The sequence below is a fragment of the Euwallacea similis genome, chromosome 13 (genome assembly GCF_039881205.1).
Source record: "Euwallacea similis isolate ESF13 chromosome 13, ESF131.1, whole genome shotgun sequence".
Taxonomy (NCBI): Eukaryota; Metazoa; Arthropoda; class Insecta; order Coleoptera; family Curculionidae; genus Euwallacea; species Euwallacea similis.
The window spans coordinates 4,353,657-4,572,447 of record NC_089621.1 but is presented as its reverse complement, the minus strand read 5'-3'; the positions used below and the strand labels follow the sequence as shown (position 1 = coordinate 4,572,447).

Genomic DNA, 218,791 nt, shown 5'->3' with positions numbered 1-218,791 from the left:
GGGTCGCAAGTGTGCCCTTCTCATACAAGGTGTTCCAAAATTAGTGGCAAATATTTTTTGCAGTTTTTTTTACATATAAAGCACTATCTTGCCCAATAGTGTTTTACTGAAAACGAGATGTCCTGGCAATGGAAAAATTCATTTTTAATATCTTCAAAATCTAGTTTGATATACACCTTTAGTGCTTGAGTTTCTGCAGATGACCAAGTCCGTTGACCTCCTTAATAATCAAGGATGGAGTATTATTAATTTACTATTTTTTTCTAATATCGTTAAATTTTAGAAAAATTCGGATACTTTATACGCACCTGGTTTTAGAGGGTCCAAAATACGAATACTTATAAACTTGACGCCCTTTTAAAACCATTGTCTCTCATTAATAGTGGTAGCATGGATTTATTTCTTATGTATTTCCTTAAATATATTTACAAAAATATTTCAAATCCCAGGGCGAAATCCATTGATGACATCCTCCCATATTGTTTTGGATCATATATTTCATGGTATAGGGATTTATATTGTTTTCCTCTTCCCATTTTTCTCTATCATTCATTTGTTCAATTATCTTCTGTGATACCGCCATGGCTTTAAAAGGAAGCTTATTGGCAATATCTGTTAAAAAGGGTTCTACTTCCTTAAAATCGCATTTGCCACCAAGTTCTACTATTATGCGACCTAAAAAAATATCAGACAGGTATGGACATTAATTCCTTATTAGAGAAATAGCTTTTACCAGCTTTGATTGGGGTAACATAGTGGTCAATGGCTCCCTTTCCTCCACCTAATCGAGTACCTTGTCCTCGTTTGGTAACAGGCTGCCAAGGAGAGTCAACTCTCCATGCTGCAAACATGCGGCTTAAGTCCATTTTTCTACCAATAGTTAGACGAATCATTTCAAAGTGACCCCATCTCAGTCTTCCACCACCCAAAGCCTACAAAATAGTTAAAAGAACCAAAGTATTTTAAAAAGAACAAATAAATTCTCAAGATTTTATACCATTATTCCATATTGTTTATGTAATAGAAAATTATGCACGTCCTCGGGTCCTCTCATGTACCTTAACCTTTTTTGCATTTTTGGAGGCCTAATGTTGGGTGGTAGAGTAGGTAGCTTATCAATGAATTTAAGTTTAGGTTTTTCAGGTAGTTCAATATCTATCAAAATAAGGAATATGTTTTAGTGTGGATGTTGAAGTTATTGCCTAGGTAAGTATTATCTGGTAGGAGTTGAAAATGCATAGTAATAATAATAAAATAAGTTGTCTAGAGCCAAGAATCTTTAACATAGGGGGTGTTGGTTGTTGATTGTGCCAAAGATTCAATATGTACCCAAAATTTGGCATCTACAATCTGTAGACTGTATATATATATATATATATATGCAGATTGTAGATGCAGATGGTAACGGACAAAAAAAAATTTGAATATTTCTAATTTGATTTGCCCTGAAAGAGTCTTAACCAAAAGACATTATGTTGGCATGAGATGAAGTTTTTCAGTTTTATATTTAGGATGTCCATGTATCATCAGTTTTGCAGATGACAGAGAGAATGGTGATAGAGAGATAAGCAGAAAGATAGTTGCATTGCATTTTAGCAATATATTTAAGTTAGTTTTCTGTAGAGTTTTTTTCATAGATCGCAGTGATATTACGGGAAATAATTTATATAAAATATTCTCTACTCTTTACTTACGATCATAAGTAAGTGGAGGTTTAAAATTCTTCATGCCGCATATCTGAATAAAAGATATTGTTGGCCCTGCAAAGGAAAATTATATACATTTATAGAATAAACTGTGGAAGTGTGAATTTATAGGGCCGTGTAAGTTCTTAATAAATAATTTTTGCACGTTCTAAGGTTTACCTCTAGACAATGACAGTAATTTGGAGGGGTTCATTCTTAACTGGATAATTTAAGTAACTCTTAAAACAAGGAATTTTTGATGAATTACTAACAGTAATTAAAATTTAAAATTTTAATTCCCCAAAAAATCAAAATTTGAGGTTAAAATTTAGCAGAGCTAAGGGTATATGCCAAAACCATATGATTAATGAATGATCCTTCTAATATTTTATTGCGGTCTCTTTTTATTCGATAGAAACAAAGATAAATAGATTCTTATAATTTTTTCGGTGTTTTAGTACCGCCATCTATGCGTTAAGCGTATAAGCTATCCTTTAGCCTTTACGGAGAGTGAGACAGTTTGCGACTAACCGTATATTGAAGTTAAACTTGCTCCTTGTAGAGGACTCACCTATATAAATCATATTAAGAAAAACTAGAAGCGGAAAGCCGTAAATTATTGGACAATATTTTAATTCATATCCACCATAAATGAACAAATAAACCAATAATTATTGATAATTGATGCAATATTTATTCACTGTGAATAATATTTGTTCTTGCTATATAGGCAAATTTTAAATAAACTGTATTTTGTTACGAATATATAACATTTTGAAGTGAATTTTAGGACTAGTTTTTATTACTTAAACCTACAACCTACAATAAAGAGAATAACAACAATCAATTTTATTTCGAACGGGCAATACTATGTATGTTATAATTTCGTGCACCTCATTTGGGGAAAAACCATTGTTAGAACTGAAATGCTATGAGCGTTTCCTGAATTATTAACGTTTACTTGTGTTTAAATAATATTATTCTCCGGCTTCCAATAAAACAAGGGGAGATGTCGAGGGGAGACTAAAATGCACTCGGGTGAAACTTTTAAGTCCTTTTATTGTGCGGTGTTTAAACGAAGTCGTTATTTTGTCTTCAGCAAATATAGGAGTCTTGGGTTGGTCTTGCGTAAGTTCGATAAAAATCCACTTCATTTCGAGTTTGAGAAAACTGAAATTTCGGTCCTGTAAGAGTATTATAATCCCTCCGACTCACCCCCTCATGTTATCTGCGTGCCGGTCGTTTGTAGTTATTACGGAAACGATTTTGCAGAAGTAACAAGTGAGAGAGGGGCCCCAGCGATGGATTTTTAATCAGACTTTTGCCGTGGGGTCTTTTGTTTTTGGGGGAATGCCGTTTTACGTTGGATGAATACGAAAATTGTTGTTTAATTTTTCGATTTAAACTCCCTTTCGATCTAACAAGGGGAGCAATTTGTTTACACACGTGTGTAGTTCCTGAAAGACATCTATAAGAAGTTATTATATTTACACAGCAACTTTATGGAGAATGAAACAACAAAAGTTCCAGAAACTGGAAAATCTACCACTTTCAAGGAATAATAGTCTCGCTGAATCTTTTTTAATCCCTCCCTGAAGGAATCCTACCCGAGGAGGATTCTCAAAGCTTATGCAAATAAACTTCGGTAAAACTCTCTAATGTTTTGGTTGCTTCTTTTCCGAAGCATTTAGACCGAGGAAGGTTGTTTTGTTTAAACTTTCGCAGCGATCCGAAGAAGGATTAGAGGTGAAAGCACATTCTCTTTTTGGACTTTTCCATTTACAACTTGACTGGATTTGAGGAAGCGAGAGGACTTATTAAGTAGTTTAATTCGGTATCCATTGTGTCGAAAAATTCGAATTGTGTGCAGTGACCGATATTAGGGAACGTTTGAGGAAGGGAATAGATCTTTAACCTTAAAGTCTTATTGAGGATCGAGGAGGAGAGTGTGTATTTGCACAAGTATTTGAACCATCTCAAAGAAAAGCAATTGTGTTGCGGGGGCTTAATGTTTTACTCAAATGAAGTCCCTACGGCTATTGGGTTCTGCAAATAGAAATATTCTAAATTAAACTGCAGTCGTAAGCAATTTATAAAGAAGCTTCGTTTATGTTATTGAATCCTGGATGAGTTTGACAAAACACTAAACCAAGAATGGGTGTAATATACCGAGAGGCGCGGCTCTCGAAGGGAGAAAAATATCAAGTTCAATCTTACATAGACTGAAAAATCATATCTTCACTCCGAGATAAGCTATAGTAACGAGCTTTCGCCAGATTGGTTGTTAAACTGCCCCTTATAAACTCTAACTTTGGCATAACAATAAACCATGGAAAAGTGTAGAACCCGGGAAATAATGTATAGAAGGTTCCTAAAAGAAATAAAATACGTAGGAAAACCGGAACTTTACCTACAGAACATATCTGAAAATTTCCAAATATTTTGGCAACTAACTGAAAAATGGTGACACATTGGAACATAACGTAACAAGGCGAAAAATGTTCTGAATGAAGCATTGAATTAAAATTTTGATAGACGGTCAGTGGCGTGTGAGATGAGACTGTGGGGTGGAAAAGGAATTCTAACTCCCCAAGAAGTATCCGTGAATTTTGACTACAATTTGTGAATCCTTATAGTATAGAGTTCATGTTTATAATTTCAGCTTCATATATAAATGATTTTAACACTGTATTTTGGTAACGAAGGATTTTGAACAAGGATTACGTTCATATTATTTTTGACTGAAGATTTGGCTGTTTAACTTTGTTCATCTAATTTTTGGGCAATTTTGGCAAATGTAAAAACCGAAAACCAGGGTAATACCCGAGAAGCGAAGGTATAGAGCATGCTTGAATAAAGGAAAATACCAGATTCCCTTTTATGATAAGTAACACTAACGCAATTTTGATATCGATACCTGAAATTATCCTTTAATACTCTAATTTGGGCAAGAGGAAAGAGTTAAGAAATAAGACAGTGCCGGGGAAACAATTGCTTTGATGATGGTTCTCATAAAAAGAAACATTTTACATTGTGTTTACCAAGTGTTTAAAATTCGTAATTGGGAGCATTAATGACCTTCCGACGGATCGATAAGCAAAACTGTTTTGTATATTTTCCAATTTTGGCCAAACAATAAATCGAGTAACAGAATAGTGCCCAAAGTGCAGAATTATGTAATATGTACTAATGTGTGCTTATCTGAAAATGTTAAACATTGTGTAAATTTCTTGATACTATGCTCTAATTTTAATGATCCCTATTGTACAAACTGCGCTATGCATTTGACCGCTTTTAACTTACATTAACAATACGTTAATATAACGTTAACGTTAGTTTACGTAAATGCGTTAAATCAGACTGAAACTACTAGTCGAACCTGCGTATTCTAATTGCAGCAAAACTACCAATCCAGAAACATGCTGCTTCTTGGGAAGGCGAGAAATATTCTTAAAATAAGCAAAATAAACATGAGATCTTATCTCATATAGTTGCGGGTTATTTATTGAATTCAGGAAAAGGAGCGTAACTTTTCTCCCGCATATCCAATTGAAATATTTGCCCATTGCATGAAAATTGCTCTCTGTGAAGTAGAGAGTGATATAGAGACTCTGAACGAATCTGACGAAATAAACTTTAGTTATACATTGCGATTTTGCTGAGATATGAAGAGGATTATTTGAAATACTAATTAGAGTTCTTTCTGAGCGTGAATGCGTAGTATTTTTCTATCTTTCATACATTTACAACTAACTACATACCCGCGGGCGGAATTTTTAATATAGAACGAAACAAGTCCAGATGTTGGAAACCAACTTTATCAAATTTATCCAAACAGTCCCGGACGCTGTGACAAGTAATTGTAAAACAAATGGAGGTGCGCCCTTGTTTGCAATTAAATGGGGCCTCTAATTAACGGGGTGCCCCAAATTAAACTGCTCCAAATCTGTTTCCGCCCGGCAAACAGGTAATTTTATGCATCCCAGGCACCTTGTATGTTTCCGTTCTGAGTTCGCGATTTCACATAATCCGATCGTAAATTAGCCATCCTTCACCATTTACAGCCCCATAGTCGTTATTAGACAACCTCCGGCTAATAAAAACGTATTCTCAATACTTTTATGCAAATTCATTTTAATAGAGCCTCTATTTCAACGGCAGTTATTATGACTTGTTCGTAATGAAAGCGGAATCTAAAGAGGGATTTTCTCGCAGTCTAAACATTTATCTTAATATCAATTTTGCCGCAACTACAGGCATTACTCGGCTTTCCCTGTTTTCAGACACCAATAACTGGCAGCATCAGTCGTATGAAAATGCCCCAAAACTGCGAAATATTGTCTGCTTTGAGTTATATAAACTCAAATTATTCAAATTTCAGGTTGTGCAAGCCAGTTGTGGTCCTCGTCGGATATTTCATTACATGTAGACGAGTCAAGAAAACAACATGGAAGAAAATATAGCTTGAGTTCGTTTACATGCAAAATTTTTACTCTCCACACATGAACGATAACAGTGGGAACCCCTAGGTACCTGTTGTAATGAGATGGTTCGGTAGCCATGCATATAAATATATCTTCCTTTTGATACCACATCTGTGGCTTAAATGCTGTAATTAGGTATCACTTAATGTTATGGGAACAATCCTATTAAGGCACGACAACTTTTTGTAAGCAACTTTTCTAAAGATAACAATGTGCTTCCTTCATTTTGCACTTGAAAATGTCTCCTCTCTTTCCTCAGAACCCAGAACTGACCTTCACCATCACCGGGTACGATGACCGTAGAAGTTGTCCTGCAAGAGAGTAAACTAGAAGTTGGTAAGAGGCATGTTTGTTGATAGTGGTACACGTGCGGACAGAAAAAGTATTTGCTTTAGATGTGTATCAAAATGAGAGGAGTTTAAAGTAAATATGGTGGCCTTTGGGTAAACTCAGTGAAATAATAATGGGTTGGGCCACGAGAACGTCTGAAAGCACATCGATAAATTACTGAAATTGTTTCGTTTAACTAGGAGCATATAACGTGGGTATAAGTGGGAATAATAAGGAATCTGCGGGATATAATGTTGTTATCCCCGTTAGTGATTTACATTGCTATGGAAAACTGCTCGCCCATTACAGTGCGTTCAGTGGGTGTTGTGCGCAGCCGCAACTAGCAAATTCGAATTTTATATTTCAATTATTTTTAAAGTCCAACATTATTTACGTTTTAATAGATCTTATCATCGGTAATGGACAATGGCCGTGCACTAAGTACTCGCTAACTCGCTTTTTATGGCTATTGTTTCTTCGGGAGTTAACGTCTTCCTTGAGGAATAATGGCTAATATAAAAAGCTGGTATAATAACATACTATTAGATTACCTCTACAGTAATTTTAAATTGGCTTTTTCAGGCCTGCCATGATAGACTTCAAGAAAATTCAATAAACTTATTGCACCTCACATAATTTCGTTCCGCCTGTTCAAAGACAGGTTGAACAGGGATTTCATTCCAGAAGTTGCAGCTGAACTATCTAGAGTTCATAAATCTTCTAATATACTGTATAGGCAATAGAGAAAGTTCTAAGAACTCACCAAGTTGTCTTTTTACACCAGGATTAATGAGGTTATCATAAAGAGCAATTTTTGTGGGTAGAAGTTCCAAATTCTGGCATAAAATGGGGCAAGAAGCCAAATGAAATAGGGATTTGATTAGGTTGATCAGAGTAGAGAGATGTAGTAAAATAGAAGATTAAGTCATTCTGAGAGAAGTTTTGGAAAGATTCACTAAAACTGAAATTTCTATATTATTCAAATTGGCGGTTTTAACACGAAGTCTTATAACACTTACCACACTTCAAATCAAGCTGCTGAAAGTGGAGTTGTCGAAATATGCTTCTTCAAGGCTTTAGGACTTTAATTGATGTATACAGGGTGTTAGGGAATTAACTTTCGTAAACTTGACCAATGATTAATACCATCATTTGGAACAAAAATGCTTCTTGCAAAGGGGTTGTAAATACAACCATTTCTTCGGAAAACAAAAGAACATCTTTTGAGAATTGGCAACGTCGCGTCGTGGCACTATGATTCAAATCACGTAACTTTTTATTACGTCACAAAATCTAACAATTGAAAGTCGCCTTACGTAAAATGACAAGTCATATAAATTTAATATGCTAAAAAAGAATAAAGATATATTTGAATGTCTAAACATAACCCTATTTTTTTGCACTGCCGACGCTCAATTGTTAACTCAATTGTTTTGGTTTAATTTGTTTTTTTGAGAATTAAAATGGTGCTCGTGTTTATTTATTATCGGTGTTGTTATTATTACTGTTGGTGTAACGACCAAGTTCTTAAACAGTTGCTGTAAGAAGCTTGCAGCGTCCCTTATCAACTATTTTGGAAGAGAATTAGAAAATAATGGGCCCTCGTTACCATCGAATTCAGTTAGAGAGGTAAATTTAATTTGTTCATTGGCATGATAATGATTTGCTTTGGATCTAATAATACCGTTAAGTACTGCTAAATACTGATAGCGTACATATTAATTTTGAAAAGTTGTGGCATCACTGCTGATATGAAGCCTGGGTAGTGCATAAAAAGGTACGTGATTTTAACCGTACTTAAATAGTCGCAAAAACTAAGAATGCATTCTTACACGGGTTTTTTGGGGCCCAATCGGTTGTACAGTGCATAATTAACAAAATGCACTATATTTATAAAAATTAAACATGTGATTCTTCTTTTATTATTTTGAAAATCCATTCATTTTTAAATTATTGTTGTCATCTCTAATTAGCATGTTACGTTACATATTTTACACCGCTCATAGTACAACCAAAAACACAAATTATTGTTTCTACTACATTAAACGTTCGAAATGTCCCCCATTTAACCCCCATGCATGTTTTACTCTGGGCACTTCTTGTTGAATCCTCTTTAACGATGTTTGAAATTTGTGCTTCGGCTTCAGGACCGACTTCTCGCTGTCGATCTGTATCCAGAAGCCTTTGGGAAACTTGCACAAATGTTTGTCGAGCTGGAAGTTTTCTTTCTGGATAACAATCAGTGTAAATACGCCCAGCTTCTTCGGAAGTCTGTAACGCCTCTCCATAAATCAAAAACATGTCATGATATTCGCGTAAAAAATATAGTTTCACGTAGGTACTGTAAATAAATCGGAATAAATTCACGTGTTAATAAAAAGTCAGGTTTTATCAGTTATCGGGTATTAAGAAATTGCAAAAGATAATCATAACAAAAATAAACTCTTTCTTCTCGGTCACATTGAGTCCGGCATTGTCGCTTAAGTTCACCTGATATTATTAGGTTTTCGACCCCTGTTATAAGGAACTTTTTTGTTTAAAATGATGTTCCTAATCGTTGATCAAATTTACGAAGGTTATTCCTCTATGCTATCAATATAGAATCTATATTACTCCATTAAACCGAAAAAAGGCATATCGAAAGTTGCCAAAAGGGGGGAGAGATGCCTGTTCTTTGCTACTTTTAAAACTTCGAACGCCGATATCTCGGAAATACGCAGAGCAATAGCCTTAGAAATTGAGAGACTTTTGCCTTTTTTATATGTCTAAAAAATATAATATGTGCACTTAGAGGTTTTCGGCTGACGCTTATGAGATTTAGAATCCTCAAAACTAAGATATCGATGGAAATATTAATTAATATTTTCTTCTCTGGAAAAATAAAAAAAGAAGATAACAAAAAAAAGGATTATGGATATTCACTCTAATTACCTAAAATTAATCTGATCATCCTTTGCTAGAAGACCTAGATATGTAATAAAGGGATCCTTTTGTGTAAAATCTGGGAATTTTTTGCGAATAACCATCAACTTGAACTAATATAAAGAGAATAAAAGAGTTGTGAAGCTAAAGAATTTGGCCAAGGACAATTAACAATTTTGAAACATCACATATCTTCATAGACATTTAGCCCAACAATGGCAAGTTGGGGAAAGGCCATCAATGCCCTATCCTAATTTCCATTATTTCTGGCCTATAGTTTACCATTGCCAATACCGACTATTGATCCAACTGAATTATATTCAAAGTAAAGCCTTTTCACTGTTTAACTTCGCCATATTTTCCACACGTACCTCAAACAACATGTTGTTTGCTACTTGATCCTTGAATTATTAATCAAATTTAGGTTTGAAGCCAAAAATAGTCTTCAATCACAACCGAAATTTTGCTTTTTAAACTGCGAAGACTTCTGATTACATTGGGAATGTATTGTTCAATTTAAAATCCAACTGAGTACTTAGCAAGATATTTTATATTGGATTGATAGCAGGCATGCTAAGTAATAAATTTACTCTGCCCAACAATTAACTAGGAGAAATTAATTACGGTGTTATACGCATGAAGGAGAGGGCTGCGTTATAATAATACCTGGTAATGATAGTCTGGTTCTTGCACAAAGATCGTAATCCTACTCGGAGTTATTATTTTGTTTAACATATTAATTAAAGCACAGTTTTGCTTAACATGGACACAATTTCTTCCTTTTATCACATACTCTCTTAAACAACACCAAGCAAAATCCCTCTGTCCATTTTATCCATTCAAGAGCTACCCTCACTGCAGCTTCAGCGTTTCTAAGCTGCGAAGCTTATTGGCTGACATCTTGATCCCTGTAAAGTTTAATTAAAATCCTCCCTTGTTGTCCGTCCAGATAAACACTGAAACATTTCCCACCTGCAATGTTTGAGCTTAAAGTTTCGCCAACCCCTTATAATCGGTACAACAAGAAGTTCACGACAAATAATTATACTGGCAAAGTCAGGGCCAATAAAGCTTAATTAAGAAGTTGTCCACAACTTAAACGCCTGACAAGCAAAGCTTCTTTTGAGGAACAGGAGAGGGAGGCCATTTGAGGAAGCCAAAATGGGTTTTTTATTAAAATGAATGTTTTTTCAATAATAATCGAAGAAAGTCCATTGTGCTGAAGGACAATGTCCAAGGATAAATTGCGGGTGGAACTTAATTAAAAGACCCCTAAGGGTTACGATGCACAGGAAGGGCGAAATGACTGAGTTCGCTTATGAGGCAGGAGCTGCTATATAAACTGGAAATGCTTGATTTTTCTTGGCCTTGAAGTTAATTAAGTATAACCCGAGGGATAACATACCTATACGTTTCCCTTGAGGGTGATCGTATATCAAGGAAATGTAGTCTACAAAAGAGCATAAAGTGCGGAAGCTATGGCATAATTTAAATGAATATATAATAGGTTTTACTTGTACAATTTCAGGCTCTTGACGTTTACTGCTAAGGTTTTGCTGTAAGAGGTTTGATAACTTAGGCGGATATTTATCTTTGGAAGTTTAAGCGAAAATTATGGCAGCATTAAGACAAGAAATTACATATTTCTCTTCGCCAAGTTTTGTGTACTCCAAAGCTATTTAAGATGATCTGAAAGCAACCATTATTAGTGGCATATAAAGTAATGAAAAAGAATCTATTCGAGCATATCTTGGCACGTGAATCTAATTCCCGCTTTCCTAATGGGCCTTATCAAATGGTTAGCGCAATCCTTTTAAGGAGTAATCTTTAAAAGTGTCTTAAGTGACTTTAGTGGGCGTATTTCTCCAGAAAATTTCGCATTTTAAATCTTATGAGATTCATATCTTCGCTGATGATTTATTTTAAAATTTTACACATTTTTTTAGTTTCAGTCAAGGTGGCACGCTGCTACGCCATTAAGATTGTATCTGTTACTGATGTCAAAAGTCGCTTTATTTAAAAGTTTCCGGTATATATTAAAGAAATATGGGTGCATAGGGGATAGAAATGATTATGAATCGTAGCTTGCTTTAATCTCTTACGTGTTATTAAACCCGCAAAGTTAGTGATTTGGCAAATTTCACATGGGCACATTCCCGTATAATGTGGCACACAAAGGCTCTTCGGTCAACGCAATCCAATCACTTCTATGTCCATTGTTATTCTACACCGACACCAGAGATTGGCCGACTAATTTTCTTGCCACGATTAATTTATTGCTCAAAATCTACTACCTGAATTGCTCCTGGATTTACCTGATCTAATAGGTTTAGATTACTGAGACTTTATTTTCTTGTATGCAAATTCTCTCTTCAGGCAAATTGCATAAAAGCTCGACTACTAAATCCTCTGGAACATTACAACAAAACAGAACCGCTCAATGGATTCAGGCATTATTTTCCCAATTTCTCAGCTAAAATCCACTGCAAAATTCCTCGATCCCAATCTAACTTTCCAATGTGCGCCAACTCTGGCAAATCAGTAAATTGGATGACTCTGCTTTAATGAATATCCAGGATGTTCTATCCTACTTTTGTTAAATACGTATCGGGAAACAATGATGAGCCGATAGGGGTTTGAAAGGGGAAATGCGTGTCATGTGATTTCAAATGATGTGTGTGAACCAGAAAAACATCATTAATTTTTTTTGAGATTCTATGAAAATGATATTTTCCAAACCAGCAAAAAACTCAGATGTTGATGAGTTCTTCCATTAGTGAATCGCGATATTTCATTCATGTTTGCATTAGTGATCGGTGTAACTATTTTAAATATTGATATTGAAATTAAATTCCTTGGATTTAACATTATCAAAACATTCATAATTTCGAACCTAACACGAATTATTTTTCCCCAGTATTCAAATATTAATAATTAATTAATTATAATTAATAAATGCCTTAGTAAGAGCATGATTTGTATTGAAATAGTTGCAGGGAGATTGAGCATCTGGCAACGTTATCAGGATGTTTATACTTTCTTAAAAAATCAGAGTTTTTGTCACATCAATCATAATCAGTTTGTGTTGTTGAAATTCCTACAAAGAAAGATCCTCGAGTGATAACGTAACAGAACATTCGGAAATGGACGTAGAGAGAAAAAAATTTCCCTTGTTTTCAGATAATTAATTCATTGTTAAATTATGCTGTTTTATGGAGATTAAGTTCCTGTTACCAAATAAATTGAACAATTTTTCCACAGCTTTTCAGACTGTTATTTATATGCAAAACGGGGCCAAAACTCTGACAGATGCCTATCAATTCTTTAATCAATAAATAGAAAATCGGCCCTTAGCATTACCTAACACAGACACCAAATTACACTAAATTGTCAGTGATGTCCCTTACGTATTTATCGACACGATAAGTCAATCTGTTTCTAGGATTCACTGGATCGAGCCAATATGCTAATGGCTCCCTAATACACTATTTAAACCTTGGATGCTATCTAGAAAGGGCGAAGGGCCGCTATCGGCAATATGGTTGTTAATATGCAGATTAGCGAAACCATCTGCATTATTTAGCATTGTTTCCGCAAAGAGATGAGCGCTTTTTAGTCTCGGAATTAAGATTTATATCCAGGGAGGTCTTAATGTTTAATCTGTCGAGGCTTAAGGGCGATCAAACGAACCTTAGCTTTCTTGTTGTTTTTGCTTTATTGTTCTTATTGATCTGGTGTCTGAAGTGCTTGAAACTCGCACCTTCAATCTGAAGCTTAAAAGCTATGCTCAATTACCAGGGAAAAGAATGGATCAGCCATAGCGTTCCAACGGCATTAAGCATAGCTTTAATCTCCCAAAAGTTTCTTTTCGGTAAGGGGTGGTTTTTAAGAGGATTTATTTTGTTTGGGGGATGCGCGCGTGTTTTATAATGGGGCGAAGTGAATTTATGGAGGATTAAGAACAATTTTTGGCGGTTCTAGGGGTGTAAACTACGGTTAGCGATGAATCAGTCCGGAAAGTCAGTCGTCACTTTCCCTTAATAGGAAATACGGAGTGATTTCGTTAGAGGTCAGCAATTAATTTCTTGGACCATTTACCGAAATTGTCAACTTCAGAATGTGAACCATCGTCACAGATACGAAATTGAGGGAGCATTCCATGCGACAAACTAAAGCGGCTTTGATATAAAATAATATCCAACGAGACTGGACCTTTGTACTGGATTATTTGAGCCACGTGACTTGTTTACCGCACGAGGAACGGTAATTAGGTTGTATAGAACTGCTGGCCCACGACATTAAACCAGGGACGTTGCGTGTGTATGACACTAGTTCGCTCAAAAATCTATGTAACTTTTAGGTTTAAATGTGTCCTAATACCAGCTGGCAATAACTGAAAAATATCCGACTCAATCGACTATCCTCGAGGTTAATATCTGGATTGGAAAATTAGATAAATTTTCCGGGCACTGCACTGATCCAAAGAAAATCGCGTTAAGAGCTTGCTTTGCAGATGGGTAACTAACTTGGCCGTGTTTCTCAGACAATGTGGACGTTTGTTTCCGTTCTTTTGTGTCCAAATCGGAAAGCACGCTCTTTGTCGTTGGTCGAAATGATTCTATTTTAAAAGTGTTGCCTAATAGAACGAAAATATTAAATTTTCTGCTCGTATACTTTGAGGTTTCTATTGGGGATTTGTTGTAGGTTTCTCTTCGGTAGAGCTATGAAATAAATTTGACTTCTACAGGGTGTCCTAGAAATATTAGTGCCAATGAATATAGAATGCAAGTCGATGAAAGGATAGAGCAATTCAGCTAAATATGCCTTATAAAAAATGAAATCTGGTTTGTGTTTATGTGCAAATAAGTTTTCGAAGACGTCGTGCTGCTGAAAAGCACCTAAAACTTTATTACAGTAATAGACACCCCGAACATCGAACTTTTGAACGATTTTACGATAAACTGAGTGAGACTGGGTCATTTCAATCGAAACCGGATATTGAACGACAAAAAATTCTCACTCTGAATCAAAAAGAGGAAATTATCGTCTGAATAGTGAAGGATCCAGAGATAATTACACCAGACTTATCTCTAAAGCGATGGAGGCCAGCAAATCATCAATTTCTAGAATTCTATAGAAAGAGAAGACATTTCCATACCATTCTACGCATATTCAAAATTTGTTGCCAAAGGATCGAATTTATTTATGCAATTTGTTGTTCCAGAAGCAACATCATGACCTTTTGTTTTTTAATAAAATATTGTTCTTCGGTGAGGCGACAGTTACATGGAGAGATATATTTAATTCAAAAAAGGGCCATTCTTACAACATAAAAAAACCCTTATTTAATCAGAGAACATCTTCTTTAACATGCATTTTCAATTAGTCTAGGGGGCAGGATTTTGGGCAATATGATTTTGGGACCAGTTGAACTTCCGGCAAAGTTGAATGGGGAACGGTACTTGAAATTCTTGAGAGACGACTTACCTTTAACTTTGGAGGATGTTCCTCTAACCTCAAGACAATGTGTTTGATTTATTCAAAATGGTACTCCTACCCTAAAAAGGGAGTTTGTGGATGTAAATTTTTCATATTAATGGATTGGCTAGCGTACCGAACATCTGTGGCCACCGCGAAGTTCCGACTTAAACCCATTAGATTGTGGAAATTTCGATCATTGATATTTACGACGAAAACCTACTACCGAGTTTCATTCAATTCATAAGATAAAAGCGAAAAATAACAGCGTGAAAAATGAATTATTTGATTGAAATCGCGAACGAATCAAGATAAATGGATTTTTTTGAGAAACAACATGCAATTTCTCTAATCTCTTCTTCCTTGGCTTACGATATGCCAGTAGTAGTGCTCTATTTTCACCTACCCTATTTATAACGTCCCTTGATATCCAAATTTATTCTAATATCTCGCATTGCAAAGATTGCAATTGCAACCCCATTTTCATTTATCCGGCGACACCCCTTGTGTTGATCCTCGGCAATAAAACACGCCGACTTCATTTTCAACCCTTTTGTCTTCGCCCCTATTTATACGGCGGTATTTAACTAAGTTCTTGTGAAAACTCGGGGGTTTCCAATTGTATTTCCCATTCCCCATGAAAGTCTGTTCCAAATAGTTGCAAGGGAAAATTTGATAATCTTGATGTCTTCTAGAAAACTTTGTACGACATTTTTAAATTTCTCTGTCTGCGCGTTCCAGACCGGCATTCCTTCCCTGGAAAAAGGAAATTTTATGCACTGAAAGCCCTATAATGTTAAAAATAAGACTAGCAAAATGGAAAACTGCAGCAGAACAGCTCCTTAAGCTAAGAATTTACACTTCCTCAGGCGGATCTCAGACGTGCTCCACAAGTTCCTTATTCTAGAGGACACCTCCTAGGTAAACTATGCATAAACGACTCTGGGGGCTGAGAAGGAAAATAAAAGAGGACCGAATTAGATTACATAGCCAATAATTTCGTCGCCCCACGTCCACCGACAAATGGGTAGTAAGCCTTCAATCAACTCAAATCCCATTAGCTGTCACTTTCCCTTAATTTTCGCACTACGGTCACGTGTCTCGGTCTTAATTTAATCAATAATAGATGTGGATCGAATACATTCCTTTCAGCCGACCGGGAAAATTCGGTTTTCGATTACCATCGCACTTGATGGGGAGTCCCATTATGCGATTGCGTCCCGTTTTTTGACACCTCCGCCCCTGGGCAGTCGCGTGTACTTGATAGATCGTCCTTTAGAGAATTGTCCATTGTCATACCCTGAAGACTCTTATGGGTTTTGGGGAGCCTGAGTCATGGTGTTGTTATGTGACGCAGCTGGATTTGTTATTGGGTGGGAAGGAAATGCCACTAAAATCTTGTGGGATGAGAGTTGGTCTTGTTGAGTATGAATTAAGTGAGTGACAATTTGACAAACGGCGCTTTTTGTGAAATAAGCAGAATGTATTCAGTTAATTTCTGAATGCCAAGCAGGGTTAAGATATGGTTAAGTTGATTGACTCTTTTCATTCAAATTTTGTTGAAATGATTTAAGAGATTTAGCCTTGATGTGGGCTCCAAGCCGTTGCGATTCCGGGAGAATCTGAGCAATCTGAAGCAATTGAAGACCCAAAAGAAGAGAACATATTTGCGACAAAAAAAGAAGAAATCAGGTGGAAACGATGCAGAACACACATTAGGTATCTTTATTTATTTATTTTATTTCCCGAGAGAAAGCCCTTATGATGAAAACACTTACATCTATGCATAGATAATTATTCATAAAATGCAAAGAGACGAAAAGAAAATTGAAAATGCTCCAATGGAGTGACCGAAGGGAAAAGGAAGCGGGATTGTCCTGTTTGTCTGGTAAGGTAAAAAGGGTTCGTAATTGTCCTGTTGTGACGGTTGTCTTTGTATCTTACTGGAATACGTTCAAGTCTTTCAGTTATTCTTATCATGTATGAGAGTTCATATAGGAAATTATTGAATGGATTGTGTAGTGGATTGTGAGGATGCTTTGTAATCAGTCTCAGTGCAATCTGTTATGTTGTTTGTATTGTTTAGTGTTTTTCGTTGAATTTGCCCTCAGTATGCGTCCGTATTCTTACAATGTTCTGCAGATGGATTTCAACATTTTTGTTCCAGCTTTTTATTCTTCCTTTCGAATAACGCCTCACACCCAAGAAGGTGTTGTTAGAACGGTAGAACGGTTAGAACGGTGCAAATTGGCCTTAGTTTTAACTGAGGATAGCGAGGAGTTCCACCTGCTCCTAGCTAACCTGAACTAACTGCAAATAATAGTTAATTGAGGATAGGGTGTAATTCCACTACTTCACCAATCGCTACTTTTGTGTAAGGCGTATATTCAAGTTGCAAATATATTACCGGAGAAGCGCCAACAAACTTTCGAAAAATGGGTTGCAACATGAGTATAAAACTGCAGTTTCTCCCTGGTTATTTATACTAATTCCAAAATAATCTTGGTGATGATAGCGAAGAGCAGGGAGAAAGCTTTCATCAAGGTATCAAAGAGATGGAGCATTGATATCAGGGGCTGTGGGACGTTAGTGTGATGGCGGATTACTGCTGGCCTTTCAAATGGGAGAGCTTGACAGACACTACTGATAAAAGCAGATAATCTAGGCAAGCATTTCTTACAAAAAAGAAGCAAACATGTTTGTAGGTAAAAAGGCTACTTTCATCTTTTGCCAAAATAGGGGGGAAAGTAAGGATCCCGAATAATCCTCTCTCTCTTCTCAGTTGTGAATTATTCTTGGGCCGTATTGTACCTCGTCCTCTCGATTCTTTTCCCGCAAGTACGATCGTTTTGCCCCATAACGTAACATGAAATCACCAATGTTGCACCAATATGTTAACCCTGCAACTTCTCTAATATTCAGTAAAACGAGATATTTCTGCTCTTTACGAAATAACTTGGAAAGTCTGGAAGTCGGTAATTGTTTAATCCCAAGATTAAACTTTTCCTCAAGAATCCTGGAAAGCTTAAAAAAACTCTAGAGATACATTATATATAGGTGCCTTGATTGGAAACTTGCTAAAACACTTTTCTGGACAATGTTTTGAAGGAATTAAACCTATGTACATCCATTCACAGTATCTATAAAATACCATCTTGCACTGATTTATAGCGATGTGTCGGTGTTAGTTTTAGAGACTTATTAACACTTTTCCAGAGGGCACTTTTGGAAAAATTAAACCCATTATTCATATCTTTAAACCCGTTTCAAAGGTACTCGTCTTGGACGGATCTATAGTAGGAATAGGTACGTTGCGGACTATCTGAGATACCGTTAATGATTTTCGAGGCAGTCTTTTGGAGGAAAAACCCAATATAAATTCGTTCGCAGTACCTTTAAAACACGTTTAAAATTATTCACCTTGGACTGGTTTATAGTGATGCGTTAAGACCAGTTTTTAAACTAATTTTTCAAACCGTGTTTTTGCAGGAATATAGCCTGTTTCCAGTATTTTTAAATCGTCTTTACGAAGGTACTGATATATTGAGGTTAGTTGTAGATATCTACAGTGAATTTGGAGGAATTAAACCCAAGAAAATCCGTGATAACTTGTCCTTTCAACATCTTTACTTTGGACTGATTTATAGTGACAATTTCATGTAATTTTTTTTCCATTTTCGACTGTTTTATAGCGATTAATTAACGTTAGATGAAGCAATTTGTAATGATGTATTGAGCGAAAAATTCTCTACGGAATAATGCTGCATCAACAAGGTTTTTTGAGGGATAAAATGGATGAAAGGCGCATTTTATCACATAGTGAATGGTTGTGATAGGCTGATTCCCAATAATGTATATCCAGCTTAAACGATTTTGCAGTCAAATTTATTAAAAATTAATATTTAATTAATATTGAATGTCCCAACATAATTTTAATTTTTTCCTAGAAATTTCTAAGCCCAGTGAATACAGAGATTGACTCATTCTATTATACAACTAGCTGATGTTTAGTTCAACTGAGACTGGTGCTCAGCTGAATCGCTTAAATTGAGCATTGGCCTTGGAGACACGACCTGAGGTGTATTTATTTAAGGCTCCACAAGGCTTAGACACAGAAATTTACTATAGAAACTGATCATAAACCTCGTTTGCAAAGGCCTTTATTCAATTCTATCGGTTGGTACCATTTAGAAGCAAACTAAAAAACTAAAAACTCCTTCTTCCACATTTCAATTTCTTGAAATCGCACGAACAAAGAAATCTAACATCGTATTTTATAATGCAATCTTCCTTCTGTTTTCCTATATCACTTCGATGAAACGAACCTCCTCTCCAGCAGTAAAGGGAAACGATATGACTCATTTAATCATAATCCATTGTGATAGGTCCGCATATGCCCAAACAGAGAAGGAGCGTGCTTATAAAAATTTATATGGATGGGTAAACACACCTAATGTATTCCTTTTTATCTCAGATCCTCACGCTGAGCTGGGGGTGCAACGTTGCCGTGAGGATTTTTTGCATACATGAATAATAAGTCTTTAAATAATCCTTTAAGAGATTTAGAAGAGATTTAATAAGGTGGCAGCAGAAATTGCCTTTTTTTCTAAGACTACCCTGCTGCTACGAAACTGCCATTTAATGCACCAGTGATCGCCCCAAGAGGAGCATCCAGATAATCAACATTAAGCCTGGATGAAAGCAGGAATTTTCTGTTTTATTAGTGGACTCCATCATCTGGTTAACTCAAAGGGTGCAGAGAGAGCAATGACTATTGCAGTGGCGCAGTATTAAATCAGCAAAATGATCAGTACATTGATATGTGAATAAAAATGCAAAGAAATAAGGAAAAGTCACTTCCTCAACATGGCGTGAAATACTTTGAAATCTGCACTATAGGAAATTAGGGTCATACATGTGTAGGTTGCTTGAATATAAATTCAGGACTTCACTGAGTATAGTTAGGCTAGGGTTTATCTTACGTCGTCCATTCTAAGGGGGAAAGACCACAAAGGCATAAGGTGAAGTCCAAAAGTGTAGCAATATAGAGCGACACACTCCATCCACCGGATTATGGCACCTTTGGCTCTATAATAAAAATAAGCATTAGGGGGAAAGACGTTTTGCTAGGGGGTTGTGTCAGATATTGATGACTTCTATTTAAAGAGCCCTTTTTGTGTTAGGCCGTTGAATGGGTAATCTAAAATTTGGCATCTATCACCCAGTCTAGCAGAGCTAACTTGCGCAAGGGTGATTAAATTTTTATTCATAATTATTATCTGTTGGCAGCTATATTAACTTCAGCGAACTTGATAGATGGCTCAAATTAATAGAGATGTTTACTTTTCTAATAAACTATATGCAAATTGCTCGAAGATTACATCCAGAGACTGGCGAATGTAGGCCAATTTTTCATTTTCGACGACAAGTAAAGCAAACCTTCCCATTGTTTTTAAAATAAATGAAGACTTTAGAGGGTATAGGAGGTTTTTATAATAGAGCTTAATAGATTATTCCCTTGTCGATTCCTTGACCGGAATGTCGTTAATCTTAATCCAATTTCCCCGTGAACAAGGGGGCTTTTATTTTAAATATTCCGATAACCTATTTAAAAGGTGTCGAAGGATTAAATGTTCCTGTGCTCGATTGTTCCAATTTACTTTAATCTGATAAAAGAATCCATATATATTGACTCTACTTGCTCTATTTCGTATTAGAACTCTATTAAATAAATTCTATTAACCACTTTATGTTCCGAAATAATGAACTGCAATTAGGATGGAATTTAGATTGACTGGATCAACACTGTATCATTGAAGAATTACGTGCGAAAGCATCTAAATTTATATTTGCGAGGCGCGGTTTCCCAATCAATGCACCAAAATTGAGTGTTAAAGATTTATGAGGCTGAAATGTAGTCCCAAATTGATGGTTTTTCTGTTTTATTACGAAATAATGGGGTTTTATGGTGTCCATTTCCTTTCCTGATGGTTTGTGAGAGTTTATATCAACTTTAACAGTGCATTTACTTGGTAGCAACTTAATCAAGCCTGTAAATTAGATCATTATATACATTATGTGCACAGTGATTCCATAAAGATGGTTTGATTTTGGTAAGGTTCTGATTTTTGAAGAATATTTAGTTCTTAATCATTTATTATATTCAAGACTAAATTTGGTAAAAGTCATTTCTCCTGTACAACAAATCAACAGAACTTTTGCAGCTCCAAAGAGCTTTTGGTGGTTTTTCAAGTTTTCAAAAAAAAAATCTAAATACACTTACTTTCTTATTTTCCTACAAATTTTTGCGATCTCAGAAAGCCTGTTAATTTAACATTTCTCTAATAAATATGTTGCTCCAGTTATTCTGTGGGTACTCTGGTGTCCAGTTCAGTTTGTGGATAAAGTTTTAACAAACTTTAACATACATATATGTATATATATCATACAATTTAAGAAGCTTTTCAAGTTTGGATTATGGCGAAATTCATTAGAATCTTGTTGGAATGGCGTAGAAACCTTTGAGTTTTGTATAAATTTCTCCTTTCTTAAGAATTTTTACGTTCATGATAATTTTAAGTGTTTCAAGGCGGTATTAGTATATGCCAAGCTGTTTCAAGGTGGATTCGATTTTGGAATGATATAACACCGACATTTTATTTCTTCTAAAAATATTAGAAGTCCGGCAAAGCTTTTTAAATTAATCTTTTTGGAAATCCGCTAAGTTATCTTTGAGCGATATCTTTCTTTTACGAAAGCTGTCCTTAGTATTTTCGACTAGTTTAAATACAGGTTAAAAGAGAGTTTTAGTCCTATCTGATTACTCTTAATTGCAACTGTTTGAAGGGCCTTGATTTTTAATTATCTTATCTTAAATAATATTCCTATTTCTGTTGGTACGGCACGCATTAAGGCCTATTAATCTCTTGTAATAAATGTTATCGATCGTGATAGAATTTGTATGTTATTACACTCCGTTAGTGATAAATATGAAATACCCTAACCCTCTACAAATATATAGCTCTCTCCGGAATAGGCCTAATAAAATTTTCATGCGCATAACGGCCACCAGAGTATTTAGTAGGCCTTAAATTTCAAATTTCGGCGTGGTGACACAATGATGTCTCGGCAATCGTCAAACGCAAAATACTATAGATTTTGTTGACAATTATGTAATGATTTGAAGCTAAATCGATAAGAAAGTCTAGTCAACATTAATTATATGTAAATCAGCGAAGCACTAGAAGTAAATTAGGGGATGAGAAAGTTCTTGGAAAATCCACAAATGTTGATTCACTTGTGGCCTGTTTATACACTCACTTTCACATGAAATGCACCACCCAGTAATAATAATAATTAAGTCTTGTAATTTTGGCAAAATAATGCTTCATAATAGAGTATCAAATGATCAGACTTTCAGTAAAAAAGAAAGAATGCTAGTGGTTTTTTTGTCATCGACCTATTAGATTTTTTATTCAATTGTAAATAAATAAAATAATATTTACATCGAAACATCAGTTTATTTTGTTGTTGAACTGTGAACAAGACATCTCAAAATGCCCCCAGTGAGACAGCGTCGAAATTTTTCCCACGTTTCGGATTTTGATAGAGGGCGAATTATCGGCATGAAGGAGGGTGGACTTTCTTTTCGTGAGATTGCCCGAAGAATGAATTGGAACCACACCACGATTGCGAGAATATGGTCTTCGTGGTCTGAAGAGAGGGTTCAGCGACATCGTCCAGCTGGACGTCCTCCCCGTAGCAGCAACGCACGTGAAGATCGACTTCTTAGACGGATGACCATTGGTGATCGATTTCAAACAACAATGTCTGTTGCAGTAGATTGGATGGGAGCTCTAAATAGTCGGGTGTCGATGGCAACAGTTTACAGAAGAATTTCATCTTTTGGCCTGCATTCATACCGCCCAAATCTACGATTGCCGCTAACCGCCCAACACCAAGCTTCCAGATTGGCCTGGTGTCAAGAACGAATTGATTGGAATCATGAGTGGAACAATATCGTCTTCAATGACGAGTCGCGATTTTGTTTATGGATCAATGATGGTCGTAGAAGAGTCAGACGATACCGAGGTGAAAGAAGAAATTTGCAATTTTCTGAAAGGTGCCACACAGCTTTAACACCTAGTGTTATGGTCTGGGGTGCGATATGTGTTGGCCGAAGATCTTCTCTTGTGTTCGTTCCAGGCACCCTAAACGCACGTTGCTACATTGACAATGTTTTGAGGCCAGTATTAGTACCTTTCATGCAAACTTTACCAAATGGCATTTTCCAACAGGATAATGCAAGACCACATAGTGCGAACATTACTCGACGATACCTGGAAGAAGCACAATTGGAAATACTGCCTTGGCCTGCACGGTGACCGGACCTATCGCCCATCGAACATCTTTGGGATATGGTGAGTCGCCGTCTTCGAAATTTACCGAGGCCTCCAAACAATGTGGATGACCTACGACATCATCTTGAGGTAGCATGGAATGAAATACCCCAGGAAGATATTGATCATTTGTTGCAAAGCATACCGCGAAGAGTACGTGCTTGCATTGCCGTACGAGGCGATGTCACTTATTATTAATTTTTTCATTATCAAATGTTGAATCTTTTAACTGAAAGTTTGATCATTTGATATTCTATTATGAAGCATTATTTTGCCAAAATTACAAGACTTAATTATTATTATTACTGGGTGGTGCATTTCATGTGAAAGTGAGTGTATTTTGGGATTTGATGTTAAAAGCTAAACAGCTATGGCTTTGTCTAAAGGAATTATTTACATGTGATTTTTAGCTCATTTGAAAAAAGTACGGATGTTCATCCATAGACAAAGAATGATAGGGCGCTCGTATATAATCAACATCACCCCCTCAGGAAAATTACGTCAGTCGTTTCGCTCGTGACGCAAATTTTACCATCGGGGATTATGGTTTTCATTATGAGTTAGTGTAATGATTTATATGAATCACATATAAAATAAAAGCGGATAAAGTGTCAAGTCAAGTTGGTCATAAAGAAAATATAGTCTGTTTAATTTGGCTTATTAAGATTCTAGACATCGCCTATACGGCTCACGGAATGGAGTATAAATCAATCGTAAAAAAGTAATATACGTCACGCGACCCAAAAAAGTGTTTAGCAGGACTCTCCAAGCTTCTAGTCCTCGCCTAGACGGCTGGCCCATATATTGCACTTGTCTCGCCCTTCAAAACACTACTTCCCGATCTTGCGCAACCTAAATAACTATTTTCTACAGAACAAATTGCCTAAACATCCTCTATGGGCTTCCGGACATTTGTAGGGGTTCGAAAGAGTAGAGACCATTTTATCGATAGCTTTTTGAATATCTTAAATTCTGTAAATTTTTAGCGTAATCAATGGCTTTTTAGTGGACACAAAATTGTCGAGAATACTGATGTTCCTATAAGGGCATTTTGGGTTTCTCATGGTTTTGCAACATCTCAAAGGAGTTGCTGTGGATTTCTTTGAAAAACATTTAAAGCTCCTTACGGCTTAAGGCTTTCAGGAGATCTCGTGAATATAAGTCAGTTGAGAGCATTTATTCGACCAACTTCGCAGTGTTTAGGTCTCTAACGATATTAAAGGTTTTGAAGAAGTTTGATTGAATTATTATAAAGATGGATTGAATGAAAATCCGGAAACCGCGGTTCTTAGCCAGATTTGGCTAGGTAATACTTCATGTAACTTGCAGATTTTCGATTATTGACTGACACGAAAAGCAATAATTCATGTTCCTTGATTGAATACTTCATGTCGTTTTGTATCGAAAGAGCTTTTCAGATTAAAAAGTTTCCATTCTTTTATCGAATGATTGATTTCCCCCAAACCTCTCTTTACGTGACATTTTTCTACCCAATCCCTCATCTCCCCTTAAAAGGGCGACAGCACTTCAATGTCAACACACAATAATCATGTATAACCAATACACTGTTCCTAAAGACATCCCTCTTTCAATTCCCGCCAGTCGCTGAAATATATGTAAGCGAATCGGAAATTTTGACTTTCTAATATTTCTCCTGAACCACATCCAAATCGGCAATCGTTTTACGAAGTTTACAACAATACACTTTTTTTGTCTCAAAGAATGGTTAAAGTTCATTATCTGATATTCTAGGCTTACATGAAGCGACGAAATAGGAGTTCGCCCCCCACACGATCATTTTTTTGGTTCATTGTCAGGGGTGGACAACAAAAGGCACGTTATATTAGCTGGTTTATTATACAAGTGACCATTCTCGTGGTAAATTAGTTTTTGCAGGCTACTAAACGTTTTTCCTTGCTCCGTTAAGATTATGTTGCTGGAAATACATTTTCATAACAGGAGGGGAGATTATTATCGCCACTAAAGTAAGTAAAAAGCACGATATAATGTACTAACTCTCGTTAACTTGCGCCTTTTTCCTTTTGTTCATGAAGATGTCATTTCATAAATTGATCGTGATATGGCTGGACGATTGCTTATCAGATGGCTGACAATCGAAGAATTTTCAGACTGGAATCGAAGGGTTAAACTATAATTAGATGCGGCTAAATAGATAAATAAGCCATTCATTGAAAGTCAAGAAACAGTGAGGGAGAACGAAGTCTTAAATTTAATCATAAATACATCAAGTTCTAAAATATTGAAATTTCTGATTATGAAGACACTCAGCAAATTCCTTTTGGGAAATCTGAAGGTTTCTAGCCTGAAAGATTGTGGTTGAAAATAAAAGAGACATAATAACGCCAGGTCTATGTTTACGACATTTTTGAAGCCCTTGGAGCGGGCGCTGATTTGACGAACGCTTACGATCAATTATTCCATAGAAAGTGTCACCATAAAATAAACTTCTTATGGAAAATAAAAATCAAATACTAATAGAGAATTTCATTGCGAATTCTCCATTAGCATTTTCGATTTTTTTTTGAGAAAAAATGTGTTCCTTATATTTTCATCTCTTTTTGCTGAATGTTAAAGAAAGAGTGCAATAGTACACGAATTGTGCACCGAACTTCAAACGGATTTCGATCTAATAAAAATTGTTCTGATGAAGCATGTTTGGAGTTGAAGGCAGTCAACACATTCGAATACGTAATAGAGTTCAGAACAGATATCGTTTTTAAGAGTAGTGATGACAAAGAAAACAAAACATAAAAGATTGGGGGTTCTGCAAAATTTACTTACGAAGACGTGTTTTAATGACAACAATCTAATTTTCGCTTCAAAGTTTCTGCACGTGCAATATACAATCAAAACTTTTTAGAGAAACTGCACAGTGTTTCGGATAATTCTGAATATTTTAGTTTCGACCTGAATTAATAATTGAAAAACAATTTTTGATTGTCTTATGGTTCCCCAGATTATCAAGTTATTTCGATAACGTTTGCTTGTCTGATTTACTCTGAATTTTAATTCAATATTTGATTTATTTCGTTCGACATTTTAATTTTTAGCTAAGTGGCATTAGTCATTTTCACACTTTCGATCTGTTCGTTCTTTCAACTCTGATCAAAACGGGTTCTTCCAGAGCGCTCAGAAGAACAATAAAATAACGAACTCAGTATTTGATTTTTGAACAAGTTGTTGAAAAATTAATCATGCCAGTTTGATTAATTGAATAATTAACGGTAAAAATTATGTCAACCCTGATTATTTGAAGCTCGGAAGAACGGAAATTTAATTAAACTCAGTTTATTATTTATAGGTTTATGAAATGAAGCAAAAACAGGTTTGTACTATAGTTACTTGAATATTTTATTAACTGCATGAAAATTTTAAATCGTTCAGAAATGTATGTCAGGCAAATATTCTTAGGTGAGTAATAAAATTTGAAAGGTTCTTTTGGAAATTATCTAAAGAATTATGAGAAAAATTGTAACTAAAAAAATTCCAAAATTTGTGGACGATTCCTCAGAACTGTTAATATATATAAAATTATACGAACTTCAGAAAATCTCAGGTTTGTTCAGATTATTTACGCTTTTGGGTCGTTAAAAAAAACTATCTAGTTACCAGGATTGTTGGTAGATGCCTACTTCTTTCTTGGTTTAGAATGCTACCATGTGTTAGATACTTTATAGAAAAATCATAATAGGAGATATTTTTAAAGACTGTCTGGATACTTACAAAAATATATTAGGTATTTCGTAGATTTGAGGGAGAGCAATTACGTTATTTGTCGTTAGTTAGTCGCATTCGTTTCTTAAATATTGCCCAAGAGATCTTAAAAATTCTAGATAACTCACTTTCATGGTCCTAAAAGCGTTTTCTGTATATCCATTTCGTAAGGTACTTGTCTTATTTTTATTCATCTTTCTCTCTAATTAACTTCTCTGTATTCGTGTTTACTTGTTCTTGTTGTATTTAGTCTAATTTTTTGGCGTCCTCAATCAATTGATTTCTGTTATTAATAATTCTTCCTATTATTTATTATAGTAGTTCTTCAGATGAATGACCTGTACTCATATTCTCGGCCATTTAGAATTTACAAATCCCGTTGATAACTTTGTAAGATTTTTTAATATGCAAGAAACAGTGGCAAATGTATAAACGTAAGAAATTGTACTAATAAGGCAATTTTTTTAAATTTCTTTGAACACAAATTTCAGTCCCTGAATATTCCCTGATCTCAGATTAAGAAAAAACTTCTGAAAATTGACAACGCTGTGTAATGCCATATATAACAGTGTGCAGTAGGTTGCCTATTTTTACCTCAAACTGTAACTAATAAGCCTAACAATGTGAAGTTGCTTTATTAACTTTTAATTACATTTTCTTCGATTTTGAACAGGAAAGTACATTAATGATAGGCACTTGCTTGCTGGTTAAAGATTCATTTGCAACGATAAGTTTACACAGTCAAAGGTTTAGAGAGAAATTATCATCAACCTACATAAAGTGTTTACAGTGCCATGAATTCTATTTTCATGTAATTTTTCCAGAAGGGTAATGTCTCTAAAACGATGAAATAATAGTAGAGCATTAATTATTCAGTTTCTCAGTTTCTATAAATATGATCACTATCATCTATATGAAGAAATCTGTACTGAGCTGGACTAGTCTAAACTGTTTGCCCCCATTTGGCAAAAATCCAATTATTATATTAGCACAACAAACATTTGATCAAATTATTAAAATATTCATACTTGCCTACAAATAGATTTAAATTATTCGTCTGCTGAAATTATATTATCAGCACATTTACATACGTAATGATTTAGATATCTATAATATACGAGTATTTTAAATAGCAGCAAGTTATTACTTAGTGCCAGTTAAAAAAATTCGAAGAGTGAATTTTTTTATGACAAAGTGGATATTTATAAGTGCTTTTTAGATTGCTTTTTATACCTTTTTTTCACAGAAATATGAACCATTCAGATACAGTGGCGTATCGTATTTTTCGTTTAAAATATTCAGGGTCACATCAACAGGAACGCTACTGCTGAAATTAAAAACATTGATTTCTCCGTAGAAGACGTCTCTACAACTATTTTTGGCTCGTCGATTTTCATAAAAATGTTTAATGCCGAAACGGTCTTATTAGGAAAGAACTGAAAATAGTTTTTATCACCAGACACGAAGCGAAAACGAACCCATGTTCACATAAATTATTTTTCTTAAAATCATCCACGGATTGGCTCCCCGAATTTTTGATATACTATTTTGAAGCCCCTCGTGTATTTTTTCATCTGAACATAGCAAAAAACAAACTTTTTTCCACCCTCAAATTATGTTCTCTAAGCTAAAAAATTAACCCCTTTCTAGAGCAGTTTTCCTATAGCTGACTCACGGGCATTTAATAAAGGCAACTCCCACTGTCCGACTAAACAATTATCCTGCCATCCTTGACAAGTAATATTAAAATTACTGAATACATTCATTTTAATTTATATCCCAACTATTGCCGTCGGCTATCCAGTTTCATCCGACAACCCTTTTGTTCCCTCGCCCCCCACAATGGCATTTAGCGTAAGGCAAAAATAGCAACGTCAATCGGGAATCAGACAGGGTTGGCTCGCCCCTTGCTCACTTTTGCCCCCCCTTGCTGAATGTTATTTTTGCTATTTAGCATTTCAGTGTTGCAGAAGTGATTAGGGTCGTTCGTTCGGGACAAGGGTAGACTGACGGAAATAATTATGTCAATAAATTGGGGCCTGGTATAAGCTTCTTTGATAGAGATATGCACTGTTAAGATTAGAAAAACCTGCACAATTACTTCGTTAGAAATTCTCATTGTATCCCATTTTCTAAGCAACCAGACGGTGCGTTCTGAATAGAAATTTATCAAATTTACGTGAACGAAATTGAATTTCTTCGCTAAACAGAAAACACGAGAATTAACTTAACTCATTCCGATTACTTCTTTGAATGCATTAAGGATTAAAGCCGTAGTCGACATATTAATTTTGCCAATCTCGTTGCAGTTAAACGGTGGTTTGCCTTTCAGATTAAATTCTTTAAAGCACAAAGGGGAAACGGAATGAGCAACAAATGAATGTTAAGAAAATTTAGGATGGTATTCTCCAGAGACAGGATAAGTCCCTTTCCAAGCTGGATTCGCAATTATCATCGGCCGATAACGGGATAAGAAATAAAGGGGGCTTATAAACGAATTCAAAAGCTCAACATTCACAAATCCCTATTTTTCCCCAATATGAACTCCGGCGAAAACATTAAAGGGAAAAAAATCTATTATTTTATCAAGAGTCCCTTAGGTCCTATTGGGAAGGTATGTGGGGAGGAATTGGTGGAGGGGTTCCAGAGACGGAGATTTTTAATATTGGCATAAATTCTTTTGAAATAGAGGGTTTTTGTGAGGGTTCACTTAGGTATTGTTCGATCTGAAGGCGAACTGAAGCTGCAGGTTATATTGGAGTTTCAGAATTATAAATTGAATATAATCTAATTTATATCTGAAGAAGAATTTGCCTGTGGCTCAGCCCAACTTTCAAAAATAAATACTTAGAGGAACAACACTGCAGGCTTGATAAAGGAAAATGCTTTGAAAACAGAGTTTTTAACATATTATTCCCAAACTCTCAAAAACTTGAGTTTTTCTCATGGGACACCTATGTTATTGAATATTTTGAAACTGCCAATCCCAAGACATATTTTCTTTCTGCACTTACCTATAACGTTATATTTATCAGTTACCGAGTAATTTGAGGCTTCATGAAACCGCGTGTTTTCAATAAATAACTCTCCTTGTTTACAATAAAACGCTACTTTGTTAGGAGCAAAAAATCTAAACAATACCAAGGATCTATTTCAATGTTTCCACGGGAATTAGCTCGCAGCCAAGTTTTTAACAGCACATTAATTTGGCTCTTAAACTGGCTCATAACAGCAGTTATTTAATATTTAATTTATATCTAAAGAACAATTTTCCCGTGACGTATCTCAATTTTCAACATTCATAGTTGCAATTTCTTTCAACTTACCATTAACTATTACCTTATAGACTAAGCAATGCAGGCCAAACTATTGATAAAGAAAAAATTTCTAAGTCCTGTCGAATTTATGATGCAAATCCTTTTTTCCTCACCTGTTTGCTACAATTTATATTGCACGATTTCCCAAGTGCTAATTTATTGATACATATAAAAGCAGGTACCACTGCTCTTGCAGCAGTACGTTTTTGAAACCCCAAACATGAACTGCTTTGCTGTAAGTTCATACTTAAATCTTCAAAAAATTATATTTAAAATGAAAATATTCTCAGCTCCTTTTCATAGCATTCACAATCTCTGTTGCATCGGCTTTTCCTGGACACCATTCCAAAGATGACCACTCAGTAAGACCTTAAAAATCCCACTTCTTCTTTCAACAACTGCAACTTAGGTGCCCGCAAACTACCATTTTGAATACGGAGTTCATGACCCCCATAGCAAAGACCATAAATCCCAGGAGGAACACCGTCAGCATGGTGATGTCAGAGGTAGCTACACAGTCCACGATCCTGATGGGACCAAGAGGATTGTGGAATATACTGCAGGAAAGCATAAGGGATTCCAGGCTGTAGTAAAGAGAATTGGTACTGCCAAACACCCAGGAGCGCATGGAAAGCACCATCATCATGGAGAGGGTGGCAACAGCCATGTGGAGGTCACCCATTGGGGGCATGGATCTGGAAGATAAGGCTTTAGGGGATTTTTTGTAAGTTTGTTGCAAAATTTGTAAGGCTTGTGTTTGTATTGTAATTTAATTTGTCAGTGTAATTATCAGGGATAATTGCACAAGTGCGTCAAAGTTACTGAGAATTCTGTATGAAGGCTATTTGTCTAAAAATTTATGAGATTATCTTCGCATTTTAAAAGGCTTTTTTAGCTAAATATGAACATGAACGAATGAAGTTTTTTTTTCAGACCACAAGCATGAAAACTAATTTTGGTTGAGGAAATATTTTCTGTTTTGACGATAAACAATTTTATGCATATATAAAAAAATATACCAGTTTGAACCCATTTAGTGCCACACCTGATTTAAGCGTATCCAACGAGATTCTTGTGTATTTAAATTTAAATCCGTTCCAATATAGAAACAATAATTTGATCTAAGATAAATTCTTGGTTTACGAGTATATTTATAATAATTGTGCATTGACACTGTAAAATGCTTATTTTTAGTGTAATAGACATGAGTGTAGATCTTAATTGACACGTATTATTCTTGGCTACTTTGCAAAGTAATCGGTTTTGTACCTTAAAACCGACTACTAACAGTAGTCAAGTTATCAACATTCAAGTTTTTCTCATGGGACACTGTACATTATTGAATATTTTTAACTTACTAACTAAATGATTTAAAAATAACGACGAAAGATTTTATGCGGAAAATTTTTATGTTTTGCACAATTTCTGTGTGTAAAATTCGCTAAATGTTCTTTGCTTTTCGTTATCACCGGGTCGGAGTTCCTGACAAATTCCGAAATTTAAAGGGATAGTACCTTTGTTTGCGTAAAAAAACCAGTTGTTGATGTTGGGATATTTGTGATAATTGTCTTAAAGTCGTAAAAAAATTTACTAGGGCCGCATAAAAAAATATTGAGGATCGTTCTTAGCAAATGAAATTTCGCAGAACGAAACCGAGAACATCGTGTTAAAGCTTATAAAAAAAGGAATTGAAAAGTGGTTCGAGTTTTCATCTCTTACAATAATCGGGGGAAATAAAAAAAAAAAAATTAATTTCGTTTTCTTGGAAGTAACTGAAAACTGAAAAATAATTTTGTACCTTTGTTTACATCGGGAAACTCTTTCCTTCAATGCGCAATTAACCAAGCCAGTATCTATTGCCATTCGCACGATCCCCATGCTGGACGTTTTCACCTTGGTCACTCTGCATTGCGGCTTTTTAGATTCACCCCGTATTATCTTACTTATTTGTTGCCTTTTCATCGTCCAATGAATCTTTACACGGTTTTAAACTAAGAAGTTTCTTGTCATCGTCATAAACGCCTCTCGACAAGTCACTTCATTCGTACTACAAACCTAATTATAGCTGTTAATCACCTGTCAATAGTGCACCCAATTACCATCAACGTGTTCTATGACGAAACGTGAAATTTCCGCCCTTTGTAGGGCAAGCGATGCAGGAAGTGAAAGAGAGGCGATATTGCCTGCGGCCGCCGGTTTCATTCTTCTCCTGCAACCCCGCAGGCCTCCGGTCTATTGTGAAAAGGCACAAGGGGTGCGTATACGCGTACGATAACTCAACATTTATTCTCTTCGCTCTTTAACGGGGGTTCGTGGTATATGGCCTGGACATCCTATTTTAAAAGGGTGGGCAGGGCCGACTGAGACTATTTGCGGATCTAAGTTTGTTAGTGAAGGGAACAGTAAGCCTTTAGGCTAAGGGTTTTGATAAGAGTGTCTCGTTAAAGGGAAAATGAGATATAGTTTTTTTGAGAGGACAATAGACTTGTTAGTGAAAATTATTAATGGTGGGGATGCATTATACAGAATTGGAAAAATATTATTCCCACGAGCGGACGTTAAAGTGTCACTTTCCGCACTTAGTAGATAAACAACCCTCCTCATTTAGTTTCTTTGATGCGATCTCTTTCTTAAAAATATGCGAGAAGCTAACGACAAAACGAGAGTTTTGAGTTGAAACTTTCCCATATTTCCGCATTTTTAGATTTGTCTCCTAATTTTACAAATATTTCGTGTTCCACATTCTGTCCTAAAATGCTTTTGGGACATTTACCTTACTGTAAATTATAATGGTCGATCATAAAAAAAGACGCCTCAGACAGACGTTGAAATATCGGAGTAGGTCTTGCATAAATTCATCTATTCCCTGTTATCAATTAGACGTTCGATGATAAATCGCAAGTGACTTAATCACTGCCCTACGTTTACGGTTCACTGCCTATATAGTCGCAACCAAATTCCCAACAATGTATTACTTGGATTACTAGCTGCAAAAGAAAAGCAGCTGGGATAATCATTCTGAGTTAATCCATAATTCATCCTCAGGTTACCTGAGATCAATATCCAGATTTGTCAACCTACAAAGCTGACCGTTAGGCGCGGCCATTAAGACTTGAGAGTTTCAAGACCTTTCGAAATATTCCATCTCTCATTAATTCATAAAAGTGACCTCAAGTGGCCATATTCCACTGCTTTTTAGGTTCCTCTTTTTGCGTCGGAGAATCTTTGATGATACTTTCAATGAAAACACGATTCGAGTGGCTCTCACTTATCTCGTGTTAAAGTGGCCTGTTTTATAGTCTTAACTATTAAAACGCTCTTCAGTTTCGTTTTGTGCTTAAATTAATGGAAATCATATGCTTTCAGCTTTGAAACGCATTTGGGAACTGGCTTTTAATATATCCCTCTTTGATGTGTCAAAAATTTAGTACTAATTTGAATTAACTAGCCATGATGCAGACGTGAATATTGCCAGGAAGATCCAATATGCAGCACTTTTAGAATTGATACCTCTGAGCTATCTAAACCTCTATATTTTAGCTAAATCCTCTGTCACAATAATCCTGGATATGAGCTTGTTCCTGATTGATAAATATTAGTTTAATTTCCGGATTTACATATGCGAAACGCAAATCACTCTAATTAGGTCGGCCATTAATTTCTCTAAAAGGATTATAGGTGTAGGGTAAATTGCCTGACCAAAAGCCGTTTATGTCGTCAACTCTGCTATTTAGGTAATGATTTCGTTGCTTTTTTAGTACGTGGTTAGGGTAACTTTCGAAACTATCAAAGCCTCTCTACCAGCATTCCATTAACCTGTGCTCAAATATTTACCGGAGAAGAAACTTTCGTTAAGTTGATTTAGTTTGTTTACCAGAAACTGGTACGCTTATTAGTATTTCTACCTAGTCTGTCTCGAAAAACAATAAATGCCCTTATCGAGGTTTCCGACTTTGGTCACGCGCGGGCCAAGTAGATCTTCTAATCATAATTGAAAATATCTACAACCGGAACTTACCCTGAATTCATGGCGCAAATTAGTAGCGAACTTTCAGGGTTTTATTGGAGATGAGAGGATTAGTTTCTGTATCGATGATAAATGCAATTAAATGAAACTTAACTGTGCCAATAGATTGCAATTAATGCGGATAAGGACATGCAGGGCCCTGCTTCGCTAATTTTAACTACACATGCATGCTAATTGCGGTTTCAGTGTTCGGTTGAATTGAAATCGTCTCTGGCGTATTGTCATGAAAAAGAGCTTCATCTCTGAAAAATTGCAAGAATTGAGAAAGCTCAAGGAATGATCCTGCAGCTTTGCCTGATGACACAAAACGTATTGTGGCAGCAATCGAAATGCAGAGAAAAGATAAATCAGTGGTGTTTTCGACTGAGATCGTTTATTTCCTGTCAGGAAGAACGAATCGAGGGACTTGTTGAGTGAAAAACAATGCCAGATCGGTGGCTAATGACCAGTTTTTGCGCTTCCGGAAGTGGATATTCTTACGCACGTCCGAAGGTGACACACCACCAATTCCGCGCCAGATCCAGTGACAATGATTCATTAGCTTTTATTCAAATACAGCGACACCAATTTCTTACAATTGTCAGTTCCTGCTTCAGGCCTATATGTTTTATTTGCGGATCGAAAATAGGTTTTACGGCCTAACCGCTCCAATGCAAAGGCTCTAGGAAGTCACCTGGGCCAGTTTAAAACCTCAAACTCGTGTAGCTGTAGACGGTTTTTTGTCGCGCACGAGACTGCATAAACACTTTTTTAAATTTAGTCAATAAACAAAGAATATAATTTAATATATTTAACCATTCACACAATTTGAACTAAATCCCGAAAACTACACACAAACAAAAGTTAATGGAAAGCTAATAATGAGTAAGCAGATCAATAATACCGATGATTGCACTGCCTTTGATACAAACTCATGCTATTTCAACACATCATAAAACTGCTATTTTTTGTCAGCACACGTGGAATATATGTATATAGATTTCGGGATTTTGGCGAATCAAAATTCGGCAGCGGTTAGCTGTGACCAATCGGATTTATAAAGCCCGCGTGGACTCTCATGGAATGCATATATAATAAACTATCAATATTCATGTACAATGTGTCCCAGGATTGATATAACAAGAGGACAAATGAACCATAAATTTTTCAATTTTTGAATGACGTTTTCTGTGTTGAGTCCTACTTGTTGTCAAACTATGGTATGCAAAAAATGAGTTGACTTCGTGTAACACAGGATACTTTATAAACAAATTTGGAAAAATCATTATCAATAAAGTGTCTTTGTTTTTCAAGATACGGAAAATTCGACTAAAAAAATTTGTTTAAAATGCAATCTTATATTTCCGTACCAAATTTCTCCTGAAATTTGTTCTCCATTTGTCCTCTCGTTACATCTATCCTGGGACACATTGTATGTTCCTATTTTATTTCAATACATGGCGCAGAAAATTGATCATACTATGATTCTAACGCTGGCCCAGGTGATGCACGTTTCTATACTCTAGGGAATCTGCTGTTTGTTCCAAATTCAAAATCATGGCATTGCAAACACTCTCTTACAAGCAAGTTTCCCTCTAACAGAACACTAATATCGATGACCCTTTTTGTCTCTTTTAAGAGGTCGTTTCGAAGGTGTCTTAGAAACATTCCCCAAAGGCTCAGTTTCGGGTTTCTGGGATATTTAGAGTCGTAACATATGTTAAAGGAAAACGATTTCCTTCGGTTCATTTAGTATGATTTTTAGAGAATCTTTTCGATTACTCTTTCATGTACATATATACGTTTCGCAATTTATCGAATCAATAAGTAAACATGGAAGTTAGAAACCATCCAGAGATTATGACACAGCATTTAGCAGATTTCATGATGCAGGTATGTAACTCCAGGGGAGTAGATCAGTAAAAATTGACTTTATGCAATCGTAGAGCTAAAAATTACTGATTTGTCTAGTTGCGTTCAATTTCCAAACTGCTTTCTAAAGAGATCACTCGAAAACTCCACAGAAAGTCCTTCTTAAAAAGGGTCCAAAACCCCCTGAAGGTCCTCCCTAAGGACTGCTTTGTTAAGTAAAAGACTCATAAAAGTCCTCTTTTAAGGACGTTAAAAATTGGTTGTTGCTTTATCTAAAGTCAGTCAGGAATCCCGAGAATAATCGCCTTAAAGACAGCATTGTTCCGTTTGAAAAAAACCTTTAAAATAGTCCATGCAAATTGTCAAGGATCTAAAAGTTTTTTCGTAATGCTACTCAAGATTCGCCAAAAATCCTTCTTTCGGGCAGATCAGTTAAGGAAAAGTCTTTATGAAATGACCCCTTTTTGATAGAAAAACAAATATTGATGATTCTTGTTTAATTGTGGATCAAAAAGGGATCTCTACAAAAACTCTCTAAGAAAAAACTGCAAAACCCCTCCAATAGGTATAACCAGAATTTGCTTCGTACAAATAGACTTGTTCGGTTTAAAAAAGACGCTAAGATAATAAGTAAAAAATGTTGCCATGCCGAAGAAAAATCCCCAGAAAATGCAATCAAATAAATAATAAAATCTGGATGTTTTCCCTAAGGTCATTCAAGAATCCTCAGAAAATCCTCCTCACAGATTGAGTTTTTCAGTGAAAAATAACCGTGCAATACTTCCAACGTTAGTAACAAAATTCGATTATCCGTGATTTACCAGTAAGGTCGGTGAGGAATCTCCAGAAAAAACATCAATAAGATATCGTCTGTGTAAAAAAATTGTAAAATAATCAATACATATTATGTTAAAAAATGGTTGTTTTCCTTTAAGGTATGTAATGATTTCCCAGAGACTTGTTCTTAAGGATATCCTTGTTTGGTGAAAAAAAAATGAGATCTTATAATAATTACTGTCGGCGATAAAAAGCCTTGATTCTTATTTTTCTAAGGTCACTGGGCAATCCCCAGAGAAATTCCTACGAAACCCTTCTAAACTTGATCTTCTACGAATTGATCTTTCCTTTAAAGTATGGTATAGCCATACCAGAGAAAGTACTTTCCAACAAACGTTAGAATTTTCTTTTAATCGGTGTATTTAATAGATTGGAAAGCAATTTTCCGAAGACCAATCCCTTCCTGATGATCATCTGTAAGATTTGAATTGGTTTGAGTACCTTGCCTGCCTATTTACATCGAAGTCTGAACACTGTACCTACCTTCCCTCTTCACCATTTCTGAAGTTGCAGCAGGAAATAGAGCTCATTAAAAGAATTTACCCTAAGGGTATTACTTCCGAATGAATGGAAAATTGACAAACTTCTCTTCGTATATGGGTATTGAATTTCCGTCAGTTCACCTGATTGCACACATCCACTCCATTCATTTGGCTTTTAAGTTATCCAAAAGTGGTTCTAAAATTAGACATCTCTATCCGAAAGGACAGCTCTAGGCTAATTCCGAAAATTCTCTACATAAATCTTGACATATCTCAAATTAATCTTTGGTTTGATTCTCAGTGAAATAGTCAGTTTAAACGAGCCCAGAATTTCAAAAGCCCCAATAAACGATATCATGAAAACCAGCGGCAATAAATACCTGAAAAGTGGTTAATTTCCCTGGCAGAGATCGACGCTATGGCACGCTTTTATTAGCAGGGTGCGAATTAATTTATCCAGAAGCACGCGACCGTGGGTTCTTTTCATGCACCGGACTCCCTTTTAGATTGCATTCGGATCTCGTGCAATCGCTCAGCCCGATATTGAAAAGCATTTTAATTAAATTCACTCGCCCAACCTGAATAATATCCTTTCATGTGAACGAGCCCGAATATTCCATATTTCCCATTAGTAATCGACCGAGTGTGTGTTTAATTGAAAGGGGTAGATTTCGGGTCAGAATTTTCGTGGAATTCAAGGACTATCACATTTTGAAACAGAAAACACATAGTTTAAGCCAGATTAATGAGGAATAAGAGCAACAAGATGGACGTGACAAGACATGTCCAAAACGAATTACCTGGGCCTAAAGGTGAACGAAAAAGTCCCGTTAATTACGCGGAGTCTCGACCTGAAAAGACGGAACAGCAGACTTAGGAGATAATTAAGGTAACATTACAACCACAAGATATTTTTAATGAGTCGCATGATTATAATTCTTCCTGCTGATGACACTGTTTTTTTTTTTGAATAACGATTCTTTAGAGCCACACAGCGTTTAGCTGTCACAGAAACCTGGAGGGGACCCCCTGGAGTTAAATATCGCACAATCAAATTCGAAAGCAATTCCAGTCTTTGGTACCCCAGTGCATGTGTCTTCACCCCCACATTCCTATGGGACTTTAGTGCGGCGCCCCTGCTGTTCAGGACTTATTCATTTATCTCAGGACGACATGAAAAAAGTGCGGAGTTTTTGAATTGATGCGAGAGGGATGAAATGGGCCTTTCCTAATTTATTGATTCCCGAAGCTTTGCATCACTTATATTGCTTCAGGTTAGTCGATGTTTAGTTTCATATGAAAGTCAGCTCTATTTCTTTTGCTGGCCAATTTGATTTGGGCTACAGACTGAGAAAATATTGGCCAGAACTACTGTGAAGCTAGCTTAATTAACTTAGGTTAGTGCAGATTAATTCTCTCCTAATTTCGGTCGCGAGAATGTTGTCCAGAGCCATTAGTGCAGGTCATTTTCAGTTATTAAATTCAGTCCTATTCCTCTCACTGCCTAATTTAATTCGGGATACAGACTGAGGAAAGATTGCCCAAAATTACTATGAAGCTAGCTTCATTAACTTAGGTTACTGCAGGCTAGTCCGCATATTAATTCCGATTTTTCATTCGGAATAACTTGGGAGGCATTTCTTAATTTTCAAAAGCTTTTCGGGGTCTTCAAGACGCATCCAAGAGAATTTTTGCATATAGATTACTCCTGATTTCTTCCAGACAGTTTTTGAATAATTTTCTTCGTCTTGGAAACTGGAGTTCGACGTACTTTGTTACAACCGTTTTGCCTTATCTTCCACATGTGAAATCTTGATTGTTTCGATTTTTGTAAAGTTTCTGCTTAATTTTCAGAGAAACTTATTGGTATACTTGTATAATGCAGGAATGTTTCCAATTTTGACGTGTTTATTTCTTCATAACAGTGAAGAAAAGATAAAAGTAATGCAGTTCTTCGATAATTTGGAAAACTCTTCTACAGATTTTCCAGATTTTATGATTCTTTGAACTAGACAATATTTGCAGACATAAACACAGAGACACAATATTTTTGGTCCTTTGAACCGCGTAAGTCAGGAAAATTTGCATATATTTTGCTCCCCCAAGCAGAACAACACGTTTGGAAATTTTTCTACTTCTATTTTTCATCATTCGTTCCGGAATAGATTTATCTAGGTTTTCACATTTTATAATTTGCTGAGTTAATGGTTACCCCAATTTTCCTATTTTGATATTGTAACATGAAATCTGTGGAAATACTCACTTGACCTTTGGTCTTTTGGATCCGGGTAAATCAAGAAAATACACACACATTTTGCTCTATGAAATTCACGGCACACCCCATTTTTACTTCAATGGACCTTAAATTTAAAGCGGTAAAGCCATGAGAATCGTTAAGACTTCTAACACTGAAGAATTGATATTTGTTTTGCAAGTTTGATTTTTATGTGCACTTCTACTATTCTATTTTTTCAAGGCAAGTTTAGAGCAATATTCTGTTAGGTAGCCCAGGGAGACTGCAAATTTGAACTTCTTTCACTTCCCAAAAAAGTGAAGAAAAGCGCAATTACGATTGAGTGAATGTTTAAAAGTAAAAATTGCAGGTCTACTGTTGTTGCATTCTCACGAAATAATTCAGTTTTTCACTAAATTCAACGTTTCGTTTGACATTTACAACTCAAGCCACTCTTGCTTAAAAAATATTGGATTTGTAAAGAAGACTCGGTTGAGATAAAAAACATGATCGTCATAAATGCTTCCAGCATTCAATAATTAGTATCTATTTTAGTAACTCTTGAAAGTCTAGAGAATTGCAGCATGATGAATATTGGAGAAAGGTTTATAATCGCACATTCGTTACAGGACTCTTGCTTTCATTCAGTATCACGAGAGCTGAAATTGTCTTTCTATATTACGCAACTACGTCTCCTTCATATTTTTCACCTTTTAAAAGAGACACTTAAATTTCGGAGTTATTTGTGTAAACTATAATATAGAGATTTGTTATATTGCAAGTACCCACTGTTTCCTTTCTGGGCACTAATTTGAAGAAGGGCTTTTATCCATTCTTGACAGAAGTATCTAAAACCGGATGGACTTTAGCGGTCGAAATTGTCTCACAAATGATTTTGGGTAAGAAAATAAGTTGCGTTCTTGTTGAAATCGAGCAGATACGATATTGATTAATTTTCGAAATTTGAAACTCAAAATTTCAAGATTTATAAAAGTATCTCCAAGGCACGCTACGATCCTTCGTTAACGTACGATTTTTTTCATATTTACAGCTTTTTGAGATCAGTATAATACGGTCCTGTTTAAATTTGAAACTTCAAATTGTGGAATTTACGATATAAAATCAACGAAATTCTGCCATGCCCTTTGCACATTGGATGTTATTCAAGCCGAGCTTGATTTTCCAGATTTTAAACTCCAAATTTTACAGAGAAATGCAAGATTACAGAAGATTACAGAGGAGGCTCAGGAATTGGGCAATTTATTTTAAGAAATTACCTGATATAAGTTCAAAGGAATTAAAAATTTTTGTCAAATTGTACGTTTATCAAAATTCACTTGGTTCGGTCCTGATTTTTCAGTTTTGCAGACACAAATTCCAGAATTCATAAAAGGGATTCCAGAGCTCGGAAAATGCAAATGAAGTAACGTAACTGGTTTCCAGGGACGTTACAAATACGTGCGAAAGTGTTTTTACCGCACTCGATTGCTGATGCGAACGGTTCGAAGCGGACTGTAACTGCAATGAACGTGCGGTAAAGTATAATTTTCTACACTTGTTACGTAGGGAAGGAAAGGAAAGGAAAATATTTGATTTTGTAATACTGTTGAGGTAAAACTAAAAAATTATTGTAAACCACTGAGTTCCGTTCAATTTAAAAGCTGAAATAATTAACACTTAAATTTGATATTTGTTAGAAGAGTTAAGAAATAGCGGGTCGTCGTGAGAGGAATTGGTATAAAAAATGAGATCAAATCTATTTCTCACTATATTTTTAAAAGTCTTAACCGCTCTGAGAAATGAGAAAAATATTGCGATTTGATAAATTTGAAAGTTCAATAAACTCGAAACAAAACTGAAGAAAATTTGAAAAAAACGGAGTCGATCTACAAGGAAGACAAATCAAAAATCGTCAGAAATCATAAAAAAATATACATCTTTTTAAGTGAAACATCTAATAATTAAAATTTGCCGTCTCATTACTAAGCCTGATCTTGAATTTGATTATAATTATCTCCTTTTTGAAAGAAATGTGTTTCGACATTCATCTATTCTTCCAGTTGAAATCTAAGAGAACGTTTAGAAGTCATACCATGAAATCTGAAGTCTTTGATATAGAACAAAAAAGGTGGAATTAATATGGTAATAAAATACAGGATGTTCTCATTTTTCTACATCGGTACTCATTGGTTCACAAAGTTTCCTACATCGAGATTGTGATAAGATACAGATCAAGCAAGTTAACTTATTACATCTAAAGACTAAGGCAGTTTATCTGAAGCCTCAGTTTAGGGAATCTTATTATGAAAATAGATTTCAAATTTGAGTTCGACGATTGAATTGATGCTAGTGCCCATTTTTCCTGGTTTTAAAAGATTGTACGGTCTGAATAAGATCTTTCATGTTTGAATCCTCCAGTAACATATTTGATTTAAATAGGTTTCAGTGGCAATAATGACCTTTTCAGTTGCTGAAATAAATTATTTGGCCCATATATCGCGAAGTAAATAAATTAGTAATAAAAAGATAAGGGAGAGTGGAAGCTGGTTACTGCTCGACCCTTGGCCTAAATTTTAAATCCCCGAGCTAAAATATGGCTCTTTCGTGTTTTAATTAGAGAAAGCTTTTTATCTGCTCTTTTTAAGTCCCGTTGATTATTTTTATTACTCGCATTTGTCATTCTTGATAAGGCCTTTCCAGAGCTTACGCAATTCCTGAAAACTCATGCCGCTGGAAACAGAATCAGAGCCAATTAGCTACCTGCTACTAGCAGTGTTATTGATTAGAAGACCCACTCCTGCAACCACGTATTGGTAAATGGATTCCGAAAAGCACTCTAAGTAGCAATTTGCCAAGGAGGCCATCAAGCGCCAACCGATACCCGCCTAGCTTCCATTTGAACTGGCGAAGTTATTATTGACCTTTATAATAGCCACTTAACCACTCCATGTCGATCCGAGCACTCACTTATTATTACTCAAGCTGACGTATCTATTAACTTGCGTTTGGGTTAATCAAAGATAGCTGGGATGCATTTGTCTAGAATGGCATTTAACAATCAGCAGTGAACACCGTGAAAGGAGGAAACTTTTAAAGCGATGTTAACAAGATGTATACTAAAGCAATCGGTAAAATCGACTTCGCAAATTACTGCTGAATTAAAGTTGAAGAAACTGAAAAGTAGCAACTGCAAAGTAAAACAAGCACAGCTGCACCCTGAACCCAATTTAAACTTTTTTGACTTGATTAAAAATTTAACTTTGCATAAGTTGGGAGTGGCGCTGGCGCAATTTTCGTCGGCAAATTGGGAAACGTAATAATAATTATAATACAAAAGGATTACGACTGGCGCTTATCTCTTCCTCCTACTTTTCAAAAGTTTAAGGCACGTTTAATTTAAAGTTTTCTGTTCTAGCAACATAGTTTACTTTTGCTCACATTTCTACCCCAAGCATTTACTGCCCGGAAATAAGAATGTAAATTCATTATTCTTCTCCTTGGGAGCACTTTACGACTCCTTTTCTATGTTGAGAATGCCCAGTTGCTTAATGCGGTATGTCTCATGTGAAAACTTGGGTAATCATTCGCTGAACAGGATTTTTTACATTAAACGCAATAGAATTAATTGGTATTGTATGCAAAGTTTAGAGGACAAAAATCCAAGTAAACGGTACGAGACTAGAGAGAAACAATGACCATTGTGCCGCTGTATTGTTCTTAAAACCTGACAAGGAAACGTTGGTTGGCAGGCAGCAATTAGCTGTGTCAACGCTGGGTCTTTGAAAATGTTTCCGTCGATAATCAGGAGCGAACAAGTTGATTAATTAATATTTTACCGATCTAAAAATACCTGGAAAGTCAGAAAAGCTGGAAATACTCCTCAACACGACAAAAACAGACGCTGAATGTTTGACACAGACAAGACAAAAACGCGATTGTAAGAGACCCCCCTGAGAGAGGCAGGTGAATAAATAACGCGGAATTTCAAATTTTGGTGGATATGAGCAGCATCACCTCGCATCAATTTCAAATGCGGAATTCAAAAGCTCTTTGAATTTAACTTCACTTCAGAGTTATTTAAAAATTGCCCTGTTCTGGATCTACCTACAATTTGGTTTTTGGGTCGCCTAAATATCGTTTATTGTCTGAGGTTTTCCTAAGAGTTTTCTTCTTGAAAAATTACGTCAAAATTGTCTTTTGAATCTACTCTTTGCGCACTTAATCTCCTACAGAATTACTTATATATCTAGGCATGAAAGCTCGAAAACAATCAATCTTGAAAATAAGCAAAAACACTTTGTAACATCTTAGTCGGATGCCAGACGATTTGTCATCGGCTTGACGCGAGAGACGGCGAAATTACCCGAAATATCGGACTGAGGAAAAATGGCGAAGATAGAAAAATAAAAACGAGGATGGATAATAAGCGGAATAAATGTAATAAATCTCTGTTTCTACGAAAAAAGCCATTTTCCCGAAGAAACGACGCAAGTAAGTGATTCTTGACAGCGTTTTTATTTAGTCTGTTGTGTGTTTCCGTTCTTTATTCACGGCTTCTTTCCAGGGCGGTGCAACTTTTTGTCTACAACTGCGATAAATCATAATCCTATTTCTTTCCTAACCTAGTTCAAACCCACCTACTTTGTCATCCCTCATAATCGCAAGAAGTTTTTTTAAACGCATTGAAATCTGAATGCTAACTACCCTTTAACTAAAGGTAAATATTTAAGATCGTAGCAGAATCGATGGCCCACCTAATGGTGTGTATCTAGGAATACTCCAGCAATAAAATAACAAGATCTGGGGATAATAGATAACATAATAATAGATATGCGTAAACCCGCTTTGTACCCTCGAATGGCTTATGATCACAGAATTCCAATATTGCATTCTAGTGTAGTGTAATTTGCTGGTGCACAGGGGTTTAGTCTGCCTATCGAGCATGGGGTGATATTATTTACTGGAGCATACGACTTAATCGAATATGCATGAATGGAGAAATATATCCAGTGCAATTATTTAGGGGAAATCAGGCCAAACCACTTTTTGCTGAGAGTCTTTCACAAGTTTCCATTAAAGAGAAGAGTATTCCAATTCGAACCTCTCAAGCCAACCACAATGAATACCATGAGTAAATGATCGACTGCGAATATTATCTATTCCCATGCTCTCCAATGGAAAACAGATGCGTTTCAATAATGAATTTTTAAAATGATTCGTTTCTAGTGCAACTTTCTTCATGAAAGTTATTATAATCAATTTGTAAGTGTTTGCCTATTTTTTTTCTTCTCAGGTGTATCTCGATGCACATGACGATCTTTTTCATTGGGGATCGTGGAATCGTGGATCTTGGCGCTTATTATTACTCTTGTCTGATTACCTGCATCTTTCTGAAAATTAATTATTATGTTTTCTAAAAATTATTTCTGTCTTATGGAAACTTTTTCCTTGCAAATATTCGGCTACATCCTTAATACTCTCTGCAGAGGTCTGTTGGCGTCCATCCTCAAATATATCAATACATTTTGTGTTCTAGTTAACTAATATGATGGCCTCCATCATCCCAATTCATTGAGCCCTGAACATATGACTTAATGTAGCTATCTTCACCTTCCTATTGAATTGAATATCCGTTGAAATTATCTGTTCACTATATCTTCTTAGAAAACTTATTTTCGAAATTTTTCACATTTTCTCTCTTAATCGTTCCCTTCTTTCCCTTCACAATATGCATTATTTCTGTTTCTGCGGATCTCTGCAGAATTGATCTCGGAAACTTCACAAGGAGATGATTCCTCATCTGGCTTTCTTTTTCGGTTTTATTAAATGGTCAGATTTGAAAATTTCTCAATCCGGAAATAAGCTTGAAACCCTACTGAGTCCTGCCAGGAATATAGTCACAACCTTTGTTTATTCGATAAAAAATCATCCAACGTAACTAAATTTCAGTTACATGAGGGGATCGAATTTAGGAACTTCTAAATCCGGAATAAGAGAAAAAAACCTTACAGAGCCTTGGTAAAGATATAGTTAGATATAGTTTATTCAATCGAAAATCATTATTCTGACCTGATTGAAAACAGAGGCGTGCGGAAAAAAATAAATTAAGGTAAAATCACATATAGGAAGGATCACATTTAGGAATTTCTAAACCCGGAAGGGAACATGAAACCTTGCTCAGCTTTGGCGGAGATATAGTCCAATCCTTTGTTTACATAAGACCAAAATCAATAGTGTCATCTAGTTAAAACCAGAGGCGTGCAATGGGATCATATTAAGATAGCGACGAAACTTCTAATTTAAGTCTAACAGAGAAATCACGTTCAGCATTCTCTAAATCCGGAAAGAAACTTGAAGCGTTGCCTGGTCCTCTTAGAGATATAGTTCAAACCTTTGTGTGCTTCAGTAAAATCAACACAGTCAGCTACTAAAAGCCGAATGTAAGGAGCCATCATCTTGAGGTCGCAGCGAAAACTCGAATTTCTATATCTAGAAGTGATCGGATTTGGAAACTTTTAAATTCGTAAAAACTCTTGTATCCTGATTGAGTCTACGGAAAGATCTAGCCCGAATATTTGGTCATGCCAGAAAAAATCTACAGTGTTGTCCAGTCAAAACCAAAAGCGTGCGAAGATTTCATGTTGGAATCTCAGCATAATTTATAGTTTCAGTTTTATGAAGCGGTTACGTTTAGGAATGTTTAAATGTATATAAAAAGTGGAATCTTTGGTGAACCTTGGCAGAGATAATACCTTTGTTTAGGTGAGAAAAAAACAACCCCTTTTAAAACAGTGAAGTGCGAGAGTGTTACGCTGGGAACACTGCTAAAATTGTAATTTAAATTTCATAAGGGGATTAGGTTCAGACATTTCTAAATTCTAATAAAAAAACAAAAGGTGTTAAGGCTGGGGATAGATATAGTTCCAGCCTTTGTTTATATGAGGAAAAATAAACAGTGCTATCTAGCTAAACTCAGGGGCGTGCGAGAGTGAGATCGCAGCTAAAATTGTTATTTCAATTTTATGAGGAGATTAGCTTTATGAATTCTAAATCTGGGCAAAATAGCGAAAACTTATTGCGTCTAGGCAAAGATATAGTTCTAAACTTTGTTTACATGAGAAAAACAGTATTACCTAATTAAAGACATGGGCGTACGAAACACGTCTAGCAATTTCTAAATCCAGAAAGAAACATGAAAGATCATAGACAGAGATATAGTCATAAACTATTTTTTATGCGACAAAAAAATCAACATTTTGATCTGATAAAAACAGAGGCGTGCGGGGGAAACAAACCAGGTCCCCGGACATAACTTGAATTCAGTTCCAAGAGAAGATTACATTTATTTTGCTATAATAACCTTACTTACATACATATGTGAGGTCCTTAATAAAGTTGCGAGTTATGCTCTTTAACTATTTTTTATAACTTGCTTGTAGAGTTCAGATTTTATACTTCATGATTATAATGGCCATTCACCTGAACGATCTAGTTTCAAAAGCACACTTTTCACTCTAATGAAATGATGTTACACACATCACACGGCGAAATTTCAAAACGATATTAGTGCCTCCTCAACAATTTCCTATGAACGGTGAATTTTATTGTCCGAACACCGGAGAAAGGAGCCCTAAGGCTTCGACCGGCCCTCCTAATTATCCAAATTATATCTGGACCAATGCACCGATGCTTGCTCTCTCGTTTGTGCTGCTCTTGATAGAGGATGCTAATGCTCATAGAACGCATTTCAGCTTCAAGCTTCCACACAAACGTCAGAGAACGTCTGAGAAATAAGTTATGTATGGCGAGATTTAACTATAGAAATGCTCAACAATTAGTGCTGAACTAACCTAAACCTATCTGAACTTCATCTGATGAATTAACAACTTAAATAACCTTTCAAAATATGCAACCTGAAAACCAGCAAAAACAAAACTCGATTTCGTTCAAAACCAGACCGTTCGGGGATTGTTTCCAGGATAGATTTTTGTGTGCTCTTGTCGACCAAACAATTTTAATTCTAATTCCATCGTGTGCCCCTGCCTGGCCTGGAAACAAATGTTTGGTTTGGGGCACACGTTTCAGAGACAACTTTAACTGTTTAATTCAAGCTCACGTAACTCTGGGAATATCACCATTGCCTGCATTAGACATGTGTGGAATGACATTTTTGCACGGTAGTTTTATACACTAGACAGCGTGAATGTTCTGAAAAAAATGTGGGAATTTAAGTGGGTTCATTAACTATTTTAGGGCAGAAGTGCTCCAGGCGAAGGGGGATTTATCAGGAAATTAAATGGAAAGATATCACAAGCGTTACCTAGTGTGACAGGCCGTGTTCAGGACTAATTTAGCTGATTAAAATGAAATGTCAGCTACAGAAAACTCTTTCTTTAGTAGCTTCATATGTCAGTCGACTTACTATATACAGGGTGTAACATTCGAGGATAGTTCAAGAAGTACCCGATCTGACATGTAGATGGCGATTTTTTTGTTAAAAATTTGCCTATATTACAACCTTAGAAAACTTGTGAAAAGCTTGAAGGTGCTACATTGATTTGTATTTGTTTTGGATCCGTTTTTAGCAAACGCTTTTAGAGATTTTGTGAACATGGGAAAAATTGGCCATCCATACGAGACTCGATGCTTTCATTTGAAAGGTCTTGGCCCGTCCAACATCAAAGCGGAGTTAGATTGTGCTCTGAGGGAATCTGGTCCTTTATTAACAACTGGAAAATATTGGGTGGCAGAGCTTAACGCAGCTCAAAGCTGCCAAGACGAACTACGCAGTGGTCTACCCAATGAGGTGACCACTCCAGAAATTCTAATGAAAATCCACAAAAATGTACTGGAAGACATGATAGGTATTTCAAAAAGTACCGGACATCGCATTTTGACCGAGCAAATGGATATGGACGAGCTGTGCGGAAGATGGGTGTCGCGATTACTCACAATCGAGCAAAAACAGCGCCCTGAGAATGTTTCAAGGGCAAAGTTTCGCTGCAATAAAGCCGAGTTTTTGCGTCGATTCATAACCACGGATGAAGCATGGGTCTATCATTTTATACTTGAAACGAAAGGAAAGGTGATAGCGTCAGTTTTTTGGGATGTACGTGGGATAATTTTTATTAACTATCTTTCTAAAAAAAAACAATAAACGAATATTGTACAAATTTATTGCAGTGTTTGAGCGAAGAAATTAGGAAAAATCGATCGCATTCGGCGAAAAAGAAAGTCTCGTTTCATCAAGACAACACACACCAGTCCACACTTCTGTCATCGCGATGGCCAAAATCAATCAACTTGGTTTCGAACTTTTTCCTCGCCCACCCTATTCACCAGATTTATCCCTCTCAGATTATTTTCTATTTCAAAATGTAAAAAATGGCGCAGAGGAACGAGATTTGCCAATAATGAAGAGGCGGAGTCCGAGGTTGATACCTATTTTGAAACATTCTTATTATTAACAGGGTATAGAAGCCATAGAACATCGCCGAGAAGATTGTGTCAATCTCAAAGAAGACTATGTTGAGAAATAATGTAATATTTTCTCAATTTTTTTTTTGAAGTGTTAGATTGGGTACTTTTGACTGGTACTATCCCTCGTATCAGTATGGAAATATTTCAGGAGGCGATAGTATTCTGCAAAATAATAGAAAAATGCTAATGGTAAAAATGCTTCTTTTTTGATATATGAGGTGGCAAAGTTTCATATTTTTCCTCATATTTTCCATTTTTTTTAAGTATGCTTTCAACTAAAATGTTGAAATTTCGTACACATATTTCCTTAAAGACGCTCTATAAAAAATGTCTAAGTCGTTAGTTTTCTGAGTCATGTACTATTTTATGCTTTGTATTTTTCTCTTAGAACACTATGAATTCTGATATCAAATTTAAATTCCTTCTTCAATTACTTAACTATCTTTCCCGCTTTCGAAAAGTTGGCAAAAATATTTATCGATTTATATTAAGAATGAAAAGAAAATGAGGGAAAAATAATCATTTGGCTCAGTTAACAATTATATGAAGCGATTCGTAATGTGTTATAAAATTTCTTAAAACAAAAACAATTATATGAAAACTATTGAAAATATGCGTCCAGTATATCAAAACTGGTGCGTTTTTGACCTTGGGTCTATTAGCATTTTTTAAATTATTTTGCAGAGTACTGCCTGAAATATCCCTATGATGGTATATTACACCCTGTATATTTGGTATGATTTAGCCAAATCTGTTCAAATGCCTAATGGAACGTTTCTGTTTTATTTGCTATTTCGAAAAGCAATTCCATATACACTTTTCCACTTGCAAGGTAGTGTCGGAACACTTGCAGCGTTACAGTTTTATTTAACATTTAGTGGCTCCATATCTCAATGTATGCTCCCAAAAGGACCATCTTTTACCCTATACCCGAGCACTTTGTCATAGCAAAGCGGTTTCAAGTGAAACAAAGATAATAATTCCTTCGCAACGAAAGTAAATTAGCCTTCGCAGAGGAACTATTATTTCAGAATAGTTATGTAATTGTTTTGAAGCCACAAAATACAAGTTATGGGGCTCTATTTATGGAAAGTTCATTTTCTTCACATAATGTTTCTGTTGAAGTTTATCGGCTAGAACTATTCGGAAGACCATAAAACAGGACGTGTACGTGGAATAGTTTTATAGCTGACGTCTGGTTCTCATGTTACCCTGGCCTAATTCGACTAATTTAGACAGAGAATCAGACGACAAAGTGTCAAATTTGCCAGTAAAACGAGATCCAACAAGACCCTTTTCTAAGTCATAAGTTAATTTGCCGTCATTTTTCTCCCTTAATTTGGGACGGGCCTTTTACTAGCTCAATAATTAAATTGGCGACGCATTTTAAGCTCCACTTCAATTTAATTTTGTGTTTATCTCGAGATCAGGGGCCCGTCACGGGACGATCAGAACGTTCTGCTTTTAAAAACAAGTTAAGGGTGCCCTTCGTGAAAGGGTTAGGTATGCATATCGGAAATTGTCTTGATGCCGTCGGCCACCCTCACCGGTTTCTGCAATATCTTCAACCCATAAATTTCCTTTGCATAATTTAGAAAATCGTCTGGATCAAAAGGACTAATCAGGATCAGTGAGTTTCAGCAGATAATATCCCCAAGTCTCCCAAATATTTAGTATTGACTTGCATCCGTCTAAAACCAGGGGTGTAGTGGGGCTGTTGTTATTAAAACTATTACTCCGTTTCTGCTTCAAATTTGAAAAAAATGCGACGACCAAAAAGATCAACGAAATCTAATCATATTTTGGCAGATTTCGAGCTTCAAGTGTCCCCAATAATGATGGAAATAGTGATTTTCAGCGATCAAAAATCAGGGACTTGACTTAAATCGTCACTAAAACCTATGATAATCTATTACAAGATTGGAAAAATTGCGTGAACCAAAAGGGACCAGCAAAGATAAATAAGTTTTAGTAGATTAGTGGCCCCAAGGATCCTCGATTAACTAGGGATATAACTATTTCGATTAGTTCGAGACCCTGGGTGCAGGCGGGCCGAAGTCGGATTACTACGAAAACCCGTAAGTTTCCATTGCAAATTTAAAAAAATTGCGGGATTCGAAAGGGCCACCGAGGATAAGTAAGCTTTACGAGAATAGTAGCCCCAGGTATGTACAATAAATAGGGAAATAATTGCTTTAATTAGGTAAACTAGAGATATAGGGGGGTCGAACTTGGGTTAGGGAGAAATTACTGACACCTAGGACTGCGTTGTGTGAAATAATAAGTTATAAGAAATTAACTCTCTAACAAGATATTAAAAAATTACTTCATACGCCTGTAGCTTCCGTTTAAAAATGTGTAAAATAACTAATGGTATTTTCAAAAATGTTAAAATTGTATTTCAGTACTTTGCAAACCTGATAAAATAGTCATTTTCCTAGATATTCATATACCCAGGATTTCCATCAAATGGTAGTACCAAATTTCTTAAAGATTACCGACGCTTAATTTTAGTGATGAGCAAAATATTCAGTGGCGGAGTAAAAGCGATTTATTTTTTAAAAACGTTGGTTCGTCATTATAACCCCAGCATCTAGCGCAGATCTTAGACGCGAGACTCATAAGTACTTCACAATCGCGATGTACGTACGGTTCTTTCTACTACTAAATTTAACTAGATTTTATAAAATTACAATAAACTTGCTTAAATTAAATTCGAAAGGCAAAAAAACGACGCGTGTCGAATCATAAAACAACATGCGGACGCTGTGGCCGATTAGTTCGCTAGGTAAATAATGAGCCGTACACGTGTCGTTATTGACCTGTTATTCAACGATTTGAACAAAAAAGGCCAGAAAATGTACCTTACCAGTTATTTAATACAATAATGGTGTTCTTCAAAGCTTGCAGGGCCAAAAAATTGTTTGAGGCTGAGCAAATCCTTTGAGTAAAAGCATAAATTTATCTAGAAATTACTGATATCTCGAACTAGTGATACCTACGGGAAATAACCGATGGTGGAACAAGCAATTTTCTAAGAACATGCGAGTGAAAGCATTTCATTTCTAAGTATTTTCTGTGGATGATGTATGGAATTGTTATCGTTCCAAAAACCCAAACTGACTCCTAGAACTAATTGGTTGCATCTTGCCTCCTTTTTTCCTCAGATATCATCGTTTTTCCCTACTTTACCTAAAAATAAAGCGCAACCTCAACGAATGCAGACACCTCATTTACTTTTAACGAGAAATTTCGTCTGTAGATTGCATCGGAAATGAAGGGAGAATTTCGTACGTCGCTCGTTATAGACCAAAATAGATATAAAAACAAAACCGAATAAAACCCTACTAAAGGGCAAACGGGGCTCGAAATGTAGAACTTTACTTGACAATGAGTCTTTTACATGTACGTGTAATTGTAAATCCTGGTTAAACACCCTCGCCCTTCTACAGCCGTATTTCAGAGCTAATTTCGAAAGCAGTGTTATGGGGAATGAAAACAACACAAATGGAGCATTTTTCCGCAAGTTATTGGACTTTTATTAACAACCATTTTTACATGCTGGATATGGCTCAACATCAAAGTAAACTGTTCTGTATGCATATTAGCACGCAAGGCATATAGACACGTAAACGTATATTTAAAAATACAATGCGTGAAGTATGAATACTAAGTGTGACTGTATTATTTCAATCGAAATGTGGGTTCCGGATTAAGAGAGTCCAGCCTTATCCAGATTGAATGCGTCTGGATTCGATACAAAATCGATCAACTGTTTAATCTGTCGTCACAGAAACGTATTTTGGTAGACTGGAATTGAGTGTTTTATACCTTTTGAGAAGCAGTTGAGGTTTTACGCGTAGAGTTTCATGCAGATTTGATAGTAGGTGTGATGGTTTTGGTAGGGATCTTGAGCGGTCGTTGCCCCTCTGCACTCAAATTCAAAGATAACTTAATTTTCCGCGGAAATCCTCTATTTACGGGCCACTATTGTTAGTGGTTGAGCGATTTGCCAATTTGCCCTGTTTTCTTCAGTTTCTGATCTTTGTCGCAATCGTTTCGATCGATTCTCTTTTTCGCAAAAAGTATTTGTTTATCTTTGTTCTTTTTCAAAAAAATGTTTATTTCATCAAATTGTTTATCACTTAATGCCCTCTTTATCCGCTACTATCTTCGCCTTCTGGCCAATTTTTCAGCTCAAATGTTAACGTCACAACCTCTTCATGTTCTGCAGTGATTCCGTAGTGCAACCAACAACCTTTGACTGCGTATTTTCCCGTCTCATGCACTTCCCAGGCAAACAAGGAGCGCAGGTAGTTCTTCAGGCAGCACCGGGCTCTGAACTAGGGAATCAGAGAATTTTTATAATCGATACGCGATATATATACGATACGATATATACGATAAATGATTTTTACCTAACAGTATTCTCTTTTCTACCTATGAGCCACTTTATAATTCTCAAAAATTCGAAAACCGGAGGACGCAGGTAAAACTGTTTTCCTTGTAGATCTGACAGCACTTCAACGCCAATATTCCTCTGAAAATACAGAGTATTCGGCGGATCTCATGCTAAAATTCCTGTACGCTTCCTCTGCACATGGTAATATTTTATTAACAGTTTAGTAGTTTAATAATAAAATTAACTGGGAGAGAAGAGAAAGCGGTGGGTAAAAATAGGAGGGACTGATGCTCAGCGTTGCGAACGTTGCTCTACATCTCAGAGTTCGTTTGTCCAAAATCACAGAGAGAAACATGGGAGACTAAACTACTAAATATCCGGTTATTAGAAATGGGGTTTGACTGGCGATGTTTTGTTAAAATGTTTTGGGATTTAATCGATCAGAACTTATTGGCTCCCACAACCGATGCGATTTTTAATTCGTACCGGCTTTTCCGTCAGCGAGCTGAATAATTGGGTTATTTCACGTTCCTTTCTTTCGAATTCGTGAGACAAACAACATTTTCCAGGATTATTTCCATCGCTATTATCGAATTTTAAATCCTCCAAATTGACATGTTAATTCAGATTTATACTTATGCAGCTATACCCACGCGCCACTCCAACAAATCCATTGTTTGTGTAGTCATTATAACAATCTTGTATAGGCTTCGTGATGAATTGCATTCCCTCTAGTAATAATAATAATGTCTGAAAGCTAGCTATGGGAAATTCCTTTATTTAATTTCATTTCAAAATGTGTATTGTGCGTGCTATAGGAAAATATCCCATAAAAAATAATTTGTAAATGTAGAATAACGTATATGATGAAAACAACACGAAATCGAGTATTTAGTGTTGCTTTCGCAATAACAGAACTGGGCTTGTGATTGATGTTTCTTTAGATCTATCCATTAGGTGCCAACCCAAGTCATATGTACTTCCTAATTTACGGCTTCTAACAAGATGAAAGTTTATAAATGGCCCTTGCCCTCGATAAATTAATAATTGAAAATGCCTATTTCAACAACATGTTGGCTTTATTTAAAATTGATGTGATGACTGGTGCCTGTGAAATGCAAATAGCTATTTTCCATACGTCCGTTATTAATTTCGCCATTTCTCTGAATTAAATGACGTACCTACTGGGCCCTATATTTCTCTATAATGTGTATTTTATGTGTATTTCGGTGCGAACAAACTGTGTAAATTTAAATATTTGTTCTCACTATTTAGACTATTTGCCAACTCGTTGTTGCTCATTGAGCTTACTTTTTTGGAAAATTTTGATTTAGCAAAAATCATGGTATTGTTTAGTGAAAATATGCCATTCGAGTATGAAAAAATCGGCTAAAAATACAGGCAAACCAGTCAAGTGCCTATTAATCATTCACATCGTTGGCCACGGGAGTGTTGTTTTTTTTAAATCCCAATCGGGGTATGATATTTGATTTTTTATTGCTCTGTTTTTATTATTAGAAAAGCAGTTAAATCCTGATTGGTTTCCATATTTTTAAAACTTGGCTTTCAAAAAAAAAAAAAAATGCTCCGAAAATATCCTTGTGAAAGATTGCAGATCAAACAGGTGATTTTCCTTACCCCATGTTGTAAAGATTACAACCTGACTTAGAGCCACTTGTTCACTCGACTGTAACCAACGGTTTTTGTACCTCTAGACCACATCGTGTCGGGGCTTTATTGAAAAGGGGCATAAATAGAGATGGGCTTGTAAAATCGACAGTTTTGTTAAGAGAAAAATGCTACTAAACAACTTGATCGTAGGACTTCTATATTAACATTTTGTCGTAAAAAAAAGGGACTTTCTCTCGACCTTGCTCCATTTTTATGCTCTATGTATATTTGTCGTTTATGGCGAATTATCGGCAGAAGCCGACAGAAAAATAACTGATCGATCCTTAGGTTTTTCAATTCTTCCATCACCTAGTAAACAGGTTTAGCTTGGTTTATAGATACTCGTAACATATCGCGTTCGAAAAATCACATCCTTAATTAAATTTAATTGCAGACATTTGTCTTGTCCGACTAGCCGCTAGCCAGGCCCTATTTCAACGTTTCTATAGAATTATCTTGCAGTTAAGCATTCAGCATGTTAATGATATGGCCCTTGCCAAGATAACCTACCTTGGGCCGTAATCCTAGCTAACGTGACACTACAATTACATTAAAAACTCCTCTACAAAATATTAATACAATTTATAATTACAACTTTCTTCGTAAGGATAACAAATGGTTTTACTTGACCCATAAAATCTGCAAAAGTGCATTTTTCACCGGTTAAAAATCGGAATACGGTAATTTATAACAGGCTGGCTCAAGAATAAATTAAAGTCTTAAAATTCTAACTAATGAAGGTTTCAAAGGATTAGAGTCCGGTTACCTGGACCCATTAATCATCGGTCCTAAGCGACCATTTGCATGAGCACCAACCTTTGCTTGAGATTGTTTTGTACGTTACTAAAACAATTCTAACTTTCGGCTTGATGCCTTTATCTCTTTATTTATTAACCAGAGCACTTTGTCCACGAATGACGACATTCTTTGAAACCTGGGCACGTTAAGGGTCACTTTAAAGTTCAAAACCTAAATTTCAGCAGGTCCTTTTTAGTTCATCATACGCACGATAAAAGTTTTACGACCCTTTTGGAAGTACCCCATAAAATGACCAATCTATGACGTGTTTAGTTGATAAAGCAGCAAAAAGTGAACATTATTTAACTGACGTGAAGGTATTTGTTGCGTTGTAAAATGTTTATCGCCTATGCCAAAGCTTTAAGCTGGAGTTGGACAAAAAGCTCTGCAAGGCTTTAAGTTCCAGCTTTTGTGGAATAATTACTGGGTCGTCACGTCATAATGGTGTCTAGAAAAGTTGAGAGTTTTTATAGTTTTGTGTTGAGTTGATGAAAAGGAAAGAATGGATGAAGCTCGTATTTTACCTTAAAGCTCGTTCTGTGCACCTCATTATGGACCATATCAGTGTGAACTGCAATTTATATAGGAAGCATATTAAGACAAAGCAACAATTTATGTAACTAATGTAAAAGGGGAGGGCACCATTCAGTGCTGTGGATGTGAACTTAGCACTAAAGACAAAGAATGTTAATGATAATTGTATATCGGCCTCCCACGGGGGACTTTGATATTTACTTAAGGAAATTTAATTGAATGCCAGAATAAAATATCCCAAGATACTTGTCGTTGATGAAGATGAAGATTTTAATACTGATTTCCTGCGACCTTCTAAAGATGTTGCAAATTTAATATCAATTATTGACTCCTTCAATGTACTCTCTCTACTCCGTAAACACACTAGGATGAGACCAAATAGTGCAACATGTATTGACGATTTCCTAACAAACTTTGAGAAAGCATAAGGGCCCTGCATATCTGGTCATACGGACCAAAATTAATATTGCACATTGCGATTACCAGACCCAATTTTACTGAGAGAAAATTACATAGTTAAAAAAGTAGGGAGGTCTCTGCTCTCTAGGAAAGAAGGAGATTAACCAGTAATGGTAAACCTTTATGGACATATTTCAGAATATTTACACCAAAGACTTTCCAGTAGAAAAGTCCAATAGATAACTTTATCGAAACTAAATATTTTCTGAGGAAATCTGAGATATTGGAGTGTAAAGAGGAATTTGGAAATTGGTTGAAAAATCAAACATTTGAAAAAAACGATTTGACGGTTTATTGAAGGCATACAAAAGAAAAAGATATGTAAACAAAATTTAAAAAATCTGATAATAAAAGTCAAACAACTTAGTCCTTAATTAATGAAAGTGGTGAGAGGCTTATCAAATTCCAGACAAAAACTGAAAGTTGCAAATATACTCCCAAATTACAGTTGGAACTACAGGTGATACCGTCTATCAGTGACATGAGTTCAGTATTTTAGATATAAGTTTAGAGTTACAGGATAGAGAAGAAATTTTACAAATTGTAGATCAATTTAAAAATAAATCATTAGATTGTCATCAATCAATTAAAATATTTTTTCTCTTTTTAATATGATACTGAACCCCTGGAATTTTCCTGGAAGTTGTTAACGCTTTCGAAATATACGAAACTCAATTTGATGTAAGTTATTGGAGCCAAGGGCGTCCCTGACGGGGGAGATAAATCAAAACACTATTACTTAAACCTTGTGTCAGAATATAAATTATATTTTAACAAAATTAATTTTTTTGATATTGTCCATTGTATTTCTTCATTAATAACTAAACCTAACTTGAAAAAGACCAAATTTCAATTGGCTTTCAATATGATAAAACCAGGGATGTTTCTAGAAGGATTCATAAGATGAAACAGCTACTAAATATTTTTTAGAAATTTCGCGAAAACTTGAAATTAAAAAAGTTTTCTCTCTTTAGGGCGCCACTGAAGACTTGAATTTTGACCTAAACCAGCAATAACTTTTTTCTATAGCTATCTTTAAAAAACTGTGACTAGCGCTAAATGACTGTGAAGTATAGTTTCTCGCCTTTTTTTAACAATAAAATATGGTTAGTTCGGGTCACCGATCCTTTCGTCCATCCCACAATGCCCTCATCAACCCCATTCTTGTATTTATGTTTAGTTATACAAGACGCGCTGTTTTTCTGTGTTTCGGATTCAATTTATAATTAATTGAAGTAAGTTTAATGTAATTTCATAAAATTTTGGTCAATCTAAAAGTGTAAAAAACGGTGTATATACTGCAATTGTGAAACTCATTCATTCCCTCACATTCAATGTAAACTTGACATCCGGGTCATAATACTCACTTCACAACCTTGGTGTAAAATGTACTATTTTATATTATGTCAGTAAATTTTGCTCCCGACGGTTACGGTGTTGATGAAAAGAAAACGACTAACATAAAGAGTAAAAGGTTTATAATATTTACTAGTCACTTTAGGAAAGTAATGGAAACGGACCAAATTATTAGTGTCGTTTTGGAGTGATATTCAGCACAAACGTACCAGTTTGTATTAAATTTTTTACTTCATGCGGAGTATCATTCAGAATTTTTCCGCATTCTACCTCATAAAGAGAGACTAACTGGGACTCTGAAACACTTTTAAGCACTTTTAAATTTGAATGAGATTTATTATAGACTCAAATTAAGATTATTAAATTTGCAGAGCTTTAAATGGTCTGTCAAAACTATTTTACATATAACTGTTTCACCATAGAGCTTATTGATTTTTGGATTTACCAATACGACCATCGGAAGAGGCTCTAAAGGGGGTGAAAAATTCCCTGTAATAACCGCAGAGATTTCCACGAAAACTCTTAATGGTAAACCTAAAGGCCAATACTGTAAAACTACTTTTATGAAAAAAGAATTTGGCATTATGATTGGGTGTTTTTACACCCCTTAATAACTCACATGCACCTTTTATGATGAGTTTTTCTAGCTAGTCCCATTTTCTGCAGTTTTGAAGGCCTATAGAAAGATCCGTGATAAATTATCCTTATGCTTCATGAACAATATTCAAGTCAAGAATTACTCAAGCTATAGAAGTTCAAAGTAAATGGTAAATAATTGTTATTATTCTAAAATTACTGATAAATATTCATAAATAATATTATAAATATATATCTTGAATGCATTATTATACATAGTTGCAATAGAATAAATTATTACTGGTTCTATTAACGAACGCGTTTACGACCTTGGTTAAAAATACATTTTTGACAATAATGAACCCAAATTCAGCTGAAATTCATAAATCAGATTTATTGTGTTGCTAATGCACAAATCCATTTCGGTTGAAATAATATTTTATAAAGGTGAAAAAGAGGAATTACAACGAAAGAGGATCGATAAATAATTTAACAAGCTCTAATGTTGATTATGGTATGAATCTCGAATTACAGGGTTTTTCAACATTGCGTTATTATTGCTGCTTCGATACAACCTCTCCAATAACGTGCTCTCGAGTTTCAGGATTATTTTGATAGTAAATTCTCTTGGATGTGTACGATCCCAGATCAGAGCCTGCATAATGCACTCTCTATTAATGTCCACATTAATATTTAGATTGCTGCAATCTAGAATGTTTAATGTATCGTCGCACATTTGTTACTGAGTTCGAGCAGATCAATAATGAATATGCACCTCACGGATGATGAATAATTCGTTTCGGATTAAACAAATTTATAGAAGATGCTTGATGGTTCTGAAACAAAACATCACATTACACCTGATACCTCGTTCGCTTTGCTGAATGAGAAGAGAAACACCCAATTTATGACGCTAATTTTCAGATTCCGTGTCAGCCAGGCAGATTGGCTCAAATTATACCACATTTTGCCTCTAACACGCTAATTTTTGTAGTCTAGACGAGCTCAGATGAGGAGCTCTACAAGAAAATTGGGCATCGACGAACGTTATTTTATGGTTTTTTAAGTGGATATTGAAACTAGCGTTGCGTGCCTATTAGGCCACCATGTAAGTAAGCCAAGATTGAAAAAAATCGATGTAACCCGATGACCTATAATACTGTGCTCTTGATTGAAATTATATCGTAATACCCGGAAATTTTTAAAAATAAGTGTTTTTTATGCAAATGATTTTATGTATATTTATAGTTGATTTTGTACATTCCGCTTTATGGGTAAACAGCAGTTTCGAATGCTCATTGTTGCCCACAAAGGATCCGAAGGTAATTAATCATCATGTGCTCTATGGGGATTGGTGTAACAAATAGGATTCATTAAAAAGTTCATCATAAGGGCTTTGTGGTGGTTTTACGGCCCGCAAACGCCTATGCACAAAGCATTTCATGCAAAAAATTAATACAAAAAATATCTTTTTCGAATAGTTACACTAAATGCTTGTTTTGTCAGAGACGAAGAGCTGTAGGGAAATCGGAACGATTTGAGCAAAATTTTTTCAATTTTCAAAATTGTTTGTTTGAATTCTCAACTCTTTAAACCGGAAAAATAAAATCTTTTGTCATTTATTCAGGGATTTCACAATTCAAAAAGAAACTAAATAGAATTTGTAAGTCCAAATTACTGGACATAAGAGCAAGGAGAGCAGCCATCTGGACACTAGCTCTTTTTCAGTATGGTTACTTTTTGGGCTGAAAGAGCTTCATAATCTCCACTCCAAAAACTAGGAATGGACTCATCAAATTACCCTTTTTCTCGTAATGGCCGCCTGATTCTCTGAGTAAGCGTATCTCTCTCGTTCCGTTTCTTCTTCGCCTTCTTTTCATGTGGCTTCAAGTATAGGGAATAATTCATCCTGGAAGACTCTCAAAAGAAATAATTCCTTCTCCGGTAATCAATTCTGTGAACCCCACTTCCCGATGAATGTGTAAATCTAACCGTGGCACGTCCATCGAAAAATCTTCTGTCTTTCGATTGTTCATTTCAAACGATTCTTTCAGCCCCAATCTATCATTCGAACCCTCCTCTTCCGACAGTGCAACTGGAATGTTGTAACAACTCAGGGATCCTCATTGGAATGGATTGGATGGGGATTCAGATTGGGAAGTCTTCCCACATCAGGAAACACCACAGTCGCGATGATAAGTCGCGCTTCTAACCCTGATTTTCTTCTAATGATCTCTCAGGAATGCCGTAACTCTGTGATTGCAAACCGCCGATTTGATCTATTCTACTCGCCAGCTGGGGGAACTTGTTGCACTGAACCTTCCTCAGAAAAAGCGTCCCGTTTCTTCAAGAAAGTGTCCATTTGTGCTCTCTTTGATTCCTCGGTGTAAGGTCCTTCTGAATACCGCCGTAAGGTGTTCCGACGTGCTATTCCACCAAAAAGCTACGCGAGTAGTATCTTCTCTCTTAGGTGGGCGCAAATGCTTATTGACGATATTTTATCCAAATTTGCAGATGGAGACAAAAACAACGAATGATCTTTATAATATCCGATTTATTTGTTCTCTTATCGATATCATACCTTGTACAAATTACAAGCCATCCCTAGTGCTCTAATTTAAACAAGACCCACCTGTTAAAAGACGAACCGTTGAGACCGGAACCGGATACGGGCGGTAGTAACTCGCAAAATGACGACGAAACTTCATAGACGAAAGGGTTTTTGCTAAACCGGTTAAATGAGGCCCAAGATCGATAACCCGATAACTCAAATTTCCCGGAAAAAATCAGTTTTCTCCAGGTATGGACGGGTCGTGAAAAATGGCCCGAAGTATGGCAGGGGCCACACAAAAGGGGGGCAACGAGGCCGTAATGAAAACACCGCGAAAAATCCGCCACCCATAGAGAATCGCCATGGGGGTGCTTTATTTCCTTGGGATTAAACGTCAGGGTTTACATGAAAGGGCTGCGTGTTCACCATTTCTGAAGGCCTCTTAAAAAGTAAACGAATTAACCAGGTGGAAAGGAGAGTTTTCCTTCACATTAACGTAGGAATGATATCCATGGCTCGGCAACATTGTGCAAAATTTCAGTATAAAAATGTATCCTCGAAAACGTGGATTGGAGTTCAAGCCGTTATATTCCTGACATCATTCACTAAATCGTCACAGCACTGATTTTTTGAGAATTAGGTTTATAAGCTTAAATCAACAAGTTACCGTTCCTCGTTCTGCTGCTTCTTGCCTCGAACACCAACTGAAAACTTTTAGTGGTGGCATTTTATAATCCACGAGGTCAAGTTTCCAGCAGCTATGCAGGAAGTTAACGAATAATTGAATAAACTCCTGCAATCTATTACAAAGTCCACGTAATTTAAGTGCATTGTTCTCAACTTTAGCAAACGGGTTTAACTAACATGCTCTCTAGGTAACCGTAAGGTTATGGTGAAGGTTATGAAAGTTGTATTCCTACCCGAACTCTTCGAAACCAGGAAGATTTGAGATTATTGATGTCAGATTGCTTATTGATTAGGATTGAGAGGCCAAAATTCAGTTCAACAAGCCTGTCTACCATTATCCCAATTCGCGTTCTCAACAAGGGTGTTGCACCGCTTTCCTGCTAATCCTCTTCCAGGATAATTTACCCCTTTGTCCTTTAATTGGCGCGTACGTTCCCTTATTGTCCCAACGCTGTTATCTTCAGGCATTTACGCGATTTCGGCAAAGGTTTCGCTTTTTCAGTTCTGTATATTACCACGATTAATTACGTTTCAACAACGACAATATTCGTTCAGAGACAGAACTCCCAGTAATGTAATCCGTAACCCCCGCATACCTAAAGCCGCAAACTTTCCGACAAACATGAAATGAATGGTATAAATGGAAATGAGAAACAAAGACGGAGTAATTATATTTGTTTAACAGAAAGTTTGGTAGTTAAACCCCAACTTGCATTGTTCCAATAATTGACTCTTACAAAGGTGTACAAGATTAAGAAAATGCACTATCAGGGTGCATTGAATTGCTTGCTGCTTACCTATTATGTTTACAACATGAGGTATATGTGTTAATTAAGGCGTTTCATGCAATAGCAAAACCTAATCGATTTGCACAGAGGTGAGTAGTGAGGGACATACAATACATAATTCAGCTATTTAGGTTATCAAAATATCTTCAACATAAGCTACAAATGTTATCTTGGGCTAGTGTTTGCCTTATGGCTTGATTCTATCATTCCTAGAGGTTGCAGCTCGGTTAATTATCTATATGCAATTCATATTATGTGTCATAATACAGGACTGTGGAAATTTTACCTTCTTGTATCCTGCAAACTGAGCAGGATTCGTGTTAAATAAGTAATAAGGCAGAGGTAAAATAAACATGTCCCTATCTAACCAATTTATGAGTTTGGATTAAATCACTAATAAGAAAATCCAATTTGTCCTGGATATTTTAAGCTGGAATATTAATATTTATTTCACCTGGACATTTGCTTTTAATCGAGAGCCATTAGAAAGCATCGATTTCCATATTTTATTATTCCGTACAGCTCCACTTATCCTAATCCTTTTATTTGTTGACCTTTGGATAAGTGTGTAATAAATTGGAATAAGGGGCACGAATATTTACGTAAAAACGTGATTAATTTGTTCGGAATATTTTATAAAAATATGATAACGTGCTGACACGGAAATGAGAATTTTGAACCTGTGGAAGGACAGCTCTATTAACAACTAGAAAAAATCACTGCAAATGAGCAATAAAGTTTCGAATTTTTCCTTCGAGATATCGGAAGCAGCTTATTTAAAATGAAGTAGCTAAGGCTGGATTCTAAGGATAATTCTAAAGTTAAAGTTTTATACGAAAGCGATGCAGCGATGCGGCGTCAATAATATCTTTAACGTCAATCACGGTCTTGCCTCGCGCTGGTTAAAAAATAACACGATTGACTCCTAGAATTCTGATTTCCTAGCTTAAGTGTTTTCTATGAAGAATATCACAATCTTCAATAATTTTCAAGATAATCAGGCCTAAATTTTACATTATTCATACTTATAGGTATTCCATCAGGATCAGTAACTCGTGTAGGGGTGAGATGAAACAATGCGGGTGATACTATCTGATATTATGATAAACTTTAAAATGGTTTTTAAATTTTCGGGAATTGAAAAATGCTGAAAACATTCACACATTTTCAAAAGAAACTGAGTAGAAATTAATATCGTGAAAGCGAAAAGTTCCCTTGGGATGGTAATGAGCCTATGTTTTAGAGAAAAAAAAAACGAAAGAAAAAGTAGACAGTTTTAAAAATATTTTCGATTGGATGATTTATCCAATTTTATATTTTTCGTAAAATCTCGGATACCAATAACGACTTGGGAATGCTATTTGTGGCATATCCAAAAATAGCAAACTTTTTAAATCAGACACCCTGCATAAGCATAAGACATGCTTCACAGGTGATTTATAAACTCGACAACATTGCCGATACCTCCTTATTCAATCGGAATAATCCACCCCGTAAAAAAAGAAATTTTGCGCTAGATAGGAAAAACACAATAATAATATACAGTTTGCATCTCAAGTCAAAATTGGGATCAATGCAAACCCAGTAAAATATGTATATATTGTATTGAATTCCTTTTCCTGCATGAATATATTTGATTTAACTCCACTACCTTTATAGAAATTGTTAAATATCGGGGTTTGAATGATCTTAAGGGAAATTTACACGTTTATTAATAATATTTATCAAACCATTAAATCTGAAGGGTTAAGCCTTATTAATACTATCTACATTGTACAACGTAATGTTCGAACACCACGCACTTTGCACCTTACTGCGCTGATGATAAGATAATAATCCAGACCCGTGACGACTTGGAATTTCTGGAAAAGCATATTATTAGCGAATACTGCGAAGGAACTTTTTATGGAAACTTGGATCTTACGTTATTTCCATTATTTTCCTTTTGCGATAATATCTAACTGCTACAAATAATTACTGCAGCTTTGGTACCTCTAGAGACATATATAAATGCACCTCATGTGGATTAGATTAAAGGATTACGAGAGTCAAAAACTTTAGTTTCACCATAACCTGATTACGGTGCAAAGTGAGAGCATGAAGCTACTTGCCAACATGGTTTTCTTAACTATAATCCAGTATGGCTGCAAATAGTGCAGGTCAATCATCAACCTGAGACTGAGATGTTTGCATTTGAAGTGCCCTTTTGATGAGGGCGAAAAATGGTAACTAATTAAGGTGAAAATAAACGAAGCAAATCCACAGAAAACTACCTGAAAACGCCGAATTTACTGGACTACTCGAGTGAAATTATTGTGTGATGAGCATTCTTTTTTTGCACCGTCACCTTAACCTGATGCGTCTTTTTCTTATGTTCTTATTTTTATATTATTATTATGCATGTGACTTTCTTCTAGGTCTTCTTGGTTATCTTCCGTTGGTCTAGCAGGAGGGTGTCGTCCATTAGCTAGGATTCTGCCGTTGTTTACTTTCAGCAAAGTCGGTGTCTCCGCTCAATATTCTGAAGGACCGCTTTTAACATGTTGAAGAGGGACTGTGAGTGTATGCGAAGCTCCACTTGTGCTATTCGATAGATATACGGGATTTCCAAAAAAAGGAAATATTTGATAGGTGTTGTTGCTTTTGGTACCACTCTACACTGACCTTTAGAGAGTACGCGTGTCTTTTTCGTATTGGAACATGAAACTAAAATTCGTTACATCTAAAAAAAGATCTGCATCAGTCAATTTACTTATAAGAGATCGTAAACATAAGAAACACCCCGAGAGGGCTGACATTTATTAGTCTGCCCTTTTTTATAAAGATATTTTTAGGGGTAAGTTTCCATCAGGCCATAGTTACGATCTAATTCACGCACCCCTCCAAGAGGTATGGAGGTTCGAGTTTCACTTTTCCAAGTGAAGTGATATTACCTCAATTCCGCGGAACGCTACACACACGTTCACGTGAGTCTTCCCTGAAATTCCCCCACTAAATGATAACATTTATTTCGTAACTTCCTCTCGTTAACCATAAAGTCACGTGCCAGGTCTAGGAAATAAACCTTTGTAATAAAAACCCCAAAATAGCAATCGCACATCTGGCAAATGGAATAACAGGAGGGAGCGAAGTATTGGCACGCGTCTGTTTAAACCCGGAAAATGCCCTTTGCTTTATTGAAGGAAGGTCAGGGGCCGGTAGATCAATGATAAGGGTGGTGAATAAAGCATGCAGAGGCGTACTGGAGAACAAAGAAACTATTTTAACCTCCCAGATAATCTGCGAAGTATTTGTTCGTGTGTATACGATCGATCAAAGATATAGTATTAGTCTAATTTCGCCAAAATTTATGTGCGATCTATTACTCAACGAGTCCATAAAAATTATTTCAGGTGGCCGGCTAAGGAGGTCGAAGATTTAGGTCACCTGCTGCCCATCAACATTGATTTATAAACTTCTTTAATATAGGTAGACCGAAATTTGCTTTTAATTATTACAAATATTTAGGTAAGGCTTATGGATCTGTTATGAACTTGCAACAAATATTTTTTTTTTTTTTAAGTTAATTAAAGAATATGTGGAACGCGTTGCGGATCTTGCAAGTTTACATTAACGTTGTAAAAATGTTTTTCACCTTCAGTTTCGGGCAGAATTCTATTTATTTGCAGAGCCATGAGTCCAATCCTGTTGCTCCATATTAAAAGCAGTTATTATCGCTAGTGAGTTACTGAATCCTTTAATTATCGAACATTTTGGCAACTATTTAATTGTGAACCGATTCAATTAATCACCGTTCGCCCTTCCAAATTATAATTAAAATCTCTTCAAATAGATTTTGGACTTTTATTAATCGCAACGGATGGTTCGAATCTATTTAAATCCGTTCGAATTTATTTGGTAAATTAACGAGTATAATAGCGCTTGATAAATTTGTCAATTGGATTTTAATGGAATTATCGGGATTCAATTCCTTTGTTCCTAAAACTTTAAATTCCCAACACCAACCTGTCGAATTTTGAAACAAAATCTGTCTCTGGATGCATCTACAAATACGTTAAAAAGCGGAATGTGGCATCGAAAAAATAAAGTGAAATGACGATTCCCTGGACTGCCATGTCAATCTAGATAAACGTAAAATTAAATTTCAACGTGGCTTAAAATTTGTCGCCTGTTTAATTGTTAAACAAAGCGGAGGCGCCATTTGGAAATAAACCCCCGAAAAACGTTGGCAAATTAGCTTATAGATTAATCTCTGGATTTCCTGGACGAGGGAAAAGTTGGGACAACCCGGTTAAACGAAGTGGATACTCATATTAATAATAATTAGATCGTTGGTACTTTTTAGTGAATGAAACTAGATAATTAGATTTTCAATAATGCAAAAGGTATTCGACAACTTTGATGCTGGAATTTCTCTCGCATTGGGGAGGATGGTCGGTATGAGATATACGTAACAGCAAAATCGAGCAGAACTGTAATAGACCAACATGCCCAACTTATATTTTGAAGCATGTGAACGGGTTCATGGCAATGACATCGAAGGCGTTTCAAAGAAATTAAACATATGTAAATTCCGTTACTCCTCCGCTGCCTTAAGCCGGGGCAAAAGCGTGCACATACAGGGTGCACACACCAAAATGAAGAAAATTTCAGTTTTTTTCGTCCTACGTCCTAAAAAGCACGTCATCTTATTTTAAAAAATTCAGAAGATTGAAATTTAAAAGGTGAAAATTAAAGTTGTTGTTATTATTAACACTCTGTAAGTATTTTTGGCTAAATGATTATTTGTGCCGGCTAAGACTATCTGACATGAGAATCCATCCTAAAATGATCAAAATCTAACTTAGGCTAACCGCGATATTATTTTCATTATATATATTTATATATAATAAAAATATATTATATATTAAAAAAATATTATATATTATATATTATTTATATTTATTATTATTTTCTTAACAGACACTGCAAATGTCTGAAATTATTTTTAAAACCTCATAGCTTCGAGTTACTGCATCTCAAGGTAAAAGAAGTCTAGGAACTACTATAGGCTCAAGAAAGGATTCTATCACGTACAAAAAATGCAGGTGAGTGAGTTTAAATACTGTTTACTTTTGAAAATTCATATAACTGGAATTATACTTCTAAAACCTAAACTCGCAGAAAACAATAATTTTTAACGTTTCTGACCTCAACTCAGCTAATCTAAATTCAATTTTTACTTCATTCATCTTACGTAATTCGTATTCACTTTCTTTCTACAACTTCATACATTTTTATGGAAATAATTGAAAATCTTCTATATAATTCCCTGGTTTCAGTATCGTATTGTGTTACATCTTTTTCTATAGAGTTAGAGATTAAAAATCAACTAAAAGCTCCTATGACTCTCATCGCAACCCATTTTTGCAATTTAACACCTTCATTATGGAAAATCATGGAAAGAAATTCGATATCTTCCCATTATTGCTCCTTTTCCATTATTGAGTCTTGTTACTTATCTGTGCATCCTTTAAGTTACGTTCCTATTATTAATGATAATTGATTAGTTCATCGCTGCCTTACACTCATTTTTATTTTGGAACAAAGCGATAAATCGAACTCTGGCAATATCCCTATTAACCCCACTACAGACTTCCTTGAAATTTGATATTTAAACTAGAATGAAGTGTATTTTACTATATTTCAAGAACTTGATAAATCTGGCCGATACAAGCATGAATAATGTTCTGTTTCAATATATCAACCTTTATAGAAATTCCTCCGATTTTTCATGTTTATATCAAAATGTATTTTCGATATTTACAAGTGTTTGGCCATTTTTCAGACATTTTCAACAGCGTAGCATGAGGTCTGGACAGATCGTCTTTAAATAAGTGCCCTATTTGAATGTGTCAACTTTGTTGGAGACGTCCCTGATTTTTATGTAGAATAGGACGAGTTTTGATATTTTAAAGCTAATATTTACCCCCATGTTCTCCATAGGCCAAAGCCTAAGCGTGGCTTAAATTGATAATTTTACATATGCAAATTAGTAATTTCTCACAAGTCATCAACGGCGTAAGTACCGAGAGATTAAAGCCAAGTTGTTTATTCATGGCTTAAGGTCGGTTCTGTTAAACGGAATATTCATGTAAGATTATTGTTGTTGGAAAAACAATGCATTTTTCTCTTTCTGTCAGGTGAACTAATAGGAACCAAAGGAGGGGGGGGGGGGGGGCAACTCTCCATTAAAACTACAATAATAATCCAAAACAATAGTAATTCAAAAAGCGTTAAATGTAATTTGGAAAAGTCAACAGTACGTCAGAAAGATATTTTCGAACTGGCCCCTTGCACTGTTGATATTAATTCAGGTTCGTTGACGTTCACTCTGAAAATTTGCATAACATTCTCTATCTGATCTCTCGCAATGTTGATGTTAGTTCAGGTCAGTTGACATTGATTCTGAGAATCTGCATGACATTCTCGAACTGACCCCTTGCACTGTTGATTTTGACGTAATTTGGAAGTGAAAACGAAATGAACTCGAACTTCAAATCTTTACACATGGTTATAGAAAGAAAAACAGAGATTTGAACATAACAGTGAGTATTGCTGATAAGAAGACAATCTCAGAAGTACCCGACTTAATAACACCTAAAAAAAAAAGGGAAAATATTACATTATTTCTCAACATAGTCTTCTTTGAGACTGACACAATCTTCTCGGCGATGTTCTATGGCTTCTATACCCTGTTAATAATAAGAATGTTTCAAAATAGGTATCAACCTCGGACTCCGCCTCTTCATTATTGGCAAATCTCGTTCCTCTGCGCCATTTTTTACATTTTGAAATAGAAAATAATCTGAGAGGGATAAATCTGGTGAATAGGGTGGGCGAGGAAAAAGTTCGAAACCAAGTTGATTGATTTTGGCCATCGCGATGACAGAAGTGTGGACTGGTGTGTGTTGTCTTGATGAAACGAGACTTTCTTTTTCGCCGAATGCGATCGATTTTTCCTAATTTCTTCGCTCAAACACTGCATATAATTTTGTACAATATTCTCCGTTTATTGTTTTTTTTTAGAAAGATAGTTAATAAAAATTATCCCACGTACATCCCAAAAAACTGACGCTATCACCTTTCCTTTCGTTTCAAGTATAAAATGATAGACCCATGCTTCATCCGTGGTTATGAATCGACGCAAAAACTCGGCTTTATTGCAGCGAAACTTTGCCCTTGAAACATTCTCAGGGCGCTGTTTTTGCTCGATTGTGAGTAATCGCGACACCCATCTTCCGCACAGCTCGTCCATATCCATTTGCTCGGTCAAAATGCGATGTCCGGTACTTTTTGAAATACCTATCATGTCTTCCAGTACATTTTTGTGGATTTTCATTAGAATTTCTGGAGTGGTCACCTCATTGGGTAGACCACTGCGTAGTTCGTCTTGGCAGCTTTGAGCTGCGTTAAGCTCTGCCACCCAATATTTTCCAGTTGTTAATAAAGGACCAGATTCCCCCAGAGCACAATCTAACTCCGCTTTGATGTTGGACGGGCCAAGACCTTTCAAATGAAAGCATCGAGTCTCGTATGGATGGCCAATTTTTCCCATGTTCACAAAATCTCTAAAAGCGTTCACTAAAAACGTCTTCATAACAAACGCGATTTAGACACGAGCTTTTTAAGATTAGGTGTTTGTAATATGTCAGGTCGGGTACTTTTGATACTATCCTCGTATGGCAGGGAGAAATGTTAGCTTCGTCTTATATGCGTTTGAGAGGGAGGGTGGACGAAGGGATCTCGAGGATGGGCGGAGATCCAGGTGGACACATGCATTTTCGGAGCGCGTCCCTGTAAACTTCCCAAAACAAGAATCCGTCGAGACCCCCTATATGTTCATTAAAGAGGATTAAAAAAACTTCAAATTATCATACCAGTAATATGAAACTAAGTTCGGACACCTGCTATGTAACACTCATCACCCTCCCAAAGAAAACACGTCCTACTTTCCTCACTTTTGATGTTTGCCTCTTAGAAAAACTTTCGCAATATGTCAGGAAAATATTTCTTTTCGCAAAACACATTTTCGTGTAGATTCGTTATTTGTTAACGTTGAGCTTTGAAATATCATCCGCTGTCCTTATTTGTCAGCAAGTTTTTCGACGGCCAGGTGGAAATAATAGCGCAGGCCTCGGGAGGTTTTGGCAAACTTAATAACGTACATTTTTCAAATTGTTCTTCAAGGCTCGAATGAATCACTTGCCCAACAAGATTTTAATATCCACTAATAGCCGTTTCATATTAATGTCTGCCACATATTGAAAAGGTCGTGCGGCAAACCCCAAGCCAATAATAAATCTTCTGTTGCACAGCTGACGTTATTCGATAGGTCCGAACACATTTTAATGGGTCCTATTTCAATAACGAAAAGATGGGAATGTTTCCAATATGCAATCAAAGTTTTTGAACTCCAATAAACGCAGTAAAACAATTTTAAAGTCGTTATCGATAGCAGAAAGATCCTTGAAACACTCTCGTTGTAACTTCCTGAACTGGAGCAATTGCGAAACTTGGCATTATAAATAAAATTTCTTCGAATAAAATTCTCCTTATATTAATAAATTGCCATCATTAAAATCGAGGAAACTTGCAGCCAACGGCACTAAAAAGTTTCCAATAGTCATAAAAGAGCAGGAAAGTTGCTGCTTCAAGTGTTTGACCACTCGTAAATATAGCTATTAAGAGTTAGGACGATTTTCACTCCCGTCTTTTATAATAGCGAAAACAAAGGGTATATAATAATAAACGGCGTTTTAAGAGTTTTCCAAACCGAAAGCTTTAAAATCGGGCTGGAAAGTTAAATACTATGATCGTTCATCAATTCGAAGCACAGAAACGATGATAAAGCATCTGTCGAATAAAGTTGCAAATTTTGCAGCTGTCGGCGGTTAAGAACGTACCAAAAAAAGTGATATTTACTGCTTTGGAAGATTAATGATTAACTAATCGCTTGCCTGATTGATCAGAATTAATATATTGTGCTTATTAAGTATATAAACATGCGTTAATTTAGGTAATCACAATGATACACATCGGAACAACAAAAACACCACCATGTCAAATAATAGTGTTATTACGATATTCTTGGCCATTAAAACGAAAACACGATAACTGTTTTACATTTTTAACTAACCACTGTCACGCTACATTAGATGTTAAGTAATATTCTTTCACGTAGTCACCTGCCAATTATTTTTTTATAATGTATTTCTATGGTTAACAAGTCATTAGAGGTTCTCATACTGGCCTATTTCATGGCGTTGATGAAGACGATAAGTAATGGGAGTCGCATTCAGAGTCCTATGTGGAACGTGTTTAGAGAACGATGAAGGATGCTGATCTTATGGCGCTTTTGATGGCATATATCCCTGAACAAAACAATAAACATTTATTGAAAGTTTGGTGCCTAAAAGTCATGGTTCCTCACCCAGTCCCAAAAGTTTCCGCCTCTCGGTCAACAAACTTGTCTTCACAATTTACTCCCCGTCCCCACGATGAAGATCGATGGCAGACCTTTATTGAATCACCTCATTCATAATTTATGTCAATTCTTGTATAGAAAACCCATCTTCATCGTCAATAATTTGGTTCGAGAGTTCAATTTTCAAGCATATTCAATTTTTAGGGGCATTGTTGAAATGAATCAAGAAATATCAATTATCAGTCGTCAGTTGAAAAACGTGTAATTTTCGAGGAACCGAAGTTTATACAGGAGGTATCAAATTGTCTTGACTAGCAATTATCTTATTAAAACCCCGTAACGAGAGAAAATTCATGCGCTTTCAAAACTGAACGCAATTTCTTAAATTTTTTACAACCATTTTTCAAAAACGTTGCAGCACGTATCAAAACACGTTACAATTTTATTAAGATTTTTCCAGGGAATTTCCCCTTAAATTTCCTAAAAAAGGCATTAATCACTGGATTTACTGATCAGTTAAAGGAGCTGTGAGACTGAGTGAATCGTGTCAACTGGGAAAACCCTTGAACTGCTACTTTTCCACTGTAATCAGGGGCGTCTTTAGCAGAGTTAATTGATTGAAACAGGGCGCTATTCAGGCTTGTTAATGAAGTTTACTGACTTTAAAAAATACCTCTGATAGGTGCTTAAAGGTACCAAAAACTCGCTGTGATTTAAATATCAGAATTCTCGGGCGCATCTGGTCAGGTTTGGTACCTTGACATAGGGTACTTCGTTGGTTATTCCTGTTTTGAATTTCAAAGAGTTGCCGAATAGTTTGCTAGATGAGGTCAATAGGAGTTCTGCAAAAATTCTTAATCGCAATCGTTTACGCAGAATTTCAAGTAATTTCAAGTAACAACAGGAACTCAGCTTCGATACCCGACAAGGGATTCCGTATTTCAGTTTACCAACACTGCGTTTCATCTCTATATAGAACAATTTAATTCCTTTAACGTACATTGTTCTCTCGCTGATACGATAAATTTTACATGAAGTAGTCAATGTAATTTATCGAATGTATTAGCTCCAGGTTAATGTGGTTAACGTTGGTTTCAGTTCATTTAATTAAAACGATTGTAATAGCTGATTTGTGGCCGAATCATCGGGGACCAGTTCATTACAGCTTTTGCATCAATATGACGCAATTTTTTCCTTTTCCACTTGGATGGAAAGTTTTATATTATGTCGATAAATTTCGTGTCATTTAATCTCTGCAGTGTAGTGATGCACCCAGTTGTGTGCATCATGCATCAGTTTTTATTTTAGTAATGTACAAAACGATAACGTGTTAAAAATGATAGAGCAATGACCGAGATTGATGAAAATATATTTTTTGGCTGGAAAGTTATTTACGAGCGAAATAAAATTAAACTCTGCTTCCAGTAAGTAGACAAAATTACTGGGAATCCTTTGAATTCCCACGAGATAAGACAATGTAAGTAAATAGTAATATGTCTCAAAGTTTCCTTTTAAAACTTTCCCACTAAATAACTTAACGGAGTTACTAGCTCTGCTCAGACCTCGCGCATTTTAAAATAGACAATGACTCTCTCATTGTGTGTTTGTAAGTAAAACTGAATTATTAACTAAGTTTTTCGGTGGAGCGTGTAGTTTTAATAAACTTAAATAGTTCTTAATCCCTTTAGCAAGGCCCGAACTGTTTCTCCTCATGAAACCAATAAGGAAAACCCGAGGAGTAATTAAATTATAAAGGCGTTTCTTCGGGGACTTTAGGTAGTTTAATTAAATTAGTAGTCGCATTCAGTTTACTTTCAACTAAAGCAAAATTATCCGGAAAAGTGTCTACTTGCGCCGGGAAATAGGGCGTTCCATGTTACGAGCAGCGGGTGAAGAAAAATAATTTTTCATCTTTTGTCCCTTAAGGAGCAATTAATTGCTCCTATTCTCTCCCATCTCGGCGCACTAATTAGGCTGGCAATAATTTTCTTTCCGCAAAAAAATAAGAAATTTCCCATGTTTCTCGGGCATTTAATTTGCGAGCTAACTGGCGATGCGCAGATTTAATTGTTACACCCCTGGGACATAGAAATTTATTCGAAAAACATTTTGAGCGAATTATTTTCAGAAATATAAATTTATCTTTGAATTTTTGAACATCTCAATCTTGTTTTCCAATTGGTGAGCGTCTGCGATGCATCGCCCTTCTTCTCTTCGTTATTCATCGTTCCCCCCCAAATCCCCCATTTCTGTCCTTAACCTTATTGGGTTTCGTTTGTAGTGCTTACCCTTGCTTTTAGTTTTTTCCTCTTTTTCATACAACATCACTCCCGTGATTGCAGCCTCTACAAGTCGGGAAATGTACAGAAGGTTCTATTAAAGAAAGTCGTAAATCTTTGGAACTCCGTAACTCGTAAATAATTAGAGATAGGCCTGGGGGCACGTAAGCTCAAATGCATTCTGCTTAATTACAGTTCCAAAGAGTGCGAAAATTTTCGGGGTGTTGTAGTAGAGAAGCTTAAGTTTTGAGCAAAAATTCCCGCTTCGAAATTCCGTTGATGAAAGCGGGCTTCTCCACCACCCCACCTCAACAACTTCCAGTAGATAACATTAGATCCACTAAGATCGTGCAGAGATGGGACCTTTTAAAAATATATTACATTTAGCGGCCGCATCTTCGAAAAAGTAGGGCTATTTGCTCTTATCCTTACCCATATTTTTTCCCCCATCTGGCAAGCTCATAACGGGCGCGTTACACCAAAGCAACGACTTGAAGGGCATTTTGTTTTAACAAATTGCTTACAATATTTCCCATGACGGTGTTTCGCACATCGCAAATTCTAACAAATTACAGTGAATTTATCTCCTGACCTCATTTGTGACCTTCTCTTGCTGCCGAAATTGTGAAATTTTCAAACTAAAATTTATTAAAATTTCGAGTGAAATTTTCTCGTCCACTAATCTAGGACAACTATTGATCATAAATAAAATGCATCAACATTGAACTGCTATTAAATTTATAGTTTTATTTGGTTGTAATGGAATTTCTCGTAATCACCTGTGCATTACTGCAGCATTCATAGAAATCGTGTAACTGTGCTGTGTGTGCTATTTGATTCTAATAAGATGTTTAAATATTTCAGTAACAGGTATTAACGAGTTTGCTTCTATGCACAACGTGACAGAGGGACGGCAATATCCAATCACGTGAAAAATAGATCGAACTGAAGGGTAAATATGAATCGTATATATTTTTATTGGGTCTGATGGGCTACATATTGAAATCATTTGTGTCATTTTTTGTATGTTTTCGTTTTATTAGCGACATATTTCAAATGGGATTTTAAAGAATACATGAATGCGTATAGACAAATCTGCTTGTCTACCAGGCGACGTGAAATTTCATAACTTGTTTATGCTCCACTAAGCTTAGAAATCTCTGAAATTCTAGCGAGATATACAAATTTCGCATTTGACACGAAGATTTTTCACTGCTATCGCGCAGAAAATAACACCTCTATAAGGAGAAAAAGAGATATGGAAATTTTGAATTATTTAATCCTTTTGTTAGTAAATATCATTACGAAGCTGATATTTATGCTCAGCGATAAGTCATAGACTGCACACACCCATTTTTCACAGTCATAATACTTCAGCTATTTCGACAGTTGTACCGTGTACCTTTTAGCTGGGCGACGTCGTATGTAGAGGAAATATATCCGAAGCAACATCTAAAATGATGAAAACCCGTCATCGATCATCCTTTATAAAACCATTAACATGGCACCCACATTTCCATGTCGTGTACATTCATTTTGCATCCAGCTCGATCTTTGTGTCTGGAACGCAATTTTTTACTTAATTTTCACTACTAGGTGATAATTTTAGCTTCGAAAGGTCAAATTGCTAAATTTCTGGTGATAACGAGAGTTTTTGGATGATGAATTTTACTTTCCCCCAAAGTCCCACAAAGCCAGCATAAAATAACAAACCCCGACGTTCTCAGGTAGAAAATTGCACCCCTAGGTTGGCCCTTATGCTCACACAGACCCTTTTTAACGAGAAACACAGTATTTCGGCACTTCTTTTCAAAAGCTGCAATCCGACAGCACACGACAGAGCCAACACCTGCTTTCCTCGGGCGTCTGTCGTCTGTGAAGAGCTTTTAATTTTTTACATTCTGAAGGACCCGGCCTGGTCGTTTTTAAGTGACGAGGCAAACTTTTGGGATGTCTATTAATAAAGGAAACCAAGATATTCATATTTTTACACTTTGTCTGTTTGAAGATGATAAATGATACAGTCCATCTGAACTTGTGTTCGCAAATAAAACTCATGAACTTGCTCGACGGCGTAAATATTGCAAAAAGGCTCAAAATCGAAATTCGTCTCAGAATTTTGATGGTTTTGAAATCAAAATTCTTCTTGTGAAAGCTGATATTTTCGAGTTTACTTGTTGAAAGTCGGAATTTTCTAGGGATTCTGAACGGTCTTTAGGGGAATGAAAATTGAGTCAAATACTCCAGCATTCAATACTTTAAAAATTCATAAGAAGGGTCAACATAATTGAGATGCCCCGAAGTTTGCAGCTTTTGTGATCAATATTATATTTATACAGTCATAGATTTTCCAGTCTGTTTGTCAGAAGCGAGACATTGTTAAAGAAGAGTTCTGGGCGAATTGCGAAAGGGGCGAAAGCTCATTTTAACATTCTCAACTTCTTCACTTGATATTTCGAAAACCCACTGGAGTGTCTGGGTTTTTTACATTTTCAGATTAAAATTGTGTTATTTTTTGTCACAATATGTCAAAATGACTTTAAAAAGTGGAAACGAGCTGATTCCTTCATATGTTGAAATTCGCAAAATCAAAATTGTAATGCATAAAATGCGAGAAAGAACGTCCTCTTTTCCACATTAGAGGCCATCTATATTCAAAACTAAGATGCTACTCTTTGTTGCGACCTGTCCTTAAGTGAACTTAAACGTATTTTTATTTTATTGCAATACTCATGGCTTAAAAAGGTCTGGAAGTGCTCACTAAACTTAATCCTGTGCGATTCCAAATGACTATCTCTCTGCTCAATAAATCTCTGGAAAAATCCTGGAACATGTTACGAGGCAATATTTTTTAATATGGTTTCGGTACGAACTGTTTCGTGTTTTCGACCATTATCATCGGCTTTTCACTAAACTGTTTGCTGTGTAGTTACATTTGCATTCCTAATTCTAGGGTTACGTTTTTATCGACGGCGCGGAATGGCTCCCGAAAGAATACGCTCGTATGGAAATTTTTATTAAACGAGGGGATCGATACCAAACCTCGAAAATGTCCTTCAAGAAGATTGCACACAAGACGACAGAAAAATTCTCGTTTACCTTTTCCAAAGATTTCCAAAATAATTTGAAAACTTTGAGGGAGGAAGAGGAGAATTTTTGGATATACCTTGACATTGGTATTCGACAATATTCAGCCCTTTCGATAGAAACTTCCTGGAGCCCATACAAATGCAAAGCCAACAATCCAATTTCAAATTTGTGGAAAGTTTGCGTTAAAGTTAACGACAGCTATCCGGCCAGCTTTAAATAAAGCCGAAGCAAAGTGCCTCTTTTAGAGCTTTTTACAAAAAGCATCGCTATGAGATCGTTTGGCTTAGCACTCGATTACCTGATGCATCGTTGCTTGCATACTGATTGAAGGTAGAAATTGGGAAATTTTAAAATAGGAACCTTTTTAGTTGTATGGATGTTGAGATTTCTGGGAGAAGCGGCACCAACGACCAACTAAGTGGGATGAAAATACGCTCAGATTCAATATCACCCCTTAAGTTCTGGCCCATTTATCCGCACTTCAACACACAAACTTTTATGTTTTTAAAACTAAAATTTTGTTGGAATTTATTTAGTTCTAAAAAAAATTATGTTGCGCCACTGATATGATGATTTGAAGTGTTTAATCGGTCCATGGAAATTGGAATTAACACTTTAGCGTTTTAAATAACAGTGATGGACTCTCTACTTCAATGGGATATTGTGGTTGTAATCAAATATCTATTATACCTATCTAATAAAATTTGCAATTTCATTGATATAAAACCAGAGGTGTAGCCGGCTGGTTTTTGTAAGGTGCTACGAACGTTCAAATTTATAAAACTAAAAGTTTTTTAGAAATAGTTCGTGCTTAAAAAATGCTACGCCACTGATTTGATAAAATATTAAGGTTAAAGTTAATCAGAGTTGGCAGTTTGATTGGCTTAAAACTGGATTGTAGCAGCACAGATTTGAAATTTTCTTGCCGACAAACTGAAAGTTACGCAAAGCTATAAAGTTAACAATTGGATTTGCTTAAAACCAGTGGCGTAACATATTAGTTCTCTAGTAATATTTTTTCTACAATAAATCTCCAACTCGTTATAGAAAAATTTCAATTTTTTAGAACTAAAAGTTTTTGAAAACATTATTCTGTTTCAAATCAGAGTAGACAATTGCACGATCGAAAGTGACAGTTTGACTAGTTTAAAATCAGAGGCGTAGCAGAATATAATCGCAACTCGGCAGGAATAAACTCTCCAATTTCTAAAATCATTTTTTTTTCCAAACCGTGGTACGCCATAGCTTTTAGTTGGATATCATAATTGTAAATGTTTTCAGTAATCCAACAAAATTGGAAATTTGTTGTTTGTGAAACCTGGGGCATAGCAGGTTGGATTTGTACTTTGTTACGTGCAAATTAACATATTAACAAAAAGTTTTTTTAGAAACTTCCCGCATTTTATAAAACATACTGCGCCGGTAACTTCTTGGCATATGCCGGCTGGAAGTGTCTCTCAAATTGAATAAAGCTGGCTTAAAAAACCAGAGGCGTAGCTGACTGGGTTTAAAATTTGTTGAGACTTGAAATGTTCTAAATGCGTGATTTTTTAGAAAAAATATTTTTTTGGGCTGAACTTTAATGGGACACTTTGGTTATAAGAATTTACTCTATCAAGGAAAATTTGCAATTCACTAGGTTTAATACCAAACGCGAAGCAGACATTTGTCTTATGTCTTTTTGCGTTTCGCGATCCTGGACGTGAACGAAGATTTTTTTCTTGGATTTTAAATAAAATAAATAAACAGAATTGCGTTATTCTTAATGAAAGACAACTGTTTTATAAAGAAATCTATCTGTCCTCTTCCCCTTTCATCTCTCCTCGAAATGACAGCTTGTTTAGACGGGACTTTCTAAATAATCTAAAACATTCACTTAATATTGGACCACCCAACATAAAATCCATCCAAAAGAAGGATCCGCTTGTAAAAGCGAGTCCAATTCCTTGGGGAATGTTTATCGTGTATTTAACTCGCTTTCTTGGGCTAATATCGCTAGCAGCATTACACAACATTACACTTTGTTTCTTCTTGATTGACTTCTATTTTTGGTCTGTGTTTAATCCTAACAAAACAATTTACTCTTAAAAGCATTGAAGGAACTTTTTAAAAACTCAGCAGCATCCTTTATATTTCCATACATTACCATCCTTCCACAGCAGACAATGCTAATTGAAATTACAAAACAAAGGCCGCCATATTTATTTGCTGAGAATGTGTTGAAGTCGAGAACCAAATGCATTGGCTTGGAAACATGGTAAAAGGTCTTTTCCCATTTTTGGAAGTTGTTTGAAGTGTGTTTAGTTAAAAAGAAAACATATTATTTATGCCAAGTTACTTGCTCCTAATAAGGAGCCTCCAGGCTAATATGGCGTGTGAGTGACCGTAGGAAATGGGCATCACATATCCTACAAACGGTCTTCGAGGTTTTTCTCGTCCTCTATTAGGTTTGGAAAACCATATGGTGCTATGGCGAAATTAAAAAGTTCACCCACTGCAATTAACACCATCAATAAAACGACGAGAAATGTACCAAGGCAACATAATGAACTTTGAAATTGATATATTAGCTTCTAAACGAGTAATCACTGCATGAAATCCTCCCAGCAGCATTAATCAAGTCTCGTACAATGAGACAACATGATTGTTGATTGTTGACCTAAGAACACGCGATCGAAGCAGATTCCGACACATTTGTTGATAAACTTGGCAGTGAAAAAAAGTGGAACCAAGTCTGGTAGGTAGGCTGGTCTTTAAATTGTGCTATAGGTATAGAGAGGTATGACCAGGTAATCCGATATGTTTGTATGGCTCCAGTGGCGTAGCTTAAGTTCCGGTGTGAGAAGAAATCGGTAGGTATTCATCAAGCAGCTTCATATTTTTATGAAATATTTCGCTTAACTTGATAATGAAACTTCTTGAAAAATAAAATTGCTTGGAAAATAGAGAACAAGGCAACGCCGAGTAACTTTATAATTTGAGGAATAAAGTGTTATTCTGACGCAAAAATGTGATGTGGTTCTGTGTATAAAAATATTTAATAAAAAACCCGGCAAAAAAAGCCCTAACATATAATGTACAGTATGCCATAAAAGCTTAGAATACTGCAGGTATTTTAACATCTGTGGTATACAAGGTGGTGGATTGTAATTGTAGCAAGACTTTCAGGTTGTAGAATAAAGTATTTTGGGTCAAAATATCTATATCAATTTATATGTACAAATAGTTTGTGATCGAAATCGATCAAAATGCAGCTGAAAGGTTCAATGGTTCTCAAGATATTTTGTCGCAATTTTGATATCCAGTTAGGTTTACCCCTTTAGACACCTTGCAAGATGACATTTTCCATATCAGACACTCTTTTGGTTCTCTCCAAGTCGCATCAGAGACAAATATCATCCTGTAGATTTTAGCAATCACTTTATCCACGATGTGGGGTTATCCACGCCCACAGCCGGACCATTGTAAAATACACTCTTTATCTACAACGATATATAAATTTTTAAAAAGTTAAATATACAGAGGGTGCAAGATATTGTCGGCAGAGTGTTGCAAAGTGTAATCTGTCTCGGGATTGTAGGAACTACATACACATGTCAGAAAACCCGTAAGTACGTAACAAAAGCTGCTTACAAGAGACACATAAAAAAAGCAATATCCATCTTGCTTCCTTATTGATGATGGTGGTGCAAAGACGAAACGTCGAATCGAGATTCTGATTGTGGAATTTTTTTGGAGTGGAAAAGTGCCCATAGCAAAGTATAAAAATATCTTTTGAAATAAGAACGGGAAGAAATAAAAATAGTTTTGCAAAATTTAGGTGGTTCAAAAAGCCATTTGGTTTACCACCTTCCCACAATTACCGTTCAATTGCACTCCTTTGCTTCGATTTAATCGACACTACATCATTTATAGTTTCCAAGTTCCTAATGAAAAGTCTGGGCTATAGAATACTTTGTACTTAACAATTTATTCTGATACTCAAACTTTACTTTGAACTTTACCATTATCTCTTATTAATGATAACCTGGTCTGCACGCGCCACTTTTTAATAAAATCATTAAAAGCGAGATATTTCTAAAACAAATAACGGAAATATGAGTATAATTGAAATATGAAAAAAAGTTGCTATCCATTAAAATCGCCTAAGCTATAACCTAAGACAGATTTGCGATTTTTCGAGCTGCAAATTACAACTTTTGGCTCTTTTTGTAGTGGGTTTCAGTTCGTGGTTTAAAGTGAGGATTTCGTGCTGTATAACACATTAGCTTTGAGTTTTTTCGGATTACGTGAGGATATTTAGTTTGGAGCAGCAGACCTTATCTTCAGGATGGTATACAAATACGAATGAAAGGCCAATATTCTCCCCCTTCGAGCTTTGAATTTTCAATGTTAGTGGTGCACTATTGTTAAGCAACGACTGCATTGTTGAGCACGACCAAAACAATGAGATATTTTTTCGCAGAATACACACGGAATTAAATTTAAAACTCATATACCCAAACCTTCAACAAATATGTACAGACTGTAACGATATTAAAATTTTAATGATTTCCTTCCCCAATTAAACCGTTAAATTGGTTCGTTTGGCAGTGCTTCCTATTACAGCTTATACTAATCTTTACATAAAGCTTCAAATTTCCATTTGCTCCTCTCAATTTCGTCCATCGCTCATCACCACCAGCTGGCCACATATTCTTATCTCCTTCCCTGACCTATAGTCTATCACACCGTGTTATCCATAACGTAAACCTGGCCTTACCTTTAACAGCTCACAGCGGACTCCATAGCTAATTCCTTGCCACTGCTCTTTTGCTATAGTCAGTCCGTTACGTCCTCACATCTTGAGCTGCTGAAAAACTCCTGGTTGTCCAAAAGAACTAACTCGCATTGGGGGTGAAAAACCGATTTTGGATTTTTGTAAAAATATGTATAGATTAATGTAATATGGGTATGTTTAGTGATAAGGAAGGGCTGAATACCGATAGCCCTTCAAGCTGGAAGCTCGTGCTTTGTCCATGACTGCGCACTAGACTATATGATCAGCTTCAGTTCTTAGCCGTTGGAGGCGCCGCGAACGTTAACGGTCAAAACTGGTTAAAAGTTGCCAGTTGCCGCGTTATTCGACGTGCAGCTTCAAAGCCGTGCGGAGATTTGAAGTTTCCATAATAGTCGGAAAATACGAGAGAGTTTCCCGCAGAGTTGCGGCGCGCGAAAAGTTTCGTTTTCTCTTCAGCGAACGAAAAACTAGTGCCATTATGTGCTCATCCTCATCGTAACGCATGGATTTTCATAGTGATAGAAACTATCCTTCGAAGTTAGTTCTTGTGCGAAAATCTGGACGAAACCGCAGGGACATGCACCTTTGATTAAAAGCTTTATAACGGATTTTCTCCTGGTTCATGGAGTGTTAGTGAAGGGATTGCGAAGCTGGAGTGTTAAAGAACTTTCCAACGAACATGGCACGCCGATTTGGGATTTTTGTGATTTTTGCCTCGATATCAGGTATACCAAATTTTAATAATAAAGGTGGTTTGGTTTTAGTTCGTTTTGTAGCTTGGAGTCAAGGAATGTGTACCTATGCAAATACCATCTGATCAGATATGTATATGCTTTTAATATCGAAAGAGAGAGCAGTTACCGCAATGGGAAACTCAAGGCGAAGTAATTGGACCAGGCTCAACATGCGTTTAATCAAACTACTCCAAGATATATTGCAACAGCTCGAATAAATGCTACATATCTTGACATTTAAACATGAAACGCATTTCAGTCGTGTATGATTTAATATGGAGGTAGATGTGAGGCAGATATGAACTTCATAACTTCGTTTCATATTGATATTGAGAAATGCGTTGCAAAGAGGATTTATGGAACTTTAGACAAAGATATTCGAGAAGAAATGTATTTGGGTAAATTAGAGCGAATGGAATATTTTAAGGTTGAAGAAACTTTAGAAAAGATTCTCCTCATGTGAAAGGTGCAAGAGCGAGGGCCAACGCTCTGCGTTGATTAAGGCTTATAAGAAGCACAAAGAGTCTTCAGTAGAAGCCACGCCAAAGTTCGAAGACTATTTGAATTGCAATAGCTTTCTATGTGAATTTCATGTCTTCATTTGTAAAGCAAATCAAATCCGAATCTAACTTTTCGGTTCGTACTGGATTCGCTGACGCAGTTAGTTCAGGTTCACAGGTGGTCAAAGAAATGCACACAACGAGAGGGGGTTGAACATTTTCGAAAACAATTAGGTTCATCTCATAAATTAGTATCTGGAAATATTCCTCAAGGAAAACGTTGAAAGTAATGGGTGATCATTAAAAAAAAAACTGGCAGAAGGCGGTGCACCGCACCCGCAGGGCATCGATTGAGCCATCTAACAGCAGCAATGTCGTGTATGGCATAGAATTTCTGAAGAGATAGAATTGTAACTGAATCTTAGAACATTTCTATAGTTCGTCGTGCAAAGTTTACAAAAACTAAATGGAAAAAAGAAAGAAAACTCGCGAAAGGAACCAATAATTAGAGAGCCCCGAAAGGAATTTGACAATAATAGACATTCTTCACAATGAGCAAATATGCGTCCTCCTTGAAGCTAACATTCTACGTCCAGTACACTCACATTTATGGCAGAGTTTCAGATTTTCGAAAATGGTGACGAGCTCAATAGCCGGCAGATTAGATTTGGAAGAAGGGTCAAGCGAATTATTTCAAGATACAAGTGGTCATGGTTTCTGCATAATCTCATAGACCCTTTTATTCGACCTTTTATTCACTAACAAGCATTTCTCACAAGACTTCAAATGAAATTCAAAATCTTCCATAAGTAATAATTCTACCACAAAAACAAAATCCCGTATTTAACATTGATGCGTTTGACAAAGTTTCGTGTCATTAATAATGAGCATTTAAGGAATTTGTTAACGTACACCTCATTAGCGAACTGAAAAGATGTTTTCTGTATGAAATTCGAGCTGATGAGGAGCTTATGACCAATTCTATATATACATATATGTAACGAGGAACATGTGCAAAAACTGTTTCAAACAGGTTTTCATAATGAAGTTTATTGAAAATCTTCTTACTGAATTAACTTATCACCTCTATTACGCTCTCTAACGTCTGCACGTGCTAAAAAATCAAAACCTTTTTTTTTCATTTCTTTTGAAATTTTATTTGGTTAGGTACCTAGTGTAAAGGGCCGGTCTTAGCAAGTTTGGTGCCCTGGGCGAAATTTTTAATTACCGTCCCCCTACCCACAAGCAAAACCGCCGACCAGGAATGTCCGCCCCCTTTGCTGTTCTGCCGCCCTGGGCTGTGGCTCAACCTTGCCCCCTTACAAAACCGGTGCTGCGGGTGTGCTGGTGAGCAACTCTTCAACACAATATATTCTCTTCTACGTTTGTAATTCTGCATATCGAACGTTTCCATCAATTTTACAGAGTTACTGACTACAAATATCAAGTTGCAACAAAGATAGCATTTCTATGCGAAAATCAAGGTGAAAACAATACGGAAACCTATTAACTAGTTACATACCTAACTCAGGCGGTTGAATAAGGGCTCTTGATACAAGGATCTGATATAACCAGGAAATGCTTTGGCAATGCTTGCTAACAACTATAGCGGTTTAAAGTATTCACTCACAACATAAAAGGCACAAAAGTATTACGTGATCTATATGTCTCTGTGTTATTTGAATATAATTGTTTAGCAGAAGAAACTGGAATGGAAATTAGAATAGGCGAACTATTCAGTGGTAATTTCTCCACGAACTAACCCTAAGGGTCAATAGTTCGAAGTTGTGGTGAGTTTACTTGAAGCAGGGCCGACCTTAGCAAGTCTAGCGCCCTTTCTGGTCTGCCGCGTTGGGCCGTCGCCCAACTTCGTTCCCTATAAGGCCGGTGCTGTTTGAAAGATAATTTCCAGAGAAACGATGAAATAAAAATAAGAATTAAAGCAAAACATTAATAACGTACATTCAAATATGAAACGTCTCATTTTTAATATATTTTTAATATATATAAAGCAAATTACTTTTTTTACTACGAAATTTTTACCAGTCTTGAATAACTCGAAACATGAATTGCCAAGAAGACCAGGAAATTTCCCCGGTTCCTTGATGAAATAAGAAGTTCCAGGTTTATCTTTAATTTGAATATTCATACACCCAAAAATACGTATTCGCAGTTCTACATGTTCCATATTCCATACATGAAATGGTTTCTTGTAGTTCGCCTTACTGGAGGTTTTACTAATCTTTGCTAACCTGGATAGTCTCCAAAATGGCCGTGACTAAGGGAAGAGGTACTAAAAATTCGCTTTAATTAATTTTTTAGTTAAGGGACAATGCAACGTTAACCACTGGAATAGTAAAATGATTTGAGATAGCGGAGACTAAAGTTATGTTTGATTGATTCCGGACTACAAAAAACGTTCATAAGTGTGCCGAAAGTGACCTTTGTTTGTTCTACGATATAAGAATTTTTCTGGATCAATAATTGAGAAGAACTATGAGAGAAATTGGAATGGTTTTTCGATTTAATTCCCCAATCGACAAAGAAAAATACTATTTGTGATCGAAAATAAACGGAATGAGGCACAGTTATTTGGTTGTTGTTTGCATAGAATTTGAAGATTCGCTTAGATATCCAACCAATTTCTAATGTGAATAGTGGAGGGAAATGAATATGGCACTGATAGAATCCAATAGTATGGAAAACATGTCCCCTTTGAAAACAAATCATCTTATTAGGATTTCTTTCCAGGCTTGAACTTAACTGAGTGATACTATGCCCTGATCAGCGAAAGGAGCAAGAATAGCAAAAATTATGTGGAATGTGGAGTTTCTTCCGGAGAAAATTGTTACATTCGAACTAACCTGAACTAACTAACGATTGACTGACTAAAGACACCAGACGTGTTCGATAGTTTTGAGTTTTCTTGTCGTTAATTCAAATTAGTACTCGTTCAGGGCAGTAAACTAGTCTCCACTGGCATGGGTAGCTAAGGTGTGTAGATACCGTATAGTAACACCCGTTATGTAGTATACTGCATTTTATACACATTTAATGTTAATGTGCCTTAATATAATATAAATACTCGCATTACTGGGCTCCACGGACATTAATAGGGCTATTAAAACGTATTTTAGAGTGTCGCCAAAAATACGAAATTTTGAAAAAGACACCTTTTACACAACGTCTGTTAACTTAATTGTTGAAGCACCAGTGTCAGGAAAAATACACGTTTTTCTAATGTTATGATCTAATATTAGATCGAAAAAGTCTTTCCTTTAATTAGTTTTCTTGGGTGGCGTGATTTAATTGGAACGTGCTGAATATGCACATATCGAACCAGTTTAATCCACACCCATTACGTATGCACAAGTCTAACTAAAAACTGAAGAAAAACTATCTAAACCCAGCGAGCCAGGCCAACCCATAACCAAGGCCTGCAGTGAAGAAAACCGCTACCTGACCTCGCAATGGCGGCCCAAGTTGGCTCGCCCATCAGCATCCGGACCATTTTCCTTCTTTCTCTTTCGCGCGATGATAGTGTGAATCTCTCCTCTTCCAACTCGTATTTTACGAGTTTACGTACTTGCGTTTCTTCTTTTTCCTGTAGCGTCGCGTGTCGCCTCCAAGCTTTGTATAGCCTCATGTGGCCTGAATTTAGTTGAAAGTTTGTCGTAAGATATGTATGCACACAAGAAAAATGGTCCTTAATAGTGTTTTAATGTCCTTTTTACCGAATCGTATTAGCCTGGCTTAGTTATTGATTGCAAAAACTCCACGGCAATCATCGGTAAATACAGTTTTAAATGTTAACATTTTGGAATTTATATACCACATTACAAACGCCCGTCCTTTGGAAACTTTATAATGAAGAAGTTTTCCGAGACTCAGCAAAGTTGTTCGTCATTATTTCTCAATTTTATTACATAAACTTCTTTACAACGTACTTAGGTTAACTCGATACTTTCAAAGCTATGGGTAACAAGGTAGTCAAGTTTTATTAACTGCTATTGCCATGTTATCAAGGGATGAGTTTCTTTACAAATCGAAGATGTGAGTGAGATATATGTTCGATATTCTGTTTGAGACTCCTTATAACAACTGCATGAAATATGATGGAATGCGACCGGCAAAATGGTTCAAAGGGATAGAAGAAGAATGACATACACACATCGAAAAATACCTTGGAAAATATCTATGCATTCGAAATGAGAACTCTTCCTCGCTTCGTGGGGCATTATTATAAAGTACATTTTGCATAAATATTTAAACCGCTCGAATTTCCAGATCCATATTCAACTGCTGCCGTTTCCCCCCTTTCTTTTCTGGTAAATATTGCACGTTGTGACGAGTGCGAATGCAAATCACGTTTTTGTGTTCACTACGGCCAAAAAGTTCAGTATATTTTATTACACGTTTCCATTCTACCGTTTTAGAGTTAAAACGTCTGTCACAAATATCATTTTTGGCCCTCTCAAATTTATCTCGCTTAACTAGATGTAGAAAGCAGAACAAACAACAATTATATTTGCGAATATTATCCCAAACTACCCTTAGTTTTAGGGTTATTATTTATTACCTTCGGCGAAGCTAGCGCTGATGATGGGCCAAAAACAACATGCCACTCTCAGGTTTCGCCGAAGAATGTTCATTTCCAGTATTTGCCTTGTTTTTGGTACCATAACTTTATATGAAGCGCATGGAAATTTCTAATAGACGAGAGGAGATTATCCAGCAGCCCGGTAAATCTGGATTGATGCGTGATGGGCTTTTGGGAATATGGGAATTTTAATTATTGGCAGGCCCGTGCTCCACTCTACGGATTATGTTCGGCATTAATGCCCTGGAAAAAAATGTAATTTTTCAATTTTTGATTCGATCCTGGAACATCCGAACAAAGGAACTTGCTAAGATTAAATCGGATTATACCCAGGATGAATACGCCATATACGAGTTGAAGGAGTTGCCTTTACAGCCACTTGAGTGCATTATGTACCGAATGAGCGACTCCCTTCAGATTAACTCTGCACATAATAGTGCAACTTCATTGCACTTCTCACATATGTTAACGTTATAAATTTCGCTGAGACATACCGTAATGCCGGTGTTTTGGGTGAATAATTCAACTCACGGGAAGTTTTGTGAATTATCGACTTGAATATTTCATCATGACGAGGTGTGCTCGCATAGCGACAGTTATAAGTTGAACATTGAACTAAAGTTTTAAATTTTAAAGAAGTGAATTATGCCAATGCCTTCGGCTGCTAATAAAATGCTTCGCAGATCCGGACCCAGAGAGAAAAAGAGGGGGCGTACTCGTGTGAGCGCAGACCTGAAAATGACTTAACCATCAAAATTTAAAACACAGTCGGTGCTAAATAGGCAATTTCGCGTTATAGTATCTTGCATATAAACCCGAATGTTTTTTGGATTTAAAATTCTCAGTTCTAACCTTATAAATATTTTTATTAAGGTTCTAAATCCGCAGCTATCTCATATAAGTTGGTAATGGTTTTTGAACTTCGGGCTATATGTTCCTCTAAATAAGCGTCAGTGCTGTACACGTGTGCAATGCATAGTTTAAAATTGAAAAAACAACAAAGAGCTTCTGAGGAAAAGAACTAGAAATCTGAGTTTTTCCACACTGATTTGTGGTTTTTAAGACGCTGTTAAATTTCGGCTTTATAACCCAATCGCAAAACTTGGCGATTAAAGGTGAAAGTATGTATGTGTGTGTATGTCTACCATTAGTGAACGAAAAATCCAGTCTTGAGTAAGTCGCTTCCTCTTAGCTTGCAAATTTTTCTAGTACGCCTCTGACCTTTTACATGCAAATTGGTTATTGAGTGGCTTAGTTCAACTGTAGGAATTGTTGATGAACTTTGAGAGTATTGATTATGTCACATTTTCATTAAGTTTTTATCTCATTTTAAATTCGTTTGGAGACCCTCCGAATTCTGAGAAAAATACAGCAATGACTAAAATAATGTGAGCGTTGACTGACTCCCTAATTGTTTACTCAGTTTCAGAATTGTTTAGTGCGACTTTTGGCCTTTACCATTAACCAATCAAAAATTCAGTTTATTTTTTTATTTTTAGCCACGTTTTTCGATTCTGTAACTTCTCAGTTTCACTGTCACGTTAGTTGTAACACGAAATGAAAAGAAAGGGCTTTCGATGGATCTGACGGAATATTAAAAACAAATATAAAAAAAAGAATATAATCAATTTTTTTCGAGCACTGACTCGCGAAATTTCGCATTTTATTTTCAAGAAATTCCAACCGAAATCTAGCAGTTTTTTTAACGATTTCACGGTTTAAATTCAAAATGCGCGTTTAAATACTGTACGGAAACAGTTTGCCGCAGTGACGTTCCCACTGATAAATGTATATTTGAACTGATAAAGGAATTGATGATAAAAAGAGCGAAAACAACGATTTTCTTATTTTTTTTTACACGCGTCGTAAAGCTCGAATTCGGTTTATAATTATTTCATTTTCATCGTTCAAAAGTAGCATATTTTAGGTGACTTCGCCCAGTCCATTCGGTGACCAACACAGAACCGATCCATCATACAAACCATGAACTCTTATCCAAAAAGGGTTGAGATTTTGAAATAGATCCGGCCGAAACACAAACCTGTTTTTCGTGCCAGTGGCAACGATTTAATTTCCAGATACGTTCAGGAAAGAATAAAAATTACATTCGGCGTCTATTCATTTTAATTTTGATTTTCCTGTCAAGCTTTATCGATCAGAGACCCTTTTTGAGGGCCCATTACGGATTCGATTAAGATCTTAAATACGAACCAACAAGCTACTTCTGATGGAAAGCAGAAGTCAGAAATATTTTTAATATTGGTATTGTGATTGGATTTTTTTGTCGATAAATGTATATTGTAAATTGCCGATGTGCATGGCATTTTTTGACCTTTGTAACGGCAGTGTGTTACTCGGTAAAAGGTTAATGGAAATATCAGACAATTTTTGGGTTTTATTGCTTGGAAACATGCATCAATTTTCAATCTAATATCAGTAATCAGCAAAGAGATTTAAACCATCAATGATAAATCAAATATTTCCCATAAGATTGATTACCAGCAGTACCTACCTAAGCAAATATTGTTCTTTGAAATGCATATACCACGATAAGAAAAGTACTTTAATAACATTTAACGAGCTTTATGGAGCTTTCGCCTTTCGTTTCATAACAACAATTATTAACAGTCGCAATAAACTAGACTCATAACGATTTTTTTATCGTGGCCAGCTTGTCCGCGGATTGCAATGGAAACCTCAACTATTTGCCTTGGACCGTTACGAATCGTATTACGAGTTTTATGAACTTAATAACAAATGTAATACACCGTGTATTTGTCATTGGATTTTTATTTCATAGCACTATTAGTCTGGGCAACACACATTTGTTAAGCGGCAACTTGCGGGGTTCTAATGGAACTCTAAGAAGTTGGTTATTTATGACCCTGCCGCGGAGTTGTGTAGCTGGAAAGTTTTGATGCTGTTGCACAAATGAGACGAAGTAAAGTCGATATATAAAAAGCTGAAGACAAATCCGCGATCATGTTTGTCCGTGATCACGCCGATTTATCCTCAGCTTTGCCGTCAGTTTGTTCTACGAAATCCCCGTTTATCTGCTCTATTCTCACTATAAATCTTTAAAATGCCTCAATACTTCACAGTCATGCAACATTTGCCTTTCGGCTAAACCAATAAGTTCAGTAATTCTTCCTGAGAGGCGGCCAAATAGGGTTAAATTATTAGATTTTCTCTAAGGTTCCACCTAATACATATTACCTAATCTTAACAAGGTAAATAAACGCATGTAAACTTCAACGTTTCTTGTTAAATCTAGTGGATATGTGCACTTTTCTGCACCCCTAAAGGGCACTGCTTAGTCCTAATTAGGTTTAAACATCGTCTGCCTTTGTGGAACTTTTATTGTAGTTTGAAAGTGAACGCCACAAAGCACCGTAATCTATCTAATTATGGTTACCAAGGGCTGTTTTCTTCTACAGTTGCTTAATACGCGAATAACTTTTAAAATTTCGTGGATCACTGTTAAGAATAATTTTGAAGAAATTTCAGAACAATTTATTAAGGCCAAGTTGCTCAATCAGGGCGAGCTCAGTTCTGCGTTCACCGCTCCTCGCGTACGGACTTATTCAAATTTACTGTTCACCATTGAGATCTCGAAAACTATCGGAGATAAGGAGTCGATTAAATTTGATTGTATGAGAACATTCTGACTCGTTCTGGACATATAAATAAATCCGACATTTGATGAAACAGTGTTGATTTTTTTTTAGCACATTGGAAGATATTTTATCAAATTAATTTCACTTCTTCATAGACACTTTCTTCACTAGAAGAGAGGATCATCACATGTGTAATCTGACGTTTCGGATTTCCAGAATCATCAATTTCATTTTTTTTAATACGAACTTGACATTCTTATGACACTTTGGAATCCTTTGATTTTCTCAAAAAAAAAAAAACATTTCTTCATAAAAACACTTAACAAAAGGGAAGTCTTAGATATGGGGAGCCACATGGCTTTGAATGAATTTGATTTCAATTTAATTTGAGCAAGCCGTGGCCGTTACTGATTATCTCCGCAACCAGTCAGAATTTTTCATTTTTTTAACGCAGTTTCGTTTCCAGTTTATCTTATTTTAAGCGACTTCATACCTTTTCCGGTTAACAGACGCCAATGATGAATGAATTTCCTCTTTCGACTAGTTTTCATTAAGCAAATCTGGCTGAGGTTTTGATGACGAAAATTAAAGCTTAAGATGGGTTAGCCTAGTGCTTATAAATTTTCACAGAAAGTCCCGTTTTATTACCTTATTAATTAAGAAAATGTATTTTCTGAATTAAAATATTCACTGATTTACGGTTTACGTTTCCTTCTACGTTACATATAGTGATTATGATTGCTGTTGAAAATTCTAAATTACAATTGACGCTTTCTAAATTTCAATTTGATTATTCTGAATTTAATTTGACGAAGTTTTTTGCAAACGCTGTACTCTGTGGAGCAAACAAAGGAGTTCTGCTGCAGTATCACAAGTCGTGCATAAACGTTTTTTGCGCAATTTGTAATGCGTCCTCCTGGTCCAAGCCGGTTCAAGTTCCTTCGAAGTAACAAGTAAATAGTTTATCAAAAAAGTGAAACACGTTTGAGAATTTGACGATGTGAACGTGACTTTCTCTCAGAATTCATGATGCATATCTAGTACTCCTAGTTTAATATTCTGCTTTGTATGTAAGTTCGAGAACCTTCAAAAAACCGTTCATAAGAGTACAAAAATCCCTCGAATTTAAAAGAAGATTAATAAATGGTTTTAAAATAGTTTTGGATACATTATCAAAATTGAAATAGAATTTTATCATTGTCTTAAATCGGAGGCAATAATAAAGCTTATGCGGTTTAAAGATTGATTTTAATGTTAATCTTGAAGATCACTTTAAAACGGATCATTTAACGCTTGGAGCGTTTTTGTGATGCCATTGCGGCATTGTTCTAGAGGTTAAATATCCGCTAGTTGGTCTTCTAATTTACCCCCGTTGTTAAACATTATTATCAATTTAGGATACTGAGGGTGTCCATAAAGCCTAATGACGACATTATATGAATAATAAATATGCTCCCATTATTATTCAATCGATGATGAGCTTTTCTAGAAATTGGTAAATGATTTGAAATGTAAATAAACTTATGCAATGTTTACGGAGACGCCTTCGAAAGTAAAGCTCATCAATTTTATCGGTCTGGTGATCGCAAATAACATGCAATTTTCTACAACAATATGGTTTTTTAAACCAAACAAACTTGACCTTCACATGAATGCAGCGGAACATCATTTAACTTGCAGCCCGACTTAATTGAGAGTAGAGAATTTAAGCCTTCAACAATCTAAATATGAAGTAAAAGTAGTTTCGTAACTATGAAAAATCCCAGTTGGTACAGTTATATCATAATTGGCGTAATGAATAAAACATTTATTAGATTTTGTTATTTCTATGGATTGTTAGACCATTAATTACCGCAATTAGATAATATATACACAGTTTTCATCAAGAGCTTAAAAGCTAGTTTAGAAGGAAATGCAAATTGGTTTCAACAATAACAAGCTTAATTAAGCCTTTAAAGAAAATAAATATTTACCTTTTAAACCCCTTGTTTCCTTGCCGCAGTCTTCAACTGATAAGTGAGATTTTTAGAAGTATAGTTGTAAAACTTTCCAAAAGTTTGCTGCAATAAGCAACAGCCTGGCTTCTTGGATAACGCCAATGAACAGACTTCTGGAAACTTTTGCTCTGCCTTTGTTATTTATCAGTTATTATTTTTCAAATTCCTAAAGTGAAGAGGAACAAAGAGACGAAAATTTAATTAAAAAACGAACTAATCCCCCTTCAGGGTATGACACAAAGGACACTCAGTCTGACGATAAATTGTTTGGTATGTTCCATAAACACCACCTCCAATTTGCTAAAGTGGGTCCATTTTTTCCGCAACATGTTTTGTGTATACACATCACAAGCGAATGTTACGTGCCTTTATAATGCGAATGTTGTGGATTTAACAGCCTGATGATGATAACAATTTGTGTTCAATTTTTTGCCTAGTTTGGGCTTTGTTCTGTGTCAAATTCAGTGTTATTGATCATGTTTTTATAGCAGCGTAAAACTTTCCGTTTGAAATTCGGATTTGAACGCGACTTGAATTGGTCCATATTTTTAGCAGTGATTATAAATTATTTAAGGAATAAATGTTAAAAAATAAAACATTTTGCGCACGCCACGGGACTGAACAAAATGCGACCTACATTTTGTCTCCCATCAGAAATGCTGGGCTATTGCCCATTCCCTGGACGCTCGTTAGTTATTTAAAATGGGATTTTCGCGCGAAACTCTTTCACGGTATTTGGAGGAAAGTGACCTAATTTTTGATGAAGAGAGACGTTTATGCACTTAACCTATATTGGAAAAAAAGCACCAAAATATTTGATGATATTACACAACGAGAAAAGGAAGGAGCTTCGTTTAAAAACGTCAAATAACGACTATCCAAGTTATTCCTTATTACGGCCCTGTTTTCCGAGGATTTGCGTGCAAAGATTAGAGTCGCATATTCAAAACTATAGCAGAATGCGCTTAGTGATTTTTCCACCTTTTAAAACCTATTTCTCAGTCCTCAGTGCGAGAGCCATGATTTTTTATATTTCTTTGAAGATGCTTCTTACTACCACCCTAATCTTCGACTTCACGTGCATCAGAGGCACAACTTGGTGTAGGGGGCAAGTTGCATATGTTTAATAAGCACTATTGATCTAGAATAATTTTCGAGTGCGTCTCGGATCTATGACTCAAGAAAAATTATTTCAAGCTTAACAACAAACCCTTGTGAATATCATGATTTGCATGTGGACGTCAGAGGGTGAAACTGGCTTTGAGCATGAGCGCCACGTTACTTTGAACGGGAATTATGATTTTGCTTTCCCCATTCAAAACGCTCCTGAGCGCGAAGATGAATGACCGGTTTCGAGGATTTTATCCCCTTTAAAATTGAAATTACTCCCTCACTTATTACTAATAAGTGTTAAGAGCAAGTTAAACACCAAAAGGAACGCAAACTGAACTGCGGAAAAGTTATGCGAGATTCTAGTTAAGCTGACTCTCTACAAAACTATGCATATTTAATCACAAACAAACTAATAAATTTCCAATTGACTTTCCTGCCAGAACTTTCCACTCTCCGCCAGAACTTCCAAATCGACATGTAATAATTATTTAAATGTAATCCCAGCTCGGTTTAAGCCTTTCCAACAAATTATACACGTAATATCTCCTGTAGATACAAGAGCAGTAACTTAGATGAAACCGAATATTTCCGCAACGCTAATTCAGCAAAAGGATAACATCAGTTTAATCCTTTATTTAAAATCCGGATAAGGACGGAAATATTCGTCATTTCCCTTGAAGATGCGGTATTGCTTCCACCTTTTAAGCTACTTGATGTTCTATGAAAATTCAAGCTAATTTCGCTTAATTTTCCTTCGCCTCACCTGTTTCTTCAGGATTTTGTCTGTTTATAATTCAAGCGGATAACCCAAAATGAAAAGGTAATTTCTCCCTTGGGGCCGTTCCCCTTCAGACATTATACGCATCTTGTGTAGTCGATTTTTAAACAATGCATCAAGAGGAAGTTGCTGAACATTAATGGAGAAATTTTTCCTAAAAAAAGGCAGTTCCTCTGGATTGATCCGGGAATATCTTACCTCAAATTTCTAATGGTGGGCATAAGATCTGTTGTCGCTGCCCGTTTCCCACTCTCCATATATCATCCGGTGATCTTAGAGAATTCTTTTGTTAGCGAAGCGCTAAATTAACTTCACAATATAGTCTTAACGACGCTTTCTTTTATTATTTCCCAGGGGGTCCCGTATATGACTCAAAACACTGACCTTGAACGCAGACATTCTAACACCTCTTTGTGCAACTCAGACATTACTTCACAGTCTGTAATTACTTCATTCCGCCACGCCCTTTCTTCATGCAATTCCCCGATCGTATCTATACGAAATGCAGTAATTTTTAATGTCGCACTCATTAGATTGTGAAATATTCAGATTTCTCATTGATACCTAGTCATAGGAAGTAGCATTTTGCGGTTCTGGCTTTGCCTTGCATTTTGGGTTGTTCGTGCTTTAATTCTGAACAATACATTTGCGCTTGCCAAAGCACTTTAAAGCCTACAATCCAATTAATATCGATTCATCACGTATCAGCCAGTGGCGTCTCGTTGAATATATATGCGTTTTGTTTCCGCAGATGTCGTATTTTTAATTAACTCTGGTGCTACTCCCTTGCGTCAAACTGGAGAATCCTTTAAATTAGCTTTCCAAGAAAACAGGAAAAACTAACTGAAATTAAATTTCGCAGATACGTATACTAGTGGATTGGTCTGCTAAAAAATATGTCTCTCTCTGGTATAATTAAATTTCCGTCGGGCTGGAAGTGCAAAAGCGCACCCGGCCAACGTGAGTGCCAAAATGGCACATAACTTTCTGGACGCCCATTAAAAAAATATATTTTTCCGAGATTCATTATTACACGATGTGGCCCTACGGCCCAAGTTTAAATCCAGCTGTTAGGGATAAAAGTTTTTTCAGGTTCTATCTGATTAAGCCTGAAACCATATTTCCCATCAAAACATGACGAGACGTCCCTGCCCAAATCACTTTTTCGCCAGTATTTCTTTAGGGCCCAAGGTTTATCCGCAAGACTTGGCCCAGAAAAGGACACGTCATCGTTTTCCCGCAGGTATTCGTCCAAACAAGCTTCGGCTTTGCAGCTCCGGTTTTTCCGGCTGTCAGACTTTAGAACTGAAAAGTTTTTCTGGATTAAGTTTCTTCACACGACGTAAAGTTTGAGCGGTTGGCGAGGAAAAATCGCCCGTTAATTGGTTGCAATGTATTGGAGAGCGGATTGTCGTCATTTGAACTTTAAAGAGATTTTCTGACCCTGACGCACATCAGGGGCCGTATTCTGGATCCTGGGAAGTAGAGCGCCCCCCAAGAGACACGTCAAAATGACGTGTAGTTGTTAACCTTTCATATTCCGGCAGTATTTTAATGGGCAATTTTGATGCCATATTTCGGAGAACGTTCCATGCCCCAGAGTACAGGAAGTCAAGAATATCAGAGAGTTTTTATTGCCAATTTTTAGAATGACGAATCCTCACATATTAACAGCAGAACAGAAGTAATTTGCGAAGAATTTCTGGGTTTCGCCAAAGGAGTTTCAAGCTGCGAAGACTGCAGATAAGAAAATAGAAGGGGATCAAATATGAAAACAGAAAAGGAAAATTTGGCTTCAAAGAGGAACAGTGAAATTATGAGGCAATTTATAGAACGAAAAGTGCCGTCCACTATGGGATAAGAACCGAGACAAGAAAAGATGAGAGAGCTTCTTCTTCTAGACTGAAATTTTCCACCTTGAAGAAATAGGTACCTAAAGAGGAACCTAAAATGAGCAAAGAAGTCATAAAATGATTTAAAGACACGTCGAAGAACAAGAACAAGTAATTCTGAAGTGACCTCAATGATACTGGACTTAAGAATAAAACACAAGAAAAAGCATGTCTAAAATATAAGCTAAACGAACTTTTATATGATTTAACGTAGAAACCATTATACAAAGACTTGAGAAAAATAAAAATCTAGAATATTTTTTCAAAAAAATAATTCAAAGAGTGGAAATAATGGACCTTTTTTTCTCAATTGAAACTTTTTATACACATTGTCAAAATGAAGTAAAGATTAGAAAAAAGCGAGGGAAGAAGAGGGGCATAAGAATTAAAAAGAGATGATGAGGATGATGATGTCCTTGCCACACTGAACACAAATTTGTAGTGAAGACTTTTGACCAAGCTTTTGGGTGAAAGGCCATTATGTTGAACTGCAAAATACTGCTATCCATTTCCTAGGAAACAAATGAGCAAAAGTGAGTCACAAATCGACTTCAGGAGAACTCAAGCCGGAAGTCTTTTCCTCTACCTATTACTGATAACCTGAACTTATGAAGGAGAAGGATGAGAAAGGCACAAAAATGGCCAAAAGGGGCTCATAGATGTGATCAGTATTACTACCAGGAAGGAAACTCAATGTTCATTTCTGAACTTAACATCCCTGGTCACTCTGCGTAAATCCTGCTGTAAGAGACGCCATACAAGCCATCTAATTGGGGATCATTGTTGATGGACTAAATGAATCAAATAATTTAAAATGTTTAAACCTAATTTAGAAGTCCGAAAACCGAGGTTTGGGTACATAAAAGATTTTCAACAGGAAGCAGAGCTTCCACCGCTCTGCCGGTGCATGCCACCACAGGCCTGATTGCATTATTTAAATCTGCGGTATTTTGCATATGTAACAATTTTATTATGTAACACGTAACATTCGACAGCCATTTTAACGAGCTATTACATCTCGTGTGAGCTGCAAAGTTCCAAGGTTGCCGCCGCAAAAGAGGAAGGAAGCGAATATCGCTAACCGCAAATCAGCAATTCTATCTATACAGTATATATGCAAGTTTCGCGATAAAAATCTACATTTTTCCCTTGTTTGAATATTTTAAGATTGTAAGGGATTGAATTTCTAGCCCTTAATTGTACATACAGGTGTAATACAAGGAGACAAAGTTTTATTGTTCCAGAGCAAATACCCGTATATCTCGTCGTTAAGCTCCAACTACACGATCGATGCAAAAGACTAATTGTTAATTAGCTGTAGCTTTCTGCTTAATTGGGAACAACTCAAATTTACACGCGATAATTATGTCAGATATAATCGCGTTTAACCCTGATGCCTGTCAGATTCAGTACGTCTAACGTTTTGCCTGCTGGCGTGAGGAAATTTAAAGATCTATTCCGCGTCAGTTTGGTCTGGAAAATACTTCTTGTGTTTTATGTATAAAATAATAAAACGTGGAGTCGAGCCAGAGCTCTCTAGTCCAAAAGGGCATGAAAGGCATAAATAATTTGCTGGAAACGCTGGGGGCTGAAAGTTTCAAAGGAAAAATAATAGCACAAATGAAGCTATCACAACAGGAGTCCCTGTGCAGAAATTTCCCAACATTCCCGCAGGATAAATATTTCAGTCTGGGAACATAGGTTTGTTATCGATATCGGTGGAGTACAATTCTTTAAAATGTCGTTCTGTGTGGGTGTCCAGGCATATCAACTTTCATCATTTTAATAAATAACAACCTAAAGACAAATAAGAGGCACATAGTCGATGGCCGCTTTGACGTTGCTATACACCCATTCTTCCTTTGTTAACCAATTGAGAGCCATTGCCATTATAAACAGTTATTACTAACTTAACTATGGGAAAAGTGCCATTGTCTTCGCTTCAGATTGCATGTCCTGTATAACTCTTTAAAAGAATAATCCTTCTTGCTTTTTTGTTCACAGGAATTAAGGTCAAATACCCACGAGCCCTCCTCCAACACGAAAGAATATTATTGAATTTTATAATGAAAAAGATTCTATGAAACCTTTGTGTATTGTAGCATGCTTTTTCTTTTGAATTTCATGGTCTAGATGACTGTATAGATACCAAAATATCATAAAGAGTTTTATTAGCAGTAAATCACTTTTTATTTGTTAGGGAATTCATTAGCTAAGCTGATTTAAATCGCTGCCATTAGCAAAAAATTGCCAAGAATCGGCTTTTGGCTTGATCGTGCAAGGCGGGTACCTCAATAATTTATAACCAGGGAAACAAAATTCTGGAAGGCTGAAAATCACAAAAGTTCAGACGTTAGCAGAAGTTTGGGTCCATTTGCTTGAGTTTTGTTCGCGAATAGCGATCAACGAGGTAGGTAATTTTCATCAAAAGTTACAACTTCCTAGGAGCGGTCCTGAAAATAGCACAAAAATTCGTACCATTTGAGGGAAGTTGTCTTTGTGTGTGTTTAAGGAAATTTGGAATGAGCTTATTGAAATACTAATGTTTGCTACGGAAATGAAATAGGGGAAAAGAAACGGAACAAGTCAGAACAGAAAGAAGAAGAGAAACGCTAAAAACATCATTTTTGAAATACGGGAAAAAAGTTTTCGGAAAAAAGGTTTTGTGAGATGCGAGTTTTAAATTTTAGATAATTCTCAAGAGGAAAAAAGTGTAATTTCAGATGGTTTTGAAACCACAAAACTTGGCGCTGCGAAGGTTTCAGTTTTTTTTTGTTCCTCCCTCAGACTTAAAGTTTTACTTTATTCCACAAAGAATTTATTTTATTTTTTCGGCGAAACGATAATCAGACAGAGTCAGTTCCTCATTAGGGGAGAATGCTGCCCTAATGCTGCGATGTCTCACATTCCAATAATAATTAACGCACTATGTATAAGCATACGTGGATATAATTGTTTTAATCTAATGCATCAATTTCTTTTATTAAGACGTACTATAATCATCAAATTTTTATTTCAGGTAAGCTAAGCCTATGATGCATGCATTCATATACATATACGATTAAGCTCGTCATTACACGAAGAACGAAAGGGTATGTACGAACTTGTTATTCTTTTCGGCGTTAATTAAAATTTATCTCTCTTTCCTCTACAACGTAACTTCTTTGCCTCAGAAATGAGGAAGAATTATCGCGGCAAAAAGGCTCTTTCAGAAATTCACATTTACGATTTCCAAAATACCGTGAGCGATTTGCCCATCTGAATAACTTTGAAATTTTGCAAGCAATTGTTCAAGGCGAAACACAAAAATGTTGTTATTATAATATTCGCATCTTGACAAATTCACCATTTAAAAACAAGTTTGCCCAGAAACCTGTTGCTGGGTTGTAAACGAAACTATTTACGTCCACTCATTGCAAAATTTTTAAGCCGGTTTAATATATTTAGAGCTGTTTCTCAGCAAATCCATGGGTATTATAGCTATTGAAGTGTCTGTCGCCAACCAAGACGCAAATCCCCGGAAATAGAATCCAGGGAATCCAGGAGAGAGCCTGAAGGAAGGCGTCCTGGAGAATTCCGAACCCGAAAAATAGCTCTCCCGATTGTCAAAGCTTTCCCTTAGGCCAGGAATTTGGCGAATCATTACCATATTGACAAAAGGCGGGCTTCCTGGCAGTCCAACATAATTTGAATAGAATCGCACGTACACGACACCGAGAAGCATCCAAAACGTTCCCTGATTTGCATCCATATTAGAATTTGCAAGACGGGCCATCGCTTATTCGAATTACCCCTTTTCAGTTTGTTGAAAGTGGCCCTTAAGGAAACTAAAACCTGAAACAAACATTTGGGAGTATAAATTTGGGGGGGGGGGGGGGGAGAGAAACAGGACATTTTATGAGAAATCAGCAAACGTTTCTGTTTTGCATTTAATGCATCTTTAGCCTGGACGATGAGAAATTTAATTCTTGTCCCAACGGCATATCTTTTGATTAAAACATGTTCGTCCGTGCGGCAGCTGAAATTTAATCAAAACAAGGCGCTGCAGAAGCGCGCGTTGCAGGATTTTCATCACATTCTGCAGTTCAGGGTATTTTTTGGTCGCAGCCCTTTTATAAGACAATGATATATGGATATGTGGGGCTTATAAACTCACTTAATGCCGCACGGAGCTTTGCGAGATGCAACCTTATTCACGCATGAAGGGAAACTTGATCAATTCACTTTACAGCGTTATAAAAAATTAATAAGTTTCTTTATAGTCCCCGCCACCTACGTTGTATTTTTATGAGCTCCGGTATTCATAAGCTGTAAAAAATGTGGCCACATAGGTGTTTGCAAATTCATAAGCAAACTAAACCTATAAAACGTTATGGTAGAGCTTAATTGAAAATCTTGCCTCAACTCCTGACGTTATAGCCGCAAAACCAATGATTAAATTCCGGGTATAACTTGCTGAAGTAGATTTGGAACGAGGAAGAAAAGTGCATATTGGAAAATAAATAAGTAACATTGTAGGCTTGGAAAGAGGTAATTTAAAGTTGGATATTGACACCAAGTTAGGCCGGGATGGATTGATTAGATTTTTCCAATTATAAACTCTTGGAAACTTTACGAATTACATACTTCTTTTTTCTCCTGCATGTCATCTTAGTTTATTGATCGCATTGACATAGAATGAAGGCGTTTTGGTTAACGTTGCAGGACTGGATACGTCTTAATAAAATGAAACTCACTTCAATCTTCCAGATGAAGTTATTAACATTAAGACTGCATAGCTCGTTAATGGAGCAAATGATATTGTAGTTACCGTCTTTGCGCAGTTTTATCCACGATTCTTCATTTCGACTTCACTGAAGTTAACGATTCTATTATTGTGTGATCAGTTAAATTGGAATGGCTGAGGGGTATCAACAAATATTTGGTTTAGCTCTCTGGCGTAATATAGAATAAAAATGTTTAAATTAATTAGATATAGATCGACCGAAACCTCCTAAAATTTGTTTACTCCTTAATAATTACTGCCTCGATTACTCGTTTCATTTTCTGAAACTGAATAAAGTATTCTTATTCCCCATTTACTTTGTTCCTCCAGGTTTGATCAAATCTATTTCACCATTTCAATAGTAGGGCTACTTCTACCCTACCCCGGGCTACTTCAGACACTTTTGCTTTTCTTTACTTCTATCTTCCTTGCTCTCACTTCATTTTTTTTATTAACTTGATTGAAGTTCCCCTGTTTCTCCCCTCTTTCACCTTACAATATTCGTTTTGCTATTTTTCTTATCCTCATAATTGAAGAAATCTGCCTTGGAAACCCTTCCAAGTTTCTCCTCTATTTATTCTCTAATCGCCCTGTCAGTAATTTTTCTCTGCTATTACCCTCAGCAATCCTTGATTTTATCTTCTCTTGTCTCTGCAACTTTCCTCATTCTTCGACGCGAAAAATTGTGAAATATCAAGTTACCGGCCGTTATGAGGTTATTGTCATCCACATCTTGTTCACTTCACTACGCTTTTTTCTCATTCTCAGTCTTCAAAATTGAAAAAATCAGTTCTAAATCCCCACTTTTACGATCAAAAAAAGGAAACCGAAACTGGGGGAGAAATAGATATAATTTTTTTGCCTATTTCTCTCCTTCTCTCTCTTGCTTTTCTGGAAAACACGTTTTTCCCACTCGCGTGCACGAAAGTTTTACTTTTACGCACGCAGTTGAGTGCAGAAAGTATATATACATATATATATATACGTAAATGCGACATTTTTACGCGCTAGCGGGGAAAAATTTTTAATTTAAAGATTAAGGCAGAACTTAGTCGATATTTGAGTGAAATGGGGGGAAGGACGGCAGTTATCTTATAAAATACGAATTTTCTGATTTCACTCAAATATCAGTACGACAAATTCTACCTTAACCTCCCCTCAATGAGGTCCTCCCCTTTATGTGAAAAATGGGTCAAAGCACTCTGCTATCCAGACATGCTACTTCACAGCTTGTAATAAAGCTTTGCCTTAGCCACCATCTTTGCCAAATAATAAAATTGTAAGTTACTGTTTTTCCATATCCACCATAGTCAAACTTATGTGAGCTCGTAGAATAAATATTGCTCCTAAGTCTTGCGGAAAGCATGTTTTCCTCACTCCACTGCATGGCGGAACGACACGTGGCGGAGCATATTGCACTATTGCTTTCCGCACTTGTTAGGAAAATATCTAGAGCCAGAGAAATAACGCTTCCCTATAAAGGTTCCGATTGAGTATGACTTTTATACCGTTCAAATTAAAACACAGCACAATCGTGAAACTTTTAATACCCAAATCGTGTTAACTATAGTAAAAGGATTCCCATAACCCCCCTAGATCGTATGACTGCAAGCAGTTAAACTGAAACAGGGAAATTTACCAGCTTTTTCATACAGACTCCAATTTCAGTTCCATGCGATGTAATATACGTTTTGAATGGGAAGATATTTCACCTAAATATGAACCCTTACAACGTTCTGCGGCAAATAAAACTTTAAAATTCGTTCTGGCACAGACCAGGCAGAAATAATTTTCCTCAACTAATAAAATCCGGAAATTTACTTGAGGTGCTTTAAGGTCGATAGAGCCGGAGAAGGTTCTTCCTTCTTTCTCCTCTGGATCTATTGTGCAGCGAAAAATCTGATTATATCTCGTAAAGATCATGTTTAGAGGAATCGTGTTAATCGTTTTGCAAAGAGGCAAGATAAAAGTCGAGGGTTGTGATTGCGTGCTTTATTTTACGAGTTGCTGATTTTACTCCTTTCCGTATAGCCCAGTTGCTAGCAGTTTATAGGAGCAATTTCCTGGGTTTTTATGATTACTCCTTTATCTATATGCCCCTTATACTAGGAGGTGCTAGAACCGAAGAATTTTGTAGCCCGCAATTTTATTTGGGCGAATTTACAAGAAAGGAGGGAATAAGGCTTTACCTTGAAAATAGCTATCAGGGAATTAAGACGTCTGAGTTTGTTTAAGAAAAACATCTCACAAAACGATTGAAAGTAAATAAATTAAACGGTGTTTACTGAAAGACTGGAGGTCTTAACACGTAAATCCGATTTAATTTTCTCGAATCTTAATCGAAGATTCAATTTTAAAATCGGCGCATTGCAGAATCCTGAAATAACCTTTTTATTGTGAGCAGAAAAGGCGTCGATAACGCTCGTAAAAAGAACGTAAAAAAGCTGCTCGAGCCTTGTTGCCATGGCCAAATCGCATTAACATTAACATTTCCAGTGAGCTAAGGATAGCTGAAGCAACGCCTAGAAAAGAAAAATTAACTCATGTTCTCGTGAAATATTCCTTGAAGCCGGTGGAGCATATTAAGGCCGAAAGAACAAAGAGCTTCGGATGATAAAAGAACCTAGTTTGAACAAGAAATTATGCCTACATAATGTCTCAGAAATTGTTCATTCTGGATTAACGCATCTCTGTTTCTGAATTTTTCACGCCATAATCCTGGAACACGTCCGTTTTACGCCAAGATCGTCAGCATCACGCACATAAAGTTGAAAACTTCTCCCATCGTTATCGTCGTAAGGCAATAACTGTCTGGCGTACAGAAGACATTTCCGTAGGAGAGTAGGAAAAAGTGCGGACACGCAACTTGAATAACATTTTCCCATTATTTTGGGTTATTACAAGTGGAAATGACGCTTAAGAAGTGAAATTACCTGAAAACCACGAACATTTTTCGCGCCAGTAAGCATGAAATTTTGTTAGCCTTATTAAAATTTTGATTTGCTTTTAGGTTGTTTTTTTGTGCCAACAAAGTGGTTCTGGTTTAATTTGTATAAAAATTACATAAGTCAAACTTTAGACCAGCCCGGAACCCCGATAGGGTGGAGGATGGCTCTACGTTTATGTATCATATCTCGGCACAAAAACCATAGAAAATTATTCATAAGAAACTGGGTTACACAACAGAAAATGTAAAGAAGGTGACGCAAAACCACGAATACATTAAATATGCAATCCCTCATGTGAATCAGATTTAGAAGCCTGTTGACTATATTCTTGGAAAAGATTAAGGATTTAAGCACGGAGCGGTGAAATCGAGTGAATCAAAGAATGACCGAAATGAGATGGTAACCGATATAATGAATTTGCTGAGAGAGAAAACGAGCCGAGGACCAATCAGGGCAAGGCAGAGGTTCTTCTGGTTAAGATAAAAAAACAGCTATTTTGGGCCCTTCAAAAGTTCCTCAGATAGCTCCAAATCCAAGTCCCAGAACTATACCGAGGAGTGGCAGAAATGTCACGTTCCCCTGATTTATTCGAGGACCAAGTAATTACCGTCTTTGCAAGGCAACGTCGAAACCAATCCGAGATATAACACTTTGTTTCTTCGAGAAATGACATTATAATACTTGGATGACACTTTTGTGTCCAGGTAGACACTCGTCTTCCCTCTCTAGAGGTGGAAAGCGGAGTGATGTCGCGTAGTTAATTGAGATTACAAACAAGTTCTAATAACATAAATACCAATAGATTTTTAGCTCTTTTCAGTAGGGATCTCAGCGCACTCTGAAATTTCGGATTGAAAGGAAATAGGTCATCGTGTTTGCATGAAAAAATCCCTTTGCCCTTTCAGCTTTCGCTGTTTTATAAACTTGCGGCTAAGCTTATCAGATTCGGAAATACATCATCTTCCACGGGAAAATATCCGTTTCATTGAGCATGTGAAAAGCGAGCCATATCCATCGACGTGCATTAGACATAAAAAATCGCCCGCGTTTTCCCACGTTGCCTTTTTTTGCCCTTTTCAAATTATGTCCTTTCAGTTCATCCGTCTTGCGGACTTGATGCAAGATAAGCGGATAAAAAATCTTTGAGATTGTCCTGAAAGTTGGAATTTATTAAGCTTCTAAAGTGATTTTTATGATAAAACTTTTGCGGTGGTTCGTCGGTTCCGGGGGCAAGAAAACTTCTTCGGCAGGTCATCGCTTTTCAATTTCCTTCGAAAGAATGTCGAAAGTTGACTGTCAGACACAAAGAAAACGATGAATAGATAATTTGAAAGCCGTAGAGCGATGATAAATCATAAACAGCGGTTAGAGTTTCATAAAAACTGCTCAGCGGATTAATATTTAAATCTATTCAGGCATAGTTTATTGGGTCATTCCGCTGTTGTTGCCAAATCTAGCATTTAAAGTTAATGACAAAAAGCTAATTAGAATATTGCGACGCTTCAACGAACAACTCAGTCCCTTTTTATGCCGTCCTTTTACATTTGAAAGCTTACTGTTAATTGTCCATTAATGGTATCAGCGCCATCAAGCAATTCAGCCACGCTGAGCCGAGCACTGATTTTTCTTTATTACTCTCTATGCAATTAGATTGGCTCAACTTATAACATGTCACCTCTCATTTGCATACTTCTTTACCTTCCACGAAGCGTGCTTCCAGCGGCCGACATTCTACCTTCATCATTTCTTCAGCCATCACGTGTTCTGCCCGAGGCAGATTTTAATGGGCCAGAACCTGATTACAGTAGAAGGTATTTTCTTCGGCCTTAATTACGAGATTTGATTTTTAAGAGCTCACCGGTCGTTTATTAAAATTTTCGATGATGGCTCCATGACTGGTTATTCTGAATATTCTGCATTGCCGTTAACAGCTTTACCTTGTTGCTTCGGAAGGTAGACATGCGAGAACTTTCAACTGCATTACAATAGAATGATATCCGATAATAAAAGGATCTGGGCGACAGCGTGGTTTCGCGTTACCCATTGTCGCTCCTTCTTCTCCTAGTCATACAACTTAAAGTGAATTTGGTGTTTCAAGGGGTAGGATTACATTGAATTTTTCCTACACGTATTGCGTTCTGGTTTATTCTAGGAAATTCAACCTTAACACATTTTTTCCAATTGTCGGAAATAATTGAAGAACAACTCATTCTGGCACGAGTCGTTCTTCCGTGAAAATTTCTATCACCATTCATCTAAACTTTTTTCCGCACATATCCCTGCATGGCCGTAATGATCTCGAAACACATTTTTACACAAAGGACTTCACACAGGCATCTCTTACAGGAAATGGCCTGGAAGTAACGACAAGACTAATGCTGCAAACTTCAAACAACCAAATCTCCCTTATATTCACTGCTATTTTAAGATATATTTAACTTCTGTTTAAGACGTTGAAATTTATCTTTATTTCTTTTATGGTTTTATCGCGAATTAGGGTAGTTTTGACAGGTATTCCAGTTGTTTGAGCCCTTGAAAAAAGTTGTAGAGCCAATTTTTTAGCGTTCGCTTCTGCTGAATTTCGAAGATCTCTGTCTGCGAAAAAACATATTGCTTTTCTTTTCAATGTAGTCCTTTAAAGCTGAAGTACCATTCAGCAATTCTGTATTTTTCCATAAATCTTGTTAGTGGAGCTTACCTTAAATTTTAATTTAAAGGTTACCATTTTTAGCTCTGTTTTCGTTTTTCATTGATTTTCTCTATTTTATCGTTGACATGCATTCTTTCCAAGCTCTGGTTCGTTCTTACCCTATTGACAAAACACAACTTATGGCTATACTAAACTTAGGACTCAACATAGGACTCTCAGTCCATCCACTGATTTGGGGCTCAACATTTAAAACCCTGAATTCGTGCAGGATGCAGCTTTTTGTCAAGAATAGGCACCAATTTATCCTCACCGGGTCCAGCAGGTATTTACAGACCGAATTAATCTGAATAAAGTTCAAAATAAAATTAGGTGATCCCTACTAACGTTTAATTGACAAATTCAAGTACATTCTCGAAAGTATATTCTCAAACTGACGGCCCTATTTCTCTGCCCGTTCAAGTACTTTGCAGCCTCTTCTACGCCTCTTAAATACTGGAAATAGCTTTGTCAAAGGAACAATTTAAATCAACGTGAAACACGCTGTGAAACAACTAAGATTACTCATATTTAAGTACTCATTTACTAGCAAAGTCAAGAAAGGTGCCTTTCTCCCAAACCGCCTCTTTTTTCCGGCCATTCTTCCACGTCTAGGACTCCTTTCGGATCTTTGTTTGAAAAATTACAATTCATTACAAATCTCACATGTATAGAACTTTCGTGGATTCTCCTGAGCTTTTCGATGGATTATTGACCCCATCGCTTCAGCCCCAGTTCATTATTATAAATCTACAGCTGTCCCAGCTTACTTGTGGTACAAAAAACATGCAGCTCGCGTTAAAACTGCAAATAAATTAGGGGCGGTTTCAGAAATAGAACGAGGTCAGCGTTGGACAGAAAACTGTATGTGCCAGAGTTTTCCAGCCACAAAGAGACGTACGAAGTTCCTATGCCGTTTGAGATCTGCCTTAAATATTTATTTAAGGAAACTTATCCCTGAAACTAAACAGAAAGAAATGTTAATCTCTCTAGGTGCAAACAGACTTTTTCCCCTTAATGAAAAATCAGAGGTCTACTAATTAAGAAAGGTCGGAAAGTCGCTGCAGAAGAGCAGTTTTATTTTCCAGTTCTTGTAAGTCATTAGCTCCAGGTTAGAGCAGAGCTTTGGAATTCAGTTACGCCCCCTTACATCTCGCCTCAGCCGGTTCGATTACCTAGAGGGAGGGTCCTGGGAAGTGAAAAAGCATGGTCAACTTTTCAAGGGTTTCTTTATCGAGTGTGAGACCGAAGAAATAATATTTTTACAGGTAGAAATCCTCCCATCTCGACTGTTTGTGTTAGAACTCTAGACGGAATTAATATTGACTTTCAATTTCTTAAGTGTTAGCAAATGTAAGAGTTGTGTTTTTGTTCTACGAAAATTTGCACTAGTGCTTCAAGCAAAAAAAATCCCGTGATAAACAAGGATATTTCTGAATTTTATACACGACTGATGGAGCTTCCATCCATTGTTAAAATCTCCCCATTATATGGTTTCCGTCCTTGCCGTTTTCAATGGTCCATTTTAAAGACCTATTGAAACTTCACCTGCGGCATTTTTCGCTTCGAGGAATTCTTTCAGAAATACGAAAAAAGGGACTCACATTTATTGACCATTTTCGATATAATTTATCGGGAGAACATGGTCGGTGGATTTTGTTACCTGCCCGAAAAATAAATTATACGTGACAGACTGTCGATGTTAACAATGCCACACGGTCCGATGGGAAATACAAAGTGCTTCCTCTTCACAATTTGACCGAGGATATTGAATTCATATTGTTAGATGAGATGAAAATATATCGGAAGATGAACTGACAATGAATTTGTTGCGAAACAACTTAAACTTGGGGAATTATCTGAATTCTATTCGCAATTGTCATTAAAAGCATTATGCCCTCACATGCAAATTCAGAACTCTCGGTCCTGGATGAATGGCTGCAAGCGAACCTTGCCAGTTCGAATTCTGCAAGTTTGTCGACGTCCTATTTGTCATAAATACACATTGTTAAAATTGCACAAAAGGCATTACTGCTACACATGTGAGTACAAGGTATGCCAAATTCTCCTATCCAGTCAATAACCCTGTAGCTAAGAAAAGCGTTAAATCAAAGATTTTGGTTACATGCAAATTTAAGCCGCGCTTCCAATTTCCAAAAAAAATTATTTTTGTGACAAAATATGAATCTTGAAAACATAAAAAATAATTTTATGTAGAGCTGAACAATATGCGCAGATGCCGTTTTTCACAAATCCGAAGTATTAAACCTTATTTCAAAATTCTCACTGAATTATTCTGTTTTATGTCATAAGGAAAAAATTCGCCGATTTTCTCTAAACGGAAATTTCTCAAACCAAGCCACGTAAAAGTGGAAAACATTTTTGAATCTAACGCATAGAAAATTTGCTGCCGCCACTGATACAACGAGCCCTAATGGATGAGTGAGCACTTGTACCTCGAGTACTCAGAAGCATTGCTCAGAAATGATTACTCTGAAGGCCACTCCACGTTTTCCTATAAATTACATTGGCCTGCGTTTTTTCTTCAAATGGAGATTTCCCAAGCAGAAAAAATTTCCAAAATATTACGGTATTAACGTCAACGATAGAAAATTTCCTGCCGCCACTGGAACCCTGATAAATGATTGGGGTAGGTACGTGGCGTTTTTCCAAACAGAAACAGCTCAAACAAAAGAAAATAAAGTGACAGGAAAATATGTCCTGAAGCCTGTTTCCCCTGAGAAATTGGTGGTACCTTTTTGTCCACGTTTTTCTGGGATACCATCATGTATGCTTTATTACCCATCCAAAAACAGGTTTTTAGGGGATAAAGGTTGGTCGAAGTCCGGTCAACATGAATCCTGCGGGAGGCTGCATTTGAAGAAGTTAAATTGGAATGAATGGGAAAGTTGCAGGACGAGGGAATTGTCGGGCTCAGTACACTTTGCGAGCTTATATTTTTCCTTTCAAAAACTGTCGGTTTTCGACGTCGGCGTCGCAGTCTCATCATAGTGTCTGCATCGAGCGTCGCTTTTAATAATACGCAGTAATTCCACCGACGGCGAAAATTAGGTCACCAACACCATTAGCTATGCACTGCGTCCCATATATCCAACTTCATTTCGCGATCGTTCCCCAGATCGTTCACTTTTAATCCCAGTTTTCCCCGAAATAATTCGAACCCGGTTGGAATGATTGCCATCCAATACCCTAGGGCCTGTTTTAACTACTCTTTTAACGTTCACGGATGATTCACCTGGTTTATTCACACCAAAATCCAGATTTTTTTATTACCAAAAATAAACTGGAGCGGTGTATTGAAAGATAATTTTAAAACATCAAAAGTTAGCAAGTTTGTGTTTTGGATGTCTGTGCATTTTCCGGGAAGCTTCAAGAATCGGTCTTTTCCAGAAACGATTTCGCATGCGATAGGCCCCACCGTGTAGAGAATTAATGGAACTTGAAGATTTTTTCTAAACCAAGATTGTCTTTCCTGTCCAAATCCTCTCCAGGTCAACGCCTTGGAATTATTTGCTCCCAATATCCGTCCAAAAAATGAACTTTTATTTGGTTTCAATCGTTTTTTTTTAATACTGCTCATAATGTTAAACACTTCTTCGATACATTCAAAAAATCTAATTTTTTCAAAAATAGTTACCCATTTAATGTACTGCCTCATAAGATAAATTTTTTCCATCCAGATTTAAATCCTGTCAAAGTTAACATTCTGGAATAATTTTGTCCCAAATGCGAACTTTCAAGTAATTTCCAAAAACCCCCAACATCCCAATGTGGTGTCAAAAACTCCAACATTGACGTGAACATTAACATTTTTGCCACACGCTGGCTAAATCGAGGTCCTGGAATTACCTTAATCCAGGCGATTGCCAGTGAATCAGCTTGTTGGTTTATTTCTTAAGGTATCTAAACCTGATTTGTCAACGTGTTTCGCCATGAATAAATCAGAAAATCATATGAACATAGAGTTTTTTGAGAAATCAACCCATTCAATTTAAATTTTGCCGATGGTTTAATTAATGAAGGAATTGTTTTTAGATTTGATTCGCCGATATGTCACAATGAACAGTTCACAAAACCATGGATTTTTTAATAAATCACCTTGTTCTAGTGCAATATCTAGACAATTGCTCTTGTTGGAGATTTTTAAGCTTTTAATCGTAGTCCGAAGGCTCTCCAGTTGGAACTTAGAAAACGCATTGAGAAGTGGAACATCGATTGTTGAATTTTTCGAAAAGTTCTTCCCAGAACTCATTATTTCTTAATGTGCTGCACCAGACCAGAACCAATTTGACTATTGTGAACGAGACGATTTGCGTTTAAATTCTACTCAGTTTATTCCACAAGTGGAGTTTGATCTCAATGATTCCACCGAAGTTTTCGAGGAAGCAAATAGATTCTCAAAAGGAAAAATTCGGGGAGTTTTCACAGTTCACATAGAGTTTAGCCTCTCACTTCAAACTTTCCTATAATGAACTCGAGACGCCTCCATCAGATTCTTCAACGTCGGTGCAACCTTTAACCAATTCGGTCTGCCCTTCTGACCCACACATCAAATTAGCGGCAGAATTTTCATCCAAACCAATGCATTACGAATCGATTGGACTGCATGCATACAAGTAATTCCTTTGTCCGATTTGCAAGTCCGATGTCAATAAAACAGTCCCGGAATCCGGAATCGAACAAGTTGAACGTCCTTTAACAACCCCCTTCCTATATCTATCTAATCCTGTTTGTTGTTTAAAATCCAACTTTACAGAGGAGTTAATGCGGTCCTAATCCGCCTCGTTGATGGTTGAGCATGTAAATTGAGTCCCGCAGAAATAAAATGCCGATGGACGATTGGGGGGCTGTTTTGGAAACCAATTTGGTTAGAACTTGAGACATTCATCAGTATTCGTTGAAGGGACCGCTAACAATTACGAATTTTTCCAACCAGGAAACGTGGCATGAATGGAAAAGTTTTCGTCTGACAGATTACACGAAGAAATTAACGTTTTGCGTTCGGAATGATAAGTAATTACATTTTTATGCAAAACAGGCATGACGCGAAAATTTTCACGTCCAGCAATTCTATTTGCTTACGCTTGGTGCAGCAGGGGTTGAAGAATCCAGGCTTTTCCTTTCATTCCTGCTGATTTTATTTGCAAACTTGCTTGATACCTTCATAAGCATGCAAGGCGAAATTTATTAATAAAAGAATAGGACATGCCAGGCATAATCAATGAGATCGTTCATAAATATGTATTACGCAATTTGTATTTACGAGGTAACAATGCTACCTGCATGACAAAACTATCCGAATTCATTGATAAAACATCACGTCCACTCTAGCTTTACACACAGAAGCTGTGTACACCTTTTGAATTAATTCCTGGGCCGGACCTGCATATCGAATGTCTTCTCATGATCTGGGACCTTCATGAACCTCTGGTATAATGTCGTGTATGGCCTCGGTTGAATCCATTTTTTAGATATCCACTTTTCCGGCTTTAAATTATTAACGTCAGGCCTCCGATCGGATTTTAAGTCGACGATTATTCTGGAAGTGCGTATTTAGATTATTTATTCCCTTAGCGGAGACTAAATTGACCCTTTTTTGGGGGTGTTAAATTATTGCCGGCCTATATTTACCTTTTTGGAGAGGTAATTGCCTGTGAACCTACAAAGTGCTGTATGGCCGACATATTTCCTAATGGCTTGTTTGGTTTATCATTAAATCAAGAAATTTGAATGCTTTATCACTTTGCCTAAGCAAATAGTGGCAATACTCTTAATTGCTTTAATTAATTAGATTTCTAGAATTACAAGAGATCCGCTATAAATGAAGGGCAGTTAAAGCGCTTTTCATTTTCAGAGTCCGTTTAAAGATTTCTCTTTCGCAACACCGACAGAAATTGCCAATTTGGCGACCATGTTTCATGTTTCATCATTTATAAAAGATCTCTCATAACTATGTCCAGCCATGTTCCTGCTTTCTCGGTAATTAACTTAAATACGTCTAATGTGTTCTGCAATGGAGTCTAAAAGTGACGACTTAAGAATCGAGTAAAATTGGAGCTCTCGAAAGAATCACATGATATTCCCCCTTTGTCTTTCCGTGTTTTTTCAAAAATCACAACTTCTGGTAGAGATAGGACCAAGCAATAGCGGCTTTCTTTCGGCTGGAAAGCTAAATGTTACGGAGTCTATAAGATAAAAACTCCAGTTGAAAATTGACGAGTAAACTGCATGAGCGCCGAAAAGGATTTTGCGATATGGGCCAATGTGACAAGGCATAAGAATCAACTCGTAAAAAACCATTACTTGTCGATGAGAGAGAGCATTGGCTCTTTGGCCAATTCGAAAGCCCAGTCCTTGCTCTATAGCCCTAACAAACAAACTCAAACTGAATTTATTGAATTAAAGGGAGGCGCTAACGAAACCTTTACGTCATTGCCCAGTGTGAGAAACCGGGAGAGATAATTTTCGAGGAAACGGATCTCACGCCATAGAGCGATTTTTACGGTTCGAAAGCCCGAAGTTTCATGTACAATTCTGGAATATTCAATTTCAACTATCAAGTTCAGTGGCGAAGCTCAGAAGACTTTCCCCAGATGGCCCCATGGAACAAATCATGAGAGACGATTTTCTATAAATCACTCCCGCTATGGGTGAGATAGAGCAATGATTTTTTTTCTCTACGAAGGCTTAAAATTCTGGTTTATAATCGAAGAAAATGCAATTTCAATTTCGAAGTAAAGTGGAAGCGCCCAGGAGAGCTTTACGACGTTGCCCTGTATTTTTTACAACTCGAAAATTTAAAGGCTGAAATTCTGTTTTATAATCCTGGAAAATTCCCAGTAAAATGAAGTCATTCAGACGGTCCAGAAAGGTAATTTACATAAACTCTTGCTACAAATGACACAGAACAATGCACTTTTTAAATTAGACAAACATTTTCCTATAGTCTTCTACCTTCGAGGTAATTCAGGTTACCAATACGAGTCTGTTTCGAACGTGACAAGTGTAAATATAATTTTCAAGAGAAAAGTGATTACCTCGAAACATGAACGTCTGTTTAATCTGTAAAATTGAGCAATATATCAGCCCGAGCAGTTTATTAAGGTCGATAATAAATCAAGCATTGGGGCCATGTTTTTGGGCATGATAGGCCTCAAAGAAGAAATGCGAAGCCAGTGAGTTTGAAGCAAGATAAGTCTTAATGGGAATTTAGTAAGTCAGTTGAGAAGGTTATCAGAATTGTACCGTTAAGTAAAACAGGAAAATTTTCAGCAGATGATATGTTTGCTTATGAGAATGAAATCGCTGAGAATCAGACCATCTCATTTCGGAGCTGGGAACTGGAGTTCCTTAGAGAAGAACATATATTATCAATTTCATAGCAATTTTTGTTTTGTTTCAGGTAAGCTTCAAGTGCTAAGATCACTGCAAAAACGCGATGCTGGCAAGTATAGGTCTAAAGGTAAACTTTTTCGAGCCTAGAGGTTTATCTACACCACTGCATAGATTTCTACCTGCCCTAGAACCCCTTATTTGAACGCGCTAGTTATTTGAATGCCTTTAGTCGTTAAGCAAGAAAGGGCCGAATACCTGAGGGCTGCATAAGGGCCCTGCCAACCGTGAAGTGAATTATTTTTATTATTTCGTGCGTGCAGAGCCGGCCGAACGGGCTCCACCCTGCAAAGTTTATTCCTTCTGTTCTCTCTGCACAATAACCCAAAAAACTTTAAAGTTTTACCCCGCAACTTACTGCAATAAACTTCCCTTTTGTTACTACAACCAGAACAGAGGAAAGCGACAACTATTTGAAGCGGTAGGTATCTCAAAACTAATTAGAGTTTTTGGAGGGAACGAGCACCAAAAAGGCTGAAATCAGGTCGTAACTGGCTCCATCTAATTTTATTTCGCTTCGGGTGCAGATATTAAGTTTGTATTAAATAAAACAATATTCAAGCAAAAACATGGCGGTGGTTGCTTTGTTTGCGCTGCATAAGGAGATTAGGACTTCTATATGGTGCTTTGCGAGCAATGACGCAATCGCCCAACTGCTTTTCATCTAGAACCTAATTCGACTCCGAAAGGTTAATGGGTTTATAATAAAGCTTGATCTACTTCATAAAATTTCCTTTCTCTTTATATTGCTAAATTGCCAATCGATTGTGGAAGTATGGTCGTTAAGTTGTCTCCTGTGTGAGATGAAGGAATTAGTCGTTTTTTAGCCTCCAGATAATTTATCTTGCAGCTACATTTATCTCCTTTTACCGTAAGCATATAGAACTCAATTGGTTCATCCGAAAGTTGGAATTTGGCTATCACTTTTAATGCGGAATAAAATTTCCAGGTTGAAGCTGTAAATATTTAAGATACTTTTCCCCTGGCCCAACTTTACGACCAGAGTTTATAGATGTATGCCCCAACTATGGCCACCACGTGCTTCTGGCAACTTTCCCAACATTTGTCCAGGCAATTAATTATAGAAGGCCCTTCTGAGGCGAAAATATCGCAGGGGATTTTTAATTTTCCACGGAAAAAGGTCTGGATATCTCGACTATTATTTGAGCAAATTCGCGGCACGAACGGAATTATTGGCGATGATGAAATTCATATTGGATTTTTCCCAAAGTTTTTCTTCGAATCGAAATTCAAGTCTTTGTCTCGTGGTAAAAGTGGTGTTAAGAGGAGGAATCAATTTAAAGTTGAATTTCGCATGAATTCAAAGACGAATGCATTTGCCAGGAAAAATTAAAGTTATGCATTTTTCCGTTATTTAAAATGATTCTTCCACTAAAAAAATTGAACTTCAAAGGATGTTGAAGTATTCATTACTCTTTGATATAGCAGATCGTTTTAAGATTCATCGATGCCTTCGAGAAAGACGGAAAGTTCAGTAGAGTTAGGCTGGCCATAGATCTAAAATGGACTATGTAAGTCGATTAATAAAAGACTTTTTAATTTAGGGTTAATAAAGGAACCCGAGCACATACAAGGATAGTCTCAGAAGTACCCGACCCGACACATAGATAGCGATTTTTTGTTAAAAATTTGTGTATATCACAAAGACCTAACCTTAAGAAGCTTAGGTCTGAAGTTGCTACTTTGAATTGTGTTTATTTTGGAACCGTTTTTAGTAAACGCTTCTAGAGATTTTGTGAACATAGGAAAAATTGGTCATCCATACGAGATTCAATACTTTCATGTGAAAGGTCTTGGCCCATCCAACATCAAAGCGGAATTAGATTCTGCTCTGGGGGAATCTGGTCCTTTATTAACAACTGGAAAATATTGGGTGGCAGAGCTTAACGCAGCTCAAAGCTGCCAAGACGAACTACGCAGTGGTCTACCCAATGAGGTGACCACTCCAGAAATTCTAATGAAAATCCACAAAAATGTACTGGAAGACATGATAGGTATTTCAAAAAGTACCGGACATCGCATTTTGACCGAGCAAATGGATATGGACGAGCTGTGCGGAAGATGGGTGTCGCGATTACTCACAATCGAGCAAAAACAGCGCCCTGAGAATGTTTCAAGGGCAAAGTTTCGCTGCAATAAAGCCGAGTTTTTGCGTCGATTCATAACCACGGATGAAGCATGGGTCTATCATTTTATACCTGAGACGAAAGGAAAGGTGGTGGCGTCAGTTTTTTGGGATGCACGTCGAATATCCTTTTATTGACTATCTCCTTAAAAAAAACAATAAACGGAGAATATTTTACAAATTTATTGCAGTGTTTCAACGAAGAAATTAGGAAAAAGCGACCGCATTTGGCGAAAAAGAAAGTCTTGTTTCATCAAGACAACGGACTAGTCCATACTTCCGTCATCGCCATGGCCAAAATCAATCAACTGGGTGTCGAATTTTTTCCCCACCCACACTATTCGACAGATTTAGCCCCCTCAGATTATTTTCTATTTCCAAATGTAAAAAAATGGCTCGGGGGAAAGAGATTTGCCAATAATCCACCTCTTGGTGGAGTCTAAGGTTGATGCCTATTTTGATGCATTCGAGGCTTCTTATTATTAATAAGGCAGAGGAGCTATAGAATTTCGCTGAGAAAAGTGCGTCAATTTCAAAGGGGACTATGTTTTGAAATTATGTAATATTTTCCAAAATTTTTCCCCTTTAAGTATTAGCTTGGGTATTTTTAGGACTATCTTCGTGAATGTAGAGTCTATTTTTAGTAGTCGAGGCGAATCCTGGCTAGGAAAAATTAGAAAATTACACTGTAAAGCTAGTAAAAAATTCCGAAAATTTAACATAAACCCGGAAAGTTAGACGATAATGTTGCCCAAAAACTTGAGTTTTAAAGTCGATTTTAATTCAGACTTCAACAATCTGTCTGTTTGGAGTAGGAAAAAAATCCTGGAAAACAGAAGTTAAATCGGTGAAGGCTGGTAAAAAACGCCGGAAATGGACTATGTAGATTCAATTGGAATTTACCAAAAATGAATTTAGGTTGGTGAAAACCTTGAAATTCCTTCAAAAAGAAATAGAGTTGTTTTTATAATCGGAATTTGTTGAATATTACGGCCCTTTTACCGTATGCGTAGGAAACAGTGTAACCTAGAGTTGACTCAAAGGAGTAGCGCTCTGAACAACTATGGATCCGGTCTTCATGAGTTTTCAATCCTGAGGTGACAATTTCACTAAAGCTGAAATTAACTTTCCCCGTCGCTTTCCAAGGATGTGGCAATAGCAAGCCTAATTTCAAGTGAACTTTTCAATCTAACTCTTCGCACTTGTATAACTCCGGTTGCAAATAATTCGTTTCGCAGTTTCATAAAACCCAACTCAAGGTGGTGGAGGATCCTAACTCCTTATTCAACGGTTGAAAGTTTGGAGAATAATGGCGAACTCCTGCAAGGTGCACTTAAACTTTCCTCTGGTTAAAATTCCCGCATGTATGAATTAAGCCTTCGGAATTTGCAGACTCATTAGGACTTGGGAGCACGCGGCGCCTCTAAACAAAACAGTCGTGAAGTTTCGCCAAATTGTATCTTAAGTGCTGCTTTGCGTTTTCAAAACTTGCCCGGATAATTTAGAGGGAAAACTGGGAGTTCCGGATTAGTTTTTAGGATATTCGCACACAATTTTGTTTTGCCACGTTGTTTCCAAATTGGTGCCGAAGTTTAGTCGAAGTTGCGCGATAACACCGGCTGCATTCCCGTAATCGATCCCAATTCAAATGAATTCTGTAAACGCTGTGTTAATAATCGCAGATTTAGGGGCATAATTTAATCTCTTGGGAATTAAAGCTGGGCTTTTCACTCTGCAAATGCGTTAATTTTGCTGGCAAGGCCTCAAACAAAGCTAATTTGCTTCGATTTCTGATTAGTATCCGTTTCGGTTCTCCAAATTTGCAACCATTGTAATTAAGCAATCTGGGTATTACAACTAAGTTTGATTGCGAATAAGTTATGATTCTGCTACGCTTCGCTGTTAGCCACAGTTGACATGTTTGAGCACCTTTAAGAGCGTTCTCGAAAATAGCAGAATTCTGGCGATTCTGTGGAATCTCCAAGAAGCGACGCTATGCGGTAAAGGTCCGCATTTCCCTCTTTTAGTTAGAAAAGCATATAGAGAATAAAATGGCAAGTTTCGAGCTGTATTTTCAGATCGGATTATCAGATATCCTTTGTTATATGTCGTGTTAGCCTCAAGATGTCAGTCATGATGAGCCTCAGATCGAAAGACTGCTGTTAAATTTACTGCCTAGTTATTGAGATGAGAGAACCTAAGATATTCAGCGTGGATAAGTGGCTTGTGAATAAAGATGGTTAATTTGGTGAAACGCTAACTTTCGGGAAACTTATATAGTTTAATCAATCATTTTAATAAATGCATAAAAATTAAACTTAAGTGTCAGTATTCGCGAAGAACGCACGTTGCTCAGTATGCATCTCAAGAGCTGCTGAATATACCAGATCGGTTAGGAATAATGCGCTTTCTGGAATTGATTTTTGATATTTTGTGATTAGAGAAATTGAACAAAATACCTCAATACTCATCGAAGTTTCAATGGGCCCCATAAAAGCTAATTCCCCTTTGCCTTCAATCAAAATCTGTCGCAAGTTCATACGGCTAACTTAACATCAAACCCAACAAAAATGTTTTAGGAATTTATTCCCTTTTAAAGCAAGTTTGAATCAACTTCAAACGCACAAAATATCTGAAAAATTCAAGAATGAAAGTATTTCAGAATTCTGGATTGAGTCCCATGGAACAGGTGTATGAATGTATCGCTGAAAAATCTGAAACATTTTTGAGGATCCGTAGATGCAAGAAGTCGTAAAGTTTACTATAATATGAAAATGAATGCAAAACCAATAAAATGCCTCTCGTAGAGCCTCTCGTATTTGCTCGACCTCAAATTCAAAGTGAAAACTCATTTAAAACTGTCTAAATCGTCCTTATTCTGTTATCACGAAATTTCCATTCCTAAATTTTTTTATTTTCTTCCTCACCTTCTCCGTTTTTATCGCTCTTATACATTCTCCTTCGCACGTTTCTGTGAGACTTTCATGTGTCATTGCTCAGAATTTTCGTTTGCAGGAATTAATCGCAATTCCTGCAAATCCTTCAGAAACTTCAAAAACTCCTGTAGTTGTATCCAAGTTTTGAGAACATTTCAAATTTTCGTTTCGAAATATTCGCGACTCTCATCTCTAGCTGTGAAGAACTATAATGATGCAACGTAACAGGATTTTTCTCCATCAGACCTGAGCTCAAGTATTGCTGCAGAACTGGAGCAGGTAATTGATGAGATTTACTGACTGTACGGATTAAATTTGACTAATGGGCCTTCGATAGATAGCTGCATGGACTTATAAGAATCTATAAGCCCTGAAATATCAATTAATGCACATAATAAAATAGATACCACTGCTTTCCGAAAAGTTAGCTAATGAGCTGAGCATAGGCCCATTACAACTCTGTTTGATGGCTCTAATTACTCTTCTTTGGTAGCTGTTACCTGCTAAATAATTACTGACAACTGGGAAACAAATTAGATCTCGCACTTCAATTAGCAGCAACGAAATGCCGATTTTATTGTGCCATCTCGAGGAGTTTTATTTCAAAGAGTGTTCTTAAGAGCATTGCCCTAAGATAAAGAAGGCTGAAGAGAAATAAACACCGGTCAACTTTCCCTATTTAAAATCCACAAAAAACCAATGAGAAAGAAATAATTAACTCATTATATTCCTTTCTAGTCGGTCCTCGTATTTAAAAATCCAAATAAGGAATCTTTCCGAGCAGGAATCGGCGATTAAAAACGGTCACGGAATATTTAATTATATTCATTAAGTTCCCTTTAAAATCTTTTTAAGGCAAAGTCGAAGAAGCTTTAAGAAGACGAAGAACCGGTCTTCGAACGCGAGATGGAGGACCTCGTTGCCGGATCGTACAGGGTCGACCTCTGGTCTCGCACCTGCCGTCTGATAACTGAAATTGAACGTCGTCTGCCACAGACTTTCAATTTGATACGGCAAATCAAGATGGACGTGAACGTATTCCCAACTCCGTTGTGGTTGCATTGGTTAAATTAAAATCTCAATACGGACTGGTATCGACCAGCCACGGTTGCCGATATAATATGGAGATATCATGTCTACAACTGCAAACGTTCAGAGAATCATCATCAAATCCAAACACCGTGGATGCATGCAGATCTTTCCCACGCAGTTTTGTACACGGCATTCATTGCACTTTTTAATGCGATTTGAAACAAATAAAATTCACCAAACAACACACCAATTAAGTCCCCGTTCACACAAACAGACATCTAGCGCAACGCTATGTAGCAATTATCCTGTAGATGCAGAAAAAAAACGCCAGCAGTAGCCTGCAATTTCCTTTCCTGCTGTACCAACTTGGGTCACTTCTTGTGTTACCCAATTCAGTACCAACGAGACGAGTTTCTTTTGCGTGTCCCCAACAATAAACCACGTCCTTTCCCATGGTGTATTGTTAAATGGTAAATTACACCTTCATGATGGTATGAAACGTGATGTTTTTGAATATGCACGTGTTTTTTGCGACAGTTGTTGCCAGTTAATGATTTATAAAGAGGTACCATTAAATGCCGTAGCGGTAAACGTGATTGTGCCTCGAAGGACTTGGTACGTCCCCTGTTGTTAGGTCATCACTCACACACGGACTCGGGCTATTGATACGTTGCATTTACGCACCTTTACGTTAATGCAGCAATTTAGCGATTTTATTTTCTGAACCTAAATCGCTCAGCAGCTACAGGGCGACGTTGCGCTCTTGTCCCGCCCAGTAATGCGACCCGCAGGGGGGAGTTTTCAGAGGGGAGCTCAAGAGGACCAGCTTCACTGAAAATGATGTTCCTCAGGCTTCACAATCAGTGGGCTTCCTAGGGTGTAAAACATATGAAAGACTCTAAAAATTCCTCGCTCGCACTCAAATGAGCGCGGCTTTCATCTGAACGCATAAAAGCGTGGCGCTCACTTTAGTGTGAACAAGGATTGCTTTTCAATGCATTACATGTGAGCTTTGCTTGAGTAAAGCGTGAGTGTCGCTGAAATATGAAACGGCCTTAAATATGTTCAATGTGATATACGTATTGTGTTTGCATAGTTTTATGGGGGAAACTAAACTAATATGATTTATTCACGTTTATTTGTGCGCGAGAACTGTGCAGTGGCAAATTTAATAGATTTGGTTGATCAAAGGATCAGAGCTTCAAAGGAAGGGAAAAGGCGTGCAGGTGAAAAATTTCCCCTGATTATAAAAAATGAAATTGATCAAATTTGTCAGAAGCGTATTCAAATATGTGTCTCTCGCCATTTTAACTTCCATTACGTAAACATTTTTATCGAGACATAGCATTTCCATACCTCTCGTGCACAATAACATGTTTCGAGACAAATTAAATTATTTAGTGTCCCATTTTTCATCCCTATCCCTGTACACAATTGCGCCGTCTGCTTTGTATTCCAGCTGCGAAACCCTCTTCTTACAAGACTATAAGGGTTATAAAAACTTTATATGAGCCTCTTATTTTCGTGTATCAATATAGACATCGTAATGGCAATCATCTTAAACAATGGGTGACATTTTCGGGTCTTCATTTCAAAAACTAGTTTGACCGTTATCACATAATTGACCGCTGGAGGCAGGTTCTCGATAACTTCTGTATTAATCACATATGGAGAAGTTGGTTTCAGGTTGCCGCATCCTCAATTATGCGAGGAATTTGTTTGATGGGGCATATTCATTTCATGTGGATGTATAATTATAGTGGTTGAATAATCAAACTTCCTTATTTGTTGCGTAATTTGTATTGGTCGAGGCAAATTACTACTTGCCAACTTGAGATATCCGACCTCAAACCGGCGTCCATTTTTCTTATTAAATTTTAATCTCAAACTAGACGTCTTCGTTTGATTTACGACCAGTTTATGCGGGACAGTTCCTCGGGAATGAATTTTATTGTCAACTCCCATATAGATCATCTACCGAAATTTATGCCTCGTGTTATAGTTCCAATTCCAAGGAGTTCCTGAAACATGATGGGTTCTATAAAATCTCTTATGTTATTCCAGTGTATAAACGGCTGCCATTTCGAAATTTGCGCATATTTTTACGGCTATACTCGAGAAATAACATTTTAATAAAAGTAAACTTTATGATATCCAGTGCGTCGTAAATATTGACTGACACAAGGGGGTAGATATATCTGCATCATTTCAATATCTTTTAGAAGATCGCAAAAATATAGCTACCATTTACCGTGTATTCAATAACACAAGCATGGCTTGTGCGCCATCCGGAGGCTTCGATTGAATAAATAATAGGTCGAGACATACGCGTCAACCCTTCAAATAATCAACCCTCGAACGTTGTTTGAAATGAGTCCATTATCGCCAACAAACAGCGTTGTTACAGACACTTAGGGATGGAACGATTTTGCTATTCAAGTAGGGTGAAAATTGCTTTAACGACATGTTTTCGAAGATACTGGATAGTCAAAGTATGGAGGGATAGAAACATCAGAATCAATCACATTTACAGTGGAAGTGGTAGAAGTTAGTCCCTAAGTTTTGACGAATGTTGGTTCAGGTGACACGCCGTCGGGCATAATAAGAGCATAATGGCTTTTGCAATTACGTTTTAGATTAATTGAAGAAGCGGTCACAAATACGTAACAAAGTTACACCCAAGAGCGTTTCTATTTAGAAAATTGAGTAGACCTGGATAGTTCATATTTCGCGCATGTTTCCAATAGAATCAGATTTTAATTATGTGAATTTCAATTTATTTGAGCAAAGTCTAAGAGAAAATAAGCTGCTAAGCACACTTTCCCTTGCTCACCCCGGATCTCGATGAACACCGCACCTGTATAAACCGGTTTGTAATATCTCTTTGAATTTCTAAGATACTTAGGGGGTTGCGATTTTGAAACTACTCCAAAAGGACGGTCTCTCCCAACGCATTTTGAGACTCCAACTTACCAACAAAATAGAGTTTCAAAGAGTTATAAACGTCCTGAAAATGTCCAAAAATAAAAAAGATACTTTTTGAGAGTTTTTAAATTTTTTGAATGATATCTCGGGAAATCGGTGGACCAATTTCTGGAAAAATGCGTAAATTAATTGTTCCAATAAAATCTATAAGTCCGGATGAATAAGTTTGAAATATTTTTTTTTAATTTCTGCGTTGCGGGGTGTAAGGAAATGCCCCAAAATAACGGAGCCTCAAATTGCACTTCCAAGACCCTAAAACCCCAATTCCAGTATAATATCGCTATAATCAGTTAAATTAAAAGCCGATATTTCGTAATTTTTCTGAAAATTCACGCCAAACCCATTCAATTTAAGTGTGTATCCGCGTTTGCCACCTCTCCTCAAGACGAAGCAAAAATCTCTAGATCGTAAGTTCGTAAGTTATTCTTGTTCCCGAGATTTAGCTTTAAATCGATCCTATGGTTTCAAAGTTTATTTAATTGATTTACTTGAATGAAAACACCTATCATTGAAAGAGCGCAAGTAAGTAATGCACTCAATCGAGAGCCTGAAAGTGAAAAATCATCGTAAAATGAGGACCAAAATTGTGCTTCCAAGAACAGATGCAGTTAATAGCCCTCGGGAAAAATTCTGAAAACTTTAATATTTAGTGATTAAAAATAGGTGGATAGAGATGGTCTCAGCTTCAAGCGTATGTCTGGGTGTTTTTCCAGTGCAAAGCCCTTACTTCAAGCCCTCTAAAGAAATGTATAATTATTTTAATTCAACGATTCAGCCCGAATTTATCACTTTTTAATGGTGAATGTTCGTTTACTTCAGATTTAACATGTATGGCGCACGCTAATCTGAGGTTACCAACAGTGGTACTCGAGGACTAATTTGAATGAAAGAACTCCTTACAATTGGCGACGTCCAAGTTGAAGAGAAGTTTAATTCGTATGTCCAACTTTTATAACTGGTGCAATCGAGGCCTTCCATGTCCAAAAACGAACCTTTTAGTCAATTCGTTTAGCGGAGAGAAACTTTTTAAACTAGATGCATCCTTGAGTAGTGTTATTAAGTGTACGTAAAAACCAGTTACTTGTGTCGGGGACAACTAAGAAAAGCAATAAATTCTTACCATATTTGCAAAATTACGAAGAAGAACATTATTACAGAAACCACCATTTCAGAGAAAAGTACCAAAGGCATCTGGAAGGAATTCAAATAAATGTTCTCCGTGACTAAAAATGAAATTTCGCCTTGAATTCTTCGAATCATTATGGGTTTAATTCAGGTTAGTGAATCAATCCGTTATAACACACACTCATCGTATAATCATAGCACTCGGCTCATTGAAAGTATGTAGATGTTCTAGGTGCATTGCTGATAGATAAAAAAAGGTCAGGACTTATGAACCGATAGGTAAACCAATTTCTAACTTATAACGGTCTAACAAAGGGAATTATATTGAATTTAGCCTCCCACATGAGAAGCAAAAACTCCGTCCACAGACTTGAAATGAATACAAATAACCCTACACCTTTCTACGTGTTAAATGTTACGGTCGGTGTGGATTTTTTCCAATTTTCCGTGTCCGTAAACCGGACACAGAGCCGCGAAGCGGGCTACTTTCATGGTTTTTCCTTTTGTGCATCCACCAGGAGAAAAATACAAATGGAAATTGTTTTTACGCCCGTTTTCCAGGCTTCCGGATATACACCATCCGGCCACGTTCGACGCCGATGGAATTAATGGTTGCCTGTCAAAGGTAAAGGACGGGAGTGGAAAATTTGCCCTTTGGCTCGGAAAAAAGTTAACTTAGATTTTTTAATTAAAGCTTCTGTTAGTGTGTCACGTAACTTTCAGAAAACAATGAATAAAAAACAACTAAAATTGCAGGAAATGTTTCATAGCTATTTGTGTTCGATTTGATTATAAAGGGCTTTTATAGGTACTCTTGGGTGTCCATCAACTAACTCGTTATGATTCCACCACAAAAAAGCTATATTTTAGTAAAAAAAAGTAGGCAACATAATGTGTTTACTGTGCAACTGACAATTAATGAATATTGACTGAGGGACATAAATTTCTTTTTTTTAATCCGGAACGGTTCTAGCGACATAACCGCACTGCTAGCAGTTATATTTTCTCTGTCGTGGTATTGGCACGATTTATGTATACAATCAAAAATTGTATCGCAATGTACTATTTTTCCCACGGCCACCTACGAAAATATCCATAACACGTTCTGAAGGAGGGCAGAAAATTAGCAATATCCTACAGCTGTACGTTAGAGAATCAAAACGTGCTAGGTCCTGACCAATTAGAAAGCACCAAATTCGATAACGTAAGTTCGCCGGCTTTAGTGTCCGACTTCTGATGTGATGATACCGGTTTTTTTTATTGTAGAAAAAGTAGTGTATAGGATGTGATGAAACGTGACGTTTCGACTTTGCGCCTCCATCATCATCTTTTTTTAATGCAAGTCTGACGTTGTTCGGCTGTTGTTTGACCTCCTGAAGCAAGCGATCTGACACATATGGACAAAAATGTCAACCCGTGGATAAAAATAATTTAAACAAATCAATCTATCCACCTCTCTTTTTCGCACTAAATATCAACATAATACGTCAATTTTGCTAAAATCTTCAAACGTAGTGTACCACAATTTGACTTTAATAGTTCTACATTGAAAAAATTTGTTAATAACAATTTTGTAATATGATAAATAGAGAATCTGCATGAACATAAAAAAACCTTAAAAAAAAACGAATGTATGGTAAGCTAAGGGTGTTCGGCATTCTCATTACGGATCGTAATGATTAAAATTCGTATTCGTCTTGAATTAAAATAATAAAAAATACCAAAGAGTTTGTAGACAATATTATTTTGAACCTTGTTCCACAAAATAATATGTTGGGTACAGTGTGCAAGAGAGAGACCGATAGACTAATTTTTTTTAAGTGCTGAGGGTTATAAAACTGTGGCGGATGTGCCATAAGGTGCGTATTATGGCTCACTAAGTCTGGACCTCTTCAGTTACGTTTTTTTTTTTTTTATATTATGGTTGGTTTTATTTTCTTGCCAATTAGATAAATCATGCATTGAGGGTTGATAGCTGGTACCTGTGTTTTTCGCGTATTTACATTCTAGTATGAGCAAAAAATTTTTTACCAAGAAGCAGTTAGAAGAATTAGGACTTAGGAGTTGAGACGTTAGGAGAACTCCACTAGAGAATAGTAGAGAGGCCAAGGCAGAGGGTGTCGACGATGAGGACTATTTCTCGCTTTTTAAAATTATTTTTCTTGGTTAATCATTTTCTTTGATGCATTAACAAAATTTCGAGAAAAAATCATGCCACTAAGGGTTAGTTCCAAAACTTCATTTCGCTAAGGAGCTAATTAGGCAACTTTACTCCAGTTTAATCGACCCAGTAACTCTAACAGTTTCTTAGATCCTAATGACTCTCTCGAGTTTGAGCTACCCTGTACACAACTAATTAGAAAGTTGCTTGCTGGTGCTGTCTTCTGGCTGGAGTCTTCGCCTGTGGTTCGTGTGCAATATTTCACATTAATAGAGTTCCTCTCTTCGCTTGTTATGTAACATACTATTACTGCACACGTGTGGTAAAGTGCTACTTTCAGCTCGAAAATGCTTGCGGTGAGGCCAGTTTAATGTGCACTCATAGGAAAAACTCATCTAGGAGAAGTAGCGTAACGTTTAGAAGTTTTGGTCCATTCGAGACCAGTGAGTGCGCTCAATTTGGAAATGAAGATTCCATTATACATAGAATATGAAATGACGTGTTCGGTCTAAGTTGTGTCCATTCCAGAATAACAAAAATTGAATTCGATTCTCTTGATTGCACACTGAGGTACGTCAAAAGCACAAGTCGAAACTTCGAGTGCAGTTACCGAACTTTTGCATCGCAACTAAATTGACAAAGAATTGACTTTTTATTATTTCCCAGTTTCGAATCGGAGGGTCCGGGCTTTGCATTAAATTTTCGGTTATTGAACATGGAAATTGAAGTTTTATTAAAAGCGATATTTGACTTTGGCTTTTGGAAAGTTTCTTGTTTAATTTGGACAATTCTTATTGCGTGATCTTTTAATGCAAGCAGGAAGTTTAATTTCGCCTCCACTAAAATATAAATTTAACAAGGAAAAATTGCGTCAGACTCAGCCCTCTTTAAGCTAGCGCTAGTTCCAATTAAACGGACATTTTCGCTTTAAACGGCGATACAAAAAAAGCGAACAAAAGAAAGGCCGTTCGCGCTTGTTATCGAAAATTTACACCCCCATTAACCTCCCTTATAGCCCTCTTTCTACAAACATTGTGTTCTAATTTATTCAACCGTTGCTCTCCTTCTTTGCACATGCCTACATCCACCTTGCTTGGTGCTATCTATTTCGGATTACACTCGGATTGCTCCTCGATTTCGATTAGATCTCGCAGCATTTATCGAAATAATCCTATCTGTTCCCTTCCGGAATACTCCCGTTGATTCTATTTTCATGCCCGTTAAAACAAATAATCATTTTGCACGTTTTACTGCGGTCACTGTTTATTTTTGATCATAATATAGACATCAAAAAACAAGACTAAACACATTTAATCTCCATTAGGAGACAACGGAGCTAGGGATGAGCCGAGAAGGCGATCTGCAATACCGGAAACTGCATCTGTAATTTCATTTGTGTTAACCTTAAATGCAAATGACATTTGCATTAAGGCACATTGAGTGCTAATAGAGATGTTAGGCTAAGTGCTCAATATCGTTTCAGAGCCTCATATCGATTAGCCTAGCACAATCCTCCTAGACTACTGGCTGTTGAAAAATAATAAATTAGAAACAGCTTTTAGAGTGAACATGTGTTCCACAAATGTGAAGATACATCGATTTTGTTGGAACAAGCAGATAAATATAAGAAATATTAGTGAGTCGATTCTTCACACATGTACGTACAAAGAGAGGTCAGGACGGGATGTTATTTTCTCGTTAGGAGCGGAAGTGGATCGGGTAACAAAGGAAACGTGTTAGTGTGTCCGCTTTGTTTTATTTTCGTTTTCAATTTTGCTACCCCCATCGGTATTCGATACATTACTTCAAGATCCATTTTCCATACTCTCTAAATGTTATTTCACTGAGTGCAGCGAAGAGACTTTTTGAAAAAGCTAAGTGGAACTGCTTTATCTGCAGTCCTTTTCAGGGGATTTAAAATTTAGCTTCTTATGATGTCAGGCAAAAATACTTTTCAGACTTCCCGGGAATTGAATTTCTTACAGAGCTCAAGTAGCATTTTTTGAAGGGTTGTTGGTTTGCAACAATACGTCTGGTTTAATTGGGCGTTTTTTGCAATTTTAAAGAAAAATTCAAGAAATAGCGCACGAATAGGTATGAATTTCAACCTGACGCACCTCTTAGGAAAAAAGAAAAAAGAAAGTGAAGAAACTTCGCAGATCCGAAACAAGGGCCTCGAATTGAGCGGTATGAGACGCACCAAGGCTGAGGCTATGACCGATACCGAAGCATACTTTTGTTCCTCATTTTGCCATAACTTGCCTCTTCTAGATTCTGGACTAAATGTGAACTGATCTTGATCCCATTGTGTATGCAAAAAAAAACGATTCAACGACAAAAGTTTGAATGCCCTTGAAGCGATCTGAAGATTCTCGAATTGCTTCGTGCACTGCACATAAAACCTCCTTTTCTCATTTGAACCTAATTGAATGGATCAAATGTGGTGATGGCAATTTTCCAGTGTATTACGCTTCCCGTGGAGTTTGTGATAATCTTGGGGTTTGAAGCAGATACTCAGGAATTTCTTTCCATCTCAAACAAGAAAATCTGAGTCCTATCTAATTAATTTTTTCGACCAACTTGAAATTATTTTGGAATTCTGACAGTTGAGTTGAGAATCGAGGAAGAAAAGGGAAAAATCTTGGAATTTACTGCAGCTAGGCGTTGAAGCATTTGCGGACAGCGATTTGCATGAACTTTTTTACCTAAAATCATGCACAGGTTCAGAATCTTCGGTAAAGACATTTTTACGGCACGTTCCGTGCTTCCGTTGCCTAAAATACGAGATAAATCTGATTTGCGAATGAACATATAAATACGTTCTTCAGTTTTAAAATATCGTCGGTTTACCCAGTCAATTCATTCTGATTTAACTGGATTATTTTCTGTGTCTCCCATCCCCGCTAGCTGAATTGGTTAACAAGAACCACCAACCATAAATCCCGGCGATTAAAACAGAATTAATATTTAACTACAGACACCGAATCCGTAACCTAAAAACACTTAAAGTGGGCATAAGGGCCCCAAGTGCACAATTTCCATCTGAACTAATGGAGACAGGCCAATGAATGGCGCTGCTTTACATTCAGTCCGCCGGTCTTCTTGGCCACTTCTCCACTAGAACTCCATTATGGAGACAGATGGAACTGGGAGAGCTTGCGGAATTAAAATTTGAATAAGTTATTCATCGTGTGACGCGACGTCTACTGTAGCTAGTTTGCTGATGAAATGAATAAATTAGCTCTGTGATAAGGGACGTTGTTGCGATTCGCTTATGCTTTTTGAAAGAAACCATTGGTGGCTGTTATTGAAAAGCTCGAAGAAACGGAACACGGCAGGGAAATTCTGTTGGCCATAGCCAACGTGGCTTGAAACCTATCAAATCGCCGGACTATGAAAGTAATCTACCGAGAAATACACCCACGACTTATAAGGAAATAAATATTAAACCATTATACTTGAGCCTGAAAGTCGTAAAGCACTACGACATGGGATAGGCGGCTCATATTTTACTCGAGTTGTGGGTGTGACTGGTCACTCTGTTATTGTATATCTCAGAGCTCGTTACAGATAAAAAGGTTAAAGGAGAGACAATTTTTGTCATGCACCACGACGTAGATTTTCAACGGGCTTTGCAGAACCCCCGAAGGCAGAAGGATATTTCGATTTTGGATGGTCCACAGCAAACAATCCTTGCAATTCAGCAAAAGCGGATATTAAATACAGTTTGGAAGTTTTGCGGGAACGAATTTTCTCTAAGTGCTCCTTCGCCGATGGGATATTCGCAACGATGACAGGGAAAAATCCTTTAGATAAATTGTATTGGTGATAAAACTGCGGACGAATCGTATCCAATTAACTTAGGGGAAATTTGAAAAAAATTACAAATCCACCTATAAACTTCCATCTAGCAACCACATATCAGTTCCACGTACGTTCGGGCTTTTATATAAATCGCAAGGCGGCAAAAACGTATAGGATTTCAGGAAACTGGCGCATTTCGATATTCTTCGTTGTTGAGTTTCCGGAAGGGTGTGAAGTCGCACTTTACTTCACTACGATGCCTTTTATTCCCGCAAAAGGCTTCATTTGATACTGCCGCCGGTTATTTGGTAGAAATACGAATTTTGCTCAACGTTTCTTTATCTAATCGAAAGAGAAAAGTTGCCAAGTTATCTTTTTAAACCGCTGCCTGTCAGAATAGTATTTGGAGATTTTAAATTGGTTTTGGTTCTCATCTTCAAAGACATAACAAGTTCCCGAGTCACGAAGTATTTAAATTAAAATTTTAATTTTGATTTTTGATTACATTTTTGGACAATAACCCGGCTTCCTGGGCAAGTTCTGCGTGCCGGGAAAGTTGATGATGGGAAACTAGAACATTTAGTCAATTTTTTGCGTATGGCCGATGGTGACCGCATACTGTGATACACTCGAGTTTAAATAGTCATAACCTTTTTCTAGCCCACTGTATGTCATTTTCGAATAAAAGAACTCGTTTTCCATTCATTTCTATCGATAAAAGACGCTTTAGTATTTCCCGCTAAAGGCACTCGCTTTGGACAAAACAAGTTTGAAGTGTGAACTCCTATTATCCAAATAACAATAAATACTCTGTAATTTACTTCTAAAGAGACAATGCATGCAAAACGAGAAAACAATGCATGCAAAACAGACCTTGGAAGACAATACACATGTTTCCATAGCAGTAAAATTAGAAAATTTATTAATAGTGAATTTTAAAAACCTGGCAGGGATTGTCAAAACCTGAATTTTCAGCGTATTTGTTTAAATCGTTTTATGTAAGTTTCTGAGTAATAAATTGTGGTTTGTGTGTGTGTGTGAGAGAGAGAAGAAGGTAGAGAGAGAAAGAGAGAGAGAAATAGCAGACATGCATTTTGTCTACGGAATGCCTCACGGTAACGTCCAAGCTGCAAGACGAATGTATCGAGGGCGAATTCCCCACCGAGTGTCCAAACTTTGTGAAACTAGCACTTACAAAAGGACAATACGTTATCTCAGGCAGGCCTGCAACGCTCCGAACAGTTGAAATTGAAGACACTGTCATAACCAAAATGGAAGAAGAGAAAAATTGCTGGTGAATTGAATATTACACATGTAACTATACGATAGATTTTAATACATCAACAACTCGATAACCATCATATGCAATGTATGCAGGCCGCATTACCTATTTTCCTATCAAAGTAGATTTTTCCACTTGGTTACGTACTCAGTTAGCAGCAACCCCGGGTTTTCTACGTAATACGCTTTTCACGGATGTGAATTTAAGGACCAGACAGGAGATGGAGTGATTTGGTAGCACGTCGATTTCTGGACAAATACCCTAACCCTTGGATCGAGTGGAGAAGCGCGTGTATTGCCTCCCAGATCACCAGATATGAATCCCTTAGATTATTTTTTGAGGAGGTTATGCGAAGTCTCTATAAATGTCTAAGTACTTTATAAAACGGTAGGCCAAAGTGAAGAGGATCTAAGGAATACAATATTTCAGTTATGTGCCACTTTTTTCCCGCTTTCCCGTCGGAAGACGTTTGGGCTCATAAATGAGGCTCTTAGGCTAATGGGCGAATGGGCCAGTATCCATGGCCTTATGCCAAAAAGAGTTCTTAGCTGTTAATATGTCTAAGGAAACTTAAATAAGTATAAAGCAAATTTATGAGATCGTATGACAATAGTGAGTTGACATTTTTAGAAAACCTTTTACGAAATCTCGGTAAGAAAACCCAGATGGTGCGAATAAGGAGAAGATAAACCCGATAACACGTCCTTAAGAGCTAGATAATTTTGGATATTTTTTGCTCTCCTTAACAAAGAAATCTAAGTCAAAAAAATCACAAATGCATTTTTAAGGCCAGGTTATCCCGGACCAATTACGGAGCACTTCCAATTAAATCCCTGGGACATGTTCCAGGCAATTTCTCTAATTTTGCCACCCCAAAACGACAAGACCGACTGAGCTCATTTTCCCTTTATTAACTGACCCCGTGGAGAAAAATGTGACCCATTTGTACTATCCAGGGCAACGGCCCAGAAGCTCTGGAGTAACATATTACGATTTGCGTAGTTTAAAAAATAAACTAAAACAGTTCCTAGTCTGGATAAGCTTTGGTTAAACAATCAAAATTCAGGTTTACATACACGCATGTAAAAAATGGCTCTGAATTCCAGTCGGGGTTTTGGAGTATTTAGATAAAAAATCGTGTTTTGTCCTCCTAATTAATGGGATACGTCTGGAATGGTATTTAAACCGGAGGGTTTATCTCTTTTTAGCCGTTTAAAATGTGAAACGGAGAATCTAGATAAAAAATATAATTTATGGCGTACGTCAAACGGGCTCCCCTCACTGTCTTTTGAAAGACAGATCTTCTGGGGCATGTGTATGTAACAAACACTCTATTTCCGTTTTGAATGTGAATGTGGATGGAATTGCTACACGTTTTTGCACCGGAATTTGATCTATACATATCTGATGAACATAAAGTGATCTCCCGCTTTGTACAAACGCCAATAATGGAGTATTATAATAAATGAGGTTTATGGGATAAAACAGGCTTTCCTAAAAACACCCTCTATATAGATTTTTATAATTCATCATTTTCGTTTAACCTCCGTTATTAAAACATGACCTAGAAAACTTGGCGCTTACCATAAATTCCAGAAAGGCGCTTTAAAATTAATTACCACAAATTATAGTCGTTCGCAAAGAAAACGGACTGGCCCAATTCCCTAAGTATTTATTAGCGGCACAAAGAAACTGAATCCAGAGAAAAAAGAGTTGGAGAGAAAGAAAAAAAGCGCCCACCACCACCCATTCTTGATTAAAAATGGGCGGCCGGCCGCCTCGGCACGTAACTCGTTGCCGAACTCATTTCACTTAATTTACATCGGCTAAATTAATTGTTAAACATTAAAAATTTTAATTAGGAAAAAGTACGTTCTCGAACCATATTTCTTAAGCTGCCGAGTTCGCAGACGGAATCCTTATACTTATTAGAGCCGTTTGTCTTCCCTTTGTATTTTTAGGCGTGATTTTTCCTTTGATGAGAGTTTAACTGCCTACCGAAGTGCGTTTAAGGCTATTTTTTTAGGTTTAAGATGTTTTCCAGTTTATGTTATTTCAAGTCAATTAAGTTCACTCTTCAGAAATCTTCAATTAGGTCAGCTTTGGTTCCCAAGAAACGCGAGTGAGTAGGTGCAGGTAATGACTAATGAATTATTACTAATTTACGTGATCGGCTATGTTATCAGCCTGAATGCGAAAAATTCTATGATTGCATGGCCAATCAAGTATTGTATTACTCTTACTGCTTCAGTCGATACTCGCAATAGACGCAACACAGGACAGGATCAGATCGTAGTCAAAAGGAACTAAAAAGACTACATTGAAGTGCTACTCAATATGCTAAAATTCCCAATTCTCATGTTCAAGTCAATCTAGTTTTAATTTTGACCGGAATTTCCATAAGAAATTTTGCAAAAGGTTTCTAGTCCTGAAGTTTAAACATTCCGGTTTTCTCCTTCCTGAAATCTTGGAGAGAAAGATTTTGGGGAGATTTCATACTACATAATATTAATTTGAGAGATACTCTAGTTTTGTTTTGCCCGCAGCTTGAATTCAGTTAAAAAACCTTATTGAAAATTTTCTAGAGGTTTTAACTTTGCATTGTCTGGAGGGAACGAAGACGTAACTAAAGGATTAGATGCAGAAAGTTCTGAGGGAGAAGGACCTATCCGAAAATCTGGCAAGCTTGCCAAATTGCTCAGTTCAACAGGTAAACTAGTTAGACACTGCAGTAAAGAGATAGGAGAAAACATGGAGATCTTGGGCATTCTCCTTTCTAAACAATCACTGCCCTAATGGAGACACAGAGGAAAGGCTTCCTTTCCAAATACTGCGGTACTGGAGAGGAATCTGCATACCACTTTCTGGAACTGAACAATAGGGGTGACATGTCTCAGGCACAAGGCTTCGGGCCCCTGTTTTACTAGTACTACTACTACCGTCGTCATATTCTCTCATATGTGAAGTTTGTGGTTGACGTTGTGGATCCTTTCCCGTGCGACTTCTCAATTTAAAGCATTCAAAATGCATATCTGTGATTGGCAAATTCCAAAAATCTAATCGTCTTTTAAAAACTTCTTCATTGCCCCAAAAACGTGCTCAATACACAACAAAATAAAGATAAAATCCATGAAAAAAATATCGAACAATTTATTTCATGTTCGACTTTCAAATATCCTCTCACAAACTCTCAATAGCTTCCTTAATCTCTTGAGATCTGTTGAGAGCCCTCATGCATAGATCATAAAAAGTTCCCAAAATATTTCACAGTTGTTTGTATGTTTCTAAGTTCAACCAAAAATTCCTTCAACGGTGTCCCAAGTTTTGTTTTCGCAATTCTTTAAAAAAATATTTATTCCTGCAGTCTTCGCGGAAGTTCTAACTTTCTGGAGTGGTTTGACATCGCAAAAGTCATTGTTCCAGGTTCCAGGTTTTGTTCATACGTATATGCGGCCTGGAATGTCCATTACCGCGCAATCAGAATAAAGAACAGGCCAGCAAAATGTTCCCATACGGCGGTTTCCGTAGAGATTAGGTTTAAAGTTTACACACAAGAAAATTGTGTTCTCGGCCTCTGATGCTTGCCCATCAATTCACATAACCGGTTGCGAATGTGTTATTCTTCCTACTAGATGCGCAATCTGCTATTTCGATATTTTTGAGCTTAAAACCGTTTTCAGAAAGCTCCGAGAATTTCTCTGTTTTCTTAAATTAGAATTTATACCTTTTTGAGAAAAAAAGTGGAAGATGTAACATAATCACGAACTGGAAGAATGGGTACCCCGAAAATTTACGCTGTGTTTACGCTGTGTTTACGCTGTATAGGGTGTGCACCCTTTTCAATTAAGTCGAATGCTTTAAATATGTAATAAACTTCTAAACAATCGGGAATTATTTAGATGCCTGATTAATGCCATTTTAACCGTTTGACAACGAACCCCCTAAATTACCCCACACTATTATCAAACATACGCAAAATTGCAACGTTCAATTAATTAAATATTTTCATGGTTCACATTGCACAAATCCCACTCAATTTCAACATTTAAACTCAGTTATAGTATACTGTAGCCCCAACACTGTGCTCACCTCATTAATTAAAATTCATCTAAAATATCCTAAATAGTAATAACAATTATGATAAAATCCGAGCTGTATTGTGATAATATGTAAAAGGGGAAATTTTCATTGTAGCCTCTGATCAGTTATCAAAATCAGGCTAAAACTAAAATAACGCGATTAAATTTCAATTAGGTCCAAACATGCATATATTTCATAGATCCCACAATAGAATTTAATTTTCATTCACAGAGTCATCTATTATTTAAGGGCAGCAATGGGAGAGGACGAGCTAAAGCTTTTAGTATTCTAATTGCTTGCCATTTATTTTCTTTTTTTCTCGTGTGGAAGTTAATTTGTATTCTCCCCCCAATTCAACGGTAAAAAAATTTCTAAAAATTTCAAACGAGCCGGAAAATTTCGACATTAAAGAATGTTCAAAGCGAACCACTTCAATTCCGCAGAGTTGATTTCTGGAAAGTTTTCGAAATTATATCACGGGGAAAGATCCGAAAGTTTTATCCCTTTCAGATGCAGACTGGATGGTTTTATGCACCACCCTATTAGTCTTAATGGAAAGTTCGCGGCAATAGAAAGTTCTGACGCCTCCTACTTGTTAGCTTTTTAAAACCGGTTCAGTTTCACGGAGGAAAAGTTGGGAATTTTTGCGGCTTTCTCGGCGAGTTTCGTGAATTTAGGTGAAGTGAGATCATTTTGTCGGGTTTCCAACTTTGCTTTTAGATGCGAGCACGAACTTCTGCCACAAAACTTCCCATTCTTTCGCGTACAGGCACACATTTATTATTTATTTAGCTCTAAAAATCACAGTTTTCCAAACAAATAACCGGTCATAGTTATTCTTTGCAGTGGATCGAATAGCACCAAAATGTATCTATTTTTGTCAGGCCATTTATTTCTGTTTCATAAACGTTACTATTTACGAGTGTTATTCCAATGCAGACGGAAACACATTAAAATTTGTTCCACACGGAAGTGTTAATGCAGGAATGGGATATTATTCTCTATATTAATTGCAGGAATCCATTTGGATATATTATCGGAATTATTTCAAACTGATCATAAATACTAATGACATCTTAAATGCATTCAATTTGGATTAAAAGAAGTTAATTTTAGGTGCACATTTCAATCTGGATACCAAGATGTATTGCTTGGTTTCCCTTGCAGGAAGCTCAAGAATGAATACAGTCCACATTACCTTAATGGATGTACATTATACATGTATATCTTGCATGAGTTTTCCAAACGTAACAAAACTTTCTGCCAGACGCACATTTAGATAAGTGATGAAGAAGCTCGGAAAGGTGACACAATTAGAAAATGTTCAGCAGAAGCTTTTTGATTTACCATTAAACATTTTTTTCCAAGCCTACTTTCAAAATTGAAAAATATATAAAATCTCTGAAACGGTTAAAGTTCACTCTGGTGAGCGTTGAGAATCCCCTGTTGCAGAAAGAAAATAAGTAAAATCGACATGACTAGTCGAAGAAGGATCCAACTGGAAACTCCTGAAAATTTGAAAATTCTCCAAAGATACTAGAGCGAACCGCACGTGGTTAGTAGCAAAAACTGCTGAAACTGAGTACAAACTCACATCTGAAAATAACGCTATTTGGGAATGTTATATGTTAAAGGTATTAAACTGAGACGAGGTGATAAATCTCTAAAACGCTTCCAGAAGTTTGAGATGAAATTGCGTACAAACTAAATGGGTTTGCTCCTAGTAGTACAGTCAGATTTATAAAAGGATAAATTAAACTTAACAAATAAAATGAAGTGTTATCAAGACTGCTGCAATTCTGGCAACTTGCCGGCCTTTTCAGACTTTTCCGTCTAAGTAGCTGATAACAAAGTTTAAGCTCTAAATCCCTAGATTTAATTTACACGGTCCCTTTCCGAATTAGGAAATTTGTAACGTGATTATTTTTAGTTATTTAGCAGTCATAAAATATGTATATAATGTACCGCTTAAAAAATACATTTCATGTCTTCAAAGGAAGTTACACCTCTGACTTTCGAGGATTTAGCAAGAAGATTAGCTTTAAAATGTGTCATTTGAGACAGTTTCCAGATAGCAGGAACGGCTTGAGAAGCTTAAAAAGGGTCAAAAACTCCTTACCAATTAAATACTTTCAGATTTTTAAGAAATTTGATGCAATTCAACAAGCGAAGTTACGCCGCTAACTATAGACAGTAAAGCCGTTAGAGCCTGAAGATTCAGCTTATATTTCAATTTAAATTTCAATTGAAAATTAAATTCACTTTTTTGAATGTACAATCTCCGGCTTTAGATAGTTTAACATTCTGAAGAGTCAGATTCAAAATTTAGTATTTACTAGAGTGTTCAGATACAAAGAACGTGCCAAAAGGGGTCAATAACTCCACGAAAGTCATCAAATATTTCCTCTTTTTTTAAGAAACGTGATACAATTTCTCAAAGAAAGTTGAAGTTCCGGGCTTTAGTAGTTTTAGCACCCTGAAGATTTAGCTTTTAAATTTGTAATTTACGAGAGAATTCCCAAACTTCAGGAATGTGTCAAAAGCGATTTAAAAAGGGATTTAAAAAAATTAATTTCTAGTTTTATTGTTAAATAATCTTAAATAGTAAGTTTGTTATTTTTTGTGGATCACTTTGTGTAATTTTGTAATTTTTCAACCTATTAACGAGGGGAAGATGAATTATTGAGTTTGCTCTGTTATTTTCTGTTACACACCCGGCACTTTTCGGAATTTATCAATTCATTTCAAAAAGTTGAAATTTTCTTTTCATAAGCCCGAAAAGACCGATTTGGGCTTCGATATTTGGAATTCCGAAACCCTCGCCATTTTTAATGAACCTACCTAAATTCTTTTAGAAACCTCAAATACTGCCGAGATTTGCGGACACTGATGCCCGAAAGATGAAAGTCTAAACCCGCAAATAATTTGTTCCAAAACCACAAGTAAGCTACTTTCGAGTTCAAAACGATGAATTCCTGGCAATTTTATTATTTTGCATGAATTACCCTGCATATATTTTTATTTTTTCTCTTCTGGGGGAGGATGTTTTTTTTTTCTTCTCGAATACGCAATGTTTTCCTTCTCTTTGACTGTACAACATTTACTTTGCTTTGAGTAAACGCATAAACGGCAGGCGAACATGTACTATAAAGAGAAATTAAAATCCCTTTCAATCCGCTGAATTAATCTGAACAAAGCATCAAAAATCGTATGTTCCCCTAGCGCTAACGGTAAAAAAATTGGAACAATGGCTAATAGATATGCTGTGTCCGGTTTGGAAATGTTTTTTTCGATTTTTGGGATGTAGCTCGGGCTCTCGCTAAACTAAACTAGTTTTGATTACAGGCGACCTCATCTCATTTGGGGAATCATCGAAAAATTGACTCAAAATGGTTGGCAATGTAAATGGGTAGCTCCAATTGCCCAAATTCGATTTGTTTTTTATCCATCTGCAGCATTCAATTTTCAAATTGCAAATATAATTTGAACGTTTCGATTTTGCATCCCTCTATATCGTGTTCATTTTGTTTTCAGGTAAGACCGGAATTAATGCAACCTAGGGTAGCTGTATGAGAACGAGTGGTAGGTAAGTATAAGTCGCTTTTATGGCTCCCTATCTTTGGCAATTTTCGGAATTTGTGTACAAAAGAACTTCAACAGTCCAAATTAAGACGTTCAGCCAATAAAACCCTGCAACATAAGTGGAGTGTTCAAATAAAGTGGTCCTCGTCTACACATTAATAATTCGACTTAACGTACTCGTACTACGCTGAAACCCTCCTCTTGGCCTGTAGGAATGACGGAGCAGATTTGCGACAAGGCAAAATTGCTTTTCCATAGAACTTTAGCCTTAATGGCACCAGAAAAACTAAAGACCATTTCTTTCTTTTGCTGCTGATTTAGCATGGTCACACTACATCATTCATATTTTGCTCAGTAATAGGTAAACAAAATTACGTTTACCTTGTCCCTTTTAAGGGCTAAATTCCATTAAATATGAAAATGGCGCGGTCAGGCCCTTAGGTCCCTTAGTCCCCACGCTAGGACATTCGGCTTAATATGTAAGAAGCTGGGAATATCCGGGATATTTCAGTCAGTCATTTTTGGGAACATAATGTTGATTATTATTTGGCTGTAGTAATCTCAAGAGACGTAAACGTCGTTGCGATTTTTGAGCCAAATTTTGACATTAAAATATTTATTTTATTTATATTCTAATGCATGTTAATTAAGAAGCAGGTGCAGCATAAAATATAGACATTGAAGGATCGCCTACGGTATTCTCTGGGGTATTCCTGCTTATCGAAACTCGGTCCTTTAAACAGATGGTGAGAACCAGTTTAACCAACGGTTTAACCGTTTTCAAAACTAGTTCTGCCGAAATGTAAAATGGCTCTTCTACGCTTCAGCAGGATTATCATGCCATACAAGGACCTTCTTATTTTACTGTAGATAGGTGTTGCTTAATCTGTCTTTCAACCATATTTTGACTTTCAGTAGCGCAACCTCAAATGGTATCCATTAAATATTAACATTTAGGAAATCGAGTCTTCATTTAGCGACAAAAAAAAATTGATATTGCATGTTTTCCAGCATTTCTTTTCTTAACCTTTTCCTTTATCGGGCATTTCCACTTTCTTATTTTACCTCTGATGGTAGAATTTTTCACTCTTCTCAAATTCGTCGTACGTCCAGACCTTCCCGTTCATCTTCTTTCTCCTACTTCTTTTCTCTTTCTTCAATTCAGATTTCTTCTTCTTTTTCCTCATTTTTTTTACCGCAGTAACTAACCCTAACTATACATATAATGAACTCTATGGCATTGTTAGGTCACGATTTGATTTACTAAGAAGTATTGTACTAAACTTTTCTTGTTGAGAAAGAATTGATAGTTTTTCTGAAGTTCTTAGACCTTTCTTGAAATCCGTTGTGTATGTCCCTGATATCTGGAAACTCTTCTGTAAATCGCCAATTTTGAAACTGTATCTTCATGGCTCTCACCTTATAAAGTCAGGGGCGTAACTTGCTTGTAGGCGTAACTTACCAGTGTCCAATTTCCTTGGTTAAATCTAACATTTTGCTTTATGGTTCTGCTCTAAGGGAACTCGACGGTCATTCTTTTTATGGTAGAGATCAGTCGCTCGGTACTTGAAATATAGGGTTTGAGCAACCCTACCATTATACATACGATACAATATATGGAAACGTTTGTTAGCTTTTAAGTGGTACCTAACAGTACAATGAACTAAAAATATGGCACTGTTGGGTCACGATATTGTTCAGTCTGAGAGTTTTGAAATTTCATAGGATCACAAACTAAGGAAAAAACCAGTGGTGTGCCATATGCACTAGAAACGAAAAAGAATTCTGATTGTTCAAAAATGGTCATAGATTTTTCAAGAGATTAATAAGAGAGTTGCAAAGGTCGATATAGACATTTTATAAAAAAGAAGTTTAAGAGAGGAAGGGAAGGAGCTGGACGTGCACAAAGTTTGAGAAACTATAACAATTAGACAAATTCGACTGCACCCTCTTTGACATAGCACCCAACTGCTCTATTAATATGTCGACTACTGCCTTTATCAAGTCTAAAATTAACGCAAAATCGAAGCCAGCTTGCATGTTATTGATGATATTTTTTACCTTCATGCAATACGAATATAAATCAAATCGATTAAACGTATCGGCCATCCATTTTCCATCCATTTTCTTCCAAGATTTATGAGATACCACCGCCTTCCATTAAAGAAGCGGGGTAATAACTTAATTAACTATCATTGCCAGAATCTAAATGAAGTTAAAAACTTTAAAGCACGTGTATTATGACACTGAAATCCTGTTAAGTCCTTGATTCGAGATTTAGATAAACGGCAGTTTGCCTTTATTATAAACCCAAATCCAGCGTCAAAAGCACCCATTTTAGAATTCGCGAAGTTTAATAACGCGATTAAGGGCCGCGAAGGTTCTTAACTTTGGCAGTCTCCGAGGACGACCGTGACCTCAATGCAAATAATACTTTGTGCTTTGCACAGAAACACGAAAAGGGAGTGTAAAAAGTGTAATATAAATAATCCAACTGAAATTTTAGTACATTTGATTGCAGCCGAGTTAATTTAGGTGCCTACACGGAATGGGGATGTTCGCTGATTTCTGGGATTTTCAAACGCTTCAAAGTTTCTCGCAGGATTCAACTTTCGAGTAATTTAAAAAAGTTGTTTTAGCAATTTTTTATGTTATAACTTTTATGTTCTTTTTTGGGAAATCACTTATAATTTTACGAAAATGTCAGGAAATTTTCTGTAATTTTTGGTTCTTTTAACTTTTTACTATTCTTAGAAAATGCCTATTTCACTGCTTATTATCTTTTTATTATCTCTGAATATGTTGTCGCTATTGCCTTCTCTGCCACTGTTTTTCCCTTTATTCTTTCAAACTAATTCTTAGCCATAGTTTGGATGTTCGCCATTGTGCTTTCGGGCTCTAATTCCGAGCTTTTTGGCGGACGGAGGACTATTACCTTTTTGTTAACACGCTCTATTCATTTTTCTTTGTTCAATAATTCATGCCAGATTTGTTACCCTCTCTTGTTTTTCGAATTTTTTTTCGTCTATTTTTAATGTTCTCTTATCTCATTTTTCTGTTTCAGTCAAGCAGTAGTTAACTTGTTTTGCCGCTTTCTCCTGCATTTTTGTATCCCTGTAGTATTCAAGTTATCATTTCTTTGGGTTTTAACCTTGTTTAAATTTCATGTTTCTTAACTGTTTTCTGCATTATTTTATTTTCGAATTGTGTCCTTTTTCGCGTTAATTGTTTGTTTGTCCTTTGATGGCCTTTTATCCCGTTATTTGAATATACTTTGTGACAGTTACTGGTTTCTTCTAAATTTATATTTCACTATCTCATCTGCTTCTTTAGGAGGGCTATTAAAGTCTCAGCCCATCAGAGGTAACTCTCTGGAGCTTTTTAAAGAAACCAGAACGTTTACGTAAATTGAATTTTAAAACCGATTTTAAGATGAATAGTCTGCCGGTGTAAAAAGGTGCGATTGTGTTAATTTGGGTGCAGAATATAACACCAAAAACGTTATTTTTTTAACAACTTTAACGTTTAAGTAAACGAACTTTTCACACACTGTTAGATGCATTTTAGTGCTCAGAAGTCGACTATGGAAGGTTTTAATTTTGAAAATGTAGAAAAATCCTGATCTTCTTAGTCCAAATTTGCAGTATCCTAGGGTAGCCTTTTGACCTTTTCACTTTAAGAACTCTTTATTAACTCACTTACAGACTTCTAACACCCTTACATCGATAAGTATTACATTTTTCAACGCACGACTGCACATTTTTCTCATAATAAGCAATTTTTATGTGTCTAAGAATGCATAATATGAAAATTCCCCCTTATTCGCTATGAAAATTAGTTCCTGTTGCAGTTTACGTGTCTGAACTGCAATCAGAATTATGTAAAACTGTCGACGTTGCACACGCTTCAGCCAAAGAAGAAAAATAATCAAAAAAGGAACTTTTGAAATTCAGACGAGTCACACAAGAGATCATGGAAAGAATGATCAAGGTCACCTATATAAAAATGCTCAATAAAGTGGAGGATTCCACGGTGTCTTTGATAAAACTCGGAAAGATCCAATTGTTATATTCAGTCGTTTTTTGTCGTCAATTAACGTATTCAGATTCTACCCCAACAAAAACAGCTTTCCTACCAATTTCGCTCCTTGACACAGTCGATATTCCTTGGCTGCACTCTACTTTAATCTCATTATAGAGCAGCTATAATAGTGAAATAACAAGCAATTTCTATTCTCTAACTGAAAGAACTCTCCTCAAATATTTACCAAAGCATATAAAAGGTTTCGTTCATTAACTGGACGCGGAATAACCGTGGGTAATAAAAGAAATTATTGCAATTATGCACTAGCAAATGCCCTTTTTAAATTGCCCTTTAAAATACCTGTGGGAATTAGTGTGATTGCTAAGTAAATTGGAGCTTTAAAGCCATTTGTTTCATGTAATATGTTTATCCAAGAAGTGTCATGCAAGGTTTCAATTTACGTAAGTGTCTTCCGCTGGCAATAAGAATGAAAAGTTAAGCAATTAACAATAGTAAAGAAATTGAAAATGTGAAAAAAGGTTCAGGATATGGCAATTGTAGATTGGTTGACTTCTAGTGTCATTGATTATTTTATACAGACTTTTTGTCTAATCAAACAAGCTCATCGACTCATTTCCTTTCGTTAACTCAAATGCGGCTTTGTGTGGATCTTAATTTGGAGATTATTTGATTTCGCGGTGAGCACCCAAGACCGTCAAAAAGCTCACAGATCGAGGGATTCTGATTATCAATTTTTTTTCTAGGAACCATAACTCATCATCTCGTCTCCTCGTTATCCGCTCTTCTTGTGGACTCGCGCTGCGGCCGATAATAATTGGCTTTTTTCGGTGTTCGGGACACATTTTTTCCTTCCGACATTCAAATTGGTGTTTGTATTTGTGATTTAATGCTTAAAAGATTCGTCACGATGGGAAATGAGATCGGCCAACCGTGCAACTTCACGGCCGATGCCCGAAAGGCTTCCGAAGAAGAAAATTAAAATTTGACTTCGAATGACTCATCTCTTTTGTTTGAGTAAATAAGTCTGTAAGCATTTCCTTCTTGTGCTCAAGAGGGCCTAATAGCCAATTTCCTCCAACGTGCCTTTCTAATTAGCCATGTTCACTACAACCAAAGCTCTGCTTGGTTTCCTTGGGTTCGAAGGTTCGAAGACTACAACCTTTTGTGTATAGGAAAACAATGAGCACACCCATTTTCCCGCAACAAATATGATGTGAAAACAATAACAGCAATATGGCAACTCCGCTTGATGGTAGAAGACATGGAGTGAGCGGGTCATCGCTCTCAACCTTGATTGGCCGGTCGACCGCCATCTTGGCCGTAGAACCAGATGGTCGATGACTGCAGGCAACAACCAGGGAAATAAGAAATACAAAGAAGGAACGGTCAGAGATGAAGAACGGGCCTGATACCTGCTTGGGCGAAGCAGTAGCTGATTTATAAACAGATATAGAATAAGGAGCCTATCTAGAAGTTTAATCGTGATGGTCCTCTTTGAGAGGTTGCCATGTTATGAATTTCTTCGATTTTAGATGAAAATTGTGCGTAACTGTAATGCTGATAGAGTTAACGTCTCGATTATTAAATTACCAATTGTCCTTCGAGGTAAGAGGGATTTACACGTGTAAAATCATCTGTCCGTGTTATGGTGAAAGTATACATGATTTATGTTGATAAATGACCTCAGTCAATGGCTATTTTAGGATAGTTCAGGTCAGATGGACTGGAAATCTCACTAAGGTATAAGCTATAAGTAATCCTAACGGTTATATATACATAATATAAAAAAAATCTTTATTTCCAGATAAAAGGAAATCATCCATTTGGTATTTCTGCCATTGTGGCAAAAACACTTACATTCACATAAATAATCATTTATAAAAAGCAAAGAAAAGAAAAGAAAAAAATTACATTTGGAAACACTCCAGTAGAGTGGTTGAAAGGAAAACGAAGCGAAATTGTCTTGTTTATCTTGTAAGGCAAAGAGGGTACAGAGTAGTAGTCCAGTTGTGATGATCTTTTTCCGTCTTTCCTGAATTTCTTGCAATATTTCCTTACTTTTAAGAAATTTTCTACAATATGTTAAAGGAAGTTACTCTTCGGTTTTTAGAGAGGTTAACACCTTAAGAGCTCACTTCCAAAATTTGGAATTTATAAAAGAACGACATCGAGGTAGTACCAAGTAAGGTCTAACAATGAATCAAACCTTTCGGATTATGACTGAATATTTTTCTATTTTTCGATATTTATATCTATACACAGATTTCCAACGCTGTTTGTGCCTTGATTTCCTTTTTTGACCTTGAGTCGGTTTTCGACTAAATGTATTTTTAATAAGCGGAGATATAATAGGTCCAACATCTAATAATATAACAAATACAGGTATGATAACTTTGCTGCAGTGTTGGGAGAGGGTTACTTTTAAATTCCAGGCCAGAAGGGAATTTTCAGCAGAAAAGATTTTAAAAATTGCTCAAATGGTTTTTACCATCTGTTTGATGGACCAATTCCTGGGTAGAGCAGAAATATTACAAGGTCATCTTTTATTTCTTCTATTTTTCATCGCACCTGCTTCTCAATCAATATACTTGAAAATCTCACGTTCGCTCCTTACCGACCCCCTTTCCTTCCTCTTCTTTATATACCCAACTCCCTTTTTTTTCCCTCTTTGATCATATTCCGTCTTATTTTTACTTATTTTTTAGTTTTCTCAAATGAGATGTTTATCAGTAAGTAATGGCAGATCTATTCGCCACAAGATAAGTTTTACGCTTTAACGGCTAGGAATGTAGACCTGTTTATACCGGTTTTCGTTATTTAACTTGTTCTATGCCAAAGATACATCTACGATTCAGTTGGCACTCATCAATTATCTCTAAACTCATTACAAGAAAACGTTTCAGTTGGTGCGCTTCGCTCTAGTAAATCAATATTGATTTTCCCTCTCGGATAAGTTTTTGGCAGAACGGCTAATATAGCCTAAAGCTAACCCAATTCAGTGGTTAGTCAGGATGTGTCACAAGCGAGCTGCGGCTAATTTTCGATGCATCTGACATAGCATCTCTCATCCCAGAACTGGAACTTCCAATAACTTTTGATTACCTGTACTTGGCCAACGTGCTTTGTCATTAATTATGTAGTTCAGGTTGGTATATGAGAACATTTCCAGTTTGTCCCAGTTTATCCTCAAAAATTGAATCAAGTTTACTAAAGGGCGCTTGCAACACTGAACTGGATATTTGGATTGCGTGAGTCGGTGTGGCTCTATCATCACCTACCTGCACAATCTGGATGAAAGTCTCGAGGGCGTAGTTGCACAATACGGCTTCGAGAGAGAACTTTTGTTTGAACGAAGGCGTGGCCATTTAAGTCAGATTGTATCACGATCTCATTGACCGAAGTTTCATCAATTTGGCTACAATCAATATCATTCATGGCCAGTTTCCAGCAATTCGGAACACGGTTAATACCCGATACGTACTCTGGAATAAGTGACAAATTTACCAGTGCCAATAAAATGGTTTCAATACCAGTACGTGACTGCCGGAAGCTGACCGAAATTCCCAGCACGAATTTTCCGTCAACAAAATCATAAATAGCCATATTTATTTCTGTTCCGATCGGTTCTCGCAACGGCCGTAACGCCTTTCCGAGCAGAGATTATGGTGTAGCTGAACACTCGTGCTGTAACAAATTACGACCATTTACTCTTTCGTTCGCTTGACAGCCGCTGGTCAAAAAATGCAGAACAAAGAGAGTTGCTGCTAACAATGGCAAACAGCTTTCATGGACGAGATAATGGCTTGCGGCCCGAGCTTGATAGCTGCGAATTATCGCATTTTTCCAATCTTACCTGAAATGTTGTGCGACAATACAGAAACATCCTGTTTGAACATCGATAACCCGTGTATCTCATGTATTCTCATGTAGTCCCATAGTGTTACATTTACATTCGCGTGTATGCGTTCGATTGCGAAACAAAAATTCCAACTTCTACAAGCTGCAGACATGCACGCTGGAATCAAAATTGATTTCTGGAATATGCAGTGCCTATGGGAATACCTAATTTTTGCTAACGCAAACTTCTCTCTTGTTGTCCAGTTCGTGTCACTAGTGGATTGATAAATCTTGTTCGGGAAACAATCTAAAACGTTGTCCTAAAATAACACTAAAATGACATAAAATATCCTCTGTGAAACATTTTGTATGCCATTCCCTCTGAACACAGACAAATTGAGAGCATAATATAGGACGTTAGGGCGAAGCATGCCCACGTCAGGCGAATTAATAGAACTACCCAGGATTTGAAGCATGTGGGAAGCAGAGAAAACGTATATCTCCCTGAATATGTTTTCGTTGTTTTCATTTTCATTTAATAAATTTACTTCGCGCGTATAACGTAATTTTTACTCCAACCCGTCAACATTAAGTAAGTGGTAATAATCTCAAGTTCCTTCGAGCAATGCAGAATTAAAGTAGGATATCCCGGCAGGCCTCCCTTCGTTCGTGATTTCCTGATGTGGCTAAAGACATCTCCTGGGACTAATGATAGTATTCTCTCTTCTTAATATGTCGAAACTTTGCCCTCCAATATTAATTAGTTTAGCGCATGCTAAACTCATTGGTTAAACTAACCTTATTGGTGGGAATTGTTTCATTTTCCATGAGGCAATTGACGTGTTATACGAACGTCATCGCGAAGCAATAGTCTGTGAAGAAGTAAATAAGGAAAGAATTGTCCTCAGCACACATAACTCGGTGTTCGGACGTTCTCGCAATAAACCCAGCCATAAACTCTTTAATATCTCGAAAATAGAAAAAAGTTCCTGTGATATAGCGCAACTTGAAAACATATAAATATATTTGATCTCTTATTTGAAAGTCACGTTTCCGACCTTTACATTGCGCATTTTTACACTATTCCTAACAATGCTAATATTCTTATGTGATTATGCTAAATTTTTGAACTTATTCTTGACAATTGCACTCTGGCAATTACACATGAAGTGTATAAATAAGAGAGAATACGTTGTTCTCCTGCTGATATTGAGGCCTTTTTGATGAGCTTAAATTTCAATTTCACCCTTTCAATATTAAATCTCCCAGTTTTTCTCACAACAAAGAAGGAAAAAAGTCCACTTGGTTTCAGAAACTTTACAAAATTCTAGCTTGTAATTTTTTTATATTATACTACTGGGTATTGGACAAATAAACGTTTACTTCTCTGCCTTCTTTCCCTTGGTGCTCCTGTAATTTTTTCTGTGCCATATTTTTCCTCCATTTCAGGTTCAATCTAATTACCGTCACCCTACCCAAGTGCTTTCAAGTGCTTGTAAGCGTCTTTTGCTGCATTCTCACCCTTTCTTACTCCCACGATCAAAATCCTATCTTTTCTCTATATATATTTTCCTCCTCTCTGTGCAGTTTTTTTCCCATTTAAGTTGCAACAAACCCTCCTGCTCTACTCCTTCCCTTCCTTCTCTGCCCCGTTTTCCTCCTGCGCCGAAGATTTTCTTTTGCTGTTTGCATAGGCCAAAAAGGGAAGTCAGATCATAGGTAACAATGCGTAATTTAGTTCTTGCTTTAGACCCTTCTCACCACCACCATTGGAAGGGACATAGTATGCCGTGTTTTGAATCCTTAACAATATGTTGACCTTCTCCCTACTGGCATATTACAAGTACTTTTGAGTGATATATTACCCAGAGTGGTGCAATAGTGATTGTTGGTTTTAATTCAACTGATTTATAGTTTCTATGCAAGTACTGAATTATCTCCTTCTCTTCGTGCAAAGATATCAATCTCCCAACAACCCCTGAAAGGAGGGAAAACAACGCTTTGCAATGCATGCAACTGTTGCAAATTTCTGCATCCCCAGGATTTATGAGTAACTTTGTACATTTGATCATAAACTACACAATTTGCTTAACATCGTTGAAAATATGATTAATTTGGTTCAGCCTTAGGTTCGCTCAGCTCAATCTCCACATGAAACCATTTGCCACAAACAGCCCCATAATGTGCAAACATAAATATTAATTCAGAAGCAAATAGTCCTAGTTTCATTTCAGCTTATGTTTATTTCAATTATCGACCACAGATGTACGAGTAACAAATATTTGGAATAGGACATTCGTGTTCGCTTGTAATAACCGAAAATTAATACCTACGAAATACAATGATAATTAGAAAAATGTTTCACGCAACGCTGGCCGTGTTTACGTGGAAAAACTGGCTGCTTTAAGTATTTAATGTTAATCTGTTTATGAGGTAATTAGTTTGGCAATTATGTCACACTAGCCTTAGTTTCAGTATTGTGTTGGGTAATAAGGAAAATTGCCATAGTCGGGGTGCAAAAAGCCATTAAGGTGAAAGATGCTAATTAGTTTCCAGGGGTGGCGGTATCGCTTTTCCAACTAACGCCATATCGAAGTTTTGCAGTTCCGAGCAACATATCTCAAGTTTTTGAACAATTTTTAAGTTCCCTTTCTGCTCCCAATGAAAATTAGTTTCCATTAAACTTTACATGTTTATGGGAATATAAACTGAAAATTAAAACTACGGAGGCCTCAGTGTTTCGCTCATTTTTACTCGTTGCGGGAAAATGAAATTTCCTCTAAAATTATAGCGTTTAAATATTTTCAATTATTTATTTTGATTATAAATTTAGTTCCCATCACCTCTGAATAGATCCCCTTCATCATCTCCAATCAAAAATATTCGATTACAGTCGATATGTGTGATCTGATATAAAAACAGTCGTCAAAATAGCTGCAATTTGAATGGGTAGTTGCAGGAATTAAATTAACAAAACTGGGAGCTACGTTCATTTTTTGTTAAAACATGACCGAATTGCGGACAGTTTATTTGCATCAATATTTCCCTGTGGCATTGTTAAAAAAGCAATATTCAAATGAGGTCAAATCTGATTATTTATATCCAAAAGTATATACCTTAAAAAAGCATGAATATTATATATAACGGTGCATAAACGCAAACATTCTTTTATTTGAAAATATGCAAGGTTTTACCGAAAACAATACAAAACTTTTCCGGCTTTTCCTTGTTATTTCCCGGTTAAAAAGCAACAGTGTAAGCGTTCCTAAATGAAGCGAACGCTATTTTCCTTCTTACACGAGGATATTTCCGCAGTCAAGACGATGAAAGACTTTTTTTGGTTTAAATGGAAAACGGGACTAATTTGGCAAAGTGAAGCGCTATAGAGGGATACTAGTCTTGATAATGGCTTTTGTGTAGTGTATAAAAGACCGTACTGAAACAACGGCGGAGGTATTGAATTTTTAGACGAGGAAATCGGGAAATACTGAGAAAATCGAATTGTTGGATGCTTCGAAGCTTTGAAAGCATGAAAACCTACCCGGAATGAGGCCCTATACCATGTAATCTAAAAAATGTCAACCGCACTACCGGAAAACTCCATTTTTCCTAGACATTAAATGCTCATCATCTTAACTCTAACTTTGCATAAACTGCATAACAAGTTGAATCCCAATTGCCTATCTATAACTGGATTCGAAAACTCGGGGGAATTCCATTCTCGGACTTCCATTGGCCGACATAATAAGCAAAGTTCAAAGTTTATCACATTAGAGAACCCTGTCTAAGTGCAAGTTATACGTAAAGTTTTCTCCAAGTTTGAGTGAAGACATGACGAGAACAACTAGACTAGAATACGTATATATCGCAATCGCAACGAATTCTGAATTATGTTTCGAAGTTTTCAAGTGAAGTCTCTCTAGGTATATCATGTTTGTTGAGAAGGGAGAGTCTTGCGTTTGATTCAAGGAATGGACTCGAGGATGACAGGAGTGCAATTTATTGAGAAGTAATGAGTTCTGTGTCTGTCCAACTTTATGCACGAGTTGAATTTTCTTTCGACGCAGGACAGAGAAGTCGGGATAAATTTAATGAAACCGAAGGAACTTACATAGACGTGCAGGAAAACGGCCATTTTATGACTCTAATTTTCTTAAGCTACTCCAAACGTGTCGCAGTAGCATCTCAAACATCCACATTAAATCACGTTTCAAGTTTCGCCAGAAGGCAATAAACCAACTTTTATTGTTGCGATAGCAAACTTATTAGAAAAAACTCTGGCTTGAGGAATGCTCTAGTATTCCGAGGTTAGTTCAGATCATCTCAATGCTTTCTTGTTTAGAGGTCCTGTATATCGGTTTAGGTCGGCAGTAGATTATTCTCAAACGGTCTTCTTGGATGGTGAACTGCCTCGAAATAGTTTCTAGACATTCCAAGGGTAGTTAGTTCGGGTTATGCCAATGCTTTCTTATTTAGAAGTTATATCGAATACCTTAAGATTCCATCTGAATATCGTCGAATTATACATATATTATCGCGTACAGTCCTTCCCAGGACTTACGGTAAACTTTCTTGAAATACCTTCTGCATATTCCAAAGTTAGTTTGTCACGCTTTCATATAGAGAAATTCTCAGGTTAAATTATAATATAAATCCTTAGGCGTCTTCTGTGGACAGTAAACTTCCTTGAAAGTCCCTCGAGATAGTCTAGCAACAGTTCAATTAATTCCATGGCTTTCGCATTTATAAATAATCGAACTCAGACTCGAAATAATTAAAGTTGCAATAGAATATCCCTAGATAGGTACAAGTGTATACGTCACGTTTAGTTCAGATTATTTCAATGCTTTAGTATTTACACGCCCTAGGCTTATTTCAATTCACTCAGGTCATCGTTATGCTCAAAGGAAATGTATGCTTATCTAAGAAATACGAGGAAGTTCATTATAAGACCATGAAAAATTCTTGAGAATATCTGACGAAATTGCAGGCGATTAGAGAATAGTCTTAAGATTTCTAACTGAGAGATCATCGTATGGATCACTGAATTCGCGGAAAATTGAGAGTTTTTAATTTTAGTACTTTATGTTAATTCTTCATTTTTTCTTCATTCGCTTTCATCTCCTCCTTCATTTTTGCATTTAAATTTAACCAAATTAACGGCGTCAATTCCTTAGTCGCAATGTTCAAAGCACATTTTTAAAACTGCTGAATGCTCAGCATTAATTCCTCACAAAATGTTTAAAGTATGTCATATTTTTTAAACTAAATCCAATCCAAACAATCGCCCACTAAAGTCTGTGTTGTGGTGCAAAAGGGTAAATCTCGAGGAAGTGAGAATTGAAATAAGCTCCACTTTGATTTAGTTAGCAGTAGTAGTTGTCCAGATGTGACCACTTAGGCAGATATGACAACTGTGTCTTAAGTTCCAGATCGTCTCGAATCTCAGGAAGAAACATAGGAAATTTTTATATTGTCCGAACTAGAGGTTTGTGGAGAGGAAAAATCAAGAGGAAGTGCCCTCAGTCTCTAGCCTTGAAGCAGTAAATTTGTTCATTAAGGCTCAAAAAATCACTTGCATACTTCATTCAGATTTCTTCCAAAAGAAAAAAATCTTAGAAGTTTTGAAGACCGAAAACACAGTTTGAGTGCAAAAATTGGGCATTTAAAAGTACCCACAGAGAATTTCTAAAAGGAAAGCTAAACGAGGTTTAAAATTTCTAGCAGCTTTATCCAGGTGAAAGAACATTTCTAAGATACCCAAACTCCCAGGTAATTCTCTACTGCGATCCATATTATCCTATCCTTCAAAGACAGCAATCGAACAACCGGATAGCCATTCGTCGCCCCACTGCTGGACCAGTTTCACCCCTTTTTCTACCAGAGATTCGCACCTCCGTCTCCATGTCCTTCACAATTCGTGTCCCACTACAATCGGAAGTTTTTATTCCAAACCATTCCCTGATCATGTTGATTATTGATTCTCTTATCATAAGCTTTTCCATTACTTAGCAATTTTCTTCAACCCAAACCGTTCTGCGAATTGCAGTTATAAAGAAAAGAGGGAAGCGTTGAAAATGCATGCACGATATTTTATGACACGTAAAGAGAAATTGTGCCCGTATATTCCCAACTATTTTATTTTATTAGGACGGATTTACAACCATTTTATTAGAGCAGAGTACAAATTTGCTGAGAAATCTTGGCAGAATTAAGCGATTTTCCAGCAATCAAATGGAAGATGCTTTTGAGATGCTAATGAACTAATTAATTTAATATTATGAAACCTTGTTAGGGCTGAACCTGTCACTCATTAGAAAAAGTATGAAGGTAGCGAGCTAATTGACATCGGGTTTAATTTCATACTTGACCGGTTTCTGCTTTTACCGTTGTCGTAACTAGATCGCACATCACATTCAGCGCGTTGAGGTTGTTTACGTCTCAAATTCCTCCAAGCCTGAATAAGGGAATTTTCATTTTTAGATAGTCTTTTTTTACACAGAAGGCAAAAATACGGACACGTCAAGCAACTGGACACTCTGGACGCTAATACACCTACCTTTTCATTAAGGTCAACTGTTACAGGTATTCCGGACCTATGAACTGACCTTAATGAAGAGGTAGGTGTGTTAATGTCCAGACTGTCCAACTGCTTGACATGTCGTCCTACTAACTCTAACAAATAATTGATGTCCTTTTAATGACTCCCGGGCCATAGAGAAACAACTCCGTGACTATGTATAAAACAGTGTGTAAATGGAAATTATTTGTATAATTATTAACGTATTCAGCACGGGGGAATTCAAAAGCCCAAACTACGTTTTGAGCTCTAAAACTGATATATTGTTTCCCATACAATGCATTATTAGTAGTGAAGTTCTTTGAAGAGCAGCAACTCAAATGAACAAACAGAAAAAAAAAAGAATTTTCGTTCGATTTAACAGTCCCATTCAAAAATAAATTCGTCCTCCCCTTCCCACCTTCATTCTTGAATTTTTATTCAATTTCAACGTAATTTGGGTTTATAACGACCAGGCTCAGGGACATTTTTTAAATTCAACAGACAAAAAGACAGGAAAAGCGATTTCATATCAGGATCATACGATTTTAGCGCCCCTTTTATTAATCGGGCTATTTCTCTCCAGTTTTATTCCAGGCCTGACATAATGGAACCGATAATGTGTATTGAAAGCGATTTTATTGGGACGATAATATCCGTAAATTTGTTTGCGAATACGTTCGACGTGTGCTTTAGACTTTGGTTGTTGATGGTTCAAGAATTTATCAACATGGCCATAGGCAAAGTATTAATTATTATTTAGCCCTTCCCTAAAATCCAGTGCTTGCGAAATTTGAATTTGATGATAATTGATTTGAAAGATACGCTTGGAGTACTTGTGATCAGGCAATTGAAAATGGAAAAGTGGGTGGGCATACCTCTGCCCATGTTGTGCCCAAAATCCAGTGGTTGCGAAATTTGCATTTGGTGATGATTGATTTAAAAAAGACGCTTAGAGTACTTGTGATCAGTCAATTGAAGATGGTACGAATTCTTTACACATTTTAAACGAGTGACGAAACTCTCTTGGATAGTGCACGTCGATTCCAGATACCTTCCCATAAAATTTCCATTGACACCGATGCCTTACAGCACGTACTTCAACGGAGATTTGAACTATTGAGGAGACGTTTAAATGAGAATAGTGGGATAGAGGACTGCGAAATAAGAAGGCCTGGAAGTATTTGCATACGAAGTCTGAGGTGGAACGTAAAAATAAAGAATCAGGTGATTATTGAGACGGAGAGAAACAGAAATAGGACGACACGAGGGGAGAACACACATAATATTTAGAAGGGGAAAGCAACTGAATCGCTTTTTGAGGGCCAATGTGAAAAACAAATTTTTAAATTCATAAAAACATGGCAGTGAGGACTCCCGTCCTCATACAATTAAAGAAAGAAAAGAAGCGATGAGGACCGCTAACAGGCGGATAGAGAAAGAAGGATGTGAGAATTGAAGGAATCTATAGAGTGGAAAAATGCAATATACAAAGAGATAATATTTCTACGGTTTTTTTTTTTAATGAAAAAGTCCCCACGGATGAAGTTTGTCAGATAAGCCAGTCAATACGGGGTCATCCACGTAGTAGATCAACGTAATTTTTTTATGTAACTCCATGTATATCATGAAGTTTTTAAATTCTTGAATACACTTCGATTAGTTCAGGTTAGGCTATAAAGATCGATTAAGGTGGAGAAGAGGGCGTATTAAAAAGCTCAAGAGAAGGTAGAAAGCAACATGAACAAGTAGAGAAATAAGGGCATGGATGCACGCCCTCGTTCCTCCGTGATGCCCTATCAATATCATTTTTCCTCGTTCAATTAAATAGTTTCACGTCTTTTTTTGGTGTTCTTTTGCTGATTTTCTTCAAGTTTTAACGAACAAATCAAGGAACTTTATCCACTTTCAAGTTTATTTGCGCTATAACTCGTCTGTTATACATAATTCAAAACGACTCCATTACGATTATCTGCACTTAAATGTCGCGGAAAATATCATTCAACTTAATCTAACTCCAGCATTTTTCAGGCCACAAGAGTAATGTCTTACACTTTCAACTTATAAAATGTCGCTACCAGCGATAAAATTTCGTGGGAAGAAATTATATCGAATCTCAAAGACTCCGGTCCAGACCAGATCCAGATTTCGTCAAGGATCGCTAGAACCTCTGTTTAACTCTAGATTTAGGCCTCGACTTTAATAGTTAGTCCTCCGCGATTTATCAGACCCTTCCGTTTTAAATTAAGCAGTAATACCGAAAAGTATGTCGTACTGTCCCAATTAGGGTGAAACTAATTGGCTTGGAGACCGCCGCTTTTAACCACCGCGTAAGTAGCAATTTGGTTGCTAAAAATGGGATTTTAACGAGATAGCTACGTACTTTAAAGGAACATCAAAGGGGACAGTTTAGGGCGAAAAAAATCAAACGAATTTATTGTTTATACCTGAGAGAAACAGTTGTGACGATAAAATTCGATCAATTAGAATTTACGATGGAAAAGTTGGAGGCGTATAACATTTGTTCAAGACCTTTCCAAAGTGTTTGATGGGGGGAAGTATTGGATGGGACTGGGAGAGACGTGTATTGACAAGGAAACGGAATGAAATCAACAACTTGTTTGCTGCGGAGTTCCAAACAAATTTATACGTTTATAGATGTTCAAATTTCAGATAGGGCCATCGATTGCTGAAAAAAACCAGAGAGATCGTTATTCATCTAGGTTAAACGTTGCCGATGGTGGGTTTTATCTAAGAAACCACAACTTCTGCATCTCTGCATTTGCATTGCTTGGTTCCTTTGTTTCGAAGAGAAACCGTAGCAAGCTTCATTAACCGTAATTTGCTTGAAAATCTTGTCCAAGTTGAATTTTTCTGTAGTGCTGCAGCATATAATGGTACTTTCTATTTCATTGTCATTTTAAGTAATTATTTTAATAAGAGATTCGTGACTTAGATATAGCGGAGAGAAATTTGGCTTCGTATGAAATTCAAGGATGTAATACTCAATGCATTTTCAACTCTAGATTAATCTTAGGTAAACCACATTAACATCTTGTCCAAATATAGAAAAGTGGGCAACAACAGCTTACTTAAAGGATAATATTCGACTTAACATATCTGCAGCACAGCTTCGTTGATACCAAGCTTTTTCAAACGGCCTCATTCCTAACGAGAATTTAATACTCAGGTTCGCTCACTGAACTTCTTCTGTTCAGAATTTCTGCATCAAGATCTTGATGTTCCCGCCAGAGATTTCAACAAAACTGCTCCAATAGCCTAATTTTCTCCAGTCAATGTACCTTCACGAAAGTTCCTATAGCCGCGACCATTTGGATTCAGGAAAGGTTCCAGTTTGTTTAGAACAGTTTTCCTTTGGGTGAAGTGGTTTATCCCAAATGTAAAGCGATGGGTGCAGGCCTAACACTGTGAAACATACCACTATCTCATTCAAGCAATGACTCGACATGGTGTGTTCGGCACATATCTCAAAAATGGTTAAAGATATCGTAAAGGTAAAAGTCCAAAATAAAAGAAACTGGAATTAAAGTCTGGAACGGATGGAGCCCTTGAAATAACGACTCGTGGAGGTGCCGAGGAAGTGGGAAGGAGTTTAGTCGGTTGGTGGTCCTGCATGAAGCCAAACCGACACTTGATGAATAATCGAAGTCGTCTTTGAGCCGAGCCCACATGTCTATAAGGCAGATTCTCTAACCCTTCGAAACAAAAAAGTCAATTTTCCTAAAGTTTTCCGCATCTGAACTTCCCAAACGGCGCCTCCAGGGCTGGTGGAGAAACCCAAGGATGGCGTGCAAGCCAAACAGGCCTATAGACATTCACGTCTCTTAAGCTATTATAATGTACTTTTATGCTGTGCCCATGTACATCATCATTTTTTAACCATAAACCTGGCATGGCCAGATTTCAATATTCTTTACCTCCAAAAACATGTGGCTCGGAATAATGGAACTTTCACCCCTTTTCTTTGTAAGGAGTAGAATTTAAGTGCGACCTCGTTTCGTTTAAATTAAAATAATTGTAATATGCGGATAGAAGATCCATTTCGTCACTCAGCTGAATGTCACGCTCAAAAAAAGATAAGCAATAAATTTACCGATAATTGCCTCTTAGCCGCAGTACGCCCATGTGCGTTAGCCCTCCATCTTCGTACTCACGAAATTCGCAACTCTCTCTTCTCTCTTGGTCGAATTGTCGAGTTGACGTGTACTTCGTTAACCGAGCTCTTCATTTCTGTAAACCTGATTCAGGTGCATTATTTAACGGTGAAATAAATTACCTGAAAGTTGTTTCTGAGTTTGCTGTTCCAAGATCCATTACACTGTGCAGGAGAGCTGTTTGAGTTATTAATCAACCTGCAGCAGAGTCCAGGTAGAGGTGCAAACGTCCTTCCTGGCGCTTGCACCTTTATCTTCTTCACGTCCTCCTTCGGATCGCATCTAAGGGATAAGTACCGTACTGAATCCTCGATCTTCAGAAGAAAACTATAACCTTTGACTTGCATAACTAACAAAAGGGACTTATTCCGTACATGAACGGGCTATGCAGCGACTTTTCCCTATGTAGCTTAAAACAATTAACGCTGCCAATGTCGTTAAGGATATTAATTACGCTTTTATTGGCCGAAACATCCCAATAAAATGACAGAGCAATAATGTATCGAGATTCGAAAACCAGAAACTGTAACGCGTGCCTTTTATGTGTGTTTAAAAGGTGGGGCCCCATAGATCAAATAAATTAGCGTCGATTCGATTGTTTGGGGATCACGGTTCCGATTATTAGCGTTGCCAGATTGATCGATTTATGAGAGTGCGATGTTATGCCTTATGTGACTGATTGGAAAAATTCCTATTTAAACCACTATGAATAAAGGGCCTGTTAGAGCTGCTTCTATTATCGTCAAACTGCTTGCTCTATCATCAAACCCAGCGTTTCCGTAATCCAATAATTCAAGCTAGAAAATTTTAATTAAACTCAACATTTGCTCTTCCTCCTTTTCGGGATAATTGTCTTCGTTTTGGAGTGCATTTCGAATCGAATTTTACTCTAATTAGATGTTTTCGCTGCAGAAGCAAAACTAATCGACAAACCATACTAAGTGACTTACATCCCATAAGTCTAATTAATAACCCCTCCAAAATGCTTTTCAGGATGTTATAAATTTAATCGAATCAAGAACTAAACCGTCAAAAGTCTCCTAGTTAATATTAGAAAATGTCGATAGATCTTTTCCAGCATCGGGCCGCTAAGGATCAGCGACGTTTAGCAATGAAACTTTTAAGCAAATTGAAAATATCTCGCTTAGCAAAATCGATGGCACACTTTAAACTTACCCATAATCGCATTTGGAATCGACCGAGAAGAAATCGTGCGCTTATAATGATTACTCTTACTCGAAAGAGAGAGGCAGTATCCGATAAGTGTGTGCATTCGTTTGAATGGCGACCGCACCCAATTTATACTACACATTAAAGGTGATTCGGGCTCGAAGGCTTTTGCTGCCCAGATTGGAAAGTTTACGAGTTAATTATTAGGCCTTGAAAACAAGTTATTGCTTGGCTTTATTCCCAAGGAACACAAAACTCAAATTGTTGCTATGATTGATTGCTGAAGAAGAATCAGGAAAAATAAGCCAATTTTGAAAACGCCCGCGGAATATCATCCGAATTTTACGTTAACTCTCTGAAAGTTTTATTAAAATCTTTGCCGCTAAATTAGATTTCCAGAGAAGTTTTATGGCTAGTAAAAACTTGGGACTTCGTTAAAAGTAATTCGCAATGACGTGGTAATGAAAACTTACGACATGCTCCTCTACCACTTCGTTCCACCATATTCTATTTTCTTGCATCACATTTTCATAAGCAACTATTAATGCCAGGTCCGCCATAATATATTATTCTTCACCAAGACAAATAACAATAAAATCTAAAACAAGTCCAACCAGTTATATAGTGGTTCTCCTGCATATACAAGTCCCAGCTTACTTCATGAGATAATGGCATGTTGCTCCGTTTTATGTGACCTCTGGGTATACATATCTACGTCGCATTTTTCATGGGAAATTGTTGTTTGCCAGAGTGAGGGTATATATATGGCACCGGTAATAATATTTTATGGACACCACGTAAACTACGACAAGTTCAAGTTCTTTTATTAGCCCTGCGGATTGGGGTTTGGGTCTGATTCAAAGAGATGCAGGCTGATGATCAATAGAGTCATTTTTCAGGAGAGGGTTCGTGGCGCCAAAATATGACTTTTGCTGTCGCAGTTGAAGAAATGTTTCTACTTTTCAATTTGCAAAATTCAACATAAATCATCTCAACTTGATATTATTTGAAGTAGGCCCCGTACTCCACACAATAACGTTTAAGGTTTAAAAGAGGGTGTTTTCGTTAGTCCGTGATCTGAATTTTCCCAGGTTTCCGTTGCCTAGACGGTCATATTTTTTAGCCAGACATATCCTCTTTCACGGCAGTTTATGAAAGTAAAATGAGGGTTTCAATAAGTAAGTTTAAACAATACAAAACACGCTTCCGTGTCACACTCCTTCCTCACTCCTCATGAGTATTTAGCCATGCCCTCGTACCAATAACAAAGATGGGAAAGGGAATTGTCAATGTTATCTACGATCACAATTCTAACTCTAATTGGCTTAAGGCGTGTAAAATAATGTCACGCCCCTTCCTTACCGATTAGCCAATAAGCATGCTCTCGAGGTACGACAAGAGGATGGATGAACAAAGATTGAATATGTCCATCTGAAGTGCCAAACTTTGAAGAAATTGCTTTAATTGTAATATCATTAAGATTTCCCAGATCACGCTTACTTCTCACTGTTGCTCACAAAAAGCGAGCGACCAATAGCGTTACACCATGATGTAAGATCTTTAATTTTGATTGGCTGCAACCAGGAGCAAATAGTAGACCACGCCCCTGCTCCACTGGTTAGCACAATAGAGATAGTTTTTTGGGGGAATAGCAACGTAATTACGTATGCCCAATCAAGCGATAGAAACTCGGATAGAATCATTAGTGTTGAGCCTGTGCACAAAATGGCGATATTTCTGGACATTTGTGTCGTGTGATGTTTTGGAACATGTGAGCAAATTACTCAAAAAGTTGTGAATCTATGGTAACTGCAAATACAGGCCATCAAATTGTATCATGTAGTTTTCTGGAGAACTTGTACAAAATACAAAAACAGTTTATACCATGAATTAAAAATAAGTGAGAACACTCATAGATACAGCGCTATATTCCAATTAAAGCTAACTAATTGGCTGCCAGATAGGGCCATATTGTAAAAGAAGCAATTTAGTTTGCAAAACCTGAACATTTGTGGGATTTAACGAGGTTAGTTCAATTAAAACGCTTTCGCATTTTGTTAAAGTGCTTTTGAGCTTTTGGGCGGGATGATGTATAAGCTTTGCCATCACACGAAAGTAATATTTGGGCCTTAAGGTAAGTTTGCCTTGCAATTTACTCTTCCAGACGCTTCACGGAATTTTTTTTCGGTGGTGGTTATTCATCCCTTGATATTACAAGGAAAGATCCAATTATCGTTCTTGCTGATAGTGCGTCCACAGCACGGAGGATAAAAATTAGCATATTCCACATCGCATGCATGAGAGCAATATATTCGTACTTGTAACTTTTGCCTTTTAATCTAAATTGGTTAGCAGTTGCTTACAGCGTTTTTACGGCCCCACGTCCGCTGTAAAAAAATCGCACTTTAACCCCCATAAAAATATCGCTGCGGCCACCTTTAGAATTTTTCATAATTCCTATTTGCATGCGCAGCGAATAAAGATTAACAAGTTACGACGTTTCCAGGGAAAACCCATACACCGAATGGTCTTACATTACCCTGCGCTTTCTTTTAATGCCCTTTTGATTAATTAGTTCCGCGTTTATGGAAATTATTTGGTGCATAACGCAGCGATACCGCATTAATATTTTCAAAAGCTGCAGAGAGAGAAAAGTATGGCCGCATTTACACCCCATCTAAATTCTCTCGGGTTATGGACAGGCAATTTCTCCACGGGAATCAGACTCTATGGGCCCCATAAACATTGTCAAACAGAGAAATAACCAATAAAGCGAATCCCGGTCGCGAAACTTCATGAATTCGAAATCGCAACTTCTTTCCTATGGGGAAGTCGCGAATTGCGAGTTGGTATTTATGAACGTATATAAAGCGGATTAGTGGGAGTAAACTACCCACCGAAAAGTTCGGCATAGGAAATTTTGGCTACGGATCAATGTTAAGTAGGGTTAGCATTAAATCCGTTCGATTAATTCGTGCCGATTGGTGCCGATGAAATTGTCTGTGCCGATACATCAGGTCTCCCTCAGTCGGAACATACACCAAAAATTACCATACACTTTCAAAAATAGACAAAGTTGGTCTTAATGCACTAACAGGAATGGGGCTTTCTGAAATCGGATTAAATTTTTTCCAATCTTGAAGGATTTTCTATTTGTGTCAATCACGTTCGTTTTTTCAACTTTTTTGAGGCACGATTTTCGTCCTCGGATTTCGAATTGGAATCTAAATTAGCAGAGTTCTAAATGTTTTTCTCATTTTTACATAGCTGCTAAGCCCTGCAAATATTAAAATAATTCATTTGCATATGTGTTAAACACGTTAAATCGCACTCGTTTACCAAATGGATCAAATTTGTTCCTAATGAAAAATATATTATGCGTATTACACTATATATAAATATATGTTTAATTATAATTTACAGTCATCAAAATTTCTAGCTGAATTAACAAAAGGGCTAAAATCTACACCAATAGATAAAAGGAAATTGCTTCTGAAAATATGGCTAAAAAAAGCCTGACAAATCAGAAAATTCCAGAGAGATACTGGCCGAAGCTCTAAAATTCCATTAGAACTGGAATAATCTTTAACTTCACTCTGTGTACTATCGAATGTTTTTTTTTTAAAAGTCAGTGATCCTGATCTTTGAAGAAATGGGCTTTAGAAATCTTTTCTGTAATGAAATTTAAAGCCCTTTTTGCTGTGTCGGTCTGTAGTTTATTTGGGGTTTAAATTTTTTTTCATGTATTTAATTTATTTTCAGGAATATTCGCAGAGGAAACCACTAGAGACGCCCGTGAAGGTGATGACGTAAGATTAGAATGTCGCTTCCCGCCCCCCTCGTTGGATTCCCCCTCTTATTACTGGATCAGACAGTCCAAAACTGGACACGACAACGTTGCCATTAAGGATACACCCTTTGACCTCAATTACAAGTAAGTCTGCCCTGGATTTTAATACTAAATTATGTGCTTATCGGAGCTAGATCGAAAAGGGATTTGTTAGTGTCAAAGCCCTAAACGGTGCTTTTGATTTTATGTAGGTCGAAGTCAATTAAGCGAAAACAATTTAATTAAAATTGAAAGTTTTAGGGGATTGTTTGGCTTCAGATTGGTCATTAAGCTTTAGTTTCCATCGGGGGAGTTTAGGAATTCCTCAAGTTAAATCTGATATATTTCGAAAAAATATCAAAAATCCAACAAACGAAAACATTTTTAACGAACCTAAACAAGAAAGTTCCGGCATTTTTGACTAACCCAAAATCGAACTAAAAAAATGTTGAGAAGCCCGAATTATAGAGAAGATATTTGAATTATAGAAGTTATAAAAGTTATATTAATCCAGGCTGATTTAACTAAGAAATTTGCAAATTAAAATTTTGAAAATTCACCTGATTATCAAGATTTCAGTATTTTTCGCGATCTTTAATAGAATTTCCAAGAATCCCTAGAAATTACTTGAAATGAAGATTCTCAAACTTTCAAGATTTTCTGCATGGTAAAACTCCATCAAACCGGAAGAGTCATGAAGCTTATTGCAATTGATGGTTTCCCCAAAATTTCGGGTTTTGAAAAGGACTCTTATTCATAATAAATCATAATCAAATTTCCCAGAATCTTTAGAAATTGTCGGAGTTCAAAATCCTCAAGTACTTCAAATTTCCTATATGGGGAAACTCCATCAACCCTCACAAATCATGAAACTCATAATGAGTTTATGAGATAAAAAAAAAGATTTGATGGGGTATCTATCTATCTTGTGGGGTTTCAAAAGCACCTTTGGGGATTTTACAGGTTTTTTCAAGGACCTCTCGAGGTTTCTTGACTTGAAACGCTCAAAAAGCTCCATTTTTATAATTTATTTTTAAGGTTTGGACAGGGAAAGATCCAAAATAACTGACACCAGACCACTTTAGCTTAAATATTTCAGGTGGGCTCAGATGCGTTTTATCGATTTTGCATTTCTGCAGCTTGAAATTTCCTCCGGAAGATTTCAATAAAATTAGTAACTTGGAATTTGACAGGCTCTGAGTTGATTTCAAGTCATACTGTGAATCCCTAGTGGAGTTAAATATGATTAAAAGCAGGAACAAGGAAAATTTACTATAGCAACAAAGGGATTTTTCCTAGAGCAATTCTTAATTGCATTAAAGTGTGTGTATGAGTACGTTGCCCGAAATGCATCAGACTTCAAAGGATTTATTTAAAACTGCACAAAGAATCGTATAGAGAGGTTTTTTACGTGCGTCAACACAGTCTACATAATAAAGTACGGGAAAAAATAATTAATAGGATAGTGAAGAGGCGCAGATACTAAGCCGAGCAAATCCTAGTTCCTTTGATAAGAGAGGAATTTTTACCCTCCGGGAAACGTGCCTTAGCATCTAACGAAGCAGCCATGAAAGGTTGGAATTAATTGATATTTTTGGAAGAAAAGATGCATTGTGGTGACTTAACGCGAAATTATTGTATACAAAACTACCATAGAATTTCGTGTTTACAGAACACCCAGACCTCCCTAATTGGCACAAGGCTAATTTTAAAGGGGGTGCGCCCTTTAAGGGTTAAATTATTCACTCAAGCTGCTCCAAACCAGAGCGGGCCATATCTGGCCGGAGCCAATTCAGCCGGCACTCCCAACTAACTTTTGTGTCTATACAACACAAATGGCTTTAATGGAAAATCAGTACCCTAAGGAATTGGTTGTAAACTAGTTTAGTGTTTAAAGGAAATTTCATTTGTTGCTGCTGTTTGCCGATTGAGAAAAGTATCGTGTTATTTATGTCTAGATACCTGCTTTGAAAGAAGCGGAATTTGAGAAGAATATTGTTCCTGAAGTCTTATTTGATTAATATTAAGGAGATTTCCATTGATTTAGACTATGGTTGACTTTAATGCAGATAAGAGGAGCATAAGAGAAAGTGGGTTAAATTCGGTAACCAGGGTGCGGCTTAAACGCAATGACCAATAAGACCTTTTGGGGCGTGGTTTAAGAGCGCCCTCTATATATCATTTTATAGAAACGGTTAGATTACATTTCCTTCAGGGCGTGGCTAACACAGCGAAGGCAACTTCCATTCAATAACTTTACAAATATTTGATTTTACTAATATAGCTTGAAGCTGCGTTAAATTATTCAGATAGAAATAATCGCAAATTATACGAATAATCCTCGCTGTGATATAACGTTATGTCGGTTCCACAAACTCGTTTTTAACGATGATTGAATGGCATAGAATTCTTGGTCTAAAATCCACACTTATCCAAGGTTTTTACACGAAATTACAGATCATTAAACGTTCTATTAGGACGGTTCGGGTAACTTGTTTAAATGTATTTCGAATTATGGAGAGAAACATGCCAGCAGAGAGATAGAATCAAATCATCAATTGTAAGATCTCTGTTTTTATCCAGTATTCTCCCATGCTTTTTTCCGCAGTTTTCTGGGTAGTAAAAAAACATTTTTTACATTTACTGAAATTGGAAAAACTACTCTGAATAAAAAACTAGTCAAACGTTTAACCGATTCAAATTTAACTTTCGACGGGTTTACCACGGAAGAACTGAGTAATGATAGATTTCAAAGAATCGGGTTCATCATTTGCCTAATAAAGTCGGGCGCCTCTTCTGTCCTGGCAGATAAAACGCAAGAAATCTTATTTCAATTTCTAAGGAAAATATATTCATCCATCGCCATTCAGAAAAACAATAATTTAATTTAATGGTTCTAGGAGCCTTCCTCCTCTGGACCTAAGAAATCTAGAACAATATACAGTGTACGTGAAGAACTTTGAAAATTTTACATTTAATACCATTACGTCCTTTGTAAGAAACCTGCTTATACAGGGTATTTCCTAAACTCACGGCGCACATTTAAACATATGGTCAGGATCTCTTCATTTCTGAAATACTGGGTGTTGAAGTAGCATACATGTTTTGAGGAATACCCTGCATAGCAGATAAGTCAAATGAAAGGTCATGTTAAAAAAAACATAAAGACAACATGAACGCAAAAAATGTGTCGTAACCCTTAAAGAACATTGAAAAATAGAAGAATTTCATGGATCAAACATATGTATGAGTAAATCCCAGGAACGGCGTCTCGCTCACGCACAACTGAATCGTATAAAAAACGATATCAATACGAAAACATACAAAAACTTTGCAATCTGTTTTTTACAAGGAGAGTCATAGGGTGAATGATCACAACGATGCAATGGCCTCCAAACATTCAAATACCTTTACAGTCCTTTTTGCGAGCGTGCGGCGTACCGCTCTAAGGACAGAGACGATACAGGAGATACTATACAATGTCCGGATATAAAGATATATCAAATGTCAACGATTTTTTCCCATTTTTATGATTTTAAGAACAAATTAACGGACATTTTTCAATTTTACGAAAGAGCGTAAAATTGCCTCTTTAATGCGCTTTTAATATTATCCCCTTTAAAATCAGTTTTATGCATCTCTTTATTGAAAAATAAGCTCTAAAATCCCAATATTGCTAAATATCTAGGGACAAAGTTCTATTTTGAAGAGTTATCATTTATTTTAAAATTATTGATAATTGAAATTCAATTCCGTCGATATGACTCTGCTCAGAAATAAAGTGGAAAATCTTGATACTGGTAAAGACAATTTGGTGAAAAATTCAGTGGTGGAGATGCATTTTGAGAGCTTTCACTTATTTTCAAAACACTTATGATTATTGACCCTCTGGTTTTGCTCAGTTTAAATCCCCTTTGAAATCCCTTCGATACGACTTTGATTTTTGTTTTAATAAACTTGAAAATTTCAATATGGATAGTCTCATTTTTTTTTATTTTGATGGATTTTTAACCCGTGAAACATTAGACCTCTCTGTCCTTGCCGGACGACAGGGTTGAAGAGGAGAAAAAATTCATCGTTTTACTTTGTTAAACAGCTAAATTTGTAACGAATGTACAAAGAAAAACATTATATATTTTAATAGGAGTTTCTCCCACCTTTCGCCAGAAAACTAAAAAAGACCCAAATGATTTCACAGAAAATGGTGAATGAATCTTAATTTTATTAACCAACTCTACTGAATGTAAACCGGAAATTTCTCCATAAAGCACAATGAACTTGATAAATATTGGAGCACCATAGCGCTTCTTGGTCGAATTGCAATGAACACAGACCACAAAGTGAATAATTCCAGTCAATTTCATTCCCCGCAACGTCCCACTTTCCATAAAACTCCAATAATTCTCCATGAATCCCATAAACTGACGTTATCGTTCAGGTACAATGTTAAAACATTGCGGGATATTTCGTGTTACAGCCTCAGATCCGTCAATCTCGGACACATAATGGAGAATGGCGTCCATTGTTGATCCATTATCCGAGCTCCTCCAGTTAATTAGCATCCTGGGCTTGATAGCAATTAAGATTTGGCCGTGTTTTTGATTATTTATGACCAGGCAATTTACCTGGTGAGAATGCGGCTTAATTATTTGTTTCATTATGCAAAAATAAAGTTCTGGGGGTGTTTCTAAGAGAACCCTTTTCAAACTGATTTGTATTCAATGGCAACAACTTCGAGACATCCGGTCTTTGATATTCCTTAAAACAATACCACACTGACATCTTCGCTGAATTTTTATTAAAATCCTTTCGAGATTTTCATGTTTTCGTAATAGACTGTCACGTTCGCTGTCCATTGTGCCGTCCTACGTGAGAATACTTAATGTCCTCCGAACTTTTATTACATCGAAAATTTTATTCTATGTTCAAAACTCTTTTCAGGCTGAACTACCACGTCGATGAGGGGATCTATGATCTACTGATAAGCAACGTTTCCTATGACCGAGATGATGGGAAATTTGAATGCAAAGTGAAAGCCGGGGGCTCCGGGAAAAACCTCCACACTCAAAGCTACTCTTTGACTGTTCTGGCACCTCCTCAGCCTCCCCAAATCGCTCCTGGGTCCAGAGTAACAGTCACTGAAGGCAAACGGCAGGAGCTAACTTGCAGCTCTGTGGGGGGATCTCCAGACCCGGAAGTGAAATGGTACAAAGAAGGTAAGATGTCTTGAATTTATTATGCAATTTAGGTCCTATATGCTTTTAAATTATTGTAAGTCGGGTTTAATTATCTTTTGCTGCTCTTTCTATTTCTAGGCAGGTGAAGTCGCTCCAGGCTTAATATAAAATGAATGTACTTGCGGCTTAATATAGTGTAAAAGCTTGTTAAAGCTAACTTTCAAGATGAAGTTTCGGCGCCAGGTTGTTTGATTTTAAATGGGAATGTCTTGAGATGGAAAAGACACATAGCAGAATGGGAATGGATGTTCTTTGCTGGAATTATTATACCTTAAAACATTATTTCTTGGAGATTTAGGATGAAGCATTTCAAGAGACATTTTTGCTTTAAGCACTCCTCTGCTGACTGATTCGTGCTTTTTTAATAGCGCATTACGAAAATATCAGATTTGGCAGATGAAAGAAATCGCAAATAAAATTAAACGAACAATAGGAAAATTCGACACTTTCAACGAGCATTTTAGTCTGGTTTTTAGACAAAAACGTGAAATTCGAAATCGTGGTTCTATTGTAGATTAAACAGCAATTTAGTCTCGAGAAGGAAATAGTCTCATAAGCAAACCCTTTTGAGCATCGGAATGATGAAGCAATTTTCAATGAAATGATTCCGAGGGGGTCAGGATTGGTCATTTAGAAAGTGCGTTTAGATCTCTTTCTTAAGGGTAAAAGAGAGACATAAAGAGACACACATGCAAGCATTCTCAAAACCAATCCCCCAACATCGAATAATTTCGGAATAAGGGACCTACTTGAGACGCTTACGAGCAGTGATGATGATTGATTATATTAAAAATTTTCCATGAATAGGTCTAGATTACATTTTCCTGAGTCTATAACCTCTTGCATCATCCAACTATGCGTTCTCCTTTTTCCCACGAATTTCTAAAAATGCTGTAACTAAATCTATTGAATGTAATAGGACATCCTGTAGGTTTTTCGTGTTTAATAATAAATATGTAAAATATTCATGGTAAACTCCAGTTACACTGCTTCGAGTATAATGAAAGGCTCTTGAAGTTGGTAGTCTACTGGGGCACCTTCAAATTGAATATTTAAATTCCAATCGATTAGAGTTCATTAATAATTATTATTTCCGGACGATTTCCAAATGGAAAAGTGTATCCCGAATTCCCATTTGAACTGAATTTTGTATTACAACACGATTACATAGTACGATTTTTATCTTCCTAATGCAGTTTAATACTTCATTTTATCATTTGTGTATGTAATTAAACGATGAGAAGATAGATTGTTGAAGATACCAACGCTGCAGTTATTAACTGGTTTAATTTTCAATTAATTAAAGCGAATGAATGATTCAGTCCACCTTAAACGTTAATTCTATTCTTATTTAAGACAAACCTCTTAAAAACCCCATCAGGTTAATTTATCTTCTTGAATTAGCAAAGAGGCTTCTTTCCTGGGCCGAATTTTCACATGGGGAACCAACTGTTTAATTTACCGTGATGGGGGAAATACAGGTCGACTCCTTAATTCTTAAGACTGTTAGGCATCTTTAACCCCTTGGTGAAAAAGGCAGATTTTGATGCTGAATAGCAGTTTTCGATCGAGCAAGACGATGTAAAGCTGTGTAATTTAAGCACTTATTGATGCTCTTGCGGGTTTTTAGGGATTGCAGCGGCAATTAGGGTCGGGAATGTGTCAAGGGTGGATTACTGGTGATTCCTGCAGGATTTCCCTACTTTCGTTTAAGCTTGTGTAAATCGTTTTGTAAACCCGAAACTGGCGAATAATGCAGCAGAACTGCATCAAATTTCGCGGTCTTTCATCAAGATTGGGATTACGTGTTTTGCCAAAAAAAAAAACCCAATTAACACTTTCAGACCGATTTGCAATCAAAATCTATCAAAATGTCAGTAAATTTCAGGACTGTAAAATCCCACAAAAATCATCATAAAACGTAATAAATCAGGCAAACGATCCTTGTAAAACCCGATCAGTTTGGCCATTAACGCCGCTAATCCGAGTATTGTTTTCCCAAGTGTAAATTGCCAGCACAACCCCTTTTCGGACTTAAAAAATTAATTTAAATCACAATTGGACAATTTCGCAGATCCAAAGCGAACTAGCTCGTTATAAATGTAAATATTGACGCCGATTTGCATTTAAATTGGGCTTTTGCTGTTTTATATTATTAACCGCTTTTAAACCGGTACTGGTCATATTTTCGTTACAATTATGTTATCTGAGGTTAACGAAGTCTTTTGTTTGTTGTGAATCCCTTAAAAATTCTCAGAGAAGTGAAAAAGCCTCTAGGAAACTCTAAAAAAATCTACTGAAATTCCGATCCTGAGGCTTTGAACAACTGAAATAAATCCGTGGACCTGGTTTGAGAAAAGTAATGAAGAATCATCAAATTTTCAGTTTTCTTGCATTCTAATTGTCAGAATTTATTTGTTTGTTTTATATCAGTGCAAGATTAAATTTTCCAGAAAGAAAAAACACAATTTTCTTGTTTTTGAATTTTTACAAAATTCAAAAATCAGAAAGACTAAGATTCGAAATGTAACAATGTCAATAGACGTACTTTGCTAAAATATGTCCCGAATAATGGACATTCTGATTAAGGAATTACCTTTAGAAAAAAAAGACTTACGTTGTATACACAAAATTTTGACTTTTCTCCATTTCTCAAATTGAGAATACAAAGTTTGAATTTTTATGCAGTAAGGTACTTTAAAAGTCTCAACTTTGAAGTCAAACATCTCGAGAACCGACTGCATATATATATTTTTTAATGCTTCAATAGTCTGAAAAACTTTATGGTTAATTTCCATATCGTGAACTTCAAAGCCACAACTTTTCAAAAATTTTGTCCGTTTTAGCCTCAAATTATTCCAGGCTTTAAAATGTGGAAAGCTTCTTTCATTGTTCGGAAATGTTCGCAACTAGAAAGGCTCAGTTCTATGTGGATCAGACTTAGATACATGGAAATATTTCAATTCGAAAACTCCAACTATTACCGTATAAGAAATAAGGAAGCAAGTGCTAAAGAAGGATTTATCGTGTAGGTCCTGAATACATTATATTACAGCTATTGTCAAAAATTTTATGAAAATTGGGAATTTTTTCAAACTAGTAGGAGAAGGTTTGAAGAACGAATTCAAAACATCGGCAATTGAAGATCAGGGCATAACATCAACATAAACCTAACAAAAAAGTATAAGAGAGTAAAATGAGATTTGACCCTCGAAAAAGTAGCACCCCGTTGATTCTCATAACGACTTGTTAAGTCAAATCGTGTAGATTCTAAATAGTAGTAAACTTGCAAAATTTCAAGTTAATATCTAAAAAACACAGAGAGCTGTGAAATAATTTTTTTTTATCTGAAAGTTTTACACTCTGCATTTCGGTTACGAATCTTTAAAACGTACGAATTCATATAAACTTTTTTCATTATTTCTCCGAGATCTATCGTCTGGTAAATTTTCCCGATTAAAACCTGAATCACCCTGTACAATTGCTCTACGTATAATAATACTCTCACTTTTCTCTCTCTCAAATTTTTAACTCTTACCATGTACTTTTCCGTTCCGTTATTGGGTTTTCTTTGAATTCATGCAGTTTCCACACAAATATCACACAATTTACTTTAATATTATCGATGAAATTCAGCAGTTTTACAACCCTGATTTTACACGTTCTTGAACATTTGCGGCACTGAAAGTAGAGGGTATAGCTTCATTATAAGGTTTTTTTTTCCTTTTGGAACTAAGCGATTCACTATCTCAGCAAGTTAGCAGTGAAGAAAGTGAAGTCTCTTCGCTGGCCATTTTAAATTGGACTTTCCATTGATAAAGCAAAAGTGTCCGGGCCAATTTTAGACGCCAGAAGCGGGATACAAACCACTACGCGAAACTTTAGACCCGGTATAAAAGAGAGTCTCTTTTGCTGCTCGGATGGTAATCTCGTCTCCTTTTTCCTGCCATAAGTTTTCGCACTCCTGAATTATGCAGGTCTTTTTTTCGCCTTACTGGCGTTTCCGTTGCTGTAAAAAGTCCTGTTTATGGAAGTGGCTTCTGCTTACAAACACGACGGTTTTGCTTGTTTTAAGGTAAAGAAAGCGGCCGATTAAGCTCCAAGACCTTTGAGAGCCATCCCCTCCGTAAATATAGGCTTTAATAGGAAAGCATTAACGAAGTCGGTATAGTAGAAATAAAATTGCAGGAGTTTTTATTGTCTCCTAGAAACGTACTAAAAGCATCTCATTAAAGCCCGCACTGTACAAAATAACGTCCTTTCCCTTTTATCTTTTCGAGATAAAACTAGCATTCTCTTCAACCCACTTACTTTAACATGGAGGGTTCTTTGAGCGTATGTACGTCATAAATTCATTCAAATTCGTGTTATTTGCCCACAAAGAAGGAGCAAAAACGATGCTTTCAAGAACGTAATACTCGAGAACTGGTATATCCTCTCTGGTTTTGCCTTGTTTTACGTCAACTTGTTGCGTTCATGGCGCATTTAATGAATTTCGCTCATTGTTTCAGGTTCAATGTATCCCCTGGAGGCAGCATTGAAAAACGGAGGATCCCGAGATCAACCCACCACCGCCACCTTAACCATCACTCCGACCAAGGACGACGACGAAGCTGTGTACAAATGCGAAGTCTGGAATAGAGCTTTGGCCCAAGACAAAATACTGAAAGCCACAGTTTCTCTAAGTGTTCAATGTACGTATTAACAAGGAAGTTGAATTGATACAAGTATTCATGACGGCAATTTGCAATGCGTATCTGGGTCCAATACAGGAAAATTAACATAGACAGGCTGCATTTAACCGGGATGATTGACTGGCAAACACTGTCATTTGATTAGTGCCGAGTAGAAAAGCCTTATAATCAGCACAATAGCAGGTTTCAACTAGTATATCGATACTGATGAGGGCTAATTTCCATTGAAATTCGTGAGATGCAGTTCGCTATTTGCGTTAGTAGCTAAATGCAGAACTTGTGGTAGGACGCTATATGTGTGTACTTAAGTTTGGTTAAAAGCCAGTAAGCTCGGGGAGGTTTTATGGTCTCCAATTCGGTGGATTTGCGGGTAACGTTTGTGTAAACGAATCAACGGAGAAGTTTGTTAAAACTCCAGTGTTGCTCCAAATTTGTTGATTCAAAGCTTTGCGGCAAACATGTTAGAAGTTCTTTAATAATTCTAGCAGAAAATCTTGTTTCACATTCATTTAATGTCCATTAGCCCGCTCTTCTTGCAAGTGCGGAATCCTATAGACCTAGCGCCGTAAGGAAAGTGCAAATTTTATTGCTTGTAGAGAGTTGTGGGATGCGACAATTTTTCAAAAAGCTTCAAAATTAAGAAACCATCTACTTTCTCATTTCCTCCTTCTTTTCTCATATCCTTCACATTTAAGTGCACTTCCAGATTTAAAGTTTAAGGAAGGTGCACATCTCTGACTTATAGAGCCTCTACTTTTCTATAGATGATTTGATAACATAAACGTTTGTTTTTCGGGCTTCAGGGCGTTTTAAGACGCTTGAAAATCAACTTAAAACTCCGTTCTAATAGCTTCTCCCCAGCAAAATTTAAAAGCTGACCTCCGCAGGCTGCATTCGTTTCTTGACATGACCGTCAGCACATCGGAGATTGACAATCGAGAAAACTCCATATCTGTTTCTGACGTCTTCTGCCTTCTACGGGACGTCGACCGGCGGGAAGTAGAGCTTTCAGCATTATTCTAATTCTACTTTCTTCATAGGAAATTTGCTCAAAGTTGTCCAGCTTCTATTGAACCCCCGGCTGCCCTGAGACCTACAGACATGTTATTTTGCAGCCTTCACCGTCGCCGCTAGTTTATACAATAGACATTAAAATCCATGTCCCAAACAAAGCGGTCTGTTTTCCAAGACAATATTTGGACACACTTTCATTTCAGAACAATAATGGAATGAATCACAGCAGTTTCCATTTTAATAATGGAATAATAATCCAAACAAAACACTTTTATGATAATTGAAACTCCGTGGAACAAAAACAGTGGTGTAGTTGTTTATTGCAAGATTAACTAAATTCCTCACTAACAATTAAATGTATATGTAACAATATTTATTTCACAGCGAAAAGCTTCGACTTTTCCGTAACTTTCACGTTTTGCCCAACCTAGATAACAGTTTTCCTTCCAACACGTGTCCTGAAAATTGGCAGCTGAAATTAACTCTGGACTGAATATTGAACGCTTCCAGTCTGAAAATACATTTTTCATAAAAGTTTGCGTGGAACCTCAAAAACAAAGCATCAGTTCTATGTGTTTGTCCTTTGGCAATTAAATGATTCCCGTACAAAGGACCCAATATCAATAGCCTGGAGAGAATGTTCCATTGCCAGGGTTCAAACAGAAATATATTATTTTCTTTATTACAAATTGAACTTAATAATCCAACACAAAATGAGGCATTTTCACAAATACAAAATTCGTCCCCTTGGAACGGGAGTTATGCAAACAATATTAATTAAAGTTTATCGTTCATTATGACAAAGAATTAATGATATTTAATTTTCTGCTCCAGAGAAAATAGTCACTAAATTAGCGCCTCGTTTTTACTTAAGGGGATCCGAGCAAGATGAGATCATTATTTAAGAGACTTCTAAACCGTAGGGACTTTCCTGAATTATTTATTCAATGGGAAGATTCCTATTTCGGAGCCGGCACTAAAAAGTTTAACAGTTGATTAAATTTAACTGACACTCAAATTTAAAATTTACACTTTGATGAAGACAGAATTCGGCCAATGTATTGAGCATTAATCAAATCACGTCGAAAATGAATTTATTTACGACGTTGCTTTTCTCTTATTTCCAGATTTTCCCAGAGTGGTGGTGGGTCCGGAAAACCCGTTACGCATCGAAAGGGATTCTAAAGCAACCCTTGAGTGCAACGTGGATGCGAAGCCTAAAGTATCGGGAGTTAGATGGATGAGGAATAGCAGATTCATAAGTTCCAGCTATAATCATGAAATCCGCAGGGTTTCCATCCAGGATTCTGGTAAGAAAAACCTTCGTAGCTGATTATCAATATCGGTTGTCTGCTGGCTCATTTCATTCTCGACAAAAACTTAATGAAAATCGAATCGCGATATTTCGCTTTCAGATTCGTTTTATTCATGCGTGACCGTGCAAAGAAATGAGCTCCATGATTTTTCTTTTTCCTGTCGGAATAATTGTCTCTGAACACTAACAACGCTTATTAAAACTGATATATAATTGGATTTTTCTCGTTTGCTTTGTCGAGCTTAACACAGATTTTTTTTCAAGGAAAATACACGTGCAGCGCTGACAATGGTTTGGGAAAAGTAGGGGAGCAAGATATATTCTTAGACGTCCTTTACGCTCCTATTGTTACTCTGGAAGCCAAAACCAAAGAAGCCGAAGAAGGGGAGCCGGTGTATATAAAATGTAATGTTACTGCCAATCCCAGTCCAGTTACAGTCGAATGGGTGAGTTCCATTTTGTAATAAATAAATCCATAAATCGTGGTTAAATAATACATTTGAAGGTTTTAATTCGCTTTGCGGATTTCTTTATGATGTTTTGGTGGCTCTGAATGATCACAATCAACTTTCATTAAAACAATTTTTTCTTCCTTTCCCTCGCAATTTTTAGCTTTTTTATCTTTTCCTCACCCTGCTTTACCCGTTCAGCAATGAATCACAAAATAATTATTTTCCTCTGACAAATTTGTAATCACTTCTCTGTCCAAATTTTTAACAATTTCGTCACATTATTTGTCCCTCATCCATTACTTTTCATATTTCCTTTCGTGATAACATTTTTTTATCACTTTTTTGCATATCTTAGGGGACTTAATAGAGCCTATTCTTCCCCTGCCAATAGCGTCTTTAACGTCGTTGACAAAAATTTCAGGTCATTTCTGTTAACAGTAGCACAAAAAAACGCAAACCATGAACCTGCATACTCGCTCAACATAAGACCTTACCTCCTAGCTCAGGCTAATTTTACCTCCTTTTTTCCAGCTCAAAGAAGGAAAACCAGATTTCCGCCAGTCCGGGGAAACGCTCCGCATTTCCCATGTAACCGCAGAAAGCTCTGGAACCTACATATGCAGAGCAGTCAATCTCCTCTCCCCTTCGGGCCAAGGAACCCGCAAATCGGAGCGGGTGGGCAATGCCTCTGTAGCTCTCTTAGTGCGACATCGCCCAGGAAGATCCAGGATCTCCCCGAACAGGCCTGTGGTTTCCGAGGGCGGAGCTGTGACTTTGAGCTGTGTCGCTACCCCCCCTGGATGGCCTGCGCCCCAATACAAGTAAGAAAAGTTTTTTCCATTAAGTCGATGCTGGCCATGAAAGAGAATTTCATATTATGAAAAATGCACACTGCCATTCGAATTCACACCTTTCCAATACACCGTCGGTCCCAATCCTGACAGCGTAAAATAAATTATTACATCGCGTGAGTTGTATATGTTTGTTATTCTACAGAAAAATACATTAAAACACGTTCACAATGTCAACATTTCATGAAAATTTCAACCTACGTCTATGGGTAAATTTCATGTTCGTAGCTGAATTTATTACATTTTATGTCGCCGTTGTCTCACATGGAAAAGGGACGTTTAGCTCCTTTTTGTGACTTGTACAGCTCGTTTAAATTAGCATTTCAGAGTTATTTAGATTAAAGATAGCTAATCAATTACTCTCAATTCCAGATGGTTCAAATTGAATTTAGATGGCGAGACTACCATCCTAGCAACTGGCTCTAAGTACACCATCGCCAATGCCAATTTGGGAGCTGAAGGAACCTACAACTGCCAAGCTCACAACGAATTGGGACCAGGAGAAATGTCTTCGGTTGATCTGGAGGTGCACCAACCCCCCACTTTCAAATACAAACTGAAGCCCTTAGAGACAAAGAAAGTGGGAGACCACGACTTCTCTGTATCCTGTAGCGCTAGGGGTAAACCACGCCCTGTTGTGAGGTGGCTGAAGGACGAAGAAGAGTTAACTGCTGACGCCAATATGTTTGAGGTAAGTCGCTATGAGGAAATTACATTTCCATTATTTCATATTCTCTCAGTGAATTGCAACCATTTTTGCATAAATCTCTGAATTTCTTTCTTTCTTTAAATCTTCTTCTTGTGTCTGCGTGATTACATAGTTCCTGTACGTTTTTCTTCAAGGTAAAAACGGAGTACTCAGATCCAAATGGAGCAGTCACTATACGGAGCGTCCTGAAATTTAGTGGTAGAGCCAGGCCCAATGGAAATCAGCTTCTCCCCTCGGATAGAGGAATCTACACTTGCAGTTTCGAGAACGAAGTTCGACGAGCTGACTCCACCATGCACCTCAAAATTGAACGTACGATTCATTACTTTAAAAAAACCTACAAAACCTCACAAAAAAATTCTTATAGATGAACCAATAGTGCTGCACCCCTACAATAAAGTCGCCTTCGACATTTCTGAAACCGCTGATGTGCTATGCCGAGTTCAAGCCTACCCCAAACCCGAATTCAAATGGTTCTTTGGTAACAACATCAACCCCCTGCACTCGTCCTCTGTAGCTCACTATGTAGTGCAAACTACCGCTGATGAAGATGATGTGTATACTAGTGTTTTAAAAGTGTCCCACATCCAGAAGCAGGATTATGGGGACTACAATTGCCAGGTGGTTAATAGTTTGGGCAAAACCGAGACCAAAATTCGATTGCAGCCTAAAGGGCCTCCGGAAAGACCTAATAAACTAACCGCTCTAAATACTGGACCTACTTATGTTACCTTGGGATGGGAGCCTGGTTTCAATGGAGGGGTCTACAACACCAAATATTTCGTTTCTTATAAGAAGGTTTCGGGGGAGAATGACGTTGTTGTTGAAGGATGTGGTCCAGTGACCAAGAACAGCGACTGGGCTGAAGTGGATTGTCAGCAAAACGTACCCTGCAATGTGTCCCATTTGGACCAGCACCAAACCTATTTATTTAAGGTGAGTGTTAGTCTAGTTGCAACATAGCGTGACCTACTGATTTTATAGGTCAAAGCTTTGAATACCAAAGGAGTAGGGGAAAACTCTAATGATATTCGGGCTACAACTCGAGTTGATAGAATCCCAATGCCTCAACGTGTAGCCTACGACAAAACATCCAATTCTATCTCAATAATTGTGCCTGCCACCTGTTTGCCTTTGGAAGCTGTAGTTGAGACTGTGAGCAATGAAAATCATCCCGTTACCGCTTGGCAAGTCATCGACACACTTCAACTTCAGGTAAGGAAAGATCGCATTTTATGGAATTATTTCCTACATAACAGTTTGTAACAGGTCTCAGGCATGGTGCCTACAGCCAAAGAAACAAGCCTAGACAAGATGATGGGCAGAAACTACGGCAATGCCAGATCGCTCATGGACGAACCAATAGGTGTTGACGAGTACAGTCCGAGACTTCGAGTAAAACTTTGCCTGCGCACTCATCATGATCATTGTGGAGAATTTGTTGAAGCAGAAAGTAAGCGATTTCTCCAGAACCCCCAATAACAGAAATAATATTAATCGAAAACTTTCAGTGGGCTATGGCAGTCCTCTCCATGAAGCTTCGGCCCTGACCACGCCAACACTGATAGCCATTGTAGTGACCTGTGTACTATTTTTAATCAGCGCAGGATTACTGTTGGTGTTTTGCCGTTGCAAGAGGGCCCAACATGGGAAAAAGGCCCAGCAAGCTAAAGATTTGGAAATGGATTCAGTCAGACCCACCATTATTCCTTCTAGTGGGAATGGGCAACAGGTAAAAGCTCCTCTTTATATGATTCTTATTTGTATCTGGTGTGCAAAATGATTCTGAGATTTTGATAAATCGAACTATCCAGAGAGTGGGATTTGTGGCGTCACAGCTATAAAAAGAATCATTATTGATTTCCTTCCAATATTTAATTTTTCATAATTTATTTAACGCTCCCCTATAAGAAAGAAATGGATACTCTGAAGAAAGAGTGACCAATAATTGTGAGTACATGGTTGTTTGTGGAGACTCGTATGAACTTTATAGACTTGTAACGTCCCTGTACTTGAATCTAAGCATGCTCTGCTTGAAATGCGAAGCAGCTACAAGGCACTATTTTCCGATTTCATTCAAAAGTATCTGTACTCAAATCCATTAATTTCTCTGTAGTAGTGCTTTGGATCTGCTTTTTACTCTTCTATAATTAATAACCCGTTATTTACAGCTGAATTCACCTTTGTTCCAGAACCAGGCCCCGCCACCTTACTATGCACCGGGTCTGGAAAACCAAGCCCTAGATCTACAAATGGCTTTAGAGGACCATAAGGCCGTATATGCAGCTACACAAAACGGCTACGGACACTATGGGGAACCAAGGAACGATTGGAACTATTTAGGTGAGAAATCTTGGAATAAATGCCTGAGAGCCTCAAAGAACAGTAAAATTGAATGGCTGTAGCCATTCTTTCCTTGCCCCTGAAAAACTTATTTATTTTTTTTTAATACAACATCCTGTATATTTTTTCATATTTACAGTCTGCGGTTCAGAAAAATTGGCTAAAAAAATCATTCCACTCTTATTTCCTCACGTACTGAAAGATTGAGTTGTTCCATAAAACACCCTGTATATTTAGAAACACCAGTTGAAGGGAACGATTTCTGGTATTCTATTTCTATATCAATCTCTAACTGTTTTAGAGTTTTAGAGCCTCAAAAATAAATTTTTACCACATAGTATTTGCCAAAAATTTCCGATCTACTCACCTCCTCTTCATGGACTGAAAATTGAACTATTTTTTGAATATGACCCAGTTTCCTGGTTCGTATCCCTATATGCCTCTCTGCCCATTTCGGGGTTTTAGAGACTCAAAAATTAGCCTTCAACGGCAGCAGAATTGTGAAATATTTCAACTGCACGGCCCTTGCAGCCGCCGAAAGATCTACTTTCCAACATAGAACACGCTGTAGATTTTCAGATATGCAGAACCTAGAGTTCAAGGAGGAGATTTCTGATAAGGTGTTACCTATATCCACCTCTAACAATTTTAGAGTTACACAGATTCAACGATGAGCATTCAATATGAGGAATTGCCAAATATTCGATGAAACTCTATCATCCTGCTTGTTTTCGCTCACTGGAAAGTTATTTTTTTATAGAACACCCTGTATGTTGCTGGACGTTTATAACTTGCTCGGATGAGATGATTTTTAGTGTCACATTTCTATATCAATCTTTAAGAGTTTTGGGGTCACGGGGCCTTAAAAAGGAGATTTGCTTAGTCGTGAACTTCAATGAAGTTCAAGATGGCGATCTACTAAAACTGTCATATTTGATATACTGATAATCGGGATGCATTAAGCACCCTTTAATTTTTAACGTGATTCATGAATCTTCTGGCTACGTAAAACAAATTAAAAACGTTTAATAATAACATTTCCAGACGCCGGTTACACAACCACTGTCCAAGGTAATGGCAGTGTCGACTCTCAGGACTCCCTCTGGCAATTAAAGATGGCCGCTAATGGCGGACCTCAATACGACCAATATGGCGGGCACGATGATTACGCACACTTCCCTCAAACACACCAAGACCCTTATGCGCAGGTAGGTGCTAGATAAAAAAACTAACGTGGAAATAAGGTTCGAGTCGATTTTCATCGCAATCGAGGAGATATGAAGTCGGGCTTTCCTCGTTTTATCGCGTATGCTAAGTGTGATTTTAGCATAATCATTTGATGATTTGACTCTTTTTATATGCCCTTGTGTGTCGTTTTTCCAGGTGCACAAGCCTAAAAAGCGCCTAGAATCCCCCGCGGTGTACAGAGACGCTCCGGGGCTGCCCGACCCCTACATGGAGCAAATGGATGATGACAAACCACCCCCACCCCCTCAGCACATGTCCCTGGCCTATGAGGAGTCTCTGGAGAGTGGGTATTCCACCCCAAATTCGCGCACTCGCAGAGTGATTCGTGAGATTATTGTGTAGGATTCTGACTCAGGGGTCACACGTCCAAAAATCTTTTGCCATTTGTAGACGGACATTTGCGGATTCAACTGGTATAATACGAGTAGTCTTTTTGCAGTTTACACGTTTTATGTGTAAATTTTTGTACTTAATTTAGAGCAGGCTGGGGCAACCTTAAAAATGGAAAAGCCGCACGGAACCTCCAACAGCAGCCCGGAACAGGATTTGTCTTGTTCCGCTGCCGCAGAGGCTTCCTTAAAGGGCTTAAAGTTGTCCCAGCATGGTATACTTAAAATGAGACGAATTTTATAAACGAAAGGAATGTGATTTTCATTGCAATACTTATTGTTGTGCTTTTGTTGTATTTGTTTAATGATTATGTTCATTTTGTGACTGTACAAAATATTTTTATAAGATTAGGTTTTAGCCGTTCGACAGGAGAAGGTCCTAAACGATCATTCTGACTGAAATGTATAGTAACTTCCTGTGCTACAGGATGAATGATTCAGCCGCGAATCCTACATCCTGTAGGTATTTTTATGATACACTACGTTCCAGCAAAGTACTCGATAACTTGAGAGTTTTTAACCAATTCGTGCATCTTCTATGCTAGTTCCATAAACCGTGGAGTACTTTTCTGTTACCTTCAAAGATTTAATTGTTGTCTATTATTGTGCCTGAAGTACTTTGACCCATTTTATAATTAATCATCATCATTGTGCCAAATGCAAATCTTCACCGTAACCAAGTTCAATTCTCGTATCGTGTAATTAACGTAGTTCCGAATCGCTCTCTACAATGTCTTTGTTTATATAAAATTCGCGGAACACTGAAAATTTTTAGATTTTAGGTTTCTGATCTCAAAGTTTTTGTGAGTTCTTCTGTGTCTTCGCGGAGAGGCAGAAGCAGATACGTAAATGTATGTAAAATAAACTCTTTTTCAAGATATTTTTATGATTGTATAAATAACGCGCAAAACGATTGAGATATTGAGAGATTTATTTATTATTTTAGTGGTTTATTTTTGTATATTTAGATGTTGTATATAAGACACAAAAGACTATTATAATTTACTATTTAGCTTAAGTTCTAGAGTAAATAAGGCCGGAGATAATTTTAAGGTTGTATATACAGACAAGAATTACACTTTTGAGCACGATTGTTTTTAGTTTTTGTAAATAAATGTCTATATTTAATGAGGAAACCTGAGTCGTTTGTTCACTTCTTCGGGCCATACTCGATGATGATTATTTGAGTTTCGTAACCCCTCCGCCTTATTTAAGCATATTTAAAACTCCACATTTCTAAATAGAAGACGCCGACTTTTGGGCTTTTAATCCCCGGATTTAGCTCAAATTTACTGAAGAGATAGAGTGTCGGCTTATAAATAGGTCCCGAAATAATCGGCCTTTCCATAAAGTCGTTGCGCTTATTTCCATTGAGTGAGTTTAACCGCCTTAAATTGTTGCAAAAGTTGTTTATTTACCACCGATTCAGAAACTGAAAATAGTAATGAAAATTTTCGACATATTTTGTTACATTACTTCCACAAAGGAAAAAACGCTACACAAAGCCATAAGAAGTTATGTGACACGTATGGTATAACGTGTTAAAACTGCGGCAGTGTCAAGACTGGTTTGCCAAAGATTCGACGCGTTCAGGAAGGCCAAGTGGAGTTGATGAAGATCAAATACAGGCTTTGATAGATTTAAATCGTCAATTAATCAGACGAGAGATTGCTGCCATATAAACGTATCAAAATCAAGCGTCAGAAACCATTTAAAATAAATTGGATACTTTAGTAAATTCGATGTTTGGGTGCCACACGAACTCAAAGCACTCTCTAAATGAGAAGCTAATGACCCGTTTTTGAACCGTATGATAACAGGTGTCGAAAAACGAATCATCTACAATAATGTCGTACGTAAAAGATCTTGGACCAAACGTAATAAACCGGCCCAAAACACTCCAAATGCGAATATTCACGAAAGAAAGGTTACCTTATCCGTCTGGTGGGATTCCAAAGGTGTGGCGTATTTTGAACTCCTCAAGGAACCAAACAATTTAGTCGTGGATGTGCTTCCACCAGAGATTGCTATAACTTGGATGGAGTCACATCCACCCTATTCACCAAACCTAGCACCCTCGGATTATCATCTCTTTCGATCGCTGCAAAATGTCCTGAATGGAAAAACCTTCGCGACTCGTAAAGATGTAAAAACGTAATTTTTTCCCGAAAAAAAATCGAATTCTTATGAGTGCGGCATCACGAAATTGCCCTAAAGATCAAGAAATGTTATTGAACAAAACGGGTAACACGTTATTTAATAAAGTTATGATTTTTGTGAAAAAAATGTCTTTCATTTACATTGGAAAATACGCAATGATATTGTGGACGACCCAATAATCAACTAAAATTAGTTTAAATTAATTTAAAAGCATCTTCAGTGATTCCTTGATACTGGCGTTCAATACCTGAGCATTAACGGTGTAATTTAACTCCAATTTACTGATATTGAACACCTCTAGGTACTTATAAATGTCAGAAACGCAGCCTCTAGATTCATAAATTTATTACCTACACCACACTGCACAATTTAATAGGTTTATAGACACTTTAGGGATGCCTTCAAACTCATGCTCAGTATTTACGTGTTAACTTCCCGACTCAGTTCAAATTTATTGGAGCTATAGAGCATTAATATTGGCTCACAAATGCCATGAAAGAACCTCCTAAATTCGTAAGTAATTTATTAGAAAATTCTAAAATATATAATATGAAATTTAGTTTGAACTCTATTTAGTGATACCCACCGCGACATTCGTGCTAAATGCTTGCCTGCGTTATAATTTAACTCTAATTTACTTTTATAGAACACCTCTAGAGGCTCACAAATGTCAAAAAGGGCCTTTAGATTAGTGAATTAACTAACTAAAAATTTATGAAATTGGATATTCTTTAATAGGCTTAAGAAGCTTTTTAGTGATCTAACCTGCGGTAACCTGAGGTAACCTGAACTCACCTACTAGTATACATCAAAGTGTCGAAAGGGCTGACAAATTACATATTAGGTCATGATACGTAGTTGAAGAGTAAAAAGGCACCTCCTATATCTTCAGTCTCCTAAAGCGTTATCGTCTTCATTTTTGGGACTCAGATCAGAAACTTTGAAAAAGAATACCCTTTGATTTGAATCTCAATACATTTTTAATTAAAAAAAAAAAAGATAAAATCTTATTTAATTGTAGTAAAGCCCAAAATCGAACTTGCAAAATTAACAATTTCTGGTTAGTTCGGGTTAGGAGCTGATGTTATCTCTCCAGGAAAAATAAATTTTTTACCAAAATACACCATGTGTTCGTCATGCAAATACAAATGTATGCATGTGAGACTTTACTCTTAAGATTGCGACAGTTCGCATAAGCACACACTGTTTGTGATGCACATATTATTTTTCTCTCGCCTCTTCTTGCTGCTATATCTGCTCCTGCTCCTGCTCGTGCGCTATAAAAAGGGAAAAATATGAAAACCACACGTAAAAAAGGAGAACAGTCTGGTTTCATATTATGAGATAAGAGACGCTCACGCTCACAATCAAATAAATGCGGCGCCCATTTGAATGCGTAGGAGCGTGACACTCACTTTGGTCTTTTAAATATATATTAAATTTTGAGCTTCGCTTGAGTGGGACGTGAGAATTCCTATAGTATGAAATGGTCTTGCAATAGAGACATCCGCAATGTGTTTTCCTGAAGACTCATAAGTACTTCAGAAAGAAGTTCATTAATTTTACTCAGGGACGACATCTTCTCTTGCTTCTCCTCGATAGTCAGGATCGTCGCGGATATTATGATTCGATTCACGACTCTTTTTGGACCTGCAGCGTCGCCTTCGACTGTTACGCTCCATATTCTTCTCTCCTCCTTTACAATAAAGTCTGTAGGGTATATGCCTACATTCCGAAAGAGACCTCGAAGGGGCCATTCCAAGGAGTTTTAACCGAGATCCGAGAATTTTGATAAATGACAAAAAAACCCACATGTTTAATAATATTTATTAAATTTGTTTTAGGCTCCAATTCAAGAGAAAATCTGCCCTTTTGGGGATCTGAAATTTGAAGCTATATTGTAAAGCATAAAATACTTTTCACATAATTTTAATGACTCTAGATTTCAAAACAGAGACTGAGCTTCACTTGCAGCATAAGTATCACTTTAGATCATTTTTTAACATATGATTTTCAGTCGGTTTAAAAGCTTTTTCATGATTTTTCGAAACTTGGCATTCTCGTATTAACTTACCTCTCTAACTCAACTCATTCACAAAACTCAAGTGGTTCACTCTCAGACCTTTCTGGGAAACGAAAGCACCTCACGTATACTTTAACAGAAATTTATCTTTGAACTCTTACAGCATAAAATATAACATCGGTTTACGCACATTGACGTACAACGTATAAAATGTAAAATTAAATACATAGTTTTAACATAAAACAAATAAATTATTAAAGCGTATCGTGGCTACCTTCCTGTGATTTACTGGAACCGGCCATCAAACGAGCCTTGGCTTTTAGGTACTTCGTCTTAAGACCGTTTTCGCGAATTTTTATCGCATTTGACTTTCGGTATTCTTGTCGCTTCAGTTCATGAGCCCTAAAAAGCAGATTTAAGAATACGGTTTGAAGGAAATTTGTAAATTACTTTTCAGTTTGTATCCTAATAGTCTCTTTCTTGTATATATCTTTGAAGTCTACGCAGAAGGGCAGCCACAACTCGAAGAATCCTGCAGGAGCGAATGTCTCCATTGCCCCACTTTTGGGCTTAAAGAGGTATAACTTCATGGTGGTTATAAATAATTTGTGGCATTCTTCAAGGTTCTGGCACTCGGTCTCGTGCTGCACTCTCGATTTTTCAAGGAAAGTCTCCATTTTCTCTTTGAAGGGTTGCAAATTCTCAGGAGTGGAATTCGCGATTATCTTCTCAGTCTTCGTTTCGCATTCTATCAAATAACGTTTTAGAAAGCAATCGCGTAGCAGCTTCGTTTAACTAACCAGTCAGCTTGCACTTCAGCTGGTTGAGTTGACCCCTCATGGAGTCAAAATCCAGAGCCATGGCTCTTCTAACATCCCCAGGTTCAGGTACAGGCAAAAGTAGAGGTCTATCGTCTTCTTCTTTACTTAAACGCTTCGCGTAAGTGCTCACCACAAAGTGCAAAAGAGTCACTCCTGCCTGACTTCCCTTAACGTCTTTCAGCTTGGGGAGAACATCCAACCCGAAGCCATCAGCCTGGCCGCGAGTCACGTTGCCCCCATTCATGTAGTTACCCAAAGTTAGAACCTAACAGACTGGGTTCAATGGTAAAAATAGATGATAATGGAGGATTTACCAATCCTAACACCCGTTTGAGTTCTGGACTTTTAGTGAGGAACTCGCAAGTGCTTTGAAAATTGTCCAAAGTGTGGTTGATTGTCGTTATGGCGTCTTCAAATTCCACCTGGAAAATAGAGAAAAATGCATGGTAAAGATAAAATCGAAAGAGTCCTTTGGATTAAATTTTACCTGAAAAGAAAGACATGCAATTCGTTCTGCAAAATTGGCAATTAGCGACAAGTCGTGCAAGAACTGTTCTGGTTTATCTAATGGCACATCCGGTCTGGATTTAAGGTGTTCGTTGATAAGTTCCAACTCATCAGGTGTGGCCCTCTGAAATCATTCCAGTTTTATACATGTGTGTATATGATAGTACAAGGGGGGAATGGCACCTTAAAACATGTGCCACCCTGATTCCCCCCCTGATATAATGTGTCCCGTAATTTCATGGAAATACATACCACTTCATAAATTTGCTGAAGAGCTTCCAGACTTACAACCGAGGTATCGAAACTATAAATTGCATTTTCAATTTCATTGAAATCCTGCCTCAAACTGTGAGCCAAAATTCCAACACTTTGAGATCTCTTGCTATCCAGAAGCTTCACCACTTCCACCTTGGGCTTCACTTCTTGTTTTTTTGTTGGTACCCGAGTAATTACCTGTCATAGCAGATATATTCTTGCAAGAAATTCTTACATTGCAACTTATAACTCTTTACTTGTCTGGAAAAAAGTTTGGTAAAATCTTCTTGCAGTGCATCGATAGGAAGTTCCTCGACTTCGTCCCAAACTGCAAGAGTGTCTTCAAGAGACTTTGGAGCTTGAGCAACAAGTATCCTGGTCCAATACAGCGGCTTCATAGGAACTGGGGGGTTTATGGGAGGTTTCTTCATTGCTGAAAACGAATGTAATATTGTAAGTTCAAGAATAAAAGGAGCGTCCCCTCATCACAGGTTTAGAACCATCATTAAAGATTTCTTTGGCTGGTTCTAACTTTCAAGATGTTTTCAGTATTGCAATGAGAGCTATGAAGATTATTTCTAAGATTAAGGGTTAGTACAGTTCACCGCCAATTGCATGTGCAAGTTAGTAATTACGTCGCTTGTATGATTTGCAAAATTAATGAAATTTTTGATTTTCCACAATAATTTCTACACACCGGATTTCCGAAGACAAAAAATAAAATATGCTCGATTTTACCTACAAGGCACTCTACACAGAAGTGAATTCAATACGCGATCCAGCACAATTACAGTCCAAAAATCAAAAAATATTAGGAACTTATATCCTCAAAAATGCATTTATTTCCTAACTTTTTCCGTTAAGCATTTGCAATAAAGCGCATCGATAACCAAGCATCTTAAGGAAAGTCAGATGTGTCAAATTTTCAGTTCATTTTCATTTGAAAACCTACAAGTCATCGATTCAGATCCATTCCAAGCCATTACCACGACAAAGCAAATGATGAGGAAAACCAATGGCTTACCTAAATAGGAGGGACCTATTTGGAACCCTAAAGGAAAAATATATAATATTTTTATAACGAAACTAAAACAGAAAAAATGTTATTCTACCCCAACCAGGGGCAGAATAGCCTAAGGTAATACTAACGAAGCAAAAAAGATTCACTCACCAGCTTTAACAGGGAAGAAACCCCCAGGTGGAGGTGCTGGCATCGGTAAGGGCCCTCCAGGTGGTGGGGGAGGAGGTCTTGGACCTCCAACTCCGGGCAAAGGAGGAGGGAGAGGCATCCCTGGAGGAGGTGGTGGAGGAGGAGGTAGTCCAGCAGAGAGTTGTGGAGGAGGTATAAGAACGCCTGGAAGTGGAGGGGGAGGGGGTGGTGGTGGCATACCTGCTAATGGAAGTGGTGGTGGAGGAGGTATCACAGTTGATGCATGTAAGGGTGGTGGAGGAGGTGGTGGAGGTGGTGGCGGAGCCATACTTAAGGGTGGCGGAGGTGGAGGAGGAGGTGGTATGATATTAGAAACTAGAGATGATGAAATTGCCTCTGAACTTTCTTCTTTCTGCTGGAACAAATTTTCATTATTTTTTTCTCTAAACATCATTAATTCCTACTTCTTCATCTTCGGTCTGCGTAAACACCTCCCTAGAACCACCTCCCTCCACCTCGGTTTGAGTTCCAAACTCACTTTCTAATCCTACTGTCGCTTTAGCCAAAGGGCTGGTAGCAGCATCAACAGTTTGCAGTATCTCTCCATTAACTTTCTCCTCAACAGGAGACTCAAAGTCCTTTACAGCCGAAGTCGTCAAGTTCTGTATCTCAATCTATACAATTTCCAAGCATTACCATTAAAACCATATATTACTCAAAACATAGACAGTACCAATGTTTTATATTTCTCCACTTCTTGACGGAGGCTTCGGATCTCCTCTTCCAAGGCTAAGATTTCAACATCCCTGGCAGAGCTTTTCATCTCCTGGCGGCACTTTATGGAAAGGTCGTGGCCTATTGGTAGTTTTCAAGGTTTTATTATAGTTTTCCTGTCTTTTTATCAACTTTTCATCTACCAGAGTTATCCACAACATCCTCAGGCAAAGCTTCGCAGGGCGATGCGGGGGGCCAGTAGATGGTACTCAGTCGTCCCGGAGTTTGGGGTTGAGTTTGGGGGGCTTCGGCATGGCTCCAATAATAGATGCAGTCAGGCTTTAAAGGACGAATAAGAAGATTTAACACTTCGCTCTATTGAGCTCCATTAATTTTACTCGCACCATTAAGCGCGAGTTGCATTAGGTTAATTCGGATTCGTTTATGGTAGGTACTAAACTAATAACTAAATAAGTCATAAATCTTACCCGAAAAATTATCGTAGGTGGTACTCCAGGGTCGGGCAACTGCCTCAGAACCCCGGCTGCTAAGAGATGGGTGCAAAATTGGGAGGCCAGCAACTTAAGCTCAGCTATTCCCAACTGGATTTTCGCAGGACTGTCTGCGCTAAGTTCTGAGATGTACCAGTTGACAAGCATGTAGCCTGAAAGAAAGAACACAGACGAAATTATTCATGCATAATGTAGATTCGGGAAACTGGAACACGAAGCTCGCGTAACAAAATAATTACTTTGAAAGCAAGTTCAGGGTTTCCTGAGAAGCATGTTTCAGAAGACGAAAAGTTCACTTGTAGGACTCGTAAGAAAGAAGTAGGTTGATAAATTATACTGGAACAAGCCTGACACAGTGCCTTCTAACTGACTGTTAAATGTCTTGTATGCATGCATCATCGATTAAGAACTAGTCGTTAAACAGGGTGCAATGTATCATGGAGATCTTTCAGGGAGCCATAGTACTTTGCAAAATAATAAAAAAATGCTAATGGCTCAAAACCCACCATTTTCGATATGTAGGGCGACAAAGTTTCATATTTTTAAAAGACATTTCCAACAGTTTTTATAATTCTGCATTCGTTTAGATTTATTTTCATTTCAAGAAGTTTCATTAAATGTTACACATTGCTTCAGATAGTCAATAACTGAGCCGGATGATTTTCTTCCTTGCTTCCTTTACATTTTTGACTTGCACCGATATTTTTTCAAATTCTACGAAAACGGCAAGACACGAAAATACTGCACAAGACCAAAAAGCTAAAGACCTAGAGAAGAAATTTTAATTCGGTATCAAGATTCACACAGGGTGCTCCAAAAAAAGATACTAAGCATAAAATAGCACATGACCCAAAAAACATAACACCCTGTATATGGCTACCGACGATTCTCACATGTTGTTGTAGAAAGTCTTTAAAAATAGGTGTACGAAATCTTAAAAGTATAACTCAAGGCATGCGTGAGACGAGGCAAAATGTGAGAAAAAATTGAAACTTTGCCACCCTGTATATCGAAAATGGTGCGGTTTTGACCATAGGTCTATTAGCACGTTTTTATTATTTTGCAGACTACTATCGCCCCCTAAGATATCTCCATGATAATGTGTTACGCCCAGTACATGAACCGGTTTCATCGCATTGCCCAAAGGAAACGAATGGACAGATTGAGGCTGTCTTTGCCGGACAAACACAACAAAGTTCCTACAATGAAAAATATCATTCGCTCTTAAATCTGCCTACAACCTGCTGATATTCAAATGCAGTAACCATTGCACAAACTTTTTTAAACACTTACGTCAGTGGTCGCCTCTGACTAGCCCAAGCAGCTTGATATGTGAATCACATCTCCATAACTAACTATTTTAAACCATATTAATTGCGGAATTAATTATTGTTAAGTTTTTTCAGTCGAAACCGAGGAGAGCAGTTGCGTAGAAAGTGAAATTGTTATTGCATCTCAACATTAGGCGCTTTTTGCAATAACCTGTAATTAGAATTGCGAAGCGAGGAGGAAATGGACTTCGGGTTCATTTCCAATTTGAACTTAAACTGTGTTGTTTTCAATAACTACCTTACCATTGCTGTCCGAGCCAATTTCATTTTCATGACCATTAATCCATCGGTGTCTAATCACATCAACACCAGTGACTTCCTGATCACACACTGAACTCAACCTGCCCTTGTCCCGTTTTTTATTTACATCTTCATTGTTGAAGTGACTAAACATGGTCGTTATTCGCATGGAACGTACCACAAAACCCAACTATCTATGAAATTATCGTATAGATACCTCGGGTACTGGGAAAAAATGTTGCAGTAAATAAATTTAAAAATAGGTACCCATATGTCTACGAGCTGAATGATTCTCAAATTTCTATAATCCCTTCAGGCATCAGTTTATCAGTTGTAATTAATCCGGTTTTGCACTCATTGGAGTGGTAATAATGTTTGATTGAGGACTGTTTGGAAGAATAACAGTGATTAAGCGCGTAGAAGTTATTTTCAAAATTGGTCGTAGGTAAATAAATTCCAAGGGCCGCGGGTGGATGCCTGAGGCCGACCACCGAAGGGCGAATGGCCCTTTTCGCCTCGTCCGCCTTTTCGATGTTAATTTGAGCAGGAAAATGAAAAGCGATTTTAAGACCTTGGGGGTTGCACTTCTGATGCTGACCTCCGAGTAGAACTTCATTTCATGACAAATACATCAGTGTGTAGTTGCGCTTCCGATATAACGAGATTATCAAACGACTGGAGCTAAAAGGAAAATTTATTGAAATTATTAATTTATGACCAATTTCAGGTAATCCGCTTGAAATATGATTTAAAGCTTTCTGAACAAATCGATATACAGGCTAGAACTAAGTTAAAAAAAAATTAACTAAGGGCATACGTGAAAAAGCGTAAAAACTGATAAACTTTGCCCCCAGTATATCTAAAATAGCGCCCTTTTGGCCCGGGTTTATTAGAATTTTTTTATTACTTCGCAAAGTACTATCGCTCCCTGAAACACCTCCATGATGATGTGTTACACCCTGTATTAGCGGTGCGTTTATGTCGAATCACTTCAGAGTCGCACAAAACTCGTGAAACTCGACGCTGGGGGAAAATACCTACATTAACTTATCTCGGGGGGTTTAAAATGCCCCGTTAATGCCTGATTTTCCGTGTAACACTTTTTTAGGACCGATGAGGAGCAACACGACAATTAAAATAAATATGTAATCCTCATTCTAGTGGTTCTCGAGATAATGAATTTACTATGTAACTAATTGCTGGAACGCATTACCTAATTCAAGCACATGCAGTATGCAGTGAACACCTTTTGAGAGATTGACACCAATTGAGGTAATAGCAATTATTGGTAAATACTTCATGAGAGACTACAGTGAACTGACGAAAAAAGTATGGCGGATGGCTATAGGAAATTAAGGCTTAAAATAAAATAACTTGGAGCTTAAAGCGCAAAATTCTCTAATCCAAATTGGCTTTAATCCGAATTGACCTTAACTCTCAGTGTCCGCAGAGTCTATGGCGAAATCTCAACTTCCTCCTTTTTTACCAAATTAGGAGGTTTAAAGCAAATTTCCACAAACTTTAGAGCTTACGACTTCTCAAAAATGACGAAAAAATTGGCCATTTTGGCAAACAATTTATGTAATTAAAACGCACAATTTTTAAGTTTGTTAGTAACTTCCCTGAAGTCAATTCTGGCTAGCACGTATATGAGAAAAAATCCTAAACTGACGTAAATTGCTAAAACAGACCTGAACCTCCAAGATTTCCCTACATACATAGATTTCAACCTTTCTATGCCAAAATAGCTGCTCAAGGAAGCGTTTTGTTTGAGGTAAGAAAATGGAACCCTTGCAGAGAAAAGAGCCTAAAGGGCAACTAATCAGAAGGAAGAAATAACGTTCAAGCTCACCCTCGAATTTTTCGTACAACCTAAAATCCAACTTCTCGGGAACAAACTTCGGCCTCTGCAAACGTGCCTCCAACTCTGCTCGACTTAAAGAAGTGGCCTTTTGCAGTTTTTCCCCTTCTGCGATGCCACTGGTGTCCAGAGGCACTGACATGTGCCTCCTGTATGACGGGGGAACACCTAAAACATCACTTTGCAAGGAAAAACTTTTTACTAACCAAGAGCACAACAAGTTCGATGTTTTACGCCCCCATATCGAATTGTGTTCGTCCCATACTAATTGCCTCTAGACATGATATGAAACTAAACGCTGCTGACCTGAATTCATCGCTTGATGCGAATGTTTCTCATTTCCGAATAAATCTGAGGCCTCTGAGGTGGTTTCGAGCACTGCATCAGCGCTCTGGCAGGGGCTCTTATCCACCTTATCTGTAAGCTCTAAAACTCCCGTTGAAAATCCTGTTCCATCTCCCTCCAGGCTGATTTGAGATGTTTTCGTCACTCCCAGTTTGCTTAATTTGGATGATTTGTCCTGCAGTGTTTTTTCCTTATTTAGCACTTTAAGGGACATAGGTGTATTATTACCTGGTCGATTCTCGCACGATATTCATTGAGCTTGAAAATATTGAGAGGCTGGAAGACTTCGGAGAATGAGTGAAAATCATCATTTTCCATCGTTGAACTGAAAACCTGTTCATCGGGTTCTAGTAGAGGGGGCATATCTGGGGGAGAAGAATCTTGTGGAGCCGGAGTGAGGGCCAGTGTGAAGTTTGAGTCGGAACTGGCAGAAAAATTTATGGTTTACAAGTGAAAAGACCTGACAAGAGTTTTAGGCAATGACATCTAATTATCGAATTAATTGTTGAATAACAAGGAAACATTTTTTCCAGTTACTTTACTTATTCGGTTGAACGAAGTATGGCCAGAACCTACAATAGAAAGATAAAAACCGAGATTAAGGCTTTGTTGAATTCGTATTATCTGAACAATGCTAAGCTGCAAGCAAATACTAGGTTCAGCTATGCAACTGTATTCCAACCTTGAGAGTGTTTTAGGTCCCTTTTCATCCCCGACATCAGCCTCCAAAGGCAGAATTTTCTCATTAGGTTCCCCCTCAACATCCTCGGGAACTACACTCGTCCATTCTTCGTTTTTCGCCGATTTCTTGCCCCCCAGAAGCCTCATTTTTTGTCGAGTTCCTCCCTTTTGGCCACCCTTGCCGCCTCCCTTGCCGCCCTCGGAAGTTTGTAGGTTGCCCATTAGTTGTTGAAATAATTTTTAGGTTTGGTTGACATCTTCTGCAAAAAAACATTACACGCGTTTTACAGATTTGAGTCAGTAACTAAGGATTTAAGCTGAGTTTAATGCGGGGCATACATACAAGACCATCACCGTGCGGTGATTCAGAAGGAGAAATTGGCAGTAGCAGAATCCTATTAGATTTGCTTGCCGCGACAGAAAGACTGGCACAGTTAAGAAGTGTATTTCAACACTGAAATTCTTAAGAGTAAAAGTTATTTAAGATGAAACCTGGTTGAAGAACTGCTACCCCCGTATTCTTCATAGCTCCACCAGCCTTGCGGAGAATACGAGGGTTGGTAGATATCATAATAATCCCATTCAGTCACTTTGGAAGAAGCTAAAATTAATGCTCAGATACTGTTGAGAAACTTTAAATTTTAGAATTCTACAACTGAATGTAAGAAAATTTCATTAAAAATTTATCTGAGGACTCAAAAGATGAGTGGTCGTCGCTTTTTTGACCTAGAGATGGGCCTGAAGAGGATGAAATTGGAAGCTGGTGACGCGCAGATATGCTTGAGAGCTCACCCAACTTGTGCACTTGCGGAGAACACGGAAGATAAAAATTAAAAAAAATTAGGCGATTGTGAAATTTCAAAAAATCATATTTCTCAATTGTAAAACTGATAGAATTCCTTAAAGTGTGGCGCACACTGAAGTGTGCATCAGCTATAATTTACTTCGATGACCTTCCTGGAGTGGTTCCGTGGTGAACGTAGTTCATGTCATACCTCCTGTACCTGCTCAACCCCTTCACTCCAAGTGGCTACCAGTTTCGTTACAGGGGAAGTCCAGAAGATCCAATTTTTACCCCGAAATTTACCTGTTTCTCTAGGGCCTTACACTTCCACCGTGAAAAACCACATACACACACATACAAACATAAACCAACAAGTAGTACCTGATACGAAAATTAGGCTTCAAACCCCACTCGGACTCAGGAAACTGTCAAAGTCGGATGCACATATTGGATCCTACAGGGCCGGCCAAAAACGCGGCACTCCCGCAAACGAGAAGAAACTCATTAGGTTTCACGGTCTCGCAATTATCAAACAACGGCCTAATGTCAACGTACCACGGTACCAATTCACAATTTTGTGTCGGGTATCAGTAATGCGTGAACTTTTTCGTTCCATTGCAGTACTCTTTTCACGTTTCGGGCTGTTCTGCTTCGAGACACACTTCCGTCACATTGTGGGGGGCCCGGTCCTGCAACGTTGCAGGTTTGTGCTCATAGAACTGAGACAAAACAAGACATTGGTAATAGAGAGAGGTGGTGCCGATCATTAGTTCAATCATTCATTAATTAGTTTTAAACTCAAGAACAAGGTGTACTGGATAAAGTAATTCACTGCTGAGACCTTGTTGGCAGCAGCAAAGACTGCTGATAGTGCGAGGAGCTATGGAGCTGGAGGCGGGAGATTTTCTAAAAAAAGCTAGATTAATGACACGGGATGGACAATCCTGCAGCTAGCTACAAGCATCATGTGACATCGTACATACAGGATAATCAGGAAACCTACGACAGTGTTCCTGGGCGTGCGAAAAATCCACTGCATACAGCTAGATCTCAATTTACAGAGACACAAAGGCCTGAAACGAAACCCGAATTTCCAAAGAAATCGACAAATAATTATTTTTAAATTAATAATATTTTTACATCCCCCATGAAGTTCTTGAGGACGCAGGTTTGAACCTAGACATCGGCAACCCCGTCGAACTGTCTGGAATCGATTTTCCCTGTAAGGGTGGAATGTTGCCCTCAATGAGTTAAACGTGAATGGAGTTGGCCCACATTCAGCCAAAACTAACTGATGCTGCTAATAAAACACCAGATTTAATGTTTGACTTGACCAAAACAGCTCAATTTCTCTGTACTAAGGAATATGGGGCATTGAAAATACTCGTTCTCCAATAGCAAAGAAAATCAATTCGGGATTGTCAAAAATCGTGGGAAATATGTGCAATTTTTACTATTTTTCCCCGTCTCAGAAGGGCTGAAATCAGTTTACTTCTTTGCTGGAAACCGATTCAACTTCTTTGAAAGCTGGTCCATAGGCCTAACTTAAACTAAGAATTCTTTTTCCTCTAAAATCACGAGAAAAACAGAGATATAGGAAAGGGGCAGTGGCAGAAAGCTTGCATGAGGAAAATAAATAGAATATCGATAAAAACGAATATTTCGAATAAAAGGAAAAATATCAGGAGTTTCGAGAGATATTGACAGATTTGCAGAAATGTGGAAAGAGACGGTTTGTCTTTAAAGGAGAAAGAAAAATGTACATTTGATGGACACAAAATAGCCAGTGCAGGAAGGCAAAGATTGAATATCCCAACGAAAATTCTTCAAGTTTTCAGTAATGATAGAGACGGCCCTGATTTCCAGTGTTCTTGGAGCCTCCCAAAGAAAATAATTTTCCTTCTAAAAAAATCCGCTTTTAAAAGGGATTCTGAATCTGAAAATATTTTTGAGAATCGTGAAGATTTTGACGGTGTCTAGTAGCATAGGCGCTAAGGAGTTATGAATTTCCCATCAATCAGAACGTGTAGGCTTCTACGGCCAATCAAATGATGTTTTAAAATGTTTTCCAAGTTTTGAAGGGTTCAAGAAAATTATTCCGTGACGTTTCGTCTACATCTGCGGTGGACAGTATCAAAAGCGATGAGGTAATGGGGGAAAGCGCCCTCCCATGCTTCCCAACAATGACTGACGCAGCAAGCCCCAACTGGATCGCTCATCGTATTCATATTTTGTACCTACAATGAACGATGCTGTTGTCATCTCAATCATCGTTGACAAGTGAGGAAAATCGCTTCGTCCATTGTCTTTAGTAACATCCACTGCAGATGTCGACGAAGCGCCAGAAAAGAATTCTAATCCAAACACGCAAAAGAACGTTAAAATATATATTTTTTTAATATTTAATATTTATATTTTTTTAATATTTAATATTTATATTTTTTTAATATTTAATATTTATATTTTTTAATTAATTCATTCATTTTTTTATTATTTTCATTTATACTTTTCATTTTACCATAATTTGACGGTCTTGAAATGATTTTTGAAAACAGATGTGAAAAGAAAATTGGTGAATCAGCAGTGAATTAAAGCCTGAATCAACCCGAGCTATGTCATGCAAATAGTCACTTCTTCAAAGTACCAAAATTTGAGCAATTTTTAGGCGGGATTTCTGTTTTACTAAAAAAGTTTTTTTCAACGTCACATTATGGTTGGTAGTATGGTGTTTGATTCGAGGCCTCAGGTCAGTCCCGACCTTATGGGGAGGTGAAGTTGGGTGACCATCCAAGAAGGGCGACGGACTTTGGTGGTCAGCGTTTTTTCTGGAGGGGGGGGGGACTAAAAATTTCGCCGAGCGCGCCAAAACTTGCTAAGGCCGGCCTTGCATCAGATGAAATACCAAGTTCGGTAAAAAAGGAATTTTTGGGTTAGTCTGCACTTATTGTAAGCACTGAAGAGTGAAATGAAACACCATGTTAGTATCAAGCTCGCAACTGCATGCTGAAAGATGATATTACTTTAACAACAAATTTCGGATGGACCTACTAATCAGTCCCCCTTGCTTACCTCCTCACATCCACTTTAAACCAAACTTGAGCGCGTCTTGCAGATCATTAAAGAAACAACCAATTACCACTATCACAAGAAAATGAACACTCATAATTTGCTAGAACTTATTAGCAATTTCCAAAAATAGTTAATTATCAAATGAGCGAATAGGCCACCTCTGGATATAGCCTGAAATCCATATTAATAATTTTATATTTAGCATAAACACTTCTGCACGAAATGTTAGATTAAAAATCTTGCTACAATTACGGGGGTCAGAGGAAATAGAAATCGGCAAACAATTGTGTCATATTTGATAAGGGAACCGATTGGGCTGCAGAATGGTGAAAGATATAACAATATCATTAATGGATATTTTTGACGATCTAATGGACGTCAGATCTTTCCATTAACGATCTATGATTCAATGGGTTGAGTTCATTACCAATCAATTTTACAAACTATTCTCACCAAACCATTCGTGAAAGAAGGCAAGTCGCCTCTCACTAAAACATAGAAACTCAGTCGCGCCAAGCTAGAGCGGACACATACTTTCTAGTTTTTCATGCGATAGCGGTCATTTTAAGCGGACACAACTTGTCAATTGACACGCTTAATCTTAGTTGCTATCTTTGGACAAAGGAATTGCTGATCTGAATCCTTAATGTATTACACAGAGTGTTCCAAAATTAAATTGCATTAGCAGCATGTTCTAGAACTAAATAGTTTCTGAGATATAAGATGTTTCAATTTTTTTTTCCTTTTTTTGTTTATAGCTCTGAGAGTTTATAAGGCATTTAGCTCGAATTTGGAACTTTTAAAATCTTCACCGTAAGATATGATAGACGACTGTGAAAATCTACAGGTTGTTTTTTTTAGAATCATGTCCCCTTTTCCCCGCCTAAACTTTTTGATAGTGCGTCAGTTATTACTTTCTGTGTTCACATTTTCGCTGCAAAATTGTTGGGAAAAGCCCGAGGGTAAATCGAACAATAATTAATACTTTCTTCAAGCACTTTTTTGACTAGAGTCCCTGATAAGCGTTAGGTTCCTTCGTTTTCAAGGTATAAACATAATTTTTATGTACAACATCCTATACCATTTAAACACATTCAATGATATTTTTAAAGACGAATCAAATCATATAAATTAATTCCCATTCAGAGAATTTAAAAAAAAACATCCCTTGCCAGGATGCGAACCCGGGTCACCTTCATCGTTGCAGATCTGCGCATAATCACTTTTATAACGGCCGACTAAGCGATACTTTTGACATTTCTTGATATTTGGTTGAGTATTATTGACAAAATTACAATATTTTAGTTACTTTGGAAACTCGCAAAATATTTATTTACGTATAGGGACATGCATGGGTAATTAACTAGTACAATAGCATATTTAAATAATTTCTTTGTCCTCGCACACAGGTTTGTTAGAAATTCCTCATCTAATCCTGTTTCAAAATTTAAATTAAATATCGGAAAATATGCTGAATAGGTCCATATACCACATTCACTCGCTCCACCTACACTGTAAAACTAATTTATGACGAAAATCCCTATGCGATGTCAAAGTCAAACCACTACATTCACGCGTCATATGACACAACTGTCATATGAGCCATTCCACTATCCTTTCACAAATTTCTACAGAGATTTGTAGGTACGTTTTTATTTTATAATTTTGTTTCATTAAAAATTAAGTACATCTTACTAAAAAATAACAAATTTTAAATACAGAAACCTTCTTCAAAGTCCCCTCTATTAAATAATGTGGATATTTTCACTTCCTAAACCCCAAAAAGCAATAAAAACACCTTGGAAATGTAGTGGAGGTTAGCAAAACAAGAAGCTAATTGCAGTATTTTTGACTCCAGGTTTCCGACATGGGGGCTTACAAATATATCCAAGAACTTTATCGGAAGAAACAGAGCGATGTGCTCCGCTTTTTGTTGAGGGTACGCGTATGGCAGTACAGGCAATTAACCAAACTGCATAGGACTCCCAGACCAAGTCGTCCTGACAAGGCTAGAAGGTTGGGGTACAGAGCCAAACAAGGTAAGAATAAGGTCCTCATGTGTCTGCATTTATGTTGGTGGCCCGTTTTTATTTCAAGTGTAAAATCATGTTTGTATTTTGCTTGTAGGTTTTGTAATCTTCCGCATTAGAGTGCGCCGTGGTGGTCGCAAGCGCCCTGTACCAAAGGGAGCCACTTATGGTAAACCCAAAAGCCATGGAGTTAATGAGTTGAAGCCAGTCCGTAACTTGCAGTCTATTGCTGAAGTATGTTTTTGTTATTTGGTTTTTACAGTTTGTAATAAAAAAATTTTTTTCAGGAAAGAGTAGGAAGAAGGTGTGGAGGTTTAAGAGTGCTTAACTCATATTGGGTAGCACAGGACTCCTCATATAAATATTTTGAAATTATTTTAATTGACCCTGCACACACTGTAAGTATCATTTATTTTTATATTAAAAAATATGCATTACCGATCAGTTGACACCTATTTGCTATGGATGTTAAAACTTTTGCAGTAATGCTATATTATTTGCATTGGCCAGCATGTTTTTAATAAGTCAGTATTAAAAACTATCTAGAACCCTGCAACATTCCTTCATAAAAATTTATATTTTGTATTGAGTCAAAATAGAATTTGATTGAGGTTTTCTTAATTTCTAGGCTATAAGACGTGACCCTAAAGTGAACTGGATTGTGAATGCAGTCCACAAACATCGCGAACTGCGCGGAAAAACTTCTTCAGGAAGATCTTCTCGTGGTTTGGGCAAGGGACACAGGTACTCACAGACCAAGGGAGGTTCCAGGCGTGCTGCTTGGCTCAGAAGGAATTCATTGCAACTGCGCAGGAAGCGTTAGTGTTGTATTTTCTAATAATAAGAAATAAAACTGTAAAAATGTTTTATTTGTGTAATTATTTCCTTGACAATATCAAAAGAATTACATTAACAAATTTATTACTATATCAATATCTGCATAAAGATATATTACTACAAAAAAAACTAAAGTACATATAAAGGGAGATCACTTAAAAAACCTCATGTGGAATTTGATGTGTTGAGAATGTGTTTGTAAAGTTCATCAGCTGGTATCTATTAGTCAGATGTTTGATAGTAAATAGCAAATGGCTTAATCATTGCCTTACTTTTAAGGTTCACCACCTAGTCTGAGGTTTTTTCCAATGTTCGTCCATTAGAAAGTACTATATCATGAAGGTGGCTTAAAATATTGCCTGCATCTCTCATTGAAAACCTTCACAGATCTCTGCTTAATCAAGTCCTCAACTGTAAGTTCTACTTGGAGCATTCTTAACTGAAACAATTCCTTTACAAACAACTTATCAAGCATTAACAGAAAGTCTTACTTTGGTTTGTTCAGACCTCAGAGATTTAGAATCATCATTGTCAGCCTTATTGTCCCTCTCGCTCTTTAGTCTTTTAATATTGCCCAAAGTGAAGGAAATGCAATTCCTAATAAAACCTTCACGTTTGTCATGGCCCTGTTGAATCTGTTGGTAAATCGATTTGCATGCAGTAGTTTGATCTGCATGAAATGAATCTGTGGGAATAACCGAATTTATTGTGTTTACTATGATGTCGTCTGCTTTACGCATTTGCTTGAGGGTTTCCTGACATAAAGAAGAGGTGAAAAATGGATTTAGATAGTGTTCAGTGTAAGAGGATTTGGAATACCTGGAATTCGCTAAGATCTGGGCACTCCATTATTACGGCTGGCATCTTTCGTGTGATCCTAGACGATATTCCATAGAATTTAGGCAGTTTTGCTAAGAATATAGTGGAATTTTTATTTTTTTTTAAATAAAAAAATCCGGCGTGGGTTACGTCGCTACGGTTATTGGGGTTATGTGGAGGAATGGGATATGTAGTAATTTATTTAAATTTATTTTTTTGAATAAATGACACAAGTTTTATCTCTTACTCCTGTATGAGTAAGAGTGAGTTACATATATGAGAAAATTGTTTCAACTGTTATCATCAGCTGCGAATTTTGACACTGACAGTTATATGAGCATTGACTTGACTGTTTACATTTTCTAATTAGTTTATTTAATTCATCTTTATTAAGAAAAATAATTACATTCATACTTAATTAATTTTTATCTGGTTTTTATAGCAATTAGAATATAAACTATAACAAATAGCAGTGGAAACAAGGATGTACAGAAATTATTATAAGGAAAATACTTATATATAGGCAACACTGGGATAAATTAATAAGCCCAAACAAAATGTTCGAAACTGATGATGATGACTTTGTGCTGGCCCCAAAGTATGTTTATTTAGAATTTTGTCATATATTAATCTAGTTTCAATTCTACTGTAACTATGTCTTGGTAGAGTAATTTTGAAAAGCAGTTTCAGCTAATAATTAGCTGGCCCTGGCACCTCAAATTAGTATGTCCTTTTATCAATCCATTCATGGACTTAAGTAACACTGAAACATATCAATTTGGGATACCAACTGCACATTGGCCACTAGGCAAAATGGTCAATATGGAGCCATTTATTTTTTTGCTGCATAACTAATAATTTATCATTTAAAATGTTCTGTAAACTTTTCTTATATTGATATAAGAACCTGCCAGACCTCTCCTGTACATCCAATCTTACTTTTAATTCAACTTGAGACATATCCCAAAATATACAGTTTGTTTTTTTTGATACAATATTGGAAATCACTATTTTCTTATTTAATATTTATATATAGGCATTCCTACGTTATCTGCATCTTAGAAACCTAAAAATTACCATTTAGAGTTCCAGACTTTTCAGATTCATTTCAATTTTATTATGTTCTATACAATTGAATCTTCTACTTGTGTTACTTTACTTTACTTTACTTTACTATGTATCTTGACAATATGGTGAAGCACTACTATTCTTCCTGTTCTTACTTTTAGTTCAAAATTGTCATCAATATTCAATACCTTATCATCTCATTCTGAGGAAGGTAAGTCCAGTTTGGTTTACAAAGCTCCAAAACAACCAAAAAAACCTGATGAGCCTGTACATGCAGCAAAACAGAGTAAGAATCCACTGCAAAATACCCAATCCTCAGTCATCTTGGCTAACGTTATTAATTTATGGAAATTGTGAGTATTCCTTTATTAACTCGTTTCATGTTTAAATTTTGTCTTTAAATCCAAGTTGATCACCCAAGAATTCCATCCCTTCTACTACCTTTTCCAGTGTATATAACCTCATCACTGTATTTTATATTTACAGAGAAAATGGCAAAAATGTGACTATGGGGAGACACATGGTAGCAATCATAGATAACCCGACAATTTCCTCATTTGATTTAATAGCCTACCAGCAAAAAGATAAAATTCTTATTAGAGAAACTTTGGGAGAAGCTCTGGCTTTTTACAAATATTCAAATAATTTCATAGCATTCACTGATAGACACAAACATGTATGGAATCTAAGTTTTGATAATATTGAAAGTTTTGAGGCGTTTATTCAGTGTGTCTGCAAACACAACTCTCCTATAATTGATAATATTTCAAAAAGTGCTCAGAAAGAAGAAAGTACTAGTAGCATCAAAACTAGTTTGGAGACTAAAGAAATAACAAATTCTAAAGAGCAAAGTTCAAAAGATAAAATTCTCTCTAGAATCACAAAACTAGGTCAGCCAATTTTACCCAAAAGATTAGAAAGAAGTAAAAGCAGTGAATTATCAGACTCTGAAACAGAAACAAGTTCAAGTGATCCCCTTCCAGTTAAACCTGTAGTTGCCCCAAGAAAAGCGAAACGAAATTTGAACAGTCAGGATAAGAGTTTAGCTCCAGTTTTACTAGAAAACAACAATCCGCTTAACAATAATATATTCGTACCTAATAATCACCTAATGCTGAATCACCAAAACCCTGCTTTAGTTTACACCCAACCTTTGCCAGACTTGAACTTTGGAAATTACATTGTTGCCCAAAATGCCGAGCTCAAAGCAAATTTGGCAGAAATAAACCTAAAGCTAAACAGAGTTCTTAATAATCGAGACAATAACGGAAATTGTAGTGAAGATGTGACTGCTTTGCAGACACGAATCAAATGCCAAAATTTGAAAATTGATAATCTTTCTACTGACTATCAAAGAATGCGGTCAGACTTTGAAATTCTGAAAGAGAAATATGATCAGAAGTGTCAGGAATTGGATAAATCCCTGACTACAAAAAAACAGGTGGATGTTTTGGAAGCAGAATTGGTTTCTTTACGCGAGACAGCTAAGAATGAGGAGCTGTTACTACAAAGAATAAATGAATTAAAAGGAAAATTATCTGAACATGAAGAACTTATAGCATCTCTCAATGAACGAAATAGTGTGGTAGAGGGCAACAATGCAAACCAGATTGAGCTCCAGAAGGAAAGCGAGAATTTAAGACTGCAAGTGGAGGAACAAAAACTAAAAATAGATCAGTTGCAACTAAAACTGAAGAAACAGGAAGAAAATGCACAGATGCTCGATAAGGAAAAGATAAATAGAGTGGTGAAAGAAAGTATGAATAAAGCTTATAGAGGAATTATGGAAAACTTTGATGACCGTGAAACTTATAGTTTAAGTGATATTCATTCGGCTCTGCTCGAAAATTTGAAGAACACTAGTTATACCCTGATTAATTCATTGTCATGAAGTAACGCTTTAGAGGTATTATAATATAATGTGATATAATGTAAATCCCGATTATGATTAAATCTTTCGTTGAATAAAATGTTTATCTATTCAAATTAAGAATTATCAATAATACCTCCTATCCTGGACGGGTTTGATCCCCTAATTCGAAGTGCGTATAGCAATTCAACGTAATTTAACACTCTAGGAGATAAGAAGACCATAATTGAAAGTTATTAATTTCTGCCATTATATTAAAATATTTGAACGAAATGTAGGTGCTGACAGGGCTGGCTTTAGTAAATCTGACGCCCTGGGCGAAATTTTCAATCACGCCCCCTACTCCCAAGAAAAACCGTCGTCCTGGGTTGCCCCAGTTGAAAATTCACTTCAATTCAATAAAAATGATCTCAAATGTTAGAAGTTATATAATAATGTATGATCAGGCAACCTCGTGTGGGAATGTGGCACTTTCCGCAATTATGAAATAAATAACTATTAATAAATATTGTGTCAAAAAGAAAGAAATTATATTAGGGCAAAATCACAAATTAAACTCTTGCCTATACCTAAAACCACTTACATCCAACCTATTACAAACACTAGAGCCGTAACTAAAAGCATTAGAAGGGAACAAATTACAACTAGACGGATTTAGATTACTGGAATAGAGATTTTCTGGATTGTACTGCGTGTAGGTGCATTTCCAAGGCATCACGTACTGCAAATCTGGTGGATGATTAGGGGAATTTTGGTAAGGAAGTCCCTTTTCGGAGGCTAAACCATCGGGTCTCAGAGGAATTCCCACAGGGGAGGCTGATTTGGTGGAGAGTTTGGAATTTGAAGACTTGTGTATGATAAGGCTTCTTTCGTTTCTTCTGAACTTAGCTCTTCTGTTTTGAAACCAAACCTGCAAATCATGGATTATTGAGTAATTTGTGTCAAGTTGTTAAGTCTTATTTTTACCTGCACTCTAGCCTCACTAAGGCTGACCTTAGAGGCCAAATCCTCCCTCACAAAGGCGTCTGGATAGTGAGTTTTTTCGAAAACTTTCTCTAGAGCGGCCAATTGCGCTGTGGTAAAAGTAGTGCGATTTCTTCTGGGTTTCTTATTATTCGACTTTTCCTCCAGCATGTAGTCTGAAATGGAAATAGCTTTGAATACTAATACCCACCTATAAACTTAGATTTAAGCGCAATTAATTTGGCCCCAACGCGGGTTATTAATAGATCGGTCGACAGTATCAAAGGCCTCGTTTATCTCGTATATCATGTCTTTTACGATAATTGCACACTTTCGCCGGTGCACTTGCCGCCATTCGTCAAAAGGTGCTTTGACTTAAACCGATGTCGATTTTCCAGAGGTTTATAAATTAAAGGGAGCGCGACGGAAAGAAAATTTCAAAACAACAAGCCACAAGACGAATTGAGAGAGTTTAAATAATTTGTCGGCTGTCTAAGATTTTTCGGGTTTAGCTTTGAAGTCTCTTTTTTATGGTTTTACATGTGTGAGATTTGTCGGGATAAGCAACTTGGTTATGGATAATTCTTTTGAAATCAGGACTGGATCGAGGTGTTAAAGGGATTCAGTATCTCTGCAGTATTTAAAGTGCTAGGCAACGTAAATCGAATGAGTTTCTTTCCGGTTTTTTGGAGCTTCAGTATCTCCAAAAGTATAAATTTTGCATTAATTTAAGTCTACAAATCACCTAATTTTGCAAAAAATAAATTTCTAATTATTTGAAATAATATTTACAAATTATATGAAATTTATTTTAAATGATTTAAATTTTATTTTAAAGTATTTAAAATTTAAATTAACTGATAATATGAAATGTTTAGGAGTAATCATGCTTAAACAGCTCTCTTTAAAAACTGCAAAAAATGCCTACATTTTATAGCTGAAAGTCTTAAACGCGAACATTTAACATTAATTTTAAACGAACGGATTTAGCAGTATTTAAACCAACTGCCTGTGTCCGTCTTTAAAACTTGTAATCCGATATCGGATAGTTTCTAAGAGACAAAACTTTTGACTACCGAACAGGACCTAGTCGGTCCTTACCGAACAAGCCCTAGTTGGTACCTAGCGTTGATGATCAGGTACTTTTGGCTTAGCCACAGTTTGAATTTTTTGCCTCCTTTTTGTGCCTTTCCATGCCTCTAAAGGGGGTTTCTGCGGCATTAATACTTCGATCGACACTATTTCAATCATTAAATTTAAATTCCTTGCTTACTGTCCTCAATTTCCGAACTTGACCTCTTTTGGCCGAGTCTCAGCAGGCTGCTAACCGAAAAATGTCTGGCGTTGTTCTGGGGTGAGTAACAGCGACTTCCATTGTACTCATTCCCGCCGTTATTGTAGTCGACAGACGTCGTGTGATGCTGCCCTTCAAAGTTGAACATTTCTTTGAACTTCTTTGCGGTTACACCCGATCAATGGCCCAATTTGCCAACCATTATACCCGCCTGTCTCCGCGAAATTAAGATTTTTGTTGTAGGCCTTTCGGGGGTTTATAGGGTCGCTCTGCAATGAAAAATTTGTTTACAGTTCACGTTCACAGTCTGGCAATTTTAGCGAACTTTATATGTTGATTAGGTATACACATTGTTGCGGCGGGCGGCCAGCGTAACAATATGTATGCAAAGGAAAAAAGGATATATCACGGAGCTGTCTAGACGAGTAATTTACTACTTGTTTATATATACTATGTTGAATAATCTGGCATGTTTGTTTGTAACAAAAATTATGGGATATATATGGAGACCATTGTTAAATGGTGAGAAGTACAGCTATAAGAACGAAGTGATCGTAATAAGCGATATTAAAGTGTTTAGCAGTAAAATAATGACTTGCTGCGGTGTTTGCCTTTATATACCGACGCAGAAGGAAGGACAGAAGCTGCTTAGATAAGAACAGGAAAAACAACACTAAAAACAGAGGCAGGAACAAAAGGTAAACAAGAATTAATGGACCGTCTCGCAGCTAGTGAGCAGCAGCTGGAAACAGAATAATGGATAAAGTGGAGACTATTTACTCAATCTTGTCGCATTAAAATCAGTCAATCACATCATCATTAAGGAAAGGGTTCAGTAAGACGTGTTGGTGGCTAGGATCAAAGATGAAGCTATTTTGATAATGGACCTTATCAGGAAATATGGATTATCTTGATAACAAAAGGAATATTCTCCCATTTGGCGATCTGGAGCTTATATTAACCAATGGTATGTGAAAACTGGCATGAGAGTGTTGGTGACTGAAAATATGAAAATACGCCCAGGATGAAGAAAATTATTGTGGGTGGTACATTGGTTTAGTAGAATCTAACACGAACTTGATGACAAATAGTAATAATAGTGGCACAAATTGTGACCGACCTATCTAAGATGAGGACTTCCAACTGAGCTTCCCCGCAGGTTCTTGAAGCTTTTTAGATGAATTTGTCGCAATTTGAAAGTATTCTTCTGGAATTTTTGGAAACAAAATTTGGGATACCTTGAAAACTAAATTTTGTTTAAAAGTTTTCGTATCGGCAAAAAATTCTTTGATACGGCTCTGGAGACGTTGATGAAGATCTCAAAAATTATTAGAAACCAGGAAAGCATTCGTGTGCAAATTTCTGTATTTTTCATATAGGTATCGATTCAAGTTTGACCTTTCGTTATATGAACCCTCAATAATTCTTCCTTTTTTGTGTCTATCTTCTTTCTTCACGTTAGGCTATCTTGTCTCTAAATTTTGAAAAATCTTTATCAGTGGCTTTTTAAATTTTCCGTCCCTCGTTTAAAATATCTGTTCCTTTCGCCATTAAATTTTTACTTTTCTTCATCTAAATTTTCTGCCTTTTTTTCTGGCTCAAATTTATGTTTTTTTCGCTGTTTCAGAGAAAAGTTAGAAACTTTAGAACCTTTATTTCAAAAAAGTAGGTACTCATGAGTATCATCTACGCAGCTTTTTAGCACCTAAAAAATTTACTAAGTTTTTCATATTCTGTATGTTTCGTCTTCAAATTTTAAAACTTTGACTAGAAAAATGCGCATTGATATATATTGAAGAAACACACATCTCCAACTCTTTTGGGAGTTGAACTAACCTCAACACTTCAACGATACGATTTTACGCCTAGCATTAGCAACTGAAAGAAAGCCAAAAAAATTGTTGGTTTACGCCATTGAGCAAAAATCATTTTAAAAAATCGAAGTTGAGAGAATACTTATATCTAGCATAGTTCGTGAACTAATAGATCACAAAGATAAAAACTAGTTGCATACAGGATGAAAAATTGAAAACTTTCAATGGACATATCTGAATAACAACAAATACACAAAAAAGTCCCTAGGCGCCATGTCTGCAATGTATTGCGAGTGCAGGCTCTTAAAAATGTTTTTCTTACTAATCATATCAATTTTTTATAAAATGCTGAAAAATTATTCGCCACAAACTAAATACGTACCTGAAATCAATGTAGATTATATCAAGGTGCGTGTATTCCAATCTCCAAAACCTTATATCATTAAAACCACCGATGCTGCTTCTCAGCAATAATTATCGTTTATTTTATCAACAGCACTTAATTATTCACAAAACATGCAAATTATCACGTTTGTGACAATATGGCGCACTAATTCAAATTAATGTTCGGACTAGACTTTTTCGGTGTAATTTCTTAATTCGATTAGGAGCATTTGTGGGCCGGCGCATCCAAAACTGATCTCCGGGGAGTTTTTAGGCTGGAAATGTTTTCAGGAAAGGGGAGGTGATTTGCCCGCCCCACTTCAGCTCTACTTAAGTCGGTGGGCGGAGTCTGGAATAATTATATGATGTTGCGGATTGAAACCTTCTACAGAGAGAGCAAAAGTCGTGCTTCAGCAGATAATGCGATTTGGGGAAAATAAGTCATTTTGGAGGATTTGTCTGCGAATTTTTAACGGTTCCAGAGGGTCAGGGCCGTTCCGAATCGATTGCTTTCACGGGTAACTAGAACCAGGAAGAAAAAAGGACCCCGAATCACAAAAGAATAAAAGGGAAACAAAAGGAGGTCGAAGACAGCAAACGTGCGTTCGATTCGGGATCGGACAGATGCTCGATGAAATCTTTTATTGCGAGCCCCAGGGCTGAAGATTTTTGATTTACATGTTTTACGCGACGTGCATAGTGAAACCTACATCGCCAACAATGGCAGTTGCTCTAATAATCCAATATTCATACTTCCCATCATCAATCATCTCCATATCAAAACAAAGTTCCGCTAGGTCACAAAAAAACCACCTAATTAGCTATGAAGGGTGTGGAGGAGGGGGGGTGAAATCGGCGATCGTAAAATTTACCAAATTAAAAGTATCATTTTTCACGGTGACATGGAAACACGGAAGTAGGAACGCAAGGAATCCATATCCCATATAATTAAGGCGTCTTCCTTGCCATGGGGTGGTCACATATTTTACATGTCTCGGTTGTGGGTCTCTCGAGGGTGGGTTTTCTTGGGCCAATGATTATACGATTTTTTTCGCACTATTAAACTTTGATATTTCCTATGCATAAGAGTTGGCACCAGAAGGATTTGGCTGGCATTGATCTCAACCGAAAGGGGATCTCATTCCGAAAGAGGATGTACTCATCCAGAAAAGTCCTGGTTTTAATTGACTGATATCCTGTCGGTACTGGATGCTTCATTATTTGATCTTCCGTGCATTTCAGATTAGGTTCGCTTGAGATCAGCTAGATTATCAAATTATCTCCATATGATATGACAATGAAGTAATTTTTCCTCCAGGGGAAGTGACCGCAAACAGATTTGTTTTGTGGTAGTTCGTCAAGTTGAAGAATGTCCATGGTACTTTCGATAACAAATACACTGAATTATGCCAGTTATTGCGCTATGGGTTATTGAAATGTCGAGGATCAACTTGTTAAAAAAAGGGCAAAAAGAAGTTATCATCAATCATCGAGGTAAAAAACAGGTCATCTTTAGAATTTAAAATCACAAAATCCGTGACGTCGTGTCTCAAAAACTAAAAAAGGCACCATCACCCCGGTTGCGTCGAGTCGAAGTAATCAATTTGTCGATTCTTCAGGTATCATCGATCGAAAACGAATCATTCAAAAAATGATAAAAAATGAACCTTCGCAAGACATTTGAGGAACACTTGGACATCAAAGAAAAACGAACTTGTTCGGAATCCAAATCAATCCAAAGAAGTCCAACTTCTTCTATTGGGAGACGGAGAATTGGAGTATGTAATTTCTTTAAGTGAGGTCATTATGCCTGCGGTTCGGGTAAGATATGTACAGACGGACTGCATTCTGTAAGGAATGGAACTCGACAAGAGAAGAGAATTTATGGGCAAAAATCTGAAATATGGTTAATAAGCTGATTGCTAGTGGTGAAATTCCTAGGTAAAACTCAAAAACGTTTCTATCGACTGCATCTACCGGCTTCCTCGGACTTCATCCGCCACGTGAAGAACCAGATAATAAAAGAATCCAGGAGAGTCTATCCTCATTAACAGAAACGCTGATCACATTTCAGACGCGATTCTTCCCTTAATTCCTCGAGTTTTCCATATCGAAAAGGACAAAGCCCCACAATAGTTTCCACATAATCGAATATGTATTATGGCAAAAAGAGCATTCTAATAAGGGCCTATTCGTTTGCAATGATGATGGCGATAGCATGCGGGCCCCACTTCTATTACTTTGCAAAAATATTGTCAATAAGGCCATTCTTCTGCCCCGTGTGTGTGGGACTTGCACCTTGACACGTGCGGGGCATGTGCCTTTCATTAGTTAATAGTTTACGTGGGTAATAGCCCCGTGATAGTTTTTTCGATTCTGGTAGAGGGTGTGCGTCTGATGGTCAGCGAAGCAAATAGTTTATTGAGATACGTATTATTTTTCAATGAGGATTCTTTGTCCACCTGGAATCTCAACACCTCCGGGAAATTCACACAGTAATAATTTGCACATCAACAATTTGACTCCTAAGGGGCAATTTATGAAGTTTTCCGAAAACGCAAGTTTTTACCGAAAATGCAAATCCCCATAGTTCATTCGTCAGGATCGGGGTTTCTATATCAGTTGTGCTGCTGATAAACTAGCTGCACTTTCGTAATTCGCCCCGAAGAGCTGTAATCTAACTCTATCAAAGATAATAGGTTTTGTGTCTAGATAGCAAGACTAATGGACTTCCTCATGAAATTTAAAGTCTTAGGCTGGGACTAATCAGCATAAAGCATTGCTTGAACCCTGTATCCTCAAATTTCCGTTTAAACCAGGTACGCAACGTAGGATTAATGCCATTCTTAGCGTTGGTTAATTATATGTTATAAGCTCATTAGGTGACCATGGTAATCCCTTAATAACAAGCTCGAAGTTGCTGTGTACTCGCATTTGAGTTAATAGGGCAGATGCCCGTTGGATGTATGGATACTCATTCATTGATCCCTGCCTAGTAGCATACATAGAGCACCAAAAATTCAATATAAATTCGTTAAAAATTGAAAGCAATATTTTTCATCAAAGTACTGGAACACGTAAAATATTTTTTTTGGTTGGGCATTTTTTTACGTAACAGACATGTATACCCATGTAATAGATAAATGTATTATTTCATTTTTTTCTTAAGGAATCCCACGTATATAACGACGTTTTTGAGTTCTTTGAGAAATTCTGAACATACTTCATATAACATACCCATGTCTAAATTCTATGGTTATTGAAATATTTGCAATTAGAATGGCCTGCCAGATCGCCTGACCTCACCTTTGTGGACTTTTTTTATGGGGTTATCTGAAACATAGGGTGTATTTAAATAAACCCAACAATACAGAAAAGTTACAAAATTCAATTACTTAAAAGCTCAACAAATACCTTTTCAAATGATAAGAAAAGTTCTTGAGGAATTTGAATTGAGGCTTGCCCACTGCCATGAAATCAACGAGGCACAGTTCAAATATTTAACATATCAGATTATAGTAGTTTTTATTGTTGTTTTTTAAATATTAGTAGTTCTATCGTTATTGTCATTTTTTGTAGTTTTTTTCGAAAACTGTTAGACATAAGTATGTTACGTGAAATATGTTCAGAATTTCTCAAAGAACTCAAAAACGTCATAATATACATGGGGTTTCATAAGAAAAGTGCATCTATCTACTACAAAAATGAGCAACTAACGTGTTCCGGCATTTTCATAAATATTTCCTTCAATTTTCAACGAATTTATGCGGGACTTTTGGTCTTCCATGTATAATCGATTCCAGAGCAATTGAAGAACCGGCTACATTTGAAATATTCATTCTAGAGGCAGTTAAAAAAAGTTCTCACCAGAGCCCCTTATAAACTGAATGAAATATTGACAAGCAATCACACGCACACGGGGTATATTGATTCAAAAAATATATTGGTACTCTATTGTCATTCATAGGGCCCTTCCTGAAGGCTGAGGCCAAAATTCGATGGTTTTAAATATCCGATGAGAAATGGAAAAGGCCGTAGGTCATACTCTGCCTCAGGTTTTTGCCTCTGTGTGAAAGAAGTTACCATAGAACGTGCCCTTTAGGCACATATGGCACTTATTGCAACATGTTGTAGGTGTACCGCATGCGTGCGTCTAATTAATCATACCAATTTCTGGTTATGGGCAATTAAATTACGGTGATATATGGTTTTGTTGACTAAATATGTCACGTGTTATAAGGTTGTTAAAAATAATTACACTTATTTGGATCAGAGAAATGCACTTTATCACGGTTCAGCGGATCAGAAAATTCCCAGTGTGGTTGTTTGGTAAGAACAGTTGGAACATTGATGAAGTTGCGTCGCTGACTCAAGCACCTAATTATTGGAAACCATAAATACAGATTTTCGATACTTCTTTCAGCTTTGATTTCAAAGACGTCTTTACGCTACACCGACCGTACATATCTGTGCCAGGAAAACACGTGTTTTGGAACTACTTTACAGACAGTTGCCGAGATATTTGCGCTTGACGGATCGCGTTACATCGCGCTTTAAGTTGATTTGGACGCTTCAGTAATTTTTGATAGACATGTCGCCTGCGTAAGCTCGAATATCATCTGGATGATTGATGGTGTGATTTCTGTGTTGAATGATAAAATCGGTCAAGAATGTCGTCGTTCTTCTGCGACGATCATCATCTGTTGAAAAAACCTGTTAGCCACGTTACTGATTTGCTATAACACGATTGGTAGCTTAAATCAGGTTTCTTTATGAAAATGTGGCTCATCTCTGGGACCTTTGGGACTCCTGAACTGACCTGAGCTAACCTTTTTTCTCACGAGGTGAAGCCTCCCTAAGATACCCCGTCTGATCTTCTGGCGAGCAGGAATTTTGCATTTGGCCCCCCACCCCTCCTTTATTGCAGCTAAATGAGACTTGCGCAATAGCCGCTCCAGGAACCTAGTCACTCAAACACCTCGGGTTTCCCTTTCCTCCCACCTGGAACCGTTGCAAAGCATTACTCCTGAGCCCAAAACTGACCTGGACTAAAGATCAGTTTCTCGACGATTTTTCATTCCTATCGCCTGCCTCGATGAGTCAGACTTAAATCGAAGGTATTTGTCTTCTTGAGTTTAAGTTATTGGAAGGCTCAAACTGCTGATTCGTTTTACTAGGACCTGCAAATATTGCCCGAAATGGCGATTGAGGAGATTCATTTGCCCGAAGACATAATAATAATCTTTAAGGGCCAAGTGATTGAAGTGCTGGTGCCCTGGGCAGGATTTCCGTGGAATCAACGAAATGGACCATTCGAGCACCTATTTCCAGGTTAACAGCTAGTTTATATCCCAGACAAAAGCAATGGAAATTCGATAAACGCCTTCACTGCTTGTTCCATTAAATGGGTTCCAAGGCCCATCACGCCTCTATAAAAGGCGTCTTAGATAAAATATCTAATAAATATGAGAAAATCTCTATTAATCCTTGAAATGATTCTGCACTTCTCAAATCCGCTCTCAACGGATTTATTTTACAGGTTTCGCTAGGTTGGAAATTATGAGGAAATATTATTCATTTGGTACCTACATCTTCTTAGCTTTGAGAACTACAAAAGATTTTTCAAATGTGATGGAGCCTCCTTTGTTAATTCAATTTTTTTTATGTTATCAGATAACTATCCTGAATTTCTTAGATTTCCTGAAAACTCCTGAATTTCGAAGGGTATTTTTTGAGACTTTAAATTCTGTAAAAGATAGATCTCAAAATGCATTGATTGTTCTTTTCCTGTTTTCACACACAAAACGACTCCGAATTCGTGAAAACTAGTCCCAACTCTTGAATTTCACATTTAACATCCTTTTAGACTTCGCATTCGGGGAAATGCGGTAGACCTAATTCTCTTAGGCTGCAAGGACTGGTCAAAGCACATTTTTTTCTTCCTTAATTGCCTGCCTTTATCGAAACATGACCATTCCATCCCTGTGAATTTTTATTCATTTCGTGTGACCCTGAGAGTTTTTAAACTTCGTCTGGATGTCGCTGAACCTGAACTGGAAACAAGTTAAAAGAGGGCTCGAAACTGAGAGAGATGGGATTAAAAAAGGGGCCCCATTTTTCGCACGAGCCAGAGATTTGGTGCATTTCCGCAGAGCAGTTGTATCTAAGGCCCAGCTAATTTCGCGGGGGTCTCAAACAGGTTTTTAACGGGCTTTACGATCTTAGATTGCGATTGGGATGGCCCTTCAAGGTGTACCATCAAATGATGAAACGGGCTACACCCAACAAACAAATACGGTGCACGTGGCTTCTTGTGCGAAACTTTGTAACTGATTTCTTTGCAACTTCCTTTTTTTTGTGGCTCGTTAATTTGGGATTATCCAGTAAATATGTGAGAAAGAAAATATAAATTACTGCGAGTCCCATGATGGGAGTATCCCACAGAAAATGCGGTCCGGTTTTCAACAAAAGCTCGGAAAAAAGTCGTTAGTCTTCCAACAATGGAGTCCTACTTCCCTTATTTGCAATTTCTACCTAAATCTAGAGAAGTTGGGTCAAAAGGTTGAAAGATTAACAAGGAACGGTAGTAGGTTTGAAGAATAATTGGGTTTGCTCTCGTTTATATTGCACAACACCGGAACGCTGGCAGATGTTGGCTTTGGAGGAATAAAAGCAGAAATTTTCAAAGCATTGTCGAATAAAGTAATTAGAGTAGATTCCCTCTTCCTCCACATTAATTAGTGATACTACGAAATCCCACGTGGAAATTTTGAGTCCTCTCTAAAGATAAATTTAGCGGAAAAACGTGCCTATGCCGACAAGAACGAATGTGGCATGTAAACAGGCTCAAAAGCCGAGATGAATGGGCCCACGAAGGAAGATTAAGTGCTCTGTTGATTGGTCGGAATTGCGTAAACTTAGTAAAGGGACAGATCTGGATTAATCAGAAGATGGGTTGGTGACGTAAATGGATCGCTTGGTGGGGCTGAGTCTGGACCAAAAGGCGGCGTATTGGCGATCAGCCCTTGATACTAAAAACTATTTCAACAGTCCCAGCGAAGACATTTGTGACGCATTTAGGATGGAGCTTTTCAGTCCTAACCTGGATGTTATAATTAGTTGCTCCATGCGAAAGAGGGACTAATTAGGAGCACGTAAAAAAAGCCGGAGCGTAAAAAGCGTTTCAGTGTCAAGCTCATCAGTTTAAGTGCGGGACGGCAATTTTGACATCATTTTTGGCCACCTCTTGGCTTTTTTAGGTTGTTAGAAATGCTCAGATTCCCATAGAACGCTTTTTTATACACGGGCGTTTTTGCCAGGGGCAAACAAGAGGAAATGCAAATTCAATCTACCTGCTTATTAATTAATTCAGAAGTTTTATTTTGATTCTGTTTCTTGTTCGTGCAAGACTATAAACTAATTTCAAACCCGTTGATCGGCCGACATCTCATGAGCAAAATAATATACGAGGCCATAAAAAAGTACCCTCCCCACTTTGATTTTTTATGCGCCCATTGTCCGGGGGCTCATTTGTGCACCCCAAACATAAGACAAGGCCCTGCGATTTAAAAAAGTGGGATATACAGGTAGGAACAGCTAGAGTTCGATGGGAAATTTTGGGCTAAATATACGATAAGAGCCGGAATGAAATTTTGATTTTTTTCCAGCTCGTTAGGCGCCCATTCCATGTCATCAGCGACGCCTTGCCTGGGCTTTGTTTTAATTATGAACCCCCTAATTGGGTTAAAACGTGTCGACATTTAAAAGCGATCCCAAATGGCAAATCCCAGATTTATGAACACCGGCGGCTCGTTAGAAACCTCAATGAGGTGTTTAGTGTCTGCAGGTTTATTGCGGAAATTTATAACTGTGTCAAATTTCAGATGTTTTCAAGCACCAAAGTTTATTGTGATTAGATCCAGACGCAGAACGAGTCCATGCATAGGCATGAATTAATAAGTATACATGATTTAAGGGAAAGACTATGAAGACGTAAATAAGTCCTTTGCAGCTCCGAGAAACGAGGCATATAAATCAGCCCACCTCAGGAAATTTCAGGGCTCAAATGAGCATCTGCAGGCCTCAAAGATTGGAAATAGATTTCAGGAATTCATCAAGATCGCTCTGTGTGCACAAGCGAATGCAGAGCTTTCAGCGTTGTGAGGCGAGAAAAACACCACATTTCTTCATGAAATTTGAAAGCTTGATTTATTTATAAAATTCAAGATTTGAGAAGTTTGTTATCTCTCTGGGAGAATTCGCCCTTTGTTGAATTCACTCGAATCGCATAAATTAGTACACACTCTTGCGGCACTTTCTTTGGATCTTTCTTTTCGTTGACACTTTCGCCCTCCTCAAAGGAGACCTCGCCGTTATGATTCCTTTCTGTTGTTTTCGAACAGTCTGAACTTGATCACTGAGACATTCCGTTGGCATTGGAATAAAAAAAATTATCTCATATTCTTCAAAAAAAAAAAAAACTGAAAACTCAAATATTCCGAGTATCGATATCAAACTCAA

General features: G+C 36.9%; 8 protein-coding genes across 16 annotated transcripts; 4 read left to right on the top strand and 4 right to left on the bottom strand.

Annotated features, from left to right (window-relative positions):
- Window positions 1-391: 391 nt before the first annotated feature.
- mRpL16 (mitochondrial ribosomal protein L16) lies at window positions 392-2,006 on the bottom strand. Its single transcript, XM_066396231.1, has 5 exons — window positions 1,866-2,006; window positions 1,695-1,760; window positions 998-1,155; window positions 734-932; window positions 392-675 (listed from the first exon to the last, which is right to left on the bottom strand). Exons 1-5 carry the CDS (start codon window positions 1,897-1,899, stop codon window positions 416-418), a joined length of 717 nt encoding a protein of 238 aa, XP_066252328.1. The 5' UTR covers window positions 1,900-2,006; the 3' UTR covers window positions 392-415.
- Window positions 2,007-30,301: 28,295 nt separating this feature from the next.
- Window positions 30,302-31,323, top strand: LOC136412959 (adult-specific cuticular protein ACP-20-like). The gene is made up of 3 exons (XM_066396237.1): window positions 30,302-30,585; window positions 30,641-30,712; window positions 30,760-31,323. Exons 1-3 carry the CDS (start codon window positions 30,571-30,573, stop codon window positions 31,054-31,056), a joined length of 384 nt encoding a protein of 127 aa, XP_066252334.1. The 5' UTR covers window positions 30,302-30,570; the 3' UTR covers window positions 31,057-31,323.
- Window positions 31,324-40,544: 9,221 nt separating this feature from the next.
- On the top strand, window positions 40,545-202,088 carry RpL15 (ribosomal protein L15). 2 transcript variants are annotated; one of them, XM_066396047.1, is made up of 5 exons: window positions 40,545-40,549; window positions 201,051-201,231; window positions 201,320-201,456; window positions 201,510-201,620; window positions 201,851-202,088. In XM_066396047.1, the coding sequence occupies exons 2-5, from the start codon at window positions 201,060-201,062 to the stop codon at window positions 202,043-202,045; spliced, it is 615 nt and encodes a 204-aa protein (XP_066252144.1). In that variant the 5' UTR covers window positions 40,545-40,549; window positions 201,051-201,059; the 3' UTR covers window positions 202,046-202,088. The 2 variants fall into 2 exon arrangements, with proteins under 2 accessions (XP_066252144.1, XP_066252143.1); XM_066396046.1 differs by lacking the exon at window positions 40,545-40,549 and adding an exon at window positions 200,752-200,836.
- ed (echinoid) lies at window positions 83,032-183,875 on the top strand. 3 transcript variants are annotated; one of them, XM_066396013.1, is made up of 16 exons: window positions 83,033-83,422; window positions 164,421-164,592; window positions 169,429-169,703; window positions 174,236-174,418; window positions 176,560-176,742; window positions 177,012-177,193; window positions 177,731-178,020; window positions 178,423-178,741; window positions 178,894-179,071; window positions 179,127-179,695; window positions 179,744-179,974; window positions 180,029-180,212; window positions 180,271-180,491; window positions 180,952-181,102; window positions 182,147-182,310; window positions 182,486-183,875. In XM_066396013.1, the coding sequence occupies exons 1-16, from the start codon at window positions 83,377-83,379 to the stop codon at window positions 182,690-182,692; spliced, it is 3,555 nt and encodes a 1,184-aa protein (XP_066252110.1). In that variant the 5' UTR covers window positions 83,033-83,376; the 3' UTR covers window positions 182,693-183,875. The 3 variants fall into 3 exon arrangements, with proteins under 3 accessions (XP_066252111.1, XP_066252110.1, XP_066252109.1); XM_066396012.1 differs by having other exon boundaries at window positions 180,931-181,102; XM_066396014.1 differs by lacking the exons at window positions 182,147-182,310; window positions 182,486-183,875 and adding an exon at window positions 180,671-180,709 and having other exon boundaries at window positions 83,032-83,422; window positions 180,952-181,077.
- On the top strand, window positions 158,023-205,939 carry LOC136412835 (putative leucine-rich repeat-containing protein DDB_G0290503). Of its 2 annotated transcripts, XM_066396021.1 has the most exons (3): window positions 203,304-203,476; window positions 204,108-204,299; window positions 204,433-205,939. In XM_066396021.1, the coding sequence occupies exons 1-3, from the start codon at window positions 203,436-203,438 to the stop codon at window positions 205,835-205,837; spliced, it is 1,638 nt and encodes a 545-aa protein (XP_066252118.1). In that variant the 5' UTR covers window positions 203,304-203,435; the 3' UTR covers window positions 205,838-205,939. The 2 variants fall into 2 exon arrangements, with proteins under 2 accessions (XP_066252119.1, XP_066252118.1); XM_066396022.1 differs by lacking the exons at window positions 203,304-203,476; window positions 204,108-204,299 and adding an exon at window positions 158,023-158,043.
- LOC136412834 (protein cappuccino-like) lies at window positions 187,051-199,319 on the bottom strand. Of its 5 annotated transcripts, none has more exons than XM_066396015.1 (18): window positions 199,260-199,319; window positions 195,341-195,599; window positions 194,887-195,082; window positions 194,620-194,833; window positions 194,305-194,481; window positions 190,858-191,033; window positions 190,573-190,708; window positions 190,389-190,510; window positions 190,120-190,329; window positions 189,677-190,070; window positions 189,530-189,556; window positions 188,763-188,938; window positions 188,503-188,703; window positions 188,231-188,374; window positions 188,058-188,165; window positions 187,723-188,008; window positions 187,373-187,670; window positions 187,051-187,324 (listed from the first exon to the last, which is right to left on the bottom strand). In XM_066396015.1, exons 2-18 carry the CDS (start codon window positions 195,559-195,561, stop codon window positions 187,177-187,179), a joined length of 3,234 nt encoding a protein of 1,077 aa, XP_066252112.1. In that variant the 5' UTR covers window positions 195,562-195,599; window positions 199,260-199,319; the 3' UTR covers window positions 187,051-187,176. The 5 variants fall into 5 exon arrangements, with proteins under 5 accessions (XP_066252112.1, XP_066252115.1, XP_066252113.1 ...); XM_066396018.1 differs by having other exon boundaries at window positions 189,677-190,067; XM_066396016.1 differs by lacking the exon at window positions 199,260-199,319 and adding an exon at window positions 196,505-196,902.
- On the bottom strand, window positions 202,074-203,038 carry Ccdc58 (Coiled-coil domain-containing 58). The gene is made up of 3 exons (XM_066396048.1): window positions 202,879-203,038; window positions 202,551-202,814; window positions 202,074-202,498 (listed from the first exon to the last, which is right to left on the bottom strand). The coding sequence occupies exons 1-3, from the start codon at window positions 202,921-202,923 to the stop codon at window positions 202,394-202,396; spliced, it is 414 nt and encodes a 137-aa protein (XP_066252145.1). The 5' UTR covers window positions 202,924-203,038; the 3' UTR covers window positions 202,074-202,393.
- Window positions 205,940-206,332: 393 nt separating the features above from the next.
- On the bottom strand, window positions 206,333-210,517 carry LOC136412943 (retinal homeobox protein Rx3-like). Its single transcript, XM_066396212.1, has 4 exons — window positions 210,270-210,517; window positions 208,053-208,342; window positions 206,783-206,955; window positions 206,333-206,726 (listed from the first exon to the last, which is right to left on the bottom strand). The coding sequence occupies exons 2-4, from the start codon at window positions 208,219-208,221 to the stop codon at window positions 206,361-206,363; spliced, it is 708 nt and encodes a 235-aa protein (XP_066252309.1). The 5' UTR covers window positions 208,222-208,342; window positions 210,270-210,517; the 3' UTR covers window positions 206,333-206,360.
- Between the last annotated feature and the right edge of the window lie 8,274 nt (window positions 210,518-218,791).

What these genes read in the sequence shown, in the direction of transcription:
- mRpL16 (XM_066396231.1), bottom strand. Translation starts at nt 1,899, where the DNA reads ATGAACCCCTCCAAATTACTGTCATTGTCTAGAG. An exon ending in ATTACTGTCATTGTCTAGAG is followed by an intron (nt 1,761 to 1,865) that starts GTAAACCTTAGA and finishes TTTCCTTTGCAG; the next exon opens with GGCCAACAATATCTTTTATT. An exon ending in ATAAACAATATGGAATAATG is followed by an intron (nt 933 to 997) that starts GTATAAAATCTT and finishes ACTATTTTGTAG; the next exon opens with GCTTTGGGTGGTGGAAGACT.
- LOC136412959 (XM_066396237.1), top strand. An exon ending in ATTCCAAAGATGACCACTCA is followed by an intron (nt 30,713 to 30,759) that starts GTAAGACCTTAA and finishes ACTGCAACTTAG; the next exon opens with GTGCCCGCAAACTACCATTT.
- ed (XM_066396012.1), top strand. Translation starts at nt 83,377, where the DNA reads ATGGCACGCCGATTTGGGATTTTTGTGATTTTTGCCTCGATATCAG. An exon ending in GGTTTCCATCCAGGATTCTG is followed by an intron (nt 176,743 to 177,011) that starts GTAAGAAAAACC and finishes TTTTTTTTCAAG; the next exon opens with GAAAATACACGTGCAGCGCT. An exon ending in CATGCACCTCAAAATTGAAC is followed by an intron (nt 179,072 to 179,126) that starts GTACGATTCATT and finishes AAATTCTTATAG; the next exon opens with ATGAACCAATAGTGCTGCAC.
- LOC136412834 (XM_066396015.1), bottom strand. Translation starts at nt 195,561, where the DNA reads ATGGGCAACCTACAAACTTCCGAGGGCGGCAAGGGAGGCGGCAAGGGT. An exon ending in GGATGTTGTGGATAACTCTG is followed by an intron (nt 190,511 to 190,572) that starts GTAGATGAAAAG and finishes AACTACCAATAG; the next exon opens with GCCACGACCTTTCCATAAAG. An exon ending in TTCAGCAAATTTATGAAGTG is followed by an intron (nt 188,375 to 188,502) that starts GTATGTATTTCC and finishes GAATGATTTCAG; the next exon opens with AGGGCCACACCTGATGAGTT.
- RpL15 (XM_066396047.1), top strand. Translation starts at nt 201,060, where the DNA reads ATGGGGGCTTACAAATATATCCAAGAACTTTATCGGAAGAAACAGAGC. An exon ending in GGGGTACAGAGCCAAACAAG is followed by an intron (nt 201,232 to 201,319) that starts GTAAGAATAAGG and finishes TTTTGCTTGTAG; the next exon opens with GTTTTGTAATCTTCCGCATT. An exon ending in ACTTGCAGTCTATTGCTGAA is followed by an intron (nt 201,457 to 201,509) that starts GTATGTTTTTGT and finishes AATTTTTTTCAG; the next exon opens with GAAAGAGTAGGAAGAAGGTG.
- Ccdc58 (XM_066396048.1), bottom strand. Translation starts at nt 202,923, where the DNA reads ATGCCAGCCGTAATAATGGAGTGCCCAGATCTTAGCGAATTCCAG. An exon ending in CAGATCTTAGCGAATTCCAG is followed by an intron (nt 202,815 to 202,878) that starts GTATTCCAAATC and finishes TCTTTATGTCAG; the next exon opens with GAAACCCTCAAGCAAATGCG. An exon ending in TGAGGTCTGAACAAACCAAA is followed by an intron (nt 202,499 to 202,550) that starts GTAAGACTTTCT and finishes GAATTGTTTCAG; the next exon opens with TTAAGAATGCTCCAAGTAGA.
- LOC136412835 (XM_066396021.1), top strand. Translation starts at nt 203,436, where the DNA reads ATGTTCGAAACTGATGATGATGACTTTGTGCTGGCCCCAAA. An exon ending in GACTTTGTGCTGGCCCCAAA is followed by an intron (nt 203,477 to 204,107) that starts GTATGTTTATTT and finishes TCTTACTTTTAG; the next exon opens with TTCAAAATTGTCATCAATAT. An exon ending in GTTATTAATTTATGGAAATT is followed by an intron (nt 204,300 to 204,432) that starts GTGAGTATTCCT and finishes TTATATTTACAG; the next exon opens with AGAAAATGGCAAAAATGTGA.
- LOC136412943 (XM_066396212.1), bottom strand. Translation starts at nt 208,221, where the DNA reads ATGTTCAACTTTGAAGGGCAGCATCACACGACGTCTGTCGACTACAAT. An exon ending in AAGTTCGGAAATTGAGGACA is followed by an intron (nt 206,956 to 208,052) that starts GTAAGCAAGGAA and finishes TTTCCATTTCAG; the next exon opens with ACTACATGCTGGAGGAAAAG. An exon ending in TTAGTGAGGCTAGAGTGCAG is followed by an intron (nt 206,727 to 206,782) that starts GTAAAAATAAGA and finishes CATGATTTGCAG; the next exon opens with GTTTGGTTTCAAAACAGAAG.